We start from the raw sequence: 274,158 nt of genomic DNA, 5'->3' as shown, positions 1-274,158 counted from the left end.
GCCCACATGCCCTAGAGCCTGCAGTCCGCAACGGGGTTTGCCACTGCAACGAGAAGCCCACACATCGCAACTAGAGAGTGGTTGCGGTGCGCTCTTCACAACTAGAGAAAAGCCTGTATGGCAACAAAGACCCAGCACAGCCAAAAATAAATAAATAAACAAAATTATAAAACCAAGCTTTAAAAAAGCTACAAAATACCAGTGCTGCTTAAGAGACAGTCTTATTTCCATGTCCTCTAAGAAAAGGCCAAACACTTTACTGCCACGTTTTGAAGCACCTCCCAACCTCACTTCAGCCTGCCTCTCAAGTAGCTTCTCACACTTATCTAAATTCTAGGCACGTGAACTTTCTTCAGTTCTTTTCAATATATTTAAACTCTCACATCTGCTGCTGCTGCTGCTGCTGCTGCGTCACTTCAGTCATGGCCTTTGCATATACCAGTCTTGCTTGCTTGCTTGCCTAATTTCTATTTGTCCTTCAAGTTCCAGACTAAATATCACTCTTCTTGCCTCAGACCCCAGTCATGTTCCCTAATGGGCTAGAGTACTAGGCCCCCATCCCGAATTCCTCACAGGACCAGGACCATCCCCTTCCACAACTTTCCAAACATTTTAGATAATCACTTGCTTACTGCTGTCTTTTGTGCTAGACTGTGTGTCCTGGGTCTCTCTTGTTTGCCTCGAAGTCACCAGTATGGTGCTTGAAACATAGTAGGTGCTCCATAAATATTTTAAGCAAATTCATCCATTTAATCATTAAAATATATTTACATAGGCATAACTGGTTCAGAGGGTTTCCCAAGTGGCTCATTGGTAAAGAATATGCTTACAATGCAGGAGATGCGGGTTCGATCCCAGGGTTGGGAAGACCCCTGGAGAAGGACATAACAACCCACTCCAGCATTCTTGCCTGGGAAATTCCATGGATAGAGGAGCTGGTGGGCTACAGTCCATGGGGTCACAAAGAGTCTGGCTTGACTGAGTGACTAAACAACAAAAACAGCGGAGGCGTCAGAGGCCTGCCTCAGGAACCACATCGCCTGACCAGAAGTACAGTGTAGTCAATGTGTAGGTTTTTCTCACAAGAACAGGATGTGCCTGATCAGGCCTCATCTGAGAACTAGGACAGTGTTGTGTCCACAGATAAGGCGATGACCAGGACCACCTGTGAGAAGTGGGCAGGTGGCAGCCAGGGAAGAACCCAGAGACCTGAGGCAAGTTCCCTGCCCATGCTACCTGGTCCCCAGATGGAGTGAGCTTAAGGAAACAGGGAAGCAACCCTGAGGGGCGGGATGGGGAGGGAGGTGGGAGGGGGGTTCAGGATGGGGAACACATGTATACCCAAGGCTGATTCATGTCAATGTATGGCAAAACCCACTACAATATTGTAATTAGCCTCCAATTAAAATAAATAAATTTAAAAAAGAAAATGGGGAAGCAATGTCCAGTGTGGTTATTTATATCTTTTCCACCTCTGCAATTAATCTGACTGAAAGTTGACCCTCAGAAGACTTTGGAAGAAGGCAGGTGGTCTGAAGAGATGGGTTTCCTGCCAGAGAGCTGCCTACAGAGACTCTAGCTGCTTCCTTTTTCTCTATTTCAGTCAGGCCATTGAGACTGACTTTATGAGACACTGCTGGGGTGAAACTGGCTACATGTGCCTTAAGAGTGCTGACATTAGCTGTAGCCTGATGACAGCAGAACAGCTCACCCCAAGTGAGAATGCTGAATAACCTGTGTGTGAATGAATGGGTCCCACGTCACTGTCTACCAGGGAAGGCAAACCCTGACGGGAAAAGCAAGGTAATTGTAACCTAGATTGGTCACACGGGTCATCAACACCTGCCCTCAGAGAACTGATAAAAAGACCCAGCATGACTGTTGGTTATACACAGAAACATGTTTCCCTAAGAATGTAAGGGGGAAAAGTAGCAGAAATTCCTGTTCTAGGAGTAGGCCTGTCATGTGTGTCCTACTGCTCACTTCCCAGGGTAGGGACTTCTGTGAAGCTGTGAGAAGGTAAAGTCCCTTCTATGCTTCAGAGACCCACGTCTCAGGGCCAGGCCAGGAGTGCTCAGTGGTATGATGTCTAAGGGACCAGGATGCCCCCTGCTCCCCCATCCCCTTGATGGCTCCAATCCCACTGGTTGATAACTGAAATCCCATGTGAAAGCTTCGAGTTTTTCAGTGTGGAGCAGGAGCAACCTGAGGACTCAGAGCTATATGTGAGACCATCAGACTGACCAATGATATTAGGATGAGCATCCTAACTTTCTAGTGATTAGGGAGCTATGTCAGTTTCCTCACTGACATTCTTTTATTTAGTCAGGCAGGTATTCCAGGTTCTAAGATAACTTTTTTTTTTTCTTCACATATTCACTGCATTGGAAAGCAGACTGGGCCTGTGCACATTTTATTTTTCCTGGGCGTGGAGAAGTTCCCTCACCTCTGGCTTAAGGGTTTAAGCCCTACTAGAACGCAAGTCCTCCCAGAAGAGTGCATAAAGAGAAGTTTTGTGTGGAAAGAAGGGCATGTTGGCACTGTGCTGAAGGTATAGAAAGGGTAGAATGAGGTTGGGGGGCTGAGGGTGTAGTTTAGGAGCATGAAATAATGTGGGGAGGAGATTGGGGCAAGCTTTGCCACCTCAGAATCCGACCTGAGCCCGCCCTGCTCAGAGTACATCAGGTCTCGGAGCCCCAGAGCAGAGGGGCTGCTCCTGGCAGGCAGGGCAGCAGGCCCAGAATTTTCCTGAGCAGTAGTCAGGCCCATGGAGCCACCTCTCACCCCATGGGTAGCCTTCAAGAGCTGCTTGGAAGGTGAAAGAGAAATCTGTCCTCTTCTAAGGAGGAAAGTCCCCTGTTCTAAGGGAGAGAGTGTTTCCACTACCCAGAGCCCAGGGGAGAATCCTTAGGGAAGAGGCAAGAGGAATCTTGCTCAGTGGAAGCCATCTCAGGGGGGCTCTCCTCAGGGAGATTCCTCAGGGGAGCATCCCTCAGGGGGAGTCTCCTCAGTCATCATGCTTTTCTGGGGTGGGCAGTTCTGTGGGGAGGTGCCCAGGGGAGCACTTCTCAGGGGTAGCAGTCCTGAGGGGGAGCTCTCCTCAGGGACAGAAGTTTTCTCTTCTACCTGTCTTCCTGTCTTACCTTCTTCCTGTCAGGTGGATTCTAGCCATCTCCCAGAGCCAGATCTGTTTCTGCTTCCTCACAGGACAGGATCACATACCATTATTTACACCCTCATGGAAATTCAGTCACACACGCACAACAATGCTTCCCCTCAGCTGGCCATGAGCCATTTATGGAGAAAGCTGGCGCCCTCTAGGAATCTCAGCAGGTGTGTGAAGAACAGGGCAAGGACTGCATGACAGCCTTTCTCCTTCTGCCTCAAACCATACTCTGCTGGTCCCTGCCTGGAGTGTAGCATTCTTTTAGGGCTCCTGGAGAGACTGGGAACAGATAATCAACTCTCTCTTCTGTCTGCTGCCCTGGGATGAGGAAGCAGCTGGCCTGGAACTCTGCACAATGAACTGTTATAACTTCAGCCCAGTGACCTGAACCCTCAGGCTGTCAGGACCTCTCAAGAGCACCCACCATAAGAGTGTGTGATACCTCACACCAGCCAGAATGGCCATCATCAAAAAATCCACAAACAATAAATGCTGGAGAGGGTGTGGAGAGAAGGGAACCCTCCCACACTCTTGGTAGGAATGTAAACTGGTACAGCCACTGTGGAGAACAGTATGAAGGTTCCTTAAAAACTAAAAATAGAGCTATCATATGACTCTGAAATCCCACTCTTGGGCATATTTCCGGAGAAAAACGTGATCCAAAAGGATACATGCACTCCAGTGTTCTTTGCACACTGTTTACAATAGCCAAGACATGGAAGCAACATAAACGTCCATTGACAGAAGAATGAATAAAGAAGATGTGGTACATATATACAATGAACTCAGCCATTAAAAGAATGAAATAATACCAGTTGCAGCAAATGGTTGGACCTAGAGATTGTCATACTGAGTGAAGTAAGTCAGATAGAGAAGGAGAAATATTGTATGACATCCTTTATATGTGGAATCTGAAAAGATTCAAATTGAATTTGAAATTTGAATCTGAAAAGATACAAATGAACTTACAAAACAGTAAGAGACTCAGACCTAGAGAATAAACTTAGGCTCAGACCTGTCATTCTCACAGACCTAGAGAATGAACTTATGGCTGCTAGGGGGAAGGACAGGAAGGAAGGGATAGTTAGAAAGTTTGGGATGGTCATGTACACACTACTATATTTAAAATGGATAACCAACAAGGACCTACCATCTAACACATGGAACTCTACTCAATTTATGTGGAAGCCTATTTGGGAGGGGAGTTTGGGAGAGACTGTATGGCTGAGTTCTTTTGCTGTTCACCTGAAACCCTTATATCACAACATTGTTGACCAGCTATACTCCAATACAAAATTAAAAGTTAAAAGAAAAAGGAATTTGTGATACAGCATAGGTGTGGAGGGACAACCCGATGATGTCCTAAGGATGAACAGACCTTGTGCAGTGGGAAAGGAGGGCAACATGAGGTAATTTTGAATTTTCACTGCAATTAATGAGCATATAAAATTGCCTGAAACATTCAGGAAATGCTCAGGACCCTTCTGAAGCTACTGTGCCTCCTTTCTCCTCAACTTTATTTTTTGTTTGCTAGTTTGGTTTTCAGTTCAGAGAACTGGGAAATTGTAAGATGTGCTTTTCATTTTGACTTTCATTCAGTCATCCATTTCTTCAGTAATTTTCTATATGAACATCTATCAGGCCAGGTACTATATTAGGCACTGGGACTAGAAGGATGAAAAATATTATATTGTGGTTTTCTCAGGATATATGCCCAGTAGAGAGATTGCTGAGCCAGATGATAGTTTTATTCCTAGTTTTTAAGGACTCTCCGTACTGTTCTCCATAGTGGTTGATTCAATTTATATTCCCAAAGGAGGGCTTCCTTTTCTACACATCCTCTTCAGCATTTATTATTTATAGTTTTTTTTTTTGATGATGGCCATTCAGATTGCTATGAGGTGATACCTCATTGTAGTTTTGATGGCCATTGACAGATGAATGAGTAAAGAAAATGTGGTACATATATACAATGGAATGCTGTTGTTGTTGTCTAACTGCAAACTTGTGTCTCCTTATGACCCCATGAACTGTAGCCCATCAGGCTCCTCTGTCCATGGGATTTCCCAGGCAAGGATATGGGAGTGGGTTGCCATTTCCTTCTCCAGGGGATCTTGCTGACCCAGGGATCAGACCTATGTCTTTTGCATTGCAGGTGGATTCTTTACCATTGAGCCACCTGGGAAGCCCACAATGGAATATTACTCAGCCATAAAAAGGAATGAATTTGAGGCAGCTGTAGTGAGGTAGATGAATCTAGAGCTGTTATACAGAGTGAAGTAAGTCAAAAAGAGAGAAACGAATATCAAATATATTAACACATCTATGTGGAATCTAGGGACTTCCCCAGTGACTCAGCTGTAAAGAATCCACCTGCAATACGGTAGCCACAGATGTGGGTTCAGTCCCTGGGTGGAGAAGATCCCCTGGAGGAGGGCATGACGACCCACTCCAGTATTCTTGCCTGTAGAATCTCATGGACAGAGGAGCCTGGAGGGCTATACAGTCCATGGGGTCACAAAGAGTCAGGCACGACTGAAGCAACTTAGCACACACGCATGCGTGGAATCTAGAAAATTAGTACTGATGAACCTATTTGCAGGGAAGGAATAAAGATGCAGATGAAGATGCAGAGAATGGACTTGTGGACACAGTGAGGGAAGAAGTTGGGGCAAATTGCAAAAGTAGCATTGACAGATATACACTATCATGTGTAAATAGAAAGCTAGTAGGAAGCTGCTGTAAAACACACGGAGCGCAGCCTGGTGCTCTGTGATAACCTAGAGGGGTGGGATGGGGGGAGGGATGGGAGGCCCGAGAGGGAGGGGATATATGTGTAATTATGACTGATTCTCATTGTTGTAAAACAGAAACCAGTACATTATAAAGCAATTTTCCTCCAATTAGAAATAAATTGTAAAATAGTTTTAAAAGATACTATAGCTGGCCTAGAAAACTCACCATCCAGTTGAGGTGCACACACCTTTATTTCCCAAGTTTCATCAGCCCTGGGAATAAACAAGAGTGGAATGATACTATAGTGGAATTTGACTTGGGTCACTGGCAAGCAGTTGTTGAATATCAAGCCGCACTTTGCCTCTGGGAGGCAAGCCCCCCTGGAGCCACAGCTGTCCCCTGCCTTGCCTCCTTTATTGCCTTCGGTTTTCCCCCACCTCCACGTCCCAGACAGAGCCCTGCCACCCTGCTCCTGCCTCTGCATGGGGAACTTTGGGTGAGCTCTTTAACTAGTTTCTGTTGAACCTTTCTGCTGTGTCCTTCAAGATTTCCAGGCTCTCAGATAAAGCCCCGTAGCTCAGAAATCTCTTTTTATCTGAGCAGTCACACTTCCATGGTATCTCAAACACAGCATCTACAATTTTTCTGAATCATCTAGTTATCTCACCTGAAGCAATTTCTGTCAAAATACACATGCTTTCAGACCTTTTCCTGTTTTGCAAGCTAGTTGAGAGCAAGAAAGCGCTGACTGGGGTAGAAGAGGAGGGGAGATTCCTGGGGGTTGTGGGACCGACAGGTGAGCAGGAGAGGCAAGGTCAGGTGTCCTCACTTCAAACCCTCCGGGGCCAGCCCTGCGGGGCTGCAGCAGACAAATAAGGGCCCGTGGCATCCACATCTTTTTAGGCCACAGGGAGTGCCTTTAGATCAAACCAGACTTATTTCACCTTTAAAAAAAAAAAGGAATCATTTGAAGACATAATGTGCTCAGTTGTTCAGTCATGTCCAACTCTTTGCGACCCTTTGAAGTGAAGCCCACTGGGCTTCTCTGTCCATGGGATTTCCCAAACAAGAACACTGGAGTAGGTAGCCATTTCCTCCTCCAGGTGATCTTCCCAACCCAGAGATCAAACCTGCATCTACTGCACTAGCAGGAGGGTTCTTTACTGCTGAGTCACCAGGGACCCCCAAAGACATAATATGTACCATCAGACATCAGGACATGACATTTTCTTCGCTAGATTATCTTCACAGTCCGTCCATCCATTAAACAAATATTTGTTGATCTACTCTGTACCAGGACTGAGGAAGGTATGAGAAAACAGCTCATTCTCTCAAAATGTTTAATTTCTAGCCAGGGAGGTAATTGGAAGGATGGGGTTTTCTTTTCTTCCTCACCCCCACCCCTTCCCAGAAAATAAACCTCTCAAGGCCACAATGATAAACGAGATTGTTTTGTTGTTATGAAAGCCACATCTTGAAAAGAGACGTCTTTTCACATGATAGATACAGGAGATACTCAGGTAAGAGTTTAACTTCTGCCTCCTGAGAGATCTGGGGCTTCCCTGGTGGCTCACAGTAAAGAATCCACCTGCAATTCAGGAGACCGGGGTTTGATCCCTGGGTCAGGAAGATCCTCTTCCTCTTCTTGGGCTCCAAAATCACTGTGGACGGTGACTGCAGCCATGAAATCAGAAGACAATTGCTTCTTGGCAGGAAAGTAATGACAAACCCAGACAGTGTGTTGAAAAGCAGAGACATTATGCTGCCAACAAAGATCTGTATACCCAAGGCTATGGTCTTCCCAGTGGTCACCTACAGTTGTGAGAGCTGGACCGTAAAGAAGGCAGAATGCTGGAGAATCGATGCCTGTGGGGCTAGAGAAGACTTCTGAAAGTCCCTTGGACAGCAAGGAGATCAAACCAGTCAATCTTCAGGGAGATCAACCCTGATTATTCACTGGAAGGACTGATGCTGAAGCTTAAGAGTCAGTATTTTGGTCATCTGATGCGAACAGACCACTCATTGGAAAAGTCCTGATGCTGGGAAAGATTGAAGGCAGAAGGAGAAGGGAGCATCAGAGGATGAGATGGTTGGAAGGCATCACCAATGCAATAAACATGAACTTGGGCAAACTCCAGGAGATGGTGAGGGACAGGGAGGCCTGGCGTGCTGCAGTCCATGGGGTCACAAGTAGTAGGACATGATTGGGTGACGGAACAACAATAACCCACTCCAGTATTCTTGCCTGGAGAATTCCATGGACAGAAGATCCTAGTGGGTTGTAGTCCATGGGGTCATGAAGAGTCGGACACGACCGAGTGACTAACACACACACTCTGAGAAATCTTACATTAATTTTAAATATTCCGTCTGATGGTCAGCCATCATGAGGGTTCCTTCCTCAACTTTCTTCTAGCATTTGATGTTCCCCTTCTCCCCCATCCAAGAGCAGAAGGAGATGAAACAGAAAGTAAGTCATCTGGAAACTTAGACACAGGAAGAAGTGGGACCTGAGGGTGTGTGCTATGGAGGGAAAGGGTTAAAATAACTGCCTGGGAGGGGAAAAGCGGGTCGCAGCAGGAAGGTCTGGGGAATGGACCCTACCACACAGAACAGTCGCTGTATGTGGACCCCAAGTTTTGAACAGGGAGATCTGTGTCCATGAGCCAAAGAACAAATTAATAGATGAAGTAAACTAACCACTGGGGCCATGAATTCTTTGTATGACAAGGCAGGAGGCAGAAATAAAGAGCTGGTTTTACATTCCCTATGATTCCATTGTGTGTTTGACTCCATGAGACCTGGATTAGGTCACCTTTCCCATCCCCACCCACCTCCCACCCTTCCTTCACCAGCACACTCCTGGACCACAGAAGGTGGGGAAGTGAAGATGACCACTCCTGGAACTGACTGATGAACAGCTGAGAGATCATTCTTGTTTGGCTTTACCACCTTCCATGGCAGGCATGGAGGGATGGTGCCAGGTTACAGACATACACACGAATATTAAGTAGAACTCACAAAGTGCTTTGTGAGCCCAGAGAAGAGAGATGTTAATTCCTTTGGCTGTGATGAAAGGAAGGCTTGATGGAGGAAGCAGCATGAAAAGGGAGCTTTAAAGGACAACTATAATCTAGGTCTGCAGAGACAGAAGGGGAGGAAATTCCAAGCAGAGGGAGCAGAGGTGAAATGGGAATGGAAATGAGATGCGTAGTCTTTATTTATCAGGGGTGTCATGGGATATCATGTGGAAAATCATTGTGATTATTTATCTCCATGATGCTGACCTCTTTGCATCTTTGTAATAATAACCTTGCCAGGAATCAGGAACTGAATATTCATTTCTTATTTTTAACTAAGCCACAGATCAAACCAAACTTGAACACACACACACACACACCCCACAGTACTCCTAAATTTGAACCAGACAATAGAATTCTGCATAATTTAAAAAGTCATTGAACAGTAATTGTTCACAAGAAAGGTAGGTTTTAAGTTCTAAATTATATTTCCTCTCTAAATATAATATCACATTTATTTTGGTACTCTGAGTTTGTAAGCCTTCTCTTTATTAGCCCACAGAATTCAATGAGGTGGGACCATATGTAATGATATTGATTTCTGCATGTAGCTTGCAGAATCAGTCTTCATAATTAAAACTCTTTACTTTGCTATATCCACAGGCTATCAGTCAGAGTCCTTAATTGAAAACACCATCACCTGCTTAGCTAGTTTAGGCAAAAAGGGAATTTATTATAGGCTGTTGGGTATCACACAGACTGAGAGGGCCAGTTGGGCTTAGAAGCTGCACATCCAAGTGTATAACTCATCACAGGATTATGTCAGAAAGACCACCCGGACAGCACTATAGTGCCACAGCTGATGCCAGGCACTGTGCATCAGAAGCTCTGCCACTGTTCCCCACCCAAAGCAGGCATTCTGCTGTTCTTCTAACCAAAAGATACCCCCAGGTGTTCCTGCTCTTCACGTTGTTCTTTTCCAAATTGAATTCTTACCTTGGGGCATCAGACAGGTGGAGTCTAGATAGTATGCCTGTCTCCTACACCCACGTGTCAAGATGGCGACCTGAGTTCTGGCTTCTATCTTAGGAAGTCCAAGTCTGCATTGGCACTCCATAATACGGGAAGTTTCCCAAATATAGGAAGCTGTTCAAATAACACGTGCCTTTGTGTGTACTAAGTCGCTTCAGTCATGCCCAACTCTCTGCAACCCCGTGGACTATAACTCGCCAGGCTTCTCTGCCCATGGGATTCTCCAGGCAAGAACACTGGACTGGGTTGCCATGTTCTCCTCCATGGGACCTTCCTGATCCATAGATAAGACCTGCCTCTTTTATGACTCCTATATTGGCAGGCGGGTTCATTACCTCTGGGTAACGAGACCTCTAGGTTACCTCTAGGTAACCTCTAGGTAACTAGCACCACCTGGGAAGCCCAAGGTGGTCACAAAATGGCCAAAGTCCACTACACATGGCTATGGTATCGTGTGCCAAGGTGCTATGTCAGTCAATTTTACTGCCATAAAATTCTCTGTGTTCAATTTGTTTAGCAGTCTGGAGATTTCCATTTCTGGCAATATTGTGAATGAAATAGTCTGAGAAAATATCCCACTACAAGACATCTAGAGATTCTGGACAAAATGTATCAAATCTCCTCTAAAACTCATTACTGATCTTGACAAAAAAGGTTGTGAAATATGTAGCGGAATGAAGCTGAAGCTAGAAAACTTAGCCATGAGCTGACTCTGAAGCTGTAGCTGCCCTCTGGATATTTACTGATTCCTATAACTCAGAGTTTTTAGTTTAACAGTTGTGTAGGGACTGCAGTTAAAGCCTCGAGCCCATCGTAAGGTGAGAGTTGGAACAGAGAACTCCATATAATGTTGACACAGTGAAAGAACCTCTTTGAGAAGGTATCTATGGAAAAGCTGCTCAAAAGAAAAGGGAGTCATTAAAGGAATTTTTTCAACCTGTGTTGAAGCTGGCCATGGAAAAAGTCTCTCCTAGAACGTTAAGGCTTGACTCCGTGTTACTGGTGTCTTTGTATGCCAGTAGTGTACCGAGAAGACACAAATTGAGAAATTTAGCAAAGGGCCTCCAGGTTTGAAGTGTCCACCTGGCTCTCTCTTTCCTGCCCTCCCTGTGGGCCCCTGCCTGTTGCACCACACTTCCCGTCGAAGCCTGCCTCCACCCTCCCATCCTCCAAGTGCTTGCCCTGAAAAACTTTAGCACAGAGAAAGAGAGAGGAATGTGTTCTAAGCTAGTTGCAACTCTCTTGACTATCAAAAGGTTCTCTAAGAAAAATCAAATATAGGACTTGTCATTGGGGGTAGCTCTGGAAATGATGGAATAATCAAAGAAAATAAATGTACATCGTCCAGAAATTTATGCTTAAGCTAAGTAGAATTTAGTTGTACAGATGAGGACTATGAGGGAGAATAAGAAGAAGGAGGGAGATGATATTTTTGTGATTAAAATGATCTTCTCCATATAAATCCTATTTTTAAAAATGTTTGTGAGGATTTCCCTGGTAGTCCAGTGGTTAAGACTCCATACTTCCAATGCAGGGGACCTGGGTTCTGTCCCTGATCAGGGAACTAGATTCCACATGCCACAACTAAGACCTGGCATAGTCAAAAAAAATAAATAGATAAAAATAATATTTAAAAAAAGTTGGTGGTGCACATTACTTTGTTCTCCCGGAGCTCTCCTACCCTTCCAGAAGGTGCCAGCCCAGAGTTTTAAGGGTGAGGAAATACGAGATGAGAAAAGTACAACTATGGAGCGTGACGAAGTGTGATACAGCACATTACCAAGGTGCCCATCTTCACAAGGAGTCAGGAAGAAAACACATTCTCAGGTGGAACTTCCTCTGGATATGTGGCAAGAAAAATCTGTGCCTCCGTGTTTTATTTGGAAGGGAGAAAGAAAGAGAAGATATTATGTGTGACTCCTGCCATCTCCTGCCTCCCATTGGCCAAGGTTTACCCCGGGGCTGAATTTACTCCCCCTCTGCTTTGGAGGACATCACTCGGCTGCTCAGAAAGCCAGATCCCATGCATCCAAGTTCCAGAAATGGAAATGTGACATGGAGTGGATCAGGCTTGGTGTCTGAGATGTCAGAACTTTGCTGGTCTTAACCTCGTCTCCAGCTCAGAAATCTTGGTATGGTGTCAGCAGATTGGTGATGCTGATAGGATCACTAGCAACTGGAACAGTTGGGAACACAAGCAACACCTTTGAAAAGAAGGAGGCAATTAATGGAATCAGAAAAGGTACACAAATTTTGAGTCCTACGGACTCCTAAAACACTGTGGGAAACATGCTTACCAGCCCAAACTTGAAGAATGGATTTGGAGACCTGAGGTGCAGTGGGAAGCAAGGCTTCAATAATGATCTTGCAAGATGAGCTGTCTGGTGGGAAGGAACACTGAGCAAGAAGTCTGCCTAATTTTTATCCCTGGGACACAGGTTCCCTCCCCTGGTTCCTCATAGGCTGGGGAACATAGAGTCACAATCTTCCTGGAAGTCTTTTATTGGTTGATGCGGCCATGAGTAATACCTGTAGGCTTCTGAGTGGAGAATTTATATTAACTGTTTTCCCCATCCCTTTAGTTCTCTGCACAAGTCCAGAGTAAAGCCTGTGAAATTTGCCCACCAAATTGTTCTTATGAGGAAGGGGAACTAGGAAGGGAAGAGGACAAAGGACTGGCAATGATCCACCACCTTTAGGAACCTTATACATAAGCTGAGTACACACACACACACACACACACACACATATATATCTTTCTATTTAAATATTTTGTAAAAAATGAATATGGATCATTTCTTTATTTCTTATGTCTTTATCTTTGGTAGAAAAGACCATATTTTTCTTACAAACACTTTTTCTTCCATTAAGTTAACAATGCATTGTTTGTTGTTTAGTCACTATGGTGTGTCCAACTCTCTTGCGAGCCCATGGATTGTATCCTGCCAGGCTCCTCTGTCCATCGGATTTCCTAGGCAAGAATACTAGAATGGATTGCCATTTCCTTTTCCAGGGGATCTTCCCCACCCAGCGATCGAACCCACATCTCCTTCTTTGCAGGCAGACTGTTTACCACTGGGCCACCTGGGAAGCCCAATTTAACAATCTGGGTGGAGTTTAAATCTGTGTTCTTGGCCTTAGAACTATTCTCTAACTAATCCAGATTTTTAAAAATATTTTTGACTGAAAATTAAAGAAAAAAACCCAAAAAGTACCAATCCAGATAAGGTGGGTTGTGCTGTGATAATAAACAGTCTAAAGTCTCAGAGCATGGCATAGCAAAGTTTTTTCTCATTCATGCAACATCCATTAAGGTCCCAAGAGACTCTGAAAGGCAATCATCCTCCATGAGAGACCTCAAGGATCCAGGTTGAGAGAGGCTCTTCCATAATTTGCTGCTCCATCTGGGCTTGTGATCTCTTCATGAAACGGCAGAAGAGGAGGATGGAGAGCCATGCACCTGCCCTTAAAAGCTTCCTCCTGGAAGTAATAGAATCACGTTAGCCAACAACAGTCTTCACACTTAGTCATGTGGTTCTGCCTGGCTTCCATGGAGCAGGAAAATCTAATCTCTGTGTGTCTGAAAGTGGAGGAGGTCCCTCGGAGAACACAGTCATGGGTACCGCAAATGTTTCTAAAAATAGAATTTATGTTGAGAATGTCATTTTAATCACAAAAATATCATCTCCCTTATTCTTCTTATTCCCTCTCATCATCCTCCTCTGTACACCTCAACTCTATTTAGCTTAAGCATAAACTTCAGGAGGATGTAAATTTATTTTCTTTGATCATTCCATTATTTCCAGAACAATCCTAATGACAAGTCTTATATTTGATTTTTCTTAGAGAATGTTTTGATAGTCATTAGAGTTGAAATTGGCTTAGAACAAATAGGTTGGTTCCGAATTGAAAATGACTTTAGAATGTTACCAAAAAAACATGTTTTTAGGAGGATCAGAAGAAATTGTCAAAATAAGAGTTTGATTTTAGTGTCAATCAACACTCCCTTTGGCACCTCTGTCAGTATCACCATTTTGTCCTTTCCCGCTGTCTTGCCCTAATGTAGAACCATCTTCCCTCCCTGGACCAGTTAATTGCCTCTTGACAGTCTGCTTGCCTCCCCAGTCTCCATCCAACCCGTATCCCAAGATGAGGCCTGATCTTGACACTCATTTGCATTCATATCTGGTTTTAAATATTAGACACTGTCTCTCGGATTTTCTCATTATTTCCTAAGTGTGTTTTGTCTCTCTGTCAATACTGAAAGCTCCTGAGGATTAGAAACATTTCATATATTGTGGCATATTTTCTCCCATCCTTGTTTCCTGCCTTCTCCAGCACCTGGCCCTGAACACTGTGTGTTCACAGTGCACTCAATAAATACTAGATGAATTGAATTCTCTAGACTATACTAATTATTCATTCTGCTCAAGTCCCTGCGTCTATGTAGAATGATGGATTTCCAGACACCAGGACTGAGGGTCAATTCAAATCTCTTGAGAGCCTATTGGATTTACAGTTCCACAGCACCTTCCCCTCTCCCCACTGGTAAATAGAGGGCACAGGATGATGTCCCACAGGATGGCTAGGCAGCTGCCCTGCATTTTATGCCATCCCCAGAATTACTCCTAATGGCAGCATGAAAATAAACCCACTTTTTTCTCCATTCTGTCAACAAAAGGGCCAATGAATGTCAAATTAATGACTCATTGAAAGTCCACTGCATCCTGTGTCTGACTTCTTGGAGGAAGTGGACCCCAAGGTTTCCGAGAACACTCAGCAATTTCACCACTAAGCACTCTTTCAGATGTTTGCAAGAGTGACAATATCTCCATTATTATAAGTCTAAGACTTCAAAGGCATTTTGGTGTGTGATATTTAAATATTATCATAGTTTATTTCTAGTTTGAACTGAAAGGGTGAGTAGATGAGAGGGATGCTGTAAGTCTCACCTCTTTCCTTGTTCTTTTGTAATGTGATCATGCAGGTACAAACAAGAAATATTTATTACATAACCAAAGACACTTCTAGTTGTTGGGATCAATTTTAATAGCCCATCAAATAAATTGGCAAAACAGCAGTGCCATAGAGAGCAAAAAGTAATAGCGAAACTGCACAAGTTATAACACATACAAACTTTGTCACTGAAATGTGTTTGATAACTCACTGTGTGTCATGGGGACATGCAAGAACTTCTTTGAAGATGCCAGAATCTTCCTAGTGTTAGGTAATTCCACACAAGCTGTCTGCCCTGGTTAAGGTATATTATTTAAACTGTGGGTTTTTCAGCATTGTTTGTAATGCTGCGGACTGTGAGTACCAAGTTTTCATTTTTCATAGTGAAGTTCAAGACAGGATGTTGGTATAAATAATTCAAATGAGACAAGAAATCCCCCTGGGGGAGACTGATAAAGAGATCCCACTCTTTAAATATCTCTGTAATGTAACGTAGCTGCACAAGCCTGTATCTCTTACTAACTTTTAGTAAGTTCAGTAAAATCATTGTGGCTGCGTACGGTAACAATGTCACTGGGCTTACAACTACAGAGAGTGTCAGAGATGAAACTGAAAGTGTGGAATCAATATGAAAAATGTCAGATTCACTGTTTTGAAAAATATACCTTTATCAAAGGCAAAAACTAAGTTCCATATGAAACTTTGTAAAAGGTCATAGATTAAAATATCCTGGTATCAAAAGTTACCATACAGTTAAAATGTATTTTCTTCCAAATAGTGGAGACATATTATCTGAGGGTCCATTTATTCATGCTCCCCACATAGAATAATAATAAACAGTTAAAGAATGACAACCCTTACTAGATATTGTTAATGACTGAACTTTGAAACAATCACAAGACTATTCCTTTTTGAAGTTTCTAGAACAATTATGTTAAGGAGCATTGTTAGATTTAAAGCGAGCTATTTTTTTTTAAAAAATAAGTTTTGTGATTTCTATTCTGGGTAATTAGGATTTCTCAAAATTATATCTTCAACACAAAAAACAGAGATCAATTGACTAACATGAGATTCAACTGTTATTTATAACTTCAGATTTAAAGTCATCAAAACAGCTGAATTTTGACTGATTGATTTAACAACAAATAAATGGTATAAACTTGAAGTTTTGAAAAAACTTAAACCGATAAAAAATCAGGGATTCTGACAAAAATTTTTAATTTAATAAAAATATTTTTGTTAATAAAAATGTTTCTTTAAAGTGAAACAAATTTTAATTATGAAGTCTTTGGAGTTCTAGGACCATAACTATATCATATTGGGGCACTTTATGTATAAATAATTATTGTTTAATAGGTAAATCTGTAGAATTCGAAAAGTGCATGATAAAACAACATTCATGATTCATGTATCATTTTACATTTGCTGGGACACTTTCATATTCGTTAGCTCATGTAATCTTCAGAACAATCCCATGACATAGAAAATAGCCTTTTAGGGAGTTTGGGGGAAAATGAATACATGTATATGTATGATTGTATCCCTTCGCTTTTCACCTGAACCTATCACAGCATTGTCAGTTGGCTACACCCCAATACAAAATAAAAAGCTTTTTTAGAAAAGAAAATAGCCTTTTAGGGCTAGGTGGACTGTAGGCAATGTGCCACAGGGCTCTGGATTTGTGTTGGATTACTTCAGAGTAAGAATGATCAGAAATCAGTGGATTTGGGAAAGTGATTCAGGGCAAATGAGGAATGGACTGTAACAATGGAGTCAAACAGTTCCTTGACTTTTGTACAGAATTCTTGAGGGGTGTCATGTGGGCATAGCAAGGAAGTTGAAACTAGGGGAGTCAGTTTTCATTCTTCAACCCTGGGGGAGTCGAAATGAATGAAAGCTAACCAGATACACACGGAGGAAAGCCACTGTGAGTCGCCCACTGAGAACCTAGTCAAAGCTGGTTACACTGATGTGGTTTCTCTTGGTAAAGGACTCATCAAAGTGTTTTACTCAGAGCTGGGGAAGCTGAATGGCCCCTTGCTGATAAGTGCACAAGACTGGCAGAAATTTCTAGGTAGCTAAGATACAGAAGGAAACATTTAAAAACTCCTTGGAATAGAACACATTTACTTTAATGCAAAAGCAGAGCAGAGGAGACTGAGTGAGAAGTTAAGTCTGAAGTCTACCAGGGAGACTTTTAGGCAAAATCACAGAACTGTAGAAATCAGCATTTTCTGAGCACCTGTGTTATTGTCTGTTGCTGCTGCTGCTGCTAAGTCGCCTCAGTCGTGTCCGACTCTGTGTGATCCATAGACGGCAGCCCACCAGGCTCCCCCGTCCCGGGGATTCTCCAGGCAAGAACACTGGAGTGGGTTGCCATCTCCTTCTCCAGTGCACGAAAGTGAAAAGTGAAAGGGAAGTTGCTCAGTCGTGTCCGACTTCTAAGGACCCCATGGACTGCAGCCCACCAGGCTCCTCTGTCCATGGGATTTTCCAGGCAACAGTACTGGAGTGGGTTGCCATTGCCTTCTCCGTGTTATTGTCTAATATCCTTCAAACTTTCCTTTAGCCCTACGGAAAAAACAAGTCTCAAATAGTTTCTCTCCCAACATCACATGGCCATTAAAGTAGCCTGTGTGGGACTTAAACTTGTTTCTTATAACTAACACAGGCAGGGGTCTTTCCAGTTCTCTCAGCACTTTTCTGATATGTTGTAAGAAAAACTGTAAAGACTTTTAATGCCAGTGGAAAATTAAGAGTTAACATAGCCACCTAAGACTGCTCTCCGTGAAAAGACCTGTTTGCAAGGTTGGCCTTTGGCATCTGGGAATTTGAATGTTAAACAATTCCCTAGACTGATACAAAACTTTGCCTAAATGATGAGTGGCCCACTGTGCCTGAAGTCTGTGTAAATACTATAGCTTGTGCTGAACACCTGCTTTCCTTCTGGGAGTCTGGAGTTTCACAATGTGCTGGGCAGAGGGTATCTATGTGACCAGCCCCCAATAAACACCTTGAATGCTGAGTCTCTAATGAGCTTCGCTGGTAGATGACATTTCACACATGCTGTCTCTAGTCATGGCTGGAAGAATTAAACGTGTTTTGAGTGAATGCACTGGAGAGGATTCTCAGAAACTGGTGCTGGTTCCCTCTGGAGTTGGCCCCAAGCTTCTTGTCCATTTGCCAATTTTATTTCGCACCCTTTAGCTCTAGTAAAGCATGAATATAACTATATGCCAAGTTCTGTGAATCCCGGCAAGTCACCAAACCCAGTGGTGGTCTTGGAGGCCCCTGATAGGATGTCCCATACATAGCAAAAATAATAGCGATGGGTTTCAAGTCATTGAAATTCTATGTTTTCACATTTAGGGTTTTTTTTTTTTTAAGATTTTTTTTTAATGTGGACCACTTTTAATGTCTTTATTAAGTTTGTTAAATATTACTCTGTTTTGTATGTTTTGGGTTTTTTGGTCACGAGCCTTGAGGGATCTTATCTCCCTGAACAAGGATCGAACTGGTGCCCCCAGCATAGGAAGGCAAAGTCTTAACCACTGGACTGTCAGGGAAGTCCCTCACATTTAGTTATTGATTCACATGATACCTGTATAGAGTATTAAAGTTCAACAAAAGAAGGGTAAACAAGGGCAGTCTCTTGTTTACATCTTCCTTATATTCCCAGTTCTATTCATTATAAAGAACATTCCCAACTCTTTCAGACATTTCTTCCAATATTTATATCCATGTTGATATATGTGCTTATACTTAGTATTTCTGGATTTTTCAAGTTTAGTTATTACCTATTGCCTTCTAAGAAGAATGAGGATTTAATTACCTTACACCCACTTGCCCCTCCAACACACCCACACAAACTTTTCTTTTTCTCCTCCCTTGTAGTATGGTTTTTTCCAAGCATGATTTTTCGGTTAAGAAAGGTCAATATTCAGTGTTAACATTACTATGACTATTATTCACAGCTGAGCCACAAACTGTAGTATGATTAATTTCCTTGCTTATATGAGTTTTTTTTTAATGGCCTGGAGGTAATTATTTTTATTTTAATTTGGTCTATCACTAACTCTTATTCTAAATTCTCTGTCAGAGCTTTAAAACTCCTCTTAGCAAGTCAAACAAGTAAAGCAATCTATCATGTTCACTTCTTGTTCTGAGATTTCCCTTTAGGGTTCTCTGTCCTCCTCTCCTGCTAGGGATGTGTTGTCTGGGAATTATCTGGGCTTCTCTCCTATGCTGGATGTCCTGCTTCACGGCTCTCATACTGTTCCCATTCTTGGTTGGATAAAGCCCGTCTCCAGTAGCCTGCCAGAAGTGGCATAAGGGAGTGAAATGTTTGCTCCTTGCGTGTCTGGAAATGTCTTTATTCTACTCTCACACTTGGTTGATAACTTGGCTGGAAATAGAAATCTAAATTGATCATTGTTTTTCTTCAGAATTGGGCAGGCATTCCTTCACTGTATTCCAATTTTTAGTGTTGCTGATTAGAAGTCTAGTGATTTTCTGGTTTTAGATTTTGTCTTTTATCTAATTGTCTAAAATTTTACAGTGATGCATCTCTGTGTCATTGTTCTGGGAAATTAGCTGGCCTTGTACAATAGGGAAGTTCATGTCCTTCAGGCCCAAAAGATTTTCTTGTATTATTTTCTTGAAAAATTTCTAACTTTATTTTCTGTCGTCTCTTTCTAGAATGTCTCTTAATATAATTATACATCTTAGATTGATGCTCTAATTTTTGTGTTTTTTCATATCTTTGCCTTTCTGGTTAAATTCTAGAGGATTTCCTCCACTTTGTCTTCCAATATTCTGTTGAGCTTTTGACTATCACATTTTTAACTTCCAAGAGCCCTTTTTCATTTTCTGAATGTTCACTTAAGAGCTTTTTTTTTCTTTATGAATGCACTATCTCATAACTTGGGTGATATTAAGCCCAGGGTGTTTTCTTTTATTTCATTTTGTTCTGCTTCTTTGCTACTAAAATTTTGTTACTAAAACTATCTTTTATAGTGAAAATTTCCTCAGACTCCTAGTGATTCTCGGATATGTATTCATATTTATAAGCAAGGAACAAAAAGCTGGTTACCTGCATAAATAGAGCTTTCTGACCAATGGCTTCATTGCAGGGCTATAATGCGGAGCCTGGTCACTTTGTTGCAAAACCTCAAAGTGTCAGTGATGTAAACCTTTTCTCTCAGGTCAGTCAGTTTCTCTCTGGAAGGATCCTCCTGCCTGAGAGCTATAATCCTGCATGCTAGTGTTTTGGGAGTCAAGGAAAGAAGGAAACTGTGGATCTTACCTTCAAATATGAGGATTTTTATTCCCTGCTTTAAAAACTTTGCACTATATCAAAAGACAAAACCACACTAGTAATTCAAATAGAGGAAAATTTAATATAAAGAAATGTTTACTGTTAAAGGTGGTTAACTGTTTTTTTAAAAAAGAGTCTAAAAGCTCCAGAAGTAGAAAAACAGTTACTAACTTTAGATTATTTAGATAGAGGAAGTATGGACCATAAAGGAAATGGGACTAGGAACTAGGAGTAGTCTGCTCCCCATTCCCACACCACACACAGCTGAGATTAGATCTCAAAGAATACACAGCTACCGTCCATCCTAAAGGAGATCAGTCCTGGGTGTTCACTGGAAGGACTGATGTTGAAGCTGAAACTCCAATACTTTGGCCACCTCATGCGAAGAGTTGACTCATTGGAAAAGACTCTGATGCTGGGAGGGATTGGGGGCAGGAGGAGAAGGGGACGACAGAGGATTAGATGGCTAGATGGCATCACCGACCCGATGGACATGAGTTTGAGTAAACTCTGGGAGTTGGTGATGGACAGGGAGGCCTGGCGTGCTGTGACTCATGGGGTCGCAAAGAGTCGGACACGACTGAGCGACTGAACTGAACTGACCTGAACAGGAACATGCAGCCTACCTGGGGCAAAGACACCTTCCAGAAATAACCTATAGAGGTGGACTTCCACTGCAGAAGGCATGGATGGGCTAAGTTGTTTGTTGGTTGCTAAGTCATGTCTGACTCTTTGGCGACATCATGGACTGTAGCCCACCAGGCTCCTCTCTCCATGGGATTTCCCAGGCAAGAATACTGGAGTGGGTTGCCATTTCCTTCTCCAGGAAATCTTCCCGACCCAGGGACTGAACCCATGTCTCCTACACTGGCAAGTGGGTTCTTTCCCACTGAGCCACCAAGGATGGACGTGCTCCTGTAGAAATGGTCACTTGGTGGGGGCAGTGTCTGGAGGGCCCAGCTAGAGCTGCTGTGGAAGTGACAGTCAGACAGCATGGGCTGGAACTGATCACAAGGGTCACTGAAGTAAGCACCACTTGGCGCCCCCACATAAGTCCACTAGCTCCCTCACAGAATGAAACGGTGGGACAAACAGATGCGGAAGGTTGCAAGCACCTTTGTGCTGCCATCACCTTGTAGTGCCATTCCAGAATCTTCTATTGACAAAGCCTAATACCAAGCCAGTCAGGTCCGCAAAGAAAATGTTCATAGGGTCCAGCTTCCATATAACAAATCAGGACAATGAAGGGTAAACCTGTGAGAGGTAGTGGATGGATAACTGCACACCTACCTTACACTGGCCAGGTATCTCTGAGCCTAGAGCCTCTTTGTCAAGAGCATACATCTGTCTCTTGCTGGCATAGGAGAAGAGACCTATGGTCTGACTGCTGCTTACACAGACTGTGAACCTATGCTCCTCTTTTCAGCCCCCACTCCTTATCCCTAATTTCAGAGATTTTTGGTACCTCTGATCACCAGGCATCTATGAGGCTCACTTGAGGAAACTGACCTCCCTTTGTCACTTTCCCTATTGCCTATGGAGATTTCTATTGCCTCCACACCAGTACATCATTTACCTATTGTCTGTCCACTTTATGAGTCCCAAAATCTTGTTGACATCTTTCTTCTAGTGTCTTTTCTCCTGTTTTTCTTTGTTTTTGTGGATTTATGGCTTTTACAAAAAATCCATTCACAGTCATTTTATTGTTATTTCAGGTGAGATGAAAATAAGTATATTCTTCAATTCCCCATATTTAATCCACCCATCTTTTACTGAAAATTTAAATATTTATTTATAAAATCAACAAAATTAGATAAATTAAGCAGTGATTAACAAATAATTCTTAGTTTGGAAGGTACTGAGTTTATATCCAGGGGTATATACTTCTTCAAACCTTACTTTATAACTGTCAAAGTTACTCTCAGAAACACAAGCATCAAAATCGACTTATCATGTCTGTTCAAAATGCACATTCCTGAATCCATCGTAGATCATACGCATGAGACTCTTGAGAGGTTGAGCCAACTAGTCTGCATTTTAAACACGTTCCTCAGATAATTAAAACAGCTCTAAAGTTTAAGAACCACTGTTCTATTTTGTATTATTAATGAATGATAGAATACTTTGATATTTTGATGAAAAGCTACATTTTGTAAGGGAATAGACCACTAAAAAACCACTCTCAAGTAAATAATATCGTGTTCATTTTCTTGCTTTTTGGCCTAAATAGTCTTAAGTACCATCATTCATCTGCTGTTTGCTACCTGAAACTAAAGGAAAAGACCCTAAGAATTCATGGATTCCTAAGATTCAGACACATGAATGTGACAGTGAATGATAATGCCTCTGTTAGACTGTGGATAAAAATGAATGCATGTTCCAAGGCCTTGATGAGCTAAACCAGTTATGCAAAGTGAAACTCTTTGCATAGTCTTTTGTTCCATTCCTAATCTCTAGTCGACTGTGCAGTGGGAAATCAACCTCCAGGCGGTCCAGAAAGGCCTGAAGCAAACTCCACCCTCCAGGCCTTAGCCACACAGAGGTAGATTTTGTTCTCTAGCAAGCTCCGGGAGTTGATGATGGACAGGGAAGCCTGGGGTACTGCAGTCCATGGGGTCACAAAGATTCAGACAAGACTGAGCGATGGAACTGAACTGAAGGCAATTGGTACTCAAGATTGTTTCCTTTTCTTTTAAAATGATTACATTTATGTTCTTTCTGATTGTGAAAGCAATATATGCTCATTGAATAAAAATTAGAAAACTAAGAAGAATTGAGAAGAAAATAAAAATTTACCACAATCCCAGAGATAACCAGTGTTAACATGTTCATATATTGCTGTCTAGACTTTTTCCTGCACTTATGTATTTTACATTGTTGAGATAAGGCCTTTTAGTTAGGTCCTCTGCTTTTTTCCACTTGATATTTTGTAAGCATGTCTCCACACAATGGAAGTTCTTCATAAACCCTTTTAAAAGTTGTATATTATTAGTTGTATATCTATGCATTCATTTAGCTACTTGCCAACTGTGGGACATTTGTGATGTTTCCAACTTGTTACTGTAACAAATAATATAATATGAGGCTTTGCATATACATTTAAGCCTACATTCCTAAAGGATACATCTAAAGGATACATTCCTAGAGGTGATGAATATTTTTTTTTTGAGGTGATGAATATTTTAAGACTTGATAACTGGCACACTATTTCCCAGAAAACTTGTCTCAATACATACCTCTACCAGCAACAGAGAAGAGTACTCTTTTCACTAACATTTCAATAGATTTGGATATTAAAAATATTTTTAAAAAGTGATATATGCATATTGTCTCAAAAACTAAACATTATCAAAAAGTATAATAGAAAACACTAGTCTCCTGGCTCACTGAGCTCCCCTTCCTGTTCACAGCCCAGGGGCACTCAAATTTTTAGTTATTGTTTTAGATGCTTACCTCCAGTAATACGTTTATTCTGTAATCTCAAAGCTGCAGGCATTATTCACTTACTATTGTGATATGTTAGGATTCAGCTCATTTATATCAGTTGCCCCTGATCCAATTTTCATTCCCATATCCTTCCAATAAACATATCGCTATGTAATTTGGTAATATTGTTCAGTCGTTAGTTAAGTCATGTCCAACTCTTTGGCAACCCCATGGACTGTAGCCCACGAGGTTCCTCTATCCATGGGATTTCCCAGCAAGAATACTGAAGTGGGCTGCCATTTCCTTCTCCAGGGGATCTTCCCAACCCACAGATCAAAACTGCATCTTCAGCACTGCAGGCAGATTTTTTCTTTTTAAAACCACTAAACCATCAGAGAAGCCCATGTTTAGTTTAGCCAGCAGTAAGTCAATAATTAATTATTAAGTAATATAGCAATGATATCTGTGATTATAATTAATATATTTATTAATACTTATTATTAATTTAATATTAATTATTTTAACTGCATAAATACTATTCACCACAGACCCTTGCTGTGTATTAATATTACAGCTACTTTCCCTTCCCTTTTTGTTTGGGCTGTAGTTTCCAGTTGTCCTTTTCTTCTTCCATTGTCTTCTTTGTCATTGTTCACATTTTTTAAAATTACCATTATATCAGGTATTATGTTAAGTCCACCATGTTCATGAAGATCTTTCTGCCTCAGTTCTTCATAATCCTGCTTCAAGATGGATCAGGAATCAAAATGTTCTTTGAACAGCCTTCTACTTAATCCTCTGGGCTTTAGTTCTCCAAGTCTTTTCTTCCTTTTGGTGTGTAATCTTTCTAAGCTGAGAGTTGATGCAGGTGTTCTGCGCCCCACGATGGCTCAGTGGGCACAAAAAGCTTTGGCTTCCTCCAGCCTGTTACATTCAACACCACTCTTCAAGAATTTTTTTGAGATCCTTCACCATCAGATAGCCCTTATCCAGTGGTTCTCAACTGTGGGCTCACTTGCCCCCGCGGGAACTTTTGGTCATATCTGCAGATGTTTCTGGTTGTCACAACCAGGGTGAGGGGTTGGTACTGACTTCTAGTGGGTAGAGATCTGGGATGATGCTAAACATCCTCAATGCTTATGACAGCTCCTACAACAACTAATTATTTATCATTTTAGTAGCACAGAGAGGACATCAACATATATATTCAAATTGACATAGTTTATTACTCAATTAGAGATTCAGTTTCTTCATTCATACAATGGGATGAATGCTTAGGACTAAATGAGATAATGTATAAACAGAATGCAAAGCATAAAAAATTCTTCATAATTAGCCAGAAATTTGTTAAAAATCAAACACAAATGGAAACCAGACTTGAAAACTAGCTGAGTAGACAAAATCAGTTCAGTTATACAAGCAAAGCTTAATTTAAGCTTACTTTGCAAGACAAGTCTGGCTAACTTGCCTTTGGTCACTTCTTTGCTTACACTTCAAAAAACTGTAAGCGAAACTTTAATCTTTCCCTTGCATTTATATGAGGTAAACACTAGTAACCAATTATCTTCATTTAAGAAAATTCTATTAATAATATTGTAACAATCACTGTGAAGAACAAACATTCACTGCTTCCACCCATAAAAGTTGCTTTCTTACAACATTCCTCTGAGCCTCATTCCCTGTTTTAGTCTGAGTGCTCTTGGTTTGCAAATTGTCTTCTTGGTGTGTGTGCAATATATTTTAACTAATTACCACTTCAGTGATTCATTGGCTTTACTTCTGTTTTTTTTTTTCCTAAACTCTTGACAAGTTATAATTTAAAAATGTGATGGTTTGACAGATTTTAATGTACTATCTTGTTTACATTTCTTTGTACAGGTAAGACTGAAATAATTTCATAAGCTTATTTTGCAATTTGCATTCATTCTGCTAAATCCTTTACTAACATTTATTGACATTCTATGTTTTCTATAACTCAAGCACTCTGGCCCCACCAGTTTGTGACTGTAAAATAGAGCCTCATTTAATATAATACCCAAATTATTACTCTGAATTGCTATCTCAATAAGAAATCCACTGTATTTCAACGTTGCTCAAGTATTCCTGTGAGTCGCTTGAATTAAATACCGCTCCTCGGGCCTTGCTGCCCCCTGCTGGGAGAGCAGGAACTTGCATCCACTCTGCTCCAGAGGGGCGGCACTTGGTGGTTTACCCTTCCTGCCCTCCCTCTCGAAGACCCCACCTACAGGCTTTACGGTGCCTCCCATGCCACCATTCAGCCCCGGATGGCCGCCAGTGGTGTACAGGATAACATAATGGAAGCCTGCAGGCCTGCGGAGATAAAGCCAGCTGGTCACCTCCCTGTCCTCTTGACCTCCTGCCACTGGGGTAAGAACTGGCCAGTCCTTCCAGGTGGAGATCAGGCCTCCGGATACGATGAAGACCTCAGTATTCTTTAGTTATTTGACTGAGTCTGGTCTTAGTTGCATCATGCAGGATCTCTTGTTGCAGTGCACAGACTCTAGTTGTGGCATGCCAGCTCGCAGTGCACCGGCTTAGTTGCTCTGAAGCTTGTGGAACCTTAGTTTCCCCACCAGGATTGAACCCACCTCCCTGCATTGCAAGGCGAAGTCTCGACCACTGAACCACCAGGAAGTCCCGAGACCTCAGTATTCCTGTTGCCAAGGTCACCATTATCTCCACTGAATGAGTCACATTTTGTGAGATCCCTGTGAAGAATTTCTAGGGCTGGGACCTGTGTCTGCCCACACAGAAAATTATAAAAATCCAAATCTTGATCATCTATTTCCACATTTCAATCTAAGTTTGACCCAGGAGAGAGAAAATGCTCCGTAAGTTTCAAGCTTATCTAGTAATAGAAAGACCTAAATGTGATTATGAGAATCCCTACAATTTTAAAGTTTGTATTTAAATTCACAATTTAACTGGGTCTTGATTTTTTTTTTTTTTCTCTCTTGAAAGCAAAAACACAAAACCTCTAAAGAGGCTTTTTTAGAAGTAAGAGAGTACTACCAAATCATACGTGTGTCTGAAATAAATGTGAATGAGTGCAAATAATGAAGCTGTTTCCACACATGGTACCGAGCACGTTGCTTCTTCATTCCGAATGAAGTTGCAATTAACCTGAACCAGTTACATTTCTATTTCATTCTGTCATGGGAGTAACTAATGTTCTGCATTCAATTTATAATTATTATTCTAAGCCACCATCATGAATTTCTTTTTGTTTTCATTTTTAATCACTGTCACCATAATTATCTTTTAAAAAATTTTTATTGGAGTATAGTTGACTGACAATGTTGACTTAGTTTCTTATGCAACACAGTGATTTAGTTATACAGATAGCCACTTTTTTTTTTTTTTTTCTCATACAGATTATCACAGAATGTTGAGCAGGGTTCCCTGTGCAGTAGGTCCTTGCCGGTTATCTGTCTTATACATAGTAGAGTGTTTGTGTGTGTGTTCATTCCAAGCTCTTGATCTATCCCTCCTCCCCCATCTTTCCTCTTTGGTAGCCCTAAGTTTGTTCCTGATATCTGTAAGTCTGTTTCTGTTTTGTAAATAAGTTCATTTGTATATAAATTTATTTCTTAACTCTTATTAAAGAAGGGGTGACATTTTGGTCCTCACAACTGTGTGTCCATGTTGCACTCACTGGCCCATTCTGCCCCTGGCTGGTTCCTGACTGGGATTCCCATGTGTCAGAGACTTTAGTCTGCTGGGGAAATTACTCACCTTCTCAGACCTCTTCTCAGAGGGAGACATTTGCTTCTCTGTTCCTCCCATTTTCTCTCCTGTGGTCCTCCAGGTCTTTCTGGCTGCATGTTGAAAGCTCCGGGGTCTGGCTGCCCCTGCTCCCCACCGAGGTCCAGCCTGAACTCTCACTGCCCTGAGGAGGAAGTCCCTGCCCACATCTGTCTATCTCCCCTGTCTCACCTGTGGACAGTCAGGGAGCAGAGGGCAGTCTAGTTTTGGAACCTGGTTCTTAGATCTGACTGGTTTTGTGTCCTAGTACCCAGACTCCTGCCTAGAACCAAAGTATGAGTTGGGAGTCCTAGGTGTCTTATTTTGTTGCCGTTTGGGCTGGATCCCTGTCCTAGAGTCCATGCACAGTCAGATCTTTGAATGTCCTCTGCCCATCTTCCTGACCGTGAGGATTGACAACTGTGGCATCTCTGGTTTGGCTGCCCATTCTTTCTGAGTCTACTTCTGGTCATGCCTGAACTCACGCTTCCTTTCAGGCCTTGTGACTTCTTTATTTATGTACTTGCTTATCCCTCTAACCAGCCTGTTTCTCCCACCCTGATTCCGGGTCCTGGCCCCTTGCCTGCTCTGTTCCATCCTCCTCCAGTTGCCCCTCCTGACTGGGCCTCAAGTTCTGATGTGGACAATAGCTCAGTTAAAGGGATACTGCGGGGCTGGAACAACCGGGTCCGGAGAGTATGCCTTAGTGGAGTACACTGTGAATTCCAGACTGAGATCGACCGGGGCCAGGCCATCTTCATCTTTGTCACCTGAGTTCTTCGTGCAGTCACTGGATAAATTAATATTTATTTGGTAAGTGGGTATTCAAACAAATGAGCAAGCAAACCTGAGAGAGTTTCCAGGTAGAAGTCTCCTGAACGCTCTCCTTGGCCCTGCCCAGTTCAACGATTTCATCAATGGCTGCATTCTGTGAAAACCCAGTAAGTGGTACTATGCAGGATATGTTTATCAAATTGCAAATGACAGAACATGAGAGATTATTAATACCATATTTCACTAAATCTAAGATGCACATCCTGACATGTCTAAAATTGAATGTATCATACAGTCAGTTGCATGTCATAGTTTAATTGGCAATATTTCTTCTTTGTGGTAGTTTTTAAAAATAGTGCATCTTACAATTAAGAGTCTTATATTCCATGAAATATGGTCTATTGGTTGATGTAATACAAATCAAAAATTATCAATAGGATAGAACAAATAGGAGTGGCTCTAACAGGATGGAATTTTGTAGTGATAAACTATATAGTCCTGCACCTAAGTTCAAAAAATCAATTGCACAAGTATAAGATGAAGACAGCTTGGCTTAAATTCAGTTCCTGTCACAGCAGCAAGAGTAAGTTTGAGTAGACACTAACAAAGAGTCAATACTGGTGGCGCTCTGCAAAAAGCTAATGCAATTGTAAGCTGCGTTAATAGAAATATAGTTTTCCCAAACAGGCAGTAATTTTCTTTGGTTAGATTGAATTTGAAATGTTTTATTGCCAGATTTTAAGAGGCACATTAGCACACTGGAGTGTCTGCTTTTATTGAAATTATGCTTTGGAGTTAAGACTTCGATCTACATTGGGAGATAAGTTTCTAAGAAACAGTTCAAGTAAGTGTATTATTGAATTTATTGTAAGAAAATTGTTGGGTGTGTTTTTCAGGAACACTCAGAAAATTTTCTTTCATTTCCAGATACAGGCATAGCAGTGTTTCCTATTTGCTCTTAGGGACACTAAATTGTATAACCACCCATATTTTCCTTTTTCCTTTGGTTGTCAGCAAGTTCAAAAGGCAAATTTAGGGATTACACGGGGCTAAGTTCAGAGAACCATATGGCACATGTCTGTGTACTATGCTTACTTGGCTTGCTATTTCCTGCATTTATTTTCACTTCACTAATATTTCCATTGCTTTTATAAACCTGCTGTTATCATTTATGCCTTGTAAACTTCAAGTCTCTTTTGGAATACACTGGTAATATGAATGAATAAACAAGAAAATAACTAAGTGGAAAATGGATGCATATTCAGAGGAGAGCAACTTGCAAAGCAAGTGATAAGGAAATCATTCCTGAGAGACAGTAGTGAAAAAATGGGAACTTTTTATAAAGCACAAGATTTCTTGGGACAGGAGAGCAATCCTATCAATGTTTACAAATTGAAACACTCTTGTTTCAGAAAGCTGTGGAATACATTCTATGCAACTCTAAGTAAAATCAGTGGAAGTTAGAGGGAGATATATATTTTTTTCTTGATATAGAAGAATAATTTGCTTTAAAAAGGGGGGGGGGGGGCCCAAATTAGAACAGCTGCATTGTGAGATAATGTGCTCCCTGTTTTTGGAAGTGCTCCCGTGGAGGCTGGAAAACCACCTGTCAAGGATGTGAAAGGTGGGATACCCAAAGAAGCTCCAAGTCCCACCTGCCCTGAGTCAGCGTTTTGGCGAGATGCGGGGAGGGGTCCCTGCCAAGGGTCTCAGCTGAGAACCTTGCCTTGTGGGCCAGGATTCAGGGAGGCAAGGGCCTTCGGGGAGAGAGGCCACATCCCAGGGAGGGCTGTGCCTCCGCCCCGTGGGGCCCTTCTCCCCAGCACACTGAAGACAGCACAAAAGGAAATCTGGAGCACAAAGGTTAACTCGGAGCCGCACGGGCCGCGACTGGCCTTCCTGCTCCGTGCCGTCCTCTTTCACACGGTCTCAAGGGGGGCACAAGAATGTGGCACTCTTAGTTCCCCAGGGGTCTTTTCTCTTCCTTTTCCCCGGTTCAAATTCCATTCTTCACTCCGATTGGCCCACAATTACCTCATTGTTCCTCACTTGTTAGAAAAGCACATCCGCCCCCCGCCCGGCTCCTCTCCCAATCCCTCTTATTCCAGACTGGCAGAGAGTATTTCCATGGCTGTGTCTTCTTCCCCTCAAGTTCACAGCTCCCCACTGTCCGCGACCTGCTGTCCCAGGGCTCCCAGCCCGCTCTGTCCTGACTTCATTAGCCATGCAGATTTATGCAGCTCTTCTCCCCGTCCCCCACAGCTTCCTTGCTAAGCGAATATTCAACGTTTCCCTTCTCCCCGCTCTGCTTTCAGCAGACTACACTCCAAACTGCCTCAGACCCTCTCTCCCAGCTTGGTGGGAGCAGAGCTGGCTAGCGGAGGGGACAGGAAAGCCCCCCGGCCAGCTGCTGAGAGATGGAGCTGGGAGGAGGAGGGGAGGCCGTAGCCACGGGCACCGGCAGAGGCTGGAAATGGACCCGGCTGCCTCCTAGGTTCGCAGGATTAGGACCTTCTTCCTCCTTCTCCATTCCTGCCATCACTCCAAAATAGCCAAACTGCAAATCTCACAACCTTCTGTGGCTTCTCCTGTCAAAGCCACTCAGCACGTTTATTCTGATGTGCTTTTTTGACAGGCACAAGGAGGAGGGGGAGGAGCAGAGCCCACAGCGCCGGCTGGCTGTCCTGCCTACCCCCGCCTCCAAGGGCAGCCGGGCCCAGCCAGCAGGATCTACAGCTTCGGGATGATTTACAGTCAGAGACCTCAGAAGGCTGGCCCCCAGCTAAGGCCATAAAATTGGTTCCCAGTGCTGTTTGATAGTTTATGGTGAAGGCCAGATGCTGCTTCCTGACCTGGGGCTGGTCCCTTTATTACTGAGCGCCCCTGGTTGCTGTTCTTCTCACAAGGTCCACAGAAGTCTGGAGTCCAACCACAAATGGATCCTGGGCCCTGGGTCTTCACACACCCAGTCTTCATTCAACCAGGTCCTCACATGTCCAGGTCTTTGCATGCCTGAGTCCTCACGTGCCTGGCTGTTGGGCACAGAGACAGAGGACAGGGTCACAGAGTATGCATGTAAAGCCCCAGTATCTCCTGTGTCATCAAGTTCTCCCCCAGCATCTCCCATGTCATCAAGTTCTCCCTCCACTGGGCCATTTGCAACACACTTTTGTTCCGTCTTTAAAAAAGAAAAAGACACATGAAAAGATGCTCTATATTGTTAGCCATGAGGGAAATGCCAATCAAAGCCACGATGATACATAACTTCACACCTACTATTGATAGAATGGCTATAATCAAAAGAATGAATTAAAAAGTGTTGGGGAGGATGTGGAGAAATTGGAACTCTCCCACACTTCTGGTGGGAATGTAAAATGGTACAGCCACTTTGGAAGCAGTCTGGGAGTTCCAAAAAAAGCTAAATGAAAAGTTACTTCATGACCCAGAAATTCCACTTCTAGGCATACACCCAAGTAAAATGAAAATGAATGTCCACGCAAAAACCTATACATGGATTTCATAGCAGCATCCTTCATAATAGCCAAAAAGTGGAAACAACTCAAATGTCCATCACCTGAAAATGGATAAGTCAAATGTGATATATCCGCACACGGAATATTATTTGGTAGTAAAAGAAATGAACTGCTAATACATGCTACAACATAGATGAACCTTGGAAACTATGCTAAGTGAAAGAAGCCAGCCACAAAAGGCCCCATGTTATATGATTCCACTTATAGCAATGTCCAAACAGACAAATCTACAGACATGAAGAAAATGAAGCTTAGTGGTTGCCAAGGGATGAAGGAGTTGGGGAAAATTGAGAGTGACTGCTAATAGGAATGGGGTTTCTCTTTTTGGGGTCATGAGAATATTCTATAATTGATTATGGTAATGATTGCACAACTCTGTGAAAATACTAAAACCCACTGAATTTTGTACTTTATATGAGGAAATTGCATGGTATGTTAATTATATCTCAATAAGGATATTCTTTTTTAAAAAAAAGAAAAAAGATCTTCTTTGAGCCCTCATTCCCCTTCATCTACTACCTTATTCTTTGTTCTCCTTAAGAGCAAAACTTTTTGAAACAGTTGCTTTTACCTATTATCTCTACTTTTTCACCTTTTTCCATCATGTATCATCATCATCATTGTTATTGTTATTACAAAATCGGTGTTATTGTTTTGGAGCCACGGGTGCAAGGAGCTGAGTTATTCCTACTGCTCAGCCTGTGAGTATCATCTTCAGTGTGGACAAGGCTCCTTTGTGCTTTATTTTGTTCTTTACCCTGCGTTACTGATCTCAACTCTCCTTTCCCTCTCTACCACATACACACACAAATTTGTTTTGCTTGAGTACCTGAATTTGCATTATTTTTTTAAGACAATTTTACTGTACAGTATTTAAAAAAGTACTGTACCATTCTCACTTAGAGACCACGAGCATGCTGATGAGAATGTAGTCTTGGAATCACATCTATGCCACCTACTCACGAGGTGGCTTTATGCAAGTTATATAACCCTTAGTTTTTGCATACCATGTGTGTAAAAGGAGGACTTAGTCAACAAAGATTCACAAATATTTATTGAGGGCCTGCATGTGCCAAGCTCTGTTCCAGGTACAGAATCCTTCCCCTCATGAAGCTTATATCTATAATTGCTGTTGAGGATGAAATAAATTAAATAATGAATTTAAATTAATAAATAAAATAGTGATTCATAGTTATCAATAATAAATAAAAATAATTCAATTGTGTCCAACTCTTTGCACCCCTCTGAACTGTAGCCCACCGGACTCCTCTCCATGGGATTTTTCAGGCAAGAATGCTATAGTGGGTTGTCATTTCCTCCTCCAGGGGATCATCCTGACCCAAGGATCAAACCGGAGTCTCCTGTGTCTCCTTCATTGCAGGCAGATTCTTTACCCTCTGAGCCATCAGGGAAGCCCAAAGAATAAATTTAAATTAATAAATTAAACAATGGTTAATAAAGATTAATTAATAATAAATGATTACATTAAAATAATTCATATTTTTAAATATCTGTGAACTATATGTATTGGGTTGGCCAAAAAGTTCATGAAGATTTTTCCGTAACATCTTATGGAAAAATCTGAACAAAATTTTTGGCCAACGCAGTGTCTCCTTCTTCCTGATAACTGCTAGTGGTTTTCCATGGTTTGCACCCCCACATTATGTTGTATGAGATGACTCAGAGACAGTGTTATTTAGAAAAGAAAGGCAGTTTACATGCAGAGAGGTGCAAAGGAGTCAGCATCCAGAAGAACTGGTTTTTCAAACGAAAACCACAAGGGGTATCTAAATGGAAAGGTTGTTGTTTAGTCTCTAAGTCATGTCTGACTCTTTGCGACTTTGGACTGTAACCCTCCAGGCTCCTCTGTGCATGGGCTTTCCCAGGCAAGAACACTGGAGTGGGTTGCCATGCCCTCCTCCTCCGGTGGATCTTCCTGATAGGGTACAGAGTTACCAGTGTTACCAAGCTCTCATATATCACTTCACAGTGGGAAAAAGAGCATGTGTTCTTTTTATATGATTTTCCTATCCAGTGGAGAAGGTGATCACCAGCCTTCAGACATCAGCATGGCTAAGGTCAGTGGTAGAATGGTTTCCTCTAGTTCTGTTCTCCAAAATAAATGAAAGGACAGATAAACCTGTCCTTTGCCATAGTTGTTATTGTGATATAGCATATCTCAGTATTGATAGAACAAGTAGATTTAAAAAAAAAATAGAAAGGGCTCAGAATATATGAAAAAACAGGATCAGCCAAATATCAGTTAATTACGGTGTGCAAGATGCCCTGTCCCGAGATGGCAGGAAATGCACACACTCTTAACTGCATGAAGACAAAGGCGTTTTGCTTCCATGATTGCTTCAGAATTCTTACAAGGCTAGTACTGTGATGTACAATCTTGCACATGCCCTCATGGACCTATGCACGAGTTCTGTGCAAAATTACTCAGGAGTGGAAATGCTGAGACATAGAGTAAAAGATATAGTAAGCAATATATTTAAATAGTACCCAAATATGGGTAAACCATCTAGTAATAAATTTAAAAGGAGCAGTAGAGGTGGCAGGACAAATGTTGCTGTCTTCTAGTCGCTAAGTTGTCTCCAACTCCTTTGTGACCCCATGGACTGTCGCCCGTCAGGCTCCCCTGTCTATGGGGTTTGCAAGGAAAGAATACTGGAGTGGGTTGCTATTTCCTTCTCTAGGAGATCTTTTTGGCCCAGGGATCGAATCCAAGTTTCCTGCAATGGCAGGCAGGTTCTTTACCACTGGGCTACCAGGGAAGCCCATGGACAAATATACCAGAATATATTACATAAAATTAAATGGAATAATTGCTCCAATTAAAACAAGCAAGGATTGTCAGATTTAATCAAGTATTTTGATAGACTGCCTAAACCTAAGGCTATAGAAAGTGTAAATGGAGAAGATTTAAAAAAAAAAAAGTGCTGTGTAAAAACTAACCAAAAAAAAAAAAAAGGTTAGTGTTACTATGTTAAAATTACACAAAGTGAATGTTAAGGCAAAAAGCATTACTAGCAGCAAAGAGATACTCTTTATAATGATATAAAGAGTCAATCCACCAGGAAGATATAAAATTTTAAGTCTATATGCAGCTACAAAATAGCCTCAAAATATATAAAGTAAAAATTGACAAATGTAAAAAAAAAATACAAACATATAATGATAGTTGGAGATTTTAATATATCTTATCTCAGTATTGATAGAACAAGCAGATTTTTCAAAATAGAAAGGGCTCAGACTATATGAAAAAACAGTATCAGCAAAACTGACCTAATTAACATATATAGAGCATAGCACACAACATCTGCAGATATACATTCTTTTTAATTGCACATGAAACATTTAAGGAAAAATGACCATATGTTTGGCCATAAGACAAGTCTCAACAAGTTTTGATGAACTGAAATCTTGCAAAAATTGTTCTCTAGTCAAAACAATTTAACTAAGTCAATAACAAAAATATAGCTAGAAAAACCCCCCAAATGTTTAAAAATAAAGCAATTTGATTCTAAATAACCTACAGATGAAAGATTAAATCACACTGAAAAATATAAAATAGTTAGAACTAAGATGAAGTTGAATGGTTCTATGAAGACCTGCAAGATCTTCTAAAACAAACACCAGAAAAAGATGTCCTTTTCATCATAGGGAACTGGAATACAAAAGTAGGAAGTCAAAAGATACCTGGAATAATAGGCAAGTTTGGCCTCAGAGTACAAAATAAAGTGGGACAAAGGCTAACAGGGTTTTGTCAACAGAATACACAGGTCATAGCACAACACAAGAGACTAATGGCTAACAACTAACGACTCTACTAACAACACAGGAGACAACTCTACACATGAATATCACCAAATCAGTTCAATTCAGTTCAGTTGCTTGGTCATGTCTAACTCTTTGTGACCCCACAGACTGTTGCACGCCAGGCTGCCCTGTCCATCACCAACTCCCAGAGCTTGCTCAAACTCATGTCCATTGCGTTGGTGATGCCATCCAACCATCTCATCCTCTGTTGTCCCCTTCTCCTCCTGCCTTCAGTCTTTCCCAGCATCAGGGTCTTTTCCAATGAGTCAGTTCTTTGCATCAGGTGGCCAAAGTATTGGAGCTTCAGCTTCAGCATCAGTCCTTCCAATGAATATTTAGCACTGATTTCCTCTAGGATTGACTGGTTGGATCTCCTTGCAGTCCAAGGGATTTTCAAGAGTCCACAGTTCAAAAGCATCAATTCTTCAGCACTCAGCCTTCTTTATGGCCCAACTCTCACATCCATACATGACTACTGGAAAAACCATAGCTTTGACTAGAAGGACCTTTGTCGGCAAAGTAATGTCTCTGCTTCTTAATACACTGTCTAGGTTGTTCATAGCTTTTCTTCCAAGGAGCAAGCATCTTTTTAATTTTATTGCTACAGTCACCATCTGCAGTGATTTTGGATCCCAAGAAAATTTAGTCTGTCGTTGTTTCCATTGTTTCCCCATCTATTTGCCATGAAGTGATGGGGCTGGATGCCATGATCTTAGGTTTTTGAACGTTGAGTTTTAAGCCAGATGAGTTTTAAAATGGTCAATACCGAAATAAAGAATACTATACATCAAAATTCGTAGGGTAATTCTTAGAAGAACATTTTCGTTTCTTAATGCATATATAGAAAAGAGGAAAGGCCAATATTCATCCCAACAAAGTAGAAAAAGATCAGCCAATTGGAATCAAGGAAAGCAGAACAAGTAAAATAATAAAGACCAGAAATTTATGGAATGAAGAACAAATATACAATAGAAATAGTCAATAAAATAAAAGGTCAGTCCTTTGAAAAGATTAATAAAATTGTTAGACCACTGGCAAGATTGATTATAGAAGAGAAAGAGAGAGAAGATACAAATAAACAATATCAGGAATAGAAAAGCAACATCACCTGTAGGGAGGGAATCGGGAAGAAATACTCTGACTTCACTCTTCTTTTTTTCTGAATTCCTGTGAGAGAATCGAAAATAATTTAAAATAAATTATTAGATAATAAGAAATTATAAATAACTTTTTGCCAATAAATTTGAAATTTTTAGTGAAATAAACTCCTAGAATAATATAATCTACCAAAAGAATGAAAACTTCTAAATCACAAATTATTACAAAAATTGCGTCCATAATTGAAAATCTCTCAAGGAAAATTTCAGGCTCAGATGACTTCCCCAGCAAATTCTACCAGTCACTTAAGGTGGGAAAATGTCAATATTATATAAATCCAGAGAACAGAAAACCAGGGAACATTCCCCAATTCATTTTGTGAGGCCCACAGAATCTGGATCCTAAAGTTGTTCAGCTAGGAGTTCATAACAAGGAAGAAAAATATTAAGCTGATCCCACTTATGAACACAGATGTAAAAATCCCAAACAAAAAATTATTATAGCAAACTAAATCCAGCAATATATAAAAAGGACATCACATCATAATCAAGTTGGGTTTATTCAAGAATGCAAATTGGTTTAGCATTCAAAAATTAATAAATGTAATTAACAGAGAAAACAGGAAAAATCATATGATTATCTCATTTAATTAAATTCAACATATGTTTGTAGTTTTATTTTTTAAAGCTCCTAGCAAACTAGGAAATAGCTGTAATTCCTTCGATCTAAGAAATATTTTAGAAATTAACTACAGTGCAACTAGAATAAGAATGCTTGCTGTCTTAACTTATTTACAGCACTGTACCTGAGAGCCTATCAAGTATAACATAACACTGAAAAAAATGAAAAGAATTGGAAAAGGAATTAAACTGCTATTATTCACAAGTGACACACTTGTATACAGAAAATTTTTTTTAATTTAATATAAATTACTAGAATTCTTAGGGAAAATTAGCAAGATTGCTAACAAAAACCAATCTTTTACCTGTCTATATTTCAGCAACAGAATTAGAATATGAAATTTTTAAAAATATAACAAAAAATATAAAAACTCTCTAGTTATAAATCTAAAAATAACATGTAAGATTTACATAGGAAAAGATATAAACATTTTTAAGAAAAATTAAATGCTTAAATAATTGGAGTCGGGTATACAATATTGATGAATAGGAAGACTTGATGCTGTAAAAATGTATATTTTCCCCAAATTGATCTATGAATTCAATTCAATCTCAGTGAAAATTCCAAGGGTATGTTGGGAATTTCTGGTGGAATTTGACAGACTCATTCTAGAATTTATATGGGAATGCAATGGCCCAAGGATAACCCAGACTGTCTTGAAGAACAAAGGGTAAAGATTTGCTCTGCTTGAAATCAAGACTTATTGATGCTATAGCAGTCAATGCATTGTGGTGTTGCTGCAATGATAGAAAAGAGAAGCCAGGAACAGACTCGCATGTATACGGAAATTTGCTATGACAAAGGTGGAAACTCCAGGTACGTCAATTCTGCATCTAAATGTGACATAGAAATAATCTAGAAATTTATAAAGAAGAATATCTTCATGACCTCAAGTTGCGTGCCTTCATGAGTGCTAAGTCGCTTCAGTCATTCCAACTCTTTGCAACCCCATGGACTGTAGCCCATCAGCCTTCTTTGTCCATGGAATTCTCCAGGCAAGAATATTAGAGTGGGTTGCCATGTCCTCCTCCAGGAGATCTTCCTGACCCGGGGATTCAACCTTTGTCTCCTGTGTCTCCTGCATTGCAGGTGGATTATTTACTAATGAGCCACCAGGGAAGCCCAGATCTCAAGTAAATATTTTTAAGATAGAACACAGAGAGAACTAACCATGAAGATTTTGATAAATGAGACTACACTAAAATTAAAAATTTCTGTTTATTGAATGACACCATTAGCGGACTTCCCTGGTGGCCCAGTGGTTAAAACTCCATGCTCCGATTATAGAGGGCACGAGTTCTATCCTTGGTTGGGAAACCAAGATGTTGCATGCCACACAATGTGGCAAAAAACAAAACAAACAAGCAAAAACTCATGCTACTGAATAGATTTCGTTCAATTCTTAAAAAAAAAAATTAAAAGGGCAAAAAAGACAGCCATGTAGTGATGTGATATTGTGATTTTATAAGAAATATTTATATTTCTTATAGATATATATACTTATATATATATATTGTTTTTCTTCATCCCATTTCTGGCACAGAGCTCCTAAAACCCTTAGAATTTCCTAAGGGATAAGAGCAACAATGGTGTCTTTTGTTACGATGATATGGCAGTTTCTGGAAAGCACCTAAATATGAGGACCATGAGATTTGAGGGTTAAACCCCTGACCTCCTGAGAAGGGAGAAAGGCTAGAGGTCCAATCAGTTGCCGATGGCTAATGATTTAATCAACTTTGCCTATGTAATGAGGCCTCCATAAAAACCCAAGAGAATGGGGGTTTGAATAGCTTGAGGGGTTGGAGGTAAGCACACGGAAATTCGCAGAGTGGAGCAACAAGAGAGGAAATGAAAGCTTTTTCCCTTGCTCTGTGTATCTCTTCCATTTGGCTGTTTCTGAGCTATTCCTTTAATAATTACTGGTAATAAAGTAAGCACAATGTTTCCTGAGCTCTGTAAGCCATTCTGGCAAATTAATTGAACACAGGAAGGGAATGGTGGAAGCCTCTGATTTATAGCCGGTTGGTCAGACATACAGGTAATAAGCTGGGCTTGTGACTGGCATCTGAACTGGAGTTTTATGGGACTGGGCCTTGAACCTGTGGAATCTGATGCTATTGCCAGTTAGACAGTGTCAGTATTGAGTTGAATTATGATACCCAGCTGGTGTTGGAGAACCGCTTGATGGTATTGAAACATATAGACACATACACATTGGCCTGGGTATAGAATCATTTACAGTGGTAAAAGATATCTGCAAGATAAATAATTGACAAAGGGCATAAATTCAGAATATTTAGATGTCTACAAATCAACGAGAAAAAAGTGGTAGAAAAAAGTACCAAAATCTTGAATAAGCACTCCCGCCTCCACACACACACACAAAAGAAACTCAAATGACTAAAACCATATGAAAAAGATGTTTGTACCAGATTAGATGTCTTCTATTTGCTCCTCCACATTCATCAAATATCCCATCCCTGTGAGGAGTCCCATAAGAGTTCAGAAAAAGGATGAGAGTGAGGAGGTATTTATCCCTTGCTTTCTTCCCTGAGAGCAATTGCCTCGACCAGCTATATTCTTCAAAGGGCAGTGCTTCTTTGAAGGTGGCCTGCTCAATGGAACTCTGTCTCTACCTTTTTGACCTAGGTTAGATTGTAACAGATTCACAGCTGCTAGCCTTGAGCTTCTGTATTATCTCCAGTATTCACTATACAACTAGATTAAAGTATATTATACACACGCACACAAACACACACAATTATCTTAAGTCAAGTATAGAGTGTGCCATCTTCTTCCTGTTAGGGATGTCTTATACATTGCTCAATTTTTTGGTTACAAAGTGAATTGCAAATTAAAGCAATGACAAAATACCACTTCATACCCCTCAGAATATCTAAAGTAAGAAGACTGACAAAACCAACTGCTGATAACAGTATGGAAGATCAAGGACTTTCATATAGAATTGGTAAAGTTTAAGTTGGTATAATCATTTTGGAAAACAGATTGATTTTGTCTAACAAAGTTGAACACAAACCCATCAATTTAATTCCTAAAGACATACCCTAGAGCACAGTTTTCAAACTTCACTCTGCCATTAGCACATCTGGGGAGGTTTGTTAAAACTGATTACTGGAGCCCTCTCCCAACATTTTTTATTTAATAGGTCTGGAGGGGAAGTCAAGATTGTGCATTTCTAACAAGTTCCCAAGTGATCTGATGCTGAGACCATACTTTGAGAACAACTTCCCTGGAAAAATTCTTGCATGTGTGCAACAGAAAACATGAACAAGAAATTCCATTGCACCGAAGATTTAATAACTACAACAACAACAGCAACAAAACCCAAATGCCCATCAACTGTGCATGCTAAGTCACTTCAGTTGTGCCCAACTTTTTGCAACCCTGTGAACTGTAGCCCACCAGGCTCCTCCGTCCGTGGGATGCTTCTCTGTCCATGGGATTCTCCAAGCAAGAATACTGGAATGGGTTGCCACGCCCTGCTCCAGGGAATCTTCCCGACCCAGGGATCAAATCTGCATCTGTCATGTCTCCTGCATTGGCAGGCGGGTTCTTTACCATTAGCACCACCTGGGAAGCCCCCGCTTCAACTGTAAGTTGGACAAATAAACTGTGATATTGTCATCAGCAAAGCCATTAGCAATTCCTGGGAAATAAAAATAGAATCTTGGTAATAACGTCTAACATTTTTTGTTCTCTTTCTTTTCCTTTTCACTTGCTCCTAGGGTGCCACATGCATAGGCTGTATACCGAGCACTTCAGGCTGTTTTTAATGCTGTTTCTAATGGCCACACCCAGTATTTCAGCTAATGGACCATGTGCAGAGACGCTGTAACCGGCAGTGTGATCTGGAGCACCATGAACAGGACAGCTTAACCAGTGCACAAGAACTCCACACCCCACAAGACTGGCAAGAACCCTAGAAAGCTGCCCTGCCCATGGCCTAGCAGGTAGAGCATGTACTCTAGAGTGTGAACTCACACCTTCCCATTCTTTGATCAAAAATAAAACTTTCCTTTGCTTTTGAACTGAATTCAGCCTCGTTCTGTTGACTCAAATGACATGGGGCAGGAGGACCCTTGTTGGGGCCCAACTCAGAAGTATCAGTAACAAATTTTGGCAACCCAGATAAGATGGATCATGGCCTTTAACTCATACCTTTCCACCAGGCTATGGGCTCACTCTGGCTCTAGTGGAAGGACAGCAAAGGCTTTAGGAAGTTCACATGGTGAGAACTGACCCTGGTCTTTAAGTACACTCTGACAGAGTAGAAGAGGAATAGCTTTTGATCAAATTCAGAGCAACTCTACCCAGTAACATGATACCCAGGTGTGGGGCACACACAGCATAGCCTCCAGAGTAACCTGGACTGCACCCCCTTCAGAGGATCATACTGTGGCATTACAGGGGATGGAAGACTGAAACTTACATGTATCTGTCCACTACCTCCGGCCGGTCTTCCCTCAGTTCTGGATGCCCAGGGACAGTGGGGACTTGTGGATGAGCTGGAGCCATGTCAGTCTTGTCTGCTTTCTCACCAGTGGTACCGTCCTCTTGACTCCCATCAAGGCAGTAGCAGCTCCACCAGGCCTTTTTGCCTCCCTTGCTGATGCCCAGGGGTCAACAGTAGCATTCTCCATTGTTACTTTCGTTTTGGTGAAGAAAAGTGGCCAGCCCCATGAACCAAGAGGTGAGATCAGGAAAAGGCCCAGGTAATGAGGACTGCCTGACAAATCAGAATGAGGAAACTGGATCTGAAGTCAGGAAAAGGCTGATCTGAAACTGGATCTGAAATCAGGAAAAGGGACACCCAAGTGAAAAAGGGTCCCTAGGTAGGTTGCAACCAGTGACTTGACACCTCTTTGGGTCAACAATTGTTGCTCACAAGAACAGTAACCGCATTATTGGTCAGCCCTGTGAGCTGCTGGCAAAAACAGGAAACAGTCACCACCTGACCTCCCCTTCCCCCTCTGTTTGTGAGGCAAACCTTGGGTGATTATCAGCTGAGATTCTGGGGGTAGAGAATTTCCTGGTATAAGCTCAGAATACCAGTTGCCCTAGTGATCTGGTACCTAGAATACTCTGTGGGAATTCCCTGTGCTTTTAACTCTCACCCAGAGGAAAGTCTGAAAACTCCTCTTTTTCTGCTCACCCGCTCCTTCTCCCCTTCAGGCAGCTGTGCCAGTCTCTAGCAGACCCAGTTGGTTAGGAACTAGCATGACGGCTGTTCTGCCTGGGCAGTGGTCCTGTCTATCATCTGATGGGCTATTCTGACTAAGAAGGGACTGACTATCTCAAGCATGGGCTGTTACACATTCAAGGCAGACCCTCAGTTATACCAGAGTCCATGCATTTGGACGCCTCCCCTTTTGGCCTCAAAAATTCTCCAAGCCAGGCTTCAGCAATACGTGAACTGTGAATTTCCGGATGTTCAACCTGGTTTTAGAAAAGGCAGAAGAACCAGAGATCAAATTGCCAACATCCGCTGGATCATTGAAAAAGCAAGACAGTTCCAGAAAAACATCTATTTCTGCTTTATTGACTGTGTCAAAGCCTTTGACTATGTGGATCACAATAAACCATGGAAAATTCTGAAGGAGATGGGAATACCAGACCACCTGACCTGCCTCTTGAGAAACCTGTATGCATGTCAGGAAGCAACGAACTGGACATGGAGCAACAGACTGGTTCCAAATAGGAAAAGGAGTACTTCAAGGCTGTATATTGTCACCCTGCTTATTTAACCTATATGCAGAGTACATCATGAGAAATGCTGGGCTGGATGAAGCAGAAGCTGGAATCAAGATTGCCAGGAGAAATATCAATAAGCTCAGATATGCGGATGACACCACTCTTACGGCAGAAAGTGAAGAAGAACTAAAGGGCCTCTTGATGAAAGTGAAAGAGGAGAGTGGAAAAATTGGCTTGAAGCTCAGCATTCACAAAACTGAGATCATGGCATCCAGTCCCATCACTTCATGGCAAATAGATGGAGCAACAGTGGAAACAGTGGCTGACTTTATTTTTCTGGGCTCCAAAATCACTGCAGATGGTGATTGCAGCCATGAAATTAAAAGATGTTTGCTCCTTGGAAGGAAAGTCATGACCAACCTAGACAGCATATTAAAAAGCAGAGACATTACTTTGTCCACGTTCTGTCTAGTCAAGGCTATGGTTTTTACAGTAGTCATGTATGGATGTGAGAGTTGGACTATAAAGAAAGCTGAGCACCGAAAAATTGATGCTTTTGAACTGTGGTGTTGGAGAAGACTCTTGAGAGTCCCTTGGACTGCAAGGAGATCCAACCAGTCCATCCTAAAGGAGATTAGTCTTGGGTGTTCATTGGAAGGACTGATGCTGAAGCTGAAACTCCAATCCTTTGGCTACCTGATGTGAAGAGCTGACTCATTGGAAAAGATCCTGATGCTGGGAAAGATTGAGGGCAGGAGGGGAAGGGGATGACAGAGGATGAGATGGTTGGATGGCGTCACTGACTCGATGGACATGGGTTTGGGTGGACTCCGGGGGTTGGTGATGGACAGGGAGGCCTGGTGTGCTGAGGTTCATGGAGTCACAAAGAGTCGAACACGACTGAGCGACTGAACTGAACAGAACTATTTTCGCCTTCTGAGGAAATCTTTAATAGCTTGGTGCTGGAAATTTCTCACACTGGAGATCTTATTTGGGTCAAATCTTATGATTGGTGTCCTCTTAGGCCAAGGGCACAAGATGATAATGTTAATGGCTGAGGACAAATCTCTCCAGGCAGAGCAAGTTGACCGCTCTGGAGTAAATCCTGAGGTTTGGGCCCAGGGAAAGGTGGGACAAGCTATAAGGGTCAGTCCTGTGACAGTCCATCTACAACCTCCAACATATATGGCCCAAGAAAAAATAATACCCTCTCTGTTGGGAGGCTTTATTGAGCATTGCCCTGATATGCAGACCCTCATTGGTCAGGGCCTTATTAGACCATGCCTATCAGCCTGTCATACCCCCATTCTCCCCACAAAGAAACCCAACATGGAATACCAGGTGGTACAGGGCTGCAAGTCAGTCAATGAAACTACTGAGGATATATATTCAGTAGTCTCTAATCCCTACACTTCTCTGGCCACTCTACCCTGGACCTGCTATTCTGTATTAAATTTAAAAAATGTCTTGTTCTGTATTCCATTAGCCCTAGAGTCACAAAAGTTTTTTGCTTTTGAGTGGCAGAAGCCAAACAAGAAACAAAAACAATACTGGTGGACAATCCTGCCCCAAGTGTTAAAAAGTTCCCCCACTGTCTTTAGGAAAATTTTACCTAAAGGGCATGAAAGATCTACCTCTAGAGAAGAGAACCCTCCTCCAGTATGAGAAAGACATTCTGATCACTAGCCCTACTATGGAGGCCTCTGATAAAAACATTAACTACTCTGAACCACCTAACTGATAAAGGATAAAAGGTGTCCAAGAAAAAGACTCAGATACCACAAACTAGGGTAACCTTCCCAGGCTTTATTCTCATAGAAAGTCAGAGAGGCCTATCCCAGGAAAGGAAAGAAGGTATTTGAAGCCTCACCGCTCCTAACACTAGAAGACAGCTTAGGGGATTCCTGGGAAATGCCCCATCTGGATCTTTAACTATGGTCTCATAGCAAGGCTTCTATATGAAAAATTTAAAGGAAAAGATTATGATCCTTTTGAATGGAATTCAGAATGTGCAGGGGTCTTTCAAGGATTGAGAGAGAAATTACTTCAGGCCCCTGCCCTGGCCCTCCCAGATGTAGCTAAACCCTTTGACCTTTATATTCATGAGAGAAGGGGACTCGCCTTTGAGGGTATCAGCTTAAGCACTGGGACCCCTGGTTCTGGTGGTTTCTTATTTCTCTAAACAGAGGGCTGGCCTCCTATGGGTAGCAGCTGCTACTGTGTGTGTGTGCTCAGTCGCTCAATCACATCAGACTCTTTGCCACCCCATGGACTCTAGCTTGCCAGGCTCCTCTGTCCCTGGAATTTTCCAGGCAAGAATACTGGAGCAGGTTGCCATTTCCTACTTCAGGGGATCTTCCCGACCCAGGGTTTGTTCCCACGTCTCTTGCACCTCCTGCATTGGTAGGTGGATTCTTTACCACTCCACCACCTGGCAAGCCCAGCGGCAGCTACTACAGCCCTGGCTAAAGGAGGCTGAAAAGTTAGCGTTTGGTCAGCCCATCTCTGTGTGGACTCCGCACCGGGGTTAGGCTTTACTAAGTTCAAAGAGAACAGAACGGCTACCCCCTGGGAGGTTGATTCAAGTTCAGTTTATGCTTTTAGACAACCCAGTGGCTACTACAAAAACCTGTCACTCACTAAATTCTGCCACCCTGCTGCCCACAGAAACAGGGGCCCTGAAGCACAGTTGTGTAGAAAACGATGCTGCTGCTGCTAAGTCACCCCAGTCGAGTCCGACTCTGTGCGACCCCATAGACAGCAGCCCACCAGGCTCCGCTGTCCCTGGGATTCTCCAGGCAAGAATGCTGGAGTGGGGTGCCATTGCCTTCTCTGGTGTAGAAAATGATAGACTTGATCTATTCCAGTCACCCTGAACTAGGAAGTGAGCCTCTCCCCAATGCCGAAGAGGAATGGTTTGCAGGTGGGAGCAGTTTTATGCAAGAGGGAAAGAGGCTAGCAGGGTCTACAAGGACCTTCGAGACCCAAGTCGTAGAAGCAAGAAGCCTACCCGCAAGAACTTCTGCCCAAAAAGCAGAGCTGATAGCCCTCACCTGAGCTTTACAGCTCAGGACTGGGAAGATCTTACATGTTTACACAGATTCCCCATATGAATACACCATCCTAAATGCACACAGGTCTATTTGGAGGCAAAGAGTTATGCTTATTGCAGAGAATAAATAGGTAAAACATGGCTTAAGCATATTGCAGCTCTCAAAAGCAGTACAGTGCCCCCAAAAAGTGGCAGTGATTCACTGTAGGGGTCACCTAAAGGGGGATGCAGAGGTGATGAAGGGAAACAATCAGGCAGACACAGTTGCCGAAAGGGCAGCTCTAGAACCAGTGACTTGGCAACACCCCTCATACCTCAAAGGCCAGATCCATCCAATTCCTCCCCAACATACACAAAAGGAAGGTTTAGACAGAGTCTGAAAATGGGGCTTCAGTGGAGATCCCAGAGCCCGTGTGTGGCTGGTTAATGAATATAGGCAATACTTCTTTCCCCAAACTGCAACTTGTCAGGTCATCAGAGAGGCTCATCAAGCAACTTACTATTGAGGGATGCCCTGAGTAATTGATTAGTTGAGGTCTTGGTAACTCCTGGCATGAAAAGTATAATCAGTCAGATAGTTGAGACATGCCCCATCTGCATAATGAACAACCCCAACACCAGCTCCCCCCAAGCACCAGAGGTTCCCAGGTAAGGCCCATTCAGACCAGAGGGACGTATCCTGGGGAAGAGTGAGACTGATTTCTCTGCATGCTGAGCGTACCAGTCAGTGTCAGATATCTCTTGGTGCTCTTGCTATTGTTCAGTTGCTAAGTCATGTTTGCCTCTTTGCCACCCCATGGACTGCAGCATGCCAGGCTTCCCCATCCTTCACCATCGCCTGGAGTTTGCTCAAACTCATCTCCATTGACTTGGTGATGCCATCCAACCATTTCATCCTTGGTCATCCCCTTCTCCTCCTTTCTTCAATCTTTCCCAGCATCAGGGTCTTTCTAATGAATTGGCTTGGTGCTGGTAGACAAATTTTCTGGGTAGACAGAAATTCTCTGCTAGAACTGAACCCACAGCTGAAGTGGCTATGGCATTACTAAAAGAAATAATCCCCAGGTTTGGGCTCCCAGGATTCCTACAAAACAATAATGGTCCAGTGTACACTCTGCTATGTTTAAAATGGATAACCAACAAGGTCCTACTGTATAGCACAAGGAACTCTGCTCAATATTATGTGGCAGCATGGATCGGGGGGGGGGAGTTTGGGGGAGAACAGATACATGCATATGTATGACTGAGTCCTTTGGCTGTTCACCTGTAACTATAACAGCATTGTTTATTAATCAGCTATACCCAAATACAAAATAAAAGCTTTTAAAAAAAAATATGTTCCAGTATTTGTATCTCAAGTGATGAAGAGGTAATGAATGCCCTGGGTATAAAATGGACCTTGCTCTTAGCCTGGAGATCCCAATCACTTCGGAAAGCAGAGAAATGTAGGCAGATCTTAAAACACGCTTTAGCCAAGCTATGTCAGGAAACTCCAGAAAATTGGATTAAATTGCTTCTGATTGCCCTTCTCCGCATCTGGTTAGCCCCAAGGGATAAGTCAATGTTAAGAGCATTTGAACTCCTGTATGGTAGACCCACTCCCCAATCCCGAGAGAAGGGACTCTTTAGACCCCCTGAAATGGAACAAATCATGTGTGCCCTCCAGGGAAGAGAAAATGTGAAAGCTGTCACTGCATATAGTAACCAAGTGCTATCTGCACCCACTGACCTGGCCCTGTACCCCTTCCAGCCAGGAAACGGGTAGACCTAAAAACCTGGAAAACTGGTAGCATCAATAAGATCAGCTCACCCCTAAATGGAAAAGAGCCCACTTGGTGATCCTAACCATCCTCTTTGCCCTGAAGCTGCAGGGCTCACTCTGGGCACATCGTGCTCAAGTGAAGAGGGCCCTGAGCCCCAGCCTCCACACAACAACCTGGGGCGCCAGACCCCTTGACTATTTGTGTGACTCTCTCTCCAAACTGAAGCTTCTCTTCGTAAAAACAACAAAATGAGGCCAGGGAGATTCAGGTCATGGCAGGGATCCCTCTACACCAAGGCACACTTGTGCCTTCAGGCAAAAGACTTACAGGCCTATATTTTTTTCCTTTGTCTCCAAAAGTTTAGGAAAATGGCAGTTGCTCGGGGATACAAACAGGGCTGAGGCCTGGTGGCCATCAAACACATCTAAAGGCAGCTGGAAGGAAGTTCTGCTCCTCTGTTCCGAGTAATAACGCCACTCCAAAATCAGTAGGAAGCAGTTACAGGAGGCAGACCTGCACCCTCAGTGCCCTTCAAGAAGGAGGAGCAGGACAAAAGACAGAGGAGGGATTTGTCACCAGCAAAGCCCAGTAACAATCCCCCAGGAATAAAAATATAACCTAGGTAATAAAATAAAGTCTAACCGTTTTTTTGCTTTGTGCTTAGTCTGACTCCACTTGCTCACTGGGAACTACATGTAGACTTTACAACTGGCACTTCAGGGTGTGTGCAAAAGCTTCACAAAACATTCAATTCGACCTGGCAGCGGGCTGTGTGCAGAGAAAGAGCTGCACCCCACGCTGTAATCTGGAACCTAAGCAATAGGCCTGCGCCCTCCTTGTGAGAGCTCTGTCCCATCCCCTCTGTGCTGACGAGATCCCTATAGAGCAGCCCGGTCCACAGCCTGTCCGGAGAGCGTGGACCCCAGTGGGAGAGCTCGCACCTCTCCATTCCTCAATCAAACAGTGAAACTTTCCTTTGCTTTGAACAGAACTAGTCTTACTCCATTGGCTCAAATGACATCAGGCAGGAGGACCCTTGTTGGGGCCCTACTTGATCAGATCAGTGACAATATAAGACTGCTAATGCCCCAGAATAGAATGAAACACAGCATCAGACATCAACATGGGTGAATCATGAGTAAAAAGAGCCAGTCAAAGAAGAATACATGGACGATGAATCCATCTAATTAAAATTCAAAAACAGACAAAAGTAAGAAAATGGTCCTTAGGGATGCCCAGATATTAAAACTAAAGACAAGCAATGGGACAATAATCACAAAATCATCTTACTGGTTCCATCTCTGGGAAAGAGAGGAGCTGTGATTGGAAGACAGTGGGTATTTGATCTTGAAATCAGTGGTCTATCCTGATTGCTGATTGATTACAGGGATGTTCATTTTATAATTATTTTTTAAATTATCTTTTTTTGAGCTGCACCAGGTCTTAGTTTGAAGCATATGGGATCTTTAGTTGCGGCATGCAAACTCTTAGTTGTGGCAGGTGGGATTTAGTTCCCTGACCAGGGTTCAAACCCGGGTCTCCTGCTCTGGGAGCACGGACTCTTAGTCCCTGGACCACCAGGCAAGTCTCCTAAATTATTCTTTAAATCTATCCTTGGATCAGGCTCTGAGGAACACTGGCCCAGAGTCTCCACATGAATCCATCAAAACCTAAAAATTCTATACCAGTAGTTTGCCCACGTCTGGTTCGCTCATTCCTGGAGAGTGAGTGGGACATAAATAGTCTGAACTGTGACTCCAGCTCAGGATGAAGGCAGGCTAGCTTGGTCCTCCCACAATCTTCTTAATCTCTCCTGAGGTAACCGCTGAGACAAAACACACATTCACACACCTCCACAGGGACAAGTCATAATATATAAATAGTGCATAGACTCCAAATCTGCATTTAGGAAACATTTTTCTCCCAGAAGCTCAATCAGTAGAGATGCAACTTTTCCCACAAAAAAAATGAAAAATATTTTTCATTATTATGTGAGCAGTTTAGCTCCTGAGAGTTAGGGTTTCAAACCTGTCATTCTAGAAAAGGGTCATTGTACTATATTTGCATTACCAAAGATTCTTCAGGAGGTTTTTTCCCCCAGAACAATGAAGAAGTCTGACTCAAAATTAACTGAAGGCAGAAAACTACTTCCAACCTTCAAATGAAATCAGAATGTGTTGTTACTTCTGAATAGAAGCCTCTGATTTTCTTTCTTTTCTTTCTTTCTTTCTGCTTTTCTCCCTCCTTTTTCTTCCTTTAAGTCTGCAGCAACACCCAAATCACTTCCATTTATGGATATGCCTGCCCTGTTAGAAAGCTCTGTCTTTATTGAAGGATTTCACACCAGGGGCTTTCAGTCAGTTGGTTCTGTTTCCGCCCCTTGGGGCCAGAGTATAAATCTAATCCCTCTTCAACATGACAGCCTTTCAAATAGGTTAAGACAGTTACCACATCTTCCTGGAATTTTCTTTTTCTCTCAGTCCCTTGGCCATCTCCCAAAGGGCAGTTCTGAACCCCTTCTCATCCTGGTTGATGTGTTCCTAGACTCCACTTTATCTCTCCCTAGCACAAAGAGAGAGCCCAGGCCTGAAGTTAAGTTTCAATGTAGGGAAAAATAAACTGTCTTTCCTTTACCTATCTCATGTTCATTGTCTGGGGCTCTGCAAATTAGACTGACAAAAGACAGTTTAATAAGAGAAAAAGAAACAGCAGTTTACTAGTGTATGTATTCACTTCCACAGGGGAGTGCTCAGTTATGAGTAACTCAAAGTGGTGGCTAGAACTTGGGCTTATATTAATAAGCATCTTAACAAGAGAACAACAAACTTTCAGAGAAGTAACAAGGACCAGAACTTTGAGCTTCTAGGAGCAAGAAATTGCTGGAAGGCAAATATATAGGGAAAGTAATTGTAAATAAGGGCTTGTTTTAGCAGAGGTCGTTATGTAGATTTCTTTGATGTTGGTGTGTGGTCTCCAGTTATCTCTGGTGATTAACTTCTCCCTCTCCTAGTAGGGAAGGGACAGAGGACCCCTTATTAAATGTGTGTCTTGCTTTAGGCAAATAGAGGGAGGACAGAGAGCTTTTCTGCTTCTTCTCAAATGCCTTTAGCTAAAAATAATCCTTGTGCCAAGGGGGCATATTTGGGGTGGCATACTGTGCTACTCCTCACGGTCAAAATGTGACCAGCCTAGATTGCAGCAAGATCATCAACCCCTACGTTCTAGAAATGTTATGCCTATTAATCCTACAGTTTTAAGGATGATAATGTACATAGCATCAGAAGCAATTTTTGACTGATGCCAAGTGTAGGTACTGGAGGAGAAAAAAAGGAGGAAATTAGTTTGTCTTTTAAAAAGCAAAAGCTATTACAGCCATTTTTGTGAAATGTTTATTATTGATGCCTAGTTGTCATGCAGCACAATAACAGCTGATGTCAAAACCTGAAGGGCTGCCAAACAAATGAGGGATTTGTCAGATTACATTTGCCATGCATTGAATTTGACAACAGCAGTTAACTCTAGATAAGTGGCCTCCATCTTCACCATTGTGAAGCTCATTATGTTAGTAACAGATAAACCCTCCAGGCTCAGTGATTTAACACAATAAAAGTTTATTTCCTGTCTTTTTATCCCGAAGTGGGGCTCCTATATGGGTGGTTCTCTTCTAAGCAGGGATTCAGAGATCCAGCCTCCTTCTCTGCCATTGTCAACAGGCTGTTCCCAAGGTTGCTCTTGGGATGAGCGGCTGGGGTGGGTCAGAGGTCAGGGGCAGGGAGAGTCTGTTTCATTCCAACCAGCCCACGTGGGGAAGAACACAGATGGTCACCCATAGGAGGACTTTAGGGCCATGTGTGGGAGTGGAGGGCATCACTTCTGTCCAGTGGCTAGAGCACAGTCATAGGGCCAACCTAACCATAGGGAGTTTGCAAATATAGTCTAGATACATGCCTAAAATGAAGAATTTACTTCTTGTCTGTTAACATTCCAATGTAGGGGAGACTATATGGAGGATAAATAACATCTTAATATTGTGAAAATTATTTTGACGTTCTGGGCCACAGAAAGGATCTCAGAGACCTCCAGAGGTCTCCAGACCATACTTTGAGACAGTGCCCTAGACTATCAGATGATGCTTAGGTGGGCTGATTTCACAATAATACGGTATGATATTTAAAAGACATGCAGTAACCTTCCACCTTCCTAAGCATTTTTAAAATTTATTTATTTATTTATGTTTATTTAGGTTTTTATTATTTATTTCGGTTGCTCTTGTCTTCATTGCTTTGCACGGGCTTTTTTTAGTTGTGGCCAGCCAGGGTTTCTCTTGGTGTGGAGCACAGTCTCTAGGCATGCAGGCTTCAGTAGTTGTAGCACTCAGGCTCAGTAGTTGTGGCACATGGGCCTAGTTGCTCTGTGGCATTTGGAATCTTCCAAGACCAGGGATCAAACCCGTGTGCCCTGCATTGGAAGGTGGATTCTTATCCACTGCGCTACAGGGGAAGTCCCCTAAACTTTTCTTTCAGTTCAGTTCAGTTTAGTCGCTCAATCGCGTCCGACTCTTTGCAACCCCATGAATCGCAGCACACCGGGCCTCCCTGTCCATCACCAACTCCCGGAGTTTACTCAGACTCATGCCCATCGAGTCAGTGATGCCATCTAGCCATCTCATCCTCTGTCGTCCCCTTCTCCTCCTGTCCCCAATCCCTCCAAGCATCAGGGTCTTTTCCAATGAGTCAACTCTTCGCATGAGGTGGCCAAAGTATTGGAGTTTCAGCTTCAGCATCAGTCCTTCCAGGACTGATCTCCTTTAGGATGGACTGGTTGGATCTCCTTGCAGTCCAAGAGAATCTCAAGGGTCTTCCCCAACATCACAGTTCAAAAGCATCAATTTTTCGGCACTCAACTTTCCTCACAGCCCAGCTCTCACATCCATACATGACCACTGGAAAAACCATAGCCTTGACCAAACAGAACTTTGTTGGCAAAGTAATGTCTCTGCTTTTTAATATGCTATCTAGGTTAGTCATAACTTTCCTTCCAAGGAGTAAGCGTCTTTTAATTTCATGTTTAGAGTTAAAATATTCTTCTTCAATTTTCTGCCTTCCCCAAGGCCCAGTTCTAAGGGACTTGGCTGAGTGCCTCTCCTCCAGGTTAGGGACCCCTTCATCTGGCCATAACTTCTCAGTTCTCGATTATCTCACTGCTGTGCTCTAGTCCATGGCTTGTGGCCTCTTCCCATCTGTTCCTTTTAGCTCAGACAATGTATGGCTCTCCTGGGCCACCTTGTTCCTGCTGAGTCAGTTCCTACCTCTCCTCCTTGAAAATGACCAACAGAGAAACAGCCATGTTCCCTGGTGATCCCCAGTGGAAAGTCCATCCTACACCCCGTTAGACCAGGAAATTAGTTTGTCTTTTAAAAAGCAAAAGCTATTACAGTCCCTCTCCTGGGCTTTCTCAGGAAAAGGAGAGAGCACTGCCCTCCTGCTCAGCCCAAAAAACCTGGGCTGGTCCCATTCCTCACCACTCAGTAGCCCAAGGAACCCTCTCTCCTCTCCTCAAGACTTTCAGACACGAGACTCTCCAGGCTCTAAGGCAATTCTATTTTGATCCTGTTCCTCCAACTCCTTCTGCCTGGGGATATCTTTTGTCAAGATATCCAAAACATCCAGATTTTGTACTCTGATTGTCTCCTACTTCCTGACAAAGACTCTCCTCTGAACTCTCTTCTCATCTGGTTTCTGATTTTGGGGCTTTCATGTTCATCACGTGCTAAATCACTTCAATCGTGTCCAACTCTGTGCGAGTCTATGAACTGTAGTCTTCCAGGCTCCTCTGTCCATGGGATTCTCCAAGCAAGAATACTGGAGTGGTTTGCCATGCCCTCCTCCAGGGGATCTTCCTGACCTAGGGATTGAACCCGAGTATCCTGTGTCTCCTGCATTGGCTGGGGAGTTCTTTACTACTAGTGCCACATGGAAAGCCACTGTCTAAATTGAGCAAGAATCCTATTCAGTCAGCTTAGCAAGAACTCCCATCTTGATATCTGATCATCTAAAATATCTGATAGGCTTCCTCCTCCCCCACCATGCCCTAGGTGATGTTCTATCACCCTGGCCTGCCTTCAGCAAGAATCCTGGTAGGCCAGTTGAGGCAGAACCCTTCTTTATGCCTCAGGCTTCCTCGTAGCAATTTTCTGTCAGCCTGCTCCTTGGTCATAAATTATCTCTTTTCCTCATTATATTTAGAGTCGAGCCCAATCACTGTTTCCTACTGCAAAACTCCATTGCACCTGAATAAAGTCTGCCTTGTCATGCTTTAATATGTTTCATAATTTTTTTTCCTTAACAGAATAATTTGTTGTTGTGTCCAACTCTTTTGAGACCTCATGGATTTTAGCCCACCAGTCTCCTCTGTCCATGGGATTTTTCAGGCTAGAATACTGGTGTGTGTTCAGTCACTCGGTTGTGTCCAACTCTTTGCAACCTCATGAACTGTAGCCCACCAGCCTCTTCTTTCCATGAAATTTTCCAGGCAAGAATACTGGAGTGAATTGGCATGCCCTATTCCAGGGGACCTTGCTGACCCAAGGATTGAACTCAAGTGCCCTGCATTGTAGGCAGAATCTTTACTGCTGCGCCATCAGGGAAGGCCAAACAGAGTAATACTTTTTCTTTAACATCTCATACATAAGAGCTCACATGTAGGAACACTGAAGGCAAGAGGCTCCTAATTTTGAGTTCATCTACATGTTCCCTAAGAACTCCCAGGGAATACATAGATGAGCTCAAAATAAGTCCTCTCTAAGGCAGCAGGTGAACGATGCATCTTCTCCTGGGCTCTTGGGTAGTTTATCCTGTCCCCTGGGAGGACATTGGCTCTGTCTTCCCAGCTCCTGGGACCATGAGGATTAGAGGCAGAGAAGACCCTGTGGAGATATTGGGAGGTCACAAAGGCGGGAGGGGGGATGAAGTCAAAACAGGTACAGAGTCAACCATGTGTGTTACCCACACAGAAGGGAACTTCAAGACAGTAGAGCTGGACATTCTACCTGGCCGCCAATGCAGTGTGCACACCCTTCCCAGTTGTGCTAGCAAACACAGATGTATGTATAAAATTTGGTTTTGATACAATGGACCATGTATTCTGAAACAGCAATGATATGTGAGAAGGAACATTGGGTTGAGCAGGCAGTGGGATGTAGTGCGTGTGTGCTAAGTTGCTTAAGTCATGTCTGACTCTTTGCAACAATATGGACTATAATCCACCAGACGCCTCTGTCCATGGGATTCTCCAGGCAAGAATACCGGAGGAGGTTGCCATGCCCTCCTCCAGGGGATCTTCCCAGCCCAGGGATCAAACCTGCTTCTCCTGCACTGGCAGGTGAATTCTTTACCACTAGTGCCACCTGGGAAGTGGGATATAGAGTTGAGTACAATTTGTGGGGGAAAAAAAAAGGCAGAGGGTAAGGTGAAGATGGAGACAGTTTTCCCTTTGGCTAAATAATAGAGAATGCTGCCTCTTGAGGATAGGAGTGTCCAGCCAGGGCTGTAAAGCTATACTCAAATAGAGACCCAAGGTTAAAGGATATCCAAAGACCAGGGGATTGGCAATAGATACAATTGAATGTCGTCTTATGAATTAATAAAATCCTAGTATTTAAACCATGCTGGATGCTAGTGAGGGCTCACAGTTGTGGAGACATTAGAATGACACAGAAATCATCACATCCCCTGCACCAGATCACTTGCACCTTCATGAAGCACTCAGTGTTGAGGGGCATTTTTCTGCATGATTGAAGACATTCTAATAATACACACAATATTTCTCAGTTTTTCCAAAACAACCAACAAAGTAGTTTAAAAAACAAAAGGAATAGAAATAAGTAAAGTATTAGTTGCTCAGTCATGTCCAACTCTTTGTGACCCCGTGAACTGTAGCCTGCCAGGCTCCTCTGTCCATGGGGATTCTTCCAGGCAAGAATATTGGAGTGGGTTGCCATGCCCTCCTCCAGGGGATCTTCCCAAACCAGGGATCAAACCCAGGTCTCCCGTACTGCAGGCGGATTCTTTACCGACTGACCCACCAGGGAAGCCTGAAAGAAGTAAGTCATGATGTAAATGATGGTAATTCACAGTTGTGAGAATATGAATGGTTGTTCTTTTCTTTTTTGGATTTTTTAATTTTCTAAAAATAAAAAACTTCCCTGGTGGTCCAGTGGTTGGGAGTCTGCCTCCCAGCGCAGGGGGATGTGAGTTCTATCCCTGGCCCAGGAAGATCCCGCATGCCGTGGAGCAGCTAACCCCGGGTGCCATAGCTGCTGAGCCCGCCTGCTGAGCCCGCCTGCTGCAACTACCGAAGCCAGTGTTCCCTAGAACCCATGCTATGCAATGAGAGAAGCCGCTGCGAGGAGAAGGCTGTGCACCACAACGAAGATTAGCCCCCACTCACCACAGAGAAAGCCCACGTGCCGCAACAAAGACCGCGCGCAGCAAAAAGGAAAAGAAAAGAAAAATAATCCAATTTGAAAATAAAAACAAAATGAAAAGGCATAAAGATAATAAAAGAAGCTCAAACAAGGCTGACTGAAACTCGTTTTCATAGGTACAATTTATATAATTCTCCCCACATCTCTGCGGGACACGGTTATTTTTCCCATTTTCAGAAGGAGAAACTGAAGCTAAAGTTGTTACGTAATTTCCTCAAGGTCACACAGCTAGAATGTGAGTGACTCTGGACTCGAACCCTGGTCTTTTGACCCTAGATTCCACGTTCCTCCTTCCACTTCTCTCTGTTTCTCAAGAACAGTAGTCTCTTCTGATGGTTAAAGCAACGGGGTATTTTCTTTTTTTGGCTAAGCCTTGCAACATGTGGTATCTTAGTTCCCTGATCAGGGATCGAAGCCTCATCCCCTGCATTAGAAGTGCAGAGTCCTAACCTTGGACTGCCAGGATCCTTTGGAAGGAAAGGTGATTAGTCTTCTCCTGCCATCACCCAAAATGAGTGACTCAGCTGCAAATACCTGGGAATGACCAGGAAAGTGTACTGGCCCTTTAACTGGAGACAGGTGACAAAGACATAACTACAGAAGAATGATCAGGACTTGCCCACAGACTCGAGGAATGCTCACATCACACCTTAGAAGTAGGCCCCCTTTTTAAAAAATCACCCCTGCAGAATGCCTGTAATACATAGGCCTTGTTGACTGAAGAAGAATGCCCAACCTAGGAATTATGAGTTATGTTTCATTCAGGGACCTTACTGAGGACGATAACCCAAGAGACAGCCTCTCAGACATCTCTGAGGAACTGCTCCAACAAGGTAATGGAAGAGCCAGGATACATAGGAGTTTTTGCTGAAAAAAAACAAAAACCAGAACAAACCTACATAGCTGAACATCAAAAGATTACTGCTAATCACAAAAAAAGTAGACATCTCAGTTTTAGCACTTTCAGTATATATGTGTTTGTATGTTAGTCTCTCAGTCATGTCTGATTCTTTGCAACCCTATGGACCAGACCAGAATACTGGAGTATTCCCTTCTCCAGGGGATTTTCCCAAACCAGGAAACTGAACCCAGGTCTCCCACATCGCAGGCAGATCCTTTACTGTCTGAGACACCAGGGAAGCCCTTCATTGTATGGGAAGAGGCAATAGTCTGTGCTCATTGAAACTATTCCTTTGGTATACATCTCAGCTAGGTAAGGACAGTATCCTGTTATTCCCCATCCTAAATTCCCCTCAGGGCACTCTGTTGTAGGGGTGGCTGGAGTGGCTGATGGTTTCATGGTGGCAATGTTCATGGTTTACTAGAATGGCAGGCTACACACAATCTTGATTTGTCACCTATGCACCTATTGTGGAATTACAAATTACCCTAAAACTTGGCACCTTAAAACCACCATGTCATTTTATTTAACAGGTCAGGGCTGGGCAATTCACACGCAAGTCTTTTATGTGGTTCCAGTCAAATGTCAGCTGGAGCTAACTGCGTTGAATGTGCAAAATGGCTCACTGACATGAGTGGCAGTTGATGTTGGCTAATGAGCTGTCCACTAGAAAGTCTACATGTGGCCTCTCCAGGTTGGCCAACTCAGGGCAGTAGGACATCACACCTGATGTCTAGCTTCCCCCGGGACAGGCATTTCCAAAAAACCAGGCAGCAGCTGCAAGTCCTTCTCTGATCTAGCCTTGGAAGTCATGTATCACTCCCATGGCATCTGTTGGTTACAAATGAATCTTTAAACAGACTATATTCAAGGGAAGGAAAATTAGGCTCCAACTCTTGATGAAGGTATGGCAAAATCACATTGTAAAAATGCATGTAATTGGGATTTTTAAAGTATTTTATATTAATTTCTCATTTAAAGGCTTTATTCTCTGCAATCACTCCCCTGCTTTTTTTTTTTTTTTAGTCTTCTAATGTTGTTGAAGCCTTCAATGGCTATGTCAATGACCCCTCTTGATAAATGTCACATTTCTCTTGAAAATAGGTGGGTTATTTTCAAGTATCTTTTGATATTAATCTCTAATATAATTCCACAGTGATAAGAGAATAGATTCTGCATGATTTCAATACCTTTAGACTATGAAATTTTTGCGTCTGGTCTTATGTCCCTGGATATGTTCCAATGTCTTCTAGTTTATAGTCTATAGGAACTTGAATAGACTTTGTATCCTACTGTTGTGTGAAAATTGCATAAATCTTAATTATGTTGAATTGGTTCATACTGCTTTTCAGGTCTACTATATCTTTCTACTTCTTTGTATATTCATTCTATTAATTTTTGAGAGTTTGATATTTAAACTCCCAGTAAAAATCTTAATTTATCTACTTAAAAATTAATATTAAAAAAAATTAATTGTAATATATAGTGGAACTATATGCAACTTTGTTCTGCATTTTCCAAATTTCCTGTAAATGTGTTACTGTATTTTCATAATTTACAAAAATAAAATAAAGAAGTAAGCAAAAAAACAAAAGAGGCATGTAAGGTGAGAGATGTTTTAGCCAACTCCAGACAGTAAAATCTGCTCAGGCATTTAATCCAGTGTTTGCCGAACTTTGTCACCTCATTGCACACACAGAAAGCGTAATGTACAGAAAGTATAACAGGTTCATGACACACCTGTTGGGTAGTTCTGACAGGCTCACCATCTGTGATCAACAAATCTTCCTTCCTGTACTTTATGGCCAGTGTGCGTTTGAGGACACGATTTCCCACATGCTTCAGAGTAATTTTTAAATTTTATTTTACTGAAGTATAGTTGATTTACAATGTTACATTTAATTTCTGCTCTACAGCAAAGTGACTCAGTTATACATATATCGGTTCAGTTCAGTCGCACTGAACTGACTCTTTGCGAGCCCATGGACTGCAGCACACAAGGCTTCCCTGTCCATCATCAATTCTCAGAGTTAGCTCATGTCCATCGAGTCAGGGATGCCATCCAACCATCTCATCCTTTGTCATCCCCTTCTCCTCCCGCCTTCAATATTTCCCAGCATCAGGGTCTTTTCCAATGAGTCAGTTCTTCTCATCAGGTGGCCAAAGTATTGGAGTTTCAGCTTCAGCATCAGTCCTTCCAGTGAATATTCAGGACTGATTTCCTTTAGGATGGACTGGTTGGATCTCCTTGCAGTCCAAGGGATTCTCAAGAGTCTTCAACACCACAGCTCAAAAACATCAATTCTTCAGCACTCAGCTTTCTTTATAGTCCAACTCTCACAACCATACATGACTACTGGAAAAAATCATAGCTTTGACTAGATGGACATTTGTTGGCAAAGTAATATCTCTGCTTTTTAATATGCTGCCTAGGTTGGTCATAGCTTTTCTTCCAAGGAGCAAGCATCTTTTAATTTTGTGGTTTCAGTCACCATCTGCAGTGATTTTGGAGCCAAAAAAATATAGTCTGTCATTGTTCCCATTGTTTCCCCATCTATTTGCCACGAAGTGATGGGACTGGATGCCATGATCTTAGTTTTCTGAATGTTGAGTTTTAAGCCAACTTTTTTGCTCTCCTCTTTCACTTTCATCAAGAGGCTCTTTATTTCTTCTTCGCTTTCTGCCATAGGGGTGGTGTCATCTGCATATCTGAGATTATTGATATTTCTCGTGGCAATCTTGATTCCAGCTTCTGCTTCATCCAGCCTGGCATTTCACATGATGTACTCTGATACAAGTTAAATAAGCAGGGTGACAATATACAGCCTTTCCCAATTTGAAACCAGTCTGTTGTTTCATGTCCAGTTCTAACTGTTACTTCGTGACCTACATACAGATTTCTCCAGAGGCAGGTCAGGTGGTCTGGTATTCCCATCTCTTTAAGAATTTTCCACAGTTTATTATGATCCACACAGTCAAAGGCTTTGGCATAGTCAATAAAGGAGAAGTAGATGTTTTTCTGGAACTCTCTTGCTTTTTCAATGATCCAACAGATGTTGGCAATTTGATCTCGAGTTCCTCTGCTTTTTCTAAAGCCAGCTTGAACATCTGGAAGTTCATGGCTCATGTACTGTTGAAGCCTGGCTTCTAGCCCCACAGGGACAGGGGTTCTGGGTGCAGCAGACCTGGGTGTGGCATAAGCTGTCTTAGAAGAAGTCGCCATTTACCCCACCATAGAGCTGCCAGATCTTACACAGGATTGGGGAAACAGACTCTTGGAGGCACAAACAAAACGTGGTGTGCACCAGGACCCAGGAGAAAGGAGCAGTGACCCCACGAGAGACTGACTGATGCAGACTTTGCCTGTGAGTGTCCAGGAGTCTCCAGCAGAGGCGTGGGCCTGCAGTGGCCTGTTGCAGGACTGGGGGCGCTGAGTGCAGCAGTGCATGCGTGGGACCTTTGGAAGGAGGACCTTATCTTCATTACCTCCACCATAGCTTGGCCTCAGGTCAAACAACAGGGAGGAAACACAGCCCCACCCGCAACAACAGAAAACTGGATTACAATTTTACTGAGCATGGCCCTGCCCATTAAAATAAGACCCAGTTTCCCCCTCAGTCAGTCGCTCCATCAGGAAGCTTCCATAAGCCTCTTATGTATATGTATTCTTTTAATATCCTTTTCCATTATGGTTTATCACAGGATGTTGAATATAGTTCCTTGTGCTGTAGAACCTTGTTCAACAGTAGAACCTTGTTGTTTATCCATTCTTTATATAATAGTTTGCCTCTGCTAATTCCAAATTCCCAGCCCTTCCCTCCTTCACCTGCTCCCACTTGGCAACTGCAAGTCTGTTCTCTGTATCTGTTAAGTATGTTCTGTTTCATAAATATGTTCATTTATGTCATATTTTAGATTCCACACATAAGTGATATCACATGGTATTTGTCTTTCTGACTTAGTTCGCTTAGTCTGATAATCTCTAGGTCCACCCATGTTACTGCAAATGGCATTATTTCACCCTTCTTATAGCTGAGTAGTATTCCATTGTATATACGTTCCACATCATCTTTATCCAGTCATCTGTCAACGGACATTTAGCTTATAAATACTGCTACTTCAGAGTAATTTTTGAGCCAACAGAAAAGAAACTCCCAGCTCTGACTCCACTGTACTATAGGTTTCTCTCCTGTAAGAGTTTTTGTGTCCAAAAGCTTTGAGATAGTTTTCCATTTTGTCTTTCATAAACACTAAAGGAGAAAACATGCATTCTTCATGCATTGGGTCTGCTTTAAATATATGCTGCCAATCAAAAAGAATAGCTGAATTGGACACAACAAATATGCTAAAATTTTTAAGTTTATAATGGTTTCCAAACAACAATGACAGCAATAGAAACCATTATGGCAATCTTTGGAGGTTTCCAGGGTACTAACTCATTCAGAAAGCTGGTTAGTAAAGGGAAAAGACAAAGCATTTACCCTGTCTTTCGAATATGAATTACATTTTATGATATGTCAGTTGTCACTGTATCAGCTCCTAATCTACCCTTCCTGTCTCTGTGTTGTGGTACTGGTGCTGGACCCTGTGAATACTTCTCCTATTGCCACCAGTGGTAAGCTTTGATCAGTAGAGGCGGTTGGAAAGACACTGCAGGAGGAAGGAGTTTCTCTTTCTGGTTCCATTGTGAATTCCTGCTTGTTCCTGCTTGTTCCTGCCGCGTACAGTGGCCAAGAGTGTGGAGGACACTCCGTGAGTTTTAGCAGCACTCTGGTTGGCTTCCTATGGAGTTTGTCCACATCCCAGTGGGTAGTTTTCTTGCCAGGCCTGACTTAAACTCCTCCACTATCCAGGGAAGTATAGCCACACTCTCTCCAACCTCAGGGATAGGGTTTGTCACTCCCTTGGGTGATCTGACTCAGCTCCAGAGCTGTAACTATTCCCTGGATCTGCTATTCTTTAGAGTTTCTTAATCCCTATTGGTTAATCTTCTATTACTATTTAATAATTTCTTATAACAACATTTTTCTGTTCAAGTCACTGTGTGGTTTTTGTCTCCTGTGTGAATCCTGACTGAGTCACATGGTAATCAATTTATTGACCTGGGATGGTTCTTTTATATAGAAGAAGACCAGCTCACAAATGTTTAAGGAATGACAGAATTAAAATACTTAACAGTTTTTTAAAAAAGAACATATCTAGGCAACGATAATTAGTGATGCTTAACCACTCAAAGCTGATGGGGAACCTAATAACAAATGAATCAGGCTGATTTCACCTGAATCCAGAGGCAGATTTACCCTGAGCAGATAATACAGTAAGTTTCAGTGGCCCTCACTTCAGCGGTTCTTTTCCAAGTCCTAGACTCTAACTTTATATTTGGAACTTGGATTTCTTTCTCATAAAGAAAACTCTTCAAATTGAAAATCTTGTCTTCCACATACCTGGATTACTGTGTCAACCCACTGATCAACATTAAGATCACAAAAATAAAGACAATAAAACACAGCCCCCTGCTGTGATGGGATAGGAAATAGCACCATTCAGAAACACTTCTGCCATAAGTTTAACCTCAAACTGATCAAACAGCCAGATAAACCACTGCTGCTGCTGCTGCTAAGTCTCTTCAGTCGTGTCCGACTCTGCGACCCCATAGACGGCAGCCCACCAGGTTCTGCCGTCCCTGGAATTCTCCAGGCAAGAACACTGGAGTGGGATGCCATTTCTTTCTCCAATGCATGAAAGTGAAAAATGAAAGTGAAGTCACTCAGTCGTATCCGACTCTTCGAGACCCCATGAACTGCAGCCTACCAGGCTCCTCCGCCCATGGGATTTTCCAGGCGAGAGTACTGGAGTGGGTTGCCATTGCCTTCTCCGAGATAAATCACTAGTTGATATTAATACAAACTACTGGGGACAGAAGAACATGTAAGACACATCAAGAGAATACAACAGCCAAATCCAAAATATGGGAGACTTTATAGGACAAATTACCCAATTTTTTCAACTTTTCAATTTTTTGCAATTTCAAATAAATTGCAAGTAATAAAAAAAATGGAAAAGGGAGAGAGATCATCATATAAATTTAAAAAGACTTCTTGAGAAATATCAGTAAAAGTGATGTGTGTACCTTGTTTGGATCCTGATTCAGATAAAATAACTGTGATATAATCAGAATTTTTATACTGACTGAATATTAGATGGTATTAGGGAATTATTGTTTATTTCTTCTAACCATTATGATGGATATAACCTGTGATGGATATATTTTTTAAAGAGCCCTTATCTCTTAGAGATATATATTTAAGGATTTTTGAATGAAATGACATAAAAATCTGAGGTTGTTTAAAAAATAATCAGCAAATGGGATTTCTCTGGTGGTCCAGTGGCTAAGACTCTGTGTTCCCAATGCAGGGAGCCGGGGCAGGATCGATTCCTGGTCCGGGTATTAGATCCCACAAGCAGCAACTAAGAGTTTGCATGACACAATTAAAGATCCCACATGCTACACTGAAGACTGAAGATCCCAAGTGCTACAACTAAGACTGGGCCTAGTCAAATAAATAAATATTCTAAATAAGAAGAATCTAGCAGAGAGTAGGATAATAAAGTTTAGTTGGTCTTATGTTGATAAATGGTAAATGGGTACATGGAGGTTTATTACAAATATATTCATTATTTTCAAACACTGTAGTGTATGTTTAAAAATGTCATCATAAAATAAAATGTCATCATAAAAATGTCATCATTTAGTGAAATAAAAATACATGTTACCAGAGTTGATATGTTGTCTGGATATTAATAATAATCAAATTCATGTCATATATTGTAGTTCACAGAGAACTTTTTATGCATAACAATATAACCCTAACCTCAAGCCTATGAGATAGGCTTTATTATCCTCTTTTCACAGGAAACAATTTCAGAGTAATTAAGTCAGTGACTCAAAGGCTTCAAGCTAGCAGGAAGCAGAATTTGTGATTTAGATCAAAGTTCTTGATTTTTGTATCTCATGTTCTATCAGGGGAGGTAGAGGAAATGCTGAATCTTCCTGGTTAAGTCATTTAATTTCTCTGTTTTAGGAAAATGGAAGCAACACTACTCAACCTGCCTTTTTTTTAGTTGTTGGGAAATTCAAGTCTGAAAATTTCCAGGAGGGAGCTTTGTTAATTGTCAAGTGCCTTAAAAATTTATTTTATTTATTTATTTCTAAATAGTTACTTATTCATTTGACTGTATTGGGCCTTAATTGTGACATGCAAGCTCTCTAGTTGTGGCTCAGTTGCCTTGCAGCCTGTGGGATCTTAGTTTCTCAACAGTGATCAAACCTGGGTCCTTTTCATTGCAAAGCAAATTCTTAACCACTGAACCACCAGGGAAGTCCCAAGGGCTTTAACATTTTAGACTGTCATACATCTATGTTTTCTAGCAGTGTGTGTGTTTGTGTGTTAGTCTCTCAGTTGTGTCTGACTCTTTGCGACCCCATGGACACACCAGGCTCCTCTGTCCATGGATTTCTCCAGGAAAGAATACTGGAGTGGGTTGCCATTCTCTTCTCCAGGGTATCTTCCCAACCCAGGGATCAAACCCGTGTCTCCTGCATTGCAGGCATATTTGTATCCATCTGAGCCACCAGATAAGCCCTCTCAGGCAGAGTCCTCTACACAAATGCGAGGAAGGGGAGAGCTCTAGGGGCTGGTCTCGGGCAATGCAAAGCTTCCTTTTGGCACTCCTGTCTTCTTTTTCTGTAGACCTCCTCGAATTCCAAACTCCATCCCTTACATCACTGTTAACAGACAGTGGTTAAGATGCTTTTCCTTGTGGCGCATTTGATTACTTGGCATTGTCTTGATGTGTCATTTTGTAGCTTGTGGGAACAGAGGCTCTGCAACAGCTGTTTATAACTGAAAGTTTTATGGCTTGATTTTAGGCTAGTAAAATGAGTATGAAACTGCATAGCATTTTCTGGTGTTGTCCAGAATTCTCTATTAGATTATTTACACTAAGTCATCCAGACCCATGAATTTTCATCAAGCAACACTGGAAAACAAATGAGACACTTTTGATTCTCTGGGGTGGGGGTGGGGGGTAGAAATGAAGAACTACAGCTAAAATGGCCAACATTAAATAACAACTACTACAGAAACCAAACACAAAAACAAACCTCTTTGGGGACTTGGTCTAGACATCTAAACAACCATTTCAAAGTGGCTGCATGCAAACAACCCCTTCAAAACATCTCACTCTGAAACACACATTTAATGATAGTGACATAATTCTGCCAATATATTATTTAAACACCAAGAGGAGCACCTAAACATTACTATTTGTTTTAAATACATAAGACATTTCATTTATGATTATTTCTTTTAAAATAATATTTTTAGCTATAAATAACTTTGGAAGTTCCATTACCTCTCTGTGTCTCAATTTTCTTAGCTCTAAATTAGGAACAATAATATCTACCTCATGGGTTAAAAATTGGATGATTATATGTGTAAAAGTACCCTGTACCTTGCTTGGGGCCTGGCACAAAGCAGGTACTAAATGTTAGTACGTCTTTGAAAATAGGAGGAGGGCATGGCAACTCACTCCAGTAGTCTTGCCTGGAGAATTCCTTGGACAGAGGAGCCTGGCTGGTTGCAGTCCATGGAGTCGCAATGAGTAAGACTCGTTAAATGTTAGTATCTCTTTGAATATAAGTACTTATTAAATTGTACGTTTAAGTCTATAATTGCCATAGAGCTCAGAGACAGAGTTTCACAGTCACTAGGACCAGCATGGTCGCTGAATACCCCTGGTACTGAAAACAGGAGGCCTGGCTGTTTGACAAAATAGCGTAGAATGTCAAAGTCAGGATCTCAGTGCTGAGTATATGGCTATTCCCTGCACATTTTTTTCAACTTTTCTGAATATTTAAAAATTGTTATAATAAAATGTTGGGAGAGAGAAAGGAGGGACACTTAGGGAGTTTGAGGTCAGCACGTACACACTGCTATGTTTAAAATGGATAACCAACAAGGACCTAATGGATAGCACAGGGAACTCTACTCAATGTCATGTGGCAGCCTGGATGGGAGGAGAGTTTGGGGGAGAATGGATACATGTATATGTATGGCTGAGTCCCCTTGCTGTCCACCCAAAACTATTAATGTCATAACGTTGTTAATCAGCTATATTCCAATATAAAATAAAAAGCTTAAAAAAATGTTGGGAGAGAAAGTCAAAAATAAAATCTGGTGGCCTCTCTGAGTTATCACGCCATAAGCAGCTTCAGTGGAGTAAATAGAGATGCACTATTCAGATCTATAAACCCATTAAATTGGCAGCAGGGAGGTAGAAATGGAGCTCCCAGCTGCACTGAGGGAAGCAGAGAACGCAGTTCTTTCCTGAAGGGTGGACCGGACGTGGGAACCCCAGCCCCCAAAGGGTCTTGCTGCTGTAGCCAGGAAAGTCTGCATCACTTAGAACATCTGCATAGGAATCCCCTGCCAGACTAGCTGTGATCATTTCCAGTTCTGCTTCCAGTCTGCCTGGGGGAACAGCATTACCAACAAAGACTTTGCTTTCAAAATGGAAAATTGTAGTCCCAGGATCTCAACAGGGGCTTCTGGAGTTTGTGAAAGGCATCTCCCTTCTCGAGAACTGAATTAAATGGGAAAATTTCAGAACTGCTGTAAAAGTGAGTCTCAAATGTCCCGAAAATAGCTTATATGGGACTACTAAGCATTGTGTGGGTGATTCATTGAAACTTTAATGCCTTGTTTTGATTTAATGGATCACTCGGGACATAGGTTAGGAGAATGGTGCAGTATTTATGCCAAACACACAGTAGAGGATTACTATCATAGTAGCAGTTCATAATGAACAGAGTTATGGTTCCCCTAAAATTTAGTCGAATGTATCATGTATAGTTTAACTCTGGACAAAGTATTTAAATATTTTAAACATTGGCCAATAAACATCTGTTGAGCACCTACGAGCTACTAAGAAATATAGCAAACACTTCTTTCTCTATAATGCATGAATTGTATAATTTCAGGAAAATGAGATATTCAAAGCTTTGCAGACACCATCTCTTTAGCTGTACTTCTCTGTGAGAATCATTGTTTGGATGTCTTCATAGTCATCCAAGTATCATATGAGGGAAAAATTGAGACGCCATTCAGCTGGCCAGCAATTTTCATTATTATCCAGTTGTATTGTCTGAGTGATATAATTTTTAAAATTGTTTTTAAAGAAATGCTCACGGACTGGAAGGATGTAAACTGAGAAGTAAAGTCTATCTCCATGCAACATCCCAATCTCACTTCCCAGAGGTTACCCTAATAACAGATTTTTGCATCCACCTTTAGAGAATTTTTACACATACACAAATATATATGTGACCCAAATGTTGGCTGTCTACCTTATCCTTAGGACTGGACCCTCTTTTGGTCCCATGCCATGCTTGAGACAAAACTCAGCCTCTGGTCAAGGGCGTTTACAAGAAACCCAGTCATACCAAATATATTTGATGAATAAAGTATTATTAAAGGTTGATAGGGTTGGGGAGAAGGGTCACATTGCCGGAGGTTGGCATCCCTTCCTTAAACATAGCTATGTTTAACATGCCTCTGCTTCATAGTCTTGCCAGCCCATACTGGGCATTCTCCTCTTTGGCCCCTGTTCACTGACAGACAGACACACACACACACACACACACACACACACACACACACAGTCTCAGTGATTATAGTCATGCCTTTTTTCCAAGGCCTCTGCATCCCCATCCCAACCCTCTCCTTCTCTCAATCACCCCAGCGAAGTTCTAAGGATGCACCACATTTTATTTAATCAGTCCCTTTCTGACATACATTTAGGCTGCTTTTAGTTCTCTTTTGTGTTGTTAAATGATGTGATTATTAATATTCTGAAAGATAAATCTTTGGATACTTGTTTGTTGTAAACTCTCAGAAGTGCAATGTCTGGGTCAAGAACTTGTACCTTCACACTCTGGATATATTTTGACAAATTGCTCTTTAAAATATGACATGTACATACATTCCTATCGAGTCTGGGAGCAACTACTTCTCATGCCTTGGCCAACACTAAACTTTATCATTTTTACTAATCTAATGGCAAAAAATAGTACTTGATTATTATTTTAATCTGTACTTCTATATTGATCAGTGGGGTTAAACATCTTTTCAAATACTTAATATGACTTTTTTTGTTTTTTGTAGATTCCATAGGTATTGATACCAGCAAATCCATATCCTCTTGAAATGATCTTTTTCTTTTGCTTCCAGGACACCCCTGTTTTTTGAATCATTTGTTGTCTCTTTTCTGGCGTCTGCTTCTTCACCTCCCTCTGGAATGTTGCTATCCTCTAGGATTCCAGCCTCATCCTGCTTCCTTTTCATTGTACACGCTTTCCCCCCGTGATTTCATCTACTTATCCAATAATAGTTACCATTTATTGACCACTTATTATGTTCTAAACATGCTACTAGACATTCTAAATAAATGCTTGCTATAACTCTGTGAGGTTGGTATTATCATCCCCATGTTTACAAATGAGGAAACTAGGGTCCCAGATTAACTTGCTGAAGATCACGTATACTACCAGTAAATAACGGAGTTGGGACCTGTTCTGCCTAGTGCACAAGCTCTTTTTAATACTCATGTGCTGTGTCCTCATTTACCATCTATAGGGAGAGCATCCCAAATCTGTATTTCCACTCCGAGCCTCTCTCCTGGCCTCCAAACCCAATTCCTCAAGAAATCTCTACATGGACAACTGCAGAAATCTTAGATGCAACATGCCTCCCCATGAATTTCCCTCCCAGTGATCCCTTTCATGGTTTATGGGGCCTCCCAGTCTCCCAGCCTCAGCTAATCAATCAAGTCCCATACAAACAGCTCAGACATCTGAACTTTTCTCTCTTCACCTCTGCTGCCCCTTAGCTCAGGGCCTTGCCATTTCTCTCCTGGAATGTCACATACTTCCTAAACTATTCTCCCTGCCACCAGGTTTTATCATTCTAGTTTATCCCCTACACTGTTACCATAAGCAGCCTTTTCCAATAAACACAATAACCCATAAATGATGATGTTCTCTTTTATAATATAGTAATACTTCTTCTGTTACTTAAAAATTTTTTTTTAATTTATTTCTTTTTGGCTGTGTTGGGTCTTCATTGCTGTGTGTGGGGTACTCTCCAGTTATGGTACACCAGCTTCTCATCATGGTGTCTTCTCTTGTTGAGAAGCATGGGATCTAGAGTGTGGTCTCGATAGTTGCAGGGTTAGTTGCCTTGCCGCATGTGGAATCTTCCTGGGCCAGGGATTAAACCCATGTTGCCTGCCTTGGCACACAGATTTTTAACCACTGGACCACCATGGAAGTCCGATGATAATGTTTTTTATCTTATAAGGCTCTTATAGGAAAGGAGTGATGCAATCGATGTAAGGTATGTAGCTTATGTTAATTCTGTGATAAATACAAATCCTTTTGGCCTGCATAAGAAGGCCTAAAGGCCCAATGGGTTCTGAGGGCCTGACTTACCACCCTTCCTTCTGGCCTCACACCTCTGCTCTAGTCAATGAAATTTCTCACTTTTCATGTTTCTGTGCTTTTGCATAGACTATTCCCGCCATTTGGAATTCTCTTCCCTGCACTTGCTCCACTAGTGAGCTCCTTTGATTAAGATCAAGCTCAAATGGTACCTTATCCATGATGCCTGCCGTGAATTCCTCTGGTCAGATTCCTGGGCCCCTTCTCTGCACCCCTTTGTTTACTTACAGCTTTGCACTGCAAGTACTAGCTTATCTGCCTATCTAGTATGACAAGGCTGAGATCAAGGGTTGTTTCTTATCCATCTTCACGTCCTCAGCCTGTGGGACACAGAAGTGATTTCAAAATGTATGTGGAATAAACACGTTCCCTTGCCTGGAAATTCCATGGACAGAGGAGACTAGTGGGCTACAGGCCAGGAGGTCGCAAAGAGTGGGACATGACTGAACACACACACACACACACACACACACACACGTGTTAAGAAGCTCCAGTCACATTCTCCAGTCTCCTGGAGTTAGTTCCCTGCTGGCAGGAGGCCCAGGCCCATCCTTTAAGTCCCCGCCCTGGGCAGGAAGCTAGATGAGTCACTTAAAGCCTCTGAAACCTCATGTTTAGACCGGCAACCCATTCCAGTATTCTTGCTTGGAGAATCCCATGGACGGAGGAGTATGGTAGGCTACCAGTCCATGGGGTCACAAAGAGTCGGACACAACTGAGCGACTTCACTTTCACTTTCAGCCAACCTCAGCAGTCTCTTGGACCATTAAGAAGATCAAAGGTCATACATGAGGCAAGCTAGAATGTAGTCAAGATGCAAGATGTTAGGACTGCCAGTCAAAGCCAGGGGAGGAATGAATGTTTTAGGAAATAGAATGATTCTGGAAAGAACGCAGGCATTGGAGGCAGATAAATGTAAAGCCACTATGTTATGCTGTGCTCACACCTCAACCCTGAAATATCATCAGCTTAATACAACAAAGATCCAGGGTCACTCGGTACAAGTCCACCATGAGAATGGGCTCTTGGACCCAGGTGGACTGGTGGCATGCGGCAGGCTGGTGTTCCTGCAAAGCAGGCTCAGATGGGAAATTAACATGCAGGGGGCATGTTAGGGAGCACTCCTGGGATCAACACCTGTGAAAAAGAGCAGAAGGAAATAGGATTGTGCAGAGGGAGGAACTGAGCTGATGCATAGGCCCAGAGGTGACCTCAGGCAAACCCACAGGGTCTGCAGCTTGAGTAGTCTTTTAGACCTGTCCCGGGGTTGGACCAAGAGGGCTGGATCCTTAGAACCTCCACATCCGCCCCAGGGTGGACCCCAGGCAAGGTGGCTCTCTGCAGCTGAGGTGATCCCCTCAGTGACTGAGCATGGAAGGCTGTTTGCAGGCAGCACTCTGGCCCCCAAGGTGACGAGCCTTTCCTAGAAGGGGATTCGAACAGTGCAACCATGTAGAGCATCTGCCTCACATGGTAGCTGCATCCTCAGAACACACATTGAGGTACCCAACTTGAATTCTCATCTAGAGGCTGATCCTCTGCCCAAGATGTGAGCACAAATAGCATATCTGGCCATAAAGAAGTGAGATGGGGAACGAAAAGAAATCAGTGTGAAGTGCTTTAAGGAATCGGATGCTGCTAGAAGATCATGGGAGAAAACTAGAACCCGCCCTGCGTCATCCCACTCCAGGGACAAAGAAGCAGCTGTATTTATCCCCCAAATCCTGTGTGTCATTACGCAAAGCCACTCCTGGAGGCAGTCACTCCCTGGCAGTTCCCACGCACCTGGCTCACTTGAGCAGACTTGCAGGTGACCGTGGGAAGAAGCAATGGCATGAATGGGAACGGTGAGCACCAGGGAAAGGGAGGGGTCGGATGTGGGTCCAAGCACTAACAGAACCTACCACACTGGGGAGGAGAGAGCCTGGGCAGTCTCCCGGGGATATCATGTTGCTTCAGTCCAGAAGTGATATATTCACAAGTCCAAGGGCAGAGTAAGTGGCCTGGCTCTCCTATGATGTGGCTGGGAGAAGGAGGCTGCCTTGCCTCCAGAGAGGGGGGGGAGGTGGGTGTTACTGAACCCTGATAATGTTTTGGTTCATGATTACTCAGTCATGTCCAACTCTTTGAGGTCCTATGGACTGTAACCCTCCAGGTTCCTTTGTCCATGGGATTCTCCAGACTAGAATGCTAGAGTGGGTTGCCATGCCTTCCTCTAGGGGATCTTCCCAACACAGGGATTGAACCTGAGTCTCTTGTGTCTCCTGCATTGCCAAGTGGATTCTTTACCACTGCGCTACCTGGGAAGCACAAAAAAATGACATAGCCTGAGGACACAACATAAACTGATTAGAACAATTAATCCAAGATGCTTGCTTTCCTGCTAAGTCACTTCAGTCGTGTCTGACTCTTTGTGATCCTATGGACTGTAGCCCACCAGGCTCCTCAGTCCATGGAATTCTCCAGGCAATAATATTGGAGTGAGTTGCCATTTCCTCCTCCAGGGGATCTTCCAGACCCTGAGATCGAATCCAAGTCTCTTGTGTCTCCTGCATTGGCAGGCATTTTCTTTACCTCCAGGGCCAGCTGATGTTTAGAAGTTGCTTTATCTTTCTGACCCTCAGTTTACTAAACTGAATTGAGGAGAATAACACGTATGTCATAAAAATGTGATCAGATGTAACTAAGACACATAGAGAATGTACCACAATGTAGCAGTACTGGTAATATTCTGGGTTCCCATCTTGAATCATGTGATAGTTTCATTTTTATTCATTTTATTGTTATATGTAATAACACACGTATATTATCTATACTCTTTTTATGTATCAAATGTAATGTTAAAATAATAAAGGACACTTGCTTGACTTTACATATTACTGAAATTCCTAGATGAATTTCAAACATGTAAGAGCTGACTCACTAGAAAAGACTCTGATGCTGGGGAAGATTGAGGGAAGGAGGAGAAGGGGGCAACAGAGGATGAGATGGTTGGATGGCATCACCGACTCAATGGACATGAGTTTGAGCAAACTCTGAGAGATAGTGAAGGGCAGGGAGGGAAACCTGGCCTGCTGCAGTCCATGGAATCGCAAAGAGCTGGACATGACTGAGCAACTGAACAATTACAAAGTATTTGACTATATAAATGTTTTAAATATGCATGTTTATATATATATTTCTAAATAGTCTACCACAGTTTCTAGTACAGAGTGTGCACCCAGTTAATGGTAACTATTATTGCTTGGGAAGTCCTGATACTCAATTTCATTAATCACAGGTAAACAGTGGATCTGGAATGTGAGTTTCCCAGATAAATAATCAGCTCGAGGGTCTGCTTGGAGAGGAGAGCTGAACTAGGCCTGTTGACTCACCATGTAAACACAAGTCATGGTAATTTACTAACAGCAAGACCTATTTCCTGCTGAGAATTCCAGTCCGGTCTCCAGAACTAGACACAAGGAGAGAGATCAAATATTCTAGCATGTAACCTGCTTCCCTTTCCACTAACTTTTGAGCAACGAGACCCTTTGCTTGTTGCAATGTCATCAAAATGAGACGTGGAGATTTTTCACCTGCCATAACCTAGACAGAGCTTTAGAGATGCAAACCATAGCCATTCTCAGAGGAGAGCGATGGAATAGAAGAGAGAAGTCACTTTCAGAGAACCATCCCCCCTGCCTTTCCCTTCCATACACATGCTAAGCACACAGAGCTTTTGCAATCTGCTACGAAAACAGAATTTTAAAATAAACCCTCGTCTGCTCTCTCAAATAAGAATTGAGAGGAAGATGGATTTTTGTAGGGCGAATTTGTTCTCCCAAATTAGTTTCATTCACATACACAGGCACACATACATACACACAATGAAACATTTATTAATAGGCCAAATAATGCAATGAGCGAGTTCACTCTCAGCAACAGAGACATCCGATGATTATGTGAACAGGCTTGAAGCTGTATAAAAATAAAACCCACAGAAGCCAGCAGATGGCACTTAATCATAATTTTTCCTATGATTTCTATTAATTGTTAAATATTTTTTCATTCTGTCTTCCCAGTAAGATGAATGATATGCTAATATGGCATAGTAAGTAATGTTTTCCCTTTGAGATATTCAATAGGCTTGTTACATAAAATGCCCCCACCTAGCTAACTAGCCCGAGACCCATTTTCTTCATGCATATATTTATCACATCACAGTATGCATATGCATGCCCATACATCTGTGTGCTTCCAAGCATGCAGAGCATTTGATAAATGTCTGAGGTAAAACCTCACACCTTCAGTTATCTCCACAAGCAAATCCAAATCAAGGAATTGTTGTTCCTGAAATAGTCACAGAAAACCATCTAAACCACATTGTCTGCCAGAAATAGAAATGTAGAAATACCTCAGGGAGGCTGCTTGGCAATTTCCTTCAAGGCCTCTATTACAAGCATTAACAAGGTGACTGGCCCTTTCTAGGCTGTTCTGCCTCACCTGCCAATTCCCTTATACCCCCTCCTGCCCCCCACCCCCTGCTGTTTTCCCCTCTGTGACTCTTCCTTTGCCCCACACTCCATGAAGCCTCAGCCTTTTCTGCTGCCTACCGCCCCTTCTTTATTCTGATTCTCCCGTTTTCTTTGATCTCTCCTTTTCCCTCTTGAGTGCTGGCGTCAGTCTCTTTAAGTCTTGAGCGGGGACAGATGCTGTACCAGTCAGGGTTCTTGGTTTCTGACACCAGAAATTGACTCTGTTAAGTAGAAAAAAAAAACACTGGAAAGCCATCAAGTCGTTAGCGGAATCAACAGGAAACCTGGAGAACCTAACTCAGCCAACAGGCAAGAACCAAAAGAGGTTGGCACCAGAGAGGACAGCCAAGGGCACACCACTGGAAACCACTCGGCTGGGAGACTGCCGTCATCACTGCGGCCACCAGCCGCTAGCAGCCACGGCTGCCCCTGGACTCTGCTGAAAAGCGTGCTCCCCCTCCGAGGGCTTGATTCATTTCCTCCAGATTCCTAGTTCAGGCTGGAGGACCCAGGGCCAATGCTGGAAGGACAGCCCTCGTGAGCTGCTGCCGGAAGCAGAGCTGTAGCTCTGGCTCGGGCTGGAGGGAGGTGAGGGGCGTAGAGCCCAGGCGCTGGTAGCCTATCGAGAAAGCAGGCAAAAGCAGATCTCGAGAAATACTTGAGATTAGGAGATACCAGGTGTCATAGTCATCACTCATTTCAATTCCTCCCCATTCCTGGTTTGCAGATGGCAAGGTCTGTGCTTCCAAGCTGAGTGGGCATAAGGGAAAAGGAAAGCTATTGGGTAGTTAACATATCAATTACATCAATTCTGGAAAAACAAAGTGAAATTCAGCTGATGCTATAGCCCTGCAGAGTCAACTAAGTTATTTCATACATGCTTTGTCCCAGACAAATGGAGGAGTTATAGTTGCTACTCTGAGTACCCTTTGCTTCCAGGATCTGTTTGGCCAACTTCAGTTCCAGCTCCTAAGCTCTATTCCTCTGACCTCCCACATCTTAACCCTTAAGGGAACAACATGAACTCCTTTCTAGGGATGAAATTTGTAACATGATTCCTGGCTTGGTGCAAGGGGCCTCTTCTCTCATCCTGCCAGCTGGTCCCAATTATGAGCTGGTTTGGTAATTTGAGAGTTTGGAGGGTGTCTGTGCAGCAGGAGGAGGGTTTTCTTAAGCACTTAGCTTCCCTTAGGACCCTAAACCCCAACTAGAACTAATGGATCCTTTAATAGTCTGAATTATGAGGTGATTTTCACTGGTTTTCCAAAGAAGGGAAATAAAATATATGAATAAAATCACTTGGTGGTGTGCCTGATAAGCACTGCCAGCGCAGAGTGAAAAATTAAGGCAGCTGTCTGTATCATTCGGGCAGAGCTCCAGCTTCGCCTGCAGATCTTGGGTGATTGCCTCAATTTTCCTGTGTTTTAACTGAGTGGGCCTGTGTTGCCTCAAGTAGCCTTTGTGATAGGTGACACCCAGGCAAGTCTTTGGGGGAACATCAGCCTAGTTTTAAAGGGCCACATACATATCTGACTTCAAGGTTACTTTTTTTTTTTGGTGGTAAGGTTTATTGAGCATCTATTATACCAAGGCACTACAGATTCTGGGACATCAAAACTGGATAACGTTTACTATCAAAGAAGATGAATCTCAAAATAAATAAATAAAAATTTTAAAAAAAGAAGATGAATCTCATCCAACCAGTGGCATTCCAAGGTGGTGGAGGGTAAGAGTCAGCCCTTGGCTGGGAGGAGCATTTTGTCAATGACATTATTTAGAATTGCCATGGTGCATGGTGATAATACAAACCAGATGGCTTTTAGTTGGTTTTATTATTATTTTTAAACTCCCTACAGACTAATACATGCCTTATTTGCCTGCACCTGGACTGACTTTTCCTGCTGGCCCCTCACCATAATCTGTTTCCAGTCACTCCCCTAGTTTAGGCCATCATAGGCATTCTAACCAGGGGCAAGAGAAAGCTTACAGTTGAAGACATGAATGTGGGTGGGAAACAAGTGCCCATAACTATGTGGGCATGAGTTCCTTTGGCAGGTCAGTGGCAATCTTAGTTTCTTAAACTTCATCTTTGAGGACCTAAGGCACATCTCTCACTCCTACTTCTTGAGTCACATTATCAGCATTTAAAAGCCAGCTCTTTTTATTCTCACTAAGTTATTATTTCATGTCTTTGGGCCCAAGTGTCCTCACGCGTAGAGTATGGATGAGAGTAGTCCTCCCTGGAATTATTGTAAGCATTAAATGGGAGAACACATGAGAAATAATGTTTAGCTATTGTTTTATCATTGCTTTATTAAAAGATTACAATATGATGCTTAACTCCAAGGAACCATTTTTTAAAATCTTTTCATAAAATTTAGTTCAAGCTTGTTATTTAGAAAGGTCATAAGCAATAAGGAAAGAAGCAAAGCCCAGGAGACAGGGAAAGGTGTACAGTCAGGTCAGCCCTGAAGGTGCAGTTCTGAGGGAACCTTGCCTGGCACTGCTACCCACACTGATTCAGGAATGCCCAGGAGATGTGGGATGCACCTTGGGCCATCTCCTCACCAGACTGTTACCCCTACTCACCACCATCCATTGTTGTTTCTTACCTAAATTGTTAACACTGATGATTGCCAAATGGTGTATTTCTAATGCCACTATTCCTTCTACATTTATTGGTTGACTTTTTACTGTAAGAACTTTCTTCACTTTTATTTGTTAATGTCCATGACTATCTGGGGATTCCCTGATGGCTCAGATGGTAAAGAATGCTGGAGCCCTGGGTTTGATCCCTCGTTGGGAAGATCCCCTGGAGAAGGAAATGGCAACCCACTCCAGTATTCTTGCCTGGGAAATCCCATGGACAGAAGAGCCTGGCGGGCTACAGTCCATGGGGTCACAAATAGTCAGACATGATTGAGGGACTAACATACATACACATGACTGTATCTACAGACTCATAGCTTCTGCTTTATTCAGTGGATTATCATATTCATTTTGACCCTCAAACTGTCCCAGATTTGATCAACAGAAGCCCCTTCAAGATTGTTTCTGTGTTGTTTCAACATGTGCTCATCATTCTTATAGAAATTCCTTCTATTGTGGTACAAGATGGTCCAGGTCAATCTTGTTCTTTTCCAGCCCCAACCCTGGAATCAGCCATTTGTCCAAGGAAACCAAGGTTCCTACAAGGAGTGGTGTTGAGTAACACTGTTATGAGCACTAAGTGTACTTGTTGCTTCTTGCAGTGTCAGTCATCCCAGGTTCTTTCACTGGACAGAGCTAGAAAACAAATGTATGGACATGTATACACACATTTACATCTCTTTTCATTCAGCTCTCCATCTATGTATGTCTCTAAACCGTAGTATACACGGATAAGCTCCAGTTTCAATCCAACACTGTGAGGTTTATTTTTGTTTCTCCCTTGCCATATTTGTGCCTTCCTTCTTCAACAGTGGTACACTTGCTCCCACCATCCCAAACTATCTCTATGTAGTCAATGTCTTACCTCACAGGTCATGCCCCTTAGCTCACTGCTTCTCCAGCGTGCATCCTCCAAACTGGCTACCTACCTCTTTCAGACTTTTTATTGAAGAAAGGAAGCCAGCCAATAAATAATTCCCAAAGACAAGAAGAGAAAAAGAAGATAAGGAAGTGGAATAGAAATGTAAATCAAAAGAGTTGGGTTACCTTTTGATTTGCATTTTTAAAAGAGCACTCAGGCAGATTTGTCAAGAAAGAACTGAAGGGGAACAGAATGGATTGTCCTCTTCCTCCTCTTGGCATTCCTAGTAGCATGCTTTGAGGAAGGTATTAAGTAAATGTTTAGAGAAAGAAGGAAGTGGTGGAGGGGAGAAGACAAAAAGACAGGGGAAGGGAGACCAGAGGCTTCCCCACAGGGAGACACCATAGATTAAACTTGTGCTTTGCTTTTCTGCACCAGGAGTTGCTTCTCTCTATAGCCAAGGACCGAAAATTGCATTAAAGAGGGTCTTTCTTCTCTGAAGAACCTCTAGGTAGCTTCCTGCAGTTGCTTACATAACGTAGGAGTGTTGGACCTATTGAATCATCCTGAAGCAGATACTCCTTGCTCAGTGACAAGTCACTCACCATCTTAGTTGCGTAAATGTAGGACAAGTAGGCCCTTTGTCCTAGGAGAACTTTCGTGTGTGTTGGTCGCTCAGTTGTGTCCGACTCTTTGCAACACTATAGACTGTAGCCCGCCAGGCTCCTCTGTCCATGGAATTCTCCAGGCAAGAGTACTGGAGTGGGTTGTCATTTCTTTCTCCAGGGGAATCTTCCCAACCCAGGGATTGGACCTGGGTCTTCCTCATTGCAGCCAGATTCTTTACCATCTGAGCCACCAGGGAAATCCTTTGGAAAGAAGCTTTAGTAGGTTGATTCTTTTTCCCCCTCCCCCTTCTTTCACTCCTTCCTGGTGAAAACCTTCCCCAGTCTTTCATATGCAGTTTTAGGCCTTCTGGAAGTAGACGACCTGTTTGCCTGAGAGTTCAATGCCTCCTGGGAGGGAAAGGATTAAAGTTCAAGTCCCTGCTCCCTGAGCCTCCCTGAGTTATCTCATGGTGGCATGACTCAGGGTCTGGGCAATAAAATTCCCAGGAGGCAGGAGAGCAACTGGCCTTCCTAGTCCTTGATAGAAAGCTTTACCAGGTGGTCAGATCCCCAGCAAGTCAGATGATCCACTAGGTGACAAAGGCTGGCACCAGCCCTAAACTCACTGTATTTGGCCAGCTTGACACCAGGGGTGTGTGTGTGTGTGTGTGTGTGTGTGTGTGTGTGTGTGTGTACAAAAGAGTTGGCTGGCAAGAGCTATAAACCCGTGGAATTCTGGAAGTCACTCATAATGGCTTGCAAGAATTGATGGTAAATTTTTCAGAAATGGTTCAAGCTAGTTGTTAAATATAATCATTATTAAATATTAAATTATGTAAACTTTTAATTAAATAATTATATTAAAAACAGACAATAAACCCTTGAAACTCATCACCTACTAATTATTTTCTCACATTTTACTCTTATCTATGTTCTGAAGGTTATTTACATCTATTGTTGTTGTATGGGGGAAATTTTGTACATAATGGTGGGCCGCTATGGATTACCAACTCAGCCTTCAGTGATGTCCACATTGCTAGCTTGAAATCAATCATGGTGAGAGTGCTTATACCTTAAAAATGGACAGACTCTATTAATCAATGCTTCCTCCCAACCCGCACTCCCTGGGGGAGCCAGTTGTTATACATTTAGCAATATATCCAGGACTAGAACCCTATAACCCTGAAACCAGCTAGGGTGTAAGGTCCTCATGACTGAGCACACTCAGCATACACTGGAGGATCTGGAGCAGCTCAGATACTACCACTATTTTCCAGGCTTGACTGATTCTGGAATTGCTACCTGTGCTGAGTCACTTCAGTCGTGTCCAACTCTGTGCAACCCTATGAACTGTAGCCTGCCAGGCTCCTCTGTCCATGGGATTTTCCAGGCAAGAATACTGGAGTGGGTTGCCATTCCTTTCTCCAGAGGATCTTCCTGACCCAGGGATCAAACTGGCATGTCTTGCATCTAACCTTCATTGGCAGGCAAGTTTTTTACCATTAGCACCACTGGGACCTGAAATTCTTACCTTCCTTTGGAGAGACTCAACCACTGATTCAACTTTTCCTCTGCCAAGTTTCTAAGTCAGCTTGTGGCAATATCACCCCTTAGTCCAAATCTCTGCTGCTGGGTGTCCGTGAGATGCCTACTATTCCTTGGGGAAGCAACAGAAGGAGGGAACGCCAGAGTTTTCTGAACTGTCCTGGCAGTTTGGCCAAAAATATCCATCACTGAGCATAGCTCTGGTTGAATGGGCTAGCCCTCAGAAAGATGCTTTTGCAAGACAAGGCAGGCCATCAAAGGACCTGAGGTTGGTACTAGAGGAAAGGACTTTGAGTTTCCAGATTGTAAACAGGATCCATGTTGGCCAAACTTCACTCAGCCACCAGCATGTCTCTGCCCAGAGAGCATACTGAGAGAGGCCCAGACTGGACTGGATACTTATTTACACTATTGAGATCCTTAGACATCAAATGGTGGCTACAGATTTAGAGGAGTAAGACTGGCTTCTCCTTTTGGGCTTCCTGCTATTGCCAATACATAGAATGAGGTGCTCTGTCTGCTGACTCGGCACACAATTTGCATCTCAAAATAGGTAGTGAGACATCCCACTTCAACAGGAAGGAAAAAAGGAAGGAAGGGAGGGAGGAAGGGCACAAATTAGGAAATTAATAAACACAAAATATTCTCCCCAAGACAGCTCCTTCTATAGTATCCTCCATCTCAATTAATAGTGTCTTCATTTTCCAGTGGCTGAGAGCTTGCTATCATGCTTGATGCCTCTCTTTCTCTCCCAACCCAAATTCAGTCCATCATCACTGATAGTTTCAAAATAAGCCAGAATTCAACCTCTTCCTCACCATTTGCTGTGGCCACCACCTAGATCCAAGATGCCATCATGTCTCTCCCGCAAGTTTGTGTACCCCCACCCTCTTCAACCTCATCACCAGCCATTTGCACTCTGCCCCAGCTACACCTGCTCTGCTCTTAGTTCATGACTCAGAAATCATTTTCTCAGTGAGCCTTCCTTAGCAACCCTAATCAAACTTTTCCCATCCTCCCACACTTCATACTCCCTTTTTCTATCATTATTTATTTTCTCTTACCGGATTCATTATTATTCACATATTTATCTTTTTCATTGCCTATCTCTCCCATTAGTATGTGGGTTCATAAGGAAACAGATTTTTGTTTTGTTTACCTCCAGATTCTAAAACAGCACCTGGCTCATAGTAAATAAATGCTCATTTTAATGATCTGTGATGCACCATAAACCATCCTAAAACATAGTGGCTTTAAACAACAGTTCATTAAAATCCCACTATCCCATGGGTTGACTGGGATCAGCTGGGTGGTTCTTTAGTGGAAATCTTTCATGCTTACAGTCAAGTGGCATATGGGGCTGGTGTCATCTCAGAGACATGACTGACATGTGAGGCTGGCTACTGGCTTGGAGTTGAGCTAAGTCTGTGGTCCTGAGTGCCTGCATATGACCTCTCCAAGTTCATTGTGGGTAGCATCTCTGAAGATTAGCTGCCACTGGATTCACTAAGTATTTGTGGGTGGAAGGAAAGCAGGAAGGGAGGGGAGGTTGTGGGAGGGAAAAAATTAGAAATGTTAGAAAGAAGGAAAAAAGGAAGGAAAAGAGGGGGGAGGAAAGGAGGGAGAGAAGGGAATATGGAATTCAGCTTCCTTTACTTCATGATAGAATAAAAAAAAAAACCTGTCCTTCTCCTGCCTGACTCTCCTTTCCCGTCTCTCCCTCAAGTTGCATAATGACCTGGCTTGGAAGCAGAGACTCATCTAGCACTGCCTATCAGAACCAGAGAACTCTTGGCAGAGTCTTTTACAATTTATACCCCAAGTTCAAATTTGAGTCCAGGCATATTTCCAAGGGAAAAACAACACAGCACTTTATCTTGATGTAGCTCTTTCCCCTTAGTAATTTCAAAGAAGTTTTATAAACAAGCACTATCATTGTACAAGAGAGGAAATGGAAGGAAACTAGTAATATTTAGGTAACCAAGAGCAAAGTCATTGAATCAATGCTATACTGAAGTGATTAAATAATGATGGGCATCAGAGGCAAGCTGCAACAGCATCGAACTAATAAGATATCATTTGGAAGAAATCAAATATTAAAATTTCCAAATAAAAACTGAAGTCAATGAGAATATTAGGAGTTAAGTAAAAATAGATTTATACCAAACTAGATGGAACAAAATTTAAACAGTTGTTGGGATATTAAGAATGGATTTACTTTTTAAGCAGTTTGGAATAGGTGAGTCATTTTCCAGAGCCACAGATATTCTTTGCCAGTTGGGCAATTTTTCCTAAACCAACTTGGCAGACAATTATCTAAAAAGGGGGCTTTGCAGACAAGCTCCTTGGCCAAAACTCAGAGAAGTAAATGAATTTAATTTCTGAAGCTCCAGTGTCTCAATACGGAGGGATAGGTACTCTTGTCCCCAACTATCCAAAAGTAGAGAATTCCTAGAATCCTTTCCTAAGTCAAGGTGATGTGAAGCAAAAAGCAATTACTTTATGACACATCTTGCTAATAGATGCACAAAATAAATCGAGATACAGCACAGATGCTCACAGTTTACATCCATGGTGGTCTGATACTGAGTGTAGATCCCCTGGAAGGAGCTTGGCAGTGGCATTCTTATTCCTACAGGTGCACACTGCTTCTAAAACAGCTCACTGTAAAATAATTGTTCAGTAAAGCAAAACTTCTCTTCAGAGTTCTTTTGGTTAGGGAAAACAGGTACTAATGTAGGTCTTTCTTAAAGTTAACTGTTGTGAAGCAAACTTTTGAGACCAAGGGATACCTGTATTCCTGTCTCCTAGACATACTGATGATGATATAAACTGTAGTATAACAGAATGTGAACACCCTGAGCATGGGGCCTTCCTCTAACTTATGTATCATAGGGAAAGGTGGTATCATATTTACTTCAATTCATAGCTTCTCTAAATCTTTTTGGTCTTCAGCCTCTAAAATATGCTTGTTTTGGGGAAATTGGGATAACTCAAGAAAGTAATTTCTCATGTACTAGTTAGGTTTCAGAGAAGGAGGCTGAACTATCTTTACTCTTCTCTCCTGATCCCAAACAAACAAAGAAAAACAGTGGCTTAAACAACATAGAAATTTATTTCTCTTTCATATAAAGCTGGATAAGTGGTTCATAGATTGTAAAGTGCTACACAGTAGCAGGGACTTGGGTTCTTTTTCCTTAATTTTCTGCCTGGCATAATCTCCAGTTCCCAAATGATCTCATGATCCAAAATGGCTGCTTTAGCTCCAGCCCTTCATCCCCATTCCAGCCAGGAGAAAGAAGGTAGAAAAAGACAAAGAGAAGAGATCATCTCTCCTGGCTAAATATTAAGGGTTCTAATGCTATAACGTTGAAGAAGACTAATGTTTTGGGACAATTAAACAGTTTCTACCATAATTTACCCCTTTGACCTCCTAAAAGTAAACTTGTACCCTTCTTCCTCCTCATAGGATGCACTCTGTCCTCAAAAGAAGGTGCACTCAAATTTTATCTTGAGATTGTCTCCAGCTCAGAATCAAGATTTTGGGTGATATGTAGTCTCCCTGTTTGAGTCCAGATGTGATGTTACAGGATCTTGCAAACAACAAACTAAAAGGCTACTTATCTGCCCCTGTCACATTACATATACAGTATTGGAGTAAGAATAGGAAAACTGTAATTAAAACTGCCATTCAGAAAATGGGAAACCCTCAGAAGTCACAGTCTAAAACATTGATCAAATCCTGCTGAGCAAAAATAGAGGAGACTGTCTTCTGAAACAGAAGAGGTCAGCCAACTGTCCTTTGAGAGGTTCTTTTGTGTCCGTTACCTTCCATGGCCATGGCTGGGGCAGCAAACAGCGAGTATGCCTTTTGAGGGCTGCTCAGCTTTCAGAGTCTGCTCCCTGCTGATGCAGATTTGGAAACACAAGTTTTGCTTTAGGCATTGAACAGTCACAGGCTTTTGCAGGTTAGGCTCATGGTGACTTTGGCCATGTAATTCCCTCAAAAACTCAATAGGCATCTCTTTCGCGTGCCTTCTATCAGTTCCATGCACAAGTAACAACCAAAGGTCTCGTCTAAAATTAGCCTTTAAACCTGAAGACTTAGATCTTTGAATTGTAGACCTTTGTCCTCTTTCCATCCCTCCCCTGGTTTAATGATATTTAGTTGAGGCTATCTGAAATAGTAAATTTTGGAAAGACAGCAACACTTTTTTTTTTTAACACAGCCAAGCTATCACCTATTGTCTGGCAGAGAGATGTTTTTTCTTTTCCTTTCTTTTGTTCCCTTTCCTCAGTTCAGTTCAGTTCAGTCGCTCAGTCGTGTCCGACTCTCTGCGACCCCATGGACTGCAGCACGCCAGGCCTCCCTGTCCATCACCAACTCCCAGAGTTTACTCAAACTCATGTCCATTTGGTCGGTGATGCCATCCAACCATCTCATCCTCTGTTGTCACCTTCTCCTCCCGCCTTCAATCTTTCCCAGCATCAGGGTCTTTTCCAATGAGTCAGCTCTTCACATCAGGTGGCCAAAGTATTGGAGTTTCAGCTTCAGCATCAGTCCTTCCAATGAAGATTTAGGACTTATTCCCTTTAGGATGGACTGGTTGGATCTCCTTGCTGTCCACAGGACTCTCAAGAGTCTTTTCCAACACCACAGTTCAAAAGCATCAATTCTTCAGCACTCAGCTTCCTTTATAGTCCAACTCTCACATCCATACATGACTACTGGAAAGACCATAGCCTTTACTAGACAGACCTTTATTGGCAAAGTAATGTCTCTGCTTTTTAATATGCTGTCTAGGTTGGTCATAACTTTTCTTCCAAGGAGTAAGCGTCTTTTAATTTCATGGCTTCAGTCACCATTTGCAGTGATTTTGGAGCCCCCCAAAATAGTCTTTCACTGTTTCCACTGTTTCTCCATCTATTTGCCATTAAGTGATGGGACTGGATGCCATGACCTTAGTTTTCTGAATGTTGAGCTTTAAGTTAAGTTTTTCACTCTTCTCTTTCACTTTCATCAAGAGGCTCTTTAGTTCTTCTCTGCTTTCTAGCATAAGGGTGGTGTCATCTGCATATCTGAGGTTATTGATATTTCTCCTGGCAATGTTGATTCCAGCTTGTGCTTCATCCACCCCAACGTTTCTCATGATGTACTCTGCATATAAGTTAAATAAGCATGGTAACAATATAGAGCCTTGTCGTACTTTTTTTTCCTATTTGGAACCAGTCTATTGTTCCATGTCTAGTTCTAACTGTTGCTTCCTGACCTGCATGCAGATTTCTCAAGAGGCAGGTCAGGTGATCTGGTATTCCCATCTCTTTCAGAATTTTTCAGTTTATTGTGATCCACACAGTCAAAGGCTTTGGCATAGTCAATAAAGCAGAGGTAGATGTTTTTCTGGAACTCTCTAGCTTTTTTGATGATCCAGCAGATGTTGACAATTTGATCTCTGGTTCCTCTGCCTTTTCGAAATCCAGCTTGAACATCTGGAAGTTTCACAGTTCACATACTGTTGAAGCCTGGCTTGGAGAATTTTAAGCATTAGTTTACTAGCATGTGAGATGAGTGCAATTGTGCGGTAGTTTGAGCATTCTTTGGCATTGTCTTTCTTTGGGATTGGAATGAAAACTGACCTTTTCCAGTCCCACGGCCAATCCTGAGTTTTCCAAATTTGCTGGCATATTGAGTGCAACACTTTCACAGGATCATCTTTTAGGATAAATCTTTCTTAATATTTATTTGTTTATTTATTTGGCTGTGCCACGTCTTAGTTGCAGCATGCTTCAGACCACCTGAGGCTGTCTTCATAAACAAAGCAGCCATTACCAAGAATAAGCTGGGAAATGGCAACCCACTCCAGTATTATTGCCTGGGAAATCCCATGGACAGAAGAACCTGGCAGGCTAGAGTCCATGGGATCGTGAAAGAATGGGACATGACTTAGAAACTAAACAACAAGAACAACCTATAGGATAGGACCTTTTCCTATGAAGAGTGATGGAGCCTACCTGCAATCTACAAAGCAGAAAAATACATTTTGCTAGGTAGTCAAAACTCCTAGTTTTCATTGAATAGAGTTAGAGTTTTATGTGTTTGACAATAGGATATCTATATTAGACAATATATAAGTTGTCTTATATGTTTATTATATATATATAATATATATTGTCTAACAAGTATATTAGACAATATATAAGTCTCCCTTAACTGAGAGACTGAATCAGATGTCCAATACCCTGATTCAACCCCACAGCCCCAGGGAGCTGCCAAATGCTTTGCACAAATCTGGGTTCAAATATCCCCTACTCCAGTTACTTAATACCTCTGTGACTTTAGGGAAATTACATTACAGAATCTCAGTTTTCTTAACTATAGAATATAGATTAAGAAATAAAACTACTTGTACAGATATGATTATATATACACATATACATATATGTGCATACATACATGTATAATGGGCATAATAATTTTATAATGTATATATATTACTATATATATATATATGTATATACACACACAAAATGTTTGGCATTTAGTATTTACTAAATGACAGTGGTAAAGAATCCACCTGCCTTGCAGGAGATGAAAGAGAGGCAGGTTCAACCCCTGGGTCAGGGAGATACCCTGGAAAAGGAAATGGCAACCCACTCTAGTATTCTTGCTTGAATGCTAGAGTATTCTTGGTTGTACCTTTTTCTTTCATCTCTTTGAATATATCGTTTCACTCCCTCTGGCCTGAGAAGTTTCTGCTGAGGAGTAAAGTGACAGCCTTATGGGAGTTCCCTTGTACGTAACTAGCTGCTTTGAAAGATTCTCGCTTTATCTTTCATTTTTGCTATTTTAATTACAGTGTGTCTTGGGGAGACCTCTTTGGGTTCATCTTGTTTGGAATTGTGTACTTATTGGACCTAGATGTCTGTTTCCTTTCTCAGGTTAGTGAAGTTTTCACTTATTATTCCTTTAAATAAGTTCTCTTCCTCTTTCTCTCTCTCTTCTTCTAGGACACCTAAAATGTGAATGTTAGTATGCTTGATGTTGTCCCACTAGTCTTTTAAATCATCCTCATTTTTAAAAATTCTTTCTTTTTTTTTTTTTCAGTTTAGCTTGGATGACTTCCATTAGTCTGTCTTCCAGATCAGCTTGTTGATCCTTTCCTGTGTTTCATCTAATCTACCATTGATTCCTGTTAGTGTATTTTTCATTTCAGTTATTGTATTCTTCTGTTTGTTTGGTTCTTCTTTATATTTTCTCTTTGATAAGCTTCTCACAGTGTTCATTCATTCTTCTCCCCAGTTCACTTACCATCCTTATGATCATTGCCTTGAACTCTTTATCAGGTAGATTGCTTATTTCTATTTTACTTAGTTCTGTTTCTGGAGGTTTATCTTATTCTTTCATTTGGAGCATACTCCCTCGTCACCTCCCTTTGCCTAATAATCCATGTTTATTTGTTGTATAATGTAGGTTGGTTACATTTTCTGATCTTGCTGCATCTGTGTGTATGTGTGCTCAACTGTGTCTGACTCTTTGCCACCCGATGGACTGGCTCCCATGGACAGGCTCCTCTCTCCATGGGATCTCCCAGGCAAGAATACTGGAGTGGGTTGCCAATTCCTACCCCAGAGGATCTTCCCAACCAGGGATCAAACCTGTGTCTCTTGCATCTCCTGCATTGGCAGGTGGATTCTTTACCACTGAGCCACCTGGGAAGCCCTGAATCTTAGAGAAGTGGCTTAAGGTAGATGTTCTGTGGGGTCTAGTAGCACACTCCCTTCTGGTCACCAGAACTATATGCTTTAGGGGTGCCCCGTATGTAGGGTGCATGTGCCGTGCTATGCTGGCAGGACTGACTGCTGTGAGCATGCTGGTGGGTGGGGCTGGCCCCTGGCACTGTCGGCTGCCAGGCTTTATGTGGTGCAGAGGCTGCGGGCCCACTGGTGGGCAAGACTGGGTCCTGGCATAGCTGACTGCATAGCCTGGGGTCCTGAAGCCAGTGTCCGTCTGAGTTTATCAATTTTTAATTACTTCCTGATTAATAAGGCAGTGTACGCTCAACGAAGTTTAGAAAATACAAAAAGTTAGAAAGGAGAAAATTAGTTAACTGATTTCTCTCTACTTGGGATAACACTGTTAGTATTCTATCATAATGATTTCATTTCAGTCTTCCTTTTACTATCAGGCTATTATATTTTTAAGACGGTGGACCACAGGGTACCCTTTGATTCTACACAGAGGCAGTTTCCCACTCTGTGCTATGAAAGGGAAGCCAGCATTCTCTGCCAGTGTAAAAATAACCTCCCCATTAGAAACAAAAGGACTTGATATAAAACGAGTTTCAAGGAAAGAGGATAATCCTTCCTAAATTACTCTAGATTTATTGCCACCTCGGAAAGAACCAAACCCGAGGAAGAGGAGGCACTGTCACCATCTGGGGAAGTGGGTGAGTTTAGGGCCACTGGAAATTCTGGGCCAATTCACAACCTTGCTTCAGGCTAATTCTGCTGGGGAGTGTCCAGTGCTCATGCCAGTCAATAAGGGTATTCTGGTCACCAAGTAGCTGTGAAATTTGGCAAAGAGCACGAAGCAAGAAATGCAGACAAAAACACTTAAAAACTGCAATTTGGCATGGAGCAGAAATAAAACCCCAAACTCTGGATTCACATATTCTAGCATACCCTGTCAAGCTGGAATAAAGAGTAAAGATTTAAATTGGACAGCTACCAGTCAGGACTTATTTCTTCCTCAATGGACTGTGTAGATTGGCACTCAAGGAATATTTTTTATAATAATCAGTGATAATCTGATAACAGAATAACAGCCCAGTTTGTCGTTTTTAATTTCTATGCCTCCCCTTACCATCATCACTTCTTAGGCATTTTGTATTAGTCTTTAAAATGTAAATTTACCTACAGCTCTTCATTCTGCTATTCTAATGCCTGTCAAATAGAGATGAAAGGAAACTGTACTGAGGCAAGTCTGAGATCTCCGTCTCAATCAGTAAAATCTTCTGTGGAACCTTGCACTACTTGAGCAAGACAGATCTGAGCTCTTGATATGGTTAGAAAATGTGACCTACTTTAAAACCCAGCAGTGTGTGTGTGATGAAATGAAAGTGAATTGTTTTGCTGAAATCTGACACTAAAAATAGGGCACCGGATCCTTCCCCTGCTGGAAAAAAAAAAAAAAGGCATTTAAATGAGTGTGTGTTCTGTATGTCTGGGAATATGTCTCCATGGCAACCATTGTCCCACCTCCCCTATCAACAGCATTACCCCTCTCTACAGAAAGAGGTCATATGAATGCCTTTCCCAGCACCCCTCCCAATCCCTTACTCCATGAAATCTAATTAAAGAGTGAAATGAATTTTAGTGATGGTCCTAGAGGCTGGGAGAAGTCCAAGGCTGGGGGTGGTGGTGAGAGAGGATCATTGAAGGGGAGAGACAGGGAGACCTGCCCTTCCACACCGGAGCAGCAGCTCGCAACCCCGTTCTCATTTTTAAAAAGAGCCACAGCTCCCACGCTGAGGATCTGTAAGGGAGTGATAAACCTGCCATGCAACGATGTTATTACTTTAATGGATACAGGACTGCTGGAGCACTTTATTTCCACCAGGGCTTTTTACTGTTGTCTCTTCTTCCCATTTCACAACATCCCGTTTTCCTCAAACACACCCCCTCCCCTTGAGTAAGGAAACTTGTCCCCATTTCTAATCCCACTCTGGTGAAGGGGAAAGAAGGCATTACTTGAATCATAGGTCTGTCTCTAGAACAAGGTCTGTAAGACAGTCACACTAGTGAACAGCCCCTGCCCTCCCCCAACCTCAAACACTCTTCTTTTGTGAAGATTAGAAGCCAGAAAAGAATCAGGGGGTGTGTGGAGAGGTAAGGATTGAGGAAGGTACTCTGGGGAGATTGAAGCTGATGTGTGCAAATGAACTTGAGGGTTTTTTTTTAGCATCTGCTGGGGACCTCCCTCGTTCCTTTTCAGCAGCTGCCTCTCGTTCTTCCTCCTCTCCTCACCCTTCGTGTCCAGTCAGCAGCAGGCTCAGTCACTCGCCTCCCACACTGAGCATCCCTGCCCTTGGTCTGTCTGGGCATCTGTTTCTCATTCCCGCATCCAGATGTTTTCTCCAGGTTGGATGCCAGTCCGGTTTCATGCTGCATGGGGTCCCAGCCGGAGCAGAACTGTCCTCCCGTGAGGATATGGCCAGGTCTGGGCTTGTCCTGCCGAGAAGAGAGAGGTGGCTGGCGAGAAGACAGGTGGGGCCTCCTGGGAACGAGGGGAGAGGCAGCCACACACAGGCTGTGGCTCATCACTGACTCAGCGGTGGAAGGAGGGGCAGGGCGAAGAGTAGCCGTGATGTCGCTCAGACCTGTCCCCGTCCCCGCGGGCTGAGGCTGAGTGGGCTGCACACACGTGAAAAGTGAGAGCCACACTCTCCCCAGGACAAGGTGGCGGCGCACAGCGGGGACTAGCAGGGGCAGCCAGCCTGTGACTCAGGGCGTCCACAGGAGATGGCCCCAGCTGTGGCATCTGCAGGAGCTGCCACCCTGACTGCCAGCCCTGCAGCTTCAGCAGCGGGTGCCTCCCTGTCCCTGGAAGGGATAACCAGCCTCTCCACGGCGGGCAGCAGGACTCAGCAAGAATGCTAGCCAGGGGCAGTGGGGAGGCTTCCATTTTGCTAGCCAGCTGAGGCAGCAAGGACCCCCCTCTCTTTCTAAATACTCATGAATCGTCCTGGAAAAAAGTCAGAGAAGACCTATGAGAATGGGTTGTGGTCAAGCCAGAGAAATTCCTCTGACTTAAGCCTTCTGCCCAGGCTGATGTTTCTTGCATCCACAGTATAATCAGGAGAGCTAATATTTGCTGAGTGTTCACTCTGGGCCAGGAATTTTTCTAAGCACTCTACATACACCAACTCACAGCAACTTGTAATAGCCTATGAAACAGACATCATTCTTATCTCTATTTAACAGGGAGATAAGAATATGCTCAAGGTCATGTTTTGACAAAGTGGCAAAGTCGGATCTCAACCCAGTTAGAAGCCCGAGCCCAAGAACTTCCCTGGTGGTCCAGTGGCTAAAACTCCATGCTCCCAATGCAGGGGACCTGGGTTCAATCCCTGGTCAGGAAACTAAGACCCCTTATGCCTCAACTAAGACCTGGTGCAGCCAAATAAATTTATTAAATAAACAAAAAGAATTAAAAAAAGAAGAAGTCAGAGCCCATACTCCAGCCTGTCACACTGGGGTCTGGACATTCACTGAATGATACCAATCTCTTGTCTTCATCAGATTGTCTTCCTTTTTTTCCAAAGTACTTAGAAATTTTTTGGACACCAATATTATTATATAGATAACATTGTTAAAAGCATGTTTAAATGAGAAAAAAAAAAGTCACCACACCCTTGCAAACAATTTTATGCATGCATGTTTCTTCTGTTCATGCACTCACATATTTCATACAGTGAACACACAGTTCTGTATTCTGGATTTAAGTGTAATGTTATAAAGATATTTTCATAGGTCATTTTCTTACTTATTTTAATTGCTGTATAGCATTCCCTCAAGTTTCTGCACCGTAATTGACTTAGCCAGCTCCTTGTTTTGGGTATTTAGATTGTTTCCAGCTTGTCGCCATTTCAAAAGAAAGAAACAAGGCAAAAAAGACAATCTTTGCTTCCATTTTCGTCCTTTTCTTGGATACTTTAACTATTCAGATAGTGGAGAGCTGCTTAATCTGTGCATTTGGAGCCATTTTGATACCCTTTGACCAACCATCAAAGTTGACTCAAAGGTTAGAAGTGTGTGAGCTGGAAAGATTTCATGAGATGCTATTCTTTACTGAAGGACCTGGAAGGATTGAAAGAGCAAACGGAATCACACTCAAACTATTGGTGCCAATGTGCTAGAAACCGAGCAGAGAGAGCAGCCAATTTGCAGAAGTAATATTTTTAACTCAGTAACAGATGGCCCACTGGTCAGAGCTTAAAAGGCCAGGGCTCCTTAAGCCAGCAGGATGCAGGTGAATGACTCAAATGCTCCCCACAAGCAAAGGAACTGCCACCAGCCACTTACCACGGGCCACAATGACGTGTGTATGCAAGAGACATGAATTATTTCTCCTCCCCCAATCTCTGCAATTTCATTTTTCCTAGCCTTAGAGACTTTCAAAACTCTGAATCACCATGGGCTACATTCCCAACCCCATCTGGGCTCAGCCCCTCTGGACTAAAACCTCAGAGTCTGGTGTATACTTAGACCAGATGGGATTCAGCTTAAACCCTGGCAAAAAAAAATTATCCATCGCCTCACATCTCAACAGCTCTATCCTGCACACTAAGTCAGTCTAGTCGAAGCTCCAGTACTTTGGCCACCCGAGGCAAAGAGCTGACTCATTGGAAAAGACCCTGATGCTGGGAAAGATTGAAGGGAGAAGGAGAGGGGGGCGACAGAGGACGAGATGGTTGGATGGCATAACCAACTTGATGGACATGAGTTTGAGCAAGCTCCAGGGGATGGTAAAGGACAGAGAAGCCTGGCATCCTGCAATCCATGGGGTCTCAAAGAGTTAGACATGACTTAGTCACTGAACAATGAACAACAACAGTCAGTCTGGAGAGGAAAGGGACCCCAAGAGCAAGGCAAGATTTGAAGAGGCATCTGTCTCAGGTGCCAGCCCTGCACGTGGGTGATGCCAAGACTGATACCTTCTAAAGTTCAGCACCCTGGGCACCTCACTTGCCTCCCCCTAGTCTGGTCCCAGAACCACAGCAAGGCTATGGCTTATTCATTGCCACCCACCTTAAGCCCACCTCCCCAAGAGATCCTGAAAATCCAGTTAAACCTGGGTTCCCAACATCAGCCACTAAAAATGAATGAATAAATAACCACATCCTCCAAAAGGTAGCAGTAATGAAAGAGGGTAGGCAGACAGGCTTTCCATGACTGGTTGGAAAGTGTAAGCCCATGGACTCCAACTAACCTCCAGCCTTGGGGTTATTGACAAACAGGAGGACCAGACATCCCAAAGCATGACTTTAGGACTGACTGGTGCTTGTGTTTAAAGCCTGCCGAGAGAATTAACATTCGACAGCTGTGCGTATTCACACTGCTGAACTCATATTACACAATATTATCAGACATTCGCCTACGCAGAACAGCAGTATTGGCCCACCGGGTGATTCACAAGGTTCCAACACAAGCCGCCAGAGAAACGGAGCTATCAAGATTTTGGTGATGAGAGAAATTGTAGCACCTGGTAGCAAAGGAAGACAGACTAGGTATCTTTTCAGGCTGGATCAAGGAAAAAACTTTGACAGAATGAGACATGAGTTTATTTGATATGTTGCAGGTCTACAGATCTCCAGGCAGTTTGTTTAGTGGCTGGAACAATGCAATGAGCATTCCAACCCTGAAGATCTGGGAAAGGAGAGAGATGGGGAAAGCCAGGAGGGAGCCAGGTGAGTTCACTCTTGAATAATAGATTCTCTTTGGTAACAAAACCACAGAAGGGGCTAGGGCCCGCCGAGGTCTACAGATAATAAGTACCACCAACCTAGATTTCCACCTATGCCACCTTGACCTTGTCTCTTCTAGGATCAAGATCCTTCAAAGCTTTCCCATTGTCTGAGCTAGTGGCCTCTAACATTAAGTGTGTGTGCTCATCTGTTGGGATACAGAAAAAAATTAATTAGAAAAAAAATTTTAAAATAAAGATAATTAGGATTATCTTTAATAATTATCTGGCCTCTGCCTTAATTCTCTTCTTGGAAAGGTTGTATAATGTACACCATTTATTAGTATATCCGTGATGCGTATTCATTTCAACAAGGGGTGCTCAAAAAAAAATGTCATATTATTGGATTATATGATCAAAACTGTTTGGAAATGACTGGTCTAAGTAAGAAGATACTAGCCTGATGTTTAGGAGCCTCTGCAATTTACCTATCTGAGCTTCTGTTACACTATTTCACTTCTCTGACCACTCGCTACAATAAAACAGATTCAGCCATCCAGTGAGTCCTGAGGGGTGTGTATGTGTATGTATTTACAATTTCTTGCTATTTTATCTTGGCTAGAAATCAGCAACTGACACAATGCTTACCTGGATACATTGAACCTCCATCCATTGTACTGCCAGCAATTCCAGTCTTTTCCAGGATACTCCTTCCCAAATAGGCTCTCGAAGGGTGACTGCTATGTTCGTAATTAATGAAATACAACCTGCTGGGGAGAGGTAGTGACTCAGGTATCATCAACTCTCAGGGACGAACACTACAACTACTGCCCACTGTCTGCCCCCACCTCTCCATAGCTGCCCCTCACTTGCAGCTTCCCCCACTGCTTGATAGACTGGAGACCTTCACATCATTGGGTATTTCTACCTGTGCACCTAGCTACACCAGTCCTGCTGATAAGACCTTGGCAACGTAAGGTAAAAATGATCCCAGGTGGTTCAGTATGGAGATTCACAAAACCCTCCCTCCCTCAGTGATTCACCCAGGCCAGGGTCTCCCAAAACAAAACTGATGGACCCAAAGTTGCTGCATGGATTTCTATAGTTTGTGCACTGCATGATGGGCCCAGCTAGGCAGTGGGTCAAGCCCTTCCATCTGTGGACCTTTTCCCAAGGTACCCCCAGGCAGACTGCATTTTCCAAACATGGGAGCCAAAATATCTCCTACCCCTATGCTCTTCTGACAATGTGACATTGGTTCTCCTCCCATCTAGTGGTGAGGTCAAAGTCCCCTGTACTTGGGAGGGTCTTTGGGACTGCTTTGATCCGTAGAGTAAGCCAGAAATGATGGTGGAGATCGTTAAAAAAATGCCATGCACTTTTACAAAAATCTGCCTAGATATGTCTTCATTATCTGTGGCACCTGCTATGGCGTGGGCCAGATGAGCAGGGTAGCTATGAACAAGCTGCCTAAGTTCTTGGAATCTTAATTTCCTCATCCGTAGAATGGGCAAAGTATTTTTTAAACTATTTATTTATTTTATTTTTGGCTCCTCTGGGTCTTCATTGCTTTGCACAGGCTTTCTTTAGCTGTGGTGAGTGGGGGCTATTGCCGTGCGCAGACTTCTCGTTGTGGTGGTGGCTTCCCCTGTTGCAAAGCACGGGCTCCAGGCATGCAGGGTCAGTAGGTGTGGTGCACAGGCTTAGCTGTCCCTTGGCATGCGGAATCTCTCCAGACCAGGGATCAAACTTGGGTTCCCTGCATTGGCAGGTGAATTTTTATCCACTGTGCCACCAGGGAAATCCCCTGGGGGTAATGCCCATTTCCTAAGGATTAAAAAAGGCAACCTTCAAAAGTGCTTAGAGACATGTCTGGCATATAGTAAGCACTCATGGTTAGCAATTATTATTATCAACACCTGGCATTTGGTAGGTGGCCAATTAACATTTGTTTGCTGATAAGTCAAATTGTGTTGTTCACAGACTGAAAAGAAGATGAAGATCCAATTGGTATCCAAAGACATAGGAAGCTCTTGGTGTCCTGGTTCCGTTAATGTCTCCAGACTCTAGCCTTCTTTGCACTAGATGCCCTGTGGTTTCATCACAGCACATCCCCCATACTGTGTGCCCCACCCCCCACCCCCTCGGTCTTCTCTGCGTTTTCCCTCAAACTTCATAGTACATCTGGCATTTGCTTTTGCATTTCTCTCTTCTTGAATGATGGAGAAGGAAATGGCAACCCACTCCAGTATTCTTGCCTGGAGAATCCCGTGGACAGAGGAGCCTGGTGGGCTGCTGTCCATAGGGTTGCACAGAGTCGGACCCAACTGAAGCAACTTAGCATGCATGCATGCATTGGAGAAGGAAATGGCAACCCACTCCAGTATTCTTGCCTGGAGAATCCCATGGACAGAGGAGCCTGGTGAGCTGCTGTCCATAGGGTCGCACAGAGTCGGACACAACTGAAGCGACTTAACCGCAGTAGCAGCTTCTTGAAAGATGCCCTTCAGTTCTTCATTCCTGCTTCAACTAAGTTTTGCTGGTACTTCAGTTTCCACTTGCAAGGGCCTTTGGAAGCCTTTCCTGACCTCCACTCCCTGGACCCCACCAGGGTAGTAGCTCACTGTATGGCAACTGCTTGTTAACTTCTCTGTCTCCTCCATCTCCTGGAAGCTCTTAGAGGACAGGATTTATGTACAGTGCATTGTATTCCCAGGAATTAGGAATGTCTAATCAATACTAGTTACGTACAAAACATCTGTTGAACAATTGGTTGCAAATGAATAGTAACTTAAAGAAAGGCTATATTTCTGAGGTAATGCTAATTGCTTGTAGGATAGTTAAATGTCAGTATTGAAACCTAATCTTCAGCTGCTGTCTTGTAGATAAAACGGATGTTCACCAAGTATGTATTTTGTATTTTGTTGCACTGTACACTGCAACTAATAAGCCAATGAATCGACATGTATTAGGTCCTTGTACTGTTTCTAAAAACCACAAACTGAGAATGATAAATTATCAATACAGTTTAGTATTTACTAATTTTACTGCACTCTTGTTATGTATATGTAGGGGAGTCATAGGGATTATACATTCTATTTGAGTAAACTTTAAAACCAAATATTTTATGGTAAAGGGCTTTTAAGATAGCCAAAGCACTGATATGATATATTTGCTGTAAAGAGAACTACAAGAGTTTTATTTTTTTGATGTTAAAAGTTACTCAATAAAGACTTGTTTCAAAAAAAAAAAAAAACTTTTTCTGTTAAAAAAATAAAGACTACATCATGTTCAGTACCATAACTTTAAGAAAATAGAGGTAGAATTCAAGACTTTTTAAGGCAGTGAATTTATACACATATGGGGGTATGTGGTGATACAGATTTTTAAGCCTCTTTGACCATCTTCTAGTTTTTACATTTAGGAAAATTGTAAATAACACCCACTGTTCTTAAACTCTTTAATGTCATGTCTTAAATGCCAGAATTTGCTGCTGAAGACAAAAGTGAAAAATAGAATGAAAATAACAGAATACACTGTACTTATTATTTGGTCAAAATGCAGATTACCTAACCCAATCATAGAGGGAACAAGAGCATGAATCTATACAGATGTGCCTTTTTGTTTTGTAGACTGTAGTGTCTTTGGCTAATGAGTTGCCTATTATTTTGGAAAACAAAGCCAATGTATATATACAGTTTTGTTTATATTATAAATTTAAAGATAATGCTAATAACATAAATTTATGTGACTTGGGCCTATAATACAACCTGTTTCTTTACTGATTCATAAATCTGGAGGGTAAGTTTCTTATGGCATAGGAACCAACTGCACTGCCTTCAAAACCAAGTCACTTTCTCTATAAATCTCATGTTAAAATTTTTTTAAGTATTTTTTTTTAGATAGGCAATATTTAAACCAGCAAACACTTAAAGCTTTATTAAACTTTTAAATCAGAGACGTGACTAAAGCTTTTTATTTGCCATTTGTACTCCTCCGTTCAAAGTGATGTAAAAGGGTGTTCTGCTGTTATGGCCGTAGAAGCAGTTACGAAAGAACCAAAAACCATGATGCTTATTTACCGGTCTGTGGCCTTTTACTGTGCTTTGTATCAGAGTTCCTGAAAAGATTAATAAATCTCCCCAGTCTTAATTTTCAAAAAAAAAAGAAAAGAAAAGAAAATAGAGAGCTGTATAATACATTTTGAAAAGATTTCCATCAAAACAAATTCAAATAAATCCTTGGCACTTAATGAAGTAAGTTTCAGTTATCTGGAAAAGTAATTTGCTTGCAAGGCTTTAACAGAAGATGTTAAGTAGATGTGAATGCTCTTTAGTTTTATTCACTGGTTTTTCAAACAGATAAGCTCTTGGGAGAATGGGGGATGGGAAGAAGAGACCCTATAACTTCCATAGAGTCAGGAATAGACCTTTGGATACTTAGTTACAAATGGAGAATCTGATGACAGACTCATAGAAATTTAGAGCTTGACGACTGATTGAAGGTTGTTTGATTGACAACTGAACCATGTAGACACTGGGCAGTGGACCACAAAGCAGCTGTCACCAGCCAGGATAAGAAGGGAATACCTGTTTTGCTCCAAGGATCTGGCCCCAGGTGTCTGCACTGAATGGGTTTCCAGGAACCCCAGCAGTTCCTGCCAAGACTGCATTTTCTGGTTTCACTGCTGAGGCTTTCTGTGTGGAACACGGAAATATCTGCAATACTTTTTGTCCAAATGTGATTAGCACAGCATTCTGCAGTATTCCTTCCCAAGGAAAGGACACCCTTCCTAACCTGAAAGAACACCCAAATTTTCCATTGTGATAGGATCCACTGGTGAGGCTAACAATGATTTCTAACATAACCAAGGCCACTTTAACTTCTTACAGAAGGTTTTCTACCATTCAAGTCACTACTTTGGTTTGTGTGGCCCAGAGCCTGTTGGAGCACTGCATGCCATAACCTGTACTTCTCTGTATGTTACCTGTCTATCAAAGAACCCGAGACTATGACATAATGGCCATGACTATGGAATGCTGAGAGAGCCTCCTGCCTGCCTGGGAATGCCCTCTTCCAGACAGGATGTGACATGTGGCTCTGCGAGATCTTGGGTTAAGCTTTTTTCAGCCACCACCCAGGATAATATGTAGATAGGCATGTCCACTCAGAGATTTTGCCCATTGTTTATAATTCTTCCTTAGCTTCTTCCCCCCAAAAAAGTACCTCTGCTGACAGTCAAATAAAGTCCAGTCTAGTGCAGGTGATTCAAACACACAATCAAGTTTTAACGCAACACAAGGAGATGTGGAGGCCCGAAGAACCTAAGCTCTATGTCACACAGTTCCAGGGGGCACCATTCACACTCAGCTCCTCTGCCGAGCAGCTGGTGTTAGCTATCTCATAGGATTTCTTTGTTCCTTTAGCACAAATGTAAAATCTCTAACTTTGGGTTCCTAGGTGCCACTCTCATCTTAGTCTACACCCTTCTCTCTCGGGCCATAAACCTTGGGGGTTGACTGTCTTCTGCTTAATACCTTACTTTTGTTTATAGTTAGCAAAACACTTTCAAGTTTTTTGTTTTTGTTTTTGTTTTTTATGGCTGTGCTTGGCCTTGGTTGCTGGGACAGGCTTTCCGTAGTTGCAGTGAGCAGGGGCTACTCTCCAGGTGTGGGGCATGAGTCTCTCATTGTGGTGGCTTCCCTTGTTGTGGAGCACAGGCTCTAGAGCGTGTGGCTTCAGTAGTTGCAGCTAGTGGGCTCTAGAAAGCAGGCTTAGTAGTTGTGGTGTGCAGGGTCAGTGGATTCAGTTGCCCTGCAGCATGTGGAATCTTCCCAGACCAGGGATCGAACCCACATCTCCTGCACTGGCAGGCATATTCTTAACCACTGGACCATCAGGGAAGCCCTTCAAGTACTTTACATCACATGAAACTCAATATTCTTGGAAAGGGATTAGGCAACTATCAGAGTCCTGTTTTACGAAAGAGAAAAGTGAGGATCAGAGAGATCACTAAATGCCAGTGGTCACCTAAGTAGGAAAAAGCAGAGGTCCTGACTCCTGGATTATTGTTTCTTCCATCAGAACAAGAGAGCATAGGAAATAAATAGACTAACGCTAATAGTGCTATAGCTGGCTCTCTGGTCCTATTCTGGGAACCCCGGGAAGGCTTACCTGTGCTCATCAACAAGTCCTTCCAACTCCCATGTGACATCCTCCATGCTCCTCCTCTCCTTCTCTGGTCTCCGTGGGTTCCCTGATGTTCTGCTGCTGGTACCCGTGGTGAAGGGCACTGAGCTCACTGCTCCTCAGTGCCAGAGCCGCATTCTGGATCAGGTCTACCCTTATCCCGTAAGAAGAAGCAGCGGGAGAAGCCAGGGAATATTCCAAAGGTCCCTGGGGCAAATGGAGCTGCCACTAGAAAATGGGAGGTGCTGAGACAAGTTTGTGGTCTGACTCATCAGGATGCCTCTTTTTCCAGTAATCCTTTCTTCCACGGCCTTCCTTGGCCCTTCATGCAAATAGTCTCCTGGAAGCCTGTCCCTTTAATCTTCCAGATATGCCCAGATGCCTAGATTTCAGTTAGAGCTGGATTAATAAGATCCAGCCAAGCAACTGCCCAGGGTAACAGAACACTGCTATTATAAATTGGAACGATTGCCACTTAATTTAGATTTCCCCTGAAGTCATGTGACTATTGGTCTGTCTCCACAAAATACACAACACCCTTGAGTAGTAAATTTAAAAACAGCCTGTCAAAACAAATAAACAACCAAGTACTACTGTGTACCACAGGGAACTTTACTCGATATCCTATGATAAACCATAATGGAAAATAATATAAAAAGGAATATATGTAAATAAATATATATATAACTGAATCACTTTACTGTATATCAGTAACTAAAACAACACTGTTAATCAACTATACTTAAATTAAAAAAAAAAACCCATTCTGCCAAATTGACCTATCTCTGTGGATTGTACACAGAAGTGCCACATACACATGCTTGATGCAACCATACCTGAAGTTAGCAGTCACAATTAGATGAATACTGAACCTGAACAGGGGCAAATAGTGCTACTTACTAAGATCAAGTAATCTAATTCTTTTTATTTAAATTGCAAACTCTTTCATAGTCCCATGATGAAGTTGTCATGTTTAGAAAATTATAAAAGAAAATGGAAGTGAGAATAAGAACATCAGAAAAGTGGAAAATATCTTACCAGGTTTTTTTGGTATGAAGACTCTGTTTTGGCCAGTAGATAAAAATTAACGATAGGATCTATTTCTGTATGCAATTTTTATTAATAGAAGGTCAGTTTATCCGTGGAATACCAGATAAGTGTTGAACAAATATTTCAAAAATAACAAGTTGAAGGGACATCAACTCATTAATCTGCCGGGTGCTCACAGCTTCAGTCTAGCCTTGATCCTAGTGGCCAAGTCAGGTCAAGCTCCTTCAGCCTCACTTGGTCTCCAGTTTGCTCTCCTGTGAAATGGAGGTATTAAAGTAGAAGCTTAAAAATTTACCTTTACAACGATATGACTCTTTGAAATTCTTCCTTGAAAGAAATAAACAGTCAGCCGGAAAGCAGAAATGGTTACTAAGCGAGGGATTTTGCCAGTTGACTTTGCTATGGTATTAAGATTTAACGTGAGGAAGTAGTAACTGTTCCATTGTGCTGAATGGAGCCTCACCCGGGCAGGCTGGAATCCTCCACATTACGGCTCATTCTCTTCTACTTCTTGCTTAAGTTCTGTTCTGTCACTGTTTGGGAAGAAAGTTGTGGTTAATCTATCTAGAGATGGGTTGAATAATTAGAGGAGATGCTTCCAGAGGCTACCAATTAGGGTCTCCTTCGGGGGGTGGTCAGATCCTACGAAAAAGTGTGTGTGAACACACACCCAAGTACATGCTCCCCACCCACCTATGTTAACCTCTACCCCGCCTCCCCTCAGGCTGCTCACATTGGAATGTATGCGCAGATCATCTGAAAGTGAAAGTGAAGTCCCTCAGTCATGCCTGACTCTTTGTGATCCCATGGACTGTAGCCTGCCAGGCTCCTCCATCCATGGGATTTTCCAGGCAAGAATACTGGAGTGGATTGCCATTTCCTTCTACAGGGGATCTTCCTGACCCAGGGTTCGAAGCTGGGTCTCCTGAATTGCAGGCAGACTCTGTATCTGAGCCATCAGGGAACCGAATCAGATCATCTGGGGGCACCCGTAAAAATGCAAATTCTGATTAAATAGGTCTGAGTGGGGTCTCTGAGCCTGCGTTGCTAATAAGCTTCCAAGTGATGTTGACACAGCTGGTTCTCAGACCACATTCTCTGACACATGAACACAGCATTTCTGGTGTTAGGGGCGGGGTGAATCAGGGATATCAGAGTCTAGAAGAGATAAATACACAGGCCAGTGACTACACGATGATGTTATAAGGGTTCGTAAAGACATACAGGTGTGCGTAAGTATAGGGGAGAAAGGGACTAGATAGAGAGGACTAAGAGTTGAACAATTTTAAAAAAAGGTCTGGCAAAAAAAGACAGATTTCTATCTATGGATTCCTTTGACAGTGTCTAGGAAGGAAATGAGTCTAGTTTGGCTAGACTGTATTTGGCACCTTGGATGGTGACCTCTCTGGGAGCAGTAACATTTTCTACTCTCTTTTTGTATTCTGTCTAGTAATACAACGCTGGCATATGAGTTCCCCATAAATGCTCATTTACTAAGTGAATAACTAAATTATTTAATGTGTTTCATTTAATTTTTGTAGTAAAATATACAAAAGTACAGAAGTTTACCATCTGAACCATTTAAATGGACAATTCAGTGGCATTAAGCACATTCACATTGTTGGGCAATTAACACCAATATCCATGTCTAGAACCTTTTCATCAGCACAACTGATCCTCTCTCTGTATTAACTCTCCATTTCCTACCTCCCTTGGCCAGCACCATTCTTCTATCTCTATCACTGTGACTATTCCAGGTACCACATATAAGTAGGATCCTATTTGTCCTTTTGTGATTGTCTTCTTTTACTGAGCATATTTTCAAGGTTCATGGATGTTGTAGCATATGTCAGGTTTTCCCTTCCTTTTTAAGGCTGAATAATATTCCATTGTCTGTATGCACCAGGTTTTGTTATCCACCCACCTGGTGATGGACATGTGGGTTACTTCCGCCTTTTCACTATTGTGAATAATGAAGCTGTGAATACTGAGGCACAAACATCTGTATGAGTATCTGCTTTCAACTCTTTGGGGAATATATCTAGAAGTGGAATTGCTGGGTGATGTGATAATTTGTAATTTTTTGAGAAACCTTCACAGTGTTCCATTTAATTTTAAAGTTTAAAAATTTAATTAATACAGGACATAGGCGATTTAAGCATCCAGGTTCTCCTTGCTGGGCTTAAGGGGGAGGGACCTTCAAATCTGGTAATCTGTAAAATGGGTTAGCTTGCTGAACATCCCCTGTGAGATGCCACGAAGGTGGAGCTGGATGGCAGGCTACATGTCACATCGTTTTACCCAGGCTGGAAGGACCACTTAGCAAGGGGAGTGTCAGGCTTTCACTGATCAACCAGCCCAGGCCTTCCAGCAAGTCTCCCTGTCCATACTGCAGTTGCGGAGAAGAGAGCTCCCCTCATCCCCATCCCTCCCCTTCCTATGGGATGGCCTGAGAAATTAAAGCCAGCAAGGGTCTTCATGCCAAAGGCAGAATGCTTTCTGCAACCGGTAACATGGGCAGTAACATTTTCCAGGGAGCCGATCTAACTCTGACACAGCCAAACCTCAGGGAGCACAGACTTCCCAAAAGCAGAATACTCTGAGGGTGTGGTCAGGGCTAAGGCCTGGGAGGGGCTGGCCCGGCAGCTGGAGGCCATTAAAATATGGCAAAGTCTCCCTTCTTTGTTCTCAGGATCAATTTAAAGTGCTACCAGCCCCTGGGGCAGCAAGTTAAATTCCAGGACAGGGATTTAGGACTATCCAGATGAAATCCTGACTCTCAAACACAGGATGTCATTTTGAAAAAGCTATGTATTGAAGTAACAGATTTTTAAAAAAAAAGCATCCACCGTCCAACCCTCCCCCACCAGCAAATTCACTGTTTTCACTTTCCCTTCTTCTCCTCCATAGCTAATGCAATTTTTATTGCTCTTTTTACTCAATCTGTCATGCCTTAGATGTCTCTTGTCTCCTCCCCACTTCTGAAGGCAGGTTTACCCAAATTTGTCATTTTCAGATTTCTTGGGATTGGGGAGAAAGATGAGTCCCCTTCCTTCTGTCTCAGCTTACTTCCCTCCAACACACACACACACACACACACACACACACACACACACACGCACGCACGCACACACTCCCTCCATCCCTCCAGGTACCCTGCTTTCTGTTGGTGACGCGTTTTCACTGCCTTGATGACTCACTGGTTTATTGCCCAACCTATTCCCATTCAGTTAGGAACAGAACTGTGCTTGTTCAGCCTCATGCCCATTCTCATCTTGAGTCTGCCTAGAGTCAGTCATTGCAGAAGGATCTTTCTGCAATGATCTACTGGATCGACTGGATCCTGTGCAGTTGACCCACTGGACCCCAGCTCTGGGCTTGCTGCCCTGCATCAGTATGGCTCATCTTCTTGCCTGCTCCTGAGTTTCTTCACCTTTCTCTCTCTCATATATATATATATATATATATTTTTTTTTTTTTTTTTTTTTTCTCTCTCTCTTCTGATAGGAGCTCTCAGAAACTTCATTTATACTAAGTGACTTATAAAGAGTTTCCTAGAGGATTTACTGTTTGTATCCACCAGAATGCAGTCCATTTTTTATATCTCTCAGATTTTTAAAACTGTCACTTTGGCATTCCTAGCACAGAGTAAGCTTTAAGGACAGTGGCTCTTTCCCTCTTTCCAGCATCTCTAAAGGAGCATCGTTCAGTTTCCTGACAGCAGGGCCATGACATGGGACTCTGGGCTTTTCCCAGCAACTTCTGTTTCCCACCTCCTCTATCCCTGACTCTGATTTGAAAACTTCCTTCAGATTGGGTGGCCCTGACAATGCTCCCCGGTTGCTGTTTCAGCCTTGTTGCACATCTGGATCTTTTGCTGCTGGGGACCTAACTCTGATTCCCAGATGCTTGCCTGCTTCAGGTGGTCTTTATTCCGATTGGGCCAGCTGTCCTGACTTAGCAGAAAGCACTCAAACTTTATCCTCAGAAATGGCAGGCAGGGGAATTTAGGATCCAGGACTAGATTAGAACTTTCTCTCTTCTGACTGAGCTAACATTTGGGTGCCCTGGTTTCCCATCTTGAATGGTACTTTTTTTCATTGATCAGTTTTCTCCTTTTAATGAAAAGATCTATGGTCTAGATTAAGTTTAGGGACTTAAAAACCAGTCTTAGAAAGACTAAATAATAGTGTAACTTTGAAGTCAGAGAAGCCAGAGGTTGGGTTAAATCTGCAAGCTTGAAAACTGAGCTTTTCTCTCAGCCTCAAGTTCTGCATCTGCAAAGTGGGGTTGATACTAACTACCTACTTGGTTGGCTATGACATGAAGTGAGATAGTGAAGTGAAAGTCACTCAGTCGTGTCTGACTCTTTGCAACCCCATGGACTATACAGTCCATGCAATTCTCCAGGCCAGAATACTGAAGCGGGTGGTAGCTGTTCCCTTCTCCAGGGAATCTTCTCAACCCAGGGATGGAACCAAGGTCTCCCACATTGCAGGAAGATTCTTTACGAGCTGAATCACTAGGGAAGCCCCAAGTGTGATAATATACATATAAACCTCTCAGTGCACAACCTAGATGGCACACAGGGCCCTACAACTATATACTTTTTATTACTTACTAACAAGTACTGAGCATTTGCTATTTTATTAGTACACTAATTTGTATTAATTAGGATACCGTTGACATCAAATAACAAAAATTGCAACCCAACTGGCTTAAAAATTAGAAAAAAAGTTTTTTCACATACCAATAATTCTTCGAGAGGGGAGGCAGTATGTTTCCCCAGTTGAATAGTTCAGTGGATTGATGATGTCGCCAAGGACCCATGCATTCTCCCTTTGTCCCTGCCATTCTTTTTTTTTTTTTTAATAAATATTATTTTTTTATTTATTTTTGGCTGTGCTGTGTCTTCGTTGCTGTGCCCGGGCTTTCCCTAGTTGCAGAGAGCAGGGGCTACTCTTCATGGCACTGCATAGGCGTCTCATTGCAGTGGCTTGCTTGCTGTGTAGCATGGGCTCCAGAGCGTGAACTCAGTAGCTGGAGTGCCCGGGGTTAGTTGCCCTGCAATGTGGAATCTTCCTGGACCAACAATTGAACCCATGTCCCCCGCAATGGCAGGCGGGCTCTTTATCACTGGACCACCAGGGAAGTCCCTGCCATTCTTGTCATATTAGCTTTGTTTGCAAGCCAGCTTTTCTCAACTCTCTAACTTGGCTAACACAGCCATCATCACAACCAAGCACAGTGGCGTCCAAGAAAGAAGACACCATGTGTGTATGTGTTTTGCTTTGTTTTTTTTTTTAATAAGAAAAAGGAGACTTTTCTGTTTCTGGCTATGAAACTGTAGCTGATATTGGAGTTGATTTCTGTCACAAACAACTATCAAACTGGATATAATATATGAAAAAACTGTTTTCCATCATCATTCACAAGCAGTGCGGGGTGATCCCCAAGAGAAGGGAAAATATAGATGAGCCCCACAATTGCTTTGACTTTCTTCCTGCAGACATTTCTGGATCACAGAGCAGGAAGGGGACCCATGCAGAGAAGGTAGCCTCTCTGAGTTTTGGAGACACAATCAGAATCTGGAATGCAGGGTTTGAAATGGGGGGCAGAGAGCTAGAGAGACAAAAGCCATAGAGAGAAAGAACCCCCAGTGGTCAGCTTAAGGGGACACTTTGAGTCCTTGGTTGAATACTAAGCTGAACAAACTCAGAGTAAAACTGTACAAAACCGGGCAATAAAACAAGTCTTGAAGCTGCACAGTTCCCAGTTCTCACACAGGAATGACAGCTGTTTGTATAGCAGCTAGATGGACTGGAGGGTCTTCTCTGGATACCTGAGCGTTCAATAGAGATTTGGAAGGATCTTGTACTAGTAGTAAGGCTAAACTAACCTTAGGTAAACTAAAGGTTACCTGCCATAACAAAGATCTAAAAATCCTTAAAAGAACTGATCTCTTTTTTGAAAAAAAAGTGTGTCTATATGTGTATGTGTGTGTGTGTATATGTTGTCTGTTTGTCTGAGATTCAAGATTAACTAGGTGTTCTGTGTTTCTATTTGCTAAATCTGGCTGGCAACTCAAGATAAAATGTACAGGCATATATCAGATATTAAATTCCAGACAGGTTAAATTCCAGACTGTCAAAATAAGGTGACTATCACAATAAAGCAAGTCACATGAATTTTTTGGTTTCCCAGCCCATATAAAAGTTATGTTTATGCTATACAGTAGTCTATTAAGTATGCAATAATGTCATGTCTAAATATATATATACCTTATCTTCCCTGGGGGCTCAGACAGTAAAGCATCTACTTGCAACATAGGAGACCGGGTTCGATCCCTGTATCAGGAAGATCCCCTGGAGAAGGGAATGGCAACCCACTCCAGTATTCTTGTTTGAAGAATTCCATGGACAAAGGAGCCTGGTGGGCTATATAGTCCATGAGTTGCAAAGAGTTGGACATGACTGAGCGACTAAAACACACACACACATACCTTAATTTTAAAATGCTTTATTGCTAAAAAATGATAACTATTATCTGAGTCTTCAGTGAGTTGCAATCTTTTTGCTATAGTAACATAAAAGATCACTTGATCACAGATTGCTATAACAAATATAATAATTATGAAAACTTGAAAATATTGTGAGATACTGTGAGAATTACCAAAAGGTGACATGGAGACATGAACTCATCAAATGCTATTGGAAAATGGCACTGAGACATTTGCTCAATGCAGAGCTGCCATAAACCTTCCATTGTGAAAAGCTCCATGTCTGTGAAGTACAGTCAATTGAAATACAATAAAGTGAGATATGCCTTACTATAGTTACAGAAGATGTTAATATCAAGGAAGGCTGAATGAAGGAGACGTAGGAATTCTGCATTCCCTTTGCAACTCTTCTGCAAATCTAAAATTATTTCAAAATAAAAGTCTAAACAAGGAAGTTTATAAAAGAGTTTTAATTACTTGAGAAAATGTTATGTAAAAAAAAAAGCAGGAAACTTACCTGTGTGCTCATTATGGTATTATTCATATATTTTAAAAGGAAATTTATCCTTAAAGGGTGAAAAACATTGAAAGGAAATATATAAATATTAACATGGTTATAGGTGGATGATTATATTCTCTGTTGTTTTCATTTTCTTTTTTATACTTTTTAGACTTCTAGCTTTTGTATAATAAGTATACATTACTTTTAAGAATTAAAACAATTTAAATAGTTAAAAAAAAAAATCAAGCTTATCTGCAGGTAACTTAACTGCCTGCCCATATAAAGCCTATCACTATTTTAGGGAAGATAACAAAATCTAGAATATAATGTTCACATTGCCTAACATCTAAGAAGCAGAGCAATGTTTCTCCTTACCAGTAGAAAAAGCAGTCCACAGAAATATTAAAAATGGGATCATGGTGAAATTTTCAAAAAAAGAAATTTAAAGGAATTCCTTGGCAGTCTAGTGGTTAAGACTCTGTGCTTTCATTGCTGGAGCCCAGGTTCAATCCCTGATCAGAGACCTAACATCCTAACATTGCTGTGTGGTACAGCCAAAAAAAAAAAAAAAAAAAGGAATTTAAACAGTTATTATAAATATATTGAAGAATCCAAAGTAAAACATGAAGATAATGAAGACATAAATAGAAACTACAAAAATAAAGAAACCTCTAGAGCTGAAAATACAAATATCTGAAGTGAAAAATTTGCTGGTTGGACTTACCAGCATAATCAATACCACAAAAGAAAAGATCAATGAACTTGAAGACATAGCAATAAAATCCATCCAAATTGAAGCACAGACAGAAAGATGTTTTTCAAACAATGAGCAGAGTTACAGTGCCCTTTGGGATAATATTATGACTAACATACATTCAACTGGAGTCAGAAAGACACAAAGGGCATTTTGGTCAAAAAATATATTTGAAAAAATAGTGGCCAAATTTTAAAAAAATTTGATGAAAACTATAAACCATGGATCTTGAAATTTTAATCAACTCAAGAGAAGATAAATACAAGGAAAATCTTAGCAAAACACATCATAATAAAATTATTGATGGCTCCCCTGGTTGTCCAGTGGTTAAGAATCTGCCTTGCAATGCAGGGGCCATGGGTTCCATCCCTGGTCCAGGAAGATCCCACATGCCATGAGGGCAACTAAGCCTCTGTGCTACAGCTACTGAAGCCTGAGGGCCCTACAGCCCATGCTCTGAAACAAGATAAGCCACTGCAAACAGAAGCCCACGTACCACAACTAGACAGGAGCCCCCTCTCTCTGCAACTAGAGAAAGGCCATGCATAGCAATGAAGACCCAATGCAGCCAAAAATAAATATACAAAACATATTTTTAAAATTCTTTTAAAAAATTATTGAAAACCAATGGTAAAGTGGAACTCTTTCAGTTAGCCACAGAAAGAGATACATTGTGTACAAGAAAATAAAAAGTAAGTCTGGCAGGGCTGACTTCTTATCAAAAACACTGCAAACCAGAAGACAATGAATGACATCTTTAAAGTACTGAAAGAAAATTAAAACTTACAATCTAAAATTCTACATCCAGGGGAAATAGTGTCCTTCATAAAATGAAGACAAAATAAAGACATTTTCAGGCAAACAAAAGCTGGAGAATTTATCATCTGCAGTAGTAGACATACAAGAAATGATAAGGTAGTTTTTAGTGGAAGGAAAACAATACTAGATAGAAATTGGGAACCACACAAGGGAATTAAGAGCTCTAGAATGTAAGCATGTGGATTAATATGAGACATTTTTCCTTATTTTAAGACTACTTTAGAAGGTAATTGACTGTCTAACCACAAAATAATAATAATGTAGTCTAAGATTTATAACAAATGTATAAAAAGTTAATGAAAGCAATAGCACAAGGGAGGAGAAAGGAAAATGGAAGTAGTTTGTAACTTCTTATATTAACATGAGGTAGACTATGACAAGTTAAAGATGCAGCCTGTAAACACAGAAACCAGTTTTAAAAAGAATAGCCAAGAGGTATACCTAAAAACAAAAAGAAGAGATAAAACAGAATACGTAAAAACAAAATAAAACTCAGTCAAATAAAGGCAGAAAAAAAAAAAAGACCATATGGGATGAATAGAAAACATCAGGATCATAGAACTAAACTTTACCTTACTGAAATTATATTAAATGTAAATGTTTCTAACAATCCAATTACAAGGCAGAGATAGTCAGAACAGATTAAAAAGCCAAAATCTAACTAGATACAACCTGTTAAAATTGCATTTTAAATAAAAAGTCACAGATAGGTAAAGACAAAAGGTGAAAAAGATATACCATGCAAGTATGAATCTGAGGAAAATGTCTGCAAAACATGTAGCTGATAAGGGACTTGTTTTCAAAAACAATGAAATTCTACAAGTTATTCATAAGAAGAGAAACAATCAGATTAAAAAATTCAGATGACAAATAAACATATGAAAAGATACTACACATGATTAATCTCTAGAGATATACAGACTAAGACCACATTGTAATTCTACTACAGACTCACTAGGATAGTTTAAGTTAAAAATTCCTGACAAAACCAAGTGTTGGCAAGGGTGCAGAAGAACTGAAACTCTTGTATGTTTCAGGTAAAAATGCCAAATAATATATTTCAAAATGTTATCTAGGAAAGAGTTTGGGAGTGCCTTATAAATTTAAACATAAACCTAACATGTGATCTAAAAATATCATTCTCATTTTCCCAAGAGAAAAAAAAAGTCCATATAAACACTTGCTTGTAAATGTTCATAGTAACTATGTTCATAATAGACAAAAAAACTGAAAAGAACATAAGTGTGCATCAGCTGATGAGTGCATAACAAATTACATTATATTTATAATGGAATACTGCTTAGCAATTAAAACAAAAAGATGAACTGCTGACACATATAATAACATGGATGAATCTCAAAAGCATTAGGCTATGTGAAAGGATTCAGACATGTAAGACTATATCTGTATGATTCAATTTATATGACATTTTATAAAATGTAGAACTATAGTGATAGAAAGCAGATCAGTGGTTGCCAGCGACCAGGGTGCAGAGGAAGGAGACTGACCTCAAAGGAGCATGGGAAACTTCTGGGAGAAGAAATAATTTTTATAATGATTGTGGTGGTTGTGGTTACATGACTTGTCTAGATCTGCAAAAACTCATCAAACTGTGTATTTAAATTGGTCAATTTTATTGTATGTCATTTATTAAATGACATCTCACTAAATCTTAAAAATAATAAAAAGAAAATGAAAATCAAACAAAACAATACAAAAAACCCTATAATGAGAAGAAAGCTAAAATAGCTATATTAATAGAAGAAAAAGAAAACCTTTCCAAGAACAGCTCCCGTTCAGAAGACCTCCCCTCACATCTCATTGACCAGATTTTGCTAATGTTCATGCTTAAACCACTTCCCTGGTGGCTCAGATGGTAAAGCATCTGCCTACAATGCGGGAGACCTGGGTTCAATCCCTGGGTTGGGAAGATCCCCTGGAGAAGGAAATGACAACCCACTCCAGTACTCTTGCCTGGAAAATCCCATGGACAGAGGGGCTTGGTAGGCTACAGTCCACGGGGTCGCAAAGAGTCGGGCACGACTGAGCAACCTCACTTTCACCTTCATGCTTAAACCAATCACTGACAAGGGAATGATATTTATGAAGCTTAACCTTGGAGCTCTGGAGCGCTCCTATTATAGAGCAATCAGGAATTACCTATCAGACCTGAGGGGATGGAGGCAGTCTCTCATGGGTATATGGTTCAGTAGAAGTGGGTGGGCCCCTTAACAAGAGTGAGGTTATGGTAACTGTAGCATCTGTAACAAGGAAGCCCTCAAATTTCAGTGACTAAACACCTTCAAAGCTAACTCCTACCTAGCCTGGCAGGACAATACAGATGTTCCTGGTTGCAGGCAGCTTTCCTCCATGGGGAGATTCAGGGACTCTTATTTCTTCCCCATCTTGTGGCCCTGTCACCTTAGGTATCTGCTTCCATCTAGCAGATGAGGGAAAGAGACTGTAAGGAACCCACAGAATTACTTCAACTGCTTCCCTCAAAGTTACATGTGGAATTTCTGCTCATACTCACTCAACACATAAACACTTGGAAAGGGAGCTAGAAATACAGTCCCTGGCAGGAGAGCTGATTCCCGGTGATAATTCCCCACTGTGGAATGTCACACACATTTTGGTGGCAAGCTGGGTGTCCACTCTAGTGGGGGTGGGGGGTGGGGGCACTCACTGTTGAGTGACAAATCAACACTTTCTACCACAGAAATGTTATTTATGCTTTCTCAGTTATGCCCCAAACAATATTATTTTTGTCCCCACCTTACAGATGTGGAAAAAGACCCAGAGAGGTTAAATAATTTGTGTCAGGTCAGAGAGGTTTGTAAGTGGCAGAGCATGAATGTTCATCTACGCTGTGTGACTCCAATTTGGTTCCCACATCACCTGAAAAAACCCATCACCACTACTTTCTTTATTGTTTGACTCCTGGTGCTTCTGGCTCAGATGAGTGTCAGAAGGAACACTTTTAAGAATGGACCACACAGGTGAGGAGCAGGTGTCTGCCATATACCCACCAAGTTCTCTTTTTGTCACCGTATTTTAGACCGTGGAAATGCTACACCAGCCCCTCTTTTCTAGAGTAATGTTGACCCATGTCTGGGCAAATAAGAAAAGTTTAGTACAAGCAGGACTGTTCAAATAAATCCTAACTCTCTCATTTGTCAGCAATAAGTAGTTCTCATGACAACCCCCACTGCTTCCCCACAAAATACAATGCTTCGCTCTTTTCTTTTTCTTATACTAGCATGCAGTGCCTGAGTTTGTATGCACAGTCCTGTCCGATTCTTTGCAATCCCACAGAGTGCAGCCCTCGAGGCTCCTCTGTCCATGGGATTTTCCTGGCAAGGATACTGGAGTGGGTTGCCATTCCCTTCTCCAGGAGATCTTCCCAACCCAGGGCTTGAACTCGAGCCTCCTGTGTCTCCTGCATTGCAGTCAGATTCTTCAGGGAAGCCCAGCCTGCAGTGAGAAGTGATCAGATCTTACTTTTGGTTTTCATCATAATCTTTGACCATGCCTGGCATTCTGTATGTCACACTCGTACCCGAGATGGCAGCAGAAGTGTGGTCTTGAAGGAGAAAGGATGTACTGGCAAAGGAGAGGGCTGACAGGAAGCTCTTCCAATTTATTCAAATGGTAGTACCGTCCGCATCTCATTTCTTAAATTAAAAACAAACACAACATTTTCCCTATGCTGCCAGTGTGAGATGAACAGGGTGGAGGAAGAAAATACTAAATGAGTTCCTCCTGACTCAAAGTCCTTGGTACGTTACCTGAAAATGTGTTTACTGAGGATGAATTTCTTCTCCTCGAGGAGAGAGACTCATTCCAGCCATTCACCTCTTTAATCAGAGCTCAAGAACTTTCCAAGTTAATTTATTTTAAGCAATTTCCTCCTGGAAACCCAGCACAGAGGTGGTCATACCCTCCATCTGAAGTGCTAATAACTCACATTGTAACTCCAGTCGGCTCCCTTGTCTGCATTTGGCATATTTTGTGAAATCATTTTAATATTCCATAATCACTTTAATACATGGTGTAATCTCGAACAAATTACTTAGGCTCTCTGGGCCTCAAATGCCTCATCTGTAAAATGAGGGGGTTAGAGTAGATAGTGGTTTTGGATCATTTTTCCTTCAAATAAAATTTTTACGTGGCGTTCCAATAGGTAAGGGATAAAATTACACCAGCTCTGGTTGGAGCGGAAGCCTTTACTAAACAGGCCTACCAAGTGTCAAACACCGTGCTGGGTGCTGGGTGAGTATAATACAGCTTCTTTTCTCATTCTGATGGGGGGACAGGGGTAAACACAGGACAGCTGTGCAACCACGGACACATTCAAATCCCGGGCCAGAGGGGGGCACAGGGTACGGGTGTGTGGGGGACAGCAGCCTGGTGTGTGGGGGACAACAGCCTTTTGGCTGTCGCCAAAGCAGATGGCCGAGTCACAGTGCTGGGGCCCCTCCCCTGGTTTCCGCACAGTCACGGGGGCAGTCCGTGCATTCTGCCAGCGGCCCAGCCCAAGCATACCTGCATCTGTCCAGCTGCCTGCGTCAGGACTCCGGGCTCAGAAGCTGCAGTGGCGTCTCAGCCGTCAAGACCTGAGGATCAGAGGGTCAATGCCCGAGCCTTCTGTCCCCTAGGGGACGATTCTAAGGCACAGGCCACCAGAGGGCCCGCAGCAGTGCCTCCTTGAAGAACACACTCTTTCTTCTCTCTCTCCTTCCTTGACTAGCCCCCCTGCTCCCTGAGCGCTGCTCTCTGAGAGCACTTCCCAAATCAGCCACTCACACCCAAGTCAACATCTCCAGTTTCGCCTTCAAGGGAACCGAACCTAAAGGGGTGGCCCTGTGCTGCAGTGTGAGAGCGCAGAGCTGGGACAGGACAGCAACAAACACTGAGAAATGAGAAGCCGCGGAGTCGAGGAGGGGCTGGCTGGACCAGCACACTGGAGCTTGAGCTGTTGTCTGCATGAAATCTGGGGTCAACCACCGTCCATCTGCCCAGGACGCGCTCAGACCACTTCAGCCCTCCAACCCTTGTGTGCTTGGAGAGAGCAAGCTCATTCTAATATTTGCTAATCAGGGCAGACGAATCAACAGTGCACTTTTCAAGGGTTAGCAGAGGAGAGGCCACTTCCAGCTGCCCCTGAAAACGGTGTCCTTTCTCAGGAGCTCCCGAGACTCCGCTGGGTTGCAGTGCCCTCCTCATCCCACCAGTGCTCAAGCTGAAGGGCGGCTGACACAGGCAAATCACCGGCCAGCCTTTCCCTGGAAGCGGAGTTCATTCCTTGTGATTATTACCTCATTGTATTTAATCTGCAAATGAGGAGTTAGAATTTAAAATGTGTCTTGAAGAGCAGGAGGTGTGGAATAGAATTTTACAGTAGGGAGGATAGGAAACCACTTCCTATGTTGTGCCCCTGCCTGAACATAATAAGAGAAATGAAAATGAAAAAAGGTAAAATGAGGGGAAGGGAGTTCCTTTCCCTTGCCAATTATAGTGGCGAGATAAGGAGGAGCTAACAGTGAGGCAATTCAAAATTCATGGTGGAAGTCCTGTTCCTGTCTGCTAGAGGAAGGCCACAGCTTGGACCATAAGCTTTCTAGCCACTATCATGAAAAGGAAAACTGCCAGTTACAATATTTACAAAGTCCATAAGGGAAAGATGGAGGGCAGGAGGAGAAAGGCATGACAGAGGATGAGATGCTTGGATGGCATCACTGACTCAGTGGACATGAGTTTGAGCAAGCTCCAGGAGATGGTGAAGGACAGGGAAGCCTGGCGTGCTGCAGTCCATGGGGTTGCAAAGAGTCGGACACAACTGAGCAACTGAACATCAACAACAGAAGTAGAAAGAAACCGGTCGCTGAGGTAGGGCACAGTCTTTGTAGCACAGAGACCATGGTAAAATTTCTCCATGGGTCCTAAGTAGAGAGGCTGCTGCCAGAAGTGGTGAAGCACGTCTGTAAACCTGTCCTTAGGGCTGCTCCTTAGGACGTCCCTCAATACAGACTGATGGCATCGTGACAAAACTGCAATTCACCTCTATGGGGGTGATAGTAGGATAGGGCCAGGTGTCACACTCGCTGATGGTCTACTTAATTCATAATTCAGGGGTAGATTCTCAGGGTACCTAAAGGAATATAGAGACTGCATTCACGTCGGGCAATCATCTGTAAATATTATTTCATGCAGCTGAGCTCTTAAAAGTATCAGGGCAGAAGAAAGTTTGAAATCATCATCTGGATGGTGGCTGGTCCAGGTATTTGGTTAAGCACAAAAGCACCTGCTCTAGCCATCTATCAGCCCACCTGGGGCGGGTCAGACATCCTCCAGTGAAATGCTGGGTCCAGCCCCAGACGCTCACTGTGACTGGGATGCAGACCTCCACGATTTCCGTGGGCAGATGGCCAAGATTCTCCTCTGAAAGTAACTTCATATTCTTTCTAACTCAGAGGCAAATGGGTGATCTAGGCCCCACAAGCTTTATGTCATAAAGCACGGATGTAGCAATTTTAAACCACACACACACAAAATATTGAAGCAGGGATCCCAAACCGGCTTCTGCCACAGGGAAAGAAAAGTCATTCAGTAAAGTGTCCCTGAAGTGGCTTGCTGCCAAAATGCCACTCCCCACGCACCTTCCAGGAGAGATAAATTTACCAAAAACAGTACCTCTCTACTAAATGACTTGCAGAGGGCGATTATGAGCTACGAAGTGGATGAAGATGGGAAGATGTCTACAAAAATGGTGGCTTGGTTTTAAAATCACTAATCAGAATCCCCACATAGAGTAGGTATGTAGCAGGGGTAGTAATCCTTGTTGTCTTAGGTGTTCAGTGGTGACCGACTCTGAGAGACCATGGACTATAGCCCCTCAGAGTCCTCTGCCCACATGGTTTTCCAGGCAAGAATCCTGGAGCGGGTTGCCATTTCCTTTTTCAGAGGCTCTTCCTGACCCAGGGTTTGAACCCAGGTCTCCGGCATGGCAGGCAGACTCTTTACCCTCTGAGCCACCAGAGGCCTAGTTTTGTGCAAAGCTTCTACAGACTTTGCTCTGTTCTCTAACTGCAAGGGCACACACCAGCCCAGCCCTAAGGGGTGGAAGTTCAAGAAAAGGAAACAGCAGGGACAAAGACTTAACTTTGGAAGAGGAACTAGAAAAGACAGTAGGCTGGACTGAGATAAATCACACAATCTTGAGGACTTCCTTCCAAGGCAGCTTGTCTGGGTCCCCACCCAATACAGTAATCCCCTCACAGCCCCCCTTACAGGTAGGCACATAACTTTTCACTGAATGGTTTTTAGAGAGAAGAGGATAACACCGAACAATAAAGCTCCCCTCATCACTGATGACTAACTGCTAATGACAAATGATGCCAGTTCAGTCTCTAAGCAATTTTTGCCCAGTGACTCAACATAACACCCGAAGCAAGTCTATTCCTCCTTTGAAAGGCAAAACTTCCACATAATCCAAAGATAACTACTCAGAGCTCCCTGTTGTCTTCTCCAAGTCTTCCAGAAGAGCCTATTTCCATATAAGGTAACGCCTCTCTGGATGAGGGTTGCCAGACTTAGCAAATACAAATGTGGGATGTCCAACTGAATTTGAGTTTCAGATAAATAAGGAATACTTTTTCAGTATAAGTATGCTTCATGTAATATTTGGGATGTATTTACACTGAAAAAGTATTCCTTATTTATCTGAAACTCAAACTCAACCAGGCATCTTGTATTTTAGGTAGCAGCTCTACTTTGGTCACATTTTAGTTTGCAAATGTTTTTGAAAGGTAGTGCCTAGAGCTTAAGGCATTGTTCCATTTGAACCTTCAAGCAGAGCTCAAGGTGGGTGAGAAAGTCTGATGGAGGAACAGTGGTAAGGGGAAGGAATGGGGACCCCCTCACCCCTTGACCCGCTCCCCATTATCCTCACCCATGCTTCTGTGTGAAGAACAGGGTAAAGCACCTTCTAGAGAAGGCAGAAAGCCCCTTCCCTGGCATATCATCTTGGGATCAGGGCACAAGGTCAGGCCAGGTGGGCACCTTTGGGTACCATCATGCTTTGCAGCCTTAACTTGGTAAAGCATCTCCTCCACCATCCCTAAGCCCCCTCTAGCTATTTCCAACTTCTGTGATGTGGCCGCACTTCCTTCCCGTAATGGACTCTGCTGTCTCTATTCATTGTTGGAGGTATTTTCAGCCCAGATGATAGCATATTGGCACAAAACTACACACAATAACTGGGGCCTCTCTCTGCACTTACTCCCCTTCAATTTCCTTTGCTCTTCTGGCATCAATCTTCTCCCCTTCCTTTACAGCATTCCAGGTCTTTTGATACATTAAACTAGATTATAAACTCCTCTAGGGCAAGGGCTATGCATACTCTTAATATAGTAATAATGCCTCACTTTTGGAGAAAGTTTTTATTGCAAAAGCCTTGTCTCATTCCATTTTCTTATTTTTCTCCTCACACTTTCACCCCAGTGTCGCTGCAGGAGCAAATGTTTGGAAGTCACTCCTGGTCTGGAACCAGGGCCAGTTCTAGACATCTAAGGACACTTTCTCTGTTATCTCCCATTTTGGTCTTTGAGGCCAGAGGTCACAAAGCACAGCCTTTGGCAGGACTATACTTAACCCATTCCAGGCAGATAAGACCCCTTTCTGTTTTTGAAACTTGTCAGATGGGCATTCCACAACTCCCCTCATGGCCTCACTGAACGACTTTCACTCATCAGGAAATGAAGGCTTCCTCTCCCCCACCCCTACCTTTTTAACTCGTAATTCCATTCTCTTATTCTATGATTAAATCTTAAAGTTCTTTTTGATTAGTAATCCCCGTGTTTAACTTCAATAGGAGAAATAGACACCTGGAACCAATACAAAGGAAACGTAGTGAAAATGATTAGTGGAATGAAATGTTGCTATGGAACATACTCTTTTGCTGGCCATTCTGCTAAAGTAGCATCAGGGTCACAGAGAGAAGCAGAGAGAAAGTGAGGGAGGGAGAGAGAGCGAATGGGCTGATGGAGGCAGCAAAGGGAACACACAGGGTCTGGGTGAATCTTAGGATAATTGGCAAATTCATTCATTGGGACCTTTTGACATTTGCATGTTCACCTTTAAAACAGTAAGGCGATTTTTCAGATCTGATCAGGAAAACCTGTTAGAAGTGAGAGCGTAGGACCCTCAGGGGTTTTCAGGGGCAACGCCTGCAGACAGATCCCTGTAATCAAGAGACAGTAATGGTTGGCTGTTGTGACCAGAGCCTCTAAGGGTCTCCGTGATCTGGCAGGAAACCTACAGAGGGGGGACTCCGCTCCCTGGGGATGGGTGTGGATCAGAGTTGCTGGAGAGTGAGCCTTCCTGCCCCAGGCAAGCCTACAGGCTAAGCAAGCTGAGAACAATTGGTTGGGGCAAAAGCCTTACCTATACATGGAGTTACTCACTCTGGAAAATATTAATAAAAGTCATTCATAATGAAAGCATCATCAGATTCCAGAGTTATGACTTAACACATTGTGTTGGTCTGTTTCAGGTGCTATGTTCCTTTAGCTCGAAACATATTTTATCCTTTGGTAGTTAGGACTATGAAAAGGGTGTGGTGCTATGTCCAAGCACCTGTAGTTATTAATTTAGTATCATTTTCTGCTACATAAATGGTTATCTAAGGCTGACTCTCATGACATAACACAGCTGACTACCCACTGCCAAGAGACCATCCACTTTTGTCCTCATCGTACTGGCCCTGCCTGGAAAGTCTTATTTCTTCTTTCCATTTCAACTAACTACTGCTGTTTCAATGACTGTAAGATGCACCATTAATTTAATAACATCTGGGGGTGGGGAAGGGAGGAGAGAAGAATCCCTTCCACATTGAATATACAATGTCTATTGTTGACTCATCCGTCCACCTCACAGCTAGAGACCTGCTGGTCATTCAAGACTCGGTTCACAGTCATCCCCACTGAGCTGTTTTGGACAAGCTTCCTCAGGATTGACCACTCCCTTATGTCACAACTGCATCTGGCTGTCACACTTACTGAGTCAGGAGGCACAGACTCTAAGCACCTCAAGGGCAGGAGCAGTTATATTTACCTCTGTTTTCCCAGGCTCCAGCCCAGTAAGTGGCATTAATTCACTCCACAAATATTTACTGAAGACCTACCATGTGCCAGGCACACTTCCTGACTTGCACTTTGTTAAACAAGAGTTTTTAGCAAACATCGACTCTACAGTGATGTGAGAGACATAAAACGAGCATATGACAGTCTCTCTCTTCCACTATTAGACAGAGATGGGAGCACTGTGTCTGCTGTCAGCTTGAGCTGATATAACAAATATCATGAACTGGGTGGCTTAAACAACAGACAATTATGTCTCCCACTTCTGGAGGCTGTGAAGTCTAAGATCAAGATGCTGGCCCATTCAGTACCTGGTGAGGACCCTCTCCTGATTTGCAGACAAATGCCTTCTTGCTGTACCCTCACACGGCATAGATATAGGTATAATGCCTCTCACGTCTCTACTTATAAGGGCACTAATCCTATGCAGGAGGGCTCCATCCTCCAGACTGAATACTCCCTGAAGTCCCCACCTCCAGATACCTTTGGAGATTAGGGCTTCAATTTATGAATTTGGTGGGGGGACACAGTACATTCAGTGCATTGCATGGGCTAAACTGAAAGTGACCAAGGACCAGAATGTGTGCTTCAGATGTTAAGCACTGTGGGTAGTTAAGAAATGGAAAGATTTGAGCTTCCGGAGGGGTCAGGTCTTACTCTTCTCTGTAGCTTCAGCATCTCTCAAGGCCTAACAAGAGGCTTGCATTTAAGGTTGATTGAATTAAATTGAAAGACTTCCCAGAGAAATTCTAGAGGATTCCATGGGATGGGAAATGCAAAGGAACTGCTAGGTGGGTGAATAGCATGAAGAAAGGCTTGGTGACAAAAATAAATTTAGAAGAATTTTTTTTAGCATGTTAAAACATATATAACCTTCTGTTGTTGTTTAGTTGCTAAGTATTACCTGACTCTTTGCGACCCTATGGACTGTAGCCCGCCAGGCTCCTCTGTCCATGGGATTCTCCAGGCAAGAATACTGGAGTGGGTTGCCATTTCCTTCTTCAGGGGATCTTCCCAACTCGGATTGAACTGGAGTCTCCTGCATTGGAAGGCAAATTCTTCACCACTGAGCAACTAGAAAGTCTCATATATAACACAGAATCTACCATTTTAACTGTTTTTAAAGTCTACAGTCCAATGGCATTAAGTACATTCACATTATTGGCCCATCAGGGACTAATTTTTAAGTCTCTTGCAGATGGGTTCATACCTGGCTAAAGGCACTTTTGTTAGTGGAAATAAGAAACACTTGTTAGTGGAAATAACGATGTACTGGAGTAAAAGCAATGTTCCTCTCCCAGTTGGGGCAGTTTCCCATTAACAACTGTGATTTGTTTTGCATATATTAGAGAGGCTGTGACACTGGGGGGTGGGGTGGGGCACCAGTGCTGTGTTTGAATTATCCTTGAGAAGTTTTGAACAATGAACACTAAAAATTTTCCCCTAATACTGGGTCATTTGTATTCAAATTAAAAGCACAAAGCCCCATTGTGGGGGGAAGAAAAGAATCTTTATTGGCAACCAGTTCTGTCCACTTAAAGCAATAAATAAAAAGTTTAAAGAGTACATTCCATATGAAGTACTGAAGCTATTAATACACTTGGGTTCTGAGCGTCCGCATCCCCCCCACCATGGGTCTATTTGTGGGAAGAGTTAATCAGTGCCATAGGCACCCCGAGAAGGAAGGAAGGAGGTGGGCGAGGGGAGGCGAGGCCTACCCAACCACAGGGCAGTGAGCAGAGCCTGTGAGATCTGGGTTTTGGTCTTGACACTTCGCTGTGAATCTTCGGGCAAGGCACCCAAACACTTCACGCCTCTGCACCTTGGAGGCTGGAATCCCCGGAGTTTACAGTCCTTTCATCTCTTTCAGTCCTATCTGGACAATATTTAGCCAAAGTTCGAGACGAGTGGGTGACCGTGCGGGGAGTTAGCTGAGGGACCCGGAGGCCCACGTGGGGACTCCAGAGTGGTGGGACGCGGGGTGCCTCGGAATGGCGCTCAAGCAATGGGATTTCCAGACGAGTCTTTCCAAGGCCAACTTTTAAAGGTCGGAGGAAAGTTTGTGGCGGGGCGGGGGCCCCGAAGGGGGAGAGCTGGGTGGGTTCCGACGCCTCCTCCCCTTTAAGCGGGTGGTCCCAGCGCTGCCTCCGTTACCTGGAGCGGGGAGGGGCTTGGGAAAGTTTGTGTTTGTTGCTGGCAAAGCGCCGGATGGGAGGCGCGGGCGGGCGGGTGCTGCGGTTCTTCCCTCCCGCTTTCGGGAAGCGGTCGGGGCTGCAAGCTCAGCTCGGCGGGGCGGCCCTGGCGCCCGGCTCCCGGTGTCCGGCCGGCTGGAGGAGGCGGGCAGAGGCGGGCGGGAGCGGAGCGGAGCGAGGGGCGCACGTCCGCCCCAGCGCTGGGATTTCTCGGCTCGCGAGGAGAGCGGAGCAGGCGCGCGGCCCAGGCGGAGGAGCGCTGACTCTGGAGCAGCCGGAGCTGGAGGAGGAGGAGGAGGAGAGGCGGCGGGGAAGGAGGAGGAGGGGGAGAGTCGCTCCCGCCCGGAGAGCATGGGGCGCCTGGCGCCGAGGCCGCTGCTGCTGGCGCTCCTGTCGCTGGGTGAGTGCGCGCGGGGCCCGGTGAGGCGCAGGGGGCTCGGCCGGGCGCGGGGGGACCGGCGGGGCGCGGCTGCCGCGCGCGGCCTGGAGCGCCGACGGGGCCGGGGCCGCTCCCGGGAGACCTGCCCAGGGTCCGCGGGCGGCAGGGCCCGGCTGGGGAGAGGGCGCGGGGCCGCCCGGAGCGGGGCGCGGGGTGCCAGTCGCCGTCCTGTAGGCCGAGCCTCGCCCCCATGTGCGGGGGGGAGTGGCCCGCGGCCGGCTTCCCCCGGCCCTCCCTACCTGTTAGTCGCCAGCTGCCGGCTCACCTTGAACTCCCGGCCCGGAAGGTGCCTGCGGTCCCGGCCCTAGTCCCGGGCTTGCGAGCGGAAATCTGCGGCTTTGATCTGCCCCGCCATGGCCGAGAGAGGCAGAACCGCGCTCCGCACACACTCCCCCGCGCCCAGTTGCCTTTCCGGGGAAGCGAGAGGATCCACCAACTTCCTTCTCCGAAGGTCACCGGGTGGCCCCGAGCGCTACAGTCAGAATGGGTGTGCGGGGCCCTCCGTTGGGTTAGTTGTAACTCGCTCTTCTGCCTTAGTCTTCTCCTTCAGCGCCTGTAGAAGCTGCCTCGCTGCATATTCGCACACAAAGACCTGGGTGCCTTGGCTTCTTCAACTTTTCCTACCTGTTACTTTTCTCCCTTGCTGTCCCTCTGTCTTCCACACTCTCTAAACCTCGGTGCCTCCTGATCCTTTGACCCAGCGCCCTCCATCCAACCCAAGGAATCTTTGGTGTTTCCCCCCGCCCCCATCTTCCATACACACAGACACCATCTTCACCTTGTATAATGTGGTTATATTAATATAACCAAGTGGTTATCAGCCAGAGAAATCATCTGCTTATTAAGTGCCCACCGTGGATCAGGGAGGCTGACTCTTAGAAGCTGTTCTTGAAGCCTTTAGTCAGTGTCAACCAGAACAGAAGGAATCCTGTGACCTGCCTGGGGATTTTCTTCCTCACCGCTGGAGAAGGCAGAACTGAGTCTTTTATAAAGCCACGCAGTGTGTGATGTCTATCCTAGCCAGGCCCCAGCTGCACACAGGCTAAGTGGCTACGCTGCACTTATGGTCAGAGGGTCCCAGTGGAGGCCTTCCATTGCCACTGCCAGCCTGGCATCAGGGCTCACGCTGTCCCCACCCCTGTTACTCCTGCTGCTGGTGGGGGCCCGCCTTTCTAGCTGCTACTGTGTTTTCTTCCTTCCCCTCTGAGGGGTTTTCTGGAACTTCCTCCCTAAGAGAGCTCACCCAACCACCACATTGCTTTAGATGCCACCAGGTGCAGAAAGCTTGCACATCTTTTCACTTGATTTTGTGGCATCTGTTCTGTGCTCTCAGGTCCTAGTGCTTTTATTCTCTTCCTGTCACTCTGGGACCCTTGTAGGTTTTCCCTTTGTTGCACACCGCTGGTGATAGTCCACACCCATTACATAATTGGCTGATGTGTCTGGGTCAGGCAGGGCCACGGCCACTGGTGGCACTGACTGTGCACTGCATAACTCTAGGAACAACTCTAGGAGCTGCCGTCACTTTCTGCCTGTGTGAATGACCCTCCCTAGAGTTGTGCAATTCACAACCCTGGCACTAGTTAAGTGGGTGGGGCCAGGTAGAACCTTGAAAAGAATGTCCTCGAGTAATCATGGTAAGAGGAAAAAAGAGAAAGGTCAAAGAGACTAACAAAAGCAAAAACAGAAGTGGGGAAAGCCCGGCTTGGGGTAGCTTAGGTGTACCAGTCCACCCTGCCTGGCTGGATGTCTCATGTCACCTGTGCGCCTGGAATGTCTCTGGTGTCACCAGTCAATGCTTTGCCCCCTAACAGTTACTGAACTTCGTGTTTGCGTGATAACTCTGCCATACCGAATCTCACTTGGTGTGGCTTCAGTTTGACCTCCCAGATGCCCTCCCTGTGATACTCTACGCTGTATTGATTGCTGCCACCCAGTATGTTGATAAGCTAGATCATCTTTCCTCTTGTATTGCAACCTGGGCATAGTCTTACTGTCACTTTCTTTGACCTCCACATTCACTCTGTCTCTCAACTCTGTCGCTTTTCCCACAGTGCAGACTCCAGCATCTTCTGTTCTGCCTTTGTCTAAAGCTACCGTCCTCACCCCAGTTCTGACAGCTCCCCACACAGATCGGACATCTTCCTGTTTGACTTTTTCCACCGGCCTCCCTTCGGATTGTTTTTGGAGGTGCCACCTTGTTTCTGTGATCCCTTATGATTTTCTTCCGAGGATGTTCTGCCCCTTGTATTCTCTCCCCTGCTACTTCTGAGTAGGGACTCTCATTCTAAGGACCTTGTTTGCTACCCTTTACATTGAATGTATGTAAACCCTCTGGTCTTTCCATTTCTCATGACCTGGGAAAGTGTCTCCTGCTTCTCCCCTCTTACCTGTCTATTTCCTTTCCCCCTTAAAACTGCTTCCTCCATAAAGCTTCTCTAAATGAGGCTACCTATCACAATCACAGCAGAACACTCTCAGCTTCAGGTTTTCACTTCCAGGGCCTATGTCTGACCTGTCTTATCCATCCATTTAATACAGCACTTCTGGAATGCCCACTGTGTCAATAAGAGTGTCCCAGACAAATGACCAAGACATAGCGTCTCACTGAGTGATCAGTTGGGATGGGCGGACAGTTAATAAGAGCTAAATACAAGCCAGAATGACATACCTGACATAGAAACCAGGTCCTGGTAGGAAGCAAGGAAGAGGATGATTAATTTAGACTTGGGATTGAAGTTGATTTTGCTGAAGAGGTGACATTTGAGCTGAGCCTTGAGGATAATTAGTATTTTGAGAGAAAGGATGGGAGAGGCTTCCAGGCTCTGGGGAATGGCACCCAGTGTGGATGAGTAGAAAGGACATGGTTCATTCAGAAAGGGCATGGAAGTTCCATGAAACTGGAGGAGGGAGGAGGATACACTAGGAGGGCAAATTGGAAAAGTGGGTCTGGGTTGGATTCTGAAAGCTGTTCCTCCAGTGCTGAAGTCCTTGCCACTTGGATGGGTTAGTTTGACTTGTGGGCGCTGCCACACAACTGTGCTGCTCCCATCAGAGCACTTACTTATCTCACCGTGTATGATTTTTCCTGCTCTGAATCCCCACTCTGATTATCTCTCATGAGGCAGGGACGAGGTTGGTATTGTTTGCTGTAGTATTCCTCATACTGAGTGTCTGGTACAGAGAAGGTGTTTGGTAAATACTGGCTGCCTGAATGAATGCATGTATATATCGTTTTATCTGTGGGTTATGGTCTGCCATTGCAAATTCGCAGTGTGAGACTGATACAGCATGGTGATGTGTTTGAGGAGGTCAGTCCTAGTGTGCGGCATGAATTAGAGAGTGGGAGGTATGAAGACTGTGGAGAGGGATTAAGATACTCTCTTCATGTGCATCTTTTTGAAAAAAGTTGCAAATCCATCAAAATAGTTTCTAAACAACAAAAACATTACGTCTGTTTTAAAATCCAAATTTCATAGATGGGTACTGTATTATTCTATTGGGTAGGCTGAATTGTTCTCACAAATAGACTGAAAGCACAGTGGTTCAAACAACAGAAGTGTCTTTCCTAGCTATTCTTGGGGGGCGGGGAAGTGGGTTGGGGATGTTTCCAGTGAAATGGTTGGGTGGGATTGCTGTTCCACACGGGCATTCTGAGCTCCCAGGCTGATGGTGGTTTTGCTGTCTTCAGCCCGTAGTTTCTAAGTTCACCTGGGTTGTCATCATCACCTTTCCAGCTCCGTAAATAGGGGGCTTCCCAGGTGGCTCAGTGGTAAAGAATCCGCCTGCCAATGCAGGAGACGCTGGAGAATCAGGTTTGATCCCTGGGTTGGGAAGATTCCCTGGAGTAGGAAATGGCAACCCACTCCAGTATTATTGCTTGGAAAATCTCCTGGACAGAGGACCCTGGCAGGCTACGGTCCATAGGGTTGCAGAGAGTCAGACACAACTGAGTGACTGAGCACATAGCACAAAGGGGAAAGAGCATGGAGGAGGCCATCTGGGGGCTTCCTGGGCTGAGCTCAGAAGTGGCTTCTATTACTTCTGCATACACTTCATGGCAGAAGATTTGGTCCAGGCCACACTAGCTGCCAAGGAGGCTGGGAAATGCAGAGGAAGCTGGTAGCAGTGTGCTGACCACTGTGGAAGAAGAGAAGAACGGATCTGGGGGACAACTGGCTGTCTCTGTGTCACTTATAAAGAATATAAGGTAAAAGGATGAGCGTGCCCACCCTCCCACTGCCCAGGCATAACCACTCATATAATGTACATGTGTCCATATACTAAATATTGTGTTTGATTTATATATATATCATTTTATTTATTTTTTTTGTGGCTGAGCTGGCTCTTTGTTGCTGTATAAGTGCTTTCTCTAGCTGTGGAGAGTGGGCGGCCTACTCCTGGTTGTGATGTATAGGCTGCTCAATGTGGTGGCTTCTCTTGTGGAGCCTGGGCTATAGGGCACACGGGATCGGTAGCTAGAGCTACTGAGCACAGTCTCAATAGTAGTGGCACACGAGCTTAGTTGCTCTATGGCGTGTGGGATCCTCCTAGATCAGGGATCAAACCTGTGTCTCCTGCATTGGTAGGTGGATTCTTTACCAGTGAGCCACCAGAGAAGCCCTGTTTGGTCTTTTTTCATAGCTTCTGCACAGAGTTCCACTCGGAACAGGCCCAGAGTAATAATAGCTGCTATTTATAGCATGCATACCGAGCATCAGACTGTTGAATTCTCTCGACAACAGTTTGAGAAAGGTACTACTATTTTCTCCATGTTACAGATGAGGAAACTGCCAGCCAGAAAAGTTAAATAACTTGTCTGGATTCATACAGCTAATCCATGGTTGAGCCAGAATTTGAACACTGGACCCAAATTTGGTCTCTGCCGAGCTAGGATTGACTAAGGTATGCCATCATCTTAGGCTGTGTACCCTGCAAGATTAGTTTAAGTGGAAAAGGATGCAAGTGGTTTGACAGCAAACGTCCAGTTACAAAGAGGAAGGTCTTGGGGTGAGTGCAGCCCAGGCAAGGTTCCTGAAGGGAGGGGCCGTGTCAGGACGCACCTGAGCGATGTGGCAGCTCTGTAATCCCTACGGCATCACCACCCTGCTCTGAGGACAGGGACCAAACTGCAGCCTCCTCCAGAAAGTGCTGGAGGAGGGAGGCTGGCGGGAGGAACCCTAGTCAATCCGTCCAGCTCCATGGTCTTTGAAGTGCCGTGGCCTTCAGAGAGTCCTCAGCTCTCATTTTAGCCTTGTTAACAGAATTCCTGTATCTGCCAAGCTGATGAATGCCTGCCCTGGCTATAATTATTCTTATTAGCCTGGCAAATAGGAACTCTAGTCATCGGCAATCATTCCTTACAAGGCAGTTGGGCTAGTCTGCATGTATAGGGCTAGTTTGTTTCTGTGCCGAGCTGCCGAGTTGATTTCTACCCCGTAGACTGAATGTACATTTCCATACTGGCAATGTGTCTCACAGTTGAAGAAGGTATGTGTGTATCTGTCAGTGTACGGCTGTGTCTCACTTTATCAAATGAAGTTGGGGGAAGTTGTCAGGGCAGTTCATAGCTGTTCGGTTTAATTGCCTTGGTTCCTTAAAGGCAGGGTAGCAAGGCCACTTGACGCTCTGCTTTGGGAAAATAACTTGAACTGGCAGAAAATTCGTCATAATTTATCTTCTGGAAAAGGCAAAGTGCTGTAGTTGGCACACCCAGTGCTTTTTAGATCTTGGAATATTTTCCTCCATACCAACTGTAGTCTTTGTGAAGTGACAGAATTAGACCCAGTAGTTAACACTCTCATGGACCAACAGTGTGATTTCCTGGATCTAGAGATACTGGCACTGTGGGCAGATTTGTGTTCTTCGAAGTGTTGATTTCCCCCCAACACTCACAGTGTGTTTGTACGGGATTATGCGGTCGCTAAGCAGCTGGATTCAAGTTTAAATGTGATGTTCTGGGACCTCAACTGCATCCTACTTTGTGCTGTTACAAGTGGCTGAATGTGAAGGCATGGACATCCCTCAGGATGTTGCAGGGCGTTGGAGAAACAGTGTTTGGCTTAGAGTTGCTCTTGTCTAGGATGAATTTGCCTTAGAACTGTGAAGAACAGCTTTGTGCATAAGGGCTCAGGGGTCTTTTCAGAATGGGTGCTACCTTGGAATCCTAATGAAATAGAGGCAGCAATGTAGACAGATGGGTTACTTCTCAGGCCTTAAAAGTGACCTCAGGACTTCCCTGGTGGTCGACTGGTTAAGAATCTGCCTGCCAATGCAGGAGAGATGGGTTCCATCCCTGGTCCAGGAAGGTCCCACATGCTGCGGAGCCACTGGGTCCATGTGCCACAGCTACTAAGACTGTGTTCTAGAGTCCGAGGGCCGCAATCACTGAAGCCCATGTGCCCTAGAGCCTGTGTTCCGCAACAAGAGCAGCCACCTCAATGAGAAGCACAGGCATCACAGCTAGAGTAGCTCACTAGCTGTAACGAAGATCTAGCACAGCCATAAATAATAATTTTTAAAAAGTGATCCTAAGCCAAGAATATCCTTATAATGGTTCTTCCTTGTTGTTACTTAGGGTTAGACGGGACCAAACTTCCCTGCTTGTGGGTCATGGTAAGGGACCCACATGGGGTTCAAGTGGGTTGTAGGTCATGGGACGCAGCGGCGTCCCCAGACATGTCAGCTAGAGGTCACTATATCATGATACTGACACCCTCAGCCCCTGGGACTCACAGGTCAGAGCTGCCTCAAAACCAGAAGCCCTGTCTACCCTGACAGCCATAGAGCTGGTGTACCCTTTCCTGTGTGTGCTGTGATCAGATGAGATTGGCAGTCTCCCTCTTACCTGGGGAGAGCCTTGCAGCCCCTGGCCCCAGCCTGGCCTTGGGATGAGTAGTTTCAAGATGGAAGATGAGAAGCTAAGTGACATGGTGTGTTGCTCATTGGTTTATTTAGCAAATATTGAGAGAGTACCCACAGCTCCAGGCCAAGCATTGTTCTCAGCTCTGGGGATGCTGCATCAGACAGAGCCAGCTCAGCTCTACCCCTCCAAGGATGGGACAGGATGGACTCAACACGTGGTTGGTGGTGTCCCCAGAAAGTGCAGCATCACCTACACTGGATAGTAGAGGCAAGGGTCAAGGGCAAGTTCATGGGAACGCCTGTAGCAAGGGGACAGGAAATGGGAGGGACGGTTCTCAAAGGAGTAGTCCCAGGGAGGAGAACCAGGAGATCACTGTCAGAAGCCAAGCAGAGGTGGATGCTGTAGATTTGTTAAAGGACAAATGGTCAGTGGGCTTACCTGGTGGGTCAGTGATAAAGAATCCACCTGCAATGCGGGAGACCTGGGTTCAATCCCTGGGTCGGGAAGATCCCCTGGAGGATGGGATGGCAACCCACTCCAGTATTCTTGCCTGGAGAATCCCCGTGGACAGAGGAGCCTGGCGGGCTACAGTCGATAGGGTCGCAAAGAGTCGGACATGACTAAGCGACTGAGCATTGCACAACAAATATACGGACAGAGTGCTCAAGTGCTGCAGGAAACCAGAAAGAGAAAGAGAAGCCTTAGACTTGGAGACTGCGGAGAGGACAGAAATGGGGAGGTGGTGGGGACCAGGCGGGAGCTGAAAGCTGTGGGGCACCTACTTTCTGCCGTGCTTTCAGCCTTTTTAGCCCTGAGAGTGGCAGCGGCATCCCCAGACATGTCAGCTAGAGGTCACTATATGTTCCCTTCCATTCTCTGTGTATATTTTTAAAAGTTTGTCTTGTGTCCCACTGGGTGTCCTCGTCCACGTTGACTGGTGGGATTAACCTCTCTGACAGCTGCTTTGAGGCCTTCAGCTTTTAGTTGGAATCTCCAGCATGGGGATTTGGGGTCAGTTTTATAACGCATCTTCTTCCCATCTTCATCAGCTAAGATTTCAGTAATTTGTATTACAAATAAACACATTACATGTGTGTTTCTAAGCTGCTACTGCTCTTCAAAATCACTTAGGGAGAGGGAAAAACAGGGCTCAGGCTTTGGAATCAGCCTTCCATTTGCCCTCCAGCAGTGGTTTCTGAACCTGATTTTCTACACATGTAAAAAGGCACTAATACCTCTCTTGCAGGTTTGTCATGAAGACTAAAAAAATCTAGGAAAATACACACATTAAACTTCATGTATGTAAATCCTTGGGCTTCTCTGGTGGCACAGATGGTAAAGAATCTGTCTGCCAATGCCGGAGATGTGAGTTCGATCCCTGGGTGGGAAAGATCCCCTGGAAAAGAAAATGGCAACCCACTCCAGTATTCTTGCCTGGAGAATCCCATTGAGAGAGGAGCCTGGAGGGCTACAGTCCATTGCAAAAGAATTGGACACAATTTAGGGGCCAAAACAACAACAACAACATATTAATCCCTAGGACTTTGCTACTCAAAGTGGGGTCTGGGGACCCAGAGTGTCAGCAGCTCCTGAGAAAAATCTCAGGACCTGGTCCAATCTGCTGAATTGGAGTCTGTGGTTTAACCATATCCCCAGGGGATTCAAGTGCTAAATTTTGAGATAGCTTTGTCTGAAAGAATGCTTGACACATGGGTTATTTGGTGGCCTGGACATCCCTGGTGAACTCCGCGGCAAAGGCCATGGTCAGAGCACCAGAGCTAGAGAATATGGCATGGGGTGGGCTCTGTGGGAATGTAGCAAGTGGTCAGTTAGCCATGAAAGAAGGTCTGTAGTGGAGGCACTTAGCCTGGTCTCCTGACCTTCGCTACCAGGTTCACCCGCTGAGGAGCAAGGCAGGGACATGGTGTGATCTCTCCATGAGAGGAGGGTGCAGGAATCCATAAAAAGTTCTGACAGCCTCAAGAAGACAGTTGGCCAAGGGGTGCAGGTGGGACTGGCAGCTGAGAGGCTGGAAGGCCTGGTGACTCACAGAAGGTTAGAGGGCCTGGAGGACGAGATGAAGGTAAAAAAGGAGATTCCGAGGTCCAAGGGAGTGGGTGGGCCAGGAAGGTAGGAGGTGAGGGTTGGAAGAGGTAACTTTTGAGTCCAGGGTCTCAGAAATACAAATCTGAGGGGTAGTAGGCCTGGTGGGTAGTAGCCAAAGTCTTCACCTCTCACATCATTTTGGCCAGTTTATCTCTAACATCTGACTGGGTTGGGCTGAATGGATTAAGAGACAAAGGTGTGAGGTTTTAAAAGCATTAGTCCCAAGTGTTGTAGGGACAAGGTCTTAACCTGTGATGAAGATGAATGGCGGCTGGGAGCAGGTGTCCTGGGGAGGAACTAACATTAGGATGAGGGCTATTCCTCCTTAAGAAATTCCTTCCTTACATTGTATGTATGGCTGAGTCCCTTTGCTGTCCACCTGAAACTATTACAACATAGTTAATCGGCTCTGTGCTGTGCTGTGCTTAGTCGCTTAGTCGTGTCTGACTCTTTGTGACCCCGTGGACTGTAGCCCGCCAGGCTCCTCTGTCCATGGGGATTCTCCAGGCAAGAATCTTGGAGTGGGTTGCCATGCCTTCCTCCAGGTGATCTTCCCAACCCAGGGATTGAACCCAGGTCTCCCGCATTGCAAGCAGATTCTTTACCACCCTGAGCTACTAGGGAAGCCCATTAATCAGCTGTATTCCAATACAAAATTTAAAAAAGAAATTCCTGCCTACTGTTTATATAACACTTACTTTGTGCCAGGCACTGTATTTTCCATTTATTAACTTATTCAGTAGGCTTCATAACCCAGTGTTGTTCAGTCGCGTGACTCTTATTGACCCCATGGATTGGAGCATGCCAGGCTTCCCTGTCCTTCACTGTCTCCTGGTGTTTGCTCAGGCTCATGTCCATTGAGTCGATAATGCCATCCAACCATCTTATCCTCTGTTGCTCCCCTTCTCCTGCTCTCAAATCTTTCCCAACCTCAGGGTCTTTTAACCCAATGGGGTAGGTATATAACCCGATGGGGTGGGAACTATTATGACCTCCATTTATAGAAGAGGAAACTGGTCACAGAGAGGTGACTTATTCAAAGTCACACAGTAAGTGGGTGAGCTGCTGTCGTTCAAGCCCAGACGGCCTGGCTCCAGAGTCTGGGCTTATTTTATCACTACAACACACTGTTCTGCCTCTGTCTTAGTCCAGATACTCAGTCAAACACATATTTGAAAACACAGAAAGGAATTCATGCAGTTAGTTAAGATGTGATAACATTTGTGTCCTCGTCTTTTAAAACAGGAGGCTGGGATTCTGGCCCTTGATCTTCCACTTACTGGTTTTGTGACCTTGAACAAGTTGCTGAATAGCTCTCAGCTTCTGTAAAGTAAGAGGCTGGGCTAGGTGGTTGCAAGGCCTTGGTTCATCTCCAGAATTCTTTGAGTTCACGCTGACCCCTGCTGTGGGCCAGATGGGCTGCTTGGTCCAGCCCTGGCTCCTTGCCCATCTTTCCCACCACTCCTGTCTGCAGCCTAGGCCTTTTATCTCTCACCTGCCTGGTACCTCTCCAAAATGGGGCTTTGGTGCCCGGAAGGCTTGGGCACTGTTTGCTGTTTTGTCACTGCTGCAGCAGCTGTGTCCTCCTAGCCCATCCCATTGCCCTGAAACTGGCCTCCCTCCTCATAGTGCTCTAGGTTGCTGAGATGTCCCTACTGTGGACTATCTGCGGTTTCCAATGGACCTCTGAGAAGAGTCACCGAAACAGTAAAACTGATCGAGGTTTCTAGATGGCAGTTTGTTGTTGTTTAGTCACTAAGTCCCCATGGACTGCAGCATACCAGGCTTCCCTGTCCTTCATCATCTCCCAGAGTTTGCTCAAACTCATGTCCATTGAGTTGGTGATGCCATCCAACCATCTCATCCTCTGTCGCCCTCTTCTTTTGCCTTCATTCGTTCCCAGCAAACTGTTCCTTATTACTGATTTGGTGTGTGTGTAAGTTTTGTTGAGGACCTCAGCCACAAGTAAGTTTCAGCTGAGTAATATGTAATCACTCAGTGTGTTTTTTTCCCCATTTAGAACTGACCTTGAATCAGTAGACGGCTGTGCACCGCTGCTTCTCCTTTTCCTGACACCCCCAAACCACAGCAAGAAGAGACACAGACACCTTTAGCTGGGTCCAAATGTTGACACTGTTTCAGATTTTTCCACACTCCTATAGAGTAGGAGAGTTGAAATTCCAGCATCTCCAATCCATAGCCTTAGTTGGCCGAGCAATGTGTTCTAATGTTTGTGGCCTTTCTTCCTTTTCATCCTCTTAGTCTGAAAGGGGAAGGTGCAAATGATGTTGGCTACAATAGCAATGAAAAGGATACATTCTGAAAGAATCCATATTGTTGGTAGGAGCTTGTGTTAGGACCTCAGTCCTCACTGCATGCTGGCTGCCGCCCAGCCCTCCTGGCTACTCTAAGGTGCACCTGTGGATGGTGGTGTTGACCCGTGTCCTGGATGTGGGTCTTTCTGGGGCTCATCAAGGACCCTCGTGAAGCTTCCCAGGTGGTGCTAGTGGTAAAGAACCTGCCTGCCAATGCAGGAGACATAAGAGATGCAAGTTCGATCCCTGAGTCAGGAAGATTCCCTGGAGAAGGGCATGGCAACCCACTCCAGTATTGTTGCCTGGAGAATCCCATGGACAAAGGAACCTGGTGGGCTATAGTCCATAGAGTCTCACAGAGTCGGACACAATTGAAGCAACTTAGCATGCATGCAAGGACCCTCTGGGAGTGAGTTCTCCACTGTGTTTGAAGTGGCTTGCTGTCATGTGCTATCCTGGAGGCAAAGCAGAGGATAGTGCTTTATAAATGCACTGTCCCTCTAGGATGTCCTCAGAACAGAATGTTAGCTGATTTACTGTCTGTCCTGCATGCTGCTGCTTGGCTTATGCTGTGGTGAGGAGTTAAAAAAAGCAAAGCCAAACCACTTTTGGCACAGCTTTTCATCTTTCCATTTTCTGAAGGCTGGCACACCCAAATGTTTTCTTATTTATTAGAAGGCATTATAGTCCATCATCTTTGATTGGAAAATCCATGCAGTAAGTTCCAACTGAAGACCATAGTGCCCAGTCCAGAGCCTGGCACATGGCAGAGCTTGGTCACATTGATCAAAGTGAACACAGTTGTGAATAAATACATTGTGCCCAACTGTTAATACACAGCACTCCTGCTTTTTCTGATGACCTTATTTTTTACATACTTCAGCAGCATTTCGGGACTCTTTACCATGTTTCTGGTCTTCCCTGGTGGCTCAGATGATAAAGAATCTGCCTGCAACGCAGGAGACCTGGGTTCAATCCCTGGGTTGGGAAGATCCCCTGGAGAAGGAAATGGCAACCCATTCTAGTATTCTTGCCTGGGCAATTCCATGGACAGAAGAGCCTGGTGGGCTGCCGTTCATGGGGTTGCAAAGAACTGGACACAACTGAATGGCTAACACTATCATGTTTCTGACACTGTGAAAATGACATAGGAATTAGGACGTGGAGTCCAAAATGGAAACTGAACCAGTTACAACTGAACAGCAGGAATGGATTGTGGGTGCTTTTTTAAAATCTTTAGTGGATGGATTACTGGACAGCTGTGCATATGGGGCTGTCACAATTATAGGGATAAGACTGAGGCTGGGAGCTGCTTTATCATAAAGCTCCATGGAGCAGGTGGGTCTGGAAAGCTGTTTGAGCCTAGAGCAGGAAAAAGCATTTCAGGTGAGAAAATGACCAGCGCAGCATCTCAGATATGGGGAGTAAATCAGCATGTGCGGGTGTTGTTCTGTTTGGGGATTAGCTGACTTAAGGTGGAACAGGAAAACAGACCTCAGGGGTTGTGGAAATTAAATTCTGGGGCCGGGAGGTTGGCGGAGGGGAAGAACGGGAGCAGAGTCACCTTGAAAGGTGTCAGCAGCATTGTTGGCGCCCACAGAGCAGCTAAGAACTCACATACATGAGGCTGGCAAAGTCCACTGGGGCCCACAGGAAGCTAGTCTGCTAAATTAAGGTGATAAGTCAGGCCATAATCTTATTTTTGGTTGTTTCTTATGAGGGAAATGGCTCACAAAACAATTGCCGATGTTCCCCTTAGGTAGTGTATCAGAGCATTTCTTCAAAGGACTATTGCCTGATAAGAGACACAGATAAGTTTCAGAGGAAGAATGGCAAGTTTTAGATGGTTTTCTCTGGGAACAAGGTTAATGCAATCATGTGGTCTATTCATCAGAGTCCCACTTTAATAACAGTTTATCCCACAAACTAATTCTCTCTGAACATCAATATGAGTCCCGGAAAGCTTAGTGTTGAACCTGGATTCTAAGTACCTGGGGATGGCGCTTCTGTTGCCGCATCTGTGACGTCCCAGAGGCATGAGGTGGTATACACTGCCCAACTCTACCTTCAGGATCCACAGACCTACCGGGAATTATCCCACAGCACTGTGGTTCTAAGAAAATGGCACTGGTAAGACAAGCTCTGTGTTCACTGACAGTGTTTTAAGTCTCAGAACAAAGAAGCACATAATCAAATTGAGAAGAAATTTTATTTGGCTGTGCTGGGTCTCAGTTGCAGCAGGCAGGATCTTTAGTTGTGGCATGTGGGATCTAGTTCCCTGACCAGGGATCGAACCCGGCCCCCTGCATTGGGATCATGGAGTCTTAGCCACTGGACCACAAGTGAAGTCTCTGTAATCAAGTTTGATGACACCTGTTGAAGGCTTCCCAAGCATCCCTCATTTCATGCCCTTAGAAACAGCTGTATAATCTGCACACACATTGCCCCTGTTATGTTTATATATTGTCTTGGAGTTACTGCTGTTTGTTTGATTCTTTGGAGCCCAGTTCAAGCCTCACGCCCCGGGAGTGGTGAGCACGCATCCTGACCCAGGGGGGACTGCCTGTAACGTAAGCATGCAGCTGCGTCCTTTCCTGTGTCCTGGGCTCTCACTGGCCCCATTCCTTCAGAGCACAGACAGAGATTTATAATGGTCTGCTTACTAGGTTGAGTCTCTCTCACCCCAGACTACAAGCACCATAAAAGCAGGGCTAGGTCTGTTTCTGTTTATTCCAGTGTCTTAAGACTTTGAGTCTTTGAATGATTAAATTATGTATTTAGAAAACACGTATATATCTCATATATAGTATATATATATATGACATGTACAAAGCATATATGAGATACATGTATAAAATCTGTACTGTGGGCCTTAAGTCACAAAGGGGATGGAGTTTATCTGTGTGTCCTCAGTATCTTTATCTTTCGTTTGTGTACTTTACTATTGTTTTTGTTGTTGTTACTACCATAGCATTTTCGAAGTAATTGCAGCTAACAGAGGTTTGTAGGATTGGGTGGGGGAGGAAAAAACGGAGTCCACCCATGAAGAGGAAGGAGTGAGGAGGAAAGAAAGAGGAGGAAGAAAGAGGAGTCGTCTTTCTTTCTCCTGTCTTTCTCAGTTTTTCCCTTGGCAGCTCATGTGGAAGACAAATGACTCATGTGTTCTCACTATCATCTCTCCACCCACTCTGACCTTTGTGGGATTGGCACAGCCTCTCCCGTCCCCGACTGGCATCTGCTCCTTCCTAGGCTTCATCTTAGTTGCTCACAGCGTGGGGAAGCACTCTTGTTCAGTTCCATTACAGGTTTCAAGGGCCTGGTGGCTGGGTTAGTCCAAACCACATACTGCCTCCTTGCCATCACTGTTCTCATAGATGGCAAGCTGTGGACATGTCTGCAGGAAGGGGCAGTGGGGCTGCTGCCTGTAGCATGTGTTGGCCTGGCTCGTCACGGCTCCTTATTAACTACCCTGTGCCAGGCATTAGACCTGAGCTCTGGGCACATAGGGACGTAGTCACAGACCCATAACTCCTGTGGCTGCCGGTCTCAATGTGGAGGCCTGACATACAAAAGAAGAGAGGTGGCCTGGAAGAAGTGTCTAAGGGTATTTCCCTGGTGGGTCCAGCAGTTAGGACTCTGTGCTTTCACTGCAGGGGGCACGGGTTTGACCCCTGGTTGGGGAACTAAGATCCTGCAAGCAGTGTAGTGCAGCCAAAATAAAAAGTGTCTAAGGGTCTTGTTAGGAAAAAAATGCTACAACTTCAAAGAAAAGGGAGAATGTTCTGGGCTAATTTAGACAGAGGTGCTCTTGCAGAAAAGGTGGGACAGCTAACATAATCCTTTACACCTGCTTTTATCACTACCTGTATCCTCTCTGCCTGTACAGAATATGCATTTTTTTAGGTTTTGGTGCCATGCCTGGACTGGGAATGTTTTGTAAGGATCTGGAGCATCCAGGTCATTGGCTTCTCTAGCCCCAAGGGAGCGTGATAATAAAACTGATGTGGCAAATTTGGGGGTTTGGATTATTGAGATGATATCACTTCCTGAGTGATCACTTCCTGGATTCTGAGAACTGGCTTCTTTTTTGAAATGTATTTATTTTAATTAGAGGAGAATTACTTTACAGTATTGTGATGGTTTTTGCCATATATCAACATGAATTGATCACAGGTACACATGTGTCCCCTCCATCTTGAACCGCCCCCCATCCCTCCAGGTTGTCACAGAATACTGGCTTTGGGTCCCCTGCTTCATACCTCAGACTCTGTTATCTATTTTACGTATGGTCACGTATATGTTTCATTGCTGTTCTTGCCTGGCGAGGCTACAAGTTATGGTTGCTCTAACCGTATGCACTTCACTTTCTGTAATCAATCTAGTGAAGAGCTTTCTTAAAAATTCATCAATGAGGGGCCATTTCTGATATAAATGAGATAAAGTAACTCCTATTAACCAGCCTAGATGATGATCCAAAGGTCAGTTCTGGCTCTAAAATTCCAGTTTGCAGAAACTCACTGGGACCGGAGCGATCCTAGTCATTGTGTCAGCAGGCACGTGGCTGGGCTGGGAGTGTGATGATGAGCAGGGAGCCCAGGGTGATCCTTTAGTCCATGCCAAGTCCACCCTCAGCAGGCACCTTCTGAACTCTGCCTGGAGCTGGGTGAGGGTCACGAAAGGTTTCCACAAGTTGGATGCATGGTAACTCATCCAGTCTGGACCATCAGTAGGCTTTTGTCTGGCAGAGAAAGGGCGGGTTGTTTGTTTCAGGTGAAAGGAAGAGCATGAGTAAAGAAGTATACCTATTTATAGAAGTAAGCTGGTCTTGCCTGAAGAAAACTTTTCGGTGGCTTGAGTTGGGGGTTAAGATGTAGGGGCTTCAGAAGGAAAGGGTTGAGACTGGAGAGAAAGTCGTAAGATTGGGAAGCGCCTGGAATGTCTCCTGAAGGAGTTTAAACCTGATGTTGTGAGTGAACGTCTATTTTTTACTAGTTCTGCCTGCCCCGAGTCCCTTGTGTCCTTTATTTACTTGATACTTTAAAAGATTCTCATTGCTGGAGGACTCATCTCCCTTTTTTTCTCTTTTTTTATTGGGGTATAGTTAATTTATACTATATTAGTTTCTGTGTGTGCAGTTCTGTGTTTAGTCGCTCAGTTGTGTCTGGCTCTTTGTGACCCCATGGACTGAAGCCCACCAGGCTTCTCTGTCCGTGGGGATTCTCCAGGCAAGAATACTGGAATGGGTTGCCATGCCCTCCTCCAGGGGATCTTCCCAACCCAGGGATCGAACCCAGGTCTCCTGTATTGCAGATGGATTCTTTACCATCTGAGTCACCAGGGAAGCCCATGTTAGTTTATGGTGTACTGCAAAGTGATTCAGTTATACATATGTGTGTGTGTGTGTATGTGTGTGTACACATGTGTGTGCGCATGCTCAGGCACTTCAGTCCTGTCTGACTCTTCGCGACGCTATGGACTGTAGCCCACCAGGCTCTTTTGTCCCTGGGATTCTCCAGGTAAAAATACTGGAGTGGGTTGCCATGCCCTCCTCCAGGGGATCTTCCTGACCCAGGGATCGAACCTGAGTCTCCTGTGTCTCCTGCATTGCGGGCAGATTCTTTACCACTGGGCCACCAGGGAAGCCCATGTGCACATATATGTACACGTGTATGTATGTATGTACATACATGTGTGTGTGTGTATATATATATGAAAGGGAAGTTGCTCAGTCGTGTCTGACTCTTAACAACCCCATGGACTGCAGCCTACTAGGCTCCTCCATCCATGGGATTTTCCAGGCAAGAGTACTGGAGTGGGGTGCCATTGCCTTCTCCATATATATATATATATATATATATACATATACATATACATATACACACATATACGTATATATCTATTCTTTTTCAGGTTCTCTTTCATTATAGGTTCTTAGAGGATATTGAATATAGTTCCCTGTGCTATACAATAGGACCTTGTTGTTTAACTATTTTATATATAGTAGTTTGTACCTACTAATCCCAGACTCCTAAGTTATCCCTTCCTACCCCCCACCCCAAGATTTTCTATGAGTCTGCCACATTGTTCCAACATCCTTGATGTTGACCCTTGGCTAGGTGTTGACTCACCTGATGATGTGGTTCTGCACCCAGCAGGTGTGCAATAAAGAACTGCTGAATGAAGGAATGAGATACCAGATTGAAGGAGTCAAGGCCTGTTTCTTAAAGGACATGTGAACTCAGAGTCATTTTCAAGTCAGTCTACCACACTGCACCCCTCTCTGGGCCTCTCCACCACCCATGGCATCTAGTGATGTGTCTGTAAATATCAAGGGTAGGCTTAAGCCTTGCTGGGGGAGAACGGTGGAAAAGGCAGAGGAGGAGCAGAAAACGGGAAACAGTAAAATGGGGAAGGAGAGGACACAGCTGCCCAAGGAAGGGAGCAGGGGAGAATTTTACCAACAGTTGTCTCAGGTGCATTCACGCCCAGATGCATGTTTAAACTCATGTGAATCTCCCATCTCCTATAAACTTGAGACTGCAAGGAGGGCCAGGTGTTCACACACAAATTGGCAGACTCTGTTGGCCTGTTTGAACACAGGGAGGATTGAAAATGGCTGAGTGGTAAGGGGTGCAGGGCAGTGCTGAGGCCTCTAGCAGCTGTTAATTTTACAAAATGTTCTAAAATAATCCTTGTGGGTAGATCTTGCCTCAGCTCTTTCTGTCTCTGGTCCTTGGATGGAGAATTGATTGAATCATGTCATGTTTTGTTATTTTGGTTACCCACCAGTAAAGATTGTCTCAAAGTGCTTTTTGTGTCTTTCTGTTCTTCTTTGGTCACCTAACTTCTTGGAACCTCAGTTTCCTGATTTAATCCTCTCAAGGTTGGGTATTAAATCATGTGGACAGGATTTGCAAATGTAAAGCCGTGCTATAAATGTGAGGTGGTTTCTGTCAATTACTGAGTCCTTGAGGGCAACGCTTTCTGCTCGATACTTGGCTTGTGTATCAGGGCTCCATCAGAGGAGCAGAGCCACTGTGAATATTATGGAATAAGACATTTAGTAGAGGAATTAGACTGTACGATTTTGGGAGGAACTGGGTAAATGAAGGTCTGAAAAGGGGTCAGGGAAAAGCCAGCTCTCCTGACGCATTGGTAGGGGTGGATGTGTTGAAGCTGGCCGAGGAATGGAGAAGCCAGGCAGAGTGGGACCATGAAGAGGGGGAGTGGTCTGGCGTAAGAGTTTATGCAAAGACAATTGCTGCTTCATAGCTACTACCTGGTGGTCCCGGAGCCGCTTTGGTCAGTAAAGATAACATTCGGGAAGAAACCCAGAGCAGAAAGAAGAGCAAGAACAGACTGGAACCCACCAACACCTGCGCATCTGTCTCTCGCTTCCTTGAACCTTGATGACCCCCATAGCGTTGTGGCTCCTTCCTTTCTACTCCCAAATCTCGCATGTACTCACCTCCCTTTTGTCCAGCTCTAACCTGGAACTGCACAAGGCAGGAGGACTCCGGGAGGTGTAGTTCCATACAACCATATTGACTCAGTACAAACCTGCACAGTGTCATAATGCAGAATTAAGGATTTGGCATGACTCTGGCCTCTCAGGATCTCTCAAAGGCCACATTGCTGGAGTGATGTCATGATTTACATGATCTGGGGCTTCCCTGGTAAGAAGTTCACTTAGTTAATGATCCAGCCTTTAAGCAGTGACTTGCAGCTGTGTTCCTCATTTGCATCTCCTGTCTTCCTTGCCTTTCCTACTTGTAGTGCTGGAGGGAATGGTTGTCTCAGCAGCAAAAGCTATGGAAAGTTGCATTGACTGAAGAGCCTGTCAATTCCCAGGGAGTGTGAAGTCTTTTTTAAAGTTGTATTTATTTATTTTTGGCTGCTCTGGGTCTTTGTTGCTGCACATGGGCTTTCTCTAGTTGCAGAGAACAGGGGCTGGCTGCTCTCTACTTGAAGTGCCAAGGCTTCTCATTGCGGTGATTTCTCTTGCTGTGGAGCGCAGGCTCCAGGGCATGTGTAGTTGCGGCTCACAGGCTTTGTTGCCTCTTAGCAGGTGAGATCTTCCCAGGTCAGGGATTGAACCCATGTTTCTTGCATTGGCAGGCAGGTTCTTAACCACCGAACCACCAGAGAAGTCCCAAGAGTGAAGTCTTTCTATCTTCAAGTTCCTGTTTGACCTGGAAAAACACATACTTACTCTTTCTCCTCTTCCAGTACGAAGGCTAAAAGAAAATTTGCAGATATGAATGATGGCAGCCTAGAGCCAGAAACTGTCGTGTGAACGCTAAGTGAGAACACAGTTTAGATCCCTGTGCCACCCTTCTTCGGGGTTTCCCAGGTGGCTCAGTGGTAAAGAATCTGCCTGCCACACAGGAGACACTAGAGATTAAGGTTTGATCCCTGAATCATGAAGATCTCCTGGAGAAGGAAATGGCAACCCACTCCAGTAATCTTGCCTGGGAAATACCATGGACAGAGGAGCCTGGTGGGCTAGAGTCCACGGGGTCACAAAAAGTCAGAATGATAACTCTGCCCTTATTTACTCCTGCGGTCTGTTGGTCATATGGCCCTTTCCTCATGTTTCTGTAGCCATCTCAGGTCAGTGAGGGCTAAGGAAATGCCTTCTATGGTCACCTTAGCCCCTAAGAAAATAACATACTTTATGAGATTTAATGGCCACACCTTGACCTTGTCATCATTCAGAATTCTTTCACCTTTTTGATTGTCCATTTTAATATTTCCCTCTGTGACCACAATTGCTTCTCTTTACTCCTTACAAGTTCCCTCATGTGTGTTGAACCTACTCTTCATCCTCACTGTGATCTCCTGATCTTGAAAACTCCTTTTGCTCCAAGCCACTTTCAATTCATGAGCTCTCATCCTGGCGGTTAGCATGTCAGCAGTGAGCTTGTTAACATCCTAAGGACCCTCTGCCTCATTTCTTTGCCAGTCCTCATATTGTGGTTGAGTAACCCACATCAGCCATAGTCTCTAAGTCTAAGCTTTATCATCTTGCAAAATCTTAAGTCCTGCCCACCTCATTTTCTTACCAATTAGGGTGTCTTTACTGCATCTCAGTGAACCTTGTAATAATTTTGTGATGGTTTGCCATTATATTCCTTCTAATTCTTATTCTAAACCTTGTCCGCAATCTCCAGGATCTAATCCCTTTTCGACCACTTCACTGTGACACTGGAGACTAGCCTAAGGCTCCTCAAGCTTTTTTTGCCTCAAAACCTTGCTGTATTTTTACCCATCCTTTTCTCCTAAATTCTGAAAAAAGTAAGGACCCTGTCTTTGGCTCTTTTCTCTTCTGTACGTATGCAGTGTGTCTTTATGTGACTCCCATGTCTCTTGTGGCTTTGAATACCATCTATGTGCTGAGGACTCTTCGATGATTGTTTCTGGTTGGACCTTCCCCCTGAGTTTCAGACATATGTACCCATTGCCTACTCCACTGCACCCCTACTCACATGTCCAATAAGCATCTCGAGCTTAAAAGGGCTGGAAAAGAGCTCTGGTCTTGCCTGGCATGAATTCCTTCCTGCCAGTTACTTTCACATCTCAGTAAATGGCTTCACCGTGAACCCATATGCTCCAGCCAGAGCCTGTACCACCCCTATTCCTGTCTTCCTCATTCTCCACATTCAAAATAGCAGTGCATCTTTTCATTTTATTTCTAAAACATATTTTTGATCTGATTACTCCTGAGAGTTACCACTACCACAAGCTGAGGCCCAGCATCCATCATCTTTTGCTTGATTTACCATAACTTCTTGCATTCCGGTGTCATTACATCCAAATTAGCCCCACTGTTGTCCATCTTTCACAGAGCAGCCAGGATGGACTTTCTATGATAAAGTCAGCTTTATCATTCCCTAGCTTATGTGCTTCCCATTTCAACAAGAGTCCAAGGCCTCTGCCCCCTTGTTCATTATAATCCAACCACACTGGTCTGTTTTTCTGTCCCTTGAATACCCCAGGCTTGCTCCAGTCTTCACGTTTTTATTGTCGCTGGTCTCTCTGCCTGGAGCAGTCTTACTCCGGAGTTCTGCCCCTGCCTCCTCCTTATTCCGGTATGACATCATTGGTGACCTCAGAGGAGACTTTCCTGACCACGCTGGCTATAAAGCAGCCCTTCACCATCCCCACCCCCAGTCACCAGCACATCAGCCTATTTGATCTCGGTAGCATTTATCAGCCCTCCCGACTTGTTTCCACACTCTCTCCTTAACGGGAGCTCAAGCTTCTTGTGAGCAGGGACACTTGGCTGGATGTCCGCAGTGCCTAGAAGGTGCTTAGAGGACCAACTGGCTGACTTTCCGGATAAACTGCCCACTTGTGCCCTTCATTGCCACTTGCCTACTTTGGGGTCTCTTTTCGTGGCTGTACCCTCTCTCCCTTGCATCTGGATTGTCCCTTTCTCCTGGCTGTTACTCGCCAGGTTCCACACCACATTATTGCAAATGCATTTCTGTGGAGGTTACCAGTGGTTACTTGATCATCAGTTCAGAAGTCTTCTCTCAGCACCCATCTTCCTTGATTTTTCTGCAGATTTGATTGACACTTTGCTCAGGTTTGATTGACACTGTTGCTCATTTTTTTCCAAACTGAAACATAATAGGATTCTGTTCTAGATGCTGTGCAAGATGCACATAGTATAGGAGCCAGGTCCTGCCATAGGAGCTTGCAGCCTCCCAGGAGCAAGTTTTGGGTTGGCCATAAAGTTTGTTCTGGATTTTCTATAACGTCTTATGGCAAAACGCAGAGAAACATTTTGGACAGCCCATAGATGGGGATGTCCATAAGGAAAACAGTAGATGTCACTCCCAGCCTATGCTTCTTGGAATTCTTGCATCCCTTGGTGGCTGCTAGGACAGAAGCCTTTTCTGGTTTTCTTCCTAACTGACTGCTGTTCCTTTCTCCTTTTTTTTTTTTTTTGGTCCTTTTTCAGTCCTTTTCTTCTGTTTGTGTTTAAATAATAGAAATTTTCGATGGTTCTATGGTTTTGTTCCTTTCCTCTTGTCTGTACTTTGTCCCCTGGTGACTCCGTGGACTTCCATATCTCTGAGATCTCCACCCAGTCCCCTCTCCAGGCATGTTACTCCACATTCTTATGGGCCTCAAATATCTTTGGAAGGGTAGGTTTCCATTCCTGGTGGACCTTTCAACTTGTCTGAGTCTCACTGACTACTTTTCTCCTTAGCAGCTCTCAGCCTCCCTGGGACATCTCTCTCATCTCAGGTCTGCCCGTGGATTCTTCTTCCGGCATGGCTCTCGAAGCTGCTGCCTTTCCGCTCCCGCCCTTGTTCTTCTTTGGGTTCTTACACCAACCTCCCCACCCGCATCTCGCCGAGGATTCCTGATGGACCTCCCCTGTGTGTGTCCTGCCAGCCGGCTTAACTGCACTCTCCACCACAGCCCACATGTTCCCTCTAGGCCTCTGCTTATGCCCCTCCTTTGAACACTGCTCACCTTTCTCCTCAGTGTCCCCTGCCCAACCCCTAGCCCCCAGCCATTTTTCAGATGTTGACACTGCACGGAGCTTTCCCATAATCTCTTTAGGGACACACCCTCAGTTTCTGTGGAACCCCTGGCACTTGCTAGTACCTCTCTTGGGTTACAAATATCCTTCCTCCTGTTAGTTTTTCACGTGCCCCTAAGATTCAGCATGCCTCTAAAACTCAATATACCGTAAGTCTCTTAAAAGAAGGTCCAAGGCTGATTTTCCTTCCTCTCTCACATATTGTCTGGCTAGGGGGCTTCTTGCTCAATAGTTGTTTGTTAAGAGTCGTATTGTATTTGTCTAGTTTATCTCTGTAAGGTCTTAGCTAAATCTTTTTTTTTTTTTTATGATTATGAGGCTTGCTCTAGTAGAACCTTATTTGCGTTTGGATGGGGTTTTGAAGTAGTGCCATATGTGACTTCATTACACATTCTCTGCTGGCTGTAACTTGTTTAATGTGTACATTGCTGCATTTTCATCACATAGGGACTGTCTAGATGAAAGCCGGCATGTTCCCTTCTTGCCAGACCTCTCAGTGGCAGTCATGCAGAGACAAAGGTTTTGCATTTGTTAAGTCAGATGCTGCAGTGCAGGCCCTCTGAGGGTTTATAGGTTTGACCTTGTATATCCATTTCTAAATCACGTGTGGACTGGAAACTTCATGTAGAAATCCACAGGCCCCTAGTCTCTCTTAAAGGGCTTGTAAGGACTGGGGAAGGGGGATTTAGGTGTCATTTTACAAGGCAAAGTGAAAATACCACAAGCTCTTCAGTTTTAGTATTTCTGTTCTAGCTGTACTATTGGATTCAGTAACTTTCAATACTTACCTTAGAAATTACTCTGATTGGAAAGTCAGATTGTTTGTTTCTAGACTGCTTAGTGAGGTGATAACATTTGAGCAATAATAGAAACAATTGCAAATATCCTTTGCAGATCTTCTGTACTCTGCAGCTCTTGATGTAGAATAATGTTGATGATAACCCAGGAAATAAAATCTATTTCCCATGGCTATCATGAGGGGGTGAAAGAGACTGGATAAATACATTTTGTCTTCATTAGCTGATCTCTCTTAATGATTCCTCATGGTTGCCAATAACGCTTGTTGAAATAAACATTGCAGGAATGATTGCACTGAAAAAGTTGCCTGATTTTTCTTGCCTCAGTTCAGTTCAATCACTTAGTTGTGTCCAGTTCTTGGCGACCTCATGGACTGCAGCATACCAGACTTTCCTGTCCATCACCAATCCCTGGAACTTGCTCAAACTCATGTCCATCAAGTCGGTGATGCCACGCAACTATCTGATCCTCTGTTACCCCTTCTCCTGCCTTCAGTCTTTCCCAGCATCAGGGTCTTTTCTAATGAGTCAGCCCTTCACATCAGGTGGCCAAAGTATTGGAGCTTCAGCTTCAGCATCAATCCTTCCAATGAATATTCAGGATTGATTTCCTTTAGGATTGACTGGTTTGATCTCCTTGCAGTCCAAGAGACTCTCAAGAGTCTTCTCCAACACCATAGTTCAAAAGCATCAGTTCTTTGGCACTCAGCTTTCTTCATGGTCATACTCTCACATCCATACATGACTGCTGGAAAAACCATAGCCTTGACTAAAGAGACCTTGTTGGCAAAGTAATGTCTTTGCTTTTTAATATGCTGTCTAGGTTGGTCATAGCTTTTCTTCCAAGGAGCAAGCCTATCCCCAGTTGAAGGTATTTATTTTCTTGAGTACTTCAGAGGTAGGCAAATAGAAATCTGGAAACAGTTACCGCTTGCATATTAATTATCTGTACTGCAAGAAAGAGCAGTAGGCTTCCAAAAGTCCTTCCTATATGTTTTTAGAATAAAGTTCTCTTCACCTTATTTGAATACGAAAGTGTAAGACATTGAGTTAGTATCACTTAAAACAGTCTGTCAGAAAAAAATTTTTTAAAAACTGGATGTTATTTTTAATAATCTCTTTTTCTCCTCTGTCTACTTTATATCAAGAATATATATTTCTTCTCTTTAGTAACTCATTTTGGTTACTTTGCTGCCTATCTGATTCACATTGTCCTTGGAGAATTTGAAATATTTTATAGGGAATGTCAAGCTGTTCCTTCTTCCCACTCAGCACAAAGTCAACAGAAGGTGGTAATATCAACAATGCAGTTGAAGATAAAACCAGCCCAGCCAATCTTTGTCCTGACAGGGCAGTGCATGGACCAGATAAACCTGGCTGGAGTCCCTCACTTCATAGTTTCATGCAAGTTATCAACTTGTCTGAGTCTCAGATTCCTCGGTTCAGTGATGGGGGTGTTCTGGCATATAAGAGAGACATAGGATGTTGTTCTTCCTCCTCTTACTCTGTCTCAGCCTTGTGGAGAGAAATCTGGTGATGAATCAAAGTGAACAGAACAGAAAGTAAATACTTGAATAATGCTTATGTCGTTTTAGCTGAAATGATGGATTCTTTGATTAAATTTTTTAAATATATGTTTTAAATTTATTTAAGAGTGGACTAGAGCAGTGATTCTTTGTTAAAAATTATTTTTGTGTTTATTTCTTTTTGGCTGTGTTGGGTCTTCGTTACTTTGCATGGGCTTTCTCTAGCTGCAGCATGTGGGATTCTCAGTTGTGGTTTCTTTTGTTGCAGAACACAGGCTCCAGGGCATGCAGGCTCAGTAGTTGTTAGGCAAGGGCTTAGTTGCCCGAGGCATGTGGGATCTTAGTTCCTGGAACTGTGTCCCTTGCATTGGCAGGTGGATTCTTTTTTTTTTTTTTTAATTTATTTATTTTTGGCTGTGCTGGGTCTTTGCTGTTGTGTGCGGTCTTTTCTCTAGTTGCTGCAAGCAGGGGCTACTCTTTACTGTGGTGCACAGGCTTCTCAATGTGGTGGCTTCTCTTGAGGCTTGCAGGTTCTAGATGTGTGCATGCGTGAGTGATAAGTCGCTTCAGTCGTATCTGACTCTGTGACCCTATAGACTGTATGGAGCCTGCCAGGCTCCTCTGTCCATGGGATTCTCTAGGCAGGAATGCTGGAGGGGGTTGCATGGGCTTCAGTAATTGCAGCACATGGCCTCAGTAGTTGTGCCTGGAGGGCTCTGGAGCACTGGCTCAGTAGTCATGATGCAGGTCTTTAGTTGCTCTGTAGCATGTGAGATCTTCCTGGATCAGGGATCAAACCCATGTTCTGGGCATTGACAGGTGGATTCTTAACCACTGGACCACCAAAGACGTCCCTAATCAAGTAATTTTTATTATCCCTCTCTCTTTGGTTTATCTATTCTTTTATTTTTATGATTATTCTAGAGATTAGAACATACATTGTTGACTTATTAGTGTCTGCTGATGATCCTTTTATCATATGCAAGACCTTAGAAAACATTTAGGCTCCATTTATTTCATTCTTTCCCTCATTTTTTGTGCTGCTGTTGTCATATATTTTAATTATGCATATATTTTAAATTTCTGAAGACATGATTAATAATGTATTTTATAGTCCCCACTCAGTAGGTTTACCCACACACTTAACCTTTCTATTGCCCTTTATGTCTGTACATCTCCATGATTCCATCTGGGATCATTCGTCTCCTATTTGAAGAATGCCCTTTAGTATATCTTCTTGGTATTTTGTTACTATTTCTTTTTATTAATTCTCTTTCCCTTGTTGAGAGTTAGTTGAAAGCATATTTATTTCGCCTTCCTTTTAACATTTATTTTGCCGTTTCCGTGTAGAATTCTCAGTTGGTGGTCACTTTCTTTCATCACTTTAAAGATGTCATTACATTGTTTTAAGAGCATCATTTCTATTCAAAGTCAGCATCACTATATCGTTGCTCCCTTCTCTACCTTTCCGCAGTTTTGCTATCATGTACCTAGGTGTGGTTTTCATCGTGTTTGTACGCCTCTGATGTGTAGTACTGCCTGAATCCGTGGCATGCTGTCTTTGTCAGTTTAAGAAACACCTTAGCCATTATCTCTTCAGAAATTAATTCCGCCCAATTCTGTCACATTCTTTCTCTCTCATCCTGGGTCTCTGTTACATGTTTGACCTTTTTGCTATCTCTCATGTGTCTCTTAGACTGTTTTCTGTATTTCTCATCTTTTTTACACCTTGGGCTTCAGTTTCTATGTCTTACGAGTGACTGATAGTCGCTCAGTCGTATCCTACCGTTGCGACCCCATGGACTGTAGCCCACCTGTCTCTCTGTCCATGGAATTCTCCAGGCAGGAATTCTGGAGTAGGTCGCCATTTCCTTCTCCTGGATTGGATATCTTATACTGACTTCTTTTCTCTGCATCTAATCTGATATCAAACCCATTTATTGAGCTCTTAATTCTTCAGTGTAGGTATGGAGGCTTTTGGATGGTCTCTTATTACTTTATGTTCTGTGTAGTCAGGAGTTTTCTGGTGTTCTCAGGTTTTGGGCTTAAGTCTCCTGCCTCTGGATTTCAGTTTTATTCTTCCAGTAGTCTCAAGACTTCTCCAACTATACAGCACTGATAGTAAAACTTCTAGGTTAATGGTGAAAAGATTTTCCACCATGAGGGACACCCAGAGAGGTTCACAGAGTTACATGAAGAAGAGGAGAAGGAGGAGGGAGATAGAGATGAGCAGGAGGAGAAAAGGGGGACTCAAGAGGAGAGAGACAGATCTACGCAGTTGTCTGTTCCCAAAGTGTTCTCCGTAGCCCAGACACCCACAGAGATTCACAGAATTGGATTGGGAAGAGAAGGGGGAGGGAGGAAATAGAGGTGTTCTGAGGGAGAAAACGGACAGTCAAAAGTGAGAGTGATCAACACACTCCTGAGTAAAAATGGGTACTGAATATTGGATTCTTAAATGTCCAAAATTGATATCAAATACTGAAGAACAAAGATTAAAAATCTAGAGTAGAGGTTAGACTCTTAAAAATACAATATTAAAAACAAAAACAAAAAATTTTAGAAATATATATGAAGTTTGGTTTAAAAATGTGGCTTCTCCTTTTTTTCTTTTGCAAGGTTATAGTGAAATGAAAATTAAGGAGTAATAGAGGAGTAATAGAGGACTTTAAAAGAAAATAAGAGAAAAAAATAAAACAAGAAAAAAAATGTTTTCCTAATTAAAAAAAAATAGTAAAAATATATGAAAATGAAAGTTAAGGAGTAATGGGGGAGTAATAGGGGATTTTAAAATAAAATAAAAGAAAAAATTAAAAAAATTTTTTTTAATTAAAAAAAAAAGTAAAAACATATCTAGGACTTTCTCTGGAGCTGTTGCGGTCAGTGTGGGTTTGGTTCAGTTTCAGATAGCTTCTCGTTCCAGCTTACACTTCTCAATATCTATAGGCCCCTTCCGGTGTAGTCAGTGTTACCTACATGGATTTTAATCTGTTGCACCGCTCCCTTCTGAAGCGGTTCCCTTTGTTTATTTGGCTTCTGTTTGCCGGTCTCTTCAGTGTCTAATTTCCGCCCTGACACAGGCGGGCGGAGGTGGTCTCTTGTTCAGGTTCGCTTGTTCAGTCCTGCTACGGGGAGGGAGGGGCGCTGCAGACAGATATCGCTGTGTGTGGGGCGCACTCGCAGTGTTCCGGCCACACTGGGTTTGCCCCACTCACGGGTGTGTGCTTTCCCCGTCTACACTGCTCAGGCTCCAGGCTGCTCTATATGGAGCGGACCCTGCGTTGCATGCGGTTCCAGTTTTCGGGTATTCCACAAAAGCGCACACTCGGTTGGGCGTGCGTTTTGTGCCTTCCCCGCCCTTCCCCGCCCGAGCAGCTCAGGCAGCCAGGCGCTTGACGGGCGCACTCTCCCCGGGTGCGGTGCGCCTTCTCCCCTCTGCGGTCCCAGCCTCAGTTTCCGCGCGCGCTGGCCGGTTGGTGCACCTTGTGTCTATTCTTGGGAGCTGGCCTCTAGCCGTGACCCTCCCAGCGGATGTCAACCATCTAGAATCTCAGGAAGTCTTTGGTTAGAAACTGGAGGCCTGTTTGCAGTGTGGTAGGGGGTGCCGTCTCTGGGGCCGAGTTTGCCCCTTTCCCCTACCCCCTGCCTCCTGCCTCCGGCGGGGATGGGCTGGTCTGCCGCCGGTAGCTCTTCTCTGGGATTGCTCAGTTCTTCCTTTGTTCTGCTAACGGCCAGCAGTGTGTTCGGGCTGGTTAATTTTCTCTCTCTCTCTTACTATCCCCCAGTTTAAGTTGCTATCTCACATAAGTTCCCTCCGATTGCCCTCAGGGCATTCAGGCCCGGTCCTTACCCTAAGCAATGCTGCCCGCTCCTCTCCGTTCCACCCCCACTTGCTGGTGGCGGATGCGGGTGTCTGGGGTACTTTTCTGCTGGGAGTTTGCTTTTAGGCATGTAATCTGTTGGTTTTATTTATTTTTCCTCCCAGTTAGGTTGCTCTCCGAGATTCGAAAACCTCCCCCAGACCCACCCGTGAGAGGGTTTCCTGGTGTTTGGAAACTTCCTCTATTACGACTCCCTTCCCGGGACGGGTCTCCGTCCCTAGCTTTTTTGTCTCTCTTTTTTTGTCTCTTATATTTTGCCCTACCTCCTTTCAAAGACGATGGGCTGCTTTTCTGGGTGCCTTATGTCCTCTGCTAGTGATCAGAAGTTGTTTTGTGGAGTTTGCTCAATGTTCAAATGTTCGTTCGATGAATTTGTAGGGGAGAAAGTGGTCTCCCCATCCTATTCCTCCGCCATCTTGGCTCCTCCCCCTGAGCTCTTAATTCTAGATTCTTTTTTTTTTTAGTTCTAGATTTTAATCTATTTTAATAGATTAAGTGGAATCCTGTTGTCTATTTCTTTAGTAAATTAACTGTAGTTATTTTAAAGCCCATGTCTGATAACACCAATATCTGGATCCCTGTGCGTCTGTTTCTGTTGTCTGTTTTGTTGTCTTTTATTTTTGTCATTTGGTGCTGTCATATGGGGTGTCTGGTAGGTTTTGATTAAATATTGAAAAATTGTAGAGGCTCTGTATGATGCCATCTTCTTCACAAGATGTCCTTTTTTTTCCCCTAGTAGGCTAAAGAGTAAGAGAAACTCACTGTCTTCCAATGAGGAATTGAGATGTTTTGAGATGAGATTTCAGTATTCATGGAGCAGGTTTTTTCTTCAGCTTCGCTCTTACCCCAAAGGAATAGCCCTTTCCAGGGCTGTAATTCATTCTGGGGTGTTTACTATAGTCCACCTTCTTTTGTGAACTCGGAACTTCAATTTTTGTTTCCCCAGCTTCCCAGGTGGTGCAGTGGTAAAGAATCTGCCTTCTAGTGCAGGAGACGCAAAAGATGGCAAAAGAAGTTATAGAGATAGAGGAAAGAGATAATTATTAGAAAGTTAAGTTGTGGATGGTTTCCATATTTCACTATCATATTTAGTACTAGATTTCCTTGAAGCTAAGGTACAAAAGTGATAGTGTTAGTCACTCATTCATGTCTGACTCTTTGGGACCCCATGGACTATATAGCTCACCAGGCTCCTCTGTCCAGGGAATTATCCAAACAAGAATACTGGAGTGGGTTGCCATTTCCTCCTCCAGGGGATCTTCCAGACCTCAAACCCAGGTCTCCACCATTGTAGACAGATTCTTTACCCTCTGAGCCACCAGGAAAGCCCAAAGTACAAAAGGACATACGAATTTTATGTATGATGGGGAAAACAAGACTTGGAAGTTGGAATAGAGAAAAGATGATGAAGTTAGTAGTCACAGTTGTATTCAGGTGTGTGTGTGTGTACGTGTGTGTTTGCTGGGAGGTTTAGGCAGAAATTTTAAAAACAGGAATTAGGAAGCAGTGCAGGGTTCTGATATCTATGTAAGAAGGTCTGATCTAGTCAGGGCATGGTGATGTGGTACTGGTATATTTAGTAATTGGGATTATGAGGAAGAGCCTTAGCATCAGAGCCTTAATATACTGCACAAAATGTGCTATTAAGGTGCCCTAATTTTGTGTTGAGTATCAAAGGTACTTGGGCTGTGGTTTCTGGGCTGAGTGGTGAGAGATGCGTATGTAGTTCTTATTTTCTGGGGAAAGAACACACAGTGGGCCATCAACAGGAGTTCAGGTACTAAATTTTAAGAGACTTATCATATGTTTTCTTCTGTCACTGAACAACACAGTCGTGCCCTCAATAGTCCTTTTAAGGCTAATAAAGAAATGTATTTCATATGAAGGTTTCTTATATTGACCTCTGAAAACAAACGAAACTACAATTTTAAATTATTTCTTAGTAAAGATATTTTTATAGAATGTGAAACTAATACAGTTCAGGTGCCAGAGTGTTTGGGACTCTTCATGTGAAATTTGGTAGAATTTGGAAAACCAGAGGAGAATTTTGTTCTTTTCCCCTTAATCAGCTGTTACAAAAGGTTTCAACTAACGTTGGCAATGTGTGGCTTTGCAGATACTCTTTTTGATTCTGAAAGAGCCATATGCTCTATGTTTCACAAGTTGTATTTCTTTTTAAATATTATTAACTGTTATCTAACAGTATTAAAGGAAATATGTGCTAAATACCAGCTTGCTATTAGCAAGTTGAAATTCTGTTCTCCCAACTTCAAAATCTTGCTTTGCACAGATGAGAGGACATCCCAGATCTTCATGTATGCCACTACTCAGATTTCTATCTTTTTTAGATTAGAATTTGATCTGTCAAGTATCTGTTCTTATCTGCTTGGCTTTTTTTCCCAGTGGCACTGTAACATAGCCAGCATGGAAGGTACTTCTGCAGGTTGAGTTGGAATGTGGAGGCAGGAGTGCCTAGTGACCCCTGGGGAGATGAGGAAGGCTTCACGAAGGAGATGGGGATGGAGCTGCTTCTTGCAAGAGGCTGAGAGGTTGTTGGGATGGCAATTCCAGATGAATGAGGCCCAGAAGTAGAGTCTGTGGTGCACAAGAGAAGCATGGCATTTCCAGAAAACGAAGGGTCATTTGTTTTGTTGGCGTCTAAGCACTAAGGGCTGGGAGAATGATAGCTGATGAAGCTGGAATGGTAGCCATGGGGCAGACTTTGAAGGATCTTGTATATTTTTATTCATCCACTCATTTAGCAAATATTTACTGAACATATGCTATGAACCAGGTCCAGTTCTAGGCACTGGCATTTAGGAGCAAAGGAAACAGATTAAAAATCACAGCTCATATAGTCCTTACATTCTAGTGGGAGGAGTTGGATAATAAATAATAGTAAAAATATATGGATACACATAAAGAGTATTATTGATAAGTGACAAGAAAATACAACAAGAATAAGGATGGGTATGTGCAATTTTAAGATGGTCAGGAAAGGGAAGGTGACATTGTAATGAAATGTGGAGCTGATGATGGAGCATGGTGAGCATCTGAGAATGTTCTGGACTTAGCAATGTGCAGAAACCCTGAGATTGGAGTAGTTCTGTTTGCTCAAGAGCCTTAGGAGGTAAAGATGGCTAGAGTACAAGAGCAGGAGGAGCAGGAGGGTGGAGAAGCAAAAAGGGCCGGGTCCTGTGAGGTCTTAATGGCCTCTTTGAGGACTTGCCTTTTATCTGAAACTTTGAACAGAGTAAAGATGTCAGACAACTTGAGTTGTTAAAAGATGGCTTGGCCATGTTGACAGTGGAGGGCAGGTGGGCAGCCAGTTGGGAGACTGTTGCAATAATTCAGGTGAGAGGGAAGGTGGCTTGAACCAGGGAGATCACAGTAGGGGACCTGGAAGATAGAGTGAATTCTGCAGGTAATGAGGAACCATGAAGGACTTCTGACCAATGAAGTGACATGATTTATGCCTTAAAAGATGATTTGGGCAGCTGTGTGTGGAAGCAGGACTGGAGAGCTGAGACGAACCAGCTGTCCCCCAAGCTCTGCTCACTAAGAATAAAGACAGAGACTTGACAAGGAATATAGCCTCATGCCGAAGGGCCCTGTTGAGCCGGTTATTAACCTGGTCAGCCTCCTGACAAGGGCTAGGAATTGCAAAGATGGACACGTTAGGAAATTCCTTTGTAAACCTGCCAGGGAAGCAGAGTGAATGGATGTGATCAGGTTTATTATAGATGCCGCCTGCAAAGCAGAGCTTTACCGAATTTCGTGCACTCATGGGGGCCCTGTGGCTCATTTAAGCCTCACAAAGCCTTAAGGGGTCATGTGTCCACTTCATAGAAGAGGACAGTGGGCACGAGGAAAAAAGCATTAGGTTGTGACCCTTCTTACAGGTCTCCACTGTGACCTTCCTTCTGAAGGGCCTCTCTGCGAGATTTGGGATTATCTGGTCATCTCTGAAATTAAATGTTAAAAAGATCGCCTGTTTCTTTTGTGAACTCTGGTGATGATGACTTCACTGCTTGGTAGGTATGTTTTATTTCAATGCCCTGAGTTGCCAGTGACAGATATTAGCTTAAGGACCATAAATGTGAGTGGAATTGTAAGGAATTGAAATGTCTGGGGAAGACGTACACATGTGTGTGCATGGGCAAGAGTGTGGAATGATGTTAATAGAGGGTGTGGCCAAATCTAGTGGCTCAAATAAGGCCATCTGTCAGGAGGACACATTCCTTGCGCCTCTCCTGGTGTTGGCCTGAGTCTCTTCTGCCATAGACGGCTTTCTCACCTGGTCAAGAGGGCTGCCTATGTGCTGCTTCAGAGTTAAGCATCCCTGATCCCAAAGGAGGTGAAAATGTCTTTCTGAGAAGCTTCAGCAGAAATGAGCCAGGAGGACTTGAACCTGGTTTCAGCCTCGGTGTCTGTCCCTGAGACTGGGGTACCGGGCATTCCTTGTATCGTAGACAAACCTCTTCCTTGAGCTTCACCTGGCACTCTCCCTGAGTGCATATCTATGTTCAAATCCCCGCCCCCCCACTTATAAGGATACTGGTCATTGGATCAGGGGCCCACCCTTCTCTGTGTGACCTCATCACGGTTTAGCTAATTACAACTGCAACAACCTATTCCCAAATAAGGTCATGCTCTGAGGTGCCGAGGGCCTGGACTTCAGCATATGAGTGGGGAGGTGGTGGTAGGGAGACACAGATCCACCCAGAACAAATGACAAAAACACATCATTGAAGGTAAATAACAGAAGATCCCTTTGTTGAGCTCTTCTTCCATGATGGAGTCTCAGCTAGACGTTTTATTTCATCAGCTCAGTGACTCCTTCTTGCCTCATTTTATTGTTGAGGAAGCCAAAGCTAAAAGACATCTCTCAAATTTCAACTTAGGTCCCCTGGATTTCAGGGCTTCCGTGTTGGCTCAGACAGTAAAGATCTGCCTGTGATGCAGGAGACCTGGGTTCGATCCTTGGGTTGGGAAGGTCCCCTGGAGGAGGGAATGGCAATCCATTCCATATTCTTGCCTGGAGAATTGCATGGACAGAAGAACCTGGTGGGCTACAGTCCATGGGGTCACAAAGAGTCGGACACAACTGAGAGACTAGCACGCACGCACACACGCGCACACACACACACACACACACACACACCCCTTGATTTCAGAGCCCATCCTTTCTCCTGTATATCTTAATGCCGGACAAATTCATAGAACCTCAGGAAAGAACCGTGCAAGTTCTTTTGGTCCAAATTGAAATGCTTACACAGGTAGTAAACTCACTACAAAGAATGTGCCAAAGTTCATCACAAAGAAGCTATCTTAAAGGATACCATGACAGGCCCCAGGGGCCTGCCCAGAGGCCTGAGGTCTGTGTTCTTGGGGCGGGAAATGCCAGTGAACTCTTGGCTTTGTCCACCCGGCCCGTCCCCAGCAAGCTGCTGCGTTCCTACCAATGCCCAGCAACAGGCCAGAGCAGGCACTGTCTCACTTTGTGCTTCCCTAGCCTCATTCTGCATTTGGATCAGGGTGAAGAGTAGAGAGGAGGAAATGAGCCAGAAAATAGAAAATTAATACTTGGTAGAGTCGTCATATTTTAAAAGTAATTTATAGGCAACGTCAGATAACCAGAGTTAAATCATTTTATCAGCAGGCTGCTTCAGGATTTAAGAAACTGGCATCCATCATTGTAAATCAGGTCTCAGGAGCCCGGGGGAATGGTCTCTAGGGAAGAGGGTTGATATAGGGTGGGCAGAAATGTAAATACTTGATTAGCTGTGTCCTTTTCTTTCACACAAAACCTAAAATATTTCCACATCACGTTGAGTGATCACAGTAGGTTAAATAGTAACGGGAGGGAGAAAGCTCTTCAAATTTATAGTTAGCCCACTTTGAGTACTTAGCTTCCTCGCTGTTGATCCTGGGAGACTGGTGCATGAGAGATACTCACTACAGGGGGCTGTTCTGGGCTCGGGGTCCTGGGGGTGGGCCGAACCTTCTTCTGCACAGACGCTGGCAGTGTGCTGGTCAGTGTCATGTTTTCCATCATGTGCCTGGGAGCTGAAGCGCCCACAGGCTTGCCACATTTATTCCGGGAAGAGCTTACTGGATTCAAGCCCTCCTCTTTCACTTCTTGTCATTGCAGCTCTTTGCCGAGGGCGCGTGGTGAGGGTCCCTGCGGGCAGCCTGGTGCGGGTAGTGGGCACCGAGCTGGTCATCCCCTGCAACGTCAGTGACTACGATGGCCCCAGCGAGCAGAACTTTGACTGGAGCTTCTCGGCCTCGGGCAGCAGCTTCGTGGAGCTTGCCAGCACCTGGGAAGCGGGCTTCCCAGCCCCACAGTACCGCGAGCGCCTGCAGAGGGGCGACATCCTGCTGCGGCGGACGGCCAACGACGCGGTGGAGCTGCACATAAAGAATGTCCAGCACTCTGACCAGGGCCACTACAAGTGTTCCACCCCCAGCACAGACGCCACCGTGCAAGGCAACTATGAGGATACAGTGCAGGTTAAAGGTAACATCCTCATGGGAGGAGGGGGATTGCTGTGCCAGGGGAACATTCTTCCCTCTGCCACCCAGCTGTGAGTGACTGTGCCCGGGGCTCTGCTCCCTCCTCTGTCCAAGGGAGTGATAGCATCTTACCTGATGAAAGGCAGAGGATGGGCCAGGGGGCCTCTGAGCTCCCTCTCTTCATTCCATGGGGAATGTGAACGGTCTCGTGGCGGGTGAGTTGGAGGCAGCATGGTGTGTGGTGGAGAGTCCAGCTCTGAGCCAGGTTGCCTGCGCTTAGTTCCATGGCTGGCGCTCCCGTTTGTCACCTCTCTGGCCGTCTGTATGTCCCATGCCTCAGCTTCCTCCTCTGGAAAACAGTGCCTCCCGTAAAGGTCAAAGTGAACTGTTGTTATTTAGCCGCTAAGTCTTGTCCAACTCTTTTGCGACCCCATGGACTGTAGCCCACCAGGCTCCTCTGTCTATGGGATTTCCCGGGCAAGAATACTAGAGTGGGTTACCATTTCCTTTCTCAGGGGATCTTCCTGACCCAAGGGTCAAACCCACGTCTCCTGCATTGGCAGGCAGAGTCTTTACTACTGAGCCACCAGGAAAACCCCCAAGGTGAATTAGCACATGTAAAGCCTCAGCAATGCCATAGTAAGCACTCAGTCAAGATAGAGAGGAGAGGATGGTGGTCACGTGGACACTGTTCATGTTTATGGGAATAAGAGATACTTTGAAGCTCATGTCTTTCTCTGTGCCCTTCATGATTTAAGTACCTGTGTTTTCTAGGAGTCGTATGGGTCATATGTAGAGAAAGAATGATGTGGTCACTGCAAGCTGGTGGGCCTGGCTATGCAAGTAATCACACCTAACATAGCTGGAATGTTTGGGTTTGTTTGTTTTTTCATTTTCCAAGTTCTATTTGATTTACTCACCCGTTCAGTTCTCAATCCAATGAAGAAGAGACGGCAGGGTATTTCCCTAATTTACACACAAGGAGATGGAAAAGCATAGGTTAATTACTTGCCTAAAATCACACAGCTAATTGGTAAATGAGCAAGAACAAGCAATTTTAATTTGAGGCTAGCAAAATAGAAACATTAGTGTTGTTATCATTATTACTTAATTATGTTTTTATTTGTATCCTGCCTTGTTCCAAAAAGAATTATGTCAGGGTAGTAGCGTATTAAATGATCAAGAAAGCAGAAAATGTACATGATGATATAAAAAGAAGGGGTTGATTCAGGCATTCATTCCTTCTATAATGATTTCTTGACTCCTACCATATTCCAGATTCTGTTCCCTGACTAGACTCATGAGGGGATAAAAACAGCCACTTCCATTATGCAAGCATTAAAATGTCAAATCTACCTCTTCCATTACCTCTTCTCATTCCTATACAAAAATCAAATATGTCTTTTTAGAACAGTCTCATAAGGCATTCTTGCATTGGAGTTGAGTAATCCATTGCTTCCGTCATTATCACACACATGCTACACGTCCATTAGATCAGATGCACACTTGTCTCCATGTGCGATGCTCATCTTAAGGAGCTGGAGGCTGCAGGAGGAACCTCCTGCCCCCTGCCCCAGTATCTTTCTGTTTCTTCTCCAGTCTTTGGAAGGAGAAGCAAGGAGAGACTTTCCTCAGGGTCAGGAAAGCAGATGGATGGCCATGAACGAGCCTGGCTGACTGCCCAGACGGAGCCTCTGGTGGCGCCATGCGTGATCTAGGGTCTCTCTGGCCTTCAGCTTCACAGGTCTTAAACTGTATCCACGGCCTCAGAGATAACTGGTCTTGGGAGCGGAGTCCTGTTAGCTGGACTCACAGACTGATGTATATACTAGGAAGTCATTATATTCATTTGCAGTAGAGACAGGACTTTGGGATATGTCCTTCTAAAGATGTAGCAGTTTTTTCTGTTATTTAAAGTAGTCCTTTTTCAAGGACATTGAATTCATCTCCTAGTGTGGAGTGGCAGGAACACCCAAGGAGATGGTGAACAGTGGTGTTTGGGGATTCTCTCAGCCAGCTCTTAGGCAAACCTGAGAGGTGGTGGTCCCTGCAGTCTCTTTGGGAGGGGCCTCCTCACTGCTATATCAAGTGTGGCTTCCCTTCCTCAGTAGCTCTCACCAACACTTGCCTGATCTCCTGCCCCCTTTTTGTAGGCTGTAGAGAAACCCGGCCTTTTTCCCATGGGTCCTAATAATTAAATAGCTGAGGCTTCAGTTTTCCTTTATGGGTTCCTACCCTGCAGATACCCTCTTCTCGATCTAGTTATTCTTAGGCATTGCCTAGACCTGGAGGCGCAGCAAGTTCTCCCACGCTTTAGTGCTCTGCGGATTACACTGCTTTAACTTCTAGAAGATTCCCCAGGCTCCCTACTCCAGCCTGTGTCCCAACAAAGCCATGTTGGACAGTCATGGCTGGTTATCAGTGAGTACCAAGCCCTGTCCTGGGAACCTCCCCTTATAACTAGCTGAATTCTCAGTCAGCTTCCTGAGTTGGGTCTAGTTGGCATCCCATTTTAGGAATGAGGAAACTGAGGCACAGAGGGGTTTAAGTGACTTGCCTAAGGGTGACAGAAGTGTAGCCCAAGGCCCAGGTTCCCAAAGGGAGTTAGCACCACCCAGTTCTAGCAGGGGGTCGTCTTAGTGCTACCTCGTTTGTCAAGTCAGAATGTCAGCTGAGATGAGAGATGTAGTGAAATGGGCAGATGGGCCCATCTGGGCATTAGAACGGGGGAGGGGAGGAAGAAATTGTCCCTCAAGACCTGGAGGTTGGCGGGCACTTGCCCAGCGCTTGGGGCAGCAGTGTTCTGACCGCTCCGCTTTCTCCCCGCAGTGCTGCCCGACGCCCTGCGTGTGGCCGCCAGCCCTCAGCCCCCGCCGGGCCCCAGCCTGCGCGAGGGCGAACCCTTCGAGCTGCGGTGTTCGGCCTCCAGCACGTCGCCGCTGCACACGCACCTGGCGCTGCAGTGGGAGGTGCGGCGCGGCCCCGCCCGGCGGAGCATCCTCTCCCTGACCCACGAGGGCCGCTTCCGGCCCGGCCCGGGCTATGAGCAGCGCCACCGCGGCGGGGACGTACGCCTGGACACTGTGGGGAGCGACGGGTACCGCCTCGCCGTGTCCCGGGCCCTGTCCTCCGACCAGGGCTCCTACAGGTGCATCGTCAGCGAGTGGATCGGAGAGCAGGGAAACTGGCAAGAAATTCAAGAAAAAGCCGTGGATGTGGCCACCGTGGTGATCCAGCCAACAGGTGAGCTTCTGAAAATTGCATGTTTTAGACCGTTTGCTGCTGTTGTTTAATCACTCAGTCGTGTCCGACTCTTTGCAACCCCATGGACTGTAGCCCACCAGGCTCCTCTGTCCATGGAATTTTCCAGGCAAGAATACTGGAGTGAGCTGCCATTTCCTTCTCCAGGGGATCTTTCCCACACAGGCATCTGACCTGGGTCTCCTGCGCTGCAGACTGAATCTTTTCCACTGAGCCGTCAGGGAAGCTGGGTAAAGAACTAGGCCAGAGCCTTGTTCCTCTCTGACAAGGTTTCTCCTCCTCCTGGGAGACCTTCTGTTGATGGGTGAGGGTATAGCGTGGTGTTGATGGTTTGGAAAGGATGCACATGTTTTGTGCCAAATGCCACGTTCTGCTCTGCAGCTGCTTTTTCTCTGGATTCATACCCATGGGAAGCTGCAGGTTACATAAGACACTAAGAGAATTTTGTGACTGAAAGATTAAGTCCTTTTGAGTGCCAGGACAAGGTCCAGCCTGGTGTCCAGAGGGGCTTTGGGGTGGGGTTGTCCCCACCTTGCTTCCATGGCTTCGTTTTGTTTGGTGTTTCCCAGTCTCTGGATCTGCCCTTCCCCATAGCTGCTGGGGGCGTGTTTGGCTCCTCCCCAAACCTCTGTCCAACTTGGGTCCTCTAGGCCTGCCTTTCAGGTCCCCTCTGATGTGACATCCCCTTGTAGGTGAGGGATCCCCTAGGGCTGGGCCTCTTATCTCCTTGAGGACAAAACCCCAGAAGCATCCAACTCTGGGGTCTGTATGCAAGTTGTTTTTATCTGTGAACCATCTTTTTAAGAAATAATAACCAAAAACCTTACTTATACTAGAGAAGTAATTAAAGAAATGCAAAATGCATTTCCAAAAGCCCATAAAAATAAATGAAAAACAAGAAGAACAGGCCATTTTTGCCTCCAGTGTCCAGCAGACATGAGTAGAGAACCTACTGTGTGCTGAGCTCTGTCCTGGGCTCTGGGGTCAGATGCTTGAGGATCGTGCCCAAGCCTCATAGAGCTTCTGGCTCGGCAGAGGGAAGGTGTAAAGAGACCTTCTCGGGGGGATGTCACTGCTGCGGGTGGTTGGATAACTTGGTTTGCTGGGAGTCTGACATTGCCAGATAGCAGAGTACTTTGCTGCTGTTGCTGCTGTCTCCTGTTTTGTAAACTGGGAAGACCTTGGCTGGACTCGTTTCCTGACTGTAAACGAGAGAGCGTGGCCGCTCTGTTGCTCAGATGAGAAGGAAAGCAGGCAACGATACACATGGGGAAGTGTTTTCCTCTGCAGGCTGTGTTGTCCTGAGCACTTGTCCCTGAATTTACACCACAGCACGAGAGCTGAATTTAGTAAAAGCAGAACCAGTGTTTTTGACTGTGGCAGTCAGGCAGGTTGGAGGTATTCTCGCCGACAAGAGGGGCCACAGGTTGCACTCAATCTTAATTCTCCTGGCTGCTGAAATCACTTTCCAGATGGATTCAGGTCACCTGCCTTTTCGGAAATGATCTGTCAGGAATCTGACATAAGAAACCTTGGATGTTCATCTTGCATCAAATGACTATTTTAACAGGCAAAAGGGTTAAGAGTTTCAGATTTAGCAAATGCAAAAATTTCAATTGTAAAGTTTTTTTTTTTTTTTTTAATTTCAAACAAGCCACAAAACCCAGAGTGTAGTTTTAAGACTTGAACACTCTGAGCCTATTAGGCAGGCAGTAATATCTGGCTCTTACTCAAGCCTAAGGATTCATAGCCTTTTGTGCATGGGTGTCTTTGACAGTCCTTTGAAGCTCCCAAGCCCTTTCTCAGAGTTAATATATTTTAATTAATAAAATACATAAAGAGGATGACATAGGAAAATAATAACATTAAAATAGTTATCAAAATATTTAAGATAAATTCGTTGTATAACAATTTAGTGTTTTATTGCATATGTGTGTACACAGTCGCTCAGTTGTATCCAACTTTTTGTGGTCCCAGGGACTGTAGCCCTTCTCTGTCCACGGAATTTTCTAGGCAGGAATACTGGAGTGGGTTGCCGTTTCCTACTCCTGGGGATTTTCTTGACCCAGAGATCAAACTGCATCTCCTGCATTGGATTCTTTTACCACTGAACCACCTGGGAAGCCCAGTGTTTTATTAATGCGTTAAGTAATAAGATAGAGTGGCAGACCTAACAACTACTATAATTTCTGATAAGTGATGAATATAAATAATATTTTAAGATATCTGCAACAATTGAAATGTAATGTGAAAATATCTGTGATTTCTATTGGGAGCAAGATCCCAGGGACAGATAATACTACACTGGTTTGTTGCTTAGTTTCATAATGAGAAGAGATGCCGTCTTTCAGGTAGAGGTTAGTAAAAGAAAGGCAATTTGTTTTCACATCCATGTCACAGACTCCTTAAATTCTCTTTGTGGATCCCGGGTTAAGAACCACCACACTAGAGTGATGGTCCTCTCATTTTAAATACTTGCGTTCTCCTTAGCTAGCTTTTTTTTAAAAATTGGAGTTTATTTGATTTACAATATCATATTAATGGTGTTGGAGAAGACTCTTGAGAGTCCCTTGGACTGCAAGGAGATCCAACCAGTCCATCCTAAGGGAAATCAGTCCTGAATATTGTTTGGAAGGACTGGTGCTGAAGCTCTAATACTTGAGCCCCCTGATGCTGTGAAAGATTGAAGGCAGAAGGAGAAGAGGATGACAGAGGATGAAATGGTAGGATGGCATCACCAACTCAATGGACATGAGTTTGAGCAAGCCCTGGGAGATGGTGAAGGACAGGGAAGCCTGGCGTGCTGCAGTCCATGGGGTTGCAAGACTTGGACACGACTGAGCAACTGAACTGAACTGATTAGTTTCACAACATTGTGGTTCAATAGTTTTATAGATTTTACTCCATTCAAAGTGAAAGTGTTAGTCACTCAGTCATGTCCAACCCCACGGACTGTAGCTCATCAGCTCCTCTGTCCATGGAATTCTCCAGGCAAGAATACTGGAGTGGGTTGCCCTGCCCTTCTCCAGGGGATCTTCCTGACCCAGGGACTGAACCCAGGTCTCCTGCATTGCAGGCAGATTCTTTACCATCTGAGCCACCAGGGAAGCCCCATTTACTCCATTAAAGTCATTTTAAAATATTGGCTCTATTTTCTGTGCTGGGCATTACATCCTTGAATCTTACTTACTTTCTACTTAGTAGTTAGTACTTCTTGCCTCTTGATTCCCTGCCTCTATCTTTTTTTAAAAAAAGTATTTACTAATTTGTATTATTTATTTGGCTGTGTTGGATCTTGTTGAAACATGGAGGATCTTCAATATGTCATGTAGGATCTTTCCTTGTGATGTGCAGGCTCAGTAGTTGCAGCACGCAGGCTTAGTTGCTCTGTGTCTTAATTGTAGAGTCTTAGTTCCTCGATCAGGGATCGAACCCAAGTCTCCTGAATTGCTAGGCAGATTCTTAACCCCTGAACCACCAGGGAAGTCCCCCCTTCCTCTATCTTGCCCCACCACCTCCCCCTCTCCCCACTGGTAACCACTAGTTTGTTCTCTGCATCTGTGAGCCTTTTTGTTTGTTTGTTTTTGTTATATTGCTTGTTTTATTTTTTAGATTCCATCTATAAGTAAAAACATATAATATTTGTCTTTCTCTTACTTACTTCACTAAGTGTAATCCCCTACAGGTCCATCCATGCTGCTGCACATGGCTAACTTTCATTCCTTTTTATGGCTGAGTAATCCATTGTCACCCCACTCCAGTACTCTTGCCTGGAAAATCCCATGGACGGAGGAGCCTGGTAGGCTGCAATCCATGGGGTCGCGAAGAGTCGGACATGACTGAGCAACTTCACTTTCACTTTTCACCTTTATGCATTGGAGAAGGAAATGGCAACCCACTCCAGTGTTCTTGCCTGGAGAATCCCAGGGATGAGGTCACATAGAGTCAGACATGACTGAAGTGACTTAGCAGTAGCAATAATCCATTGTATATATATATATATATATATATACATATATATATATGTATATATGTATACATGTATATATATATATATATATACATACCACATCTTCTTTAACCATTCATCTGTTGATAGATGCAGGTTGCTTCCATGTCTTGGTTATAGTAAATAGTGCTGCTATGAAGTTGTCCGTAGCTAACTTCTTAACTATTCTTATTGCATTCTTATGATAAATGGCACAAAGTGACTTACATGGTGGGACTGTACCATGTAGGTGGCAGTAAACCCCCCTGTGTTAGGAGTGGTCTGGTTAATGCTGAGCCTGGTGTCTTAATTTACAGGGTCAGTTATATCCAGGAGGAGAAAGCCTACACCATCACAGACTTTGTCTGAAGTCCCCTCTATGAGTCCCTAGAACTGATTCCTTTTTCCCTTTACCATACTTCATCCTGTCCCAGTAGTGAACTCTCCAATCCCATAGAACATGTTAAAAACTGTGCTGAGTGATGTGACGAGATATTTAGCCACTTGCAGAGAAAAAAAATTAGAGAGTGAACTATATTGTTACAGAGATGTCACTTTTCTAAATGCAAGAATCCATTTTCTCCATGCATGCTGTCCGCAGTTGCATACTGGCCACTTCTTTCCTCGGCTGGCTCCCTCCTGGGCCTTCTTTTACAACTGCTGTAGTGTGGCTGGCATAGAGCAACTCTGGCAGTATTCCAGGGTCTCTGACCATGGTTGCACATGGAGTGATTCAAACGGCAGCCTGGGCTCAGAGCAGCAGTTTCCTGACTCCTCTCAAACGATATCTCATATTGTTTTTGGCTCCTTTAAAGGGGTGAAGGAGGAGGAAGAATTTGGAAGAAGGTGGGTGGTGGTAAGAAATTAGACTTTAAATTCCTTTTTTCTAATACTATGCCTACCTTGTTTTCTGTCTTCATCAAAGTGAAGCTTGAACTTGGCCTGAAACTCTTGTTTGAAATATCATCAGTCTTTGGAAAAATCTATAATGAAAGTCATTTACTTCAAAGCGCATGGGTTCGTGGGGTTGGGTCTTTTCTCAACCAAGTGCCAGCGTTTGTCGCTGAACTGACCCAGGTCCGTAGCTGATGCTGAGTGTGTCTGGCTGAAAGACCAGGTCTGTGCTCTACTTCTACTTGAATCCCCTGGGAGGTGTCGACTCCTCATCTTCTAAGCAGTTGTTCCCAGAGCGTTACCACGTGTTGAATGTTTTTCTCCTCTGATTACAGATGTTCAACTTCATTGCAAAAAAATCCCTTGAATAAAATAAAATGTTTCCATGTAAAAAGCCTTGACAGGGGCATGCTGAAACCAGATCTGCCTGGGGACTGTCACACCAAATCCTTCAGTGCTTCATCTAAATATAGTTTACTTTTAATTATCCACACTAATGAGAGAGGGCAGTGGCATTGTCCAGAAATCACTGTGTTTTGGTTTTAGAATATCCTTTATCCTTGACTTTAAGGTGGGAGTGTAGAGCGGAATAAATGATGCTCTAAGTACATTGCATTTGGGAGACTTTGACCTGCTAGGCATGTTGTCTGGTTTCCCTTTCCCAGTCCTTCTGTTTACATCCCTAATCCTGTTTTACCCAGAGGATGGTTTTACCCTCACTTCCACCCTCCATCTCCTAGCCCCCGAGTGACAATATGTACCTGCCAGAGCTGAGCTATCCTTTCTCTGAAAGTCACCCAAGTCTATCATGCATATGGAGAAAATATAAATTTAGTTTTGTGATGTTCAACAAAGTTGTTTTCAAATGATAATGTACGTAATGATGGTGTAACACTTAAGAGCAGAGTCCCTAGAGACAGGCAGCCTGAATTTGAATCCTAACTCTGCCACATAGTAGCTGTATGACATTGGGCAAGTTACTTAACTTCTCTGTGGTTCAATTGCCTTATTGGTAAAATGGAGATGATAATAGAACCACCTTGTAGGCTTGTTTTGAAGATGACATTTGTAAAGCACTCAGAAGAGTGCCTGGCATATGTAAGTGCCTGGCATCTATATAAGTGTCTGCTGCTGTTATTGTTTTAATGAAATAAAAAATACATTGTTCATTTATTCAGTACATTTCTCAAGCACATAAAACTGTACAAAGTCTCCTAACTTGAATGCCATACATAAGAAGGTAAAAGGAGGTGATCTAAGGGGATGGGGTGGAAGTGGCAAATGTAACTGAGATTATCTCAATGTCCTTGTTTTTGGTTTTCCAGTTCTCCGAGCAGCTGTGGCCAGGAATGTGTCTGTGGCTGAAGGCAAGGACCTGGGCCTGGCTTGCAACATCACGACGGACCGAACAGACGATGTCAGACCTGAGGTGACGTGGTCCTTCAGCCGGACGCCCGACAGCACGTTGCCCGGTTCCCGTGTGCTGGCTCGGCTGGACCGTGACTCCCTGGTGCACGGCTCTCCTCACGTGGCCTTGAGTCACACGGATGCACGCTCCTACCACCTACTGGTTCGAGATGTCAGCAAAGAAAATGCTGGCTACTATTTCTGCCATGTGGCGCTCTGGACCCCCGGATACAACAGGAGCTGGCATAAGGTGGCAGAGGCCATGTCGGCCCCGGCTGCCGTGACGGTGACCTGGCTAGGTGAGTGGTTTTGGAGGGTGGCCCTCCACCTCGCTGGCTTAATCTTTCCCCTGGGGTCTGGAGAGGAGTCAAAGAGCTGTGTGTTTTGCATTATTGTGGCATTCTTGATATCCACAAGCATACTTTCTCCTGGATAGATCCCAAGCTGGGGGGGAGAGAAAGCAAAGCTGGCTGAAATAGAATCTGGCAGTCAAGGGAAATGTTTAGATGATGTGGCCTCAGTTGTCTCAATACCCTCATTTGAGAGGATACAGTTTCCTTTTGTGGTCAGAGATTTGCAGGGTCGGAGGTCCTGCTGATTGGCTCTTTGAAATGGATCTTTGTTGGAGGGAGCACACTGCCATTCTCCCTCTCTTTTTCCTAGACTCTTAGGTATTCTCTGGCAGGAGCTGCTGCTTTTCTAAAGCCCAGGGTAGAAAAAGAATTCCTTCAGTTAATGGAACACAGTTTTTTCACTGAGTGCCCTGGCATCCCAAAATGATTTTTTTTATTTTTTTGCAGATACCAGTTAAACAGGTATTAAAAGAAACAGGGCCTTCCTGTTTCCCCCCCTCTTCTGGAGGGTTCTCTCCCCAAGTCTGATTCCCTGGGGAGAAGCAGAGTGGCCCTCAACTGTTGCCACCTTGCCACTCATCCGATTGCTACTTGTTATACATATGAAGGTCATTGTCATAGCCTTTTTTTTTTTAACCACTGTCATCCTCCCCATCTCTTATTTTTCTGAGTGCTTTTCCTGATTTTGTTACCATCTTGTAGTTAATTGCAAGTGACCTTAGGCAGGATGGGACCAAGTGGAGTGTGGAGCGCCTTGCTTCCCACGTCCATTACTGCAAAGATGGACACAGGCCTGTGGGTCAGCCCCTTCCCTGTTTTGAACTTGATCTCTCTCCTGTCCTCTGACCATTCTAAGCCCACACGAAGGCATTTGGCATTACTCTACTAGGAGGTAAAACAGATCTTTAAAGGCTGGGAAATCATTTCCTCCTTTGTGTAATGCCATACATCCTCGCTCCGTGAGCCCCAGCTCATTCCTCAGCTCTTTCTTGTCTCTGCATTGAAACCTCCTCCCAGGCTAGTGACACATTCACTGTCTTGTTTCTTCCTAATAAGCCATTATTTGGCAGAGATGGAGAGTTGGCAAGTGGGGACAGAGGGGGGCTGGGAGAGGGAGAGTAAAAAGAGAGTAAGCAGAGGGTCCATCCAATTCAGAGCGAGACGAGGCGGGGTGTTAGTCATCCCTGGTAGCAAAGTGATTCTTTGATATCTGCAGAGTGAAAGGAGCGGGGTTTATCTGGCGAGCTTTTATTCCTGCCGCCTCAACCCTGCGCAAAGAGACTCACTATGAAGTACTGAACTGGAACAATGTTAGCCCAGCTAGAACTCTCCTTAGCAACCTTCAAAATAAAACAGATGTTGTCAGCAGCGAAAGAAGAGTTTTCATCTCCGGAGCCGAATGTGTCTCGGAGCCCTGATCCTCAGCGCATTGTGTCCTGCTGTCAGATCCCGTCCCTGACTCCTGCACCCCTCCCCCACTGACTTAGAATCACAGCTCCAGCGGGTTTTTTTTTCTTTTTCTCTCTCCTTTTTTTTTTTTTTTTTTTAAAAGAAAGTGCTGCCTGCACTCCAATTTGAGGGCCTCTTTGAAGTCCTCCTGCATTGATCCCAGCCTACCCTGGGGGGAGATGGAGGGACTGGCAGGAAGAGGATGGGAGCTCTGGGAGGGAATGGGCTCTTTTAGCTGGGAGGGGTTTGTTGGTGACTGTGTTCTCCGGAAAGTGGGAAGAAATAGGAGACTTAATTGTGGGAAAAGGTTCAGTTATTCTCCTAAGGGTCCAGCACTGCTGTTGTGAAAGCGGTCAGTGTGCTTTTCCCTGACTGACCTACCCCCCCACCTCCACCCCAAACCTTTGCAAGTAATGGACACTCGGTAAACACTGGGCAGATGGGGAGCTAAGGCAGCACCAACACACAGATATGTTAAAATATGTGCATCGGAAAAGAAGAATTGCAAAGAAAGCAGTAAGTTCAGCTCAGAATATTCAGAGGCACATGGGTAAACCTGCCAGGAGTGTAAGCGATATTCTTGTCTTCCCTTAAGTCTCCCCTCTTTCCGCGTGCCTGCAACTCGCGCCACGACGCTCCCTGGACATTTGTCAGAAGGCGACTTGGGCACGAGTATAGCAGTAGACCCTCCCCCCGGACCTCCGAGAAGGATTCTCTGCCCGGCAGAGAGCAGGCATGGCTCAATACTATGTGATGTTCTCTAGATTTACAACATGTATGCATGTGCATGTCGATCCCATGCCACATGCGACTTGGGGCCTGTTGGAGGTGACTGAGAGGAGGCGATGAGACAGGAAGTATTCTGTTTGTATAGGTCATCTTATGTTGTGTGACTGGAGTGTTGTCACAAAAGAGCTCTTGGGAAAGCCGACTCCCTATGCAGGTATGACTCAAAATGCTCGGTTTTGCTACTTAGACCAACTAAAAATGATCACTGCCATGTGTTGAACACTTACTGCATGCCAGGGACTGGGCCAGAGGCTTTACATGCATTAAATATTTGATCCTCATGATAGTGTGAGTTAAGACACTGTCCCAGTCCCCATTTGAAAACCACTGATTTTCATTTTGCTTACAATTATGAGGGTCAGGAATTAGGGAACGAGTCAAGGTTCATCTCTGGTGCACATGGTGACAGCTAGGACAGTTCGGAATGGGGATCCCCTTCCAGATGGCTTTCTCATGCATGTGTCACCATATTCTGGGGCATCTCTGTCCCCACATGGTGTCTCATCCAGGCCCTGTCCATGTGGTGCTTTTTACGGCACTATCTTCTCGGGACGGTCATGCTCCTTTTATGGTGGCTGACTGCCAAGACACAGGAAGTGGAAGTGCCAGACTAGTTAAAAGCTATCCCTGGGACTGGCACAACACACTTCCACTGTTTCCTATTGGCCAGGGCCACTACAGAGTTTGTCCAAGCTCAAGGGAGTAGAGAAAGAGACCCCATCCCTTAATGGGAGACTAGCAAGGTCATTTTGCAAAAAGGGCATGTGAAAAGGGAAATGTTACTGCAGCTCTCTTTGGAAAATAGCATCTATGCAGTGGTTAATGCTTGTTTCTTTTATTTCAAAAGAAATGTTTAGAATGGCTTGGACAGAATTATGGCTGTGGGTCAAGTCGTTTTTATCTTAAGGGGGTCTGTCCCAAGTATTGTCATCCTGCGTGGAAACATTTTGACTTTGGGAATCAGCTTGACTCCTGAAGCTCAAGAGCATAAAATCCTGAAAGCTGGGTGGTTCTTGTTCTCATTTGCTTGGGGTTGGTGCACTAAGTCAGTAGGGGTTGAAGCTGATTGGAGTCTTCTCATGTTCACTGTATTAACCAGACAGATTAGGGCAAAGACATGAATGGGTCTGTCAAGTCTAAGAGCACTTGTAGCATCTGGGAGGACTGTGATTTTTCTTAGAGGGTAAGAAAAAGCCTCTTTACTTAGGATGGATGTCCTACTTTTGAAGGGAAAAAGATATAAGTTGGCTTGCAAAACGAAGTCCAATTTAAAGCAGGAGGCACAAAAATAAAATCAAGATCAAAAGGGGTAAAAAAATCAAAGAATAGATAGGCAAGATGGTTGGGATGAATTAGTTATTGCATTTGAGCACTGAATTTGCCTCTGAAGTTTTGGAGAGTTGAGGCAAAAAGAGATGTGATTATGCAGTCCTCTTCTGATGAGGGAAAACAAATAAAAGAGAAACAAACTTTTTCTTGGCACTGAATATATCGCGTGCTTTTTCTTTAAGGGCATCGGATAACATAACAGACAGTGCTTTCAACTGTTCCTTTACAAAAACTTTAGTGATTATTTAAATAGATGTTTCTTATATCCATTCCCTATAAAACCCAAGGGCATAAACCTTAAGTGTGTGAAGGAGTTTTTGTAAGGTGAGTTACTACGGAGGACAAATGTTGCCTTGTGTCTATCCCATTTAGTAAATGGCTAAAACTATAGAGAATCTGGAGGAATGGCTGCTTAATCTGCATATTAAGTCATCTCGCTCTGCTATCAGATGTCTTAAATGAGCCCTTGGCAAGAGTTGGATACTAATCAGTTCATGGTTGAGCTGTCTGCCCGAAGTCCCAGACTTCCGTGGTGTTAATTGGAGAGGGTTCCACCGGCTTCAGATCGGAGAGCAGGAGGAGGCAGAGCCGAGTTCTGCTATTCCAGCTTAAGCACTTAATTTGCATTCTTCTCCACTCGAGGTCTGTCCCCTCTTCCAGCCGAGAGCCGGTGAGGAAGGTAATTATTTTTCTTTAAAAGGAGCTGTTAATCTGCTAAGTGCTTGGGAGAGATTTGAGAGTTCTTTGCCGTCTATAGACGATAAGGTTTAGATCTGCAGAATTTTACAGGCAACTACAATCTGCTGTCTGTCCGGGATTACCTCTGAAGGCCGAAGAGCGATGGAGTCCTGCTCCACCACCTTCTAGGCATGCTGTCTCCGGCTTGATGCATGTGGTTTCTAAGCTTTGGTTTTCTTGGCTTTGTGGGATAATACATAAGAAGTGCCCTAGGGCAGTGCCTGGCACTTAAGTGCTCCATACATTTTGGTGGTGGTGGTGGTGGTTACTGATTGGTGTTTTGGGGGAAGAGTCAATATAGAGCATGCTCTTCTCCATCAAGCTCTTAACTGAATAAGTCGTGGGAAAAAAATAAGCCATGGGGGTGTCTTAGGACATGGAGAGCAAGGAATATGTGGGTCCAGAGAGGAGCCGAGTTGAGCACACCTAGCCCTTATGCCCCCCCAAATCTGATAACTTTTTCTTCTTTCTCTGGGAGGAGTGAGTGAGGATGAAGAAAGAAAAAACAAAACGGCACAAGTGTCACTTTAGGTGTGGGGCATTGGTATCCCATTCAAATAATGTTATCTCTGTTGCCCTGAAATCCATAATGCTGAATGCAGCCTCATAATAAGGATTTTCCTAAGTGGGATAAAGCACCCCCCCAGTAACAACTGCTTATTTATAGTCTTCTCTGTTTAAATGTTAGAGAATATTTAATTGTTGTATGGTAAAGAATCCACCTGCCATTGCAGGAGACTCAAGAGACGTGAGTTTGAGCCCTGAGTTGGGAAGATGCTCTGGAGGAGGAAATGGCAACCCACTCCAGTATTCTTGCCTGGGAAATCCCATGCACAGAGGAGCCTGGCGGGCTACAGTCCATGGGGTTGCAAAGAGTCAGAGATGACTTAGCGACTGAGCAGGCATGCACATACCAATGATGTTAGTGGCAGCTCTTTGACAGTTAACTCATTCAGCTGCCTCTAAAGTACCTGCTCACTTGTTCAGGATGATAAAATCGGCATTGGCAGAAACCAAGGCCCAGTTCCTCCCGTTTCTTCTGACATGTGCGTGCAGCCTGTTCATCTAATTAGCTCTCCCAAGTTAACTAAGCTTCAAAGTGGGTATCAGAACATGGCACTGTACACAGTTCAGGATTAGTGCCTCAGCTGTTATCATCACTCTTGTCTTCTGGGACGAAGCCGGCCTTGAGAAGCATTAATCATTGGGTGTGTAATGATGTTGTGCATTTCGGCACTAGTGGAAGCCAGGCCATGGAGCCAGAGCCTCTCCTATGATTCTGCTCCCCTACCCCATGCAAGACCTTAGTCTTTGAACTTAACCTCCTTTGAGCTTTGATTGTAGCTTTGTTTTTGTTTAGGAAATGTATGTAAAAGTAGTACCTATTACATAAGGATGTTCTGAAGATTAAACGAGATTGAAAGAAAAGTATATGGTGTGGTCCCTGGCTTATAGGAGGCCCTGCACACATTCCAGTTCTTCGTATTCTTGTACCTTCCATACAGAATTGTGAGAGTAAAAGAAGGAGCTAATTCATAGAAACCCCCAGTTCAGGTTCCTGCATGCAGTAGGCACAAAATGCCTGCTTTTACACACTAGCCGATAATCCTGAATATTTTCATTGTCTTGAAAGTAGTAACAAAGGAGTTTAGTAATCCATAATCAAAAAATAAAGTCTTTCTTGGTGGTGATAGGGTTTGCACTATGGGAGGTGAAAGCTTCGGGAGGTGATGTGTAAGTGAGCAGGTTGACCTGGGAGACAAGTTAGGGAGAGATCTTTGTTTCTGGAAGGTTAATGATGTCGTGCCTTATACTGGCCTCAGTATTCTGTGAGAGGTTTTACTATGTGGGTGGGCTGTTTATTCTAAACTTTTGGAACAGAAGTTTACACAGTAGTAGAACAAACCACCTGCTTCAACAATTACCAATATTTTGCTAATCTTACTTCATCTCTCTTCCCTCCCTGGGATACACGCGCGCGCACACACACACACACACACACTCTGTTCCTCTCTTTCTTTCCCCTGCCGCCCTATTTTTTTTTCCTTCTGAAAGAATTTAAAACACATCCCAGACATCATGTCATTTTGCCATTAAATACTTTAGTATGCATCTTTCACTGATAAGCGTTTTTTAAACATAACCACCATTACGTTCTTAGATGATTTCTTGATGAGATCAAGCAGAATATAGCAGTAATCAGTAGTGGAATGCTTATGCTGAAAATGAGCATTTTTATGCAAAGTATTAAATTTAGTCCAATTCAGCAAGTGTGTTAATGTCTTTTATGTACAAGGCACTATATGCACAGCACACACAGATGAATCAAGTAGGGGGTCCCAGACCCTGTGAAGAGCCCTAATGAAGGTCCATGAGGCAAACAGACATGTAACTGAAATTCAAGGCGATGTTCAAGGAAAGTCCTTAGAGAGCAGGGAGCCTGGCAGGTGGTGGGGTCTCTGGGAGCATTTGCTGAATAAGAAGTAGAAGTGGGGCAGGCTAGTGAGTTCAAAGGAGGCCTTCCTGTTCAGTAGCAGAGGCCGTCTCTGTCTGTTCAGAGTGAGGTCTGTGTACCTTGGACTGTGAGAAACAGTCCCAATCTCTGCCAACAGTTTTTTAAAATTGTGAAACAGCAATAAAGGAAGATTTCCACACATGCACAAAAAGGAAATAAGAACCCACGTATACCCCTACCAGTCTGATGCAGTGAAGTCCTATCTTCTCTAGGAGTGTAAGTCTGAAAGATGATCTCCAAGGCTGGGGGATGGTTCAGATGACCTTTGTGCATCCTTTAAACCAGGGGTCCCCAACTTCCAGGCCTCAGACCGGTATCCTGTTAGATCACCAGTGGCATTGGGTTAGAAATAAAGTGCATTATAAATGTAATGTACTTGAATCATTCCAAAACCATCTCCCCTACCTCTCCCCACACCCTCCCCCCTTTCCCAGTCCAAGGAAAACTTGTCTTCCCCGAAATTGGTCCCTGGTGCCAAAAAAGATTAGGGGCCACTGCTTTAAACCACTGTAACATATGCCTTGTAAGTTCACAAAAATCCATGTGTTTATTTGTTTTTTTAATTAGATTCCTCCTCTTGGGACCTAAGATTTAGTTTTAACAGAGAACAAGGAGATCAGCCTGTCAGCGAAGAGACTTTGCTCTTCTGCCAGGCTGGAATTCCTACGACCAGATGCACACGTGCTGCAACCCCGCTGCTGTCCTTTCTCCACATTTGAATACCTAGACTTAAACAGGCCCTCTGTGGGAGAGGAGGAGAGGAATCTGCTCAGGCATTTACTCAGCGCCTGACTGAGCAGGTGTCCCAGGTGCTCAGGCAGAGGCAACAGCAGGAAGAAGGCAGAGGAGGTGATGAAGGAGTGGAGTCTAGAGTGGATACGGAGGGAAGCGGGCAGTGGGGCTGGGCAGAGGGGTTAGACTCACGTTCTGTAGGGCCTTGAATACCAGGCTGGGGAGTGTGTTCTTAACTCGGTGCATGTGTGTGTGTGCTAAGTTGCTTCAGTTGTGTCTGGCTCTTTGCAACCCCATGAACTATAGCCCTCCAGGAGCCTCTGTCCATGGGATTCTCCCGGCAAGAATACTGGAGTGGATTGCCATGCCCTTCTCCAGGGAATCTTCCCGACCCAGGGATCAAACCTGTCTCCTGCATTGGCAGAATTCTTTGCTGCTAACCCACCAGGGCAATGGCACCCCACTCCAGTACTCTTGCCTGGAAAATCCCATGGATGGAGGAGCCTGGTGGGCTGCGGTCCATGGGGTCGCTAAGAGTCGGACACGACTGAGCAACTTCACTTTCAGTTTTCACTTTCACACATTGGAGAAGGAAATGGCACCCCACTCCAGTGTTCTTGCCTGGAGAATCCCAGGGATGGGGGAGCCTGGTGGGCTGCCATTATGGGATCACACGGAGTCGGACACGACTGAAGCGACTTAGCAGCAGCAAGCCACCAGGGAAGCCCTAACTCAGTAGATGAGAGGCGAAGCCTTGGCAGCCTTCTTGAACAGATGACCTAGTGCTGGTGTGAACCTGGAGGCAGGTTGGAAGGTTATCACGATAGTCTTGGATGGAGGCAGAGGGCCAGGATGGGAGTGGCAGTTCTGAGGTTTTCACTTCCGTGCACAAATATCTCTCGAGTACCTACTATGTGTGAGCCCTGGATGTTGAGAAGTGGCAGAGACGCTGAGGAGGTAGAATTGTGAGACTTAGGGACCATCTGCGTGGAGAGTGGGAATGGGCGCAGGGGAGTGAAGAGCGGGGTGTTGTACCAGGAGCAGTGGTTGGAAGGGTAAGGGGAGGCGCCGGCTGTGTTTGGGGAGTGTATGTGTGTTCGGTCCCCTGCTTTGGCCCCAGCTCCCTCTTAGTCTCCAGGTTCAGACGATGGCACCAAGCTTTGTCTTCAGCATCTTGACTTGTCTCCACTGCATCTCAACAATAACATGTTTGCAACCCAATTCATCTCACTCCCCACCCGCCTCTGCCCGTACACCCTCCCTCCCCCCACCCCCAGGACTGAGCAACCAGTCTGAGCACTTTCACCTTTATTTTAACTATGAATCCTCATGATAACATTGTGAGGTGGTAACTGTTATTCTCCCCATTTTTGCAGATGCGCCACCAGAGAGCTTGAGTAATCTGCCCAGTGTCACACATCCAGTCGTGGCACAGTCAGGTTCAGACCCAGTCTGTCTTCCAGACCCCTGGCTCCTCACCACTGCTCTTTACGGCTTCACCGTTTGTTGTTCAGGTTAATGTGGTGACCCATGGGAAGGGTCTTCCCATTGTGCTCAGAGCGCAGCAGGATGCTCCTGCTTTGAGAGGACTCTTGATGATACGGTGTTCACAGTTGGTCCTGCCAGGACTGAGGAGGGCAGTCTTGCTGCATGCACAACCCGTTCGAGTCTGTCCTTTCCGCATTAAATAAACTTGATTGACCTTGTCCTCACCCCTGCTGCCGTGCCAAACTCTGACATGAGGGAAGGACCTGAAACCCTGGATGTGGGGTCATTTGGGAATGCCTTGCCTTATGCATGTGACATTTCAGTGTCGACTCCAGAGTCAGCAGATGCTGGAGAGGCAGTGTGTGTGTTAGCACTCTGCCTACGGCCAGGAAACCCCCCAGCGATGCATCTTTAACACATTCACCTCTGAGACAAGGTGGCAGATGATATTCTAGCGTGTTACTCTGTAACATCCATGTCACTGAGGACATTCTTGCATCAGCAGGCCGAGCAGCATTGATTGAACTTTTTGTGGCAGGGGGTCCAAGCCTCACTTGCAGCTAAATGCTTGTGAATATGACATTTGAAGGAATTAGGATTTTGAGTTCTTTCCATTTCCTGGCCACTGAATCATTCTTGGGGAAGTCATGATGTTGTACATTTCGTTAGAAGTATAAATCACAAGAGAACAGTTCCTTGACCTCAGCAGTTTATAATTTGTATGAGTCATAAATAAAAGCAATGTTAAATAAAACTAAACTGTCTGATGGAGGTGATGTGAATATCGTATTGGCAAATGGAAAATTCTGTGTAGGTAGAATTATTCGTCTCCTAACAGGCAAAGTGCTACAGGAGAAAAATGTAGCCTTTTTAAAAGGCTTCACACCAAGTGAATACTGCATAGAAGGCTGTGTATTTGGAGCTTGGGGACAAGACCTTCAAGCAAGGAGTAACTTGCTGCTTATGGGAGCACAGAGAAACGGTTTCACACTCGGGGGGTCCAGGAAGGGGTCACAGAGGAGATGAAAGAATGAGAGCGCATTTGTAGGGAAGTCAGGAGGAGAGGCCTCCGCAGACAGAGGTGTGAGACTGTGGTGAGCAGAGGACTTCAGATGATGAGGTGTGACAGCCAAGAGGGTGGTATAGAGGGAAGGAAGCGTGAAGGGGCCCCAGTAGTAGTTTCTGGGAGGCTATGAAATGCTGAGGTGCAGAAATGGATTAGATGCCAACATGACCCTCGTAGCAGGAGGGCTTTTTATACAAGTGAAAAGTAACTGGACTGTGACAGTGGCAGTGGGGACATGAGGAGAGCACTGACTTCCCTCCCTCCCTCATCAGAACCTGCCTGGTGAGGAGCAGAGTGGTCATCATGAGCAGGCTTTACTAGAGCCAGGATCACAGTGAGCTAGCTTCAAGGTTGGCAGAATTGAGTGGGAGAGTTACATGTGTCAGTGGAAAAAAATACTTTTTGGGGAGTTTAAGTATGATTATACATGGGGACTTCCCTGGTGGCTTAGAGGGTAAAGAATCTGCCTGCAATGCAGGAGACCGGAGTTCAATCTCTTGGGTAGGGAAGATCCCCTGCAGAAATGAATGGCAACCTACTCCAGTATTCTTGACTAGAGAACCCCATGAACAGAGGAGCCTGGCCAGCTACAGTCCTTGGGGCCACAGAGGCGGACATGGCTGAGCAACCAACATACATGGGGAAATGAGGACTTTACCTTTGGGCCAAAGCCAAGGATGGCAGAAACTGGAGCGGTGGGGGGTTGACTGGCCTCAAGAACAAAGTGTATTCTGAGATCCTGAGATTTTCAAGTGGAGGCTTTGGAGGTCTCTGGGCACTGCCTGGCATGCTCGAGGACATGTTGGTAGAGCATGGATACAATTAAGAGATTCTCAAAAGACTAAGCTCCAGGGGAAACTGACAGCCGACCCCAGCCCTCTGGGAAGATGAGACTCTGATGGGAGGTATTTAGCATCTGGCCTTGGGAGTTTTTCTTGAGGGGCATAGTGGGGCCAGTGTTTATCAAGTTTTGTGATAACAAAACTTGTGATATCAACTTTTGTGACAGCCTTAGAGGATCCTTCCCGTACAATGTAAAGACTTCTATTTCTTTCACTGTAGTTGGTAGGATGGGCATTTAATCATCAGGACAAGAATAGTGCTTCTCTTGTTCCTTTTGTTAATTCTTGGTAAATTGCTGCATCTGATTTGATTGATTGATTTTTTTTGTTGTTTTATCCTGGCCCCCTCTTGTTCAGAACCAGACTATCAGGTGTACCTGAATGCTTCCAAGGTCCCTGAGTTCTCAGACGACCTCACCGAGCTGGAATGCCGGATCGTGGATGTTAAGAACCCAGAGGCGAGCGTCCGTTTCACAGTGTCCTGGTACTACAGGGTGAACCGGCGCAATGACGACGTGGTGGCCAGCGAGCTCCTGGCCGTCATGAATGGGGACTGGACAGTCAAGTACGGGGAGCGGAGCAAGCAGCGGGCCCGGGAGGGAGACTTCATTTTTTCTAAGGAGCACCCGGACACGTTCAATTTCCGGATCCAAAGGACTACAGAGGAAGACAGGGGCAATTATTACTGCGTTGTATCTGCCTGGACCAAACAGCGTAACAGTAGCTGGGTGAAGAGCAAGGATGTCTTCTCCAAGCCCATCAACATATTTTGGGCATTGGAAGGTAGGCGCTTTCTTCTCGTTCATGAACATTTTTGGTTTGTTTTGGCTTCGGTCGTCCTGCTCTGCATTTTCAGATTCACAGTCACCCTGCAGGTTTCCCTTTACACTGGGAATCTAAGAAATGCAGTCAAGAGACTGTTCCTTTTATCCTCAGCATGAATCCCTTTGCAGGGCTGACACTGAGGGGGATAAGTCCTAATGAGAGGGCTGGGGCTTGGTCGGAGATAGAAGGTCATCTAGTGGGAGCTCACAGGTGCTTAGAGAAGCCCATCAACACTCTTGCTCCATTGGCTGGTCTCAAGCCAAACTTCACACAGTCCTTTGGGGGTGTTTCAGGGTCCATGAGTTCCTGCTGGACGCTGGCACATTTGAGGTAATCCCAGAGTGAGTGGGCAGCCCCAGGCCATGGCATCTGCCCCTGAGCGGCCAGTCACCCATTCAGAGACACCGTTCCTGGGGCGAGCTGACAAGAACTTCAGGGAAACAGTTTCTTTGATGCAGTCTCCTCCTGAACGCTCAGAGCCCTGGGTGACTTGGGACATCAGAACTGGTCAAGGCTTTTATCCTCGGTCTAGTCCATCACTGCAGGAAGGCCAGGCCTCCTGGGTCCTCCTTCACAGCCCTCCACATGCTTTTGTGGCCTCATTGCCACGCCTCTGAAATCCCCAAACCCCACCCTGGGCCCTCTAGAACTTGGCAAAATCTCCTGCTTCCTGACCTCATCACTGAATATTCCTTTCTCTTCCTCCCAGTCAGCATCCCCCACCTAGCTCTCCCCAAGGGCACCATTTTCCCTGGAGTCTTCCTGAGTGGTGCTGTTTTCTTCTCACTGTGTAACCCAGTCTCGATGGGGCAGGTGCCCTCCACGTCCCTCACTGCCGCCTCTAGGCCTTTTTCCTCCTCCCTAAAAACATCCAACCTCAGGTCTCCAGTCATCAGATGGTTTCACCTCCTCTCATTGCTGTCACTCCTGGGGTCCTCCCCATGCATGCTCTGGAGATGCTTACTCTTGTCTCACAGCCCCTCTGTCCTGCTGTCTTGCTGGCTTCATGATCCTTATAGGCACTGGGTCACATCTGGCTGCCTGTTGGAGTCACCCAAGGAGCTTTAAAAAAGTACTAAAGCTGAAGTCACACAAGAGGTTCTGTCTTAACTGGCCTGAGGTTACTTGCAATCTGGGCATTGAAATTTTCAGATGCACCCAAGATGGTTCTCAGGTGCCTCTGAGGTTGAGAAACCTTTCATTCTTCGTCTCATGTCCCCTTCTCTAGTCATCATGACCTTTGTCCTGTTTGGGTTATTCATTCCCAAGCTTACACCCTATGCTGGAAATCTCACGTCTGATAACTGAGAGCCCTCCATACTCTCAATTCCACTCAGCCTATCCTCTCAACACACCTATCTTTCTAGATCACTCCCATTGTTTCCCACTGGCCTATTAACATGCTGTTAGATCTCTTGTTGTGGTCTTTTTTAATTGAAGCTAAGCTAATCTTGATCAAAAAAGATCTTCACGACCCAAATAATCACGATGGTATGATCACTCACCTAGAGCCAGACATCCTGGAATTTGAGGTGAAGTGGACCTTAGGAAGCATCACTACAAACAAAGCTAGTGGAGGTGATGGAATTCCAGTTGAGCTATTTCAAATCCTGAAAGATGATGCTATTAAAGAGCTGTACTCAATATGTCAGCAAATTTGAAAAACTCAGCAGTGGCCACAGGACTGGAAAAGGTCAGGTTTCATTCGAATTCCAAAGAAAGGCAATGCCAAAGAATGTTCAAACTACCACACAATTGCACTCATCTCAAACATGATGGTAAAGTAATGCTCAAAATTCTCCAAACCAGGCTTCAACAGTACTTGAACCATGAACTTCCAGATGTTCAAACTGGAGTTAGAAAAGGCAGAGGAGCCAGAGATCAAATTGCCAGCATCCATTGGATCATCAAAAAAGCAAGAGAGTTCCAGAAAAACATCTATCTTTGCTTTATTGACTACACCAAAGCCTTTGACTTGTGTGGATCACAATGAACTGTAGAAAATTCTGAAAGAGATGGGAATACCAGACCACCTGACCTGCCTCTTGAGAAATCTGTATGCAGGTCAGGAAGCAACAGTTAGAACTGGACATGGAACAAAAGACTGCTTCCAAATTGGGAAAGGAGTACATCAAGGCTGTATATTGTCACCCTGCTTATTTAACTTATATGTAGAGTATATCATGAGAAATGCTGGGCTGGATGAAGCACAGGCTGGAATCAAGATTGCCGGGAGAAACATCAATAACTTCAGATATGCAGATGACACCACCCTTATGCCAGAAAGCAGAGAAGAACTAAAGGGCCTCTTGATGTAAGTGAAAGAGGAGAGTGAAAAAGTTGGCTTAAAACTCAACATTCAGAAAACTAAGATCATGGCATCTGGTCCCATCACTTCATGGCAAATAGATGGGGAAACAGTGGGAACAGTGACAGACTTTATTTTGGGGGCGCTCCAAAATCACTGCAGATGGTGACTGAAGCCATGAAATTAAAACACTCTTACTCCTTGGAAGAAAAGTTATGACCAACCCAGACAGCATATTAAAAAGCAGGGACATTACTTTGCCAACAAAGATCCGTGTAGTCAAGACTATGGTTTTTCCAGTAGTCATGTATGGATGTGAAAGTTAGACTATAAAGAAAGCTAAGTGCCAAAGAATTGATGTTTTTGACCTGTGGTGTTGGAGAAGGCTCTTGAGAGTCCCTTGGATTGCAAGGAGATCCAACCAGTCCATCCTGAAGGAAATCAGTCCTGAATTCATTGGAAGGACTGATGCTGAAGCTGAAACTCAAATACTTTGTCCACCTGATGCGAAGAACTAACTCATTTGAAAAGACCCTATGCTCGGATAGATTGACGGCAGGAGGAGGAGGAGACAACAGAGAATGGGATGGTTGGCTGGCATCACACACTCAATGGACATGAGTTTGAGTACACTCTGGGAGTTGGTGATAGACAGGGAGGCCCTGTAGTCCATGGGGTCGCAAAGAGTCAGACATGACTGAGCAACTGAACTGAACTGAGTCTTGATCTTGCTTCCCCCACCTCCGTCTTTCTGTTCTCCACACCCCTTGCCTACCCCTTTCTGTTTCTTTCCTTTGATGTCTCTGTTCTCAGTGTCTCCACTTTCTCTCCTCCTATTCTCTAATCTCCTCTCCTCTGGCTTTTGACCCAGCTGACTAGTGAGTGACATACTGCAAAATCTAATGGGTAGTCATCTTTCTTGACTTAGCAGGATTTACCACAGTGATCATTCCCTCTTCTTGGAAATACTTTGGTTTCTCCTTGGTCTGTGGGACTCCATCCTCTCTGGGCTTTCCAACCTTGAGCTCTTCTCAGCTTCCTTTGCTGATTTCTGTTTACTTTCCTGACCCTCAAACATTAGATGCCTGAGGACACAGTCCTCAGACTCTTTTCCTGTTTAACCTCTAGTGATCTCTTCTAATCTCACAAATTGAAGCTCCAAGAAAGAATGTGAATGGCTCAGTGGAATCTCAGGAATCAGTAATTCTGGAGAGACCCTGTAACATACTTGTTGTCCTAATAGTTTGATGGAACAACTATTCCCCAGAAAACCCCAGCATAAAAATTTTGTTTTGTAACTGGATGGGTTACAGAATTATATCATTAAAGGGCAAAAGGGTTGTATTTAACTCATTTATCTATCCACTCAACAAACATTTAGGTATCTTCCAAGTGCCTGGCATTGAGCTATTAATATTATAGATGAATTCTAATGTGTTTATGCCTAGAGATTAATTTTTTTTTTCTGACAGACAGGAAGTAACACATTTAAACCTTTAAGATAGTAGCCTTGGATGCTAGTTCAGAATTAAAATTAATTAAATTTTAATTGCATCTCTGGAAATGACTATGCATCTTTGCAGTCAGATCTTCATACCCAGATCTACATGTGTATGTTGCAGTCATGTTAGTAATGACCTGTTCTATAATGTTACCATCGTATGGTGAAACAGCAGTAGAACCCATTTCTCACTTGCTCTGCTACTATCCTTGCACCCAGGGGAGCCCCAGTGGGGAGATGCAGGTGACAATGCCTAGAGCTGCATCTTCCCCACTTCACTAGAAGCAAGTTCTGGCTCACATCCGTGGGGGCACCAATAGCTTCCAAATTCTCACTCTGGGTGAGACTTCTCAAGACTTCTCAAGAAAATCCTTCAAGGCAAATTCTTACCCATCGATCCTCTGTCCTCTCACACCTATTAAATTGAAGCAGACTGCTCTGCCTCCTCCAGCGTGGTGGTATTCAGCCTGCTTCCTGACACATGCTTTTTTCTTTCTGAGTTTCCAGATTTTCCTAAATGCTATTGTGTGGCAATTTACAAATAAATTTCTATTTCCTTGACATTGTGCTTTCAGATGCATATCCATTTAGCTAATCCTGTTAGAAATCACATCTTTCTGGTACTTCATTGCAGATTCCGTGCTTGTGGTGAAGGCAAGGCAGCCCAAGCCTTTCTTCGCTGCCGGAAATACATTTGAGATGACTTGTAAAGTGTCTTCCAAAAATATTAAGTCGCCACGCTACTCTGTTCTCATCACGGCTGAGAAACCCGTTGGGGACCTCTCCAGTCCCAATGAAACCAAGTACATCATCTCCCTGGACCAGGATTCCGTGGTGAAGCTGGAGAACTGGACAGATGCATCGCGGGTAGATGGTGTTGTGTTGGAGAAAGTGCAGGAAGATGAATTTCGCTATCGAATGTACCAGACTCAGGTCTCAGATGCAGGCCTCTACCGCTGTGTGGTGACAGCCTGGTCTCCTGTCAGGGGCAGCCTGTGGCGAGAAGCAGCAACCAGTCTCTCCAATCCTATTGAGATAGACTTCCAGACCTCAGGTGAGCAGGGAAACTTGGTACGTCATAGATTGACTGGAAGAGACCATGGGGTTTTGATCCATTGGCCTCATTTTTTTTAAACAGCTTAATTGAGATGTAATTCACATGCCATGCAATTTATCCATCTAAATATATAGTATGATTTAAATACACTATGTATGTGCTCAGTTGTGTCTGACTGTTGGTGAACCCATGGACTATAGGCCACCAGGTTCCTCTGTCCATGGGATTTCCCAGGCAAGAATGCTAGAGTAGGTTGCCATTTCCTTCCCCAAGGCATCCTCCCAACCCAGGGATTGAACCCTAGTCTCCTACATGTGCTGCAGGATTCTTTACCACTGATCCAACAGAGAATGTACTATACTATAGAATATTTAGTATTTAAATACTATACTATAGTATTGGGTTGGCCAAAAGTCCATTCAAGTTTTTCCATAAGATGTTACAGAAAAACCCAAACAAGCTTTTTTGGCCAACCCAATGTTTATACTACACTATAAATATAAATGTATAGTATATTCACAGAGCTGTGCAACCATCACCACTATCAATTATAGAACATTTTCATTACAATCAATAGAAACCTGCACCCTTAGCTGACACCCTTTAGTCTTCCCCCTCGCCCCCTCAACACCCCCAACTCTGCTCCCCAACCTCCTGTCCCCTGGAAACCACTTACTTCCTTTCTGTCTCTGTAAACTCGCCTATTCTGGACATTCCACATAAATGGAATGTAATATATAGCCTTGTGTCTGGCTTTTTTCATGTAGCATGTTTTCAGGAGTCATCCACATTGCAATATGTATCAGTACTTTGTTCTTTTTTTTTTTAATTACTTTTTTTTTCTTTTTTGTTCTATGTCTATATTTTTTTGGTTGTGCCTTGCAGCTTGTTGGATCCTAGTTCCCTAACCAGAAATTGAACCTGTGCCTTCAGCAGTGAAAGCACAGAATCCTAACCATTGGATCTCTAGGGAATTTTATATATATATATATATATATATATATATAGTTAGAGTTTCAGCCTTTTATTTAGTACCCAGAGAATGACAGTAATTTAACATGCTATCTTGGTAAATGTTGCTCACAGAGTTTTAACAAGAATAAAAATAAATGTAATAATTTCTGTGTCATCTTTGGCATGTTGTAAATTCAAAATGTTAGCTGCTTTTTCTTTTTAGCAGCACTGAGAGGAAAAAGCACTGTAAAAATGCAGTTCTGGATTTGGTCTTACATGAAAAATGTAGTACAATGAAAACTTTAATGTCAAAAGGAGCAGTGCTTTAAAGAAGAAAGGGAGAGTTAGTTGCTCAGTTGTGTCCAACTCTGTGACCCCATGGACAGTAGCAGACCAGGCTCCTCTGTCCAGCAAATTCTCCAGGCAATAATACTGGAGTGGGTAGCCATTCCCTTCTCCAGGAGATCTTCCCAACTCAGGGATTGAACCCAGGTCTCCTGCATTGCTGGTAGATTCTTTACCATCTGAGCCACCATTGAAGCCTGCTTTAACTAAACCATTTATAAAATAAATGAGATATAAACTCATAGTCATAAAAAGAAAATATCATTGTCTGAATATTGGGGAACTTTCATTTCATTTGCAGCTTTAAAGTTTTAAGTACCTGTGAATCAAATTTACATACAACTTTTCCTTAATGTCATTTTTGTCTTGAGAAATGCAAAATAATGCCAGTAAATACCACATTTTCTATGTCAGAAAATAAGTTTAGGAATTTCAAAGTGCTTGGGAAGAGCTTTTTTTTTTTTGGTGGCTATAGCAAACTGTGCTCTCTCCACATAAACCTGTGTAACTCACAACTACAAATACTACTGATTGATTTTAAAAAATCAAACTCAGGAAAACCACATATTCCCTCCTTTTTTTACTTGAGCATTTAATGCAAGAGAAATTCTCATTAGAACTTCATTTTTATGACTGAATAATATTCTATTATGTGAGTACACCACATTTTGTTTATCTATTGATCAGCTAATGGACATTTGAGTGTTTCCAGTTCTTGATTATTATGAGTAATGCGGCTGTGAACATCTGGGTGCAGATTTTTGTGTGAACCTACTACCTTTACTTTGACCCGCATTTATTCCCCCCATATTTATTTGTTTACTTTCGGTTGTGCCGTGTCTTTGTTGCTGTGTACGGGCTTTCTCTAGTTGCGGAGAGTGGGGGCTGTTCTCTAGTTAGTTGCACTGTGCGGGCTTCTCATTGTGGTGGCTTCTCTTGTTGCAGAGCTCAGGGTGTAGTCGCGCAGGCTTCAGTAATTGCAGCTCCCCGGCTTTAGAGCACAGGTTCAGTCGTTGTGGCACACAGGCTTAGTTGCCCTGCGGCACGTGAAATCTTCCCAGACCAGGGATTGAACCCATATCCCCTGCATTGCCAGGCAGATTCTTAACCACTGGCCTACCAGGGAAAGCCAACCCCCTCATTTTTAAAACAGATCGGTTGACACACAGCTATATCAACTCCTTCCGGGAACATGGCAGAGTATAAAGAAAGAGGGAACTGGGCCTCCAGAGGCATTAAATGACTTGCCAAGAGTGAAAGATTCAAAGCTAAGACCCACGTTTTATCCAGCCCATGGTTTTCACTCTTTGAGGTCCCTAGGACTGAAGGTGGTAGGTGCTGTTCTTGGTCTTAGCACAGCAGTATTTCCATACATGGGTGAGCAGCCCAACCTTGGGCCTCACCTTTTTGCCTTTGGACTAGGAAAAGATTTCCAATTAGTCGAGTCTCCAGAGCTGTGGTGGTATGTGTGACTGTGTCTGTTGATCTGCTTTGTTAAAAGTATTTATTAGCAGTGTTCATCTGTGAGAGGGTTAATTAAAACAGGAGCATTTTGGTGTCTGTTCTGAAGGATTTATCTTTGGTAAGTCAAATGTTTTTATGCCTTAAGTTGGGAAGATCTACTTTTTTTTTTTTAATAGCGTGTATACATATTCTCAAATGGGAATGTTTCTTATTCATCTGTGTAGTTCATTAAGCTCCTCTGACAAATCCATGTGTGTTTCAGCAGGTAGATGATTTAAAAATTTTTGATTCCCAATCTTATTTAGAATATCAAAGTGAAGGATCATCACTGTTGAGTTTAATGCTGAGTGTTTTCACTAAATCTGCCCTGGATTCCAGTTAGAAATTTCTAAATGTATAAAATCATACTCACCTATAAAGATTCAAGTGTTAATTGAATCAGTGCAATGAATGCAAGGTATTTGTTGAATTGCGTTTATATTAAAGGTAAACTAAATCTTAGTAAAGTTTGTTTTATATTAGTATTTGTATTGTAACTTTTTTTTTTAATTGTAACTTTTTATAGTGTATAATGAAATAATCTGGCATCTAATAATCTCTTTTTGTTTTTAAAATTTTTTAATTGGAGGATAATTGCATTACAGTGTTGTGTTGGTTTCTGTTCTGGCATCTAATAATTTCTCAACCTTTAATAAAGAGTGGATATTGATTTTAGACCCTTGGAATTGGAAAGAACAGAGAAAATACAAGTGTCTCTTATTTATTTTCTTATAATAGCTTTATTGAAATAAGCCTTAATATACCATAAAATTCACCCATTCAAAATATCAATTTAATGGTTTTTAGTATATTCACAGATACATATTGTACAACCATTGCTAGTATCTAATTCTAGAACTTTTTAATCATTCCAAAAAAGCAAACTCTGTACCTGTTAATAATCACTCCTAACTCTACCTCTAGCCTCTGGCAACCACTATTCTACTTCCTCTATAGATTTGCCTTTTTAAACATTTCATATGATTTGAAACATATGTGGGCTTTTGTGACTCTCTTCTTCTGCTTTAGCATTATGTTTTCAGGGTCTATCATATTATATCATGTATCAATAATTAATTCCTTTTTATCGCTGAATAATATTCCAGTGTAAGACTATACCACATTTTGTTTAGCTGTTCATCAGTTGATGGACCTTTAGATTGTTTCCATCTTTTGGCCATTATGAATAATAATATGCTGACATAAATGTTAGTGTACAAGTTTTTGTGTAGACGTTTTCATTTCTCACCTAGGAGTGATGCTCCGTCATCAGGTAACTCTTTATTTTTTTTTTTTTTCTTTTTTTTTTTATCAGGTAACTCTTTAATTCTTTGAGGAATTGCCAAATATTTTCCCAAAGCAGCTGCACCATTTTGCATTCCTACCAGCAATGTTAAGGGTTCCAATTTGTCCTCATTCTCACTGGTTAGTTATTGTTATTCTCCATCTTTTTTTTTTTTTTAATTATAGCCAACCCAGTATATGTGAGGGCTTCCCTTGTGGTTCAGTGGTGAAGAACCTGACTGCCAATGCAGGAGACATAAGACATGAGGATTGGATCCCTGGGTTGGGGAAGATCCCCTGGAGAAGAAATGGCAACCCACTCCAGTATTCTTGCCTGGGATATCCCATGGACAGAGGGCCCTGGCAGGCTACAGTCCATGGGATCATAAAAAGAGTCAGACACAACTTAGTGACCAAACAGCAACAACAAGTGTATGTGAAGTAGTATTTCATTGTGGTTTTAATTTGTATTTCCTTAATGACTGTTGATGTTGAGCATCTTTTCAGATATTAATAGTTATTAATAGTCAATAATATTGACTATTATACACATAATAGTCATATGTGTATCTTCTCTGGAGAGATGTCTAATCATACCGTTTACCTCTTTTTTAATTGTTTTTTTTTTTAATTGTTGACTAGTGGAGCTTTTCATATTTTGAATACAAAAGTCCTTTAACAAAATACGTGATTTGAAAATATCTATTCTGTATGTAATCTTCTCACTTTCTTAATTGTGTCCTTTGAAGCACCAGGTTTTTAATTTTGATGAAGGCCAATTTATCTATAGTTTATTTTTGTTGCTTGTGGGTTTGGTGTCATATCTAAGAAACCATTGCCTAATCCATGGCTGTGAGGATTTACACCTATGGTTTCCTCTGAGAGTTTTACAGGTTAGCTCAAACATTCAGGGCTATGATCCATTTTGAGTTAATTTTTGTTTGCGGTATGAAGTTGGGATTCAGCTTTATTCTTTTGTGTATGACCACTTAGTTGTCCTGGCACCATTTGTTGAGAAGTCTATATTCTTTCCTCCATTGAATTTGGTACACTTGTCAAAAGTCATTTAACCATTAAAAAAAAGGATTTATTTCTGAACTTTCAGTTCTGTTCTGTTGATCCTTTTATCTTTTCCTGTACCAGAATCACATTGTTTCATTACTATAGCTTTCTAGTAAGTTTTGAAATAAGTGTGACTCTTCTGGCTTTGTTCTTTTTCAAAATTGTTTTGGCTTTATGGGTCGCTTGCATTTCCACATGAATTTTAGGATCAGCTCATTAATATTTTCAGAAAAGATAACTGGGACTTTGATAGGGATTGTGCCAAATTTGTAAATCAGTTTGGAGAGTATTACTATTTAACAATATAGTTTTCTAATCCATAAACATGAGATGCCTTTCCATTTATTTGGGTCTTTTAAAATTTTTCAATGGTGTTTGTAGTTTCCAGCATACAAATGTTGAACTTTTTTCATTAAATTTGTCCTAGGTATTTTATTTTTGATGCAACTGTAAATTAATTGCTTATCTAATTTCCTTTTCAGGTTATTCATTGTGAATGTATAGAAACTGAACTGACTTTTATACATTGATCTTGTATCCTGCAACCTTGCTGAATTTGTTTATTAGTCCTAATAGTTTGTTGTTGTTTTTGTTGATGGCTTAGGCTTTTTAAATATAGGACCATGTCATCTGCAAATAGAGATAGTTTTACTTCTTATATTCAGTTTTCCTTCAGTTCAGTTCAGTTCAGTCGCTCAGCTGTGTCCGACTCTTTGCAACCCCATGAATCGCAGCACGCCAGGCCTCCCTGTCCATCACCAACTCCCAGAGTTTACCCAAACTCATGCCCATCGAGTTGGTGATGCCATCCAGCCATCTCATCCTCTGTCGCCCCGCTTCTCCTCCTTCCCCCAGTCCCTCCCAGCATCAGGGTCTTTTCCTTAATGCCTTCTAATTACTTTTCTTGCTTAATTGTCCTGGCTAGAATCTCTAGTAGAGCGTTGAACAGTAGTGGCACAAGAGGACATCCTTGTGTATTTCCTGATCTTGAGGGAATTTTTCCTGTTAAGTATCTTTTACCCTTAAGTATCTTGCTAGCTATGGGTATTTCATAGACAGCAAATATTGAGTTGAGGAAGTTTTCTTTCATCCCTAATCTGTTGAGTGTTTTATCACGAATAAGTGTTGGGTGTTATCAAATGCTTTTTTCTCTGACTATTGAGATTCAGATGATTATGTGGGTTTTGTTCTTTGTGTTATCTGTTTTTATTGTCTATAGGATTTTATTCCATTTTGTTTTACATTTGCTATTTGATGTTTCTTTAAAACTATTATGAGAAAGAAGGGAGACATAAAATCTTTTATATGTATTTCTAGGTGAGGAATGGGTATTGAATCTATTACTCAGTTCTTTAAATCTCATCGTAACAGATAAAATCACTGTAGCTTACAGGTTGAATAGACTGCTTAAGTTTTTTGCTTTATTAAATTCATGGAGTTGTCATGGGTTCACAGTTTAATTAAGAGGAGCTTCATCAAATCCAACACCCAGCACATTGCAATAGCCCTGAATAGCTCCACTAGAATATTGACTTGATACTGAAGAGCTTTCACTTCCTAAAAGTCATCAGCACACAGTAAAATACATGTAACAAAGAGGTCTTTCCTGGTGTCTACCTTTTTGTCCTCTGTTTTCAGGACACTTACCTCTTGGTATAAGGACCATGTTCCCCAAGGGGCCTTACTGAGTTGTGACATCTTCTAAGTACCTGGGGTTTAAATGTGGTTATATGGTTTAAATGTGATGATGTTACATATTTAATATTTGATGTCAAAAGAATAATAATAACATTTTTCTTCTTAATAGAGAAGTTTGAAAATATAATAAAATACAAGGAGGAATCACCCAATCACCCTTCATCTTACCAGAGACTATTAATTTTTTTTAGTGGTATTTTTTATCTTAGAATTTTTCCCTTGCATGTTTTCTTCGTGACTTTGAAATCAGGCTGTATATGCAATTTTATGACCTGCTTTCCCCCACTTTAACATTATAAGATAAGCATTTTCCATGTTATAAAAAATTATAGGTAAATACCAACTTTAATGCTTACACCTGCTAGAATTTGGCTAACCATTTCTCTACTGAAGACATGCAGATGGTCTGCAGTTTTGGCTTTCACAGAAATACTGTCCTTTATAGCCTTTTCTTAGGGGCTAGACTTGGACCATGGTTTGTGTCAATGTTTGTATTTAAAAGTTAAGTGGTCTGTGTACTCTACAGATAGAAATCTGGGGACATGTAGTGGCCCTAGTTGTTCACTTAGATTATCTATGCCATAATCTGTCATCTGTGAAGCTAACCAGACACATTCCCTCACAAAAGCAGCATTACCCAGAAATTGACCATAATAAAAATATTTCTAACCCTGGGATAATGACCCGTATTAACAGTGAGTTGTTGATTTCGTCCGAAGGAAATCCACTGCTGTGAATAGGTCACAATGCAGGCCTTTTCCCTGGTCCTCGTCTGTGTGGTGAGAATGGCACAGATCCTCTCTTGTTCCCACGGGCCATGAGGAGAAATGAGAACTGTAACTTGTGATCCAGAAGGCATTTTGGGGTTCTTTGGGAAATGGAAAGAAAGGGCAATTTGTCCAAATTAGGTAAAGAAAATATGTCCACATTTCTTTGCTGTTTCTAATTAAGTAAAGAGGAACCGAAATCCATTATGAGGCTCTCCTTGTGTTTTATTATCTTGTGTTCTCTGAGAAGGTGCCTGGAGTGCTTTAAGCAAGCCCCATAGTATAGTTCTATTTTTAACCATGAAATTTCTTGTCAGAGGAAAAAAGTTTAGTCCCCATTGCTCACCATGGTTGCTACTAACCTGTCCTCACAGATGACCATAAATGGCATGAAGTCTCCCCAGTCATCACCACTGAGCCAACTCAGAGCAACTGGCTTAATCCTTTCCCACCTCACTGCTATAAACAGAGCAAATCCAGGGTGGTAAGGACCTGAGCAAACCATGGCCAAGAGCCGAGTTAATTGAGGGACATGATGCCCAGAAGTGAGTCAGGTTTCCTTGTCCTTTTCCCTTTCATCCCATTCCCTGTGTCCTGGAACTGCCATTCTATTGTGTTCTCCATCCCCTAGGCCCAATCTGAGTGCTCAGCAGAGCCAACCAGAGCTGTCTGACGCCTCAAGGTTTCCATGTTCTACAACCATCCTTCACCTTTCTCCCAGCAAAACACACATTACTCATGAACTTGGTGTTAGAAAAGCCCTCTGTTGAATTCATCTTACTACTTATGTTGAAATAAAAGTATAGCCTTTTCAATTCTTTGCCTCATTGGTTCCCCTGACCTTTTACTCTCTTTCTTACAGTCATTTCTTTTGGATGTTAAAAAGTACCTTTTCCTTCCTGATAATCTGATTTTAAAGGTAGTTACATCTGTATTCTTAGCTTCAAATGAGTTTCAGAATCAGTGTCCAGGGCCATCTATCTTTACTTAAAAGAAAACGCAAGGGAAATCCCATAGCATTGGTATTCTGGAATTGTCTTCAGGCTTGCCTATTCCTAGATGTTAAAATTGGGATATGGTAACTGTTAAACTCTTAGGATCAGTTGGCTTAAAGCGGCTTAATAATTTCACCTAAAAAGTAAGCTGTCAAAGGGTTAAAACCAAAGAATGCAGTACCTAGCCCTTCTCTACCTCAGGAGGGGATTGGAGCTACAGGTTTCTTCCATACAAGGCATACCTTTTTTCAATATAAAAAGTCATTTATTTGTGCCTAGTAATGAAACAGCACAATGATAATTATCCCTACAGCCAAATGCACCTAGCTGATTCTATGGTAAATATTATTAACTTGTAGCCCAAAATTATTTTTACTTTACCCTTCATATTTTCTTGCCCATACATATGCTCATTACCTTACAGCTTACAAACTTGAAACAGCCCTGCCTTGCAGTGAATCAGAGATAATATGAGAAGTCAGCATGGTTTGTGTAGAACCATCTTCTGGCCTTTGGGAGAAGGAAAGGGGTCATTTATAAAAGTAAACTGGGTATTGAGGGAGGATTTCAGTCAAGCAGGCAGGACAGGTCCTGTCTGGGTGGTATTTAAAAGGAGTATCAAGCTGCCTCCATTTCCCCCAGCAGATTGTAATCGCCTTCAGCCATACCTTGTAGCAACATCATCATTGTTGGCTTGCCCGTCTCCCTACTGGATGTCAGCCTCATAACAGCCTGAGCCACTCTGGCCTGGAAGTGAACTGTGTGGAGCTAGAAACATCCCGGACTGTACCAGGATGGGAGGTGGGGTGGTCTCGAAATGAGACTGTGGTTGGAATCTTAAGGTGAAGCTCAGATGAAAGTACTTATTCATGTCTCTCTGAAGAGAAGAAAAGCATCCTTAAAAAGCGATTATTTTGGGATTTCTCGTCCAGTTCCAAGGAAAGGGAGCCCACATTTAGATGCACATTTGTGCACCAAGAATGGGATTTAAACAAAAGTGTGAAAGAGGATCATGACGTGATGTTACTTTCTTCCAGGTCCTATATTCAATGCCTCGGTGCATTCGGACACGCCGTCGGTCGTCCGGGGAGATCTCATCAAACTGTTTTGTATCATCACTGTCGAAGGAGCAGCCTTGGATCCAGGTACCTCTCTCCATCCTTTCCCCTTCCTCATACTGCTTTTTTAAGTGTTTCTCATATCATCCCCACTGTGTTACAAATGTGAAGGTCAGGGATTGGATTGGCTATTTATTCCCAAAGTGCCTAGCTCGGTCCTTTGTATTCAGTAGATGTTTACTGAGGACTTGTTAAAATGGATGCCACTATCTGTTAGATGGTTTGAAAACACAGCCAGACATTTGAATGCAAGTTCTCGTGGTGATCCAGTGGTCACTTCAGGGGCTAATTCCAGCTGGTTTGCAACCCACTGGCAGAGTCCAGCTCCCTTCTGTTTTGTCTTTCGTTTATTCCTTCAGATAGTTATTGAACTCCTATAAACAGATGCTGTTCTAGATACTGGGAATAGAGAGGCATGATCAAAATATTCTACGTCTACTTTCATGGAGTTTGCAGCCTAGTTTATTAAACAGACAAGAAAGAAATTGCCATATATGTAGTATCGGATAGTGATTAACACTGGAGAAATACAAAGCAGAGTAAATGAGTGGCAAGTAACCAGGGTATGCTATTGCAGTTTAAACTTTTAGGAAGTCTTTGTAAATCTTTTCTTTGCAGAAAATATTAGCACTGCCAACAGGATGCCCAAGAGTTGTGGGCCAGCAACCTTATACCTTTTCTGTTTGGCCCCCTTAGTATGAATTGCTTAGATCCTCAGGGTTTGAAAGAATATTAAATGTATGCAGGTGTGTCTCTGCCTTCTAAAGAGCCTGTGGAGACCCTGACTCCCTGCCTAGGGGCTGCCCATGCTCTGACCTCTGGTGTCTTGTACTGCCTTCTCCATCATAGGCAGAGCCATGACCTCACACAGCTTTGCACCTTGAAAAGGCCAGATTGTGCAGAGATCACTGAGTTCTTGGTGGAGACCACTGAACATGTGGCCCTAGAGTGGAAATGAAGCAGGTCTTCATTCTGTGTTATGGGCAAGCTGTCCGTAAACAGGGTGGGCTATAGTTGATCTTGTGTGGCCAACAGGAGCAGAGGCTCCTGAGGTCTGACTCCCGCATAGCCCGCGGCTGAAGGTTCAGGTGCGGCTAGCTTAGGGTCAGCAAACCTCTTCTGTAAGGGACCCAGGTAGGGAGTATTTTCAGTTTTTTTGGCTCTGTGGGCCAGATGATCTCTGAGGCAGTTACTCTACTCTGCTGTTATAGAGGGAAAGCAGCCAAAGAGAACAAACAAATGGGCCTGGGTGTGTTCCAGTGAAACTATTTACAAAAACAGGTGGTGGGCTGGCTTGACCTGCAGGCTGCAGATTACTGAACCCTGCACACATTGACTGATACCAAAATTGACTCTTGTCAGGAACCTAAATATGATCGAGCTTTAGAGGTTAAAAAAAAAAAAAAGGAGAAGGGTTTATGGAAAGCATAAGAAAAGGAAAAGAAAGAAAAAAAAAACCCATCAAAGATCAGTCAACTCTGTCCTCTGTGGTCAGGAAGGAGCCACCATTCCTATGGAGGCTGCCAGGAAAGGGGGAGCAGGGAGGTACTTTGCAAAAGTTGAAATGATTTAATACTATTTTTGCCTCTAAAATTTATTTATTAAAAATGTTTTTTAAACTTTTTATTTTGTTTTGGTGTATAACCAGTTAACAAACAGTGTTGTGATAGTGTCAGGTGAGCAGTGAAGGGACTCAGCCATACATATACATGTATCCATTCTCTCCCAAAGTCGTCTTCTATCCAGCCTGCCACATAACATTGAACAGAGTTGCCTATACTATATAGTAGGTCCACTGCAATGTTCTTGCCTGGAGAATTACATGAACGAAGAAGGCTAGTGGGCTACAGTCCTTGGGGTTGCAAAGAGTTGGGCATGATTGCGCACAAGGCACCTAGGTTCTCATTGGTTATCCATTTAAAATATAACAGTGTGTATATGTCCTCCCTAACTATCCCTCCCCCACAGTCCTTCCGTTTATAAAAAATTTTTAAGCTCATTTATAAATATACAAAAATGTAACATTTAAATGTCTTTCTCATAAATGAATGGGTCACCAATTGTGCCCTTAACATAAATCTTTCCCTCCAATGTAATCACAAAAGCTATAGGTAGCTGTTATCTTACACATCACAATTTTCCAGAACTTTGCACTCATAAACTGCATGGTAGAAGATTCTGAATAATTAAACACAAGTTGTGGTTTCGTTTTTCCTCACGTTTCCTGTGGGCTGTGAAGGAATTCTCTTCTGGAGAGGACATGTGGCCCAACTGGGCCGAGTGCCAACACAGGGGGAGGGATGGGGAGGATCGCAGCTCTTTAGAGGCGGGGTCTTAAGTCAGATTCCCTAGAAGCAAAACCTGAGACAAGCGTACGAGTGATTAATTGAAGATGTGCCCTCAGGAGGAAACTACGAGGGACTGAGGCAATCAAGGTAGAACTAGGAAAGAAGCCAGGCAGAGATCTGAATTCAGAACAAGTGTAAGTCCCTATGCGGCTCTCCAGAGTATGGATTATACCATAGAGTGTGACCTTTTGAGCTAAGGCTTTTATACCTACCCTCCCCAGTTGTTGGTCATCATCCACAGTGAATGGCTGGGGAGGGGCAGCGTGTCTTCACCTCCAGGGGTGGCGCTCCTGGAGGTGGCTTCTGTCAGCTGAGGACAGTCCTCTGGAGAAGGGTTCAGGTGTGAGAGCTTAGCAGCCGACACCTAGAGCAGGTGGGAGCCCAGCGCTCCAGCCGGTCAGGGCAGGGTGCCAGGAACATCTGCTGCAGGCAGGAGTGCCCTTCCTGTCGGGGCATCTCCTGGTGCAGAGTGTGTATGTTGAACTGTGGAGATAAGGATGTTCATGGCGGCCACCTTTTACTGTGCACTTACTACATCCCAGGTGCTGTTTTAAGCATTTTACACAGCTGACTGACCGTGGGTGCTGTTGTAATTCCCTTTTAGAGAGGAGGAAACTGAGTGACTCTGAACTTAAGTGACTCACCCAGGTCACACGGCTGACGAGAGCTAGGACTCGAGCCTGAGTAGCCTGACTCTGCAGCCTGGCCACCTACTGTAAGGCGTGGCTGGATGGGGGTTAGAGTCCGGGCGCAAGTAACATGGACACAGCTGTGACTCTCTGCCTGCAGGTGACGGCAGCCCTGAGCTGGTTTTCACTGAGGACCTGGGAGTGATCTGCTCTGCCCAGGCACTGGCCAGGAAGTGAGGACATTGACCACATGCCCTCTGCCCTCAGGGAGCTGGTCATTTGGCAAGAGATGGCCTGCACGCTGGGAACACTTGCTCAAGTGCCTCGGTGGGTTGATGGGAAGGAAAAAAATGACATTTTGGTGCCTCAGAGTAGAGAGCTGACATCACATGTAGAGTTGAGATTTGTCTATGGCCATTAACATGGTAGGCTACCCACTCCAGTATTCTTGCCTGGAGAATCCCATGGACAGAGGAGCCTGGCAGGCTACAATCCACAGGATCGCGGAGTCGGACATGACTAAAGCAACCTAGCACTTAACATTTTTATTGTGAGTTGAAAAGGAATTATCATTTGAACAGTTTTGCAGAAATTCTCACTTTGGGGGAATTCCTTGGTGGTCCAGTGGTGAGGACTCTGTGCTTAACCCACTGCAGGGTTCTATCCCTGGTCAGGGAACTAATATCCCACAAGCTGAGAGATGTGGGCCCCCCCCAAAAAAAGAAAAAAATTCTTGCCTTTAATTTTGCTTACATTCTTTTTCTCTGTGTAAGCATCTGAATATGATTTATTTGCCTTATAATGTGCTTTTTGAGGTTATTAGTGTATTTTTACTAAATGGATGTTACTTTTTGTTTAATAAAAATTGTGTCATTTAACATTTGTATAGAAAGTCCTGTCAAGTGAATTTAAGATAAAGCAGTGTTTGTGGCCTGCTTTCTTGCCTGCTGGGCAACTCTCAGACCTGACACAGCTGGTATCACTTGGTAACTGTCAGAAGAAGAGGTCAGAGGCTTAGGATGTGCAGCCTTATTTCCACGTTCGATGAGAATTACCACTTGTGCCAAAGTCGTCTTACTCTTGTGCCCACATTAATTTATTTGAGGCTGTTAGAACCTTAATTTTGCAGAGTACTTTACGATTCCACAGCATTACTCACTGGGACTGTTAAACCGTGTTCAATTTTCTCAGCTTGACATTTTTTTCCTCTTGTTTTGAACTTAAGCACTTCAGGGGGGAAAAAAATCACAGTGAACGATAAAATCTAAACTGTTTACAACTCTCCATTTTGTACGATTCACTTTATTATTTTTTTTTCCGTTTTTCCTTCCAGTTTTATTAAGATAAAATTGACATACATCCCTGTACAGGTTTAAGGTACACAGCATAATGATTTCACTTATATACATCATGAAATGGTTATCACAATAAGTTTAGTGGACATCTATCATCTCACATAGATACAAAAAAGTGGGGGTTTTTTCCCTGTAATGAAAACTCTTAGAATTTATTCTCTTAACGTTCATATACATCATGGAGCAGTGTTAACTATAGTCATCATGTGTATACTACATCACTAGTATTTATTTATCTTATAACTGAAAGCTTATATCTTTTTTTTTTTTTGAGCCAATTCAACATAAATAAGATTTATACAATTTTCACGCAACAGTAGAATACAAATTCTACTCAAGTTCCCATAGACTATAAACTAGGAGACACTGGAACATATCCAGGGACATAAAACAAGGTGCAAAAATTTCATGATCTAAAGATATTGAAATCATCCAGAGTCTTTGATTCGCTTTATGTCCGTGTTGTTGCTTACAGCTAGTGTCCTTCCAGTCTTGGGTTCTTCTGCCTGAAATGCTGAAGGACCCTGCTTTCTTTGGGGGAGAGAGCGGTCTATGTCACCACACACCAGCTTTCCATCGCGTGTTCTGTAGAGGAGACATTTTGGGACTCTGCTCCTTCAGCTGGGTGGTGGCCACAGCCTGGTTAAAAGGCTGGATTCTGCAGTTGGGTGGTGGCCACGGCCTGGTTGAAAGGCTCGATTCTGCAGTTGGGTGATGGCCCAGCCTGGTTAAAAGGGTGGATTCTGCAGTTGGGTGGTGGCCACGGCCTGGTTAAAAGGCTGGATTCTGCAGTTGGGTGGTGGCCGCAGCCTGGTTAAAAGGGTGGATTCTGCAGTTGGGTGGTGGCCACGGCCTGGTTGAAAGGCTGGATTCTGCAGTTGGGTGGTGGCCACGGCCTGGTTAAAAGGCTGGATTCTGCAGTTGAACTCCTGGGTTAGGCCACATGCTCTGTAACCTCCCAGCTGTGTGATCTCAAACAAGGTTAATGGGTCCCTCCAGAGATTAGAAAATGTGCCTGTGCCTTCATGTTCGGTTGTTGAGAGGATTCGGGGACACCTAAGGTCCCCAGAGCCGTGCTGGCCCCCAGTCAGGCTACATGTCTGCTAAGTCGCTTCAGTCGTGTCCGACTCTTTGCGACACTGTGGAGTATAGCCCGCCAGGCTCCTCTGTCCATGGGATTGTCCAGGCAAGAATACTGGAGTGGGTTTCCGTGCCCTTCTCCAGGGGAATCTTCCCAACCCAGGGATCAAACCGGAGCCTCGTATGTCTCCTGCATTAGGCAGGTGGGTTCTTTACCACTCACGCCACCTGAGGTGTGTCATCCCTACTTGGAACTTCTGCCTGTGCCACTGATCCCAGGGATTTGGCTTGGTCATTCATAGACGACATGGCCTTTGACGTGTCCTGGTTTGCGGTGCACTCTTTCGGCCTGGACAAGGCTCCCGTCCTCCTGTCATCACTGGATCGGAAGGGAATTGTGAACACGGCCCAGAGGGACTGGAAGAGCAGCCTCAGCCTGGAGCGCGTGAGCGTGCTGGAATTCTTGCTGCAAGTGCATGGCTCCGAGGACCAGGACTTTGGCAACTACTACTGCTCCGTGACTCCGTGGGTGAAGTCACCCACAGGTTCCTGGCAGAAGGAGGCAGAGATCCAGTCCAAGCCCATCTTTATAACTGTGAAGATGGATGGTAAGAATGACACACAGATAACCTTCTCAGTGTTTGGGGAATGTCTTCTCTGTGTGTTTTGCCACCACTGATGGGATCCAGCTTCTCACCCTTTGAGGAATGTGCCTGCTTTCTCTCTAGCCTGGCTTGGGCCTGCACCCAGAAAGAGCACACTCAGCCCTTGCTGTTTTCCCAGCTTAGGTACTGGGTGTGCTGGAGGCACCATTGGGAAATGATTTTTTAAACTTACTGGACAGATTTTCGATGCATTCTGTAAATTCTAGACATAGTCACTTTGTTGTATCCTAGGGTTGGCACAGATTCTGCCAGGCAGGGGCAGAGAACAGCATTGAGAGAGTGGGCCAAGGTCTCTAGGAGGGGCTGTGAGCGAGTTCCTGCCCCTTTTACCCTTCTACTGGTCCTGTGCCGTGCGAGTCGCTCAGTCGTGTCCGACTCTGCCACCCCATGTACTGCCGCACATCAGGCTTCTCTGTCCATGGGCTTTTTCAGGCAAGAATACTGGAGTGGGTTGCCATCTCCTCCTCCGGGGGATCTTCCTGACCCAGGGATCGAAGCCGGGTCTCCTTGTCTCCTGTGTTGCAAGTGGATTCTTTACCCACTGAGCCATCCGGGAAGCCTCTTACTGGTCCTCCTTTTGGTGAAAGGGGGCTCCTCCCATTCACTAGCGCAGGGAGGGTTCTTCACAGAACCCTGAGACTGGAGGGACGCTCCCGGCCTGGCTGGCTCACACTGACCGCCAGTCAGCCTAACTAAGCGGTCGGGGGGTCCCCTCCCCACCCTTCTGCTCTCTGAGCCTCCTGGAGTGGGGGCACATTTTCCTTGGTTAACGGAAAACTTGTCTTCTCTGCAGAAATTGTCAGAGTAAGAGTGAATTGAAAAAACTCATGGACAGAATTCAAGTCCAGGTGCCTGGAAGGATTAAGTAAGAGCCTTCGAGTGTGTTTCCCTGACGATGTGTCAATTTGGCAGGGACTGGAATTGGAGCCCCAGCTCTTCCACAGACGACTTAGTCTTTCTAATCCTTTGTGTCCTCTCTTGCTAAATGAGATAATAATGTCTCGTGGGGCTGTTGTGCTAAATGTCAGGCAAACAACCACGGTGCCAGCCTCTACCCAAGGTTTGCTGGTAATTTGGGGGACGGGGACTTTGTGGGTACAGGATCTGAACTGTATGCATTCCTGCAACTTAGTCAGTGATACCGTACTTTCCTCTTAGAAATGTCTTGCTTGAAGTCATTCCGTATGAAAATCCAGATTTACTGAAAAAGCAGGGAGTGATTATTCACTTTGCTAGATAATTTACTATAGTGTTACTTAAAATAGCTCCCCTAGTACACTTCAGTTATCTGATGCATAGAATTGATTTATGTACATTTTTTTTTAAGTATGCATCTGCTGCTGAATGTGTGGTGCCCTTATACTGACTTTTAAAAATCAATCTCCTGCCAAAACCCTAAAAAGCAAGTTGACATTCAAAGATATCGAAGGAAATCTTTTTTTTCTGGGTTCCCCCCACCACCACCCCACCTGCTGTGGAATTGGGTGGGGATATATTTGCTCATTTTTGGACGCCTATGGCTGAGCTGCCCTTGTCTCAAACCCTGTGCTAGGTGCAAGACCCGTGAGGTCAGACTCCTGGGGGAGACCCCGGGCAGTGGAGGGGGGAAGCGATGGTCTTCCCTGAGCTTTCCCACCCCACAATTCGCATCACTCATTCTGTCCCTCTGATCTCTCCCTCCCAGTGCTGAACGCCTTCAAGTACCCGCTGCTGATTGGTGTCGGCCTGTCCACAGTCATTGGGCTCCTGTCCTGCCTCATCGGGTACTGCAGCTCCCACTGGTGCTGTAAGAAGGAAGTCCAGGAGACCCGGCGAGAGCGCCGCCGGCTCATGTCCATGGAGATGGACTAGTTGGTGCCAGAAAGGCCGAGACCGAGGGACGGTCGAGGAGCGGTTTGGGCGAGATGAGGACAGCAATCTTTTAACTCGAAGTGTGTTACACTAAAAACCAGTCCTCTCTAATCTCAGGTGGGACTCGGCGCTCTCTCTTTTCTGCATGTCAAGTCCTGAGCGCAGACATGTTTACCAGCACACGGCTCTTCTTCCCACGGCACTTTCTGATGGAACAATCGAGTGTGTGTTTTCCTGACGGCGACTTTTTAATGGTTAACCTCTAATTTTTTTCTCCTACTGGCTTATAGATCTCTGACTTGTGTGTGTTTCTACCTTTTGTTTTGAGGGGTTGCAGTGAGAAAGGGGTGAAGGCGTTCAGAGTTCTTTGTCTCGGGTGAGATCCGTACGGCTTCCGAGTCGGAGGCACGTGCTAAGAGAGCTGCTAAAGGCGACCCTCTACCCCGGCCGAGGGACAACACAGACCAGTGCTGAAGGCTAATGTGTGGCTTTTACTACCCTCCCACCCCCTATTTTCCAGGGGGTTTAGGCTACATTTAAAATCTAAACCTGCAGTCCGTAACTTCCTATCAAGCCCAAACGCATTTTGTTTTTTGGTTTTCTGCTTCTCTGCCCCCTTTCCACTTCTCTCGTATTTGCTTTATGTGCGAGTGCTGAAATGGCCCTGGAATCGAGAATTTGGCTCTCCACCAAGCACCTTATCTTGCCACCTTAGCCTTAAGAATGAGTATGAAGAAAAATGCACAGCCCCCTCTGTCCAGGGCAGTGAGAAGGCCTGCAAGGAAGAAGAGGTCGGGGACAAGGAAAGGAACAGACAGTCACTCCCATAGTCCCGAGGCTACCATGCCTCAAGGGGCCCCAGAGATTGCAGAAGGGAGATATCCTGGAAGTTCGATTTCTGCAGTTCATGCCAGAGGGTCAGTAGTGCAGGGGTGTGTCAGGTGGAAGAAGCCACCTGTCTTCCCTGTCCCACCCTTTGTGAGAGGCTAAAGCCTTGTGGGTCTGCAGGGGGAACCACAGACACCCCATGTCCTTCACGGGCCACTTGGGCTCTTTAATGTGAAGTCAAATTGCTGCTTGCAAGACTGACTTCACAGAATCAGAAATTACCCAGAAGAACCATGCATTTTCTGTGACCTTGTCAGTCCTTCAAGTCTTTTAAAAAATCCCCTGCAGGGGGTTAGTGAGAAAGGGTATATTTTGTGGTGTGTTTGCTTTCCTATTAGGAACACAGAGGAAACCCAGCAATTTATTGCCATGTGAACAGCCTACAAAGTAGATCTGAGAGTGGTCCGCTTTGCCCGATCACTCGTACCAGGAGTAGGACAGCGGTCCCGAAAAGATCTGTGACTTGCCCCTACACAGCGCTGGCCTTTCAGAAGCATCCCAGTGGGGTTTTCCTGAGGCTCCATCATGACTCAATCCCCACATTGCATTCTGCGTGCTTTTACCCTGGTTCTGAAGGACCTAATACTGCTTTGTCTTCCAAAAGGGAAAAAAGATTCATTTGTTTTGAGCAATAAAGTAATACAAAATGATGGCCATTCACGTGCGGCTCTCTGTCACAATGGGCCGGACGAGCTGGACTGATCCCAGCTCACCATCTTCCCTTCTACTTCCGTTACTCTGTTGCCCACGATTCGTTCTGCACGTATCACCAAGTCACCCCCAGATGGCAGATTGCCACCAAATTTTTCCTTTTGGTTTTGCCCACCAAGGGCCCCGCTCACATGATTGGAACTAGATTCTGTACTAACGGTAGCAGCACAGAGGAATTCCGGGCCTAGCATCTGTGGCGGGAAGATGTACCGCAGGTCTGCTCTACCAGAGCACAAAAGACCAGGGGAAGGGGAAGAGGCTGTGATAGCACTAGACTGGGGTATTTGCTACATGCCGTTTCCTAACTGTGCCGTCTCAGAGGAGGTGAGTCACAGGTGATTGTGCAAACAGGAAATAGACACAGGTGCTGCGTTCAGAGCAGCCAGTGCCCTTTGAGCCCTCACAGTGATCAGCCTCCTAAAAGGAGGTTCAGGATCGTTGCAGTACAGGCCCTTGGAAGGAGGAAAGGACACTTGGCTTTGGATGTGACCTGGTGGCCCCAGGTGTATGTGAAAACATGGACGGGTTGCAGCAGACAGCCTATGGCAGTAGCGGTGACACGTGCTCACACACTCTACCTTTTCCTTTCAAACTGCTGTTGCAGTTCAAGGCTGGGGCTTTTATGGCATTGACTGTGCCCCTAGCCCCACCGTCCATCCACTGGGCTGGTACAAAGTAGGGAGAAGTCACAGGGCATTGTACCAAGGACCTCCTTCCTTCCAAGGACATAAACATGGCTGGAACATGTGTCCTGGTCAGAGTGTGAGATGTACTCTTGTTATACCAAATAGGGCCCCCTGCTCCGTGCTTTTCTGGAAAAGATTCCCGCAGAAGCACTGGAATGAAGGCAAGGACCCAGCCACGACTGACACGGATGACAGTGCACTGCTTGACACAAAGAAACTTGATAGAAAGTTTGACTTTTTTTTTTTTTCCTTCTAATCATAAAAATATCCCCAGAAGGAGCCTAAGCTATATTCAGATAAAAGCCTGAAAAGTACTTTCCATTGTTTACTTTATAATGTTTACATATACTTTTCACTTTTTAAAAAAAAGAAAATGCCAGCTCTGACTTTTTAACAACTTTTCAGATTTTTCATGGGACAGTGGAACTCTGACTCACCAACTGGATTTAAAATCTTAATTTAGAAATGTATTTATTTGTGTGTTTTCTCCCCTCCTATCTATGTGGCTTTCCCTAAGATCCTGGTCAAGGTGGCTTCTCCTGCCCAGACCCTTGTCTTTTTTCCCCTGGTGGCTCTTTGCTTTGCAGACTGCCTGCAGCCATGATTTTGTCACTGACATCTGTGAGCCAAAGACTGAGCCTCTTTAGCAGGAATAATAAGCAATACTACACAACTTGCTACTTTCAGAAAACCTTTTTTTTTTTTTAACCTTCACCGATGACAACAGAGGAAGAAGGGAACTGGGATTTGGGTAAGTTCTCCTCCGCTGTTTGACCAAATTCTCAGTGATAAATATTGTGTGCAGATCACTAGGAGAAAAAAGTTGACTTTCTTTCTTTTTTAGCGTGGCACATACAGATCTGCCGAATTTTACGTAGACAAAAGAAAGGGTCTTGTGTATTTTTGTCCATATCCAATGTTATATGAACTAATTGTATTGTTTTATACTGTGACCACAAAATATTATGCAATGCACCGTTTGTTTTTTATTTCATTAAAGGAAGTTTAATTTAAACTGAAGTTGTGTGAGGAACTTTTATCTCCTCCGCGTAAGGGACTGTGGCTGAATTCCCTTGCCACTTGAGAACCTTCTCATGTCTTGGAATCCCGTGAAAGTGTTGTAGATGTTCACCAAAGATAAAAGAAGAAATGGATTTAACAGGACCACTAGTGAGATTTCCACCAAGTGGAAAAGTGAGGGCTGGGGCCCCTGCTGAGGATGATCTCTCGGTCTCTGCATGCATTCTCACGACCTTATAGGACCCTTGTCAGGAAAGAGAGAAGTTAGAGGCTGTTCCTCTCTGCGGATGAGGAAACACACCCAAGTTCTGTGACCATGTCATGCCTGGAACAGAACAGCTTTTCTGACTCATGACCCAGTCTGGAGCCAAACAGGTCCAGAAGGTGTTAGCCCCTGTATTATGTAAAAACAATCCTTTCCCCATGCTGCTGGCTTCAGAGTCCAGGACAGGAGAGAGTGCTGGGGCTCCCACCTCCCTGCTGGCCCCAGGAGCAGCCGCTCAGCCTCAGCCAGCCTTCCCTCTTTGTGTCTTGGGCAGGGACCACCTCACTTGTGAGGTCTTCAGAGGCTGGATCTGTGTCCTGGTTAACTAACCTCGCCTGGGGCTTGGCCTCGGTCCAGGCGTATGGAAGGGACTTGTTTTTAGTTGCCAAGTCGTGTCCAACTGTTTTTTAACTCTGTGGACTATAGCCCGCCAAGCTCCTCTGTCCATGGGATTTCCCAGGCAAGAATACTGGAGTGGGTTGCCATTTCCTTCTCCAGGAGATCTTCCCAGACCAGAGATCTTCCCAGACCCACATCTCCTGCATTGGCAGGCAAATTCTTTACCACTGAGCCACCAGGGAAACCCCATAGAAGGGACTAGAGACTTATGAATGCACAGCGAATGCTGTCCTGTGGGAAGTGGCCCAACACTGCATGCATTTCCATGAAAAGGGAGGATTCTGCTCACATCGAAACACTGACACAGTCAGAGCTGGTCTGCAGCAGTCCCACACCTCTTGCTGAGCCTGTACCTGCCTCAGTTTATATTAAAAGCAAAATAAAAACTTGCTCACACACCTCCTGTGGCCAAGGCATTGTGCTCAGCACAAAAAACCTCCCACTTATGTCCTTTCCTAGAGGGCTTGGCAGCCGCTATTGGCTCATCCAGAAACCTCTTTCCACCTGTTCCAACTCCTGATTCTCTGTCAAGTCTCAGGGAGCCTTCATCTACCCCTCTAGGCTAGAAGACAGATGCTCTGGTTGTCTGAAAGTGGCCCGAGGGCAGGGACCTCTTCCCACTGTGACAATAGCTAACTAACACTGGGATGCTTTGATGTGCTGTGCACCTGGGCGAGGGCACAAGGGCTTCCCTGGTGGTTCAAGCAGTAAAGAATCTGCCTGCCAATCAATGCAGGAGATGCAGGAGACGGGTTCAGTCCCTGGGCTGGGAAGATCCCCTGGAAGAGGAGATGGCGCCCCACTCCAGTGCTCTTGTGGCAAGGAGTCAGACTTGACTGAGCATGCATACGCATGCAGTCGCACCTGGGCAAGAACCTCAGGTCACCCGAGGTGACCACTGCAGATTTCTTATGTGCTCTTCATGTAACTGGATCATCCAGCTAACAGCCACCCCGTGTCCTCTTACCCACAGACCAGTGTGTGTAGCACACCGTTTCAAAGTACAGGTTTTATTATTTCGGTGAAGCAGGGCCAACCATTGAGAAGATAGCTTGTTTCACTCACAGATCCCAAGAGGAGGGGTCGCGCCACACCCCGGGGGCCACACGGGGAAGCACCAGCGTCCCTCAGGCAGCAGAGGGAGCAAGAGAAGAGCATGGACTGCAGCCCTTGTTTTGGTTTTCACAGGGAGGAACGGGCAAGTCAGGCTAAGCTGGCTTCGGATTGACTAGTTTGGAGAATTTCAGCGGGTTCTGGGGCGTAGCAAGTGTCCCTAGTTATCAGCTGTGATGAGAAAACAGCTATTTTGAGTTGCTGCCTAGGATTTTACAGGATGATAGTGCTGCTCACAGCCAAAGCCTGAGCGTATAGATAAGAACCTGAGCTTACAGTTCCTGCCCCAAGTCCCCGCTTTGCTTTTTCCCGGGATCCTTTTTAAATAACCCTTTTGAGTTGAGCCTGCAGCCTCCACCACAGCCAGCTTATAAGTAATAGGCGCTTGTTACCCTGCTCTCTTATCTCCTGCTCACTGGACACCTGGGATGTCACAGGACTGCCCTTCCCCTGGCTCGCTGGTCCCCCAGCCCTGGTTTCTGGGGTCTGTAAGTAATAAATCTTATGACATAACTTTCTTTGAGTGAGTGTATTGCAACTGCGCCTTCAATCAAAATGACCCTGGGTTTCACTTCCTCAGGGTGGGGGTTCAGATGCTGAGGGAGCAACTTGCTGACCCGATGTGGGTGGTTTGTGCCTCCTTGTTCAATAGGACATGGTCTGCATATCCCTAATTTAATACTCCAGTTATTCCCCTTTTCCCCCCAACACATCTGGTTCCTGGCCTTGGGGTGATCTGAGCAGGGAACAGTGGTCCTGAGTGTAAGGGCCCAGTGGAGGAGGGGTTTGCACACGGAAGGGTGTGAAAGTGAGAAAATGAAAGTTGATCAGTCATGTCTGACTCTTTGCAACCCCATGGACTGTACAGTCCATGGAATTCTCCAGGCCAGAATACTGGAGTGAGTAGCTGTTCTTTCTCCAGGGGATCTTCCCAACCCAGGAATTGAACCGGGGTCTCCTGCACTTCAGGCAGATTCTTTACCAGCTGAGGGAAGGCATGCCCACCGGCAAATCTGAATGACTTCCTTTCTCTAGGAACTGGTCAGTCCTGGGAGGAGCAGTGTCTCCAGGGTCAGCAAGGCTCTGGATGTCAAAGCATCAAAAACCAGAAATAAAATGACAGGATTAACACACTCACTGCTTGGGGCTTGTACACCTGGTTGGCTCAGCTCCCCTAAGGGTGGGGAGTAATGCTCACCTGAGTCCTCTCTGTTCTGTTTATTTGCCAGTATATTTTTGCCACCAGTACTGGTTACTTTGATTATATAATTTCATTGAATAATATATAAATCAACAAAACATGAGTGCCAAAGAAAGATATGTTGATGAAAAGAAGATGAATTCTCTGAAAAGACTAGACAGAGGCAAATTGCTTTTTTTTTAAATGCTGTCAGTTTAAGTCCAGGCAAAACAACTATAAACGATTTATGTTTTTATAAATCATAAAGGCATAGGAAGATCTGTACTCCATTGACTTTACAAATGTTGTTTTCTTGTTGTTGTTAATTCTTACTCCTTTTTAAAGAAATCAAACCTGAAAGTTGTAGAAGAGGAGATAGGTTTGGTTTATGCAAAAAAGAGAGGAGACTCCAGATAATAGACCTGGGCCTGTGTCAAGAGATTGTTGAGCAAATACATACTATATGATTGAAGTGAAAATAAAATTTTTGAGATACTTAAGTGTCTTTTGATGATTCTCATCTTTACCTGACATTTCTGTTAATTGATCAACTGATAGCTCTAATTGTGTCAGATAATGGAGTTTCTCCTATTATTGTCCCCATTCTTAGAGATGAGGAAATTGAGGCTTAAGGAAACTAATTTGCTCAAGATTTGAACCTCAGTCTTTCTGGCTTCAAAGTGTGTGCATGTTCTAAATCACTGCACCAGCTACAGTGTCTGACTATTTTAGCCATTCAGTATTTTTTGAAGCGATAGAAAGATGAGTAAGAACTGATTCCTGCCCTTAGGAAATTCATGGACTTGTAGGAGAGGGCATGGGCATGTAAATAATTCATTTTATTACGTGTAATAAGTAAAATTATAGCAGTTCATGACAGAGATAGAGGAGGGAGTGGTGAACCTTCTAAGGTGTCAAGAAAGGTTTTGCATAGGAGATGCAAACCCAAATTTTAAATGGTTTAAATAAATAGGCATATATCAGGTAGGGAGGGTTCTTAGCAGAGGGGACAGTATATGCAAAGTTATAGGGATGGTAAGACCCATTCAAAGAAACACAGTGGTCCTGTGTCTGAAAGGTGAGGTGATGGGAGAGTTCTCAAGCACCAGTTCATGAAGATCCAGTCAAGGAGTTGGGACTTGGTCGTCTAGAAGTTTGTGCGGGGGGAGGCATAAGATTTATTTTATTATTTGACTGTGGCGGGTCTCCGTTGCTGCACGCAGGCTTTCTCTTGTTGTGGTGAACAGGGTCTCACTCTTTGTTCCTGTGTGTGGGCTTCTCACTGCCGTGGCTTCTCTGCTTGTGGAGCACAGGCTCTCGAATCCTCGGGCTTCAGTAACTGGCATATGAGCTTAGCTGCTCCACGACATGCAGGATCTTCCCAGACCAGAGATCAAACCTGTGTCCCATGTATTGCAAGGCGGATTCTTAGCTGCTAGACCACAGGAGAAGCCCTGAAAGTCTTTATTCAGGAGAGTGTGTGGCTATGTTTGCATTTTAGATTACTCCGGCAGAGGGGGCGCAGGGTGCAGGCAAAGCTGGAAGATGGAACTGAATTGCATTAATCCAGGTGAAAAATCACAGCTCTCAGTTGTGACAGCAGCGGCTACAGTGAATTCATTAAAGGTTTTAGGAAGAACTGACAGGACTTTACAACTAGATGTGGAATATGGAGGCCAGCCACGGGTCTGCATGGATGTTGGTGCACTCGACAACGATGGACAGTACCAGTGAAAGAGAAAACAACAATTTTAGCTTTTGGATGCAAGTTTGAGTTTTCTGCAGGACCTTCAGGTGGAAATGTTCAGCAGTTAGATAATTGGCCTGGAGCTTAAGGGAGAAGTTGGGGGTGGAGGCAGATTTGTGATTGTCAGTATACAGACAGGGCATGAGATGTGGAAGCGGCATGAGGAGAAAGGGCTGGTGACAGAACCCCGAGAAGGGCTTCACTGAGAAGGAACTTCCGAAGAGGGGAGGAAGAATCCCGGCAAGACCGTGGTATCAGAGGAGGAAGGACGGAATTCCGAGCAGATGTGCCAATGGTCGGTCATTCCTCATGCCACAGAAGGACCGAGTCAAGGGAAGAGCGGAACACTGTCCGTGGCTGTGACCTTGGTGTTTGGGTGAAGTCAAGCCCAGAACATGGTGGGCTCAAGTGCTGGCTAGTTAGGAAATCAAGCAGAATACAGAATATGGGGACACTCACAGATCTGAAGAGGGGAGGGACGAGGAGGCAGCTGGAAACTAGTGTGAAAAGGTGATGATTTAGTAAGGGAGTAGGCAGCTGGGCTGCTTTATGGGCCAAGGAGACCATGAAGGGGCATCTGTGTCGGGGGTACACCTAGAGCCCAGGTAAAGCAAACTTCCTGTCCCTTCGCCCCCTTTCTGCTTCCCTTTGGGGCCTATTTTGAGCACTCCCCCACACCCCCTTCTTGTTTTAAAATCAGAACTCATCGTCACTTACTCCCTGACAGGGAACTGAAGATGTAGCTCTTGCCAAGGGTATATCTGAAACCAGAAGATGGCCTGGGAATCCCATCTGTTGCTCTTGCTCTGCTGCTGCCAGCCTCTAATCCCTGTCTCCTCCTTCACCCCCTTTCCTTTCACACATGCAGTATTGTAGAATAACTCATATCACTATGTGATAGGTAGTAACTAATCCCATTTTACAGATGAGAAAACAGGCTCAGAGGAATCAACTAACCTGCCTAGATTGTATGGCTAGGAGATGCCCTTCTTGTGCCCTGGCCTTTGCCTCTGCCCACAGGAATCTACTTAAGGTTTTCCCCACAGATAGGAGTTGCCACCCAAGTTGAAAAACTCAGCCTCAGTTAGCCAATTGTCAGCTCCTGGTGAAATCAGGCTGGTGAGAAGTAAAGGACCTGGGAGTTGTTGTCCGTCATAGGACCCAAGTTGTACCCGGGTCTGCTCTAGGCCTGTTTCTCCCACTGTTGTATGAGGGACAGATTGATTGAGCTCATTGTGGCGTTCCATGCGTGGAGGAGCAAGGCTCAGAACCTGGGGCTGCTCTGTACCTGGGTAAGACCTACACCCATGCAGGTAGCAATCACTGACCTAAATTGCAGGAGCTCAGGTAGGGAAAATGGGCAAAATCCTGATCAGCTTTCTGCTTACCCCTCCAGGATTTTCTTTTCTGTCCTCCTGTCACTCACTGTCCCACATACTTTGCCTTCTGAAAATTTTGAATGGCAAGCTAGAAAGTGTAATAGAAAGGGCACTGAGCCAAAAGTGAGATGGCAGCCATAGAATGCACCCATTCCCAGCCATACAATCTTGGCCAAGTTAATGGATTCCTCTGAGCCTCGGTTTTCTCATCTATAAAATGCGATTAATGATGTGAGCTATTCTGTAACCCTGCATAAGTGAAAATGCCTCACACAGAACTTTGACATGTAAAAGGTCTGCATTTAAATATTTCTTAGGCCTGAATGCTTAGCCTAGGAATCCGTGATATTTGCAATTTTTGTCATTTTGTGGAATTAATATTTGAAATGTTAAACCTGAAAAAAAATACATCACTTTTCATTAATCTTCTAGGAACTTAAGAAAGGACTTTTTTCTTGAGTACATCATTGTGTTGCTTTGACTATCACTGGCCCTGTACCTCCATCTGAATCAGGGATTCCATTTTTACATTCCTTTCAACTGATACAATTGCCATGCTCTACAGTGATTCCCAAGGTAATAGAATAACTGTCTTTCTCACTGGTTCTATTTTTTCTTTCTTCTCCTTTTTTCTTTTCCTCTTAATAACATAAAGCTTCTTTTTTTCCTTCCAGAAAAGAAGCAGCATCACCCTGTCAATGTTAAATTCTGGCAGAAACAGAGCCGCTAACATGGAAAGAAAAAAAAATTGGCAACAGCCAGGAGTGAAAAATTGCCAGAGCATTACTTAGTTGGGCTTCCCTGATAGCTCAGTTGGTAAAGAATCTGCCTGCAATGGAGGAGACCCCGGTTCGATTCCTGGGTCAGGAAGATCCCCTGGAGAAGGGATAGGCTACTCCACTCCAGTATTCTTGGGCTTCCCTTATGGTTCAGCTGGTAAAGAATCTGCCTGCAATGCAGGAGACCTGGGTTTAATCCTTGGGTTGGCAAGATCCCCTGGAGAAGGGAAAAGGCTACCCACTCCAGTAGTATAGCCTGGAGAATTCCATGGACTGTATAGTCCATGGGATCTCAAAGAGTCAGACACGACTGAGCGACTTTCACTTCACTACTTAGTTGTGTGTTTCAGGAACACAGGGCCCTCTGCATTATTGGCAGTGATGGTCTCTGTGGTCAGTGCTTATTTCTGACATAATTTTCTTTTCCATGAGTGTAGCAGATTGATTGCATCGATGCCCCCAGTTCCCTTCCACTGCTTTTGCCCTGCCACTTTGCTGTTTCCTTCCTGCAAGAGATGGAGTCTATTAACCCATCTCTTGCTTTTGGACTTGGCCATGAGACTTGCTTTGATCTGAGGATGTTAGCAGTCATGATGCAAGTAGAAGCTTTTAAAAGTACTGATGTGTTTCTCCTAGTCCTTTTGGACCCCTGACATTACTGTGAAAATGTGCTCAGGCTAGCCTATTCAAGGACTGTGAGAGGGATCCAAGCTAAGGCCATCCTAGATCATCTAGCTCCCATCAGCTCATCCATAGGCTTGTGAACAAAAATCTGTACTATTACTGTATGCCACCAAAGCTTGCTATTTGTTATGCAGCAATAGCTAACTGATACAGTAAATTTTGGAGCCTAGGGCCTAACCCATGACTTCTACAACTGAAATGGTGAAAAAATTCTTGTACCTCAAGCCCTACTGATACTATAGTTAACTGCCTGGAGAGGTAGTTTGAAATCACCATTCCAGGTAAGATGCCCTTTAATTGTTCCCTAAATACAACCTGTATATCCCTGCCTCAGTATCTTTGTACATTTTATTTCTCCCTAGGGAATGTCCTTTCTTCTCTTTTCTCTCTTTGAATCATTCCAGATCTCCAAAGACCTAACATACACCACCTAAACCAGCCTTTTCTGAATGACCTCTGGCTGCCCCCTGCCTGCAGTGGTCTTGCCTGAGTCATAAAATGAATACCCAACACAGACTGCCTTCCATGGCTGCCATTTCTTATCTACAGTCCTTTATCAAACTAGATTCCAACTTCCTGAGGGCAGGACCCATTTTTTTACCTCTTTTATCCCCCAAGCACTGCATAGTACCTTAAAAAGGAATGCACAGGGCCTTTTAACTGATGGTGTTAATATTTGTAGGTTGACATGGAGGAGGGTTGCTATTGTTTGGTGTCATTGCTAATGAATAAAACCAAAGGGAGATCACTGCGTTGTACACCTAAAGCTAGCACAGTGGTGGTGGTGCTGGTCGGTGGTTTAGTTGCCAAGCTGTGTCCGACTCTTGCAACTCCATAGCTCCTCTGTCCATGGGATTTCCCATGCAAGAATACTAAAGTGAGTTGCTGTTTTCTTCTCCAGGGCATCTTCCTGACCCAGGGATTGAACCTAGGTCTTCTGCACTGTAGGCAGATTCTTTACTGACTGACCCACGAGGGAAGCTCAACTAATACAGTGTTGTGTGTCAATTATACCTCAATTTTTAAAAACCTGAAAAAAAGAAAAAAATTAAAATTAAAAAAGAAGTTAGAGGCTTCAAGGGCTTCCCCAGTGGCCCAGTAGTTAAGATTCCACGCTTCCACTACAAGGGGCAGGGGTTTGATCCCTATTCAGAGAATTAGGATCCCACGTGCTGTGTGGCCTGGCCAATAAATAAATAACTTTTTAAAGTTATAGGCTTCCAGATGAAAGCTTGTAGGATCTTACCCTCAGTTCAGTTCAGTTGCTCAGTTGTGTCCGACTCTTTGTGACTCCATGAATCGCAGCACGCCAGGCCTCCCTGTCCTTCACCAACTCCCGGAGTTTACTCAAACTTATGCCCATCGAGTTGGTGATGCCATCCAGCCATCTCATCCTCTGTCGTCCCCTTCTCCTCCTGCCCCCAATCCCTCCCAACATCAGGGTCTTTTCCAATGAGTCAGCTCTTCACATGAAGTGGCCAAAGTATTGGAGTTTCAGCTTCAGCATCAGTCCTTCCAATGAACACCCAGGACTGATTTCCTTTAGGATGGACTGGTTGGATCTCCTTGCAGTCCAAGGGACTCTCAAGAGTCTTCTCCAACACCACAGTTCAAAAGCATCAAATCTTACCCTACTCTACTCTAATTCCCCCTGGAAAAATAAATCATACAATGCTACCTTTTCCCTGAAGATTCCTGACTTCCCATTCTCCTCAAATTAGATACATTCTTTCTCTCCTCCAGCTCTCCATGTCTCTTGCCGCCTGTATTTCTCCTAGTGGACCTCCCGGAATTTACTTTATGTGATAGCCAGTCGTATTCTTTCCTGTCCACCTGCAGCAGGCTCCACCAGCAAAATTTCCTAAGATCAAAGGCTACACTTTTCCATATGTGTCTCTGGCACCTGGTAAGGTGCTTATCCTAAAGCAGATGCTCCGTGAAGTATTTCATGACCTCATCATCTCTCCTAGCTCTGTCTTTATGTTAAATGCCCTAATTCAGGCCCTTAGCATTGCTCCTGCAGAAAATTGCAAAAGGCTGTATCTGGCCTTCCTGCTTCCTCCCTCGTCTCCTTTCCTCATCTTGGTGTTCAGCTTAAAAGAAAAACATGACCAGGCCATTTTCCTACTTAAAAAACCAACCAACAAACAACATCTTAATAGCTTCCCTTTTCTATAAGGTTAAGACCAATTTCTTAGGCCTGGCGTGCATGACCAACTCAGGTCTGTCCCAGCCCACCTCTATAGACCCTCTCCCTTCACACCAGCCTTTAACTTTACTCCAACAAGAGGGCACAGCTGATGCATCACGGTCCATGCTGGATCTCCCCAACCCACCTCGGCACCCCCTTCCTCCCTGGTTGCCTCACGTGACCCAGCCGATCCTGACCCTCCCTCCCACCCACTCACTTCCCTGGACTGAGGTGCCCCATTGATTGTTGTGCTTGCAAAATTACCCTGTGGTTACCTGAGTAAGTGGAAGCTTCCTGAGAACAAAGACTTTGTATTGAGTTGGTCAAAAAGAAACATTTTGTCCAACCCAGTATGTGCAGCCCCTAACACACCCAGAAGATTAAAAAAAAAAAAAAATCATTGGATAAATCAGTGGATGGTTGGAGCAGGAATCTGCTGTAACTGTGGCCTGAAGCAGACCAGACCATCCCTGATGTATCTAAATAGAGGCTTGGTCTGGAGAACTAACATCCTTAGTGAGCTTGTCCCTTGTACAGTCTTGTCTTTGGGTACTAGGATTAATTTGGCCTGGATTCAGGTCCCTCCTTAGTGGCCAGGTCCACGCTGAGCAGCTGAAGATTCCCTTAAATGTTCCTTGATATCCATTGGGCACTTCCTATGTACTAGATGTTGCTCTGAGTGCTTTCAGTGAATTAGTCCATTCAATTCTCACAGCAATCTTATGGGACGTACACAGTTAGTATCTCTGTTTTATAGATGAGAGTTAGAAAATGTTAAGTAACTTTTCTAAGATCAGCTACTAAAAACAGAGTCTGTGTGCACACTCAGGCAGCCTGATTCTAGAGCATGGCAGCATCACCGCCACCTCATGCTGCCCAGGTTCCTGTCTTCCAGGGGCTCTTTTCTCAACCCCTTCCCTCTCCCAAGATGGGAGGCAAGGTGAGAGCTAAGAAGAGAAAATTTCTGCTTGATTGTTTTATTTATTGTTTGGTTAAATGCCCTCATCATTACCTAAATTGATACATATTTAGCCAGAAGGAGGCCATCTTTTCTTATTTGTATCTATATATTGTTAGCTGCCCATGAAGATAACTTTTCACACCGAATTTGAATGATTTTCAAAGAGCCATGTAAAGCAACCTGTATTGCCCTTTGCAGGCCATCTCTGCTTCTCAGTGGGCTGGAAACCGCACGAGTGCTTCCTCTTTATCTTTGTAGTGAGCGCGCAGCATTTGTCACACGGCGTCTGAGCAACTTCAGTGACACCACCAGGAAAGGTCTACACTGGTCCAAATGGCACGCTTCCCACATCTGGCATCATTTTTTCTCTTTCTGAGTAAGTGTCATAATTCTGTATGTTACTGTTGTCACGGGAACTAGTCAAACAGAGACTGTTGGGTGATAAAATGGGACAGTTTGGTCTCTATGGGGAACACAGTGGCCCACATCTCTGGTGCTGGCAATCATTCTTGACTTTTGATGATGTTCTTGGCTACCTGAACAAACTTGAGTTCCAGGTGGTGCAATGTTTGGTTGAGTCCCATGAACCTGATCCCAGAGGTTTTTATACTTGCGTGTGTTACTAGATCTGCCAGTTTCTCTGGCCCTGCCTTCACCTTATTTTCTTGGGCTAACCCATTCCTGGAGATAGGATGAGGCTTAACTCTTCAGACTGACAGGGGATGCCTGATGAGAGCTTGTCTAGAGTAATGTACATCGGGGATGTGGCTGGATGAAAGGCTTATGAGAGCACGTAATAGTTTTAGGCTAGCTTAAAAGACAGTTCTGAGTTCACCTGTGAGCTGAAGTGGGTGTTGACTACTGTGAAACTGAGAAGGTGGCAGGAAGAGTCACATGTCTCTGCTGAGAGCCATGTGGAAGGGCCTCCACGAGCCTAGGGGCACTTGTACATGGTTGAACAGGGTGGAAGAAGTAGAAATTTGGGGGTGGATGGAGAACAGATGAACTGGGAAGGGCATGAAATAGTTTCAGAGCAGATAGAGCAGGGAGCAGGTACTTTTTAGTGCTGTGGATTCATTTAGCATCTGGTGAAGCTCATCTTCACCCCCCCTCTCAGAATAATTTTTAAATACATAAATTAAAACACATAAGATTATAGGGGAAAATAATCATATTGAAATGCAGTTATCAAAAATATTTTAAAATAAATTGTGCAGTAGTAATTTATTTTCTTCTTTATGTATTCATTATATGATAAGATCTAGAAGTGGTCTACTAACCACCAAATTTCAATGTAGTAATGAGTGTGAACAATATTTCAAGACTCTGCAATAGATGTGATGTGGAAATATCTATGGTTTGTTGTCTACCTTCATAGCTGAAGAAAATACTGAATTTCCATTGAGGTTAGTGAAAATAAAGATGTAGGGTGTTTTTCCACCCAAGTTTACAAATGCTTTATTCCCCCATGTGGACTCAGGTTTAAAACTTCTGCTTTAGAGTGACTAGATGGAATTAGTGAAGGGATTTGGACAACAGGGGAACTAAAAGAGCTTAGGATCAGAGTAACCAAGGCTGTGGCTAATAGACAAAAAGGGTGCAGCGTTCAGCTCAAAGGGGCACTTAATAAACCCTTGGCTTGAGTTGCACTGGGCTCATGTCTCAAAGGACACTGGGTAGTGAGAGGTGAAGATCAGATACGGGGCCTGATGGGGGTGATGGATAGCCTGCAGGGGAAGTTATTGGGACCAGTTGCTGGTTAATTGATGCCCACCAGACTGGCTTAGCAAGCACTGATGACTAGGAGGACTGGTGGGGTCCTTTGGGGACTGTTGCCTGGCATGTTCCTACTTGTCCTATTCAGGTGTCTGAGTGTGACTCTCAAATGTCTGCCTTGTGTCTCTGAACTGTGTGTTTGGCTTGTGTATGGGGAAACTTGGCTTACGTTGAGCAACAAGTCAGACAGTTGCAAATTCTGTCTTTTTTTTTGGTGGGGGGGATGGGGTTGGTGAGTAGTCCAAAAGGCCTGGGAAAAGGAAAGTAACCAAGGTTCAAAAAGGGGAAGCAGGCTGGCTTTTCCTAGTTCATTTAAACCATTACCTAAACTGGGTTATATATTTACTTCTTCTAAATTTAGATTCCATAAATACTTATTTTGTATAGAGCCCCAGTTTTTATGTGAAAAACACCTAAATCAGAAAGTAACTTGAAAAAGATGTTGCAAGCCTGCTATTTGTCATTACAAATACAGAAGGAGAAATTAAGGAAATAAACTAAATGATGGATGATCAGTTGAGCACTTGCATTGTTTAGCAAATGTTTACCTTGTCCTAATTAATTTTAAAAATAAATATGTAAATATATATGTATGGCTGAGTCCCTTCACTATTCACCTGAAACTATCACAACATTGTTTAATTGGCTATAAATATATAAAATAAATTTAATATAAATTTATATATAAAATAAAAAGCTCAAAAAAATTTGTAAAGACTGATGAATCCTGTTAGAATATGGGGCCAGATGAGGTTAAAGTCATGGATAAATGAATTCTTGGACTTAGCTTTGTCCTCTTGGTCTGTCACCCCTCACCCTAACTAGCTGCCCTACAAATAAAAGTCATTAACTTGGGAGGGTCCTGGGGAGGGCATACTGTTTGTCCTACTAAGACTGTATTCATGAAGAAAAAAAAAGAAATCCATTAAATTATGGATGAAAATGCTTTCAGCCTCCAAGCATACAGAGATTTTGTATGGGTAAAGAAAGAGAAGTTGTTTGTTGTGTTTGATGTTCTCCAGCTAGGTTTTGTATAAGGTGGAAGTATTTGAAGTTGCTGTTTTTGTATATCAAAAATGGTCAGGTGTTGACCATTTTATATAGCTCAATCAAATAACTTCAATTCAAATAACACTGAAATAGAGAATTTGGCAATGCCAGTGATGTTTTTGAAAAAAGTCAATACCATCAGGAAATTCTTCATGCATCAAAAGTGTGACTCTGATGCAGTATGTCATTGTTAAACTGTGTGTGCATCAGTCAGCAAGAATCTGCTGTCCAGAGGTGCCTAACCCTCTGTCCATTAAAAGAGAAAGCAACAGGCCAGTCCCCTAAGGTATTTTCCTCTTTTGGAGGAGAGATATGTGCAACATCCCACAGAAAATAGATTTATAAGATGCTTCAAGTGTATGATTCCCCATGCATGACCATTTGAACTGGCCTCTGTCTGTCATTTCTTTGTACCTCCATGATACCTATTAATCCTTCACATTGTCTCTTTCACTTTTCTGAGAAAGTGGTACTCTCCCAATCAAGTTCTTGACCTCATGCTTCCACTAAGACCTTACTGCATTCATCATCTCTCTGGCTTCATCCATTTCTCCCTTGTGCAGCTCCTCTGCCCATAAACATGCAGAGGCACCCCCGTCTATCTGCCCTCACTGCTCTGCCCCATTGAACTGCTCTTTCTAACTACCACCCTATTTTTCTCTTTCCCTTCTCCATGAAACTTCTTGAAGTAGTTTAAGCTTCTTGCAGTTGTTTCTTACCCTTGAAATGCTCTGCTTCTGTTCTATTGAAATCTCTTTTACAAAGATCACCACTGACATCCTCATCATCAAACTAAAAGGACACTTCTCTGCCTTTCGAATCCTTACCCCTCAATAGCATTCAGCAATGCTGACAAGCTCTTTCTTCTTGGAACATTTTGCTCCTTTGGTTTTCAAGCTGCAGTGTCCTGGCTGCCCTCCCACCTCCCCTTCTTCTTTCTGTAGCATGCATTTCTCATCTTATTTCCTAAATAGAGAGATCCTCTAATAATCTCTCTTTAGCTCTCTTCTTATATGCCCTGACATTTTCCACTACTTAACATGTAAATGACTAAATCAGCATCTACAGCCCAGAACTGTCCCTAGTTGCAGACAAGCATTTACAGGAAGCAGTGAGGAAGCAATGGAGACAGTCAGGAATTTGACATTTGTAAATCCAAATTCAAGTCTGGCTCCACCATTTACAACTTTGACATTGCTAAATATGGGAATATCACAGAGTTCTTAAGATAACTAGATGACAAATATTTTCAAAGAGTTGAGCAGATTTTAAAATATAGAAAGAGAAACAGATATTGACATATATTTCAACAATATTTCTAAGTATTTGCTGGATTTCCTTCTTGTTTATTCCATAGCACTCTAATTTAGTGTTTCCAAAATTAAGTTCTTTATCTTCTCCTTCACCCTTGAACACACAACAGTACCTCTTCCTGATAGCCTTATTCCTGTTAACGGTACTGTTACTCCCAGTCACCCTTACAAAACCTGGTATCATCTTTGATTTCCTCTTGTCTTCCATCTACCTCTTTAGCCTCCAAGCATCTAAGATGCTGAAAAACTCTATAGATTTATCTCCACAGTGACTCTCCGATTATAGCCCCTTTCTTTCCATTTCTACTGCCTTCATCACTTATCTTCTGAGCTACTATAATTATCTGATATCTACTTCTAACTCCATCATCCTACACACCATCAAGTTAATTTTACTAAGAATTTTAAAACATTTTCAGTGGGTTCCCCATTGCCTATCAATCAAGCCCAAACTTTTAAATATGCCAGTTAAGCTCTTCATGCTTTGGACTCAAAATTCCTGCCCAATCTTACCTCTTTCTATTAATCTTTGTGTAACCCACCCCCAAATCCAACTGATTACTCCCTATTTCATGAACAATTCTTTTGATTAGTACTTATACAGTCTTTTCATGAAGTTTCCTTCACTGAAAAATACCCCTTCTCTCCACTTAAATTGCCATAACCTTCTCCAAGGTCCATTTTTAATACTATTTCTTCCATATACCTTACCTATTTTCTTTCCCTAAAATGTAATCTTTCCTTCCTTCAAATTCCTCAAAGAACTTTTATCATGTATCTTCCCAGGAGAGATGACGACCACCCTACTTGACTGAATTGTAAAATCGAGAAGTCAAAGACTATCCTAAACTCATCTTCATATCTTAGTCCTTGAAGCATCAGAAATACTATAAGTGGTTAAATAAATATTAATTGAATTAGCAACTGAAGCAGAAGAAAATAAAGTACTACTTTTCACAATAAAATGTTTTGAATGTACCCATCTCTCTGAAAAGTCATAAAAAATGTGGAGTAAATGCTGCCTAGGCATAAAAAATAATATTGTGGAAACATCCCCTGACATAAACATATTAGTGGTACCTCAGGAATCACATTTTTAAAAACATTTTTACTGTGCAAATATAGCACATAATAAGAAAAGCGACTTCTCTGGTAGTCCAGTGGTTAAGAATCTACCTGCCAAGGCAGGGGACACGGGTTCGATCTCTTGGGGAAGGTTCCACGGGCTGCATGGGCTAAGCCCACGTGCCGCAACCACTGAACCCATGTTCTAGAGTGTCTGCTTGGCAACAAGAGAAGCCGCCGCAGGGAGAAGCTCACACACCAGTTGATTAGCCCCCGCTCACCGCAAGTAGAGAAAGCCTGCTTGGAGCAACAAGACCCAACACAGCCAAAACTTAATTAATTAAAAAGGAAAGTTAATAAAACACAGCTATGAAATTGAATAAATAAGGAAAAAGTAAAAACCATGTAATCACTATGCAGGAGAAGAAATAGAACATTGCTAGGACCCTAGACTCACCCATCTACCTTGCTGTATGCCCCACCAGATACACATACAATCACTTTCCTGACTTCCATGATAACTACTTCTTAGCTTTTTTTTTTTTTAAGGTTTAACTTCTTATGTTTGCATCACTAAACAATACAGTGTGGGGGGTTTTCTGCCTTTCTTTAAATTTTATATTCATTTTGTATATAGTCAAAAAGATTCTAAGTGTTCAACATCTTTCCTTAAACACAGTGATCCATGTTTTTGCAACCAGCAGCAATTCACTCACTTTTATTTCTGTATAAGATTCCACTTTATGAATGTACCACAGCCTGCCTGTTCTACTGTTGATGGACATACAGGTTGTCTCTAGTTTGGGGTCTGCAGTGGACAATGCAGCTGTGGATATTTTTTCACGTGTAGCCTGGGGCAGTGCTCACATACCTTTAACATGTATGTCTAAGGCTGGCTAGCATTGCTGACAATGTTTTAAATTGCCTCTGGAGAATAATTTTTTGGTAAATAATATTTTAAAATTTTACTACTGTATGGCATAGGGAACTATACTCAATATCCCGTAATAACCTATAGTGGAAAAGAATTCAAAGAAGAATAGATATATAAGTACGTATAACTGAATCGCTTTGCTGTACACCCAAAACTAACACAACATTGTAAATCAACTATACTTCAATAAAAAGTCCTGTTTTGAAAAAAATTAAAGTAACAAAATTTTTCTCATATTTTCTAACTTCTATTCCTAAGTTCTTATTACAAAAAAAGCCTAATGTATATATATTACATTTAACTGGGATTTATGAATAAATTAGTATATTTTAAATCATTACTGGAAATGTATACAGTTGGTTGATTGATCGGATGTTTGTTTGCCAGTTTTGCATTGATTGTATCCATATGCAATTTTTAGTTGACTACATCGTGACCAATTAATTACCCTTTCTCCCTGTTTTTGCAGGTCCCGTCCTATCAGAATTGTTTTCATTCTAAAATTTCTATATTTAACCTTACCATGGTCTCTGTAATGTCATTTTTCCTTTCTCTCACTTTTTTTCCCAATCTGTCTCCCTTACTCTTTGTCCTTGTGGATTCACAAAATTCAGCAGATGCTCTGCTTCTTCCATTCCTGCTTATGAACTCTGCTCTGTTAATTCCGTAATGCCAGTAATTGCTCCCTTATGGACTCTTATGATGTCTTTCCCCTGGGCCCTAGGCCCCTACTGAAAGACTTAGCTCACCTTTGTAGCATCTCTATCACTTGTTCATTGTTCTTTCTGTAACACAAAATAAACCAGCCTTTAATATTAACATAAGAAATAAACACATGCACTTTAATTTCTAAAAAAGTCTTGATTTTGAAAATGTGTATGTTAAAGGAAAAATTATCACTAAATAATATTTTCTCCTTTAAACCTAATACTTGAGATTTGTCCTAACATGAAGCATTCCACTGTGATCCCAATTGAAAGCTTTAAATAAGAGAGCAACTACACTAAGTCTGATCCTGGATCCTGTTGGACTTGACAGTCATCTTTTAGGAAGCTTTTCAATAAAGTTGTAGTGGCTCTTTAAAAAATTACAAAATGAAAAACCCTCTATGGTATAGAAAGGAAGTACTGCTGCTTCTTCAGATGCTAAGTTTAGCTAATCTTGCACCAGACCTGGCCAGGAGCTACAAATAGTTCCAACCAACCAGCAGGAAAAGGCATAGCACCAGGGGCAGTGCCATGGACTTGGTCTCTCCAGCAATCATTTCTGTTAGGACAGCTCGATGACAGGTACCTAAGAAATGGAGGCTTGAGGAAGTAATACTGATAATTTTTCCATAAAATTATATAAAAGGTGAATTATCATACATCATATTTACTTTAGGTGCACTTAGGTAAGTAGGTGCGTTTTATAGAAGTGGTCATGTTACACTGATGAAGCTATCCTTTTTTAAGAGACTAGAGATTACTCTAGAAGTTAGAATTATAAAAGAACAATTAACTCATCAAGCCATTCCACTGCTCCTCAGCCTGAAGAAGGTATTGAATATTTGAGTGGATTATAGTTAATAACCTGTGATCTCATTTTCTAGAATTGTAATACAGGGAGCTACATAATGTGGCACATTGGGAACTGGAGCACTAATCTATTTTTATTCCCTTTTCTTTCTCCTACTTGCAAGCTAAGCTCAGCATTGGCCAGCGAGAAGTAACAGTTCAGAAAGGACCGCTGTTTAGAGCTGAAGGTTACCCCATCAGCATCGGCTGCAATGTAACTGGCCACCAAGGACCTTCTGAGCAGCATTTCCAATGGTCTGTTTACCTGCCAACAGCCCCGACCCAAGAAATCCAGATCATTAGCACCAAGGATGACACCTTCTCTTATGTACTGTATGCAAAGCGGGTAAAAAGTAGGGAAATCTACGTGGAGAGGGTCCAGGGTAACTCAGTCTTTTTGCACATTTCCAAGCTCCAGATGAAGGATACTGGCGAATATGAGTGTTTCACACCCAACACTGATGAAAAATACTATGGGACTTACAATGCGAAGACTAATCTTATTGGTAAGCTGTGTGCCCTTCTTCGTTAGCCAGCCCCTGACAAACCAGAATCTTCATCACCATAATGCCTTGCACTGTGATATGGCTTTATAGTGTGCTGTTTGTTTTAGCAAAAGAGCCCATGAACCCCTCTGAATATTTTGGAGTTTGTCACAGATAGGTATCTCGTATTCTCTAAAACTCTCAATTCATTTTCCCAATCGACTTTGTCATGAAGAGTTAGATATGATGTGGTATTCCGAGGCCTTGCCCAAAGCTATCCATAGGTTGATAATAACACAGACAAAGCTTTGAGAGTTCTCATGTCTCTTCTTGAAAGCAGAATATTAACTTGATAGAAGAGCTGGTATTGATATAACACATTTATATATAGTTAATATTATAGGAAGGAAGTCATTAATGTGGAAATAGTTATTCTCAAACTACCATTCTCTAGTGTATTTTCCTATGTGGCAAGGGTCATATTTGAAATTACTGTTTTGTCCCTTTGCCTAGAATATCTTGTCACTTCCTTTTCAGCCTAGCAAACTCCTACATATACTTTCAAACCCAGTTTAGATATTTCCTCTCCTGTGAAACCTGTTCTGACTGTTACAGGCAATATTCCCATCTTTCTTCCTTCTTGTTGTTCTCTTCACACCACTGTTATTAGCACTCACCCAGTTTATGTGGTAATTGGCTGCTTATATGACCCTCTCTGATTTTGCCCCAAGCACTGTAAGATAACATTTACTTCACTCCCTAGCACAGTGGTTAGCACTGAGTAGAAGCTCAATAAACATTCATTGTTGAATCTAAATGTTGCTTTCACATAAACTTAGGCTGTATGATCTCCTTTGAGGAGGAAGAGAATGTTAGGGTATAGGATGGTTATCAAAACTTTGGTAAGGGTTGCATTTTGGCTCTGAAAGATAAATTATAACAGATTATTTCAGAACTTTATTTTATAAAGGAGCAGGTGAAGGCCCAAACAAGTGAAGTGACTTGTTCCAGTTCATGGAGTCAAATAGGGACAAATATAGGATCAGAATATAGGTCTTCTAGCTCCTACTGCTTTTCCCATTTAGAACTTCTGTGTCTGAGTAGCAAAATGGGTTACAGACTATGCTAAAAATGTAATAGTGAACCAAGAGCCTCGCCAGGTTCCATAGACTGTATGTACATAGATGCCAATGTTCCTGTTGGTAATAGGTAAAGCATAGAGCTGATGGGAAGCCAACTCAAAGAATGTACTTTACAGATAGTGGGTCAGGCCACCACCTTCATCTAGAGAGGCTAGTCTAACTAAGCCTCTAATTGATACTAAGTCAATTACCATCATTCCTCTGTGTCCAGTCATTCCAGATAGCCTCTCGGCGGCCATGGCTCCCCAGACTCTAAATAAGGAGGAAGGTGAGCCGTTGGAACTTACCTGTGAGGTGTCCAAAGCCACAGCTCAACATACCCACCTCTCCATCACCTGGTACCTGATGAAGGATGGAGAAGGAAGCCAAGCCAGCAAGATTATTTCCCTCTCCAAAGATTTTACATTGCTCCCTGGGCCCTTGTTTACAAAGAGGTTTGCAGCTGGTGATGTGCGACTGGACAAGCTTGGGGTCACTACCTTCAGGCTATCCATGGGGAGGCTCCAGCCCTCAGATCAAGGTCAGCTGTTCTGTGAGGCAACTGAATGGATTCAGGATCCTGATGAAACCTGGACTTCCATCGCAAAAAAGCAGACGGATCAAACAACTCTCAGGGTCCAGCCGGCAGGTAATTATCTTCTCAGGAAATTCATTAATATGTTAGTGGTGGGTATTTAGGGAGATATCTTTCTGTTTTTTTTTTTTTTTTTTCTTTTTTTGGCTGTGCCACATGTCTTGCGGGATCTTAGCTTCCTAACAAGGTACTGAATCAATGCCCTCGGCAGTGAAAGCATGGAGTCTTAACCACAGGACCACCAGGGATGGAGTTTTAACCACAGAACCACTAGGGAACTCCTGATTTTTATTTGTAAATCTTTGGTTGAATATAAAACAAGATCATTTAGAAGGTTTGGGTAAATTTTGCTTTTGTCATTTTTGAAGCATAAATAAGAAAGATCTTCATTTTGGGCTCTGTCCTCAGGCTATGTCCATGGAAGGTCTTATATGGGATAAAATCTGTTGACTGTTAGGTAGATCCCACAAACCATACATGGAAATAGTTTTGTTGCCATTTTTGCCAGGCTTTGTGTAAGCACTTCAGCTGCGTTATCTAGCATAATCCTAACAACCAGCTTCGGAGCAAGTTGTCAAATTCCGGTTTTTGAAACACGGCCCGGAGCCCCAGCTAATGGTCTGCCTAGGCTTGCTCAGCTGGTGAGAAGTGGAGCTGGTGTTTGAAGACAGGTGTTTCTCTCCAAGGCCCTCTCTCCACGATCACCTGGGCCTCAGAATAGCCCAGTTTCCAGTGTGAAGCCTTGGCAGTGCTCCCTCCTCCTGGCTCCTTTACCTTGCAATAATATCACTCTTCGTGATCTGTTGGCACTTTCACTAGAGCAAGCAGGAAGCCTCCATTGTAATTCCTGGTCTCTCCACATGAGCTTTGGTCCACTAGGAGGAGATCTAAAACCATAAACATTCTTGCTAACAGCAGTGGTACAGTGGTGGCTGATTGAAGTTTTCTTTTTTTTTTTCTTAAAGAGGAATATTATTCTGTTCCATTAAAAACTGTCCTGATGGCTTTATATGTCCAAATTATACAGGGGGAATCCTGTGGAGACATATGCTTTTTTTCCCCTTTCTTTGAAAAAAAGTTTTTTAATGTATGTCTTTACTTTTAAAATTTATTTATTTAAATCAATAAAAATTGTATATGTTTAAGGTGTACAGTACTGTGTTTTGATATCTGTATGCGTTGTGAAATGACTATGATCAAGTTCGTTAGCATATCCATCGCCTCACATGTTTGTGTCACGTATGTGGTAACACTTAAGATCTACTTCTTAGCAAATTTCAGGTAACACCACACAGTATGACTAACTGTAATCATTAGATCTCCAGAACTTATTCATCCTGCATAACTGAAACTTTGTACTCTTTGACCAACGTCTCCCCATTTACCCCACTCCCAAAAGCCCTAGCAACCACCAGTCTACTCTCTGCTTCCACGTGTTCAACACTTTTAGTTTCCACAGTATTTATCTTTCTGTGTCTGGCTTATTTCACATAGCAAAATGTCCTCCAGCTTGGTCCATGTTTTTGAAAACAGTAAGATTTCCTTTTCTCTCATGGCTTAATAATAGTCCATTGTGTATATATACATTTTCTTCATCCGTTTATCCTTTGATAGTCACTTGTGTTGTTTACATATCTTGGATATTATGAGTAATGGACATAGTGCAGGTATCTCTTTGAGACACTGTGTCATTTCCTTTGGCTATGTACCCTCAAGTGGGGATTGCTGGGTTATGTGGTAGTTCTACTTTTAGTTTTTAAGGAACTTCCATACCATTTTCTATAATGATCATACCAATTTACATTCCTACTAACAGTATACAAAGGTTCTTTTTTCTTCTCCATCCTCACCAACACTTGGTATCTTTTGTCTCTTGATGACAGCCATTCTAACAGATGTGACATGATATCTTGTGGCTTCAATTTGCATTTCCCTGGTGATTAGTGATAAGCATCTTCCTTTCCAGATTTTTAGCCATTTGTATGTCTTCTTTTGAGAATATGTAGTCAGATCTTTTTTCATTTTTATGTCAACTTATTTGGAATTTTTTGCTATTAATTTGTATGAGTTTCTTATACATTTTGAATAGGAACCTCTTTTTGAGTACATGGTTTGTGAATATTTTCTCCCATTTTGTAGATCGTCTCTTCACTCTGCTGATTGTTTCTTTTGTGTAAAGAATCTTTTGTGGTTTGATGCAATTCTACTTGTCCATTTTTGATTTGTTGTCTGTGCTTGTGGGGTCATATCCAGAAAATCATGGCCCAAACTAATGTCAGGAATGTTTTCCTTCTATTTTCTTTTCTTTTTTTCTTTGGCCATGCTGCAAGACATGTGGGATCTTAGTTCCCTGACCAGGGGTCGAACCCATGCCCCCTGCCATAGAAGCACAGAGCCTTACCCACTGGACCACCAAGGAGGTCCCCCTTTTATTTTCTTCTAGTAGTTTTTCAATTTCAGGTCTTAGGTTTAAATCTTTAATTCATTTTGAGTTTATTTTTTTTTAATATGCTCTGAGACAGGGGTCCAACATTTTTCTTCTGCATATGGATATATGGATATCCAGTTGGTTCAACACCATTTATTGAAGAGACTATCTTTTCCCTGTTGTGTGTTCTTGACACCCTTATTGAAGATTAACTGACAAAGATTCATGAATTTATTTCTGGGTTCTCTATTCTGTTTCGTTGGTTTATATGTCTTTATGCCAGTATCATAGTTTTGATTACTGTAGCTTTGTAATGCATTTTGAAAACAGGCAATGTGATACCTACAGCTCTTGCTCAAAATTCTTTGGCCAGTCAGGGTCTTTTGTGGTTCCATATGAATTTCATAATTGTTTTTATCTATTTCAAAATGCTACTAGAATTTTGATAGAGATTGCAATGAATCTGTAGATTGCTTTGGGTGATATAAGCATTTTAATAATATTAATTTTTCCAACCCATGAACATGGGATATCTTTCCATTTTTTTGTTTCATCTTCAGTTTCTTTCATCAGTGTTCTACTGTTTTCATTTTACATCTCTTTCACCTCCTTGGTTAAATTTATCCTTAAGTATTTTCTTCTTTTTGATACTATTGTAAATGGGATTGTTTTCCGAGTTTTTTTGATAGTTTATTGTTAATGTATAGAGATGCAACTGATTTTTTTCGTTTGTTGATTTTGTATGCTGCAACTTTACTGAAATTCTTTATTAGTTTTAACAGCTTCTTGGTGGAGTTTGGTGGGGGTTTTTTCTTTTTTCTTTGGTTCCTATATGTAAGAACATGCCATCTGCCAACAGTGAGTCTTTCTTCTTTTTTTCCAATGTAGATGCTTTTAATTTCTTTTTCTGTCTAATTGCTCTAGCTAGGACTTCCAATACCATGTTGAATAGAAGTGGTGAGAATGATCATCCTTGTCTTATTCTTGATGTTAGATGAAAAGCTTTCAGTTTTCCACTGTTGAGTGTGATGTTAGCTGTGGATTTGCCATATATCACATATGCTTTTAACTTAGGAAAATTCCACTGGATATTCTCAGCCAAAAACGAGAGCAAGAAATCACAATTTACGTCAGTTCAACATAGTATAAAATATTTTATTTTAAAAGATACATTACTATGTACACATCCATACATTCATCTTGCTTAATTGTATTGCATTCAAAAAATCACATGTGTTGTTCTTTCTAGATGATTTAAAAAATAGTCAAGGGCATTTTTGATTCTAGGCATTTCTTTGGCCCATCTCTGATCTCCCACATTAAATTCAGTCCTTGTACTATCCTGATAGGGGATAACATCTCTCTCTGGTATTAAAGGCATGGGTGCAGGGGCCTCTCTAAATATCTGCCTTGCTTTTGTTTCCTAGTGAGAGATTTTCAAGTCAACATTAAAGCTGAGAGCACAGTTCCTGAAGGAAAATCCTTAGAACTCATTTGCCTGGTCATGGGCGGTGGCCAGGACCCACACCTTCAGGGCACTTGGTTCTTCAATGATGTTGAAATGGCCCACATTGATGCTGATGGAGTTCTGGATCTGAAGAAAGATTACCAAGAAAGAGCAAGCCAAGGACAGCTCCAGGTTTCAAAGTTAAGCCCCAAGTCTTTCTCTCTCAAGATCTTCTCTGTGGGCCCAGAGGATGAAGGTGCATACAGATGTGTAGTGGCAGAGGTGACAAGAGCTCAGATGGGCTCCTGGCAGGTGCTTCAGAAAAAACAATCCCCAGACAGCTTTGTGCGCCTTTGGAAGCAAGCAGGTATGTGAAGTTGGGGCCAGACACGGTTGGGCTGCATTTCAATGTCCTCCCTTGTAAGTACTGGATATCTTCATGGACACAGGGGAGGTCTCCTGAAGTCAGGTAGTAATCGGGTCACTTTGAGGTGGAGTGGAGTAAAGAGAAGCACCCAAACTGGCTGAAGACCTGGGGACTTCCCAGGTGGTTTAGTGGGTAAAGAATCCATCTGCAGTGCAGGAAACCTAGGAGACTCAGGTTCGATCCCTGCATTGGGAAGATCCCCTATAGGAGGAAATGGCAAGCCACTCTCGTATTCTTCTCTGAAAATCCCATGGACAGAGGAGCCTGGTGGGCTACAGTCCATGGGGTCACAAAGAGTTGGACACAACTGAAGTGATTGAGCATGCACCTATACAGCTGAAGACCCGAGTCCTACTCCTGAGCCAATAAATGGCCTGTGACATGAACACTCTACGTACGTACTTCACTTCACTAATTCTCAGCTTCTGCAGTTGTAAGATAATCTAATTTGACTGTCTTTAAGTCCCTTCTTGCCATCTTAGATTCTTGATTCTATTTGCTATTATTTCTAATTGTTGTATTGGGTTTTCTTTCAGCCAAGAATACCTGCATTCATGAAGCCCCCTGTCTCCTTGTGCGTGTGTGTATTTTGAGTAGATTAAGAGAAAAGAGATTATACTTGCCTCTTTCCTGAGAAATAAACACCCACATTACTCCTTCTACTTTTTCAACATCTTTCAACTGACAAAAGGTGTTTTTGTCAGTTCTCTGTGTTCTTAACCTAATATACGGAATGATACTCAGTCTTAATTCTGCATCAAACCATGACTCAGAGTAAGAAAAGAAGAAGTGAGAGTGGACAGACTCTATTGCCTGCATGTTGCTGTGATGTGGCGAGACACCTATCTGACCCAGATAGGCTGGGTCTGATTATCTGGAAGGCCATTCAGCTCCTGTTAAGTTTCTGAAGGCTGGGTAATCTTAAGCATGTTTGAATAATCAGTGCTTTTTGTGTGGAGAGAAAACTGATAAATCCACAAGCAATACTATGATTTTCTGGGCTGAGTATTAAATTCAAAGTCTAGAAAGATGAATTGCCCCAAAGGAAAAACCAAAAAATAAACAAATAACAAACCCAAAATGAAGATGTCCTTTTTGTACTCGCTTATTGGAGGCATCTCCCTAGACACAAACACTTCCATGCTCTTCTCCATCACCCCGTTTGCTTGGAGTGAAGATGCACAGCTTTGGCCTAGATTGGCAAGCCAGGAAGTGTGTTGGTGTTAGTTTTTACACTAAACATTTGGTCTTTCTTGCTAGGATTCAGAAAAAACTATGTAGGCGTGTTTACATATTTACACAGAGCTAAATCTCAACCTCATGTATCTGTCTCCACTGGAACAGAACTGTAAACCTTTCATAAACTCAGGACAGAGGAATCTGTGCCAAAGGGACCAAAAGGTGTGCTTTGGGGCATACAGATCACAAGCCTATCAAGTAGGTGGTCTGTCCAAGCTAAAAATAATACTTTGTGCAGCCTGGAGTCCAACCTGTTTCTTTTTACAGAGAAAGAGAAAAAGTTAGTAGCAGATTTATTAAAGATCCTATTGAGCATTTGGTTTTGAAACTCAAACCATTACTTTAAGTATGAGCAATTTTATCATCTGATGAATGTTTTAAACAGAAGAGAGTACTTCCCTACCACTATGCATGCGCACCTTACACATGCCTGGTGAGTGTATCACTTCTAACCCAGAGACAGCAATGACCACAAAAAAGTAAGGAAACCACAGTTTTTTTAAAAAACTTAAACTGCTTGAAACCTATCATAATGGTTATACTTGAATAGTAAGATTATGACTAATAATTTCCCCTCTAATTTTGAAACTTTAGTTATGAGTCTATTTTTAACCTCAAAAAAAATTAAGTGTAGTAATGCCTCTAATACCCCAAATTTGGAAGCAAGTTTTATATATGTATATATATGTTATGTTATATACATATATATGTAATAGGTAGATATAGATATATATTAATCTACTTGTGGACATTAGCCTTTCTGTCTTGGTAACGTATGTTCATCCATAAAGCTGTTAAAGACAGAACTCTTCCTCAGCAGAGAAGATCAATTTGCAAATTCATTTAGATCTTATTAAGATTTTAAATGCCAGTTCTGTTTTATTTTCCTGGAAATTCCCTGGTGGTTCAATGATTAGGTCTCCATGCTCTCACTGCTGAGGGCCCAGTTTCAATCCCTGGTCAGGGAACTGAGATCCCACAAGTCTAGAAAATGTAAATTTTTTAAAAATCTTTTTATTTTCCTTTTCTGACTTTGAACACCTCTGCTTTCATGAAGGACCTATCATTACACACTAATGCTAGTAGCTCACCTTTGCTGGGCACTTTTCCTTGCCAGAGAGTGTAGGCCCTAAGCACGTGCCATTCACTTAGTTTTCTCACAGTGCAAAAGTGAGGTGCTATTATTACCCCCTTTCCTTTACAGGAAAGGAAACTGAGGCTCAGAGAGGTTCACTTGTTGTCCAGGATAATTCTATAATAACTCCAGGGACCTTGGCCTTAAGCATGAGGCTGGGCTGCCTAGGATGTATGAGCTTGGGGGACCTTTACATTGCCCGCAAAGCACCCAGGACAAGGCCTCACACAGGAAGTATCTGTTGAAAGAATGTCCACATTTCTGATCATCTTGAATTTTCCATCTGGGAGCCAGACTTACATTTACTGTTTTAGACTGTAGTTCAGATATACAAAGAATCTCCCTTCAGCCAACAATATATATGAATGAATATATGATTTGAAAAGGAGAAATGTATACATATGTGTGTGTGTGTATAGGTGTATATATATATATATTTTTTAAATACTTGAGGGAGAAGTATGTCTGTATTTATAGTATATATATTTATATATACATATTTTCACCCAAATAATTTTTTAAAAGAAGACATTTTTAATTAAAAAAAAATTTTACTGGCGTTCAGTTGCTTTACAATTTTGTGCTAGTTTCTGCTATACAGAAAAGCTAACCAGCTATACATATACATATATCCCCTCTTTGTCACCACGGAGCATTGAATAGAGTTCTCTGTGCTCCAACAGAGGTCCTTATTAGTTATCTATTTTATACATATAGTGTATATATGTCAATCCCAATCTCCCAATTCATCCCACCCCTTGCTTCCCCCCTTGGTGTCCATATGCTTGTTCTCTATATCTGTGTGTTTATTTCTGCTTTGCAAATAGGTTCATCTGTACCATTTTTCTATGTTCCACATATATGCATTAATACACAGTATTTGTTTTTCAACTTCTGACTTTCTTCATTCTGTATGACAGCTCTAGGTCCATCCAAGTCTCTGCAAGTGGCACAATTTCATTCCTTTTTATGGCTGAGTGATATTACGTTGCATACATGTGCCACATATTCTTTACCCATTTCTCTGTTAATGGACATTTAGGTTGCTTCCATGTCTTGCCTGTTGTAAATGGTACTGCAATGAGCATTGGGGTGCATGTATCTTTTGTAATTATGGTTTTCTCTGGGTCTGTGCCCAGGAGTGGGATATCTGAGTCACACAGTAGTTCTATTTTCATTTTTTTAAGGAACCTCCATACTGTTCTCCATAGGGTCTGTATCAATTTATATTCCTACCAACAGTGTAAGCGGATCCTCTTTTCTCCACACCCTCTTCAAGTAATTGCTTTTTAATGGCAGCATTTTGAACAGAAATATAATTAACAGTACTTCTTCACTGTTCAGATACATACTAATTAGGGAAAGATAAGTAAGGGGAGGAAGGTCATTTTGAACTGTGAAAGTCTGAATTCTAGAAAACTAAACATTGAAATAAACACAGTTTCATTACTTTCAGTCTCATACACCGACTCTAATTAATTTAACGAAATATTAACATGTGTTTTCCCAACTAGATGTTCCTAAGGACCAAATCACTAAAACATAGGGCAAACTGTAAATTGTTTACATGTAAATTAGTTCTCCTGGTGTCCTTTCTGTCATTTCTACTATTTAAGTGTTGATTAAATCTTTTATTCTGGGGGATGGTGCAAGAGTAAACAATTTGATTGGATTTGTCACAAAGTAGTCAAGTCTTAATTAATGAGAGTTCACTATCTTTTAGAAAACTTTTCACTTACTCGAAATATCTTTTTCTTCTAAAATTTGTAATCCACAGCAAGAAATGTGGCCGTGTCTACCAAGAACAGGCAGCAAGCAGTGTGGGAAGGAGAGGCGTTAACCCTTCTCTGCAAGGCAGATGGAGCTGAGAATCTCCTGACTGTGACCTGGTGGCATGTCCCACAAAACCAGACACAGCCGGTGTTTGTGGCTGGCATGGAGCAGGATGGCACCGTGAAGCTGGGTGCTTCCTATGGGGAACTCAATAACCTCAGAAATGCAAGGCTGGAGAAAATGGACTGGGCCACCTTCCAACTTGAGATCGCCTCCACCACCATCACAGACAGTGGCATGTATGAGTGCAGAGTGTCTGAGAGGGCCCGGAGGCAGGCCAGCGATCAGAGTTGGACTCAGAAGGTGTCGATCACTGTAAAACCCCTTGGTAAGTGTCAGGGAAAGCCTTTGCTGAACTTGCATATCATCAACATCTTCCTTCTGTAGTGGGTTGCCATGGAATTTGATTGCACGTCATCCTGAATCCTCCAGGTACAATACGTATACCCCAGAGCACAGAGCAGAGTCTCTGGTTACCAAGTCTGCCAACTGGTCTCCAAAGTTTACTCATCTTTATAAAGACCATCTTCAGGGTGCAACTTATAAGTTGTTATTCAAGGCTAACAACAAGATCGTATCATTTGGAGTAGACTTAGAAAAGAGATATGCCAAGTGAAGCGGAGCCTCATACCTTCAGGCTTCTGACAGCTGCAGCCTGGGATGGCGGAATCTCCGGTAGCAAGTGTAAAACAGTGGTAGTGCACGCGGCAGTGGGGATAAGGGAAGCAGGCCAGCCAGCAGGCCAGCCAGCAGGGCTGGGGAGCGCCCCACCCCCTCAGTAGCAGCTGTCTAAGCAGTGGACTGGAGAAACACTGCCTGTTTGTTGTCTCTGCTGAGAACACTCTTACAAGAGGGTCAACTTTAGAAAACTGAGGTCAGAATTCAGGACAGCCTGTACTGTGAATCAATTTCTACCCCCAAATATTTGATACTCCCAATGTATGAACACACGGTTCAGTGTGACGAGGCGATGACTAGGAAAACTTAGAAGCATGGTACCTCGATTTGATAAATGGGTTAGACATCGTGTTTTGTGTTTATGCCCACAGAGTCAAGTTTACAAGTTAGTCTGATGAGCCGTCAACCACAAGTGAAATTAACCAGCACCTTTGACCTGTCCTGCATAGTGAGGGTCGGCTACTCTGACTTCAAGGTTCCACTCACCATGACATGGCAGTTCCAGCCAGCCAGATCTCGAACCTTTGATCTGCTTCTTCGAATCACCCACAATGGCACTATTGAATGGGGGAGCTGCCTACCCCAGTTCCAAAGGAAGACGAAGATTTCACAGTCTTCATTTCATTCTCGGCTCCTAATCCATGATGTCACCGAGGAAGAAGCAGGAGTTTATCAGTGTAAAGTAGAAGTTTATGACAGAAATTCTCTGCAGACTAACAGTCCTGTGAGGGCTTCTGCCACCTCTCACCCACTGAGGATCACTGTCACTTTACCAGGTTAACACTACTTGAAATTAATTCCGCTTTTTTAGAAAACATTCTTCCCATTTGGGGAAAGTTGTGGAATGAAAGCATAAAATACTTTCTCCCCATGTTTGTACTATAAGTAAACACAATATATAAGTGATATCCAGGAAGTGGGGTAGGGATAAATTAGGAATTTGGTATTAACAGATTTAATGGACATGAACTTGGACAAACTCTGGGAGATGGTGAGGGACAGGGAAGCAGTCGATGGGGTCACAGAGAGTCGGACACGACTTAGTGAATGAATAACAATGTTAACAGGTGCTCACTAGTATATATAAAGCAGATGAACAACAAGGACCTGCTATATAGCACAGGGAACTGTATTCACTATCTTAGAGTAAACTATAATGGAAAAGAATCTGGATAAGAATATATAAATCACTTTTCTGTATGCCTGAAACATTGTAAATCAAGTATATTTTAATTTGAAAAGAAATTAACCAAAAACAAAAACATACCTCCCACCCCCACACACATACAGACATACACATGCAAAATGATCTCGGTTAACATTGAGTTAATATGCACAAAATGGCCACACTGGTTTTTAAAACATTGGAATACTTCCACACTAATAATAGCTGTTGCCCCTTCCTCATTTCCTGGAAGTCCCCACCGCTCAGCAACTGGACACCGCGTGGCACAGAGGGGGCCTCCAGGATCAGCTCCAGTGCTGGGGCATTCTTTCAGATTGGTCCCTGCCTGTGCCTGGCCGGTCATTAAATGTTTAGAATGTTTCTCCTAATGGTATGGATAATGAAAATTTCATTCAATACACTTAGCCATTCATTTTGATATGTTAATGTATAAGAATTAGATAATTTATGATTATAGTCAACATAATTTACCTTGTCAATTGGTAATAGAGATGAAAAGTAAGACACAACTTCACAAATGCTGCTGTGCCAGTATCTTCTTTCCTGATTTCCATCCTCTTAAGGTGGCGTGTTCAAGAGGCTTTGACATCACTTAGATCTAATGAGAACTTAATCTGTCCAAGGCTACTGACTCCATGGGTAAATTGCTGAAGTGCAATTTAAAGATGGTGACATGTTCCTAGTGCAGTGTCTGACGAACCAAGCAGATGCTCAAATGTGGTAACCATCATTCTCTCAGCTACTGAGCACTAGTTTTGGTTACAGTAGTCATCTCCTTGTTGATTAACTCATGCCTTAATTTACTTGTCTTTTCTGTCATATTTCAAATTGTTGGTTCAATCCTTTCTTCTTAAAACTTCTTTTTCCATGGCCTTGTGATGCAAGATGTTCTTAGTTTCCTTCCTAGCCCTCTCGTGGCTGCTTCTCATTCTCTTTTGCAGAGTCCTCCTCTCACATTGACTCAGCCCTTTGGGCTTCATTCTCAACTTTCTTTCTTCTCATTCTATACAGTCTCCCAAAGTAGGCTTATTCCTACCCAGGGATTCATGCTCTGTATTGACGACTCCCAAATTCACTATCTTGAATGACTTCTCTTCTGATCTCCAGACTCATGCAATTGCCTTCAAGACATGTCTACACTCAATATGTCAGAACATAAATACACCATTATCATCCTGCCAAAGCTACTCCTCTGACATCATTCTCTATGTCCCCACCATCCATCAGTTATCCAAGCAAGAAACCTGAGTCATCCACTGCTCCTCCACATCCAACTCATATTCAAACTTGCATTACATGTCAGGCAAGGTCCTTCGTGATCTGGTATGTTATGTCTTTCCAGCACCATCTCTCCACTTTCCATCTTGAATTTGAGCTCCAACCACATTGAACTACTTGTAGTTCCTCCAATACTCTATGCTCTCTCTCATTTTTAGTCCTTGTTCAAGTTGCATCTTTTGCATGGAATTCCTTTACCTCTTCTCTATCAGCTTAATTCCTATTAACCCTTAAGACTTATCTTAGAGATTATCTCCTCCAGGAAGCCTCACTCCCGTCTTTGGGTTTTATAGTTATGCTAAGTGCTCTGATAGTCACTTTTGCACACTTCTGTCCTGGTTGGGTGACACAATCCTATAAGCCCTCAGCCTCTGTCCCTGTACCAGTCTCTCCCTCTAGGCAGAAACTGAGGGGAGGGATCCACAGAGCCTGGAATAGTCTGGCACATAAAATAGTATGTGTTAATAAATGTTTGTTGAAGGAGGAATAAAGGGACCTACTGGCAGCATCAGTAAGCCGTCACAAAAGTATAATCTGTGATGTCAGCAAGAAGAATAAGATTTAGAAGCCAGGTTTTGTCATTCATTTTTCTGACAAAATAGAAAAGCTCTAGGATTAAAGGATAGTTGACTCCATATCCATACAATGTTCCCAGAGTTGAGTGACTGCAAAGAGACATTCAGTTTTAATAGTGAACATATAGCTTCCTCTTGTTTACCTGTGTCTGCAGACAGATACAATTAGACTTGGGCAAATTATGGATCAAGGAGTATTCTGGATAGCAAACACCCAGACAAAGCATCCAAGGGCCACTGTCTCTCAATTTGATTTATGAAATGCTACAAAAGAGAAGATGTCTGTGCCTAAATATTGAAGAATTTTCTTTTTTTAATTTTACTTTATACTGAAATATAGTTGATTAATGATGTTGTGTTAGTTTCTGGTATACAGCAAAGTGATTCAGTTTTGTATGTATATGATTTATTATAGGATGTTGAATATAGTTCCTTGGGCTACACAGTAGGTCCTTTTTGGTTATCTAATATTAAAGCATTTTCATGTGGGAGAGACTGGCTTTTCAGCTTGATACTTCCTCCCTGCCCTACCCTCCCCATTCCACTCTTAGAGTAGAGTAGAACTAGGACCAGTGGGTGGAAATTATGAAAAAGTAAGATTCAACTTGATGTTGGAAAGAATTCTCTAGTGGCAGCATGTCCAAAGGTGGAATGGGTGCTTTGTCAGTGAGTTGTTCAGAGGCTGAATGAGCAGTTAGTGGGGCTACTAAAGACAGAATTCACACATCTGATGGATCTAGGAGTTATGGCCTTAGTTGACCTCTAATGTCCCTTCTACCTTCAAGTTCTATTTTTTAGTAAATTAACAAAAGTAATCGTACTGTTCTTCTCATTTAGAGAGCAACCTGAAGATAAATTCAAGCAGTCAAGTCCAAGAGATCTCCATCAACTCCAACACGGACATAGAGTGTAGCATTCTGTCCCAGTCCCCTGGAAACCTTCAGTTGGTCGTGACTTGGTATTTTTCTCCCATTTCCACTGATGCACTCTGGCTGAAGATCCTGGAAGTGGACCAAAACCACGTAGTAAAATATGGGGATGAATTTCAGACCACACGGAGAAAACAAAAATTCCACGCTGAGAAAGTTTCCCAAGACTTGTTTCAGCTACACATTCTGAATGTGGAAGACAGCGATCAGGGCAAATACCGCTGTGCTGTGGATGAATGGCTCTGGTCTGCAAACAGCACTTGGCACAAGCTTGGAGGACAGACATCAGGTCTCACAGAACTGAAACTCCGGCCCACAGGTAAACCTTACAAGTGTGTTCTCTAGCATCTTTCTGTAGAATGACCCCCTTCTCTTGGACAGCTGTTCAATGGGCTGATAATATGCAGGTGAAAACATGACCTAGAGTCACAGGAATAGTGGCCACCAGAACAGTGACTGCAGGACGAAACAGCCCACCAGAGGAGGTGGGGGTCATTTCCAGTGAGTCAGCCTGAGATTTGGAGAAGCTTAGATGGGAACAAGATCCCTTTGAATGGTTGGCTTCTCAGCCTGGCAGCCTGGTCTAGGCAGCCACCCAGGGTATCGTATCTCCAGCTCTCTATAATAACAAGCTGTGTCATTCCAGTGGGGCTATACTGTAATTTGGCAGAGAAAGAGTAATACAAAGCATATTTCTCCCACTGTGAACAGAAACTGTACAACTCTATAGGGATATGTGGAGAGATTGCTTTTCAACATTCGGCCGCCTCAACATAAGGCAAATAAGAGTAGTTAACTGTTGGAATGGCTTACTGAGGGCATCTCCTCCCCCTCAGGAGATCTTTAAAAATGAAATAGAAGTTCCATTCATTTGCATTGGTCCAAGAGTGCCGTGGTCTAAATGTGGGCAGGGTTGATTAGATCTGTCAGCATTAGTTAGGTCACCTCCAATGTTGATTAAAATTAAATGAATGTCACATCTAAGGTTCGGGAACTGGCCGAGATCCAAAAGCACAATGCAAATAAGTTAATCTAGTTTGGCACTTAAAATTCTATTTTCAATGTAACATCAAAAAATAAGATTATAATGAACATTGCTTTGTGTTAGGCAATTAGGGATCCAAAGATAAATAAGGCAGAGTCTTAAGGAGCTCACAGTCAGTTGGGAGCAGTAGGGGCAAAATAGTAGCTGAGTGCAAGGGTCTCTTCCTTCTGCTTTGGTCCCCTTCTCCACGCCCTTCAGGCCCTTCTTCCTCTCCCTGCTCAAGGTGAGTGTTCCTCAGGGACACATGAACCCACTTTTATTCTTACTCTCTGCTCCCTTCAGAACCTCTTAAATACTGCCTTGGTTCCAACTACCACCTTCGGTGAAACAAGCTCTAAGTTTTTATGCTTTGCCCCCACCTCCTGAACTCCAGGCCTTTCCACTCAACTGCCTGTTGCACATTTCTACTTGGCTGCCCCAGAGACCCCCACACTCCACTTGTTCCAAATCATCCTTGTGTCCCATATCATCATGATACTGTCTATCATCTTGGCCATCCCACAAGGCTTTCTGTTGCTGCTCAGTCCCACAAGGCTTAGGCCCACTCAATCCTCCATCTGTGCAGCTGGCATCCCTTTCTCCCAATTGTCCAAGCTGAATCTTGATCATGTGTGCCCACCCCTTTAAAAAGTGCACACCAAGGGACTTGCCTGGTGGTTCAGTGAATAAAACTTTGCCTTTCAATGCAGGGGGTGTGGGTTCCACCCCTGGACAGGTAAATAAGATTCCATATGCCTCCTGGCTGAAAAACAAAAACATAATACAGAAGCAATATCATAACAAATTCAATAAACACTTTAAAAGTGGCCCACATCAAAAAAAGTCTTGGAAAAAAAACAAATTGTACACCATTTCTTAGCTCGAGCCAGTGCTTCCTGTTCAGAAATGAGGGCCCAGTGGTGTCTAATCTTTTAATCTATCAAGAAATGCCTGAACTCTTTTTTTTTTTTTGGTGGCATCACCCATTTTGAGACTGTCCATAATGAATTCAAATTCTTTTAAAATACTGAAGATGTCAAATAAAACATACTTGTGGGCTGGGTGTGGCTGGCTGGGGGTAGCTAGCTGGTTACCTTGGTATAGGAAGTGAGAAAAAAGAAGCCCCAGGGAAAGACACGGAGAAGGATTGGTCAGAGCTGTAGGAGGGGGCGGGGATGTTTTCTCTGAAATCAAAGGAGGAGAGGATTTCGGAAGAAAATTGGTTTTGGTAACAAAAACTGCAGAGAGAACAGAAAATCCTGGAGGGTCTCTTGAGTTGGGAAATTGCACCTTTACTGGGAGGGAACCTTGGCCAGAGCATAGTGATGGGATTGGAAAGCTGATGGCAATAAGGTAGAGAATAATTTGAGATGAGGAAGCAGAGACAGTACCATGGAAACTAATACTTCTCAGGCTTCTCTACAAAGAGGAGAGAGTAAAGATGTAACTAAAAGAGAATCTAGGAGCAGACACAGTTAATCTTTTAAAGATAGACCAATAAATATGTTTGTAGTAGGGCTGAAAATTTAGCACATACTCATTGGAAAAGGGGGCTTCCCAGGTGGCGCTAGTGGTAAAGAATCCACCTGCCAATGCGGCAGACATATGAGATGCAGGTTTGATCCCTGGGTCAGGAAAATCCTCTGGAGAAGGAAATGGCAACCCACTCTAGTATTCTTGCCTGGAGAATCCCACGGACAGAGAAGCCTGCTGGGTTAAAACAGTCCATGGGGTTGCAAAAGAGTCAGACATGACTAAAGTGACTTAGCAAGCACGTTGGAAAAGACTCTGATGCTGGGAAAGATTGAAGGCAAAAAGAGAAGGGGGCAGCAGAGGATGAGATGGTTAGATAGTATCACAGACTCCATGGACATGAATTTGAGCAAACTCCAAGAGATAGTGGAGGACAGAGGAGACGGGCATGCTATAGTCTGTGGGGTCACAAAGAGTTGGACAACTTAGTGAATGAACAACAACAACATAATTTCTTTATTTTGTTTGTGACTACTCTAGCCTTCCTTCCAATTCCTCACCTGCTGGTTAACAGGGGAACATTTAAAAAAAGCAAATGTCAAAATCTGTTAAAAACTTAATCTAATCTAGTAATGTAAATAGTCTCCTTGAATAGCATTCTTTTTTAAAAAAAATATTTATTTGACTGTTGTATCTTAGTTGCAGCACACAAGATCTTTTGTTGTGACCTCAGTAGTTCCAGCTCCTGGGCTTAGCTGCCCTGTGGTATGTGCGATATTAGTCCTCCCACAAGAGATTGAACCTGTGTCCCCTGCATTGCAAGATGAATTCTCAACCATTAGACCAGCAGGGAAGTCCCTTGAGTGATATTCTAACACATGTATGAAAATGATCAGTCTCTCACCTAACCTCCTCTTTTCCTGTGTCTATACCTGAGGTTGCTATCTAGGTATATGGGAAGAGGTAATTTGCTAAGAAAAAGGAGTAGTGATGGAATACAGGACTTGAGGAGAGGACTGGAAGTTTCAAATGGCATTTCTAAGTAGCAGAAGGGAGAGTTGACCTGGGAGAAGTATTGATAAAAGCAACAGGGCAGAGCTCCCCACAAACCTGGGTGGTTTTCAGTGACAAGGCCAGTGGACAAGAGGCGGGCTGAAGAATGAAAGTGGCTGGTTTGATTCACAGCAGAGAACGTTCTGGCAAATATGGAAGATGGACAGGGGTCAAGGAAAAGTGTTAAAAATGAAGGACCTGATGTCTAAAGGTTATCAGACAGCATCACTTCAACGAGAAGTAGTTTTTTTCAGAGGAGGTGTCCAATCTGAAGTCTGGGTTCCTCTCAAATTTACTGCCATTTTGTTTCCTAGGAAGTAAAGTACGCGTCTCCAAAGTGTCCCGGACAGAAAATGCCTCCGAGCACAGTGAGGTGACCATCCGCTGCAGCCTGGAGGGAGCTGTCAGCGCTGCCTCCCTGATCTCTGTGATGTGGTACTTGCACAGAGATTCTAGAAGTAAGATGCTGGTGCACCTGCAGCATGATGGCTTGCTGGAATATGGTGAAGAGGGGCTCAGGCGGCGCCTGCACTCTTACCGCTCATCCGCTGCTGACTTTGTCCTGGTGCTACATCGGGTGGAGATGGAAGATGCTGGAGAATACTGGTGCAAGGTGGCGGAGTGGCAGCTCCACGGCAACCCAAGCAAGTGGGCCAACCAAGCATCAGATGAGTCACAGCCTGTGGTGCTCAGAGTGCTGCCTTCAGGTAACCAGAGGTTCATCGGCCACGGCTCGCAGTCAGGAGAATCTCTGTCTCTGCTCCTATGCTTTCCTGCCCTGCTATGTTTTGCTTCTTCTCAGGCTGAACACAATTTACAGAAAGAAAATGACTTCTCCATTTCTCTCAATAGTAACTCATTCAGACAGACAAGGTTACATGAGGTTTTGGCATGGACGTTTTAATGTCAAGGGCATCTGACCTCCTCCCCCACTTCCCCTCATAAACAAAAAAGCCATCAATATTGTATCCCTTTAAGTAGCCAAATAATGTTTGAAGCAGACAGCTTTATCTCTTAGCTGACACTCCAATCTCAGAATACTGACCACTGGTGAGAGTGGGGTGAGGAATAGTGTGACATGGTGACTTTGTAACCTTGTTCAACCAAAATCAGCTACATCTAATGTTCCCTGAGTCAAAAACCAACCAAACAAAAAAAAGTCTTTCTCAGTGAATAAGTGTCAAGCTTCTTACTGATGTGCTCAACAAACTACCACCTCTTTGATCATGATAGTCAGTGGGTGTGCCTCTCCTAACTGCACCTTAAAAGGCATCACAGGAGGATGTGTGCCCTTGTTTACACTTGTTTACAGGCTCTAGCAAAAATGCAGGTACTTGAAGCCCATTGGCCACGATGGTCTTCTCTGTGTGGACGGTCAGTCTATTCTGCTGAGCTTCAGGAGGCATGCAGAATAAGAGGTTGTAAAGGAGAAGAGGGGCTCCTTCCAGCCAGTGCAGTGACAAGCATATAACAGGCATTCATTAAGCAAAAATTCCTCCAGCCAGACCAGTAAATCTTCCAAGGTGATCAATGAGTTGGTAGATGGATGTCGTAGCCTGCTCATCCTTCGAGCAACTTCTTTCTTGTGGGGTTTAAGGAGAAGGTGAGAGCTGAGCTATAGGTTGCACTTATAGCAGGAGAGGATCACTGGAGAGGCAGGGGTTTGGTCTTGGTGCCCCACGCCGGGAAGAGTAGAAAGGACCAATAAAGATGACCTCCTTACAGTGCCAGCTAGCTTTGGAGACAGTCCACAGGTGGGAAAGAGGGCTACTGAGAATGAATGGCACCGTCTCAGAGTAGTAATAGTGGCATCCCAGCCCCAGCAAGGCTTCTGGAGAGGAAATCACGGTTGAGTAACCTGTTCCCTGGAGTCCATCACTCTCTCCCCCTGAATCTTCTTCAGCAGGATTCTTCTCCCAAGTTTCCAGGCAGAATTGATTTTCCTATCAGCTTTTCTTCCATTCCAACAATTGTAGGAAGTCCACACCCTGAGCATATTCTGTACATGTTTTCCAATGGAATTCCTAGGCTCTGTAGATTCAGCAGTTTATGTAGTAGAATGAATAGATAATAACTGTAAAAAGCATATATTCTATGACTAAAAAGCACATCTCTCCTGAGACAGATGAGATTGTTCACAGCATGTGTGTGTGTGTGTGTATATGTATATACTGCTCATCTTTGTGAAATTCTTAGAAAGCAGGTATAAGGTTTTTTTTTTTTTAAATGAACTCTGGAAAGAAAGGGTTACAAATCAAATGGTCTTTGTATTCTTCACAAGTGAAGGTGCTTAGAAGCCTGTGCCATGAGAACGTGAGGGTTTTCATTGTTAAGTATAGTTAGGTGTTCCCAAGTCAATCTTTATAATACAGCACCTCACTTCCTCTACCTGACTATTCCTTTCTGGTATTTAGGGAGACAGTGTGGGATAACAAAAATTCCAGCATTTGGAAAAAAGAGAAGCCTAGGCTCAAACTGTTGCTCTGTCTACCTCCCTACTAGCTGTGAAGTCATCCCCTGGTTACCCAGCTTACTCATAAAATGAGGGTCATAATACAAATGTATATGAAGTATCTAGCACAGTCCCTGGCACGTTGTAAGTGCTCAACAAATGTTACCCCAGTTTCCCCTTGTGCCTCCAGACATGCTACACACACACACACATCTACATTTGTATATATCTATTTATGTGGCAAAATATTTTAATTTGTTCAATAAGTAACCATATGAGATTCTAAGGACACATAAAAATATATATCATGAAGTCTGTTCCCACAGAGCTGAGGCTGGTAGGGGAAGGAGAGTCCAACATAACAGGAGTCATGAATGAAGTAGTCTCAGGATACTAAGGATGGAGCAAAAGCAGGGTTAGGTGGGGAGGAGATCTGGGAATGTTGCCAGAGTATGGGGCTATACAAAGGAAAGGAAAGCACATATTTTGGGAAAAGGAAAGGATATGCAAGATGATCAGAGAAACTGTGGTAGGATGGCAAGAGAGGAGGCTCAGGAGATGGAAAGGGTACTGATGTCAAGTGGGTCCTCTGTACAGAGCCAAGAAAGGTGAGCTTTATCATGGAAGTTACAGAGTGTCATTGAACAAATTCAGGCAGGGTAGTGTCATGTCAGATTTGCATTTTAGAAAGCTCCCCCTGGGAGCAAGGTTAAAAGTGGATCGGAAGGGAGGCAGGCACAGAACCGGGAGAACTATTTGAAATTGACTGTAGGGGCACAGGTGAGACAAGATGCAGGCCCGAATGAAGTCAGTGTCCACGAGGACTAAGAGGACAGCACTCTGCATTCCGTATTAGGAGATGGCGTCTTCAGGATTTAGAGACTGATTATGTGCATGTGGCTTCCCCAGTGGCCCAGCAGTAAAGAACCTGCCTGCAAAGCAGAAGATTCAGGAGATGCGGGTTTGATCCTGGGTTGGGAAGATCCCCTGGAGGAGGGCACGGCAACCCTCTCCGGTATTCTCACCTGGAGAATCCTGCAGACAGAGGAGCCTGACCAGCTATAGTGCGTGGGGTCACGAAGAGTCGGACATGACTGACGTGACCGAGCATGCATGCATATGTGTGTATGTAGAGGGTGAATGAGCAGAAGAAGAGAATCAAGAATAAATACCAGCTTTCTGGTATAGTGGGGACAGTCACTGATGAAGTAATATAAGAAAAGGGTCTAAAGAGGAAGATTAGTTTAGTTTTGAATAAGTTGGGCTGGAATTGAGTTTGGAGTACCAGTGAGTTATCTAGGGAGATCTATCCAATAAACTTTGGAATTCCCAAGTGAGATCTCTGCCAGAGTTATAGATTAGAAATCATCAACTTATAGCCTATAATGATGTCCAAGAATAGACCCCTGAGATACCACTATTTCTCAGGGGATTGCAGAAGAGAAGCCTGTGAAGGAGAACGGAAGGAGGAGCCAGAAATAGGAGAACTGGGGTTTGGTAGTATCACAGACACCAAAAGTGGCAAGAGTATCAAGAAGAAAGGGAGAGCCAACAGATTCAATTAGTGCAAAGAGATCAATTACGACAAAAATAGGAAAATATCCATTGGGTTTGACAACATAGGACAATCACAGAAAAGTAGTAAAATCAGACTGCAGGGAGAAAGTGGACACATCAAATCCAGCTCATGCTTTTAAGAGTTTGTGTGTGTGTGTGTGTGTGTGTGTGTGTGTGGCTGCAGTGGGTCTTCATTGTGGTTTATGGGCTTTCTCTAGTTGTGGTGCAAGGACTTCTTGTTGCAGTGTATGGACTTAGTTGCGCTACAGCATGTGGGATCTTTGTAAGGCATAGTTCGGGCGAGCCAGAAAAGGAAAGACGACCTCAACAGAAGTAGGTTACCTTTATTCAGGCAAGGAGGGGAGACAGTCGGCCTAACGAACAGGCTGAGCTCCGAGAGGGATCAGGGAGGCTTCATACTTTTAGGGAGGTTTGTGGAAGTGATAAGGCAAACGTTAATCAGGCAGGATATTTTGAGTATTCTTTTGTTGAGATGACATTTGTAGTTGGGCAGAGGGTGATAAGTCTTCTGGGTGGGTGTAGGGGGTGGAAGGTTTCTGGACAGGGGGTGATAAGTCCCAGATAGATGCAACCAGCCTGGAGCATCAGGGTGGAACTAAAGTCCTGTTTTGTTTTCTCCGAAGTTAGATGATTCAGCGAGGGGCCTTTGGGACTGTTGTTCTCTTTTCTAGACCCAAAAGACTCCTTCAATCTTAGTTCCCCAACTAGGGACCAAACTCACGTCCCCTGCATTGGAAGGTAGGTTCTTAACCATGGGACCACCAGGAAAGTCCTTCAAGAGCTTTGATGTAAAAGGAGAGAAGACAAGAACAAAAGGCAAGAGGTTCACTGAAGCTTTGCTTTGTTCTGTTTTGGTTTGAAGTTAGTAGGGACTTGAGCACGTTTATACTCTAGAAAGAAAAGAGCCATTGGAGAATCAGAATAGGAAGGTTAGAAGAGAGTGGATAAGACTGACAGTCCAACATCTTGAATGAATTTATACCACCTCCTGATTGGAATTCTCCTTCATGTTATCTGTCCCTGGTCAACACCCACTAATCCTTCACCAACCAACTTAACTGCCTCATTCTCAGTGACTTACTTTTGTCTCTTAGGCATCACACTTGTTTAGCATCCATCATCAGGGCCAGACAATACCTTCTGCGAAGGCAAAGACTGAGTGTCTTGTTCTCAGCCCCAGCACAGTGCCTGGCACACAGAACATGTTCAAATACACTTACTGAATCAGTATAGCTGCCCTCCTGGTCAGGACCAGCTCTGTATATTAATAAAGTTCAGGTCAGATACAATAGGCTACCAGTTCTCACTTCTCAAATGGTTTTCTACCATCTCTGTTTATCATTTCTGGGTTGGGTTAGTTTGGGGCTACTTAATAAAACTATGAAACATGCGATTCCTGTGAAGGCAGAAAATGGAGAGGTGTTTCCCTGGTGGATCTCACCTTGCGTTTTCCTCTCCATCTTACTTCCTTATCTATGACTAAGCCAATGCAGGGGCTAGCAACTACCTGAGTTGTTTTGTATCTCATGCTGGAGAATTCTCTGATTATTTAATAGGCAAGGTTATAAGGCTTTCTGGGTGCTGGATTATTTGTAGCAGTATGGTGTTTGTTACTATTTCCCAGATTTGGGGTGGTAAGGATATATTTAGAAAGTGACTCCTCATAGGAGACTTGAGCCCCTATCACACTGACGTTTCTGGAGAGGACGTGTCATTTATCAATGCTACCCTGGTGCTTTCAACAAGGCCTGGCACACAGCTCTCACTTCAACAAATGCTTGATGAAAGAATGGGCAAGTGAGTCTTAATGGAGCTGAAACCAGTGCTGTCAGGGGCTCACTTATTCTGGGATGCACTTGTATCACGTTACCTAACCTTGCCTTAGTTCTTGGCAGGAGCCATCTCTCTCACATGGCCACATCTGGCATGTCAATTGCCCAAGGGTGGTTTGGGGTTGAGGGGGAGTTGATAGACCCCTCATTGTCCTCTACCTTTCTTCTCCAAAGTCTGTATGCATGTTTGCATGCTAAGTTGCTTCAGTCGTGTCTGACTCTTTGCAACGTTATGGACTGTAGCCCGCCAGGCTCCTCTGTCCTTGGGATTCTCCAGACAATAATACTAGAGTGGGTTGCCATGCCCTCCTCCAGGGGATCTTCCCAACCCAGGGATAGAACCTGCGTCTCTTACATCTCCTGCATTGGCTGGCTGGTTCTTTACCGCTAGCCCACTGGGGAAGCCCAAAAATCAGTATATCTGCGGTAGTATCAGACAAGAACGCTCCTCATGATGTGCTTGGCTGCAAGGTAGAAGCAAGTTACAAACTAAACCTTGTGATGAAGCATTCTCATCACACTTTTGGCTCAGCCTTAGAGGCCTTGTGCTTGGAGCACAGGGCACTTACTTGGATTGCTTCAAAATGCCAAACCTTAATGGTTTTGAATGTCACTGATGCTCATCCACAGATGGGTGAGAGGCAGATGGTGGGAACAGTGACTGTGGGACCCAGGGCAAGTGCTACCCTCCCAGGAGAGGTCATTTAGAGGCACTGGAGCTGACAGCTTCTAGCTGGGGGCCAATTCAGCACTGTGAGGGGTCTGCTTTGTCGTCCTTGGATGACAGGTTGCTCGAAGTCAAGCAGTCTCCTCCCCATTTATATAGTCAGGCCCTCTGGCAGTCCCTTCATGCTGAAGGTTAGAGTCTCAGTGGCAGAAAAATCCAAGAGCCAAGTTTCTTTCCACCTTCTCTATGCCGGCCCTGTCTCCCCATCAGCATGCCACCATCCTAGCAACAGTGACACATGGGTGCCATGGGACTCTTACTTCCCAATTCTCTGCTTCCCATGATTGGAAAAGGAAGCCAGAGTCTCACAAGTAATCATCTGACTCTCAACTGAATGTCTTCCTACCCTGGGGACAGAGAGATCAGAGATTTAAGGGAGAGCCTTGGGCTGTGGAAAGACAGAGTCAAGCCTGCAGCCCTCTTTTCTGCCTGGTCTCTTGGGGAAAATTTGCTTGTGATTTTCCTAACTTTGTTAGCAGCTTTCTAGCTGATATTTATTCTTTGTTGATTCAACAAATGTGCCAAGCACTGTTTAATGCTTTACTCAGCCTTATCTCATTATAACTCTGGAAATTATTATCCTCATTTGATCGACAAGATTAGATTTCTGATGATTAGAAAGAGAGGATAAGTAACTTGTCCAAAGTCAATAATGGTAAGTTGTAGAGCCATGATTTGAACCCAGCTATCTTTGAGACAAAGTAGATACTCAATCCCTACTCCCTACATGAGTAGTGTGAAGTAGCAAGGCCAGAACTCTTGCTCACTGGTCTCTATAGCACCATTCTTTTTTAACATTGCACTCTGTACCTTCTTAACTATATGCTTTCAGATGTATTCAGATAAGACCTAGGAGAATTATTATAGGAGGGCCTTGGAGAGACGGGTCAGGAACAATGTGGAAAGGAGTGAGAAAGAATTCAAAATCTAGCTTTATCATTGCCCACCCTTTCAAAAACAAAAGCCAGATTTAGGGTGGAGAATATAAATGAGGCCAGAGAAAAGCCAGGGAACAAACCCTTGTAGCTCCTTGCCAGCCCTGTTCAAAGCTGCCAGCCTTATGTTCAGTGATGATCTGTACTCTGGGGAACATCGTCGCAGTGACTCCTGAGTTCCTGTGTGTGCAAATCACTCATGCAATTGTCTCATTCTTTAATCTCCACTGATGACCTGTGAACAAAGTGCTACTCCGGAGGAAAAAATGCATAAGACATGGGCCTCCTCCAGAAGTTTATAAATGCAGGAGCTGTACCTAGGTTTAGATTTTTTCTTGACTTCCCACAAAGAGACATTCTTCAAGGTACAAAATGTATTAACAATGCCAAAAATGGAATTCTTGCAGCATGATGTTGGGCACAAGGACATGTCACAAGAACCTGTTGTCTTCATCTCTAGGCATCTGTAATCCCATGAATCCTGCAGTTTTACCTCTGAAGAAGAAAGTGCTTAGGTCATTGCAATTTTCCAATAAAAGCACAGCTACCATTAACATCAGATTTTTCAGAACAGCCCTGATTTTGAATATCCTGTGGTAAATAAACATAGTTGGAAGATTGCATTTAATAGTTGGTGTCTCTTTAAGCGTGTGTCTATCTGCATTGAGAGACGAAATCCCCGTCCTTTGACTAGAAACTCAGGGCACTGCTTCCCAGAGCTTGTGGTGTTGGCAGTCCGCTCGCCTTTGCTTTCTTGGTTGCAGGGCCAGGAACCCCTCGGGGCTGCTGGTGCGTGCTCTGCGTGTCTGTGTGCTGATAGCACTTCCCCGTGGGCTGCAGCTGCCAGATGCTTCAACCTGCCTTTATATAGTAGCCTTTGCCCATGAGGTTGCAGGCAAGCCAGTTTAATTCAGATCAATAAGCATTATCAAGGCACATGTGCTAGGCACTGCAGGGGCTATGGGAACAAAGGACACTGTGAGACCTGCTGGAGTAACTGTGATGACAAAGACGGTTAAAAGGGAGCGGAAGAAGTCTAAACAAAGGTATGTATGAGAAGAGCATAGAAAGAAGAGAAAAACTGTGCCTGAGGCAAGGTGGGAAGGCCAATGTGATGGAGATTGAGGCCGGCAGGACCCAGAGGCTATAGGATATGATAGATGAGGATGTGATAGGGGAGCAGAGGGCTTACCAGATAGAGGCAACAGTAAGAGGGAGAGGCGAAGGAGCTGAATGGGGTTGAGGTGGGGGGTGCCAGGGCATGAGAGACCAATTTGGAGATTCAGGAAGGGATGGTGCTTCTCATTTGTGGGCGCTCTTGTTATGTTAGACTTCCCTGGTGGCTCAGATGGTAAAGCATCTGCCTACAGTGCGGGAGACCCGGGTTCAATCCCTGGGTGGGGAAGATCCTCTGGAGAAGGAAATGGCAACCCACACCAGTACCCTTGCTTGGAAAATCCCACGGGGGATCCTGGTAGGCCACAGTCCATGGGGTTGCAAAGAGTCAGAGACAACTGAGCGACTTTACTTACTTACTTGTTATATAAGGGCAGTGTAGAATGTGTGTGTGTGTGTGTGTGTGTGTGCGCGCGCGCGCGCCTGTGTGTGTGTTTCAGAAGCAGCAGTGGGAATAACTCAGTTAAAAATTCAGGATTGGCAACAGAGTTGGGAACGAGGGTTGAATTATAGATATCTTTTCTGAGGAAAGAAGATTAAAGGAGAGGTTTTCTTTTTTGTTTTGTTTTCATTTCTGGCTGTTAGTTTTAAGTAGGTCATCGGAACCTCTGGTGGTTGGAAATTGCTGGGTGAGGGGGAGTCGGGCTGGCAGAAGCTGCCCTAGAGCCCTCTTCTCCCAACTCCCTTTCCTTGGCTCCTTGAGTGTGATTTAAGGGGCCCCCTGCTATCTGGCCCCGTTATTTTTACATATATTTTCCTGTAACAATAAATCCCAGAAGTGTTTATAATTGATGAGTACAAATAAGCTGGAGACTAATGATTCTCTTTATTTTTTTCCTTTTTTGGTACAGAGCCCAACTTTCCTTCCAGGATCTGCTCGTCAGCACCTTTAGTCTATTTCCTATTCATCTGCCCCTTCGTCATACTCGTCTTTCTGCTCATGTCCCTCCTCTGCCTGTACTGGAAGGCCAAGAAGTTGTCAGCTCTGAGTCTAAGCATGCAGAAAGAACAGAGCCTCTGGGTGAACTTGAAAGGAGCTGGAGGCAGGACCACAAACAGGATGGGAGACTATGGTGAAGACAGTTGAATCCTGAGTGGTGCCCACAAAGAGGAAAGACTTTGGAACTGGACTGCCCGGGATAGGCGCGCCCCCTAGTTCTGTCCTTCTCTGAGTCTGTGGTCTGGGGTAAAGTACCTAGGACTCAGAGGGAACATGTATTGAGCGTGTTTGTGGTTCCAGAAATGGTTAAGTGTTTCTTAGTATTTTATCTAATCACTCCCTTGCATCCCCCCCAGGAGCTAGGTGGCACTAACCTGGTCTTACATTTGCCACACCTCCCAAGGCTTAGGCTCCTCATCTGGAAGACCTGTAAGGAGAAGAGCACCTCCCTCACTCAGCTGCTGGGGGTTAAGTGAGATCCCATGACAGACTCCAGGGCCATGCTTCTTTCGCCTTGCTCTCTTAGGTCAGTGATTCTCTGGAGAACACTCGGCGGTCCAGCCACCCTGGCTCTAGGTAATCTTTGCCTCCAGATCTGAGGCTGATGCCAGCAAGGCAAGAGAAGTTGGGAATGTGCCCTTCATTCAGATCAAATGTGCCTCCCAACCAGACTGTGACAGCCTTGAAGACAGAAATCCCATCTTCTCCTCCACCCTATCTCCATCCCTTCTCTAAAAGCTGCTTACAAGCAAGCTTGGCATAGTAGGTTCTTAATCAGTATGGGTTCCTTAATGAAAGGATAAAGTATTTTGTAGCCTTTCTTTCTTGTTTTTTCTCCATAAGACTTAGTAACTCATTGGTAAGAAAAAATTTAAAAAAAAATTTTTTTTTGCAACAGTGCTCTAGTCAGCTCCCTAAGGCCTCATATCTCCCTCATATCCTCCCACACCCAAAGGTCCATCTGGCTCCTGGCTCTTCTTAGCCAAAGGCCTTGTTTTCCTTGACCTGACAGCACTGAGTAGCAGGAAAAGAGGCTGTGGTAGTTATGTGAGGGCAGAGGGTTAACAGGGCCTCTCTCCTGCCCTGCTCTGGCAGGGACTAGGAGCTCCGGGGGAGCAGCGGGTCAGACTGGCTTCTCTGTGTCCGCTCTTCTCAGCCAGGAAAAGTCAGGGGCTGGGGGTGGGGTGTCATGGCTGATGACTTTCAACCACCATCCCCTAAGAGATATCAACTGTCCCCACTGAGCCTGAGGTCCCCTCACCCTTGTTTCAAAAGCTGTGCAGGCCCTGTTGTAGCCAGAATTGGAAATCAATCAGTGCCACCTAACAGACTTGAGAAAACACGTCTATTTATTAGCTATGTGACCAACAGGGTTGCTCTAACACTCATTAATTTGGATTTCCAAGGAGGGCAATTTATTTTTAATTATTTTATCAGGCACACACGTCTTCTCCAAACATAATTAGTTCCTTTGCAAGGGGATTATTGGTGACTATGAGAACTCCCACTGCATACCTACAGGTTCCTTGAATTCATCTTCCTTTGTAGCCCTATTTGAAATATTCCAAATGTTTTCTTAAACAGGTGAGTGCATTTATTTCTTCTTTCTCAGGTAAAGGGAACAAAGTTTTGCAAAAACAAGGCTAATGTTAAGATATCTTAGAAAGTGTGATGCCTTCCATACCCCCACCATTTTCCCCAGAAACCTTTATTTTAAATGGATATTGAAGGAAAAGAGTGGAATGGAGCTCCATCAGAGAATCAGAGTAGATTCTAGAGCTGCCCCTGCCCAGGTACCCTTTCCCCTCAAACTCTGTTCTCCCTCATTACCTGGATACTGCCTTTCAGCTCTCAGCTCAAACAGCAGTTCTTCACATTTGAATTCAGCACAGAGATTGCACAGAACAGACACTCAGATATGCAACTGTTCCACCTGGAGCAGATTTATTGTCCAGTGAGCACTTCCTGGGTTGCAAAGATTGCTATTGTGACTTGAGCAGACATAGCCCCGTTCCCCTGGGATGATCACCTTGCTTTGTTGTGGACGCTCTGCTTTCCTTAATGGAGGCTGGAGCACGTTAGATTTTCTAAGGAAGTCACATCATGCTGTTTGGCCCATAGTAGTTTTCTGGCAGCTAAAACCTGTGTGTCTTCTTTGTACCTTTCTGAACTTTTTTAGAATAAAATTTGTTTTTATCCAATTCAGTAGGCATTTTATATGGAATCTCTCTGATTGTGGCTTGTTCTTTTTAGTTTTTTAGACTTCACAGAGATCTTTACTTTTACTCAGTGACTTCAACTAGTTTATGTCACCACTTTCGGCCTTTTGTGTCAGTAAATCCTCCGTGGCAACAGGACAAACCTCTGCCTCAGGAGTTGGCTACCTGTAGCCCACAGGCCAAAAACAGACCCACCACCTGTTTTTTTAAATGCAGTTTGTTGGAATACAGACACTCTCATTTGCCTACATGTTATCTATGGCTGCTGATATGATATAATGGCTGAATAAAGTAGTTGCCACAGTAACCTAAAATGTTTATTCTCTGACCCTTCATGAAAAAAACTGGCCACTCCCTTCTCTCTTTCAGTAGCTTATGTTTTATCTTAGCCATGTATTATGTTTCTAGGAAGCTTGATTTGAGCAGTTGTATCTGTCTCTGTCATACAGCTGATGACTTTAATAAATAATTTTAGGCTCTCTGGATTGGTGTCTAGTCCAAGTAGTTCTGAAGCATGAATCCTTTCCTGCACGTTCCCACTGAAGATGAGAAGCACATCACCCTGAGGGACCCCACACCGTCCTAAGTTGCAGGGTGAGAAGACGCAGAGAGGAATAAGGCATGAATACATTCCTTTTAGTATTTTCAGTCTCTGGAGACATGTATGGAAACAACTGACTTATGGCAGAAAGTGAATACCATAGGTAGAAAATCATGTGCCATGATCATTTCTCACAATTGCACAGGAGTTGTTCATCATCTCAGAGCATCCCCATGTGAAATGAATTGTTACTCTTCTCCTGCCAGTAAGAAATTAAAGCTCAGGATCACCCAGTCATATGTAGAAGAGAAAGGGCTCAATATTAGGCCCGTTGACAGTAAATCTAGACTCTTTCCACTTCCAATACTGTGCTCAAATCCACTAATATCAGAAAAATCTGGTGATAATTGTATCCACCTCATCTGGCTGTTATGAGGTGATCAAATCAGATACTTACGTGAAGATAAGTTTTAAACCATTTCAAGTCATAAGTGAACATCTGCATAACCCAAGTTTTTCCTTGTCTGTGCACATAAATGAAATTGAATCAACACTAATAATCCAAATTCTACAGACTTGTGCCCCAGGTTTACACAGAGTCTTGTATGTGTGTGTGTGTGTTAGTCGCTCAGCCAAGTCCGACTCTTTGTGACCCCATGAACTGTAGCCGGCCAGGCTTCTCTGTCCATGGAATTCTCCAGGCATGAATACTGGAGTGGGTTGCCGTTCCCTTCTCCAGAGGATCTTCCCGACCCAGGGATTGAACTCTGGTCTCCTGCATCGCAGGCAGATTCTTTACCATTTGAGCTGCAGGGATGTCCTTACAGAGTCTTGGCCATCTATAAAGCATTCTTAAAGCATTTCTGAGGCTTCCATCAGATTCTGGGAATTCAGATGAACTCACAGACAAGTCCCTTCCCCCAGGACTTCCCACTGCTCTGATCAGACCTATGGGCTCCCCCTGCAATGCTGGAGCCCATGAGATGCTAAAGCTGGACTCTAAGACTGGGAGAGTGGCCAACATCATTCTGTCTTTGCATGACACTCTGCTTCGATTGCAAACAGATTCAAGGTTGCTTGAGCCCCCATGTCTCTAAAGATTCTCTGTGAACACTGCTCCCTTGGCGTTGACTCACCGTCTCCTTTTTCTCTATGGGGCCCAAACGCTGGCCACTCTGGAACCAATATGGGAGACAAACCTCACACTATGCTCTCCACTTCACATTCTCAGCTCCCAGGAACCCCTGAAACGTCTCCATCACAGGCCCCCTTTCTCCTGCAGGTGCGTCATGCAGATTGTGCTTGTGGAAGGCTCCCCACTCATCAGACAAGTCTGGAGAAATTGGTATTCCTGGTAGGCTTGGTTCAGACTTCTCTCATGCTAGCTTTCAATTTTTACCTCCCCCTCAATGCAGTCAAGTGCTGTGGGCAATGACAAACCAGAGACAATTTCACAAAAGAGGTGTCATTTAAACTTTCAAAATGTCAGGAAATATTTTGATAGAAGTTGGAGTAAAGAGTAGTCTGAGGACAGAGATAGTTCCATGTAGAGCACAATGTATAGAATATCTTTGGTTTGATTTTAAGGGTCAGATTTATGAAGGGGAGAAATGAGAAATTAACATGGAAATGTAACAAACTCTAACTAGGAGTGGGGAGGGGCAGGAAAGAGATCGCAAACATGGGTAAGAACTTGGACCTTAAACTGGAAAATTGGGATTGACACACACTCTACTATATATAAAATAGGTAACTAATAAGAAGGACTTCCCTGGTGGCTCAGTGGTAAAGAATCCACCTGACAATGCAGGAGACCTTGGTTCAATCCCTGGATGAGGGAAGATCCCCTGGAGAAGGAAATGGCAACCCACTCCAGTATTCTTGCCTGGGAAACCCCATGGACAGAGGAGCCTGGTGGGCTACACAGTCCATGGGATTGCAGAAGAGTGAGACACAATTCAGCAACTAAATAACAACAACAACTAATAAGGACCTTCTATACGGCACAAGGGGCTTCCCAGGTGGCGCTAACGGTGAAGAACCTGCCTGTCAATGCAGGAGACATAGGGCATGAGGGTTCGATCCCTGGTTTGGGAAGATGCCCTGGAGGAGGGCATGGCAACCCACTCAAGTATTCTTGCCTGGAGAATTCCATGAACAGAGGAGCCTGGTGGGCTATAGTCCATAGGGTCACAAAGGAGTTAGACAGAACTGAAGCGACTTAGCACACACACACGTGAAACACAAGAAACTCTACTTAATACTCTGCAAAGGCTTACATGGGAAAAGAATCTTAAAAAGAGTGGATATATGTATATGTATAACTGATTCGTTTTGCCGTACACCTGAAATGAACACAAATTGTAAACCAACTATACTCCAATGACTTTTTTTAAAAAAGAACTTGGACCTTATTTGGTGGGCAGGGTGGGTCATTTGGGTGTTATTTAGTAGGGAAAGAACAGTTGTCCTTTAGGAGGACTGAAAAAGCAACAGCTTAATGGAGACGCAGACATAGAGAACAGATTTGTGGACCAGAAGGTGACGGGAGGGAGGGGGAAGGAGAGGATAGGATGAATGGAGAGAGTGACGTGGAAACATATACACCACCACATGTAAAATAGATAGCCAGTATGTATGACTGGCTGCATGACTCAAACTGGTACCCTGTGGCTCCCTAAAGGGTGGGATGGAGCGAGAGGTGGGAGGGAGGTTTAAGAGGGACGGGACGTACATATACCTAGGGCTGATTCATGCTGATGTATGCAGAAACCAACACAATATTGTAAGCAATTATCCTTCAATTAAAAATAAACTCAAAAAAAAAAGCAGCAGCTTGGGTGATGGAGAGGGTTTGGGGTGAGGGCAGTGGTTGTACCATGGTAAAGCAAGGTAGCCATCCTCAGCAAACTATCTCTGCTTTCCCAAGTTATATAATGAAGATAATACCAATTTTGTGAAGGTTTTGATAACTGAACAAAATTATCAGAAAGTTTCAACTATTCTATCAAGCTCATAGGGGTAGCTAATATGTATGCCTAGTCACTCAGTCTTGTCCAGCTCTTTGCAACTTCATGGACTTTCACCCAGCAGGCTCCTCTGTCCATGGGATTTCTCTAGGCAAGACTACTGGAGTGGGTTGCCACTTCCTCCTCCAGGGGATCTTCCTGACCCAGGGATTGAACCCATGGCTCCAACATTGGCAGGCAGATTTCTTTCTTACCACTGAGCCACCTGGGAAGTGTTTAGTAAATATTTGCTAACGAAATTTCCTACTGATAAGTGTGGGGACAAGGGAGAGTTACATTGTTCATTATCTTAACTGGTTTTCTATTTACTTTATCTTTTGATACTTGATTTTACATTTAATTTACTTGTTAGAAATTTGGAGTTCCTACCATGTCATCTTTGAATCCAAGACTCCTTCTGCCCCTCATTCTGCAGCTCTGACTACCAGATAAAGATGTTTTGACTAAAAGCATATTTATCACATTAAACCACTTGCTAAGATGGAGGACCACATTGGATAAGGAATTATTAATAAGTTCATAAGTTATAAATAACCCTCAAATGAAAACCCAAATTCATTACATCAAGATGGCTAAAATTGAAAAGACTGACAGTATCAAATGCTCGTAAGAGATGGGCTTCCCTGCTGGCCCAGTGCTTAAGAGTCCACACGTCCAATGCAGGGGGTACAGATTCTATCCCTGGTCGGGGAACTAGGATCCCACATGCCACACAGTGTGGTAAAAAAAATTGAAAAAAAAAGGAAATGCTCATGTAAGAATTTGGAGGAATTGGAATTCAATACATTGCTGAGGAGAGTATAAGTCTGTTCAAATATTTTTTAATATAATTTGGCAGTTTCTAATAAAAGTAAACATACAATGACCCTATGACTTAGTAATTCCATTCCTTGCATTTACCCAAAAGAAATGAATGCCTACATGCACCAAAAGATGTACACAACTATATTTATAGCTTTATTCATCATTGTTAAAAACTGGAAACAAATCCATTGTCCATTATTAGGTGAGTGGATTAATTACAGTTTATATAAACCACAGAATGCTGCAGAGTGGAAAAAATGAACAAACTACTGATGTACATGACAATATGGATGAATCTCACAGCACTGTTGAATGAAGGAATCCAGACACAGCAGGGTACATAGTCTAAGAATGAGCAAAATGAATCTACGGTGACAGAAGTCAGAATAATGATTTTCCCTAGCAAGGGGAGCCTTGACTACAAATAGCATGAAGGAAACTTCTGAAGCAACTGAATTGCTTTTTATTATCTTTATCTGGGTGGTGGTTCCATGATTGTATGCCTATGTGAAAATTCACTTAAGAATGAGTCCTTTTCAAGAATATACAATGGAAAAAAGACAACCTCTTTAACAAGTGGTGCTGGGAAAACTGGTCAACCACTTGTAAAAGAATGAAACTAGAACACTTTCTAACACCATACACAAAAACAAACTCAAAATGGATTAAAGATCTAAATGTAAGAACAGAAACTATAAAACTCCTAGAGGAGAACATAGGCAAAACACTCTCCAACATAAATCACAGCAGGATCCTCTATGACCCACCTCCCAGAATATTGAAAATAAAAGCAAAAATAAACAAATGGGACCTAATTAAATTTAAAAGCTTTTGAACAACAAAGGGAACTATAAGCAAGGTGAAAAGACAGCCCTCAGATTGGGAGAAAATAATAGCAAACGAAGCAACAGACAAAGGATTAATCTCAAAAATATACAAGCAACTCCCGCAGCTCAATTCCAGAAAAATAAATGACCCAATCAAAAAATGGGCCAAAGAACTAAACAGACATTTCTCCAAAGAAGACATACAGATGGCTAACACACACATGAAAAGATGCTCAATATCACTCATTATCAGAGAATTGCAAATCAAAACCACAATGAAGTACCATTACACGCCAGTCAGGATGGCTGCTATCAAAAATCTACAAGCAATAAATGTTGGAGAGGGTGTGGAGAAAAGGGAACCCTCTTACACTCTTGGTGGGAATGCAAACTAGTATAGCCGCTATGGAGAACAGTGTGGAGATTTCTTAAAAAACTGGAATTAGAACTGCCATATGACCAAGCAATCCCACTTCTGGGCATACACACTGAGGAAACCAGATCTGAAAGAGACACGTGCACCCCAATGTTCATCGCAGCACTGTTTATAATAGCCAGGACATGGAAGCAACCTAGATGTCCATCAGCAGACGAATGGATAAGAAAGTTGTGGTATATATACACCATGGAATATTACTCAGCTATTAAAAAGAATTCATTTGAATCAGTTCTAATGAGATAGATGAAACTGGAGCCCATTATACAGAGTGAAGTAAGCCAGAAAGATAAAGACCAATACAGTATACTAACGCATATATATGGAATTTAAAAAGATGGTAACGATAACCCTATATGCAAAACAGAAAAAGAGACACAGATGTACAGAACAGACTTTTAGACTGTGGGAGAAGGCGAGGATGGGATGTTTCGAGAGAACAGCATCAAAACATGCATATTATTTAGGGTGAAACAGATCACCAGCCCAGGCTGGATGCATGAGACAAGTGCTCGGGGTTGGAGCACTGGGAAGACCCAGAGGGACGGGGTGGGGAGGGAGGTGGGAGGGGGGACCGGGATGGGGAATACATGTAAATCCATGGCTGATTCATGTCCATGTATGACAAAAACCACTACAATATTGTAGAGTAATTAGACTCCAACTAATAAAAATAAATGGAAGAAAAAAAGAATGAGTCCTCTTAAGATTGAATACTTTATTGTATGTAAATAACTGAACTTAATACTAATAATACTAATACATAACTTAACAGATAGCTTATATGTAAATAACCTAAACCTGAGTTTTAAAAAAAGCTTCTTTCTCTTTCAAAAAGCATTTAAGAATTAACTAGATGACCAGCATATAGAGAGGTATAATATATGAGAGAAATGAGACACACATTTTACAAGCACCTTTTGATGTCTAACATAAGCCAAGACATACACTAGGAGCTAGGCATGCAGAAATAACTGACATCATCCATTTCCTCAAAGAGGAAAGAAAGGGGTTCATGAGTGATGATGACTGAATCTTTACGACAAACCTGCAAAGAAACGGAGATTAAACCACAAACCAGGAGAAAGCAGTTAAACATTATGCCTAAGGTCACCAGGCGTTAAGGGGCAGAGCACGAGCTTGGCCTCCAAAAACGATGCTCTGTCACAGCATGCTTCCTCTAGCTGTGCAGATTCCACCGTCTGGTCACCAGCGAAGATCTATGTTTACAAGGTAGTGAGAGGATGGTTGGGACAGAAAACAATGCCATGTGCTTTTTTGCCACTTGCTGTCTGGGGCCAGTTAGCTCTACAAAGGGGAGATGAATTTGGACTGGGGAAGCAGGGGATCCCATTGCCCTCTTTGCCCTGGTTCCCACGGATCTCCATTCAGCTCACTGCATGTTGATTAAATGGCTACTCTGTGCTGCCTGAAGATACTGTTGAAATAGACACACGAGAGCATGTTTTGTTACAGTCTGCATGACTAAAGGCAGATGCTATGAGTTCTTAAGTCTGTCTTAAGGGAATCTTTGTATTGTTTAATGGTCTGTCCAACAACAGCTATTTGTATCACACTGCTAGCAGCAGGAAATTGTTTGAAGATTCTTCTGTTCTCAATATCCAAGATAGAATCAGCCCAATAAAAGGATCCAAGTGTTAGGGTTCCCTTTGTTTCCCATGTGTGGGCCAAATATCTTCTAGCCTTAAAATTGGCAAATGAGGATGCTTGAGTAAAAAGCATCACTATGGAAGCAAAAAATTGAGCAGCGTTACAGGAGTCTGAAGTGCCTGTGGGCTGGCCTTTAGCATCCATACTGAATGAGGGTTACTGGCTCTGCCTAACATCAGCTCCTAACACACATGTCTAAACTCTTCACTTGAAACAAGTGAAATTTTTTTAGATTTTATTTCTATTTTAAAATTTATATTGAAATATAGTTGATTTACAATGTTGTTTTAATTTTTGCTATACAGGAGAATGATTCTGTTAAATATATACATATATATATATATATGTATTCTTTTTCATTTTCTTTTCCATTATGGTTTATCACAGGATAGTGAATATAGTCTCTTGTGCTATACAGTAGGACCTTGTTGTTTATTCATTCTCGATATACTAGTTTACATCTGCAAATCCCAAACTCCCAGTCCATCCCTTTTCTATTCAACCTCCCCTTGACAACCACAAGTGTGTTCTCTATGTCTATGAGTTTGTTAAACCTTTTTCTTGATTGATGGAAAGTATTCAGTACAGTATGAAGCATGAATCATTCAAATGAAGTAAACCAGGAGACTTCCCACCTGGCAACAGAAGGCTAAATGGCAAGGTGATATTTAGTAACTCTTCCATACAAAAGAAATAGTCAACATATAAATCCTCCTGAGAAGTAAGCTGTAGTGAGACAAAATCCAGGCTGCTAACTACTCCCTCTTAGGGTCTTCCACTTTGACTTTTGGGTCTTTTTAGATGGCATGCCCAATGAATACTTCTGGTAACTTAATAGTTGGGAATGTGAGATCTGGATTTAGATGCCTAAATTCAAATCCTGATGACATCATTCACTGGATGTATAATTTTTGGTGGTTAATCTCTTTCCTTCACTTCCCTCATCCATAAACATGGAGAGAATATCCCTTACTTCATAGCATTTGTCAGATGGATTAAATGAATACTCATAAATGTTAGATATCAACCTTATCATGATCAAGAAATTGGCCATTTTAATCCTTTTTACTCCTGTAAAGGAAACCAGTTACTTACATTTTAAGTCCTAATTTTTTAACATAACAGCAGAGAGACGGGGTATGGAAATGAAATGAAACCATGGGTTTTGCTACAAAATAGGATCCTTTTTTGGGCCCACAGTCCAAGAGGCTAATTTAGGGATAGATAGGTGTAGAGTTTCAGGAAAGAGTCAGGATATCAAGGTAACAGGGACAGGGGAACATTTAGATAAAATTGTCTTGAGTGCTTTACAGTTAAGTGAGAAGCCAATATAGTTTAATCCAGGAGTTTCAAGGGAGGACATATAAATATACGGGAATTAATGGGAAATGAAGTCACCAGGAACTCCTATCCTGAGGTATTTTATACCTGTATTAATTAGCTAATTCAATTTACATGTAGATTTGAGTTCAAATGGCACATTTAGAAAACAAATGTTATGGCAGATAGCAAATAATTAGCTTGGGAATTTCTATTAGTCTGCTCTGGCTGCCGTAAAAAATACCATAAACTGGGTGGCTTAAACGATGGAAATTTATTCCCTTACAGTTCTGGAGGCTGGGAAGTCCCAGATCAAGGTGCCAGGTCACTGGCAAGGGCCCTTTTCCTGGCTTGTAGACTGCCAACTTATCACTGTGTCCTCATAGGACTGAAAGAGATGGACAGACAGAGGCTCTCTGGTATCTCTTCTTAAAAGGACACTAATGTGACCACGAGGGCTCCACCCTCATGATCTCATCTAAACCTAATTATCTCCCAGTGGCCCCACTTCCAAATACCCTCACACGGAGAGGTAGAGCTTCATCATAAGAACTCGAGGGAACACAGGTAAGCCCCCAGCAGAACTGACAGCGCAGTGTGATGACCTGAACTCTGGTTTGCCCTGTACCTGTGTTCTTCATGCCTGTTTGCATGTGTCAGAGGGAGAAAGTTATTTGAGCGCTGCATGTTTGGTGTTTTCTATTGCACATGCACACACATGGGTTGGGTGTACAACTTAGAAGCAAAGCCATTCAAACCTGCAGCATTTTCCCACCTCCCACTTCACCATGCTTTAGCTCTTCCATCACAAATAGTGACGACTGAAGTGGCAGGTACGGTGGCATCATGAAAAAAGTTGCAGGCTGAAAAGGGACTGCTTATTGCAGAGCTCTGGGTGAGAATTTACATCCGCCACAGCCAATCAATAATGCTGGGTTTGTCTCTTCTGGACCAAAAGTTTGGAGGAGGGCTAGCAGGGGGAAATGAGGAAAAAGGGGGAATGGGAGAGAAGAAATGGGCAATTAGCACATGGAGCAAGAAAGCAGAAATTAAAGCCACAAACTCCAGAAAGAAGAGCCTCACAGCCCCGGCCCCATCCAAGCTCTTCTCTTGATGCCCTGCACCGGGCGCTGGTGGCCTCTGAAGGAAAAAGCTTTCAGGAGGAAACCCTTCAGATGCCAAGGGAGGCAGCAGTCCCACAGCCCCGAGGCAAGGCTCACTGTGTCTCTAGAACAGTAGAGAAAGTTCCGTCTACTGTGTGTGGAAACAGGGCCATCAACTTCTGCGTAGAGTAAGGAGGGACTCAGTCCAGGAAAGGGAGGGTGAGAAAGTATAAAGGAGAACTGAAGAGCTAGGAGAGCTGCTACATCTTTTGAAGGGGATGTCCTGGGCTACCCAGGAAGGCTGCCTCAGATCTTCATCAAAAGGATTACTAGCTCTTCTTCTTCTCATCGTTGGACTGTAGCAAATCACTCCCTTAGAACTTCCTAGCCTTCATGCAAATGCATGCCAATGCTGAGAGAAGACCAAGAGAGAGAAGCAGGTGGCTGATTAGATAAGAGGTGAGAAGGGAGAGGTGCTGTGAGGCAAATCAACGAGACAGGAGATGGTCTGGCTGAATGAATCACTAGGCCAGTGCAAAGCATAAGCCTTCACCCTGAAGAACCACATCCCCCTGCGGCTTCTAGGCTGCTTCCTGTGCTGCTCACCAAGAAAAAAAGTCACCCAGATTCACCTCACTTCTTTTTCTGCTAAGCTTTGCAGGCTGGGACATCAAGGGATAGCTATCCAGATAGAACGTGAATGACCTTCAGCGAGGCATTTGAACAAAAAGGAGCAATATGCTTTAATGAGACTCCACGCCTCACTGAATGACCAAACCCAAAGTGTGATGTCCAAGGTGCCATGTTTACCTGGAAGAGTTCTGTCCAGGTTGTGCTAATGTGTCTGTGTTGTTCAGCATTTTTCCTGGCAACTTGGATGAAGTCAAAATGAGCAGGCCTGTCAAGGGTTCAGTTGACACACAGTCATGAGATAGCACTAATAAGTCAGCTGACAGGAACAAGATTCATAGAGATCTAGACAGGTTAGAATGACAGATCAGAACTAACAAGATGAAAGATGGAAGCCATAGTTAAGTTCAAGCAATTAGATGCACCAGGTAAGGGAGACTTGAGTACATGTATGAGAAATGAAAACAGTGGTTTTGGTTGATTGCACTCTTGATATAAATTACTAGCATGACATTTGTTAGAAAAGAGAGAAAACAATTTTTGCAGCTTTTACTACATACATAAAGTGGTCATATTTTTAAAAAAAGGGAGATAATTACCCCACAGTATTCATATTGAATTCTATTTGAGATGCCTCAAGCTAAGCAAACATTCATTGAAAAATGCTGGTGAGGGGGCCTGGTAGGGGGAGAAGTAATTGAAGCAGTGAGAGCAGTTTCTCTGAGGAATGAGAATATGTGTGGAGTGTGGGGAGGAAGAGATAGTCATATTCAAATATTTGAAAGTGACATTGAAAAGAATTAAGTCTATTACGTGTACCTCCAGATGACAAGTAAAGGGAAGTTTCAGACAGAAAGACAGATTTCTACTCAATATACTTTAGAATTAATTGACATTTTGAGATATCCAAATACAGCATTTGCTGTGACCCAAAGTTTCTATCTTGAACTCATTAGGAAAGATGTGGAGGGAATTGGGAGGACACACTAGGTGACTTTGGGGTCGCTTCCACTCTATTGTTAACTTATTTCACTTGAAAGGTATATATTGAAATTCTATGTCCTGTGTATATAGTGAGTGGTGAGCAGAACAGAAGCTGCTCTCTTGGCACCTCCCTATGTAATCGATGGGGGAGACAGACCATCAACAGATAAGCAGACAACTGACTATAAAGAGGGTGCTGAGACAGAGATCAATTAGGAAGGCCTGCTGGGAGCCGTTATGGGAGGTCCCGCCCGTGACGAGGTCATGAAGAAAATACCGGGCAGGCAAGGCCGTCCGGGACCCCATCCATGACGAGGTCACGAGGAAAAAACCTGACAGGCAAGGCCATCTAGGATAAGGGACCCTCCAGGTTGGCCCCGGCCTCTACCCCACCCTGTATCCTCCCCTCCTTTTCTGCTGTTGCTCTTGTTCGCCCTGCTGCGGATTCTTGTGCTGCCTGCCGAGAGCTCTCCTGCTCCTCTTTCACTGAATGAGGACCAACTTAAAACCCTAATTAATAAATCTCCTGGACGCTGGTACCCTGTGAAGGGGCCAGGGATGAAGGAAATGCTTCAGTTCAAACCCTTTAGCTGGCATTCTGGCTTGTTTGATAAATGTGTGCTCTCATTGCACAAAATGCTCATGATTGTTCTAAACATCCTAAGCACAGTATGCTAACAAAAGAAACTATTAAGCATAGGCCCCTTCACGGGGTGAGAAAAGCTCCACAAATATGATAGCCACAAATGTGCTTAATAGAAAATAGTTTAGATAGAGATTAGCTGGTGACTTCTTACAGGTAGTTAACTTTTAGACTAAGAGCCTGTTTTGTGCCATATCTGCTGTTTCTGCAGTCCTTCACATTTCTGTTTTGTAAAAATGTAATCCTATCTAGTTCCCATAAAGATGAGCTTATTAGAAAGAAAATAGATTAATTATAAGAAAAACAGGGTCGGCTACTGAAGTTGCTTAAGTCACACCAGGTGCAAGCCATAAAATGTTAGCAGGCCTGAAGGCCAAATGATAAGAAAGACTCTTGTGAACGAAAAAGTATGTGGGTGACATCCTGTTTCTGTTGAAGGTCAAGTTGCTGTAATGTTTTGAGATGACCTGTGTGTAAGCAATATGCACTTCCCCCAAAAAGATGTTGTTAAGGGTATAAAGGGGCCGTGCAAAAATAAACTTCAGACTTAGCCCCGAGCTTTGTCTCACTCTCTCTCTCATTTGCCGACGCCGTTCATCCTGAGGGTTCCCCTGGATCCTGCTGGGGCTGGACCCCGGCAAAGGCCCTCCAGAGCCTCCCAGATGGCACTGGTGGTAAAGAACCTGCCTGCCAATGCAGGAGACATAAGAGATGCGAGTTCGATCCTTGGGTCAGGAAGATCCCCTGGAGGAGGGCATGGCAACCACTCCACTACTTTTGCCTCTAGTGAGGTTCAAAACATCATGGCGGAAGCCTTTGGAGCACTGGGCAGTGTATTCCTTCTCAACTTGAGAACATGGAACCTACCCTAGTGTCATTTGTTGCCTTCCAGAAGAAGTGTAACTCAGGGTGAATTCCAGCAAACAAGTTCAGAGCCTCAGATACCTTGAGACTCTAGGTTATCTATAATTTCTAAAGAGGTAAAGGTCTTAGAAAACAAGTGAGAAATATGCTTGCTTTCTAGTAATATTTAGAATTGGAGCTGAGAATATGGTTAGAATTAAGCAAAATAACTAGAATAGAGTTAAGGGAAGAGGGATTTTGCTATAAAATTGAAATTAGATACCAAGAAGGAAATGGAAAGAATTTTTAAAAATAAAATAAAGGATTAATTACTGAAAGGTCAGGATTGAATAGCTAGATTGAGAACTAAGCAAATTTAAGAGGGGCTGTGGTGAGGCGTGGAGATGTGGTTCTCACAGCCACTTTACCCAACAGAATCATAACACTGCAGGCTGTATAGTTAAAGGGGGAGAAAGAGAAAAAAGCTACCAATAATCCTTCCACCTTCAATTGGCATCATTATTAATTTTGTGTATTTCTTTGTTATTTTTCCTTTGTGTCTGCTTTTAAGATCTTTATTGGATTTTTTCTAAGTCATAAGAGCAATACATATGAGCTGTATAAAATGAAAACTGCACCCAATCCAATCTCTCAGAGGTATGTAAATGGAATATAGTCCTAAAAGTGAACAGTCTGTTAAAAGAAGTTAAAAGAAGATACGATACACACACACACACACACACACACACACAATAGAACACTACTCAGCCATAAAAAAAGAATGAAATTTTGCCATTTGCAGCAACCTGGATGCACTTGGATGGTATTATGCTAAGCAGAGTAACTCAGAGAAAAACACTGTAGGTATTGAAGAAGGAATTCATAGGGTCTGGACTCCGTCTCAGGCCTGTCCATGCTGATCATGCTCGGCCACCTCTCCAATGGACTCTGAACTCTGTGTTCAGTGTCTATGGAAACGACAACAGAAGGATAAGACCCTCTCTGGACAGGGGAACCTTAAAGATCGTATCCAGGTTACTCATTGCCTAAGAGAACACATACACTAATCACCCCTTCCTCCAGACAGGCCATAAATTTTTCTGTACCTGTCGGAGTAACCTTGTGCTTATTGATTATCGGCTAATTGTTTAACTGTCTGAGCACAAGGCACATGAGTGATGGGGTTATTGGAATTGTATTTACCCTTCCTTAATTTATGTAAGTCTCAAGGAATTTGGGGTGGTGGGTTTGGACATGTACACATGGGGTATAAAAGATTTTCACAAATGCTGGTCGGGGTCCTTGGCTAAGAGGAGACTCTGCCTTGGGCCTGCCGGTGTAACAAACTGCACTCCACTATCTGCATTGTCCTTCTGAGTGAGTTTGTTTCCTGGAACACACGGCTACAACACTATCACTTATATGTGGAATCTAAAAAATACAACAAACTAGTGAACATAACAAAAAAGAAGCAGACTCACAGATATAGAGAACAAACTAGTGGTTACCAGTGAAAAAATGGAAGAGGTAAGGGGCAACACAGGGTTATGAGAGTAAGAGGTAAAAACTATTAGATATAAAATAAGCTACAAGGCAGACTTCCCTGGTGGTTCAGTGGCTAAGACTCTGAGCTTCCATTACAGGGAGCCTGAGTTTGAACCTGGTCCAGGAACTAGATCCCACATGCCACAACTAAGAGTTTGCATGCTGCAAATAAGACCCAACCTGGCACAGACAAATAAATAAACTAATTATACAAATATTTAAAAAAAAAAACAAGCTACAAGGATATATTTGTACAACACGGGGAATATAGCCAACATTTTATAATTACTATAGAGTATAATCTTTTAAAATTGTGAATCATTATATTGTACACTTGTAATTTATGTGACATTATACATCAACTATACTTCAATTATAAAAAGTTAATAGCTTGTTGTTAAAATATTTTTCACAGGGGACTTCCTTGGGGGTCCAGTGATTAAGATTCTGTGCTTCCACTGCAGAGGGCATGGGTTCCATCACTAGTCAGGGAACTAAGATCTCAAATGCCATGTGGTGGCACAGCCAAAATATATATATATATATATATTTTTTTTTTTTCCCACAGAACTATATTACAGTATATATTCAGTTTTCTTACTTAACAGTATACAAATATTAACATTATGCATTAATATTTCTTTTTTCTCCTTGAGTTAATAAAAATTAATGCCAGCAAATTTGGAAAATTCAGCAAAGGCCACAGGACTGGAAAAGGTCAGTTTTCACTCCAATCCCAAAGAAGGACAATGCCAAAGAATGTTCTGACTACTGCATAGTTGCACTCATTTCACATGCTAGCAAAGTCATGCTCAAAACCATTCAAGTTAGGCTTCAACAGGACATGAAGCAAGAAATTCCAGATGTACAAGCTGGATTTAGAAAATGCTGAGAGCCAGAGATCAAATTGCCAACATCTGTTGGATCACAGAAAAAGCAAGGAGATTCGAGAAAAACATCTACTTCTGCTTCACTGACTATGCTATAAAGCCTTTGACTGTGTGGATCACAACAAACTGTGGAAAATTCTTCAAGAGGTGGGAATACCAGACCACATTACCTGCCTCCTGAGAAACCTATATGCAGGTCAAGAACAAGACATAGAACTGGACATGGAAAAATGGACTGGTTCTAAATTGGGAAAGGAGTACGTCAAGGCTGTATGTTGTCACCCTGCTTATTTAATTTATGTGCAGGGTACATCTTGTGAAATGCCAGGCTGGATGAAGCTCAAGCTGGACTCAAGACTGCTGAGAGAAATATCAAGAATGTCAGATATGCAGATGACACCACTCTAATGGCAGAAAGTGAAGAGGAACTAAAGAGCCTCCTGATAAAGGTGAAAGAAGAGGGTGAAAAAGCTGGCTTAAAACTCAACATTCAAAAACAAACAAACAAACAAACTCAATATTCAAAAAGCTAAGATCATGGCATCTGGTCCCATCACTTCATGGCAGTAGATGGGAAAAAATGGAAACAGTGACAGACTTTATTTTCTTGGGCTCCAAGATCACTGCAGATGGTGACTGCAGCCATGAAATTAGAAGACGTTTGTCCCTTGGAAGAAAAGCTATGACAAACCTAAACAGCATATTAAAAAGCAGAGACATCACTTTGCCAACAAAGGTCCGTCTAGTCAAATCTATGGTTTTTCCAGTAGTCATGTATGGATGTGAGAGTTGGACCAAAAAGAAAGCTGAGTGCTGAAGAATTGATGCTTTTGAATTGTGGTGTTGGAGAAGACTCTTAAGACTTCCTTGGACTGCAAGGAGATCAAACCAGTTAATCTTAAAGGAAATCAGTCCTGAATACTCATTGGAAGGACTGATGCTGGAGCTGAAGCTCCAATACTTTGGCCACCTGATGTGAAGAGCTGGCTCATTGGAAAAGACACTGATGCTGGGAAAGGTTGAAGGCAGCAGGAGAAGGGAACGACAGAGGATGAGATGGTTGAATGGCATCAAGGATTCAGTGGACATGAGTTTGAGCAAGCTTGGGGAGATGGTGAAGGACAGGAAAGCCTGGAGTGCTGTGTGTAGTCCATGGGGTTCCAAAGAGTCAGACATGACTGAGCAACTGAAAAACAGCAAATGTCATTTTTGCTTTTTGGTTTGTTTCATACAAACCTTTAAAGGAAAAAGCCTTTCAAGACCATCATAAAATAGGAAGATGATGGCTAATAAGCATGTGAAAAGGAGCTCAACCTCAGTAGTCATTAGGAAATGTACAGTAAGGCCGACATAAGATAACCCCTTCATAGCTGCTAGAATGACTATAATAAAAAAGAAAGACAATAATAAGTGTTGTTAAGGATGTGGAGAACTTGGAACCTTTATATGTTGCTCCTGGGATTATAAAATGGTACTACCACTTGGAAAACAGCTTGGTCATTTCTTAAAAAGTTATACATAAACTCACCATCTGACCAGCAATACCTCTCATAGGTATCTACAGAAGAGGAATGAGAACAAATGCCCACATAAAGACTTGTTAATGTTCATAACAACATTATTCCTAATAAACCCAAAGGGAAAACAATGCAAGTATCTAACAACTGGTGATGAAAATAATGGAATATTATTCGGCCATAAAGAGTGAAACATTGACGTGCATTAGAACATGGATGAACGTCCAAAACCTTGGGCTAAATGAAAGAAAACAGAGGCAACAGACTACACACCGTAAACTCTACTTATAAGAGATGTTCCCAGAAGGCGCATTTATAAATCCAGAGAGCAGATCAGTGGGGGCTGTGATGCTGGGAGTCTTAGAGCAGGCGGGTAGCCAGCTATGAGCAGAGAGATGGGGGAAGGGGCCAGGCGGCAGCTTGTAAACAGCAGGGGTCCAGGGGCAGACAAAGAAAAGCAGAAGCCTCCAGACTGACAGGAAAATACACAGGATGTTGAATGATAAGTGTCATGGAAGCATGCAAAGAAAGGTGAGGGAAGGTGGCAATCTCCTGCATAGGAATGTGACCTGTGGCTCATTATGATCTCATTACAATAAAATTAGCCTTGCAGATAAGTGCCCATCATGCACTGACCCGGTGATGCTTCTTCTTTTTTAAATTTTATGTATTTATATAATTTTGGCTATGTTGGGTCTCTGTTGACCTGTAGGGGCTACCCTCTAGTTGTGGCAGGCTTCTCACTGTGGCGGCTTCTCTTGCTGTGTTTTAGGGTGTGTGGGCTTCAGTAATTGTGGTGCGTGGCTTGTGGCATGTGCGATCGTCCCAGACCAGAGATCTCACCCATGTATTCTTCACCACTGAGCCACCAGGGAAGCCCAACACTCCTATAAAGACAAAAATCCCTCCTCCCTTTGGGAAGATGGAATTGGGATGAAAATCAGGGAAGACAACAGTGTGATCCCCGAACTCCTCCTTCTCCAGTGAAATATCCCGTCCCTTCATTTGTATGCCCCTCAAAACTGGCCTGCCACGGAAACCCAGGACAGCATCTCCTCACCTGTCTGCCAGCTTTCAGCCTGAGAGCACATTCTGGCTTAAATAAATTCTCACTTTACAGTCTTAATCTCCCTGCTACATCTCTGAATTCTTTCTCAAGATGAAGCAAAAACCTTCAATTCACTGAGAACAAGGGTGTTGTGTCAGTTGACTATACACAGGTTTGAGGGAAGTTTTGGGGATGATGGACATGTGCTAAAACTAGATTGTGATGATTGTTGCACAACTTTATAAATTTACTTTTAAAAGTACTGAATAGTATACTTAATGAAAAACAAAAATAGATGAAGGGGTGCCAGGTTTGAACCATTTTGGGGATAATAATTTAACACCAGTGACATTTGGAACCTAATAGAAAATATTGGCACAAAAGAACTTATAAAATCTCTTCCCTTTTCCTAATAACCAAATTTGTCCTTACTATATTCTCATCTTGACTATGCCTTTATCAATGGTAAAGTTTAAAACGGTCATATAGTTGAAAGGCACGAAATAAAATGAAACTGAATTACCACCGCTTATCACTAAAGAGCGTGAAAACAGAAGTGGGCCTTGTGTTTGGTTTTTATGTTAATATGCTGCTACCTAGTGATCATTTATAAAACAGCAGGACTTGATTTGTTTTGTTTCCTTGGGTTTGTTGAGCTGCATCTGTATAACACAAATATTTGAATACTTGGCTATGTATAGGTTAAATGTCTGAATGAATCACTGAATAATTTATGCTTCCTAAAAATACTGTGGTGGCAAGAATTGGGATAGGAGTCCCTCCAAAGTGACTTCCAGTTCCTGATCTGTCTGATGTCAGCTTTGTGACTCTGAGCCAGGAAGAGATTAATCTTTTGGTTCCAAAGTTCAAGTAGTGGGACTCTGTAAGCAAGTGGCTCTCTAAACTTTGGTGTTCCATTCTGTAAAATGGGGATAAAGGAATACCTGCCCCCAGGGTAGCTGTGTGAATTAAAACCACTTACAAGTGCTGTCTGTAAAAGCACTTATCTCAGGGCTTTCCTGGTGGTTCAGTGGTTGAGAATTCATCTTGCAGTGCAGGGGGCACAGGTGCTACCCTTGCTCTCCGAGGGTCCCTCACGCACGGAGCAACTAAACCCACGTGTCACAGCTACTGAGCCTATCTATGCTTCAGAGCTCAGGAACCGCAGCTACTGAGCCTGTGCTCCATAACATGAGAAGCCACTGCAATGGGAAGCCTGTGCACTGCAATTCGAGAGCAATGCCTCCTTGCTGCAACTACAGAAAGCCCACATGAAGCAACAAAGACCTAGCACAACCAAAAATAAGTAAATAATTTTTTTTTTTAAAGCACTTACCTCAAAATACACTGCAGGAATAGGCTACAGTATTGCTTTACTATAGTAAATATGCCTCATAGGGACAAAAAATCCTTTACCTACTCTTTAAAATTAGTTACCCTTCCCACCCCACCCCAAAGCAATGAGCAAAAACCCAGAGGGATATAATTTGAAATAAATTTAGATTATCCTCTAATTGGAGTGGCATATTTGGACAACTTAATGTTTAAAACAATGAAAAGGAATAAAAGAGGGATGAGTTGTTCTATTCTTTCCTGAGAATAAAGAAGATGGAGAGAACAGTGAGCAGGCCTGGTCATTCCTAGTTTTTACTTTAACCATTCCTAATTATTGTCTATAACTTCAGTTTGCTTTTCTGCCCTCTAGCGCTGCATGAGCTACATTCTGCACCTACTTCTTTTAACTCTATGCTAATTACATCCTATATCTGTGCTCACCTTTATAGCACTCTCTTGGAGACCATTCCTCATAGTTTTTCTCTTTTTGCATTATATCAATAGAAAGAAGGCCACAGTACAATACACAGAAGACAATGGACCCAATTACCGGGCTACCTGATGCCAGCCTGTGACCATTTTTTTGAAACAATGCAAGAGGAAGAATAAAAGATCCTTACAGCTTTAAACAGCTTTGTTCATCACCAACCTCTGATTGCGAGCCTTCATCCATATAATCCCCCAGATTCCTCATGGAGGGGGCGCTTGAGTCTGCTCTGCCTCCCCTCCACATGCTGA

The 274,158-nt window shown here is 43.4% G+C and overlaps 2 protein-coding genes and 3 long non-coding RNA genes across 8 annotated transcripts; 2 read left to right on the top strand and 3 right to left on the bottom strand.

Moving 5' to 3' along the window:
* Nucleotides 1-74,437: 74,437 nt before the first annotated feature.
* On the bottom strand, nt 74,438-99,963 carry LOC139035021 (uncharacterized). 2 transcript variants are annotated; one of them, XR_011487541.1, is made up of 3 exons: nt 99,619-99,963; nt 94,093-94,214; nt 74,438-74,536 (listed from the first exon to the last, which is right to left on the bottom strand). It is a non-coding gene; the product is annotated as an uncharacterized lncRNA (long non-coding RNA). The 2 variants fall into 2 exon arrangements; XR_011487542.1 differs by having other exon boundaries at nt 94,093-94,211; nt 99,619-99,961.
* LOC139035022 (uncharacterized) lies at nt 93,300-93,645 on the bottom strand. The gene is made up of 2 exons (XR_011487543.1): nt 93,544-93,645; nt 93,300-93,407 (listed from the first exon to the last, which is right to left on the bottom strand). It is a non-coding gene; the product is annotated as an uncharacterized lncRNA (long non-coding RNA).
* A 768-nt stretch (nt 99,964-100,731) lies between the features above and the next one.
* On the bottom strand, nt 100,732-122,698 carry LOC139035120 (uncharacterized). Of its 3 annotated transcripts, XR_011487633.1 has the most exons (4): nt 122,267-122,698; nt 120,301-120,435; nt 101,147-101,216; nt 100,732-100,937 (listed from the first exon to the last, which is right to left on the bottom strand). It is a non-coding gene; the product is annotated as an uncharacterized lncRNA (long non-coding RNA). The 3 variants fall into 3 exon arrangements; XR_011487631.1 differs by lacking the exon at nt 101,147-101,216; XR_011487632.1 differs by lacking the exon at nt 101,147-101,216 and having other exon boundaries at nt 122,293-122,698.
* Nucleotides 121,648-205,097, top strand: PTGFRN (prostaglandin F2 receptor inhibitor). Its single transcript, XM_070467242.1, has 9 exons — nt 121,648-121,988; nt 157,232-157,600; nt 160,426-160,839; nt 167,065-167,445; nt 178,805-179,230; nt 183,716-184,135; nt 193,784-193,891; nt 199,579-199,884; nt 201,626-205,097. Exons 1-9 carry the CDS (start codon nt 121,940-121,942, stop codon nt 201,790-201,792), a joined length of 2,640 nt encoding a protein of 879 aa, XP_070323343.1. The 5' UTR covers nt 121,648-121,939; the 3' UTR covers nt 201,793-205,097.
* Nucleotides 205,098-215,926: 10,829 nt separating this feature from the next.
* Nucleotides 215,927-254,236, top strand: CD101 (CD101 molecule). Its single transcript, XM_020892337.2, has 9 exons — nt 215,927-216,171; nt 223,615-223,995; nt 225,328-225,744; nt 229,546-229,932; nt 234,144-234,527; nt 235,249-235,653; nt 238,754-239,164; nt 242,710-243,102; nt 251,947-254,236. Exons 1-9 carry the CDS (start codon nt 216,129-216,131, stop codon nt 252,180-252,182), a joined length of 3,057 nt encoding a protein of 1,018 aa, XP_020747996.2. The 5' UTR covers nt 215,927-216,128; the 3' UTR covers nt 252,183-254,236.
* The last annotated feature ends 19,922 nt before the right edge of the window (nt 254,237-274,158 follow it).

This window comes from Odocoileus virginianus, chromosome 5 (assembly GCF_023699985.2).
Source record: "Odocoileus virginianus isolate 20LAN1187 ecotype Illinois chromosome 5, Ovbor_1.2, whole genome shotgun sequence".
NCBI classification, from domain to species: Eukaryota; Metazoa; Chordata; class Mammalia; order Artiodactyla; family Cervidae; genus Odocoileus; species Odocoileus virginianus.
This window is presented reverse-complemented; position numbering and strand designations above follow the sequence as displayed.

What these genes read in the sequence shown, in the direction of transcription:
- PTGFRN (XM_070467242.1), top strand. Translation starts at nt 121,940, where the DNA reads ATGGGGCGCCTGGCGCCGAGGCCGCTGCTGCTGGCGCTCCTGTCGCTG. An exon ending in CGTGGTGATCCAGCCAACAG is followed by an intron (nt 160,840 to 167,064) that starts GTGAGCTTCTGA and finishes TTGGTTTTCCAG; the next exon opens with TTCTCCGAGCAGCTGTGGCC. An exon ending in CGTGACGGTGACCTGGCTAG is followed by an intron (nt 167,446 to 178,804) that starts GTGAGTGGTTTT and finishes CCTCTTGTTCAG; the next exon opens with AACCAGACTATCAGGTGTAC.
- CD101 (XM_020892337.2), top strand. Translation starts at nt 216,129, where the DNA reads ATGGCACGCTTCCCACATCTGGCATCATTTTTTCTCTTTCTGA. An exon ending in ATCATTTTTTCTCTTTCTGA is followed by an intron (nt 216,172 to 223,614) that starts GTAAGTGTCATA and finishes CCTACTTGCAAG; the next exon opens with CTAAGCTCAGCATTGGCCAG. An exon ending in GATCACTGTCACTTTACCAG is followed by an intron (nt 235,654 to 238,753) that starts GTTAACACTACT and finishes CTTCTCATTTAG; the next exon opens with AGAGCAACCTGAAGATAAAT.